General features: G+C 41.4%; 1 protein-coding gene and 1 long non-coding RNA gene across 4 annotated transcripts; both read left to right on the forward strand.

The window, feature by feature from the left end:
- Positions 1 to 5679: 5679 nt before the first annotated feature.
- Positions 5680 to 179773, forward strand: LOC129624648 (ATP-binding cassette sub-family C member 4-like). Of its 3 annotated transcripts, XM_055542800.1 has the most exons (31): positions 5681 to 6094; positions 12000 to 12110; positions 12661 to 12781; positions 29237 to 29461; positions 33278 to 33367; positions 34697 to 34860; positions 37735 to 37860; positions 39351 to 39600; positions 45900 to 46001; positions 48578 to 48667; positions 50439 to 50630; positions 61021 to 61115; positions 61338 to 61424; positions 69854 to 69950; positions 73220 to 73417; positions 74787 to 74927; positions 75849 to 75886; positions 76579 to 76673; positions 78993 to 79139; positions 84430 to 84509; positions 98225 to 98375; positions 103630 to 103749; positions 105427 to 105537; positions 112715 to 112815; positions 114417 to 114608; positions 126841 to 126996; positions 135450 to 135539; positions 147916 to 148088; positions 148525 to 148630; positions 171061 to 171195; positions 179748 to 179773. In XM_055542800.1, the coding sequence occupies exons 1-30, from the start codon at positions 6006 to 6008 to the stop codon at positions 171193 to 171195; spliced, it is 3873 nt and encodes a 1290-aa protein (XP_055398775.1). In that variant the 5' UTR covers positions 5681 to 6005; the 3' UTR covers positions 179748 to 179773. The 3 variants fall into 3 exon arrangements, with proteins under 3 accessions (XP_055398777.1, XP_055398775.1, XP_055398778.1); XM_055542802.1 differs by lacking the exon at positions 78993 to 79139 and having other exon boundaries at positions 5680 to 6094; XM_055542803.1 differs by lacking the exons at positions 103630 to 103749; positions 105427 to 105537; positions 112715 to 112815; ... (5 more) ...; positions 171061 to 171195; positions 179748 to 179773 and adding an exon at positions 83961 to 84009 and having other exon boundaries at positions 98225 to 98361.
- Positions 179774 to 217976: 38203 nt separating this feature from the next.
- On the forward strand, positions 217977 to 219695 carry LOC129624650 (uncharacterized). Its single transcript, XR_008701086.1, has 2 exons — positions 217977 to 218601; positions 219051 to 219695. It is a non-coding gene; the product is annotated as an uncharacterized LOC129624650 (long non-coding RNA).
- Positions 219696 to 230534: the final 10839 nt, after the last annotated feature.

Here is a 230534-nt window from a genome sequence, read left to right on the forward strand (position 1 = left end):
TGCTTTCATCACTCTTAGCATCCAGCATTTTTTAAGATCTTCTCCCATTTTGGTCATTGTTCAAAGCTTTCAGTACCATTTTTGCTGTTGCTGCCTGGGTTTTCTCTAGTTGTGGTGCGTGGGGGCTACTGTTTGTTGTGGAACATGAGCTATTCATACTGTTCATGGGGTTCCCAAGGCAAGAATACTGAAGTGGTTTGCCATTTGCTTCTCCAGTGGACCATGTTTTGTCAGAACTCTCCACCATGACCCATCCATCTTGGGTGGCCCTACATGGCATGGCTCATAGTTTCATTGAGTTAGACAAGGCTGTGATCCATGTGATCAGTGTGGTTAGTAGTCTGTGATTGTGGTTTTCCTTCTGTCTGGCCTCTGATGGATACGGATAAGAGGCTTATGGAAGATTTCTGATGAGAGAAATTGATTGCGTGGGAAACTGAGTATTATTCTGATGGGTGGCAACGCTCAGTAAATCTTTAATATAATTTTCTGTTTATGGGTGTTCTCTCTCTGTTGTTTGGCCTAATGCCAAACTATGGTGGGGGTAATGAAGATAATGGAGACCTCCTTCAAAAGGATTTGTGGACACAATGTTGCATTCAGTGCCCCTAACTCAGCAGCAGGCCACTGCCGACTCACACCTCTGTGGAGACTCCTGGATACTCCAAATCCTGCAGAATTTCTGAGGGTCAGTAATCCGGGAGCAACTTGGCTGGGTGACCTGGCTCAGGGTCTCCCATGGGGCTGCAGTCAGATGCACGCTGGAGCTGCAGCCATCAGAAGGCTTCTCTGGGGCCTCACTCAGCAAAGTAATTCTCAAAATTCTCCAAGCTAGGCTTCAACAGTACATGAACTGAAAACTTACAGAGGTTCAAGCTGGATTTTAAAAAGGCAGAGGAACCAGTGACCAAATTGCCAACATCTGTTGGATCAAAGAAAAATCAAGAGAATACCAGGAAAACATCTACTTCTGCTTTCTTGACTATGCCAAAGCCTTTGACTTTGTGGATTACAAGATACTATTTACAATTCTTTAAGAGATGGGAATGCCAGACCACCTGACCTGCCTCTTGTCTGTATGCAGGTCAAGAAGCAAGAGTTAGAACCGGACATGGAACAATGGACTAGCTCCAAATTGGGAAAGGAGTCTGTCAAGGCTGTATATTGTCACACTGCTTATTTAACTTATATGCAGAGTACATCATGTGAAATGCTGGGCTGGATGAAGCACAAGCTGGAATTAAGATTGCCAGGAGAAATATCAATAACCTCAAATATGCAGATGATATCACCCTTTTGGCATAAAGTGAAGAGGAACTAAGGAGCATTTTGATGAAAGTGAAAGAGGAGAGTGAAAAAGCTGGCTTAAAGTTCAACATTATAAAAAAGAAGATCATGGCATTCTGTCCCATCACTTCATGGCAAATAGATGGGGAAACAAAGGAAACACTGACAGATTTTATTTTCTTAAGCTACAAAATCACTGCAGATGGTGACTGCAGCCATGAAATTAAGAGATGCTTGCTCCTTGGTAGAAAAGCTCTGACCAACCTAGAAGTGAAGTGAAGTGAGGTCGCTCAGTCGTGTCCGACTCTTTGCGATCCCATGGACTGTAGCCTACCAGGCTCCTCTGTCCATGGAATTATCCAGGCAAGAATACTAGTGGATTGCCATTTCCTTCTCCAGGGGATCTTCCCAACCCAGGGATCGAACCCAGGTCTCCTGCATTGCAGGCAGACGTTTAACGACTGAGCTACCAGGGAAGCCAAGACCAACCTAGACAGCATATTAAAAAGCAGAGACATTACTCTGCCAACAAAGGTCTGTCTAGCCAAAGCTGTGGTTTTTCCAGTAGTCATGTATGGATGTGAGAATTGGACCATAAAGAAAGCTGAGCCCCAAAGAACTGATGCTTTTAAACTGTCATGTTGGAGAAGACTCTTCAGAATCCCCAGGACTGCAAGGAGATCAAACCAGTAAATCGTAAAGAAAATCAGTCCTGAATATTCATTGTAAGGACTGATGCTGAAGCTGCAACTCCAATACTTTGGCCACCTGATGTGAAGAACTGACTCATTGGAAAAGACCCTGATGCTGGGAAAGATTGAAGGTGGGAGGAGAAGGGGAACAGTGGATGAGATGGTTGGATGGCATCACCGAGTCAATGGTTGTGAGTTTGAGCAAGCTCTGGGAATTGTTGATAGACAGGGAAGCCTGGCATGTTGCAGTCCATGAAGTCACAAAAAGTCGGATACGACTGAGTCACTGAACTGAACTGAACAGGCTTTTCATTGCAGTGACTTCTCTTGTTGCAGAGCATGGGCTGTAAGCACACAGGCTTCAGTAGTTGTGGTGCTTGGGCTTAGTTGCCCCTTGGAGGCATGTGGGATCTTCCTGGACCAGAGATTGAACCTGTGTCCCCTGCATTGGCATGTGGATTCTTATCCACTCTACCACCAGGGAAATCTAAAGCACTTCTCTAAAAATGATTCATGATTTATTCAATCATTTTGCTATTGCTGAACTTAGGATGTTTCTAAATTCTAATATTATAATAAGCACTGCTCTGAGAAACATGAAAGTGAGAGTTAGTCGCTCAGTCATGTCCGACTCTGTGATCCCATGAACTATACCCTGCCAGGTTCCTCTGTCCATGGAATTCTCCAGGCAAGAGTACTTCCTGGAGTTGGTTGCCATTTCCTTTTCCACGAGACCTTCCTGATCCTGGTATTGAATCCTGGTCTCCTGCATTGCAGGAAGATTATTTACTGTTTGCGTATTTGTACATAAATAGCTGCCTATAGTTGACTTTTTATCTTCTTCATCTTCAAAGTGGAAATCTTATTGAGTTGCACAGAATGAACATTTTTAAGGCTCTTAAAAATAAATATTGTTAGATTATTTTGTGAAAAAAGTATTCTAATTTATATGTTGCCAATAATATACTACGGTGCCTATCAGACTTTGCCTTCATTAGGATGGGGTATTCTGGTTTTTCTGTGTGTTTTTTTTTTTTTTTTTTAATGACTATTAGGCCTCTTTATTTCGCTGAAAAACATTTGAAGGGTGAAAATGTGTGACACAATCAGCGACAGCAGCATCACAAAACATCCTTAATTTATCAGGGTAAGAATGAATGTGTTTGTGTTATTTTATTATTTTTTATTCTTTTGCTGAAATTTCCTTTTTACCTATTCTTTTTCTAGATTGTGATCCTAATGAAAATAGGAATTTCAATTTTTTAGGTATATTCTTTTCCCAGGACATCTTTATCAACTTTTAACAGTTTCTGGACAACTCATCTCAGTAATGGACTAGTGTTTCTGATGAACTGAAAACAAAATAACTCAAGGTTCCATTATTATGATAACATCTTAAAGGGAGATCAAATAGAATATATTGGCAGAGAATAAGGAGTTTTGTTTAAGTTTTTATACCAGAACTCTCTGTAAAAGTGTCATAATGCAAGTATGTCTGAGAGCCAGTGGGAAGTGACAGAAGTAATTCATTACTAGTAACAAAGTTCTGAAATGTGAGGATGATTTCTCTTCATGAATTAGATCACATTCAAGGATTTTATGTCCAGAAAAGGATACTAAGAAGTTTCAAAAGATCTTAGTTAAAAATAAAAACAAATAAAAAGACAGCAGAAGCTAAAGGAACTGAATGTATTTGTCAGTTTGGAGATGGCTAATTATGGTCCTGAGATAGTTGTGGGGACCAGATGAAACAGTCTGGGGCAGTCTGACAGACTTCCAACTGCAGCAACCAATTCCTTTATTTTTGAAGTAGAACTAGTTGCTGAGTGTTTACAACACTGGAAAATGTAGGGAATGTAAAAGAGGACTGTAAATCAGGACAAGTCTGGTACCATACATTGTGGATTGCATTATCTGAGAGAAAGCTAACACAAGAAAGGTAGGTAATTGAAAAATTAAAATTTTCAGCTCTAATCATTCTTTTTTGCAACAGAAAATTTCAAACATGCATGAAATATCAAGAAAATAGTGTAATAAATTCTCATCATGCCCATCAATACAAAATTATCAACACCTTGCCATTCTTATATGTTTGACTCATAAAAAAAAAGTTTGAATACATTAAAGGTTTCTTTAAAATCAATCTCCCCTCAGGCATTAAGGTATAATTGACAAATAGTATATATATGTAGATGTTGAACATGTTGACTTGATTTACATATACATTGTGAAATATTCATCACAACTGAGAGAGTCAATTCCTAGGTAGGTTGCTAAGAAGTCCAGGGTCCCCGAGGAGGAGAAAGGGGTCTGGAGCCCTCAAGAAGAAGAAAGGGGTCTGGGGCTCTCAAGGAGAAAAAGACAAACTTTTTTTTCCTACATCACTTTGTGGTAGTCAATATAACAATGTAGCTTGCTCCAGAACATGTTTCTCCTTCTTGAGAACTTTCTGACTAATCCTGTCATCTTCAAATGTGTGTTGTGGGAGTGGGTCTAGTAAAATATATAAGACCTTGATAAGACTACTTAGTGGTGGCACTCTCCATCCCCCGCCCCCATCCCCCTTCTGATGTCTATATCAGAAGATTTCTCTGTCCTTTTTCACAGTTTAATAAAAGTCTGCTACCCAAAAGCTCTTGAGTGATCAAGCCTGGTCCCTGGCCCGAAGCTAAATCTTCTGCTTTGGAGATCACAAATTTGACGCCATTCACCATAAGCTATCACAACCAAGCCAATCAACATGTCCATTACTTCACACTTTTTCCATTTTTCTGTCTTTTTTTTTTCTTTTTTATGTTGAGAACTACTACTCTTTAAGCAAATTAAAGGTACACAGCAATATTATCACATTGCTGTACACCAGTTTTCTAGAACTTACCTTTTCATCTTGCATAACTGAAGCTAAAAGCCGTCATTAATAACACCAATCTTAGCCAAGATATATGAGAAATTATTAAAGAATAATATGGTAATCTTGTTGAAGGTACATAAATTTTGATATTTCTTCATTTAGAGTAGAAGGGAAGAGAACCTGTTGAGCTGGTAACTCAACACTTCTGAGTAGGAGCCCAAGATTTTGTTCATTCAGTCCTGCAGTCATTCATTCATTCACACAGCATATTCTAGGCACTTTTCACACACACTGTCCATGTACCAGTGAGACAACCATGCTGAACCCCAAACTTGGGTCCAAGACCTTGGACAAGGGCTGTCCTTGAGCCTCATCTTTCTCATCTGTAGGATAGGAATAATACCTTCCTGACCAGGACATTGTTAGAGTTGAAACTGAGGTAAGGTCCCCAGAAATGTATTTTGTGACATATGTCACTGTTATTTATCTAAGTTTTGAAAGCATAATGAAAGAAATTAGGAGGCAGTTTCTCTCCCCCCAGACTCCCCTTTCCCAATCTAAGAGGGCAGCAAAAAGCTCACAGAGGTTCCCTCACAATGCAACGTGTGAGATGCCACAGGACATCTCACATGGGCTGATCATGCCTTCTGCCAGCTTTCTCCGGGCCTTCCCCACAGCCCATGGGGAGCTTCGGAGCAGCAGAGGAGGGCAGAACCTGAGCCTCCCCTCTTTGCCTTCTGGGTAAGCCCCGGGCTCAGAACAGGAGTTTCAGCAGAGTTTGCAGCCAGGTGGGATCCTTGGAGTTCGTTGGTTTGTGCTGTCAGGTCTGCCTACCCTCCTCCATCAAAGAGCCGGGGCCCTTGCCTCCCACGTGCTTGTGGCTCCTGGAAGCTTTGGTCTGACGGCCTCTTCGTCCTGCAGCCCCCCACACACGGCCCTACTTCTCCCAGAGCCGTGACAGCAGCGCAGAGCCGCTGACCCGGAGGCGACGCGGGAGGTTGCGCAGTCCCGGGAGGCGGAGACCTGGCAGGCGGTGGGTGCTCCACCCCCAGAAGCCTGTTGTTCTCAGGGCCCGCCCAGCAGACCCGGTAAGCGGACTGGTCTCTAACATCCCCGCGGTCGCCTCCAGGAGCAGCGGGAGCCTCACCGCCGGCAGAGCAGCGCAGCGCCGCTCCATGCCCGCCCGGGCAGGCATGATGCCGCCGCTGTACCAGAAGTTCAACCCGCTGCAGAAAGCGAACCTCTGCTCGCGCCTGTTCTTCTGGTGAGAGCCCCCCGGGCCATGATACAGGGCAGTCATAGGGCCCTCCCCTGCCGCGCCTTTCGGAAACAAGTGTGGACCCTCCCAATGCCGTCCTGCTCCCCCCTGCACCCTGGGAAGGTGGGGCAAGACTGGGCAAGGAAGTGGGGAGCAGGGGTGGGGAGGGGACCCGGTGACCTGGTGGCGGAGGAGATACAGGGTCTCCGTGCCTTGCCCCTGGCAGCCCCTCCAGAGCCAGAAAACAGGAAGCTGGAAGGCTGCCTAGGGGGAATCACAGCCCAGAGGGAAAATGCACTGAACACCGGCCTCTACTCTTACAGGCTTCCCCTGAACTGCTCAGGAATTCCCAGTTCTAAACTGAAGCGTCATACCTCCACCCCCTACCCCGTCCCCAGCCCCAAGCAAGCAGCTTATGAACAGCTTCCTTTATCGAATAGTGCCCTGGACCGTTGTTGTTGTTCAGTCCTTCAGTCCTGTCCAACTCTTTGCAACCCGTGATGGCAGCACTGCCGGTCTCTGTCCCTCACCGTCTCCAGAGTTTGCCCAAGTTCATGTCCATTGCATCTGTGATGTCATCTATATATCTCACTCTCTGACAGCCTGTTCTCTTGCCCTTAATCTTTCCCAGCATCAGACCCTTTTCCAGCGAGTCGTCTGTTTGCATCAGATGACCAAAATACTGGAATTTCAGCTTCAGCATCTGTCCTTCCAAAGAACATTCAGGGTTGATTTCCTTTAAGATTGACTGGTTTGATCTCCTTGCTGTCCAAGGGACTCTCAGAAATCTTCTCCAGCACCACAGTTCTTCAGTGCTCCACCTTCTTTGCCATCTTTCAGTAATGTCCCCACCTTTTCCCACATGCCCTGTGCGACAGGGTGTTCCAGCTCCACTGGGTTCCCTCTGCCCCCATGTCTATGACCATGTATTTCTTTCCCTCTCCCTTTCTCCCTGTGTGGCTCTCACTGTATAACCTGGTTCCTAGTTGTGGCAAATTTCACGTGGGTAAAACAATGAAAGGTTTTTTATTTAATGATTAGGAACACTATATTTGAACACATTTTGCTTTTGCCTGGGACAAACAGTCAGGACTGGAGGATTTATTTGACCAGCCCCTTTCCTTATTGTGGATATCTCCACTTCCACCTTTGAGGATCACTCTGGGGATAGGGTCCCTGAAGCCTGTGAGGTCTTTCCCAATCTCTAGCCTTCAGAGAAGCAGGGCATGGTCTTGATGCAGGTGGTCCTGCCCAGGAATCATTTGGTCCTGAAACCACAGAAGGGTCCCTGAGCCCAGAGGAAACACACAGATGAAAAAGAGCTCCGAGAGTTGCAGCTCTTAACTGAAGTGTTCCATGTGGTAGCTGGGGCCACTAACTATGTGGTCCTTAACCTTTGGGCTTTAATCACACTTGGATGATTACTAGTTGTTTTATTTCTGGACCCTAACCCATTTATATTTCCCAAATTTCTAGTATTTCCTTCTTTTATGGGACACCCAGAGGGATCTCCAGAGATTGGGAGCTCCTATGCTTGTTTTGATGGTGGTGTATTTAATGTGTGTAGCTTCATCTCTTGGCCATTTGGTGGCCCTTAAGGAAAGAGGGGCCTAGAAGAAGGTATATGGGTGTGGTTATTGTAAATAATAAAGTAGAAAAAAATTGTCCTTAACTTCACGCAGGGCAAGGAACTTTCCAAACACCTTCTGTTTGTGAATTTTCAAAGTGTATGTGCCTGGAAATGGGAAGGTGAGGACTTTTCATTGATTTGGGTAGGCACCCATTTCCAGTTTTCCTGCTGGAGGGAAAGGTACTATTGCCACTTATTTTATACCTGAAGGCACTGAAGCAGAGAGGTTGAGTAAGTTGCTTACTGCCACACAGCCGGTAAGTAATGGAGCAGGATCCCAAGTCAAGCAGTCTGGCTCTGAGGATGGTGTTCCTTGTATATGTAACTGATGTCACCAAATTGGTCTCCTGCCTTGTGCTGGGCTCCTAGCCTAGGCTAAGACCCCTTTTCTTGGCTGAAGAGGTTGTTTTTCCACTCAGATTCCTACGGCCAATAACTAAATTGATGGTTAGACTGGAACAGCACAAGTTTTATTCAATGACCAAATAATGGAGAAGCAAGAGCTTAGTTCACAAATCAACTCCTCAACCCAGTCCGGGTCAAGGTAAAAGCAAGGAAATTGAATCAAGAGAGGGAGGAATATTCATGACTTATCTGAGAATAAGGGTGTGCTTTGGACCTAAAATTGAGGCAACACTCATTTTTAGTCCTTGTGTGGGTTGTGTCATGACCATGGTCAGCTGTCACGGCACTGGTGAGTATGCCATTTAGCATACTAATATATTACAGTGAATGCATAAATGAGGCTCAGGGTCTAGGGGAGGTTAGGTTTTTCACCATTTTGGACCTGAAAGTGAAAGTTAGTTGCACAGTTGTGTCCAAATCTTTGCGATCCCGTGGAATGTAGCCCTCCAGGTCTTCTGTCCGTGGAAATCCCCAGGCAAGAGTACTGGAGTGGGTTGCCATGTCCTTCTTCAATTTTGGGCCTAGCTAGTTCTAACCAGTTTTTATTTTTCTCTGTAACTTCCTCATTTGAGCCTGAGACTCAGACAAAAACAGCAAGTGAAAGTGAAAGAGTTAGTCAATCAGTCATATCCAACTTTTCGTGACCCCACGGGCTGTAGCATGCCAGGCTCTTCTCTCCATGGGATTCTCCAGGCAAGAATACTGGAGTGGGTAGCTAAAATAAATATGATTGTCACCTGGCTAAAGTCCCAATTCTCACACCCAGATAAAGACCAGATAAAACTAACGAGGCAGTTGGGGATACACAGACCAAAAAGCAGGAGGAGAATAATTGTAAGGGGTCCTAAGAATGGCAGAAGCCCAGGAAGCTGAGATTACCCTTTTGATACTGTCCCAGATTTGTTCAGTCAGGGCCCTTCTTGTTCTGAGTATTGGATCAAGTGACTTTCTCTTTGAATTTTTATTGGAGTATAGTTGATTAACAGTGTTGTGTTAGTTTCTGCTCTACAGCAAAGTGAATCTGTTATACATGTACATATACACACTCTTTTTTAGATTCTTTTCCTATGTAGGCCATTACAAAGTATAGAATAGAGTTCTCTGTGCTATACAGTAGGTCCTTCTTAGTTATCTGTTTTATGTATTATAGTGTGTGTATGTCAATCCCAGTGCCCCAATTTGTCCCTCCTCTCATCCCCTGGTAACCATAGCTTTTTTTTTTCCCCCTACATCTGTGATTATCAGTCTATTTTTTAAAGAATTCATTTATAGCCTTTATGTACATTCCACATATAAGCAATATCATATGATATTCATCCTTCTCTGTCTGCAAACAGTCTTCTCTAACAGTCAGGTTACACTGTCTTCTATTTGACTGCTCACATTAACATAGAAACAACGGGAAACAGCTGCAAGGGCATGAATTCCTCCGTGATCAGCCAGCAGGTACTCAGGAACTATGCAGTGGTTGAGTGTCACGTGGATCAGAGGCCCAGTGAAGATTTCATATTTCTAAAGTTACAGCTGGGTTCTTTAGTTGCCCAGGCCAATGTTCCAGTGCCGTTTTTTGTTTGTTTGTTTGTTTGTTTTTTAGTAGCTTTGGCTTTATAAATTGCTTCTCGTGCTAGGCTCACCAAGGATGCTACAGGGGTGACAACTCCTTCCATTACCAGTCTAGTCCAGCTCCCTCCTGACTAGATGAATGTCTCCATTTAGATGGGAGGTGGGGTTAGTGTAATTAAAATCTGAATGTGACCTAGATTGGGGTGTGTGCCTCTTATAGCCCAGTAGCCACTAGTAGAGTTTTCTTGGAGACAGTTAATGACCCAATGTGGGTGCTCCTTGCCCCAGGGGCCTCGAGGACCCTCAGGGGCTCAACTGTGTTTGGGTTTTCTTGAGTCATGTTTAGACTAATGGTGGCGCCCTTCCATCCAGCATATTGCCTCCACAGACCAGACCCCCTCAGGTCTGGTATGATCCTGTTCCCAGAGCCCTTGTGCATGGCCTGTATCTAGAGTCAGTCATGTCTGGAGGTGGAGGACTCATTGGAAATATTGGTTGGGTCCCAAGCAAATAGGGACTTGACTAACACATACCCCTTTGCGGGGGTGGGGTGGCAATGAGGGTAATTGATGTCCCTGGGCAGAAGCCTGGGCATGAAGGGATTGAACTGTAGTTTGGTGATGTTTTCTGCTGTTAGTGGAGTTCCTGAAAGTATCAGTTCAGTTCAGCCGCTCAGTCGTGTCCGACTCTTTGCAGCCCCATGAATTGCAGCACACCAGTATTTATTCCCTGACTGAGGCTGAAGGTGGCAGACCCCATGGTCAGTAAAATTTCAGCCCTTATGAAAGTCTTGTGTTACATTTGAAAAGAAATTAATTGGCCAGGAAGTGATAATGAAACATGAAACCTGAGTTCTGTTCACGGAGCCTAAGAATGAATTCCCGGGAACTCTCAAACACAGAGGCAAAGTTTATTTTAGAAGATAGAGATACCAAGTCCTCAGCGTAGTCTCTGAGAGGGGGTAAAAGGACCCCAAAAGGTGAGGATAATAGCAGTTTTATATCTTTTCTAGATTGATTTGTACATTTTTGGTTGATTCATGACTTAATGTAACTATCACAATGTCCAGTTTGTCGATTTTATGGCTTTCTTGGAACCCCAGTTTCTCAGTTTCTCTAGACATTGCAACGCCATCCCTTCACCCTTTTCAAGACCCCAGACCATTATTTAGGGACGAAATGTATGTTTTAAGTATTAATGGGCTTCTTGGAGGTTTCTCTTGATAAACTGGACAGCAGTTAATAATTGTCTTGTCCTGGGTCTGAATGTTTCATGACCTTCCAGACCAGGAAGGGATTCCTCTGAATGCCTGGGAATTGGAGCAAAGAGTGAGATGCTTACTTGAGAAGAGAAAAATTGATATTAAAAAAGATTAAAAATTAAAATTTAAAAAATCTTACACTGTCTAGCAATTTCTGCTTCAATTATAGGGAGGACTATAGGAAAAATCAATGTATTCATTTTAGTTGGAAAGATGTTACTTATCTTTAGGACATCTTCAGATGGTCGGGGTCAGAAAGAGGCTCATGTGAGGGGAGTCTGACAGGGATGTAAGGAGGTCAGGGTCCAGAGCCAGTTGGACTCAGGGTGGTGTATTGTAACGTGATTCCCTGTAAAATTTTCTTTGTGTTATTAGCTGAACTAAGGAGGTCTTGAGACCGCAAGGTTGCATCTTATGTGAATGTGACTGAGGCATTCTTGAGTCTGGTGGGCTTCCCTGGTGGCTCAGTGGTAAAGAATCCATCTGCCAGTACAGGAGACTCGGGTTCGATCCCTGAGCCAAGAAGATCCCCTGGAGAATGAAATGGCAACGCATTCCAGTATCCTTGACTGGGAAATCCCATGGACAGGGGAGCCTGGAGGGCTGTGGTCCATGGGGTCACAAAACCAGTCAAACACGACTTAGCCACTAAAAAACAATAGCAACATCCTTGAGTCTGATACAGGTCAGAAAATTTAAGTGCTTGGTAGTACAGGAACCTATCTACAGCCTTATCCACAAAGGCCATTGCTCCTGAACCAAGGTAACATTATTTTGATTTCTAAATGTATTTTTCTTAATAATTAAAGTAGATGTACAATGTATGTTCAGTAGACCACAAACAGGGTATTTTAGTTCAGTTATATTCTGTGTAAGCCAGAGTGACTTATCGACACCCTGATATATGTGTTTGTAAGCATATGTCTAATTTTCTCCCAACATCTTTGTATAGTTAGAATGTAGACTTTTTTTAAACAATGTCCATGAATATAGGATTCTAATTAAAGATACGTAATTTGAATATATGTCACTCTCCTTTTAATGCTTAACAGGTGGCTAAACCCCTTGTTTAAAATTGGTCATAAACGGAAATTAGAAAAAGATGACATGTACCCAGTGCTTCCGGAAGATCGCTCCCAGCGCCTTGGAGAAGAGCTGCAAGGGTGAGCACAGGCAGCAGGGAGTACGGTTAGAAGAGTGAGAATTTCTCCATGGGGCTAAAGGCTTGTGGGGAGGGGCCTTTGCCTTCCTCCAGGGTCTTCTGAGCCTCCTTCCCTGACACTGAAGCCTCAGCCCTTCATGCTGACCCTGGCCTTAGCCCACTTTGGAGGTTGGGGGAGCCTGTGTTCCCTGTGTGAGTGGATGTGGAGGGAGCCCACAGCCATGGCCCTGGAGACCTAGCTCTGTCCCCAGAGGTGGGGTCCCTTGGGGACAGTGTCTGTCCTTCTGAGCTGCTCATGACCTGTGAGTTCAGCAAAGCTTAGCAGGAACTTGTTTGTAGAATCTGGGACGTTTCTCTGAAGACCTGGTCTGGTGCTTTTCCTGGTGCTTCAGTGTCTGCACCGCTTATCTTTCGGGAGCCCTGCGAGCAGTTAGCCAGCATCCAAGGGGAGCCACGGAGTGCCCTGTAGTGAAGACTTGTCCTCTGCTCTGTCCCTCTCCTGTTTTCCTGCGGCAGAGCTGTTCCTCACTGTGCTTTGTCTCTCTTCACAGGTACTGGGATCAAGAAGTGTTGAGAGCCCAGAAAGATGCACGGGAGCCTTCTTTAATGAGAGCGATCATAAAGTGTTACGGGAAATCCTACTTAGTTTTGGGGATGTTAACATGTCTTGAGGTAAAAGCTTTTCCATACAGTGAATTGATTTTGAGTATATGTGGGTCAGTCCTGAGATGGATGGACTGAGGTGGGGAGAGGACAGGGATTTAAGGTCTGAGGGTAAATCTCATCTAGGAATCATGATGTAGATCAGCAGTTGTATTTATCTTTAGAATAGACAGATTCTTAAAGGGCTTGACCTCTGGAGATTACTATTTTTCTCTTAACTGATTAAAACATAGTGTAATGGAAGGATAGCAGAACTGGAAAGACATTTTATGCCATGTCAGGATGTTTTTGGTGCTCAGTATAAATATTGAGTGACCCTTGACCAAAAGAAGACCTTACAACCTCATGGAATATGTGTCCTGTGGTTTGGAGGAAGTAAACTTCAGAGAGGGCTTCCCTGGTGGCTCAGAGGGTAAAGCATCTGCCTGCAATGCAAGATCCCCTGGAGAAGGAAATGGCAACCCACTCCAGTACTGTTGCCTGGAAAAATCCATGGACAGAAGAAGCCTGGTAGACTACAGTCCATGGGATCGCAAAGAGTCGGACAGGACTGAGCAACTTCACTTCACTTCACTTCAAACTTCAGAGAACAGAGATCAGGAGATGGCAACAAACGTAACAGATTCCAAAACAAAGGCCAGAAGCAGAGTTTTAACAGAGCATTCGGACAGTAATTTGAAGTAGAGGATTTATGTGGCAACGACAGACCTATGTTCAACAACATGGAACTGAACATTATTTTTCATACAAAATTAAAAGCACATTGTATTTCCTTCCTGACCACTTGCCCAGTCCCCATCTCTTCGAGAGAGACAAGCTTCATCTAAATTATTTCACCTGATTGATGACTGTCATTTATAACTTTATTGCTACTTCTGTCTTGGGTATTCCTTTGGAAAAGGTGTATGGATTCATTACATATTCTAATGTATTGTCTATAGATTGTAAGATAAAGTGAAACATGTACTGAGGATACTTTTAAGTTGACTTGTCTTTATACTTAGAAATGTCTCTTAATAGTAGGATTCCCTAGAGGAGAGTTCTGACAAAATATGGTCCACTGGAGAAGGGAATGGCAAACCACTTCAGTATTCTTGTATTGAGAACCCCATGAAAAATATGAAAAGGGAAAAAGATAGGACACTGAAAGATGAACTCCTCAGGTCAGTAGGTGCCCAATATGCTACTGGAGATCAGTGGAGAAATAACTCCAGAAAGAATGAAGAGACGGAGCCAAAGCAAAAACAGCACCCAGTAGTGGATGTGACTCGTGATGGAAGTAAAGTGCGATGCTATAAAGAGCAATATTGCATAGGAACTTGGAATGTTAGGTCCATGAATCAAGGCAAATTGGAAGTGGTCAAACAGGAGATGGCAAGAGTGAACATTGATATTTTAGGAATCAGCAAACTAAAATGGACTGGAATGGGTGAATTTAACTCAGATGACCATTATATCTACTACTGTAGGTAAGAATCCTTTAGAAGAAATGGAGTAACCATCACAGTCAACAAAAGATCCCAAAATGCAGTACTTGGGTGCAATCTCAAAAATGACAGAATGATCTCTGTTTGTTTCCAAGGCAAACCATTGAATATCACAGTAATCCAAGCCTATGCCCTGACCAGTAATGCCAAAGAAGCTGAAGTTAAATGGTTCTATGAAGACCTACAAGACCTTCTAGAACTAACACCCAAAAAGGATGTCCTTTTCATTATAGGGGACTGGAATGCAAAAGTAGGAAGTCAAGAGTACCTGGGGTTACAGGAAAATTTGGCCTTGGAATACAGAATGAAACAGGGCAAAGGCTAATAGAGTTTTGCCAAGAGAACACACTGATCATAGCAGACACCCTCTTCCAACAACACAAGAGAAGACTCTACACATGGACATCATCAGATGGTCCACATGAAATCAGATTGATTATATTCTCTGCCACCAAAGATGGAGAAGTTGTATACCGTCAACAAAAGAAGACCAGGAGCTGACTGTGGCTCAGATCATGAACTCCTTATTGCCAAATTCAGACTTAAATTGAAGAAAGTAGGGAAAACCACTAAATCATTCAGGTATGACTTAAATCAGATCCCTTACGATTATACAGTAGACATGAGAAATAGATTCAAGGGACTAGATCTGATAGACACAATGCCTGAGGAACTATGGATGGGGGTTCATGACACTGTAAAAGAGGCAGGGACCAAGACCATCCTCAAGAAAAAGAAATGCAAGAAGGCAAAATGGTTGTCTGAGGAGGCTTTACAAATAGCTGTGAAGAGAAGAGAAGAGAAGAGAAGCTAAAGGCAAAGGAGAAAAGGAAAGATATACCCATTTGAATGCAGAGTTCCAAAGAATAGCAAGGAAAGATAAGAAAGTGTTCCTCAGTGATCAATGCAAAGAAAGAGATGAAAGCAATAGAATGGGAAAGACAAGAGATCTCATCAAAAAAATCAGAGATACCAGCAGAACATTTCATACAAAGATGGGCACAATAAAGGAAAGAAATGGTATGGACCTAACAGAGGCAGAAGATACTAAGAAGAGGTTGCAAGAATACATAGAAGAACTATGCAAAACAGATTTTTATGACCCAGATAATCACAGTGGTGTGATCACTCGCCTAGAGCCAGACATCCTGGAAGGTGAAGTCAAGTGAGCCTTAGGAAGCATCACTAAGAACAAAGCTAGTGGAAGTGGTGGAATTCCAGTTGAGCTATTTCAAATCCCCAAAGATGATGCTATGAAAGTGCTGCACTCAATATGCAAGCAAATTTGGAAAAATCAGCAGTGGCCACAGGACTGGAAAAGGTCAGTTTTCATTCCAATCCCAAAGAGAGACAAGGCCAAAGAATGCTCAAACTGCCGCACAATTGCACTCATCTCACATGCTAGTAAAGTAATGCTCAAAATTCTCCAAGCCATGATTCAACAGTACATGAGCCCAAATCACTGCAGATGGTGACTGCAGCCATGAAATTAAAAGATGCTTGCTCCTTGGAAAAACAGTTATGACCAACCTAGACAGCATATAAAAAAGCAGAGACATTACTTTGGCAACAAAGGTCCGTCTAGTCAAAGCTATGGTTTTTCCAGTAGTCATGTATGGATGTGAGAGTTGGACTAGTAAGAAAGCTGAGCACCAAAGAATTGATACTTTTGAACTGTGGTGTTGGAGAAGACTCTTGAGAGTCCTTTGGACTGCAAGGAGATGCAACCAGTCCACCCTAAAGGAAATCAGTCCTGAATATTCATTGGAACTGATGCTAAAACTGAAATTCCAATACTTTGTGCACCTGATTCGAAGAACTGAGTCATTGGAAAAGTCCTTGATGCTGGGAAAGATTGAAGGTGGGAAGAGATGGGGATGACAGCATACGAGATGGCTGGATGGCATTACCGACTCAATGAACATTAGTTTGAGTAAACTCCGGGAGTTGGTGATGGAAAGGGAGGCCCAGAATGGTGCAGTCCATGGGACCTCAAAGAATCGGACACGACTGAGTGACTGAACTGAACTGAACTTCCTGGTGCTCAGAAGAATCTGCCTGCAGTGCAGGAGACCCTTGTTTGATCCCTGCATCAGGAAGATACCCTGGATAAGAAAATGGCAACCCACTCCAGTATTCTTTCCTGAAGAATTCCATGAACAGAGGAGCCTGGCAGTGTCCAGTCCATGGGGTCGCAAAGAGTCAAACACAACTGAGCGACTATTATTCACTCAAATTTGGACTGGAGCCCAGAATAACATAAGACATTTGACAGTTGTTCAGCAAGTAATTGTTGACTTTCCCAGGTCACATATGATAAATGCTTTCCTAGGAAAGGATCATCCCCTTCCTGTGGAACAGAACCTGGGGTCATGTGTCTGGGCTGGAGCTGCCAGAGCTCCCAAGATCACTCCCTTCCCTGGGCTGCCCCCTCCCCATGGGCCAGGTCAGCCAGGCCAGAACCCCCGTGGGGAGGAGCTCCAGCCTCACCTTGAATTGTGGAGAACTCATGCACCCTCCATGCAGGTTTCCATCCTGGGTGAGTTCTCATGAATTCTGCTTGTCTGGAAACCCTGGGGCCTTGGTGTGTACTTGTGACTAATGCCAGGTGCCTGGTTGGATGAGTGGCCTCCGGGTTTAATGTTGGATCATATCCTGGAGCAGATCTCTCTCTGCTGTTGCTGGTTCTCTAGTTTCTCTTTGGTACCAGATGATAAAGAGGCTTGAAGGCAAGTGGGTCTCAAAGCATAGCCCATGTGGATTTTCTTGTTGTCCTGGGCTGTCAGCTCCTAAAGTGCAGTCGCTAAGCCTCGAATGGATCCCATCCTAATATGAGTCCTGGGTCTTGGCTATGGCAGTTCATGGGAGAAGCAGACATAGAGGGAGAGGCTGCAGAATCTGCTGTTCTTACTTAGAGGGTATCCGCCCCACTGTGGTGCTGGGAGTGTTGATTTCAAAGTTTTCCAGACCCAGTAATACTTCCTGCTGGGGATCCAGGAAGGCCAGGCCTGGGGCTGCAAAAGGGGCAGCTGGTAGAGCCCTGGGCCCTTTCAGGAGGTTGGTCACTGGGTGGTTATGGCAGAGAAGTGGGGAGTAGAGGACCTTGAATGTAGGGGCTCACCTGTGTGCTAGTACTACTAGTACTAGTAGCAGTAGCAGTACTAGTTACTTAAGTTGATTTTATGAAGCAAATTTCCATGTTGTGATCTATCTGTACTGCTTATTGATCTTTATATTTTTGTTAATGAAAGATCTAAACTCAGCCCAGGATTTTCTAAAACACAAATGTGTTTCCTTGGTGACCTCCAGCCCTCTTTCAATTCCTTGGCTGCACGGAACAACCCGTGGATCATCCATGATCCCAAAAAGTGTGCTCTTTCCACCCACAGCACAAGCAGGGCCTCCCAGGTACTCCTGGCAGCACCAGTGGGAAAAAGCAGGGTGACACCTGTCCAGGGTGAGGCTCTTAGGATTCTGAAATATGAAAACCTCTGTCCTATGAGAACTGAGGAGTATCTCTACCACTTGGAGAAACAGTTACCAGGCTGTGGAGCCCTCGCAGGTCAATGCTAATTAGAACAGAACAGGCAGAGAGTTCCCAGCACCCTGGCCCCTGTGTGCACCTCCATGGGGACTGCAGGTGGGGAGGACAGGTTTCCGCATGCCCAGGGCTCTTAGGGTGGAGAGGAGGAACCTGAAGTTTCTGCCTGGGCCAGAGACACAGAGACCACCTCCCCAGGTCATCAGGGCTTCTCTCTGAGAGGTGAGGTCTCTACTTGCTTGTGTATAAGTGGGGTGACCTCAGAGAGCTGGAGTGTGTTCACCCAGTCTGTTCTCCTGAGAGGGGAGGAGTGGCTGGGAGTTATGTCCTCTTCCCAGGACCCTTAGATGTGGCCTGGCCTTATCTGGACACTTGGCCTTTGTCTGAGACCACTTTTGCTGGTGGTTTCTGGTCCAGGTGGAGGCTGTGGGGAAGCCCGTGTGTGTAAATCTTCTCTTTGGAGCTCAGCTGATGGGCAGGAAGTAAACAGAATCCTCTGCATCCCAAAGTGGGCTTTGTGCCTCAACTCAAGGCTGGTTCCCCGAGAGCTGAGTGGTCTTTGCATTTATTCCCCAACCCTTTGTTCTATGTGTCTCTCACTTTGCTCAACCAGGAGGCTGAGGAGTGTCTGCTAGTGGCAGAGATACTGCGGGCTGAGAGCAACCACTGAGGACCACACAGCAGGAGAGGAGGAGGGCGCCTAGAGCAGAGTGGATGGGGACCTGCAGAGTAGACCTGCTGTGTGTGCCCTGCTGGTTCCTGAGAGCATTACATTAGCCATTCACTTCAGTTCAGTTCAGTTGCTCAGGCATGTCCAACTCTTTGTGACCCCATGAATCACACCATGCCAGGCCTCCCTGTCCATCACCAACTCCCAGAGTTCACTCAAACTCACATCCATCGAGTCAGTGATGCCATCCAACCATCTCATCCTCTGTCGTCCCCTTATCCTCCTGCCCCCAATCCCTCCCAGCATCAGAGTGTTTTCCAATGAGTCAACCCTTCGCATGAAGTGGCCAAAGTACTGGAGTTTAAGCTTTAGCAGCAGTCCTTCCTAAGAACACCCAGGACTGATCTCCTTTAGAATGAACTGGTTGGATCTCCTTGCAGTCCAAGGGACTCTCAAGAGTCTTCTCCAACACCATAGTTCAAAAGCATCAATTCTTTGGCATTAAGCTTTCTTTACAGTCCAACTCTCACATCCATACATGACTATTGGAAAAACCATAGCCTTGACTAGATGGACCTTTGTTGGCAAAGTAATGTCTCTGCTTTTGAATATGCTATCTAGGTTGGTCATAACTTTCCTTCCAAGGAGTAAGTGTCTTTTAATTTCATGGCTGCAGTCACCATCTGCAGTGATTTGGGAGCTCCCCAAAATAAAGTCTGCCACTGTTTCCCCATCTATTTCCCATGAAGTGATGGGACCAGATGCCATGATCTTCGTTTTCTGAATGTTGAGCTTTAAGCCAACTTTTTCACTCTCCTCTTTCACTTTCATCAAGAGGCTTTTGAGTTCCTCTTCACTTTCTGCCATAAGGGTGGTGTCATCTGCATATCTGAAGTTATCGATATTTCTCTCAGCAATCTTGATTCCAGCTTGTGCTTCTTCCAGCCCAGGGTTTCTCATGATGTACTCTGCATATAAGTTAAATAAGCAGAATGACAATATACAGCCTTGATGTACTCCTTTTCCTATTTGGAACCAGTCTGTCATTCCATGTCCAGTTCTAGGTGTTGGTAATACCCACAGTGATGACCTTGAGTTATGAATTAGGGTTTTATATCTACCTTCTTTTCTTTTTCTAAGCATATGTAAGTTTTTAATATAAAGTTAAAAAATTTTTTAAATTGAAGTATGATTGGCTTACAATGTTATGTTCGTTTCTGGTATATATCATTAGTGATTTAATATTTTATACAGTACATGATGAGTTTAGTTACCAACTGTCAGCATGCAAAGTTATTCCAATATTATTGAATATATTACCTATGTTGTATATTATAATCCTGTGATTTATATATTTTTAAAAATTTTATAGATTTATTTTTTTGCCCTGATCCCCTTTTACTTATTTTATAATTTGGAGTTTGTACCTCTTAAGTTCCCTCACCTGTTTCATTTGTTTCCTCCACCCCCCTCAATCCATTTTCTTTATGGAGTCAGGGAGGTAGGAGACTCTTTTTAAAAGATTGTATTCATAATGGCTAAAAATTTTAGCAATTTGCTTAGAAGTGAAACTTTAATTGCAGTCTAGAAAATTTGGCTTTACACATGGCTTTTCTCAAGCGTTCTTGTTTCACTGTGACCACCTGTGAGTAAGAATGAGTTCTCCAAGCCCTTTGTGAAACCAGCCTCTGCCATTTAAGAATAGAGTAAGTCTCTTACCAGGACTTCTAATAATAAAAGTGATGAAAAACCCTTGTTTTTATGGTGGTTTCAGAGCTCTCAGAAATGTTGTAGCTCGTTTAGTTGTCCCAGGATTCCTCTGAGGAAGGCAAGGCAGGTATTTTCAGAGATAAAGACCCAGAGGCCCAGGAGGGCACATGATGGGCTCAGGGTCATGTGACTCGCAGGTGGCCGACCTGGTTTCTAAAGTCCAGTGCTCTGACTGCTAGACCCGTGTTCTCTGTTCTGTGCTCTCCTCCCACAGCCTCCACTGAGGCTCAGAGCCAAGAGGAGCTGCTTTTCTAGCAATAGCTCTGGCCTCTCTGTCAACTGCTTTCTATAGTGTCCCCCCCACACCCCGTGCTGTAGATTTTTAAGAAAATTTCAAAAATAGAATAGACTGAAAGGGTAACACAATGTATCACTCCAGAATAGGGCTCTCTGGCAGAAAGACTGTTGTGAGTTGATTCTGCTTTTTAGAAATAGACACAGGAGAAACCCTGAAGACAGAGTAGAAGTTACTCTTTTGTGAGGGACATTTACACTTATAAAGGAAACATCCCTTTGTAAAGGTGTCTGCCTCTCTGTACCAGAAAAAGAAGGATGGCTCTAAATCACAGTAGAATCCTGTTGAAGGACAGTCTTCAAGAAGAATGACATCTGCATAACAAACCCAACCCTAGTGTAGTTTAAGCTGCTTTTCCTGCTAACCTCTCATTGGCGCTCCATCATCTTTTCTTTTGTCTTTAGCTGGAGATGGCATTTAAGGTGGGGCTTGGGCCATCTCAGGGAGTTACTCAGCTCTTCTTGATATTTCACATGTGTATCAGAAATATACATGTTAATAAACTTCTGGTTGATTTTTTCTTGTTATTCTGTCACTTATTACAGGGATCCTCAGCTAGGAACTTAGAAGAGTAAAGGGAAATAAGCCCCTATGTCACCCTAGTGAATGTCGCTCAGTCATGTCCAACTCTTTGCAACCCCATGGTCCTCCAGGCCAGAATACTGGAGTGGGTAGCCTTTCTTTTCTCCAGGGGATCTTGCCAATCCAGGGATCAAACCCAGGTCTTCCTCATTGCAGGCAGACTTTTCCAGCTAAGACACCAGGGAAGCCCATGTCACCCTAAGCCAGCTTCAATAATTGCCATAATGAGCAGTCTTGATTCATCTGAAACTCACTCTCACTTCCCAAGATTATTTTAAAGCAGTTCCAAGACATCATATCATTTTTATCCATAAATATTTTAGTATGTATCTTTAAAAGATGTAGAATCTTCCCCAATAAACATATTTAGCATATTATTGTGCATAAATATTAACTTTAATGTCATCAGTATCTAGCCAGTGCTCACAGTTGTCTTTTTCCCCTCTTGCTGTTGGCAGCAGTATTAAATAGGGTACATTTGGCTGCCATAGGTTATACAATTGCTTTTCTGTTCCCTGCCCTCAACCCCGCACCTCTAGGTTGTTTCTCCTGTAGAGATTCCCACAGCCTGGATTTGGCTCATCCCTTTTCCCTCTGCATCAGTTAACATGTTCCTCTGGCACCTTAGTTGGTGTTTAGATCTAGAGGTTTGATGTAACTCATTTGGATTGTCTTCACCCCTTTCATCTATGTAGGGGGTAGGATTATATACTTCCTTTATGAGGTACATAACATCTTTTGTGTGTATGTGTGTGTGTGTGTGTGATGTTAGGAGCTATTCATGATCCTTGCTCAAGGTCCATTAAGTCATTAAGGGTTGCAAAATGGATATGCTCTAAGCTGTTTGGTTCACCCTGAACTATAATATTTATAGGAAGAGTAGGGGAAAATAATGGTTTTCACTTTTTAAAACCTGTTTTCAAAATGATTACTTGGTTCTCCTCTGGGGCTAGTGAGTTTTTATTGTTATTTGTTTGGTTTTGTGAATGTCAGTTTGAGCTCGTGGATTTAAGCATTTCTGATCTGCTTCAGCCCATTTCATTTGTTATGCTTATGCCAACCTTTGACCATCTTTGGGCATTGAGGGTCTATTTGGGTTGGGTCCTAAGTATTTTGCACTTGCTCTAGGAGTCTTTGCTAGATTTTTTGTTTTGTTTTGTATTTTGGTTCCTGGTGTGAGAGGATGTTTCTAGCTCATTTTGTGCAGCATTTGCTCCAACCCTGGAATCATCCATTTCTTCAAGCAGTCCTGGCTTCCTTTAGTATGAAATGGTATTTAAAGACTATAGTCTAAATGCTAGAGGTGCTTATTGCTCTTGGTTTTTGTTTTTTGGCTTTTTCATTAAACAACGTTAGAATACATTTTTTAAGGCAAAGAAATAAGCTTATATGGGTGTTTCCAGTCCAAGTCAGATGCAATAAGGTTTTGCTTCATCTTATTGTGCTTACATGTGTATCTCTTTCCTCCCATCATCTATTCTTTGTCCCATGTCTAAGCCCAATTCTCAATGATATCAGCATAGTTATTCATTTATTTTACCTTATAATGTGAAAGCAATCTGAAAGCAATTTAAGATTTTTATTTAATTTTTTGCAGTTCATACTGTCTTAAGGTAGGTGTATCACACAGAGAATGTGTTTTCAAATTATTTTCTTTAAAACTGCCTATTCAAAAGATTTATTTATTTTTTACTGAAGGATAATTGCTTTACAGAATTTTGCTGTTTTCTGTCAAACCTCCACATGAATCAGCCATAGGTATACATATATCCCCTCCCTTTTGAATCTCCCTCCCATCCCACCCCTCTAGTTTGATACAGAGCCCCTGTTTGAGTTTCCTGAGCCAGACAGCAAATCCCCCATTGGCTATCTATTTTTACATATGGTAATGTAAGTTTCCATGTTACTCTTTCCATACAGCTCGCCCTCTCCAGAAAAGTACCTAAATATATACCCATCCTGTTGGTTGGCAGAGCCATATAAAAAAGAACTATTGGGTATATATTTAGGTACTTTTGTTTAATTTTACTCTGAAGTTTTAGGAATTGCATTTAAAAAAAATAGATGTTTTATAATTACAATTCTGTATAAGTTTTCATGATTCCAAAATCAAGAAAAGGCTATTTTTAAAGAAGGCCAATATCCTTGTTAGATCTATTCCAATTCTCCTTCTCCTTTTAAAGATAACTTTTCAGGCTAATTTTAATTCATGTTTTATTCATAATTTTAAAATGTCTTTTCTGAACATTTTATTTTTCCTACTGTGCAAAATGAAAAATTTTAATTTCATCTCTATAATCTCTGGACATGAGTTTAGAAGGATTTTTTTTTTTTTAGTTTTTTTTTTAATTTAATTTAATTTTATTTTTTAACTTTACAATATTGTATTGGTTTTGCCAGATAACAAAATGAATCCGCCACAGGTATACATGTGTTCCCCATCCTGAACCCTCCTCCCGCCTCCCTCCCCATACCATCTCTCTGGCTCTACTACAAAGCCACAGTCATCAAGATAGTATGGTACTGGCACAAAGACAGAAATATAGATCAATGGAACAAAATAGAAAGCCCAGAGATAAATCCACGCACATACAGAAGGATTTTTCTAGAAGCATGAAATGTGCCATGGGACTCTGGTTAAAACTCTTTGTGACCCTTGTAACTCCTTCAGGGCAGGTCCATAGCCATTCCAGGCTCAGATGACATGACAGTGCAAGTGTGGAGGTTAGCAGATGCTTACCTGGGGTTAGTTTCTGCATCCAGAATCCACAGGGAGAGGAATCTTCAAGCTCTACCCTAATCAGTTGAATCTAAACCAGTTTCTGGAGACTGGACCTCGGGCATCAGAGTGCACTTATCCCCTCTCAGGTATGCTAAGGTGCAGTCAGGATGAAGACCACTGTGTAAAAGATGAGCGAAGGCTAGGATATCTAGAATCCTAATGGCTATGACTCCCCCAGATTCACTGCTTTTCCTCCTTATCTCTGGATTTTTCTCAACTCTACATTTTGTCACCTTTCCCCCAGTTCTAAAGATTAACTGCCTATTCATTTTTCCTACAAGCTCGCTCTTTTCTGCTTGAATGTTTTACTGAAGCATTTTTCTTGGATAGCTTGTTTCTATTTTCATGTGTTTTTTTTTTTTTTTCCCCCATGAATGAGATATGGGGAAATTGGGTAAGAAACATTAACATGGAGGAGGAATTCTATCCACCGTGAAAGTTCTAGCATCTAACCTAGCCATGCAAGAAGTTACCCTAAGAAGCAAGAGGTGGAACCCAATGTTAGGTGCTGTCAGAAGGGTGAATACCAAGGACTCTATCAAGAAATGTCTAACTCGAGCTTCCCTGGAAGTCCAGTGGTTAAGACTCTACGCCACCAATGCAGATGCCTCAGGATTTGATCCCTGGTCAGGGAACTAAGATTCTGCATGCCACATGACATGGCCAAAAAAGGAAAAAAAATCTGCCTCAGAGACTCAGACTCTCTGAGAACCTTGATTGATGAACGCTGTAGTATTAAATTAAGTTCTTTTAAAGATCCTTCATGATTTCAGAGTTGTGAAGAATTCTTGTGGAAGAGGAAAAACTATACTCAATTGGTTTGTGGAAAGAATAATCATGGGGTGGTCATAGATTGATGTCAAAGAGGAAGGGTTTAAGGGGGCAGTGTTTGACCCTGTTCCTGCTGATCAAGAAAATTTCAGTTTCATTAGATTCATGGTTGATAATGAATATTTTCTCAGTTGCTTTATTTCTTATTAATTGAAGGTGAGAATCAGGAATGTACAGATGAGAGAATTCCTTGGTGGTGTCTGCCCCACGTGTGGTGGGGGCAGCTCCTGGGAATGGTTACCACCAGTGTCTGTGTCCCAGGCACTCCTTGCCTCTCTGAGAGACCTTAAAGATAAATAGAGTGTTCTGAAATTGGACTTTTCCTTGGAATTAACACCACTGTTTCATTTGGAGTTAAAACTTGGAACAGAACATTGAGCATATGCAGGAGCTAATCTTCTGGTAGCTGGAAAATCTTTCACCTGGTTTGCCTCAGCCAGTTTTACCAAATGCCAGAAATGGAAACACTCACAGATTACAAATGCTGCTGCCAGCTCTCCTGTTAAATGACTCTTTATCTTTAACCTTTCCTTGTGTGTGGAGGTGATGGATTTCCTCAGTCTACCCTTGACGGCCTCAGTAACTCTTGTCCTGTGTGTTCTGGAAACTTTGAAGAATCATATTTAATATCTGTATTCTTATTCTCTATATGTACTTTGGGGTTTTGTTTTCACAGTTTTGTGCTAGTCACTATTTTGTTTTCTATTTTTTTGAGAGAAATTACTGGAAATTCTTCTCTACTTGCTGTTATTTTTCATATAGACTATAATATCAGTTTTCTATTTTCAATAGTTGTGACTTATGCCAGAATGGAAATTCCTTGTATGTTACACTTTTCGTCACTTCTCTGAATTGCCGTGGCTGCTCTTTGCGGAGGCAAAGTTGTGCATGTGTGCTCAGTCACTCAGTTGTGTCTGATTCTTTGTGATCCCATGGACTGTAGCCCACTAGCTTCCTCTGTCCAGAGGATTATCCCGGCAAACTACTAGAGTGGGTTGCCATTTCCTACTCCAGAGCATCTCCCCATCTCTGGAATCAAACCTGCATCTCCTGTGTCTCATGTATTGAGATGGATTCCTTTCCATTGGGCCATTGGAGGAAGTCCCAAAATAGTGCTTAAGGATAGCAAATGACTCTTCCCTCAAATTCCATCAGATCAAAGTAACAGTTCATGTTTGAAAACCTTTATCTTTTTGAAAATTTCTGTCCCAAATAAAGAATAATGATTATCAAGAAAAAGAGAAAAACAAAAAAAGAATTGGCAGATGAGTGAAAGATACCAGCCATTAACTGGCATTATACCTTATCGAGGCTGTTAGTTCAACTGTTTTTTTTTTTTTTTTTTTTTTAAGTATTTATTTATTTAGCTGTGCTAGGTCTTAGTTGCAGCATGTGGGATCTAGTTCCCTGACCAGGGTTTGGACCCAGGTCCCCTACATTGGGAGTGTGGAGGTATGGAGTCTTAGCCACTGGGCCACCAAGGAAGTCCCTCAACTGGATTATCAAATACTGTTTGTCAGTGAAAAAAATCCAGCTATGTTTAGGCAGTAGTAACCTGCCTTTATTTCCACTCTTTTTTTTTGCTGTATTTGTTGCATTTATTCATATTCTCTTTGGTGAGTGCTATTACTCTTATTTCTCCTATAATTACAAGGATGTTAACCTCAAATGGAGTGCTGAGTAGCAGGAAACAGTGATTCCCAAAGAGAATCACAAGTTTCGGGAAAGTCTGGAATGTCAGGTATTACTGCTGGGCTTCTGATGGTTTGTGGCTGCAGCACTGGACTGCCCTTGGCCATGCCTGGGCTGGGACTGCCTGTGTGTACAGTTTGATGTTCTTGCTTCTCTGTGTGGGCCTCCACATTTCCATCTCAGGAAACTATAAACAGTGTGTTTGGCAATCCATTGTATGAGGGCCTCTTCCACGAGCTCTCTATGCCTCTTGGGATGGATGACACTGGAAATGGATGATAACTGATCATTTTAGCTAGGTTCTGATCATCTTACTTATATTTCAGCTAAATAGTATTCCCTTTATCCTCTATAGCAGAGGGAGGTGGGAGGGGGGTTCAGAATGGGGAGCATGTGTACACCCGTGGCGGATTCATGTTGATGTATGGCAAAAGCAATAAATTATTGTAAAGTAATTAGCATCCAATTAAATAAATTTAAATTAAAAAAAGAAAAGAAAATTTCCATGACTTCATGGAAGGAGAACCAGTTGGTGTAGCCTTTGAACGTGTGTGTGTGCATGTGTATAGATCAAGACAGGAATATTGAGGCTTAATGAGGCACCCATATGAGGGACTGAGCCATCTTTTGGTAAATATCCTGATCAGACACTAGCTGGCCGAGGCGAAAATGCTTAATTATTTTGGTGTTTGGTGTTATGCATTCTCCTTCCCTTCCTCTTGTGTGTGGGTTCCTCAGGTTCAGAGAGATGGAAGAGAGCTATCAAAGCAAACCTGTCAGTTGCTTCCCTTGTCTGTGTTAGTAAGGCAGGATTGCCAAAAAGGAAAAGCCCTTCCTGAAAGATTTCCAAAAGTTTGGCATTTGGTCTTTTGAGGAGTCTGTGGAGGAAATGATGTTGAGGGCCAAGGTGTTTACTTTTGGTGACTTGGATTCTTTGAGTGTTTGGTTTTCCTTCATGGTGGAGAAGGAAGGGGACCTGGGGAGAAGGGGACCTTCAAGGGGTGACTAGAGAGAGAAAGCAGGTTGTGGGATGAAGTGGCTGTTTGGCAGGGTGGGTAAGAGTTGCTCTTTCTTTGCCTTTTTCTTTGGGAAAGCAGCTTGCTTTCCCTAAGTCTTATTCAGGGTGGAAGCCTCAGTGCACCCTGAATCAATTGGCTTAGGCCTTGGGGAAGAGAGGAGTGGTAACATTTCTTCCAAACCACTAACTGCAGTGGATGGTGGATGGAGAACCACGGAAGACATGATTTTTTAGCTTGGCCTCCACCGTGTTTAATTTTTAACTCCGAGGAACATTCTAACTTCTAGAGGGTAGAGGCATAGTGAGGCAGTGCTCTCGGGAGCTGAGAGCCTACAGACCTGCCAAGCCTGGTTTCTTTGTGGTACTCCAGCCAAAGCTGGTTTCCTTTCTCATGGTCTGCAGACATGTGGAGTTTGGGATGGAAAAGAGTGGATGTGTTTGTGCCAGTGTCTCAGTTCATAAAGATTCATGAAGAAGGTGATGAAAGTGTGTCTCCCATATGTGAGCTATGTTGACTTTCTATTGGGCTGGGACTTTGAGAGGACAGGGGACAGGGGCAGGCTGCCAGCAGGCTTGTTCCTGTGGAAGCAGATTTCTTCCTCTTCTTCTGCCACATTTTTCCTTATTCATCTTAAGCTCACTTGGTATTGTGACAAATGACTTCTAAAGCACTGGTTGTGATATTTATGCTGAGCATCCACCGAGTACTAAGCATAAGGTACTAAGGCTTTACTATCTTTGAATATAAAATTTTGACTTAAGGCTAAAACTGTTACCTGCTTGTCTTATAGGAGATAGTGAATCTGTATATTTTCTTTTAAATTAGCCACGAATATAGCATTTTGTCTGGACTGGAAGAAACACAAGCTGGAATCAAGATTTCTGGGAGAAATATCAATAACCTCAGATATGCAGATGACACCACCCTTATGGCAGAAAGTGAAGAGGAACTAAAAAGCCTCTTGATGAAAGTGAAAGTGGAGAGTGAAAAAGTTGACTTAAAGCTCAACATTCAGAAAACAAAGATCATGGCATCTGGTCCCATCACTTCATGGGAAATAGATGGGGAAACAGTGGAAACAGTGGCAGACTTTATTTTTTGGGGCTCCAAAATCACTGCAGATGGTGGCTGCAGCTATGAAATTAAAAGACGCTTACTCCTTGGAAGGAAAGTTATGACCAACCTAGATAGCATATTCAAAAGCAGAGACATTACTTTGCCAACAAAGGTCCGTCTAATCAAGGCTATGGTTTTTCCTGTAGTCATGTATGGATGTGGGAGTTGGACTGTGAAGAAGGCTGAGCACCGAAGAATTGATGCCTTTGAACTGTGGTGTTGGAGAAGACTCTTGAGAGTCCCTTGGACTGCAAGGAGATCCAACCAGTCCATTCTGAAGGAGATCAGCCCTGGGATTTCTTTGGAAGGGATGATGCTGAAGCTGAAACTCCAGTACTTTGGCCACCTCATGTGAAGAGTTGACTCATTGGAAAAGACTCTGATGCTGGGAGGGATTGGGGGCAGGAGGAGAAAGGGACGCCAGAGGATGAGATGGCTGGATGGCATCACTGACTCGATGGACGTGAGTCTGGGTGAACTCCAGGAGTTGGTGATGGACAGGGAGGCCTGGTGTGCTGCGATTCATGGGGTCGCAAAGAGTCGGACAGAACTGAACAACTGAACTGAGCTGAACTGATAGCATTTTGTCAAAATGTATTTCTAACATGCTATGCTAAAAGTAAATCTTGTGTTAAGAAAAACTGACATTTCTAATTAAGGCTTTTTTCTTTTCTTTTAGGAAGGCACCAGAGTAGTTCAACCCATATTTTTGGGGAAAATGATTAGTTATGTTGAAAACTATGATCCCAATGATTCTCCTGCTTTGCACGAAGCCTACGGCTACGCGGCAGGGCTGAGCACCTGCGTGCTCGTGTGGGCCGTTCTGCACCACTTGTACTTCTACCACATGCAGCGTGTGGGGATGAGGCTGAGAGTAGCCGTGTGCCACATGATCTACCGCAAGGTGAGTGTCGCTCGGTACCACGGTGTGTACCTCCCTTGAGGGATCAGCAACATTTAGGGAAAGTTCTCTGTAAACTAAAAATTTCCTAACTGAGATTGTTTACACCTTCTTAGAGAAGCTTGCTTTTGCATCAAGCCAAGTTTGTTGAAGCAAACTTTACTAATAATGAAAGGTTTTCTTTGAAATCAAGTGAGGGCTGCTGTTGATAACTTTTAGCCATAGGGTGTTGCATAATACCCACTAAATTTGTAATATTAAATAATATTAAATTATATTTTTTAAATGTTACATTAATATTTAAAAATAAGTATCAATATTATCAAGCATATTTTGAATGTCTTCATACCTAAATCTCATAGTGTTGTTTATGGAAATTTTTTGTTGTTGTTCATTAAAATCTTAATTTATATCAAATATTTATTTAAAAGTGAACTTCACAGATTGGATCTATAAAACTATATCTCGAAGCAGAGAATGTATTTGAGAAAGGGAATGATTATAATTTTAAAAGACCCATCTAATTATATTCAATATAATTGTGTTAGAGAAAAATATAAAGAATTCATGCCAAATATAGACTCACTCACTATATTATATAGATGTGATTGTTGTTAATTGTTTCAGAGAAAATAGTAGGGTATTTGAGATAAAACTTGAAATTTAACATTGTTTCATTCATTCTAGAGAGAATTTGTTGCTCTTCATTTAAGCTATTTATCTTTAGTATTCATCATAGCACTTTTAATAAGAACTGATTTAATGTGTTCAGTGATTTTATATTGAGGAATGCCCCGAAATTATTCCATAGTTTACCCTAAACTAGTATAACAGGAATAAGGATTTCAGATGTCTTTACAAAGGTATTGCTACAGATATATTGGTGTCAAGAGCTGAAGGGCTCTGTATAAACTTGATCCTGTATACCTCTTTGCCATACTGTTGCTTGAAAAAAAAAAAAATCCTTATTTGACTGTATTATAGTGTTGAAAATTTCTTAGAGAGTAGATCTTAAGTATTCTCACCACACATGTAAAATAAGACAATTATATTAGGTAGTAGATACTTGAAGTGGCTTTACTATAGTACTCATTTCCCAATGTATATTTCTATAAAAGCTACATGTGGTAACCTTAAACATATATAATTTTCATTAATATAGTCCTCATTGAAAGATAAAATTGAACAGCTTAAATTGAAAATATTGCTTCTTTTACCTGATTGCTGCTTATCTAGAACTTCCATTACTTTGGGATACTTCTATCAGCAGAAAGTGAGATGTCATCTCATCTCTCCTTTAGCAGAGTCTTGTACATCTCGGGACTGTATGAACCTGGAGACCTGGCATCTCACTGTCTTGTTTGGTAGCAGCATCTGAGTTGGTTTCCTTCTGGGTGATGAGGAAATTGCAGTGGTGCCTGCACATTCCAGTCAGGGGTCTTCACTGTCATTTATCATCATCTTTGTTATTCTGTTGCATCTTTAACCATTTAGGAGATGGATACTCAGATTTCCCCACCAATTGGCTAAATGTTTGTCTTTTCAGATCATGCTTAACTCTCATATGAATGATAGTTGCTCAGTTGTGTCCCACCCTTTGTTTTGTGACCCCACAGACCATAGCCTGCCAGGCTTCTCTGTCCATGGGTTTCTTCAGGCAAGAATACTGGATTGGGTTGCCATTTCCTTCTCTGTAACTCTCATAATAATTACAAAATTTTTTTACCAGAACTGCATTGTGAAAGCTTTAAGTTAGGTGTGAGGTGATGGTGTACTCAAAGCTCACTCTTTGCTGCACAGATGAGCCATTGTCCACTTGTTTTTCTTCCTCTTCCCTCTAACACTTTGAAATCTTGCTTTTTGGAAATGTGATCTGACCTGGCACATTGGCTTATGTGAATGTAAACATCTCCCAAGATGTCATTTGCTGGCTTAATTATACCCAAAAGATGGTTCCTATATGAAGTCAGAAATTGTGGGGATTACACCATTGACATAATCTGAAATTCCAAAATCATTGGAAAGACAAATTTCCTTGGCACAGCCTTGCATCTAGACTCCTCCTGTTACAGAAACAAGACACTTCTTTCAGTTTACAGGTGGACTGATTCCTTAGGACCCAAAAACTGGTACGACAGAGCAGCTCTGAAAAGCCCCTCTGAACATTTGTGGTTCGTCTTGGGCCCCATCTTCTAATCCCTGGTCCTGGGAAGAAATCAGGTCAAGTGTTAGAAATGGAGCGGCTGCTAAGCTCGTAGCTGTAGTTTGTCTACACCGTGGATCCCAGGCTGGGGCAGGTCTCCAGGGGATCTCTATGGCTGCACATCTGCCACTCCTAACATGGCCCATTCAGCATTTTCGTGCTCTTTTCAGAGGAATTTTGAATGATTCTGTGGAAGGTATATATGAAAATGACCTGTCATTTATTTATTAATACATTGTCACAGATTTGGTAAAGTTACTTCTGGCTTTTGATTACTGATCTTTTCTTATTGTGGTGAAATATACACAGCATAAAGTTTACCATTTTCACTCCTTTTCAGTGCAGCATTTAGTGTCATTAGGTACATTCTCATTGTGTGGCCATCACCGTTATCCATCTCTGGAACTTTTTGTTTTTCCCAAGCTGAACCTCTGCTCCCATTAAACACTAACTCCCCGACTCCTCTCCCCTCACCCAGCACCGTTCCACTTCTTCTCTATGTGAATTTGACTACCTTAGTACCTCGTATAAGTGGAACCATACAGCGTTTGTCATTTTGTGTGAGGCTTATGTTCTGTAGCACGATGTCATCAAGGTTCATCCATGTTGTGGCAGGTGTCAGAATTTAATTCCTTTTTAAGGCTGAGTAATATTCCATTATAGGTCTATACAACATTCTGTGTATTTGCTCATCTGTCAATGGACAGTTGTTTCCACCTTTTAGGTATTGTGGACATAGCTGCTGTGAATATGAGTGCAAAAATTGTCTGTTCAAGTTTGTGTTTTTAGTTTTTTTGAGTATACCCTTAGTATAATTGTTGTATTTTATGATAACTTCATGTTTAATTTTTGAGCAACTTCCATATTCTCTTCCATTGTGGTTATATTATTTTACATTCTCACTTGATCTTTGGTTTTCTTCTTTAACTTGAGAAGTAAACGAAACATTTTTATAAAGTATGACATTGTGTTTGGATTGGTGGCTCCAGTTGGTGGTCTGTTGAAGCAGCTCCTGGTGTCTTTTCAGTTTTCTCTGATCTCTAGGGCCATTTTTCTTACTAAATAAAGGGATTTGGCAACACGGGTTGTAGTTTTCATAAAGTCAGCAGATTGGCATTAAGACCACAGTTTCCTCACAGGAACAGTGTTTTGAACATTATACTCATTCATTTCAGAATGAAAACACTAAGCCCAAAGTGTTTAAATATTATCACCTAGAGAATTAATGATTGAGTCCAGATTTAGAGTCCAAGTCTCCAAATTTCCTTCTTTAAATTACCCTCTCTGCTCTCATCTAATTTGGCTCAAAATTATTTAGTTGGCTCTTAAGTGTAAACCTACACCCTTTACCCTTCAGACAGGTCCACGTTCACTGAAACAGGGGGTGGATTTTGCTTCTACCTCCTCTTCCTCCCTTTGCCGTCCTTGCTGGCGGGGCTGCCACCACACTAAGTTAAAGGCTGAAGAAGGGTCCCTACAGCCCCGCTTTCAGGGGTCATTCTGCTTCTGCTGACACCACTCAAGACCCCAGGAACACATGCTCCATTGTGTTATGTTCTAAGATGACTTGGTATCACCTTAGGAATCCAGTTCTCTGTCTCCCTCTCTCATTTCAGGCACTTCGCCTAAGTAGCTCGGCCATGGGGAAGACCACCACAGGCCAGATAGTCAACTTGCTGTCCAACGATGTGAGCAGATTTGACCAGGTGAGCTGCCCCTGAGGGATCCTCTTCCATGTCCTGTTCTCACTGGGTTCAGCTTATTGGGATGCCAGGTGCCAGGGTTTGGTGTTGGCCAGGATTCCATTGAGGATGTAAGATGAAGGTTCTATTTATCCAACTTTCATTTCTCTGTGTGCAACTTAGATGTAATTATATGTATTGTTATGTAAATGAGAATTTTGTTTTTCTAATAATAGATGGGCAGCAGTGTTCTTGCCCAGCTTTGGTAGTGTCCCTAGGGGTCCTCCTGGCATGGCCCTCCTTGGCACGTGGTGTGGGTGTCGCTGGACAGTCTTCCTCCTCCTCTAGTTGATGAAGGCCTGGTGGGAGGGATTGTTCTTTCCCCTGTGCCCTATTCAATGTCTGCTGCGTAGAAAGCCTGTGAGGAACAATGCCAAGTAAGTGGTTCCCAGCCAAAGACAACCTACCCTCTGCTGTCACCTTCACAGTCTTTCTTCCATTGACCTTATGCATAGATGACATGACCCAGGGCATTGTAGCTATTGGTCAGATCTGTGTTGCACCAGATACTTCCCTTTCAAGTATTCATTCATCAAACATGAAGTAAGGCCCCTACTCACTTCCAGAGTTCAACAAAGCTTAGTTTCTTCCATGTATAAGCCACAGCCTATCAAGGAGGTAAATATACCAGTAATTACTGGAGAGAGTGGTAGGTACCATAAGATAGGCTTTCCTGGGATGCCACGGTTCCCCAGAGGAGTTGGGGGCTAAATTCTAGGACAGAGATCATTTGGGGAAGCCCTGGGATTTCTTTAGAAGGAATGATGCTAAAGCTGAAACTCCAGTACTTTGGCCACCTCATGTGAAGAGTTGACTCATTGGAAAAGACTCTGATGCTGGGAAAGATTGAAGGCAGGAGGAGAAGGGCACGACAGAGGATGAGATGGCTGGATGGCATCACTGACTCGATGGACGTGAGTCTGGGTGAACTCCGGGAATTGGTGATGGACATAGAGGCCTGGCGTGCTGTGATTCATGGGGTCACAAAGAGTTGGACACGACTGAGTGATTGAACTGAACTGAACTGAACTGAGCTTATCTGTGTTGTGGACAAAATCCACATCTTCCTTCAGTGCTGCTGGTCTGATTCTCCTGGGACGTCCCAGGAGATGTGCTGCCCCTGAAATATGTCATCTGGGGTAGACACTTTGATTTCTGCTTTAGCAGGTTTAAAGCCCACTGAGATAATTTCTGTTTAGTTTCCTTTTGTTCCTTCAGAGCATATTGTTTCCACACTGTATCCTTATTGGTTTTTATACCATTGTAAGAAGGCTTTGTCTTTCTCTCTTTAAGGTAATGATGTTCTTGCACTATCTGTGGGTGGGGCCACTGCAGGCTATGGCAGTGACTGCCCTGCTCTGGATGGAAATAGGAATATCATGTCTTGCTGGGATGGCAGTTCTCATTATTCTTCTGCTTTTGCAAAGCTGCTTTGGGACATTGTTTTCATCATTCTGGTAAGAGAAACACTGGTTTTAAAAATTGATAATATATAGGTTTTATTCCTAGTTTTTTTAAGGAATCTCCATACCATCTTCCATAGTGGCTATATCAATTTACATTCCCACCAACAGTACAAGAGCATTCCCTTTTCCCCACACCCTCTCCAGCATTTATTGTTTGTAGACTTCTTGATGATGGCCATTCTGACTGGTGTGAGGTGATATCTCATTGTAGTTTTGATTTACATTTCTCTAATAATGAGCGCTGTTGAGCATCTTCTCATGTGTTTGTTAGCCATCTGTATGTCTTCCTTGGAGAAATGTCTGTTTAGGTCTTTTCCCACTTTTTGACTGGGTTGTTTGTGTTTCTGGTATTGAGTTATATGAACTGCTTGTATATTTTGGAAATTAATCCTTTGTCTGCTGTTTCATTTGCTATTACTTTTTCCCATTTTGAGGGTTGTCTTTTCACCTTGCTTATAGTTTCCTTTGCTGTGCAAAAGCTTTTAAGTTTAATCAGGTCCCTCTTGTTTACTTTTGTTTTTATTTCCATTACTCTAGGAGGTGAGTCAGAGAAGAACTTGCTTAGATTTATGTCATCGAGTGTTGGGCCTATGTTTTCCTCTAAGAGTTCTATAGTTTCTGATCTTACATTTAGGTCTTTAATCCATTTTGAGTTTATCTTTGTGTATGTTGTTCTGACCCAGCAATCCCACTACTAGACATATACCCTGAGGAAACCAAAATTGAAAAAGACACATGTATCCCATTGTTCATTGCAGCACTATTTACAAAAGTACAACATGGAAGTGACCTAGATTTCCATCAACAAATGAATGGAAAATGAAATTATGGTACATATACACAATGGAATATTACTCAGCCATGAAAAGGAATGCCTTTGAGTCAGTTCTAATAAGGTAGATGAGTGTAGAACCTGTTATACAGAGTAAAGTAAGTCAGAAAGAGAAAGATAAATATCATATTCTAATGCATATACATGGAATCTAGAAAAATGGTACTGAAAAATTTACCTACAGGGCAGCAGTGGAGAAATAGACATAGAGAATAGACTCGTGGTCATGGGGAGAGGGGAGAAGAGGGTGAGATATATGGAGAGAGTAACATGGAAACCTACAGTACCATGTGTAAAATAGATAGCCAACAGGAATTTGCTCTATAGCTAAGAAACTTAAACAGGGGCTCTAGATCAATCTAGAGGGGTAGGATGGGGAGGGAGATGAGAGGCAAGTTCAAAAGGGAGGGGATATATGTATACCTATGGCTGATTCATGTTGAGATTTGATAGAAAACAACAAAATTCTGTAAAGCAATTATCCTTCAATAAAAAGATTTAAAAAATTGATAATATGTAATTGGTAATCTGTGGTCATGTATGGATGTGAGAGTTGGGCTGTGAAGAAGGCTGAGCGCTGAAGAATTGATGCTTTTGAACTGTGGTGTTGGAGAAGACTCTTGAGAGTCCCTTGGACTGCAAGGAGATCCAATCAGTCCATTCTAAAGGAGATCAGCCCTGGGATTTCTTTGGAAGGGATGATGCTAAAGCTGAAACTCCAGTACTTTGGCTACCTCATGCGAAGAGTTGACTCATTGGAAAACACTCTGACGCTGGGAGGGATTGGGGGCAGGAGGAGAAGGGGACAACAGAGGATGAGATGGCTGGATGGCATCACTGACTCGAAGGATGTGAGTCTGAGTGAACTCTGGGAGTTGGTGATGGACAGGGAGGCCTGGAGTGCTGCAATTCATAGGGTCGCAAAGAATCGGACACAACTGAGCGACTGATCTGATCTTATCTGATCTGAATTGGTAACATCACAGTTGCTGTTATTCAAAAACAAGACCAACACCTTCTCTAGTCTCTTCTTTGTGTGGGTTGTAGACCCTTCAGACTCAGCCAGTGGAGGCTCCAACCTTATGCTGAAGGCCCGTCTTGAAACAGGAACAGTGAAAGCATTCGCTAGCTCCTCTTGGCACCGTATCTGAATAAGTAGTGTCCTTCAGCAGAATTTGCCCATGTCCAAGTTATTTAAATATTGTTAAATAGTAATAATCTTGTAGGCCCATTTTTCACTGCATATATTTTTGTTATGCTTGTGTTGGAGCCTTTTCAGGTATTTATGTTCATGTTTCCATTAAGTTATAAGCACCCCAAGGGCTGATCTCCATTGTGTCTTTATGAAGCCCCACATTCACAGCAGCACATGTGATAGAAAAGTGGCTGGTGGTGAAGAGCCTTCTTCTGCTGAGTTAGACCTGAAGCAGGTCCCAGAGAGTTGGAGGTGGTTGGTTTTCAGGTGATGGAGATGTTGTGCTGCTTGAAGTTCACTGAGTTCTTGTGTGTGTGCAGGTCTGTGCTTGGTGTCTTTCTTTATTTGGAATTTCCTTTCCTGTCTTTGCTGTGGAGAGATGTTCCTTATCCTTCGAGGCCCTGTTCCAGTGCTACCAAGCCGCTGAAGCTCTTCTTGTTGGGAATTAACAAGTCCCATCTTTTCTGCTCCCCAGAACTTCTCTCCTTTTTCATTGCACATTGTCTTCCTGCATGTCTTTCTGCCTTCCCTACCTGTGACCTCCTTGAGCAGATAGATGGTTTGTATCTGACTCATTTCAGGTCTTCCCTAGCCAAAGCTGCACATTCTCCAAGTTACTTCTCGAAATGAGATGAATGGTTGACTTCTTAATTGAAGCCTTCTTCTCCATTTGTACTTTGAGTAGAATCTGCCTGTGTTCTAAGTGCAAAAAAGCTGTAGAGAACTATTTGCTTCCTGGCCACCACCTGCCACCCCCGCCCCCATGCCCACTACTGCTGTTGCTAAGGAAAGTTGGGCTGTGGTCACTAAAGCTCATCTGTCACGTCTGTCTCCTCAGGAGTAAGACCTCAGCTCTCACAGACGACAGGATCAAGACCATGAGCGAAGTCATAACTGGCATCAGAACAATAAAAGTGAATGCCTGGGAAAAGTCATTTATAGACCTTATTACCAGACTGAGAAGGTAAGTTTATATATATAGATGTCACTCCATATTTTCATTCTTTATTTCCTATTTACTGGATGCTTTAGATGTCTTACCAAAGAAGTATTTAAGTTCACCAATACTTACTATTCACTGCATCATCCATGTGTTACAGGAAGGTTAAGGAGAATGGTGGAGACATCATTTAACCTGCTCTTCCATTTACCATATTCTCAAAGGAAAAAATACATATGCTTCTTAGTTGTATAGAAATGAAATTCTAAGTAGTTCTGAAAACCTCAAATCTCAATAATCAATGTCTTTAAGATAGTATTCGAGACAATGACATTCAAATTAAGATTGTAATTTATGTTGATGGCCCATAAATGAGGAGATTATAGAGATTGGTGTACCTATATTGAGCCAAACTATATGAATCACTATTTTTTTTAATTAATTTATTTTTTATTGAAGGATAATTGCCTTACAGAATTTTGCTGTTTTCTGTCAAACCTCAACATGAATCAGCCATAGGTATACAAATATCCCTTCCCTTTTGAACCTCCCTCCCATCTCTCTTTATTCTTCGTTGTTGTGATTAGTCAGTCATATCCCACTCTTTTGTGACCCCATGGACTGTAGCTCACCAGGCTCCTCTGTCCATGGAATTTCCCAGGCAGGAATACCGGAGAGGTTGCCATTTCCTTCTCCAGAGGATATTCCTGACCGAGGGATTGAACCTGTGTTTCTGCATTGCAGGTGGATTCTTTATCACTAACAAGTTCATGAATCACTATTATTCATTTCAAAAGGAGCTATGAAAACACTGTTCCTTTCGTTTTGCTTCATGTTTGTAGACTATTTTTCCATCTTTTATTTAAATATCTTATGAGCATTTCTCTGACCCCACCTTGTCACCTCTGACTTTGCACCTTTCTGGGGAGCGCCCCCCTGCCCCGCTGCTGGGAATACACTCCCATGTTCCTTCTTCTTTGGCCTCCTCCAAGCCTGACCAACTCTAACTCATCTTCTCAGGGTCCATGTGTGTGTGACTTGCCCTGACTCCACTGCTCTGGGTTACATGCCTCTGCTCTGAGCTCCCATGGGAGCTGTGCTGACCGTCTCTGTCTATTGTCTCCCAATTTTGTGGTTGCTAATTCTCTTCCCCCACAGGTTCATGAGCCCCTGGAGGGGACAGGTTGTGTCTTTCTGTGGGGAGACCAGCACAGGACTTGTGATTATGAATGCTTGTTGAATGAATGTTGAATCCCGTCTGATTGACCCAGAATGTTTGAAAGTGTGATTTAATCCTCCCCTTACTTAAAAGAGTGAAGTGATGATGAAATCTGTGGTCCTGGTGTTGGGGCAGACTCCTGGGTGTGCACTATGCTAATGTCTCCATGATGTGAGGGATAGTTTATTTTAATCTGTGTCTACTCCCTAGAAAAGGGCCACTCATGTGGGGCACTGAATTCATGTCTTGTATGTTGATGCTTCTTTTAAATCCTATATCCTACTTTCTTTTCTAGGAAGGAAATTTCCAAGATTCTGAGACGTTCCTACCTTCGGGGCATGAATATGGCAATATTTTTCGCTGTGAGCAAAATCATGATTTTTGTCACCTTCATCACCAATGAGCTCCTTGACAACCTGATCACAGCCAGCCAGGTGTTTGTGGTGGTGACGCTGTTCGAGGCTCTGCGGTTCTCGAGCACCCTCTACTTCCCCATGGCCATCGAGAAGGTGTCAGAGGCCGTTGTCAGCATCCAAAGAATCAAGGTTTAGTGAAAAATAACTTTTTAAAGTTATAGCTGGATTTTACCTAAAATACCTCCTTCTATGTAGTGTCACTGTGTGCCAGTTAGGTGAGATGTAACTCTTTCAGTGCCAAGCTGGCAGTCTTTCAAAGTGTATGTACTTCCGTCTTTTCTTAGTGTGTTAAAAGTATCATAAGATCCATGAATGGGAAAGACTAGAGATTTGTTCAAGAAAATTAGAGATAACAAGGGAACATTTCATGCAAAGATGGACTCAATAAAGAACAAAAATGGTATGGACCTAACAGAAGCAGAAGATGTTAAGAAGAGGTGGCAAGAATACACAGAAGAACTCTACAAAAAAAGATCTTCATGACCCAGATAATCACGATGGGGTGATCACTCACCTAGAGCCAGACATTCTGGAATGTGAAGTCAACTGGTCCTTAGGAAGCATCACTATGAACAAAGCTAGTGGAGGTGATGGAATTCTAGTTGAGCTATTTCATATCCTAAAATATAATGCTGTGAAAGTGCTGAACTCAATATGTCAGCAAATTTGGAAAACTCAGCAGTGGCCAGAGGCCTGGAAAAGCTCAGGTTTCATTCCAATCCCAAAGAAAGGCAATGCCAAAAAATGCTCAAACTACCGCAGAATCGCACTCATCTCACATGCTAGTAAAGTAATGCTCAAAATTCTCCAAGCCAGGCTTCAGCAATACGTAAATCATGAAATTCCAGATGTTCATGCTGGTTTTAGAAAAGGCAGAGGAACCAGCGATCAAATTGCCAACATCCTCTGGATCATCGAAAAAGCAAGAGAGTTCCAGAAAAACATCTATTTCTGCTTTACTGACTATGCCAAAGCCTTTGACTGTGTGGATAACAATAAATTGTGGAAAATTCTGAATGAGATGGGAATACCAGACCATCTGATCTGCCTCTTGAGAAATTTGTATGCAGGTCAGGAAGCAACAGTTAGAACTGGACATGGAACAACAGACTGGTTCCAAATAGGAAAAGGAGTACATCAAGGCTGTATATCGTCACCCTGTTTATTTAACTTATATGCAGAGTACATCATGAGAAACCCTGGGCTGGAAGAAGCACAAACTGGAATCAAGATTGCCGGGAGAAATATCAATAACCTCAGATATGCAGATGACACTACCCTTATGGCAGAAAGTGAAAAGGAACTAAAAAGCCTCTTGATGAAAGTGAAAGTGGAGAGTGAAAAAGTTGGCTTAAAGCTCAACATTCAGAAAACGAAGATCATGGCATCTGGTCCCATCACTTCGTGGGAAATAGATGGGGAAACAGTGGAAACAGTGTCAGACTTTATTTTTGGGGGCTCAAAAATCACTGCAGATGGTGACTGCAGCCATGAAATTAAAAGACGCTTACTCCTTGGAAGGAAAGTTATGACCAACCTAGATAGCATATTCAAAAGCAGACATTACTTTGCCAAAAAAGGTTCATCTAGTCAAGACTATGGTTTTTCCTGTGGTCATGTATGGATGTGAGAGTTGGACTGTGAAGAAGGCTGAGTGCGGAAGAATTGATGCTTTTGAACTGTGGTGTTGGAGAAGCCTCTTGAGAGTCCCTTGGACTGCAAGGAGATCCAACCAGTCCATTCTGAAGGAAATTGGCCCTGGGATTTCTTTGGAAGGGATGATGCTGAAGCTGAAACTCCAGTACTTTGGCCACCTCATGCGAAGAGTTGACTCATTGGAAAAGACTCTGATGCTGGGAGGGATTGGGGGCAGGAGGAGAAGGGGATGACAGAGGATGAGATGGCTGGATGGCATCACTGACTCGATGGACGTGAGTGTGAGTGAACTCCGGGAGTTAGTGATGGACAGGGAGGCCTGGCGTGCTGCGATTCGTGGGGTCTCAAAGAGTCAGACACGATTGAGTGACTGATCTGATCTGATCTGATGCAGGTTAGGAAGCAACAGTTAGAACTAATCATGGAACAACAGACTGGTTCCAAATAGGAAAAGGAGTACATCAAGGCTGTATATTGTCACCTTGCTTATTTAACTTACATGCAGAGTATCTCATGAGAAACGTTGGGCTGGATGAAACACAAGCTGAAATCAAGATTGCAGGGAGAAATATCAATAACCTCAGATATGCAGATGAAACCACCCTTATGGCAGAAAGTGAAGAGGAACTAAAGAGCCTCTTGATGAAAGTGAAAGAGGAGAGTGAGAAAGTTGACTTAAAGCTCAACATTCAGAAAACTAAAATCATGGCATCTGGTCCCATCACTTCATGGCAAATAGATAGAGATACACTGGAAACAGTGGCAGACTTTATTTTTTTTTGGGGGGGGGCTACAAAATCACTGCAGAGGGTGACTGCAGTCATGAAATTAAAAGATGCTTACTTCTTGAAAGGAAAGATTTGACCAACCTAGCAAAATATTAGAAAACAGACATTACTTTGCCAACAAAGGTCCATCTAGTCAAGGCTATGGTTTTTCCAGTAGTCATGTATGCATGTGAGAGTTGGACTATAAAGAAAGTTGAGCACTGAAGAATAGATTCATTTGAACTGTAGTGTTGGAGAAGACTCTTGTAAAGTCCCTTGTACAGCAAGTGGATCCAACCAGTCCATCCTAATGGAGATCAGTTCTGGGTGTTCATTGGAAGGACTGATGTTGAAGCTGAAACTCCAATACTTTGACAACCGGATGTGAAGAGATGACTCATTTGAAAAGACCCTGATGCTGGGAAAGACTGAAGACGGGAGGAGAAGGGAATGACAGAGGATGAGATGGTTGGATGGCATCACCGACTCAATGGACATGAGTTTAGCTAAACTCTGGGAATTGTTGATGGACAGGGAGACCTGGCATGTTGCAGTCCATGAGGTCGCAAAAAGTCGGACACAACTGAGTACCTGAACTGAACTGAAGATCCGTGCTCATTTAGCAGTAGTAGTATTAATAGCAGCAACACAGGCCTTTGCCATGCAGTGATAGCTGCAGGACGATTCAAATGTCTAAAAGCAGGCGATGCAAACAAATTGCATCTCCTGTGCTGACTGGAACGTCTAGGCAGTAATGGTGCACAGTCCTGGGGTGACTTGGATTCCTCTCTGGTCTGGGAGGGGAAGAATTTGCTGAGAAGTCCCTGTTCCCTGGACAGGAAGTGTGGCCTCAGATTCACTTAGTTCTCTGTGTTTAAAACTGGATTCTTTCCACCAAAGATGTCTTATTGTTGATTTCTGATCTCTGCATTTTTGTTCCTGTTCTTCTTTTACTTCGTGTCTAAGCCTCTCTCTAGCTGCCCTCATCCTTTCAAATGTGTGATTCCCACCATGCCTGTTGTCTCCTTTTTAAAACTAACTGTCCCTAAATAGTTAGGGGTAAATAATTTTTATCATGAAGACAAGGGCCTGGCACACAGTAGGTGCTCAAATATTTCTGTTTAAAATGAAGATTAAATCGTCTCTGTGAAAATGAATGATTTATTATGCGGGCTTCCCTGGTGGCTCAGCGGTTAAAGCGTCTGCCTGGAATGCGGGAGACCTGGGTTCGATCCCTGGGTCGGGAAGATCCCCTGGAGAAGGAAATGGCAACCCATTCTAGTATTCTTGCCTGGAGAATCCCATGGAGGGAGGAGCCTGGTAGGCTACAGTCCATGGGGTCGCAAAGAGTCGGACATGACTAAGCGATTTCACTTTCACTTCATAAGCCCAAGAAGTCTATTTTTCTCTAAACGATGAAGGGGGACCCATGTTCTTGGCACTGAATGATTCCCATAGGATTGTGAAAGATTTTAACTTCAAAGCACTAAAACTTTTCAGTGACTTTTGCATCCAGTAAAATGTGTCTCTGAGGTTATCTTATTCACAGAGCAGCTTTAGGTTTTCCATTACCACCACTAGGAAGTCAGTCTTTTTGGCTGAAGTTCTGATGTGGATACTTTTCTGCATAACCTGTTCTGGGTCTGCACTTCATGGCTCTAATGGCCATTTAATTTCAGCTTTTCATCAGAGTGGGTCCTGGAGAAAAATCCAGCCATCACTTGGTGCTTTTTTTCTTTTATTTATTTATTTATTATTTTAAATTTTATTTTATTTTTTAAACTTTACATAATTGTATTAGTTTTGCCAAATATCAAAATGAATCCGCCACAGGTATACATGTGTTCCCCATCCTGAACCCTCCTCCCTCCTCCCTCCCCACACCATCCCTCTGGGTTGTCCCAGTGCACCAGCCCCAAGCATCCAGTATCGTGCATCGAACCTGGACTGCTTTTTTTCTTTGAAAGTGGGAATTTCTGTTCTAATATACACACATTGAGTGTTGATGTCTTGGTTACACACTTACGCTGAAATTGTATCTGATTCTGTGTGGACCAGATATATAACATATACATTGCTCTCCATGGCCCTTGGTCTTTTTAATCAATAAAAATTGATATATTCCAGATGAGAAATTCAAGCAAGGTGTTTTGAGGCTTATGCTGCATCACAAAGTATGAAACCAATACAATATTGTAAAGTAATTAACCTCCAATTAAAATAAATAAATTTATTTAAAAATAAATAAATAAAAAATAAAATAAAACAATATTTGTATAATTTAAAAAAAAATAAAAAACTGATGCCCTGTTGACTCTTTGAGAACAGCAGGCTCATTTCTTAAGTGCGGGTAGGGGAGGTTTGATGGTTTGAGCCAGAGGGGTGACTTATGTGGTCTGCCCACCATCTCGTAGGTGCCATGTGCCAAGATCATACACAGTTTCCTGCTTTTGATCCCAGCAGCTCAGAAATGGCAGTTGGCTTGTGGTGTTTTTGTATCTTACTGTTCGTAATTGCCTTTGGGTGTGTGCAGTTAGTCCCTTACGATTTCTTTGTATTTTGTTGCTCAAGGAGATGTTTGTCCAGGTGCAAGTGCTCCCATACAGGGCCCTGGGTCCCAGCCTGCCTCATAAAATTTCTCTTGTTGCTGTGTCAGCTTTAACTATGTAAGGCTGTAGCCATGCTACAGTGGTTGGACTGATTTGAACAACCATACAGTCTGATTATGCAAGACTCAGTCTTAGCTTGGGTTGGGACTGCATAAGTGCATAAATGACATAGTGTCTCTCCTCTATGTGACTTAATATTCCTCTGGGGATTCAGAGGTAGGGAGGGTAGTGCCAGCTGGGGAGGTACTGAGATGGTTCCCAGTAAGGTTAGTATTTGAGATGGGCCAGAAGGAAGGATGGGGTCAGAACTCAGAGTGTCCAAGTAGAGGTCACCTGGGGAGTGTGGACTTAGGTGCTGGTCTATCATTGGGAGGTGTTAATTGTGGTGGACATTCTTGGAGGTGCTGTAGAGAGATCAGGAAGGAGTGGTGTGTTTGGGGTCAGTTTGGTGGTTTGGAGGAGAACTCAGGAAGGAATCAGAAAAAGAAAAGTATCAGTATTTGAAATGATTAATTAGTGAGTGAGTTTCTGAAATTATGTTGTTTTCAGAGGAAAGAAGAATTGGGAAAGAGATCAGCTTTGGGAGAACAGATGAGAGCTGCTACGTGGCTAATGATGGGAGAGGTGGTGTAGAGAGAGGACTCAGGCTGCAGTGGTTGAGAGCCTGCAGAGAAGTTCTCAGACCACTGTCTGTTCATCTTGCCTCCTGCTGGACACGGGTTTGGTGTGGGCAGAAGTAGCTTTGCCCAGTGTTAGATTCTCTGTGAGCCTAGATGAAAGGAGGAGGAAATGAGAGGATCAAGTCTCCTGCCAGCTAGTGTTTGAGAGAAATGCAAGGATCCTGTCTTTCTTTTCCTGCACAAGCATTTTCATTCATGTCCATCGAGTCGGTGATGCCATCCAGCCATCTCATCTTCTGTTGTCCCCTTCTCCTCCTGCCCCCAATCCCTCCCAGCATCAGGGTCTTTTCCAATGGGGAGTTGACTTAGATGTATATGTACTATAATAATAGTATATTGCATACTATATACTATTTACTATTTCTCAAGTGAACCAGTGAAGTCGCTCAGTCGTGTGTGACTCTTTGCGACCCCGTGGACTGTAGCCTACCAAGCTCCCCCATCCATGGGATTCTCCAGGCAAGAATACTGGAGTGGGTTGCCATTTCCTTCTCCAGAGGATCTTCCCTACCTAGGGATCGAACCCGGGTTTCCTACACTGGAGGCAGACGCTTTAACTTCTGAGCCAGCAGGGAAGCCCAAGACCTAATAAAATACAGCTATAAAATGATAGATAGGCTGTATAAAATTTGTATTGCAAATTTCAGAGAAACAGTTGTTTTGTTTGTGCTTTCTTCTTTCAGTATAAACAATCTATGTTTTGCCATTTTCTGTAGAAATTTCTGTTACTTGATGAGATGTCACAGTGCTACCCTCAGCTGCCATCAGATGGTAGAACAATTGTGGATGTGCAGGCATTTACAGCTTTTTGGGAAAAGGTAAGAAACCTTCCATTCCAAAATCGTGACTGCTAAAAGAAAACTGTGACATAGATTTACTGGAGAATTTTGAGATTTTACACATACTGTAAAATGTGACTTTCTCATTTACTGAGAATATGTTATAAAAATTCTCGGAATCAGGAATAAGGTTTACAATGAATGGAGATTAAGTGTAATAGCCTGAGGCATTTGACATGTTGCTTTTTTTCTCATTTTCTTTTTTTTATTTTTCTGATTTCCTGTCAACTTCTCTTTCTTTTTTTTTTAATTTAATTTAATTTAATTTAATTTTAAACTTTACATAATTGTATTAGTTTTGCCAAATATCAAAATGAATCCGCCACAGGTATACGTGTGTTCCCCATCCTGAACCCTCGTCCCTTCTCCCTCCCCATACCATCCCTCTGGGTCGTCCCAGTGCACTAGCTCCAAGCATCCAGTATCGTGTATCGAACTTGGACTGGCAACTCGTTTCATACATGATATTTTACATGTTTCAATGCCATTCTTTGGGTAATAATCTTTTTCTCATTTTCAAGAGAGCTTTCAATGTATTAGCATGTGTTGAGCTTAAAGTATGTAAATTCTTCTTTTAATTTTTAGTTTATTTTTCATTATGTTTTATTACAGAGTATTAAATATAATTCCCTGTGCTATACAATAGGATCACCGTAAAAAAATATATAGAACATAAATACATTTTTTCATGAAAAGTGAAAGTTGCTCAGTCATGTCTGACTCTTTGTGACCCCATGGACTATACAGTTCATGATTATCTCTAGGGCAGAGTACTGGAGTGGGTAGCCTTTCCCTTCTCCAGGAGATCTTCCCAACCCATGGACTGAACCTAGGTCTCCCATATTGCAGGCAGATTCTTTACCAGCTGAGCCAGAAAAGCCAGATCTAATACTCTGGGCTGAAGGGTGAAGTGTTAATCACTTCAGCTGTGTCTGAGTCTTTGTGACCCCATGGACTATAGCCCACCAGGTGCCTCTATCCATGGGAATGGATACCCACCCCAGTATTTCTGTTCTTGTTCAGTAGCTCAGTAGTGTCCAGTTCTTTGCAACTCCAAGAACTGCAGCATGCCAGACTTCCCTGTCCTTTACCATTCTCCCAGAGCTTGTTCAAACTCATGTCCATCGAGTCAGTGATGCCATCCAACCATCTCATCCTCTGTCATCCCATTCTCCTCCTACTTTCAATCTTTCCCAGCACCAGGGTCTTTTCCAGTGAGTCAGCTCTTTGCATCAGGTGGCCAAAGTATTGGAGCTTCAGCTTCAGCATCAGTCCTTCCAATGAATGCTCAAGATTGATTTCCTTTAGGATTGACTGGTTTGATCTTATTGCTGGCCAAGGGACTCCCAAGAGTCTTCTCCAACACCACAGTTCAAAAGCATCAATTCTTCTGCACTCAGCCTTATTTATGGTCCAATTCTCACATCCATACATGACTACTGGAAAAACCATAGCTTTGACTATATGGACCTTTGTTGGCAAAGTAACGTCTCTGCTTTTTAATACACAGTTTAGGTTTGTCATAGCTTTTCTTCCAAGGAGCAAACATTTTTAATTTCATGGCTGCAGTCACTGTCTGAAGTGATTTTGGAGCACAAGAAAATAAAATCTGCCACTGTTTCTACTTCCCCCCTTTCTATTTGCCATGAGGTGATGAAACCAGATGCCATGATCTTAGATTTTAGAATGTTGAGTTTTAGGCCAGTTTTTTCACTCTCCCTTCTCACTTCCATCAAGAGGCTCTTTAGTTCCTCTTCACTTTCTGCCATTAGAGTGGTATCACTTGCATGTTTGAGATTGTTGATATTCTGCCAGAATTCTAGATTCCATTTTGTGTTTCATCTGGCCTGGCATTTTGCATCATGTAGTCTGCATAAAAGTTAAATTAGCAGGGTGACAATATACAGCCCTGACGTACTCCTTTCCCAATTTGGAACCAGTCTGTTGTTCCATGTCTCATCCTAACTGTTTCCTCTTGACCTGTATACAGGTTTCTTAGGTGACAGGTAACATGATCTGGTATTCCCATCTGTTTATAAATTTTCCACAGTTTCTTGTGATCCACACAATTAAAGGCTTTAGCATAGTCAATGAAGCAGAAGTAGATGTTTCTCTGGAGTTCTCTTGCTTTTTCTGTGATCCAACAAATGTCAGCAATTTGATCCCTGGTTCCTTTGTCTTTTCTAAACCCAGCTTACACATCTAGAAGTTCTCTGTTCATGTACCGCTGAAGCCCAGGTTGAAGGATTTTGAACATTACTTTGCTAGCACGTGAAATGAGCACAACTGTGTGGTAGTTGGAACGTTCCTCTGTCCGTATGGGAATCTAATCAAAGAAGGAACCTTCCTAAAGTTAGCTAAAGCTGCCTCAAATCCCCAAAGAGATAAGATTTAATGAAGAGACCTCTAGGACACAGTATCTTAAAGCAGGAAAGAGAAAAATGTGGGTTATATTTTGCATATCAGTTATGTTGACTATTGTTATCTTTTCCCCTTTGTAAAATAATTTGTTACTTTATTAAAATGGGTACATTTTTATAAACTTTAATTTGTAGGCATCAGAGACCCCAACCCTACAAGGCCTTTCCTTTACTGTCAGACCTGGTGAACTGTTAGCTGTGGTTGGACCTGTGGGCGCAGGAAAGGTAAGTTGTGATGCCTTTTGTCAGCTTGATGCAACTCCACAGCACCTGTTCAATCCTCAGAGTGGAGCCCAGAGCCGAGTGTGACTCAGTTTGAATTGAGTGTGTCTAGAACAGTGTTTCTCTAGGTGTGTTCCATGGAACACCCATTTTACAAGAAGGTTTCATGGCAAATAAATCAGGATAAATGCATATTGTCTTTTCCTTCTTGATGCTTCACATGGCCCAGTTGTGAATTGCTTGTGGGGAATTTGGATGTCTCAGTGAAGGAAATTATTTATGTGACAGCTGTTCAGGATGGACAGAGACAATGAGGACTCCTTTTCATCTGTGGACCCTCCAGGAAGTCTGGAGGTCATAAAGCTCTTCCCGGAAACTTTGAGTATTTCCTCCTGTGACTTGATGTGATCCTGTCGGTGCATGTAGAGTGAATGTGCAGCCATGTGCTGGAGATAAAGATACAGACGTGGGCAAGACCCCAACTCTCTGCCTTTCAGAGGCAACCAGGTTCTGGGGCGAGACAGGCATGCAGACATATTATTTCAGCCCAGTGTCGTGAGTGCTCTGATGGTGTGGATGCATACCACGTCTCTGTGATGTTAAAGATCTGAAGGGAATGTGCACATGCACAACAAACAACAAAACAACAACAAACAGCAAACAAACAACAAAATACAGAAATCTAAATGTGGGATGTGGGGTTCCCTGCTGGCTCAGTGGTATAAGAGTCCACCTGCCAATGCAGGAGACACAGGTTTGATCCCTGGTCTGGGAAGATCCCACATGTGGAGCAACTAAGCCCATGCACCATGACTATTGGGCCTGTGCTCTGGAGCCTGGGAGCTGCAGCTGCTGAAGCCTGCCCACTAGAGCCTGTGCTCCTTAACAAGAAAACCCCCATGCACTGCAATGAAGGCCCAGTGAAAACAAAAATAAATAAAATTAGAACTGTGGTACAGCAGAAACCAACACAATATTGTAAAAAATAAATAAAAAATAAATAAAATAAATCAAGATAAATAAAATTATTTTTAAAAATGTGGGATGTGTGCACGAAAGGGTGCTGATTTCCTTGGTGATGGACTTTTGCTCTGCAGACACAGGTCATTTCAGAGTTCTTTCAGTTAATCATCTTTGATATATTCTTCACACATAGCTTTTTAAGAACAAGTGTTTGTCAAGTAAAAGATACCCAGATGCAAGAGCAACTAAATTAAACATCAGATACAAAATACACATCCTGCTGGGCTGCTCTGCTAGAGAAGGATGTTAACCTTCTTAATTACTCTTTCCTGAGTAGAACTTCATTTGAAGGTTACCTGGGCAGAGTAGATTGTTTATACTGTTGTTATACTATATTCCCTGGTGGCTCAGATGGTCAAGTCTGCCTGCAGTGTGGGAGACCCAGGTTCGATCCCTGGGTTGGGGAGATCCCCTGGAGAAGGAAATGGCAGCCCATTCCAGTATTGTAACCTGGAAAATCCCATGGACAGAGTAGTCTGGCGGGCTACAATCCATGGGGTCGAAAGAGTTGGACACAACTAAGCGACTTCACTATACTATTAATATATTCCTTATCAGTCATTTTTTTCCTTGACTTTTTGTGTCATTTTCAATTGTTTTTTTTGGAATCAACTGTGAGGGCTGTACTTTATCCTGTTGAAGGAAAAGGTTCTATCCTGTATCAAGCACCAGGGTGGGGTTGGGTGTGCTGCACGGAGTGTTCCGCCCTGTGTGCTGCCTGTTCACGTGTGTGTGCTGCCGTCTGTTGCAGTCATCACTGTTGAGCGCTGTGCTGGGAGAGCTGCCCCCGAGCCAGGGGAAGGTCAACGTCCACGGGAGGATCGCGTATGTCTCTCAGCAGCCCTGGTTGTTTCCAGGAACTGTGAAGAGTAACATTTTATTTGGGAAGAAATATGAAAAAGAACAATATGAAAAAGTAATAAAGGCTTGTGCTTTGAAAGAGGTGAGTAATGACTTGTGAGTTGCATTTATTTGAATTTCAAATAATGATAGTGTTGATTTAAACTACAAGGTTTGTCAAAAGTTCTTTTTTAAAAAATGGAAAGATTTTTTGAATGTTGCTTAATTTTTAAAGTTGGACTTCTGGGATTTTATGCAGGCATATTTACATATGCTGTCCTTTTAATGCTTATGGGATAATGACACTCACAGAATACCTTTTCCGGCGGGGGGAGGGGTTGTTTCAATCTGTGAAGTTTCATTAGCTTTTAACTTTTTTAATGGAAAGCTATAAAAACTTACAAAAACAGAGAGCACAGTGTAATGAACCCTTCATGTACCCACCCCTAGTTTCAGCCAGGATCAGCTGGTGGCCAGTCTCCCTGTATCTCTACCCCTGCCCTCTGCCAGCCCCACCCCCACCCAGAGTATTGTGGAGCAGATCCTAGACCTCAGATTAGTTCATCTGTAAACACTTCATTAGTTTTCTCTAAAATATAGTAAAGCCTTTTGGGGAAAAAAATCACTATATTTCACCTGAAAAATACCTCAAGTTCCTGAATATTATCGACCTGCTAGTCTGTGTTGGCGTGTTTTTGATCATCTCACTGAGAAATCTCCTTCACCACTGTTTGAACCCACGTAAGGTCTGTCCCTGTACTTAGGTGATGCTTCCTTGTTCCCTTTCAGTCTGTGGGTGTCTCTCTCCACTTCATTTTTGACTAGTAATTTATTATTTAAGGAAACTGGAATGCTTTAATATTTCCTTTTAATACTGCATCATTTCACTGAGGGAGATTATTTTCAGAAATGGAGTTGGATTTCATAGAAATGGTGAGATGAAAGGTTTAACTGTATGTTGGGATTTAAATAAGATTAGTGAGTAAATGATGAGAACTAAACTTAACTGATAGGAGAATTCAATTTGGCGAAAAGAAAGGGAAAAAAGTAAATAACGTTAAATACTATGTTACTCTCTTGGGTTATAAAAATCAGTGAATAATAGTATTGAAGGGCTCCCCACCACCCCCACCCCTGGGTTTTGTTCAGTGCAGTCTGGAATCCCACTATTCTCTTTTACTGTAAGGAAAAGACAGGGACAGATCTTCAAAGGTGTGGTGTTGAAGACTCCAAACCTGCTTTGTGAGGAAATGGTAATTCTCCTCGAACAGCATAGGATATATCAGGTGATCGTGTGCATGCTAAGTCACTTCAGTTGTGTCTGACTCTGCGGCCCTATGGACTGTAGCCTGGCAGGCTTATCTATCCATGGGATTCTCCAGGTAAGAATACTGGGTTGGGTTGCCATGCCTTCCTGCAGGGGATTTTCCTGACCTAGGGGTCAAACCCTCGCCTCTTATGTCTCCGGCATTGCCAGGTGGATTCACATCATTTGAACAAACAGAATTGCTTGTTTAATGGGCTTGTTTCTTTATTCTGGGTTCTTGTTCATGGGTGATTGTATGTTTGCGGAAATGATGTCAAATTAGCAGGAATGAGCTAGATTTTTATTAAATGGTGTCGATACCATGTAAGAAAAGAAGGGATAGCAAATGTAGAACAGTGAGAACAGTAGCTCCCATTTATTCAGAGTCCATGTGCAAAGCCTTTTTCTGTCTTTCACACGTGCATGTGCACACACATAATTTAGATTTATGAGTTATTCATTCTTTATGAGTGTCTTCGATGTTCCCATCCTCACTTTATAGTTAGTATAACTGAGGCCTGGAGCAATGAGACACCTTATCTCTACATTTGCAGCTCAAGTTCAGATCCCAGGGAGATGATGCTTTGCCACAGCCTCGTGGGGTGATTGGGCCAGTAACACGGGCAGTGTTCTGGGGCTTTACCCACCCTGGGGCATCCGTGCAGCACAGACTCTGGTGGGAAGGGGACCTGCAGGACTGGGCTGCACAGTGATTCTTCTGTATGTGATGTGACATTTCTATAAACATGGACTGCTCTCCTGTTCGTGTGCGTAGTTGGGACATGGAGTTTGGGCCTCTCATACCCAGCCCCTCCTTGGCAGAAAGGGAGGCCCAGCGTGGAGAAGTAGCGGAGAGGAGAGTTCTGGCCCCAGCTTCATCACTTGCCTGCTGTCACTCTGGACATGTCCAGTTACCTGCCTGGACCTCTGACGTTTCTGCAGCAAAATGAGAACATTGGGTCAGAGGGTTTCCAGGAGGTTTTGTTGCTGCTCTGAAATGTCATGTATGACTCCGATTAATAAGAGGTCAGCAAAGGCTTTATGACACCTGAGAACTAGTTAGTAAGTTAAAAGAGCCTCTGCCTGTCTCCTTTTGGATTCCAGGTATCAGAGGATGGTCATAAGGCAATCATAGGAAATAGCAGCATCCTGGAGTTAGTCTGGCCTGTAGACACAGAGATGGCATGTGTGGTAGGAAAGGCTTGGCCAAGCTTCCCTCATAGCTCAGTTGGTAAAGAATGTACCTGTAATGCAGGAGACCTGAGTTCGATTCTTGGGTTGGGAATATCTGCTGGAGAAGGGATAGGCTACCCATTCCAGTATTCTTGGGCTTCTCTTGTGACTCAGCTAGTAAAGAATCCACCTGCAATGTGGGAGACTCGGGTTCAATCTCTGGTTTGGGAAGATGCCCTGGAGAAGGGAAAGGCTACCCACTTCAGTATTCTGACCTGGAAAATTCCATGGACTATATAGTCCATGGGGTCGAAAAGAGTCAGACAAGACTGAGCGACTTTCACTTTCACTTTGGAGAGAAACAGTCCTGGGTAGTAATTCCAGATATGTGTCTCAGTTTCCATTCTTATTAAATGGGGGAGGGTTGGGGTTACTGTAAAGGCTACAGAAAATGCCTGTGAAATGTAAAGAGACCAGAGTTTCAGTTAATGGTGGCTATTGTTACTATTCTAACCTTTTCCTCTCCATCCATTTATCCATCCATTGATCTTGCCTGGCAAATCCCATGGATGGAGGAGCCTGGTAGGCTGCAGTTCATGGGGTCTCTAGTGTCAGACAGGACTGAGCGACTTCACTTTCACTTTTCACTTTCATGTATTGGAGAAGGAAATGGCAACCCACTCCAGTGTTCTGGCCTGGAGAATCCCAGGGATAGGGAGAGCCTGGTGGGCTACCGTCTCTGGGGTCGCACAGAGTCGGACACAACAGAAGCGACTTAGCAGCAGCAGCAGCAGCATAAATGTAATAAAGATTTCTCTTTACCCCTACATCCCCCAAATCTTGAAGGAAAAGCCATAAAAAAAGCAACATTTATTGTTTAAAAAATATTTATTTAAATTGGAAGATAATTACAATATTGTGATGATTTTTTCCATAGAGCAACATGAATCGGCCATGGGTATACATGTGTCCCCCTATACTGAACCCCCCTCCCACCTCCCTACCCACCCTATCCCACTGAATTGCCCCAGATTACTAGCTTTGGGTGCCCTGCTTCATGCATCAAACTTGCGTTGGTCATCTATTTTACTTATGGTACTGTACATGTTTCAATGCTATTCTCTCAAATTATCCCACCTTCGCCTTCTCACCTGAGTCCAAAAGTCTGTCCTTTACATCTGTGTCTCCTTTGCTACTCTGCATGTAGGATCTTCATTACTGTCTTTCTAAAAGCAACATTTTAATATAAAACATATGTTAGTAGCAACTAGATGTATTATACTAAATCTTATTGAAGTAACTCTTTAAGTTCATTGAGCTGAAAATTTTTCTGTAACAAAACAGGGAGACATGAAGTAATCAGAGGGCAATGTTGATTCAAGTTGATGACATCAACTCCAAGGTCTAGGAGTCAGAAGGTTCAGGAATTGAGTCCCAGTCACTCTATTGACCAGATGTTTGGTTTTGGGTTTTTTGATCCTTACAAGCCTGTTTCTTCATCTGTAAAATGGAGATAGTAAAACTATCAACCTCATGAGGTTTTTTTGAGGATGAAATGTGGTAATGATTTTAAAGCACCTGATTGCTAGGGACAAAACAAGTACTCTGTAAATGAGTTTTAAAATAAATTAATTTTTAATTATAAACTCAGCCAGATTCTGGAAAATTATATCCATAAAATGTGACATGTAAGAAAGAAGTATTTAACTTCCATTGTTCAAGTTGGTATTTCTATAGGTGCTCTACACATAGTACATTATGTAAATCAACAATAACAATATCCTGTTACCCAGTATAGTATGTAACATTTGTTACATGTTATCTTTAAGGCATTTGAAAATGTTTAGTGAACATGTATTTAAAGGTATCAAATTGATAAATTCTAGTTTAATATTTTTCCACATAGATCACTTACTTGGACATTTCTTTTCAGACTGCTTTGACAATCATCAGATAATAAGTTTATTGATATTTATATGTATAGGTATAGAGGCCTTCAAGTTTTGAGTTACTTTATTGAGTTGTCTTCATTTCAAATATACCTCAGTCACCATCTGGGTGGCATGATGTGAAAGAGAAGAAGGCTCTGAACTGACATGAGCTGGTTCAGATTCCAGCTCTTCTGTTTAACATCTGGCCAGTGATGTGACCTCACTCACTCTCAGTTTCCTTAGTTGTGAAATGGGGCCAGTACTTACTGTGCATCTTGCTGTGAGGATTAGCGATAATGAGCATCAGGGTCCAGCACAGAGCTTCATGCACAGATCTTACCCCGCAGAAGCTGAGAGAAGCCATGTGCACATGTACAAATGATGGAGCAGAATAAGATGGTCCTTCATGAGAGATGAGAGATGAGAGATGAGAGCCTTGGCAACCCAGCAGGAAGAGAGATGAGTGCAGGATGGTTTCATGGGAGAGTGTGTTTGGGGTGAGGCTAGAAAATGGGCAGGATATTGATAGGCTGTGAGAGAAAGAGCAATTCCAAATGGAAGAAAAGCTGTGAAGGAAAGCAAGGCCTCCTGCTGTTTGACTCTGGAACCCAGCCCTCCTCTGCCAGGGCCTCACATCTGGCCCTCATTAACCATTTGCTTCTACTGTAAGTCTCCACCATTGCTGAAGGGCCCTTGATGTTCCTCTGGATGGATGGCACCAAACCAGTACCGCCTTTTCCTAGTTTGCCTCTAGTTTGTGTGTCTGCTGTTCAGTGAGAATCAGTTACATTTTTGGGCTTCCCTGGTTGCTCAGACAGTAGAGAATCTGTCTGCAATGTAGGAAGACCTGGGTTCACTCTCTGGGTTGGAAAGATCCCTCGGAGAAGAAAATGACAATCCACTCCAGTATTCTTGCCTCGAGAATTCCATGGACAGAGGAGCCTGGTAGGCTACAGTCCATGGGATCACGGTATTGGACGTGACTGAGTGACTAACACTTACTTACTTAACTTAGAGGCAACAAATATGAATAAGAACATTTTCCTGTCAGTGGAAGGAACTGTAATATATACTCAGCTCAGGCTTTTCCCCTTTAATCGAATCAGGACACATTGGCTGAGAAATCAACTTGACTTGGTTTTACTTCAAATCCTCCAAAGTGTTTTTCCCCTTGGTGGCTTGTTCATATACAATGTGCAGAGTCAACAACACACTCAAAGTATTACTACCAGACTCAGAGATAATTTCTTGGGTCCTGGAAAGAGAGGCTGTGAGTGCTTTTTCTACAATGTGCTTAAGACTGCTGTATAACAATGTGGTGCTATTTTAAGAAGAAAACCATTTGAACAACATAAAATCAAAGCATAAAAACTAAGCATAACAGTTTGCAAGGACTGTGAACAGTGAAAGAGAGGCCAAGTAATTCTGTGTGGGGGCATGAGGCTGAGAACATAACACAGCTCATTTTTTCAATGAAAACCAAAAGCAAGATATGGTATTAATTTCTGAGCCCAAGAAAGAAAGAATGTGAGGTGATTATAAATTATTACAACAAAACATTTCCTGCCTTTCATCAGATGCACCTCCATTAAGATTTGAGTGAGTGGAGAACCTGTGTGTGCCTGTGTCTTTGTGGTGTCAGGGAGGGTTCAGATGGAGTCTCTTTCTTCTGTGGTGGTCATGTGCTTTTTATGTTACGATTCACACTGTAAACAGTGTCCTACTGTTGGCTTGGTGAGAAAATAGGGATCAGTCACCAACAGCAAGTTATAATCAACTCATGTCATTTTTTCATTTGTGGAGGTGTTCACACACTTGTTTAGATTCTCACAGCATCCTTGAGTTTAGAGACTCTGGTTTCCGCAGCACATTCTATAGCAGAGGAAAATGAGACTCAGGGAGGTCAAAGAACTTGTTTGTCATGGTGGCACCAGTGAGCTACTTGCTTTCTCCCCAGATTTGCTGCAGTAGAGACAGAGAAGTGAGGCCTTCACCTGCAGAAAGGTACTGCTGTGCATCCTAGGTTGAGGCATGAGAGGTTTCAGTTCAGTTTAGTTCAGTCGCTCAGTTGTGTCCGACTCTTTGCGACCCCATGAATTGCAGCATGCCAGGCCTCCCTGTTCATCACCAACTACCAGAGTTCACTCAGACTCGCATCCATTGAGTCAGTGATGCCATCCAGCCATATCATTCTCTGACGTCCCCTTTTCCTCCTGCCCCCAATCCCTCCCAGCATCAGAGTCTTTTCCAATGAGTCAGCTCTTCACATGAAGTGGCCAAAGTACTGGAGCTTTGGCTTTAGCAGCGTTCCTTCCAAAGAACACCGAGGACTGATCTCTTTCAGAATGGACTGGTTGGATCTCCTTGCAGTCCAAGGGACTCTCAGAAGTCTTCCCCAACACCACAGTTCAAAAGCATCAACTCTTCATCGCTCAGCTTTCTTCACAGTCCAACTCTCACATCCATACATGACTACTGGAAAAACAATAGCCTTGACCAGATGGACCTTTGTTGACAAAGTAATGTCTCTGCTTTTGAATATGCTATCTAGGTTGGGCATAACTTTTCTTCCAAGGAGTAAGTGTCTTTTAATTTCATGGCTGCAGTCACCATCTGCAGTGATTTTGAGCCCAAAAAAATAAAGTCTGACACTGTTTCCACTGTTTCCCCATCTATTTCCCATGAAGTGATGGGACCGGATGCCATGATCTTCATTTTCTGAATGTTGAGCTTTAAGCCAACTTTTTAACTCTCCTCTTTCACTTTCATCAAGAGGCTTTTGAGTTCCTCTTCACTTTCTGCCATAAGGGTGGTGTCATCTGCATATCTGAGGTTATTGATATTTCTCCCAGCAATCTTGATTCCAGCTTGTGTTTCTTCCAGCCCAGCATTTCTCGTGATGTACTCTGCATATAAGTTAAATAAGCAGAGCGACAATATACAGCCTTGATGTACTCCTTTTCCTATTTCGAAGCAGTCTGTTGTTCCATGTCCAGTTCTAACTGTTGCTTCCTGATTTGCATATAGGTTTAGTAGATAAAAACTCCGAACAAACTCTGTCTATGACAGAATGTGCCAATTAATAATTACAGGCAACCTAAGACTTCTAATATAATACCATCGAAATTAAGTCTAAGGCAGAGGAGCCAGGGATCAAATTCCCAACATCTGTTGAATTATAGAAAAAGCAAGAGAATTCCAGAAAAGCATCTACTTCTGCTTCATTGATATGATAAAGCCTTTCACTGTGCGGATCACAACAAAGGGTGGAAAATTTCTAAAAGAGATGGGAAACCAGACCACCTTACTGGCCTCCTGCAAAACCTGTATGCAGGTCAAGAAGAAACAGTTAGAACTGGACGTGGAACAACAGACTGATTCCAATTTGGGAAAGGAGTACAAGGCTGTATATTGTTACCCTGCTTATTTAACTTATATGCAGGGTACACCATGTGAAATGCCAGGCTGGATGAAGCATAAGCTGAAATAAAGATTGCTGAGAGAAATATCAATAATCTCAGATATGCAGATGACACCACCCTTATAGCAAAAAGTGAAGGGAAACTAAAGAGTCTCTTGATGAAAGTGAAAGAGGAGAGTGAAAAAGTTGGCTTAACACTCAACATTCAAATACTAAGATCATGGCACCCAGTTCCATCACTTCATGGCAATAGATGGGGAAACAATGGTAACAGTGACAGACTTTATTTTCTTCGGCTCCAAAATCACTGTAGATGGTAACTGCAGTCATGAAATTAAAAACGTTTACTCCTTGGGAGAAAAGCTATGACAAATCTAGACAGCAAGTTAAAAGGCAGAGGTATTACTTTGCCAACAAAGTTCCGCCTAGTCAGGGCTATGGTTTTTCTGATAGTCATGTATGGATATGAGAGTTGGATCATAAAGAAAGCTGAGTGCAGAAGAATGGATGCTTTTGAACTGTGGTGTTGGAGAAGACTCTTGAGAGTCCCTTGGACTGCAAGGAGATCAAACATGTCAATTGTAAAGGAAATCAACCCTGACTATTCATTGGAAGGACTGATACTGAAGCTCCAATACTTTTACCACCTGATGGGAAGAACCAACTCATTAGAAAAGACCCTGATGCTGAAAAAGATTGAAGCCAGGAGGAGAAGTGGATGACAGAGGATGAGATGGTTGGATGGCATCCCGGACTCAGTGGACACGAGTTTGAACAAGCTCCACGAGATGGTAAATGAAAAGGAAGGCTGGAGTGCTGCATTCCATGGATCACAAAGAGTCAAACACAACTGAGTGACTGAACAACTTCTTAAGCCTGATTTCTATCACATCATTTTGGGAATGTACTTGTCAATTATTCTTTTTTCCCCATGGTACTCTGGGGAAAATAGGCTGCTTTGTCTATTTACTTCTTAAATAATATTCAAATATAACTTTTGATTAATTCCCAGATCCTCAAGTTACAACTTTATTTCCTTCTTAGCTTTGAGTTTTTCCTGCTTTCACAGACAAGCATCTGCTTAGTCCAGCTGATCTGCTGGGTGTCCTTTGAGCACACTGTTTCTTTCCTTTTGGTTTTCCTGCCCAGCTTGCTCTTTCTGCTCCCATTTCTTGTACAGACCTTGTCTGTCACTTACTTTAAGTATTACTGTGAAGACTTGGGTTGGGTGTTATCCCTTCTCTCAAAGTGGGAAGCTGAGGCAGAGATCAGCAAAATGTCTTTTTAAGAGACACTCATTCCTTGATAAAAACAAGTCCTGTGCCTTCACCTCCTGGGCCACCAGCTCTCACACATGTGTCTCTAGCACAGACCTTCACACTTGCATGTACAACTGCAACATGACACCACTGGGAGGTCATCTCAGCTTGTCCATGAGTGGAGTTCCCTAAACCTGCATCCACCACCTTCCCCAACTCAGTAAATGGAGACCCTGTCCTTCCCCTTCCTCACCCCAAACACCACAATCTCCTCTTCTCTTACAGCCACACCCATCCTGTCAGCAGGTCTTTCAGACTCTGCCTTCAACATGTGCCTGGAGTGTGACCCCATCTCTCCATTCCCACTGCTCTCACTCTGGTCCTGACCACCGTCATCTCTCACCTCGATTACTCTGGTAGCCTCCTCACTTGTATCCACCCTCACCCTTCCCTACTTACTGTCTTTTTCTGTAAAACACAGGAATGATTCCTTAAAACCTCAAATAGGTCCGTCCTCCCCTCTCCTCTTCTTACTGGAGTGCCCCCAGGCTCCTCTTGCTGTGTCTCTGCCCTCGCTCCCCTCATTCTTACTCAGCTCTGCTCTCCTCTCTCCTTGCTTGTCCTGAACACCTTGGGCATCTCCCCGTGGCCCCTGCACTTGCCCCTCCCTCTGTGTGGAGCAGCTTCTCCAGGTCTACCTGAGCCCCTCCCCCAGATCTGCTCACAGGGCTCTGAGCAGAGCCCTCCCCCCCAGTGTGGACTCACTTCCCTCCTTCACTCTCCATCCTCCTGAGCCAGCTTGCTTTTCCTTCTTGTCCTCAGTACTTGTGCTCAGGTTAATTTTCCATATCGTCCATCTTCCATCATGGAAAGAAACTCTAGGAGCTTTGTTTGTTCACAACAGAATTCATTGTGCCCAGAGCAATGCCTGTCATACAGTAGGTCCTCAGTAAATATCTGTTAAAATGGTCAAATGCATAGATGCTGTGCAAAACTACAGATTGAAAACAAATAAAAAACACTGAGACTTTTTTTTTTTAACGTTCAAGGTCACAGTTTAGTTACTCTGACTTATACCCACTGCTTTAGCTTCCCAGGTAGTTTGGTGGGAAAGAATCCACCTGCCAGTGCAGGAGACACAGGAGACACTGATTCGATCCCTGGGTCAGGAAGATCTCCTAGAGGAGGAAACAGCAAACTGCTCCAGTGTTGTTGTCTGGAGAATCCCATGGACAGAGGAGCCTGACAAGCCCTAGTCCATGGGGTTACAAAGAGTTGAATACGTCTTAGCAGCTGAGCATGTATGCATGTTAATCAAATACTTGTATGAGGAACTAATGTGAAAAGTGTAAGATGGTAGTAGAACACATTTTATATCTTTTTCCCCTTTTCTATCTGTATAGGATTTACAGCTTTTGGAGAAAGGAGATCTAACTGAGATAGGAGACAGAGGAACCCCGCTGAGTGAAGGACAGAAAGCCCGGGTCAGCCTCGCCAGGTAAGTGGGGTTTCAGTTGCCATCCTGCCCCTCTCCTCCACGGCTCCTAGTGGATGTGAGCACGCAGACCCCGCTCACCGGGTTGGGCTGTGTGAAGCAGGGTTTTGGCCCTTTCCCTGGGGTTCTGGAAGGAACCTGGAGTTGTTGGATGCCATCACGATTCAGAGATAAGACCCAGGGAGTGTGAAGTGTCCTCTCCTGACATCTCTCTGTGTTTTCTAGAGCCGTGTATCAGGACGCAGACATCTACCTCCTGGACGATCCTCTCAGCGCAGTGGATGCAGGAGTCAGCAGGCACTTGTTTGAACAGTGAGTTTGCTCCTGTTTTCTGTTGTTTCTTCTTCCCAAGTGCCCTTCAAAGATGATGGAAGAGAGCTCAGAAAGGTCTTTATGCTCCAGGAGACTCAGCTCCCTCTGCCCTGGTGTCCCTCCCTTCCCTCCCTTCCCTCCACAGAAGATCTGTCGTAGAGAAATCTTGCCTTATGATGAGGTCAGGACAGGAACATACAGCAGGTGCTTCCAGTGTGTGGGGGCCAGTGGGGTCCGTGCTTTAGGGAGTGAGGGATAGATGGCAGTTTCCCTCCTGCTACTTGCAGTTGATTACCAGACACTTCGGGTGGATCCAGATGCCAGGAATAAGAAAGATGATGTAGGGTTTTTAAATCAGAGCATGAGACTCTATAACCTGGTACTTGGCTGCCGGTTTCTTTCCTCCATCATTTGCTTAAGGCACTTTAGAAAAGATGTTTTCGGTACTGACATAGGGCTTCAGTTGGAAAGACCCTGTTGGTTTATGCTTGTTATTCTATCACTTTGGAAATAAAGTCTTTATTAAGTCTAGATTTAATAAAGACTAGAACTTGAGAATCATTTATTCCACATCTGAGTATGATTTCAATCATTTCATGTTATTTCATGGACACTTACTAGAATTAATACTTAGACCTACAATGTAGAGTCACATATAATCTAGCTTAAGTCTTGACTCTCATTCCTGTTTCTAAAATGTAGAACTTGTCAGTGGCTCCTGGTTGGCTACACAATGACTAAAGTAGAACAACTCTGATTCTTTTCTGTGTATAATGTGTCCTAACACACACCTACTGAGGCCTCTTATGGAGTCTAGACTGGCCTTTTTGAAAGCCTTGCAAACTTGTTTTTTTCCTAAAACAGCCTCCACATCTCCCCCACGGTCAGGCCGCTTGCTGTTGTTCACTTTGTTAAAGCCAATGAGCCTTCCAGATGCGCTTATAAATACCCTGCACTTATAAACACCCTGCTGTGTGCACTGAGATCAATACCTTACTGAATATAACCTCTTAGTTTACAAGGAGGACAGTTAGCCAGGAGAAGGGAAGGACCTCACTAAGCAGAATAAGGGAGAAGAGGATGCCCAGCTCTCATTCCTGCCTCTGAGGAACCTATCTCTATGTGGAGATTGTTAAGACAGATGCCTGAGAAAAGCTCAGCAGAGTCAGGGTTTAGAGGGTTTTAATACAGGATAGTAAGTGCTGACAGAGAAGGCAACGGCAACCCACTCCAGTACTCTTGCCTGGAAAATCCCATGGACGGAGGAGCCTGGTAGGCTGCAGTCCATGGGGTCGCTAAGAGTTGGACACGACTGAGTGACTTCACTTTCACTTTTCACTTTCATGCATTGGAGAATGAAATGGCAACCCACTCCAGTGTTCTTGCCTGGAAAACCCCAGGGATGGTGGAGCCTGGTGGGCTGCCGTCTGTGGGGTCGCACACATGACTGAAGTGACTTAGCAGCAGCAGCAGTAAGTGCTGAATGTAAAGTGGAAGTGGCAGCTGGAGACTTTCACTGAAGTTGGAAAGCTCCCTGTGCCCGGGGCTGGGCGGGCAGTGCCCTGGGGGCCTGCAGGCTGGCCAGGTGCATGGAGGCTGAGAAGAGGACCCAGTCCTTTGCTGAAGCAAGAGTAGAAAATCAGGTATGGAGGGAGGAGGAAGCAGGGCTGTGAGAACAGCAGGCACGTCCTCACCTGGAGGAGGCGGAGTGTGCAGCAGGGAGAAGCTGGAAATTCTTTCTGCCAGGTTCTGTGTTAGTTTCTAGGACTGTGTCTGTCCAGGCTGCTCTCACAGGAGACCAGTGCTTGGTGGCTTAGAAATAACAGAAGTTTTTCTCTCATGGTTTTGGAGGCTGGGAAAGTCCAAGTCAGGGTGCTGAAAGATTCAGTCTGCTGAGAGTCCGATTTCTGCGGCCTCACGTGGTGGCAGAGGTGAGGGAGCCATGTGGTTCCTTTTATCAGGGCACTAATCCCTTTCATTCAGGCTCCATCCTCATGACCTGGTCCCTCCCGATGGCCCCACCTCCTATTACCAACACAGTGGGGATTAGGTCTCAATGTATGACTTTTGAGGAGAAAAGCATTCAGTCTATAGCAAGTTGTCACAGATGGGGGTTATCAAAGAATAGAAATTAAATTTCTCACATTTCTTGAGGCTACAGGTTCAAGGTGTGGGTGATTTGGTTTCTCCTGAGACCTCTCTCCTTGGCTTCTGACCACATGCCCCTCGCTGTGTCCTCACACAGTCAGGGTTTTCTCTAGTAGCAGTGAGCAGGGGCTACTCTCTAGCTGTGATGCATGGACTTCTCATTGTGGTGGCTTCTCTCATTGCAGAGCCCAGGCTTTATCATGTGTGGGCTTAGTAGTTGCGGTTCCTGGGCCCCAGAGCACAGGCTCAGTAGTTGTGGTGCATGGGCTGAGGTGCTTTGCACATGTGGGAGCTTCCTGGACCAGGGAGGGATCCCGTGTCTCCTGCACTGGCAGGTGGATTCTTTGCCACTTAGCCAGCAGGGAAGCCCCCATTTGTATATTTTTGCTTATATGTCTGTTGCCTTAGGAGACTGACCTAAGAAAACATTGGTATAATTTATGTCACAGAATGTTTTGCCTATAATCTCTACTGGGAGTTTTATGGTGTCACATCTTATGATTAAGTATTTAAGCCATTTTGAGTTTATTTTTGTGCATGGTGGGGGGGGGTGTGTTCTAACTTTATTGATTTCATGCTTGTGTCTCTGTCCTTGTATCTTAGTCTCTTCATCTAAGCATACCAGTCAGATTAGATTAGATTCAGTATAATTAAGGGTAATGATTACCTTTTTAAAGTCCATGACACCAAATTCTAAGGTACTGACTACTAAGGTGACAACATATGAATCTGAGGGGATGTGATTGATTTACAGCAGGTCCAGAATAGCAAAGTAGAGACTTCAGCAGAGTCAGCAAATGAGAGAGGGAGGCCTGTGAGGAGCTCTGGGCTCTGGACACTAGGAGCTGGCTAGGAGCTGGGATTCCACATCCACTAAGTGAGCGTTGTTAGACTTTGGTGGAACCTGCCCTTGTATAAAACATGCTTAGTGTTGGGGTGATAAAAGAGTGGTGGAGATGGATGGTGGTGATGGTTGCACATCAGTGTGAATGTACTTAATGCCACTGACTTGTATGCTTAAAACAGCAGAAACAGTAAATTTCATGTTAGGTATATTGTAACACACATACAAACCTGAATAGTGGCACAGAATCCTTGAGAACAAGAGGCAACAGGGCAGATGACACATGGCATGGTCTCCAGCTCTCTGATCTGACCCCCCTTTCCCAGCCTCTCCTGTTCATGCCTTGATGAATTTTCCCTTAGAGAAGTGCCTGTGTCTTGCCATGAGTTCAATGACAGGAGCTCGTGCTGTGACAGCGATTCCCCACCCCCACCCTCCTGGCATCATGAGTAGCTCAGCCTCCTTGTTCCTAGCACCCGACCCTGAGTTCACAAATGTGTGTCACCCCATCTTGTGTGCATCTGCACAAGTTCTCCATCAAGGCAGGAACAGATTCTGCTGGTCATTGCATCCATGTCACAGGGAAGGAGAGCAAGGCATTTTGGTGCTAAGGACAGTGTGCTGATCACAGAAGTTCTCCTGAGTTCTTTTTAAAACACTGGAGATAATTATAAAATCCTCTCAAATATTTTGAGTATACCGCTTTGGATATATACTTGATAGAAGCAAGCTTAAGACTTGTTTTTAAACCACATTCTCTCAGTTCAGTTCAGTTCAGTTTAGTCGTTCAATCGTGTCCAACTCTTTGCGACCCCATGAACTGCAGCACGCCAGGCCTCCCTGTCCATCACCAACTCCCAGAGTTCACTCAGACTCACATCCATCGAGTCAGTGATGCCATCCAGCCATCTCATCCTCTGTTGTCCCCTTCTCCTGCCCCCAATCCCTCCCAGCATCAGAGTCTTTTCCAATGAGTCAACTCTTCGCATGAGGTGGCCAAAGTACTGGAGTTTCAGCTTTAGCATCATTCCTTCCAAAGAACACCCAGGACCACGCTCCTTTAGAATGGACTGGTTGGATCTCCTTGCAGTCCAAGGGACTCTCAAGAGTCTTCTCCAACACCACAGTTCAAAAGCATCAATTCTTTGGCGCTCAGCTTTCTTCACAGTCCAACTCTCGCATCCATACATGACCACTGGAAAAACCATAGCCTTGATTAGACGAACCTTTGTTGGCAAAGTAATGTCTCTGCTTTTCAATATGCTATCTAGGTTGGTCATAACTTTCCTTCCAAGGAGAAACTGTCTTTTAAATCATGACTGCCGTCACCATCTGCAGTGATTTTTGAGCCCCCCAAAATAAATTCTGACACTGTTTCCACTGTTTCCCCATCTATTTCCCATGAAATGATGGGACCAAATGCCATGATCTTAGTTTTCTGAATGTTGAGCTTTAAGCCAACTTTTTCACTCTCCTCTTTCACTTTCATCAAGAGGCTTTTGAGTTCCTCTTCACTTTCTGCCATAAGGGTGGTGTCATCTGCATATCTGAGGTTATTAATATTTCTCCCTGCAATCTTGATTCCAGCTTGTGCTTCTTCCAGCCCAGTGTGTCTCATGATGTACTCTGCATATAAGTTAAATAAGCAGGGTGACAATATACAGCCTTGACGTACTCCTTTTCCTATTTGGAACCAGTCTGTTGTTCCATGTCCAGTTCTAACTGTTGCTTCTTGACCTGCATATAGCTTTCTCAAGAGGCAGGTCAGGTGGTCTGGTATTCCCATCTCTCAGAATTTTCCACAGTTTATTGTGATCCACACAGTCAAAGGCTTTGGCATAGTCAATAAAGCAGAAATAATGTTTTTCTGGAACTCTCTTGCTTTTCCATGATCCAGCAGATGTTGGCAATTTGATCTCATTCTCTAGGGAAACTTAAAGCAGGGAGCGTGAAAGCAATTTAGGAAACCACTCAGCAGCAACTGGAGAGTGTTTTCAAGTCAGAGAATTGGATGGAACAATATGCTGTGAGATATGGTGGTTGTGTGGAAGCTTTGTCATGGGGAGGGTTTTGTATTACAAATGAATGACTCACATGTCTGCTTGCCATTAACAGTTTCCTTCAGTCATGAATTTATATCCAAGGTCATTGAGGCTCATGACTTTTATAGCTTTATGCTGTGAACACAGTGGATTCTATCAGCTACAGAAGGTGAGGGCCTTATGTGAAGTGATGCAGTCTCATCTGTGTCCAGTCATGGATCCCATCCTGGTTCAGCCCCACATCACTAGACCCCTGCCTCCTGCATCATCAGATCTTGGGGTCTGTCCTGATAAGACTCCCACGCTGCTGTCTACACAGCTCACTCTCTTGTCTACACAGCTCACCCACCTGCTCCAGCCTTTCATGGATACACCTCCCCCCCCACCACCTCCACCCACCACCACTCTGCCACCACCACATTCATAAAGCAGCTCCAGGTCCTTAAACAAACAGGCTTCCTTGCTGTCTGCTCCCATCAGCCTTTCCAGTTCGTCCCCACACCCACTCGGTGTCCAGCTGGGCTGGCTCTGTGGGGGTCCTTTCTCACCCCTGTCTGTCTGTACACACCGGTCCCTCTGTCCCAGAGCCAGGGAGCAGTGCGCCAGGACACAGAAGGAAGGTGGAGGATGGGACCTGCCATTCCCTCCTGCTCCTCCAGGGGGCGCCCGTGCCCTCTGTCTGCCCACAGCCCTCAGTGGGTGCACTTGACCATTTATGAGTCCCCCTGCCACCCGCTGTAGCTCAGTTTGGAAAGAATCTGCCTGCAGTGCAGGAGACCCGGGTTCAACTCCTGGGTCGGGAAGATCCCCTGGAGAAGGAAATGGCAACCCGCTCTAGTATTCTTGCCTGGAAAATCTCATGGACAGAGGAGCCTGTCAGGCTACAGTCCATGGGATTGCAAGAGTCAGACACGACTTAGCCACTAAACCACCACCACCACCTGCCACCCATAAACTATGAATGCAGGAAGACACCTCAGCCCAGCCTGTTCTTTCCAAGGAACTCTGCACCTGCTGTGCCTTCTTCCAGGATGTTTCCCCACTTAGTCTCAGGGCTCCCGTGTCTCCACATCTAAGACAGCAGCTGCCCTTCTTTTTCCTTCAGAGCACAGGTCACAGCCCAATAGTGGGTTTTTTATGCTTGCTCACTGTGTCCTCTACACGGTGCAGAGTATTGTCTTCCATCTTGACCTATATGGGTGGATCCTCAGCACTTAGGACAGTGCCTGGCTCCTCAGCAAACCTCTGCCAATTGAATGAACGGAGGTGGGGCCTCTGTCTTACTTGTATCACCTCCAGCGCAAGATGCGTCCCCTTTTAATAGAGTCCTTATATAGGATTATATGTGGGATTATAGGATTAACACAGACTATATTGGAATAACTGTTATACAACTGGTTGCTGACTCAGTCATTTCTATGGCATGACTTGGAAATCTTTAAAAACTTGGAAAATAGTGTATTCTTCTAGTGATTTGGATAAAAGCATCATTTAGGAAAAATTCAAAGCCATTAACTGATCTCTTCATTGTAATTATTTGTATTACCTCATCTGTGATGGGATGTTAGGAAGAAAACATCTTAAAACTTTTGGGTTGGTTCATCTTGGACACAATACCCTGTCAGATTTGATTAACATCCACCTTTAGAGATTATTGGCAGGTAATTATGAATTAAGGAGAAACAATTCTGATTCAGTATTAAGTTTTTAGTACTAAGTTTGAACAAGTTTTAGTCAAGAAACTTAGGTATGAACGCTGAACTAACACATGTCAAAGTGTAAAAATGAATCCCTTTAGACTTAGCGAAGGGATGGTGTGTGTGTTTACATCCCAGGGTCTTGTTTCTGATCATAGACTCAGTGCCCACAGTGTCCCCTTAAGAGTTTTCTGACCTGAGTCCAAAGCACATGACCGCTCGTGGCTAGGGAAGAGTGGAAAAGAAAGCTGACATTTGCTGAGTAGATTGATGGTTTGATTTCTCAGAACACATGGGTGAGTTGTAATTGATGTTCTAAGGTGAAGAAACTGAGGTTTAGTCACTTGTCTGATGTCGTCCGTCTCATGAGAGGGACTGAGCTGCAGTCTGCTGCCTCCAGACTCTATCTGACTCACTCACAGGCTGAGCTCTGGCCCAGGTTCCTGAGATTTGTTCTGCAAGGGCCTTGGGCTCCCAGAGTACCTGCCTGGAGCCCTGCCTGTGGTCACTGGGGCCCCAGGCTCACCCACTTGCTTCCCTGGAGGGGTTGTGGACCCTGTGGAATGACACTGGACCTGAGTCCCTTGGGGTCTACATTTGAAATGTAGGAGTAGTTTTTTTTTTTTTTTTTTTTTAAACTGTGAAAACAATTTAAGGTTGAATAGTGAGGGGTGTTGGAGAAGGCAATGGCAACCCACTCCAGTACTCTTGCCTGGAGAATCCCATGGACAGAGGAGCCTGGTAGGCTGTGGTCCATGGGGTCGCTAGGAGTCAGACACCACTGAGTGACTTCACTTTCACTTTTCACTTCCAAGCATTGGAGAAGGAAATGGCAACCCACTCCAGTGTTCTTGCCTGGAGAATCCCAGGGACGGGGGAGCCTGGTGGGCTGCCGTCTATGGGGTCGCACAGAATTGGACACAACTGAAGCAACTTAGCAGCAGCAGCAGTGAGGGGTGTCTTGACTAAGAGAACTGGTGGGTGCTCTGAGCCATTGGGTGATTTCCACTGTGATTTGGGCCATTTGGATTCTGTTCTTTTACTTTCATAGGTGGAAGGTGTTCACTCCAAATGAAAGAAGACTTGCTTCCTGAATGGAATTGGGAATATTGTAGTGACTGATAGAGGCCACTCTGGCATTCATTTTCTATCTAACATTCTTTGGGAACAAGTGTCTAGCAAATGCACTCTGGCAAAGATGACCAAGAATCTATTAATTTTTTGTTGTGAATATTTGCCTCATTAATTATAAATAATCACCTAGAAAGCTGTCTAAGAATGTACACATTTTTAAATGACATGGATCCCTTTTCTCGCATTCCCAGATAGAAATAAAATAGTGTTTTAGTTTAGTCAAGTTTTGAAATCTCAGTATTACTCAGTTGTTTTCCTTAATGAAACATGTAAATAATTGTTAAACTGAGTTTTAGAGGAAAAAACTTAGCTGTTTTTGTCTCCTTCAGTAGACTGGTTTTAAGAATTTTTTTATAGCACTAGATTCAAATTTGCTGCTGATAAATTTAAGAACCTAGTTGGATGAATTGATTTGTGTTTACTTAATTTGTATTATTGATTTGGTATTTAAACTAAAGATCTTTCACTGCTGCGTGGTCTTTGTCTCACTGTTTTCAAAATATAGGGTTTCATTGAGGCACCCCATTAATGTGCTTTTGCTTACTGTGCCTTTTACATTTACAGGTGTGTCCATCAGGCCTTGAAGGAGAAGATCACAATCTTAGTCACGCATCAGTTGCAGTACCTAAAAAATTCAAGTCAGATTCTGATATTGAAAGATGTAAGTAATTTCTAGTAATCCGTGGAATTGCTAGCACTCAGGTGTGTTGAAAGACAGACCTCCCTGCGGGTTACTCTCCTGGGTTTATGGTAAATGCCCTCTTCTCCCTCAGTTTTTTGCCTCCTTCTTCTCAGAGCTGGTGTTCATGCCTTGGAGGATGAACCTAAAGCCCTATAGAAATGTCACTGTTACACTCTAAGCCACATAAACCCTAAAGTGTATAAAAGTGCAACCACAGGGTTATTGAATCATCACTATTCTAATGAAATTTGTTAAGGGAAATGTTACAGTTTTATTTAGAACATTTTACTTTCTTCTTCCATGACTTAAGTCAAAGTGTATCACTTAGAAATTAGAGATTCTACGATCTGTTGGTATCCAGGTGATTGTCATACATAATTTGTCTAAAGAGCATCTTCCATTAGCTCTAGAAGCGAGGTTGGGTATCCGAGCATCCAGGTCAGAGACATCCTCTCTGCTGGTGTCTCCAGTTGCTGGTCTCCCTGCCCAGGTCTCTATGTGCCCAATACGTGTGGGAGCCTGTGCAACAGGAGGACAAGGCCCTGCCTTCATGGGGACCCTGTTCTTATGGGGAGGATGTGACAAAGAAGGTGACATCCTGGCTGCCTCACAGGGTTTGAGTGACATGAAGGTGGGGGCCACACAGTCACCTGGGGGAGGGAGTCTGAGGCAGGGGGTCCTAAGGAAGGAGTTGACCTGGCAGGTTGGAGGAACAGCAGGAAGACCAGAGTGTCTAAGGAGTGACCAGGGCAATGGGAGGGAGCTGGTCTCCGAGCAGTGGGCAGCGAACCCGGAAGTGGGATGGAAGTCTTGGATATTCCAGATCAAAGGAGGGATGTGATCTGATGTGGGAGTTAAGAGATTCCTCTGATGGTCACTGGAGGGGTGACAGAAGAAGCAGTTAGGAGCCTTAGTAAAGCTGAGGAGACAGAAGTGTGGGCTCAGGTTAGAGATTCAGTTTCTAGAGCTGCCGTATCACAGCACCGCAAGCTGGGTGACCGCAGGAGTTTATTGTCTCCTTGTTCTGGAGGCTACAAGTCCCAAATCCAGGTGATGGCAGGGCCGTGTTCCCACCAGAGGCTCCAGGGAGAATCCTTCCTTCCAGCCTCTGGTGTTCACGGGCCTTCCTTGGTGTTCCTTGGCTTCCAGCTGCAGCACTGTGGTGTCTGCCTCTGATGTCACATGGCCTTTGTCCCCGTGTCAGTCTGGGTCTCTTCTATTCTCATAATGACATCGGTCTTACTGACTTTAGGTCACCCTGCTCCAGTGTGACCTCATCTTAACTCGATTACATCTGCGAAGACCCTGTATCCAAATAAGGTCACGTCCACAGGTGTCATGTTTGAGCACATCTTTTTAAGGAGGGAGCACCATCCAACCCACAACTCCTAGCATGGCTGGGTGTGGGGTGGAGACTAGTGAGAACTGTTCAGACTTGGTGGTCGTCCGATGCTTCACTCCTTGGCTTGTTTGCCTCTGGGTCTCAGCGCCTTTGTTGTTAACCCCTGACTGTTCCACAGGCCCTTGGTCAGATCCCTGACTTCTGAAACGAATCTCTACTCTAAGAAAGATTATTAAAGTACAGAACCCCTGCCTATCTAGGAGCGGTTCCATGTGTCAGCCCTTCTCCACTCTAGGGGTAGGCTAAGGGTTCTCAAGTTTGAGAGCAGTTGATTTCATGTGCAGAGAGGGCAATTCTAGTGTGTAAACCCCAATGTTGATAGTGTTATGAGCACAGGATCAGTGGGCAGGAGTATAACCTATTTCGCCCATCTCTAGATGTTTTGGGGTCCCCCTAGTGTTTCCTTTGAGGATACTACCCCCAATTTTAGTATTAATAAAACAACTATTTGTCCACTGGTGAGCACCCCTGCATGAGTTGGGGTCCATCCTCACTGTCGGGTCCCTCTCTTCACAGCAGATGGGGGATGGCTGTCCCTTCATCCCCCCAGAATTGTCAGTGCTTGACTGTTGAGTGAAATTGCTGTCTTTGTACCACCAATCATTTAAATTTCCATATTACAGATTTGATGTGGTGAGTGGTAATTTCACTAAAGAAGTGTGTGAATTTCCCCTCCCAAGTGGAACATGACATAATATATCCTGTATCTTTTTCTGGTTCTGCAGTATCAGATGGTACCCAGATGCTTCCCTGCATTTCTCCCAGTGGACCCCCTCAGGGGAGAGTGTGAGAGGGGTCCCAGTGAGGGTCCTGGTCATCTCCCTCCACCTGAGCTGCCTCAACCAGAGCTGCTTCTCATTTGATGAGTTTTGCATCCTGAGATTTTTTTCCCCTAATGTTTTATTTGCTACTGAGGGAATCAGCTGAGTCTGGTTTCACGGGGTCAGAAAATAGTAAAACATCTGCAGACATTATCTTATATGAATTTGAAAGGGAGAGAAACTATGCAAGGATATGTCACATGTGTTCAAAGAAAATTATTTGATTGGTTATATTTTAAGCAGTTGCCTGATTTGGGGAAGCCTAGTTGGCTGCTTATGGTTGGTCATTCCTAAGTTTTTTCTCAGATCTGAGTGCATTGATTCTAGCTTAGGTTTTGGTTTGTGGGCACAGACTGCCAAGGCTTTAGAGCCACTCCAGTCCTATGGCTTCCTTGTTTAATTACTTTATCAGGTGGAATATTGAATTTTCAGTTGGGAACTTGCTGAGTGTGTGGGGGCAGTTGTAGAGACCAGAGAGAGGCCTCTCATGGGTTTGCTGTCCGGGGCTGGTTCCTATTATCCCAGCCGGGCACATGATAGTGCAACAGTGACAGTGGTCAGTGGAGATTTAATGAGAGACTCTTACCCATATGCAGATGTGCTTGTGCCCACCTCTGGGTTAAGTTTAAATTCCTTTCCTGGAATTGTCACATGAGGCTTCTCTCAATTCCCATGTTGTCTAAAAAGACTGTGGTGGTCCTCCCACCAACCTCTGTACTTCTTGCTTCCCTAAGTGCCCAGGGTAGTCGTGTCAGTGGCCTCCATTTTAACACATGAGAACATGTTTCTTTCACATCCCCCAGCACCTGACACAGGGACAGGGTTTGGCAGAGAACACAATGCTCAGTTCTGTACTGAGTTGACTGAAATAGATTTCTCAACAAGAATTCTAGACCCAGGCATCATTTTTTTTTCCTTCAAAAATCATAATTTAAGACCAGATAACTTTTTTGATTAGTATTTAGGTTGGTTTAATATTATCAAATATAAGTTAATTCCTCTCAATTTTTTTTTTTTAATTTTAGGGCAAAATGGTGGAAAGAGGAACTTACTCTGAGTTCCTGAAATCCGGGGTAGATATTTTTTCCCTTTTTGAGAAGGGGAATGAGCAGTCTGAATCATCTCCAGTTCCAGGAGCTCCCACTGTGATCTCTGAGTCTTTGGTTCAGTCTCTCCAGTCTCCCAGACCCTCATTGAAAGATGCAGCTCCAGAGGACCAAGAAGTGAGTTTCTCATCCTGCAGTGTGCCCGGGTCTGTGTGCTCTTGGTGGCCTCGTGGACCTTCAGTCTTCTTGTGACATCTTCATTTGTCCCAAAGTAGACCCTAAGTTCCCAAAGTCTTGTTCCATGGAATTAGTAGAGTTAGAAGAGCATGAGGGGAGCAAGCCTGCTTGGGGTTCCCCTTTGGGTGTAGGATGGAGAATCTTATGGAGAGTAGTAGCAGGTGCCATGCTATGAATTTCGGAGTGCATGTGGCTCACACTGATTGTGAGCCACATCAGTTTACCTTAGTTACATCCTAGTCATGCTGGTGGCCCCTGGCTTCCCTTATGCATCCAGAGGCTTAATGTGAAGACCCCCTGAGACTGAGTCCTGCTGTTGCCACGTTAAATTAGCTACTTTTCCTATATGTTGGAATGTTCTGGCACTGCAGGTGACTGATGGTAGTGTTTTGCCTCAGTGTCAGATGGTTTGTGATAGGTCAGAGGTAATGTGGGCAAAGGACCTGACACATGGTAAACACTTTGGTGTTAGTTCCCGTCCTCCTTTCTTACCCTTCATGACCAAGAACCACGTCTTATCAACCTTGAACCCCAGTGGCCAAGGCAGAGCCTAGGACACACTAGGCTCCTGTGATGTTGTAATGCATTCTAAGTCCTCCAGACAGAGATGAGGAAATGCACTAGATCTCCCATAAAAACATACACAGATATTCCCTTGATAGCCAAACCCTCAACATCCAAACCCAAGAGCCTGGAATGGTTCTATAAGTATTCAGATTAGCTGTTCACTTTCTAAACTCAGGAATCACTCTCTGAAACTTAGGAACCAAATAGATTCAGACCATATGCTTGCAGTGTGCTATCCAAATTCATATTACTCCAGCTCTCTCTGTGAACTCAGTTTACTGTACTTGGCTAGTATTTTGAGCCCCAATTATGTTTTATGTTTCTATCATTGAATGACACAAGTCATCTAGAGGGATACATTAGCTCCATATCATTTTATGTGTTATCTTAGATCAAACTTCTGCATTTATATGTTAATTGATTTTGTTGTGTGTTAGTTGAGAGTCATGATGTATTTTAAGCAAAACTACCCAACGCTGAATGAATGAACTCATGCGAATGACATTTCCTTATTTCTAACAGATTCCTAGAAGTAGGATGGCTGAGTCCAAGTGTAAACACATATGTAGTTTGGCCAGATATCCCCACACCTTTCTCTGTAGGAGGTGGACCATCCTGCACTCCTACCAGTGTATGAGATGTGTGTTTCCCACAGCTTTGCAGTGGAGGACATTGCTGAGCTTTTGAAATTTGGGATTCATTTTTTAAAATTTCATCTCTTACTGCCATTTTTCCATTCTAGACTGAGAATATACAGGTTATACTACCTCTGGAGGACCATTTGGAAGGAAAAGTTGGTTTTAAGACATATGTGAATTACTTCACAGCTGGTGCTGACTGGCCTGTCATCATCTTCCTTATGCTAGTCAACATCACAGCTCAGGTACGTAAGGGCGTTTATTTTGGTTTGTGCACTCAGCTTGATATTTATATACTATTTATACTGTGTTTTATAATTATTTATTTATATACGATGGGGAACACGTGTACACCCATGGCAGATGCATGTTGATGTATGGCAAAACCAATACAATATCGTAAAGTAAAAAAAAAAAAAAATAATAATAATAAATTAAAAAAAAAACAAAAACAAACAAAAAAAATAAAATATAATATAATTATTTTTAAATATATATATTAAGAAATTTATCTCAAAGACTTTGCTCATGCAGCTGTGGGCCTATCTGGGCGAATGTGAAATCTGAAAGGCAGACCTGCAGACTGAAACCTTAGACAGGAGCTGACCCTGATGTCTTGAGACATAATTTCTTCCTCCTCTAGGAAGCCTCAGGGTTTGCTCTTCAAGCCTTCATCTGACTGGATGAAGCCACCACAGTGTTGAGGGTGGTCTCCTCTCCTGAAGTTCTGATGATGGATGTGAACCACATCCACAAAATACCTTCACAGCAACATCTAGATGGGTGTTTGGTTGAATCACTGGAGACTGACCTAGCCAAGCTGACACCCAGAACTGACCATCACTGTACCTGTCAAGCTTTTTCTTTGAAAAAAATCCAAACATATGTACTGTTATTACTGCCTTTTGCAGTCCACTTGGATTTGCATTGATGTACATTATATTTGGGGAGCAAAGTCTTCTAGGGAAAAGGGGATTTCTTTTAAAGATATTAACATGCAAGATGCCCTCCCTTGACCTGTGGTCATCTAGGGTATGGGGTTTGGTGCAGACCTGAGGCGGAAGGACCGTCTCCATGTTCTGGAGCCTTTCCATCCCCCATCCTAGTAAGTGGGGTGCGAGGTTCAGTGATGTCAGTGTGTGAGTGACTGCTGTTTCCTGCTCCAGGTTGTCTACGTCCTGCAGGACTGGTGGCTTGCATTCTGGTGAGTGATTCCTGGTCTGACCCAAAGTGCTGTGAAATCTACACAAAGCCCCCTTTCCCACAGAGTCAGGGGGAGAGATGGGGCAAGTTCAGCCTCCTCTTCTGACCCTCATGTAGTTTCCCTGAAGAAAGATGAAAGTTCCTGTGGATGGTGTGTGATCCCCTCATGGTCTCTCCACATGTCCCTCCCTTTAGCAGCTTCTTCACAGACAATTCTTTTTCTTTTTTTGAACTTTTAATATTGTATTGGGATATGGCCGATCAACAATGTTATGATAGGTTCATATGAACAGTCAAGGGATGCAGCCACACATATATACGTACCCATTTTCCCCCAAACTTCCCTCCCATACAGGCTGCCACATAACATTGGGCAGAGTTCCATGTGCTATACAATAAGCCCTCGTTGGTTACCTGTTTTAAACAGCAGTGTGTGCATGAGCATCCAAACATTCTATCTATCCTTCCCCTTGGCAACCATAAGTTCATTTTCTAAGTCTGTCTTCACAGATAATTTTGAAAACTGAAAGTCATGATTCAGATTTTTAAAAGCGAGACACACAGAGGGCCTTGTGAGCTGGGAAACACTTTCTAGCATAAAATACATTTCTTGAATTGAGGTAATTTTTTGTGATATTTGTATAAATTCTATGTATATCTATAGTGTAATATTTTTTATTTCCTCTTCCATAGGGCGAATCTACAAAGTGAGCTGTATTCTAGGTTATTAGTAAAAGAAGATGAAGATGTAATGTTTGTTCTGAACTGGTACTTAAGAGTTTATTCAGGTAAAGTTGGGTCATCTGCTCTATAATACCAGAGTTTAAGGTGCTTACAATGACTCTGCATGAGCAAGAGGACTTGCAGAGTAATTCAGTAATGTCTTAATAGATTAAGTATATGAATCATGTTTACTCTGTGAATTAATTAGAATAGTTATTTTAAAGATCTACTAGAAGAAAAGAGGTTGAATGGAGACTCTTAAGTTGGTCCATACTGGATTGTGGTAGTTAAACCAGGATTGAATATTGAGAAAATCAGCTACTGGAAATATGTAGCTACTGTGTATTCTAAAAGGTGCTTTAACTAAATCTTATATCGCTGTATGGATGGGTAAGGGGATTAGAAATGGATCCCCATCCCGTTGTTCTGATTCTGTATGAATAAACCTTGGCTTTTATTGATGTTGGATGAAATCCTCTGGCAGCATGGACCCCAGATAAAAGCATTATTCCCTCCCAGGTATGCAAAGCTCCTATTTCCACACTGCTCATCTCCTGGGCTTCACTAATAACTTGAGAAGCTAAGCAGGGGAAGTCCAGTGTCTGGAATTAGGATTCCTTCTCTTTCTTACCCTGAGATCACAGTGTTATCTCCTCCCCAACTGTGTGATTAATTGAAAATTTGGCTTGCCAGACTAATATTATCATGACTATCTCTATTCACAAGAGTATTTAGAATATATATTGCATAGCATTCAGTTCTGTTCAGTTGCTCAGTCATGTCCGACTCCTTATGACCCCATGAATCGCAGCACGCCAAGCCTCCCTGTCCATCACCAACTCCCGGAGTTCACTCAGACTCACGTCCATCAAGTCAGTGATGCCATCCAGCCATCTCATCCTCTGTCATCCCCTTCTCCTCCTGCCCCCAATCCCTCCCAGCATCAGAGTCTTTTACAATGAGTCAACTCTTCGCATGAGGTGGCCAAAGTACTGGAGTTTCAGCTTTAGCATCATTCCTTCCAAAGAACACCCAGGGCTGATCTCCTTTAGAATGGACTAGTTGGATCTCCTTGCAGTCCAAGGGATTCTCAAGAGTCTTCTCCAACACCACAGTTCAAAAGCATCAATTCTTCAGTGCTCAGCTTTCTTCACAGTCCAACTCTCACATCCATACATGACCACTGGAAAAACCATAGCCTTGATTAGATGGACCTTTGTTGGCAAAGTAATGTCTCTGCTTTTGAATATGCTATCTAGATTGGTCATAACTTTCCTTCCAAGGAGTAAGCCTCTATTAATTTCATGGCTGCAGTCACCATCTGCAGTGATTTTGGAGCCCCAAAAAATACAGTTTGACACTGTTTCCACTGTTTCCCCATCTATTTCCCATGAAGTGATGGGACCAGATGCCATGATCTTCATTTTCTGAATGTTGAGCTTTGAGCCAACTTTTTCACTCTCCTCTTTCACTTTCATCAAGAGGCTTTTTAGTTCCTCTTAACTTTCTGCCATAAGGGTGGTGTCATCTGCATACCTGAGGGTATTGATATTTCTCCCAGCAATCTTGATTCCAGCTTGTGCTTCTTCCAGCCCAGTATTTCTCATGATGTACTCTGCATATAAGTTAAATAAGCAAGGTGACAATATACAGCCTTGACGCACTCCTTTTCCTATTTGGAACCAGTCTGTTGTTCCATGTCCAGTTCTAACTGTTGCTTCCTGACCTGCATATAGGTTTCTCAAGAGGCAGGTCAGGTGGCCTGGTATTCCCATCTCTTTCAGAATTTTCCACAGTTTATTGTGATCCACACAGTCAAAGGCTTTGGCATAGTCAATAAAGCAGAAATAGATGTTTTTCTGGAATTCTTGTGCTTTTTCAGTGATCCATCGGATGTTGGCAATTTGATCTCTGGTTCCTCTGCCTTTTATACAACCAGCTTGAACATCTGGAGTTCACGGTTCACATATTGCTGAATCTGGCTTGGAGAATTTTCAGCATTACTTAAATTAGCTACTTGTATAATTATCTGTCTTATATGTTTTATTAGGACTTGTAATTGAATTAGGCAAGCCTAGAATGAAACTGTAGTTTACACTTATTTTTTTCCCCTGTGTTATTTCTATTTAGTGAGAGGAAAACAGTGATTTTTACACTTTTCTTTAGAAATGTATTTTTTGAAAGCATTAAACTCTTAGAGAATATACTTTATGCATACATATATATATGTATGTTTTCTATTCTGTATTTTATATATGTAACCCTCTATACAAATTTGATTTATAGAATAAAATACACAGTATCTTTTTAAACTGCCTGCCATGCTTTAGCATGGTTTGGGATCAGACAGAGATCTTGTGCTGAGTGATGTTTCTTTATTTCAGGGTTAACTGTGTCTACTGTCCTTTTTGGCATCACACGGTCTCTGTTGATATTCTACATCCTTGTTTATTCTTCACAAACTTTGCACAACAAAATGTTGGAGACCATTTTAAGATCTCCGGTATTGTTCTTCAATAGAAATCCAATAGGTAAGTCAGACACCATATTTTTTAGTGAATATATCTTGTTAACACATTAAGTGCCTGGTTACATTTTCATATTTGAAAATGGAAGAGATGCTTTCAAGAAAATCACTGTGTGTGTTTATTCATTTTCTAAAAAAAGCTTCACTGATAATTTTTCCTGCCAGAGAAAATCTGAATATAGGAGCATATAAGCTTTTATTCCAATTTATACATGTCTGTAAAACTACATGACTGTTTACTTTGCAGGATGATTTAGGAGTCCATTTTTTATGTGGCATATGAAACACCTAACGGATGATGCAAATGTGTTGAAATGTTTTTGACTAGTTGTTGAAACGTTGGCTGTGTTACATAGTGTTAAGCTAACTAGGAAGGACTTTCTTCCAGGAAAATCTCTACTGACGACAGGCTGTGTGTTTCTTTCTTTCATTGTCCATCCATTTCTGGGACCACAGAACTCTGACATGTGCCCTTATTTTGAGTTTTACCTAAATGGTAATGTAAGATTAATTAAAATACAAGATCAGTGAAATATAAACATCCTCTTCAATAAAATCAACACTCTAGTTTTACAATGGACTTTTGGTTACATTTAGGAGGTCTTGTGGTTTATAGCAGGTGGATCCTCAGTGTTAAGAGTGTCCCTGAAGGTTTCACAGTGATTGCTTCCTCCTCCCTGAGGCCTTCGACCTGTCTTGCTAGTGAAGGTAGTCTCGTGACCTAGGTTCCTATGAAGAGTTAGTTCATTGGCCTACATGCCCACTCTGTTCATTTGGTTAGACTTGTGCTGAGGCACAGGGTGGCTTTGTTTTTGCAGGTGATGATTGACAGGGCCTGTTAATGCAGGGATGTGACTGGAGAGAGGACAGCAGTAGCCTTGGCCTGGCCATCAACTAGGTGTGTGATCAAGGCCAGAGTAGGTGGATACTACTGGGCAGGCAAATCTCCAGGCAGGATGTTGTCATGGTTATAAGTATGGACCCTGGAGCCAACTTCCTGGGTTCAGTCCTAGTGCTAGTTATTAATAGTGGTAGCCAGTTATAGTTATGTTAATACTTATATGCTAGTTATTTAATTTTTCTGTGTTTCAATTTTCTTACCTATAAAATGATGATACTATTCACACACTTACCAATATCTTGACGTTGTGGGCATTAAGCAGGTTCATACATTCACAGCACTTAGCACAGGGTCAGTGCCTAATGAACCTTAGTGAGGATGATGGCATGGTGTCTGGGAACTTCTCTCCTGTGAAATGGGAATAACCTGTGCCCTTCCTGTTTCACAAGACTGTTGTGAGGATTAAATAAGAGTGTTTAGTGCAGCATCTTGTGTAGATTTATTCAACACATGTTCTTTAGTCCAGGCACTGTGAGGAGCACAGGATGCTAAACTGCAGAGGCCCACAGAATCTCATCTTATAATGAAGCTGGAGTGAGGAAGTGATTGGAAGAGTCTTTGCTATTACAGCTGTGAGGTCTCTCTACTTTGCCTGTTAATGTGAAAACTACAGTCATAAATTTGGGAGCATGAAGTGAGGCTGAATTTCTGTTATCACAGCCTCTGAGTGGTTGTGACCACTGTTAACCAGGCTCTTGATGACCTGTAGACTTCTCCAGATGCTAATTTATTCTTCAAGGATTTGGAACCAAGTTTAAATCTTTAAGATCACTCATCCTAGAGCAGCAGGCATAACAGTGTGTATCTTGTTTCCCCCTCCTGTGTCTATTATCAGAAATTCATTCCTTCAAGAAAATAGAAACCCAAATAAGTACTGCAAAGATAGGACCAAAGATTTAGGGGCATCAGTTATTTACTCTTTTAGCAGTATATTAAATTGAACTCTTCTCTGTGTTTATTTTCAAAACTAGAATTTTTAATAAATGATTTATTGTGGTCTTTGTTTCTGGTATGTGATGGCATGAAGAGAAAAACCACATCTAGTGGTATTACTTGTTACCAACTTCAAGCTTTCTCTGCTTGTCTCACAATGCCAGTAAGTCTTTTTTTTTTTTTTAATTTTATTTTATTTTTAAACTTTACATAACTGTATTAGTTTTGCCAAATATCAAAATGAATCCACCACAGGTATACATGTGTTCCCCATCCTGAACCCTCCTCCCTCCTCCCTCCCCATTCCATCCCTCTGGGTCATCCCAGTGCACCAGCCCCAAGCATCCAGTATCGTGCATCGAACCTGGACTGGCAACTCATTTCATACATGATATTTTACATGTTTCAATGCCATTCTCCCAAATCTTCCCACCCTCTCCCTCTCCCACAGAGTCCATAAGACTGTTCTATACATCAGTGTCTCTTTTGCTGTCTCGTACACAGGGTTATTGTTACCATCTTTCTAAATTCCATAGATATGCGTTAGTATACTGTATTGGTGTTTTTCTTTCTGGCTTACTTCACTCTGTATAATAGGCTCCAGTTTCATCCACCTCATTAGAACTGATTCAAATGTATTCTTTTTAATGGCTGAATAATACTCCATTGTGTATATGTACCACAGCTTTCTTATCCATTCATCTGCTGATGGACATCTAGGTTTCTTCCATGTCCTGGCTATTATAAACAGTGCTGCGATGAACATTGGGGTACTCATGTCTCTTTCCCTTCTGGTTTCCTCAGTGTGTATGCCCAGCAGTGGGATTGCTGGATCGTAAGGCAGGTCTATTTCCAGTTTTTTAAGGAATCTCCACACTGTTCTCCATAGTGGCTGTACTAGTTTGCATTCCCAACAGTGTAAGAGGGTTCCCTTTTCTCCACACCCTCTCCAGCATTTATTACTTGTAGACTTTTGGATCGCAGCCATTCTGACTGGTGTGAAATGGTACCTCATAGTGGTTTTGATTTGCATTTCTCTGATAATGAGTGATGTTGAGCATCTTTTCATGTGTTTGTTAGCCATCTGTATGTCTTCTTTGGACAAATGTCTATTTAGTTCTTTTGCCCATTTTTTGATTGGGTCATTTATTTTTCTGGAGTTGAGCTGTAGGAGTTGCTTGTATATTCTCGAGATTAGTTGTTTGTCAGTTGCTTCATTTGCTATTATCTTCTCCCATTCTGAAGGCTGTCTTTTTACCTTGCTAATAGTTTCCTTTGATGTGCAGAAGTTTTTAAGGTTAATTAGGTCCCATTTGTTTATTTTTGCTTTGATTTCCAATATTCTGGGAGGTGGGTCATAGAGGATCCTGCTGTGATGTATGTCACAGAGTGTTTTGCCTATGTTCTCCTCTAGGAGTTTTATAGTTTCTGGTCTTACATTTAGATCTTTAATCCATTTTGAGTTTATTTTTGTGTATGGTGTTAGAAAGTGTTCTAGTTTCATTCTTTTACAAGTAGTTGACCAGAGTTCCCAGCACCACTTGTTAAAGAGATTGTCTTTAATCCATTGTATATTCTTGCCTCCTTTGTCAAAGATAAGGTGTCCATATGTGCGTGGATTTATCTCTGGGCTTTCTATTTTGTTCCATTGATCTATATTTCTGTCTTTGTGCCAGTACCATACTGTCTTGATAACTGTGGCTTTGTAGTAGAGCCTGAACTCACAATGCCAGTAAGTCTTACAGACAACATGTTAAGGCAAAGAATAATAACTTTATTTGGAAACCTGGCAGACTGAGAAGATGACAGACTGATATCTCAAAATAACCATCTTACTGGGGTCTGGATGCCTGGTTCTTTTACAGAACATAGGGGAGAGGAAGCGAGGAAGTGAAGTCAAAAGGCCAGTTATCTTGCACAATAAGAGGGCATTTTTTCTGCAGCCATTCACAGGTGGTGAGAGTCAGATTGTCTCCCTGTGAGCTGATGAAGGCCACTTTAGTTTAACATTCAGGCAGGAGGGCAGGGTTCCCTGACAAAAACAATGCATAGCAATGGTCAAAGAAACAGATCCAGCGTGGAGTCAAAATTGGCTCCTCCCTGCTACAGTTCCTTTGGTGTGCCCCTCCCCTGTCTGGGGCCAGCATCTTGTTCTTTCTCATCCTGAGTCTCCTCAGGGTGCATCACCCTTGCAGGGGTGGCTGCAGAGTCCTGATGGCTGCAGCATCCTTTGTTTACTGATGTGACAGGTGACATTTTTAGTTCACACCAGATATTTACCAGAAATTCTCATATTCTATCCTGCAGCCTTAAGGATATACTATTATTGTGGATTTTGAGAAGGGAAGTAAAATCAATGATAAGTTATTCTTGGTCATTTAGTAATATTTCACTTTTCCTGCCTACATCCCTCTGGTCTTCTTAGAAGCTTATTCATAAGTCTGTGCTTGTCACATCTGGTATACCTCTGAAAATAACAGCTTATTACCCAAGTAGTAAACTTATAACTCGTAAATGGCCACAAGCCATAATTTCCCAAAATGTGAGCTGCTGTGAGCCATCTGGAGGGAAAAAAAATTGCAGAGAGGTTATAATTATGTTTATTTAAAAAGTATCACTTGGCAAAATTAATCTTGATAATTAAAGCAAAATTGGTGTAACAATTAGGATTAACTTAGGTATTTTGCAACTATTTATTTACCAATTTAGCACTTGGAGTAAGTCTTAGATGGGATGAATCTAAAGGGAGGGAACATTCTCAAATCCACCAACCCTTCCTGTTACTGCCACAAGATTCCCCCATTATTGTAGAAATCAGGACTCAATTTCAATTTCCCACCCACTGCCATTTGGTGGTATTTTTGTTTCTCTTTAGGTATCATCCTATTTTGTCTTTCTTTTTACCATTGACATTGGTTTATTTCATATGAATTTGTAATATATTTAATTTGATGTTGTGTTACCACTAAGTCATCTCTGACTCTTTTGTAGTCCCATGGACTGTAGCCTGCCAGGCTCCTCTGTCCATGGGATTTCCCAGGTAAGAATACTGGAGGGGGTTGCCATTTCCAACTCCAGGGGATCTTCCTGACCCAGAAATTGAACCTCTGTCTCTTATGTCTTCTGCACTGGCAGGTGGACTTTTAAAAAAAGAATTATTTATTTATTTTTAGTTGCATGGGTCTTTGTTGCTGCACATTGTGGTCGCTTTTTCTGTTGCAGAGCTCAGGCTCTAGGCACATGGACTTCAGTAGTTGTGGTGCACAGGCTTAGTTGCTCTATAGCATGTGGAATCTTCCTGCACCAGGGGTCAAACCCATGTCCCCTGCACTGGGGACACTGTATTACCAGGAAAGTAAATACGTATACTTCAAAAATATTGTTTTGATTTGTGCATGAATGATTTCTCTTAAAGCTCCTATCTGAAGAAATGAGTAATTTTTGTATCCTATTCTTGCAGGAAGAATTTTAAATCGTTTCTTCAAAGACATTGGGCATATGGATGATTTGCTGCCCCTGATATTTCAAGATTTCATCCAGGTAGTGTACCAGTCCTGCCAGAGTTCTCACAGGGAAGAGCAGAGTGCCTGTTTCTTAAGGATTTTCCACAGGGACTGGAGGTGGACCTTTCACCCTGGTGATGTGTCCTGTTATCTTCTGTAAGAGGCTGTGGTCTTTTTTTTTTTTTAATTTTTATTTTATTTTTAAACTTTACATAATTGAGAGAGAGGTGTGGCTGCGATTCGGAGGCTGAGTTAACGAGTAACCCCTGGGGCAGGAGTGGCTACACAACTATGTCAATGTTCCTCTGAAGCAGCAACATGCTGGGTAAATGGTTCTCCCTCTGCCTTCCAGGTGTCTGGTGTGGATTCCCTTTACTGTGAGCACATTTCATAACAGAGAGACAGTCACTTCTCATGGAAAGATAACCTAGATTAACTAAATTATGCACTGTATTGGGCTTCCCAAGTAGCTCAGTGGTAAAGGATTTAACTGCAAATGCAGGAGATGCAAGAGACATGGGTTCAATCCTGGGTTGGGAAGATGCCCTGGAGAATGGAATGGCAACCCACTTCAGTATTATTGCCCAAAAAATTCCACAGACAGAGGAGCCTGGCAGGCTATAGTCCATGGGGCTGCAAAGAGTTGGACACAATTGAGCACGAGCATGATGCATTATAGTCCCACAGGGGACAAATATCTGCTGCACCATTTTATTTGGATAAAGCCAAATAAAAGATTGGTTAAAAATAAGGTGAAAATAATACTTTAACAAGGACAATGTTGTTTAGTTGTTAAATTGTGTCCGACTCTTCTGGGACACCATGGACTGCAGCACACCAGGCTTCTCCATCCATGGGATTACTCAGGGAAGAATCCTGGAGTGGGTTGCCATTTCCTTGTCCAGGGAATATTCCTGACCCAGAGATCAGACTTGTGTCTCCTGCAGTGTAGGCAGATTCTTACCACTGAGCCACCTGAGAAGTCCAACAAGTTTAATAGAGACAAGCTTTGAAGATATGAAGGCTTTTAAGCCAGTAATTTGATTATGGGATCAAAGTCATCTCAGAAAATGTCTTTTGTTTTTGTAGACAGTTTTTCTTATCACAGGCTGATTGCTCTGTCCTAAGGTGTCTTATTGCCAAATTCAGACTTAAATTGAAGAAAGTAGGGAAAACCACTAGACCATTCAGGTATGACCTAAATCAAATCCCTTATGATTATACAGTAGAAGTGAGAAATAGATTTAAGGGACTAGATCTGATGGACAGAGTGCCTGATGAACTATGGATGGAGGTCTGTGACATTGTACAGGAGACAGGGATAAAACCATCCCCAAGAAAAAGAAAAATGACTGTCTGAGGAGGCCTTAAGAAAAAGAAAAATGACTGTCTGAGGAGGCCTTACAAATAGCTGTGAAAAGAAGAGAAGCAGAAAGCAAAGGAGAAAAGGAAAGATATACCCTTTTGAATGCAGAGTTCTAAAGAATAGCAAGGAGACATAAGATAGCCTTCCCCAGTGATCAGTGCAAAGAAATAGAGGAAAAACAATAGAATGGGAAAGACTAGAGATCACTTCAAGAAAATTAGAGATCCCAAGGGAACATTTCATGCAAAGATGGGCTCAATAAAGGACAGAAATGGTATGGACCTAAAGAAGCGGAAGATATTAAGAAGAGGTGGCAAGAATAAACATAACTGTACAAAAAAGATCTTCACGACCCAGATAATTATGATGGTGTGATCACTCACCTAGAGCTAGCCATCCTGGAATGTGAAATCAAGTGGGCCTTAGAAAGCATCACTACAAACAAAACTAGTGGAGTTGATGGAATTCCAGGTAAACCATTTCAAATCCTAAAAGATGATGCTGTGAAAGTGCTCAACTGAATATGCCAGCACTGGCCACAGGACTAGAAAAGGTCAGTTTTTATTCCAATACCTAAGAAAGGCAATGCCAAAGAATGCTCAAAGTGAAGTGAGTGAAGTCGCTCAGTCGTGTCCGACTCTTCGTGACCCCATGGACTGCAGCCTACCAGGCTCCTCCGTCCATGGGATTTTCCAGGCAAGAGTACTGGAGTGGGGTGCCATTGCCTTCTCCAAAGAATGCTCAAATTACAACACAATTGCACTCATCTCACATGCTAGTAAAATAATGCTCAAAATTTTCCAAGCTAGGCTTCAACATACATGAACCGTGAACTTCCTGATGTTCAAGCTGGTTTTAGAAAAGGGAGACGAACCAGAGATCAAATTGCCAACATCTGATGGATCATTGAAAAAGCAAAAGAGTTCCAGAAAAACATCTATTTCTGCTTTATTAACTATGTCAGAGCCTTTGACTGTGTGGATCACAATAAACTGTGGAAAATTCTGAAAGAGATGGGAATACCAGACCACCTGACCTGCCTCTTGAGAAATCTGTATGCAGGTCAGGAAGCAATAGTTGGAACTGGACATGGAACAACAGACTGGTTCCAAATATAAAAGGGACTACGTCCAGGCTGTATATTTTCACCCTGCTTATTTAACTTATATGAAGAGTACATCATGAAAAATGCTGGGCTAGATGAAGCACAAGCTGGAATCAAGATTGCCAGGAGAAATATCAATAACCTCAGATATGCAGATAACACCACCCTTATGGCAGAAAGTGAAGAAGAACTAAAGAGCCTGTTGAAGAAAGTGAAAGAGAATGAAAAAGTTGGCTTAAAGCTCAACATTCAGAAAACGAAGATCATGGCATCTGGTCCCATCACATCATGGGAAATAGATGGGGAAACAGTGGAAATGGTGTCAGACTTTGTTTTTTGGAGCTCCAAAATCACTGCAGATGGTGATTGCAGCCATGAAATTAAAAGACGCTTACTCCTTGGAAGGAAAGTTATGACCAACCTAGACATCATATTAAAAAGCAGAGACATTACTTTGCCAACAAAGGTCCATCTAGTCAAGGCTATGATTTTTCCAGTAGTCATGTGTAGATGTGAGAGTTGAAGTATAAAGAAAGCTGAGTGCCAAAGAATTGATGTGTTTGAACTGTGATGTTGGAGAAGACTCTTGAGAGTCCCTTGGACTGCAAGGAGATCCAACCAGTCCATCCTAAAGGAAATCAGTCCTGAATGTTCATTGGAGGGACTGGTGTTGATGCTGAAACTCCAATATTTTGGCCTCCTGATGCAAAGAGCTGACTCCTGGTCCAGGAGGTAGGAGAATCTTCTAGGAGGTGACCTTTGATCCCGGATGAGAGGGAAAGGCCACTGTGAATGGTGGGGCAAAAGGTGCTGGTGGAAACCAAATTCCTGTGTGGGACCCAGTCTTTCTCTCTATCACCAGCTGAGGGGAAGGGGCTGGAAGGTCCTTTTTCAGTAATGTTAGCATACCTGTGTTCAAACTCATTTTTGATGATTTTGCTTATCCCTGTTGTATTTGATAAACCTTAGAAGATTCTTGATCATTTTTATTTTTATGAGATGGCTGGATGGCATCACTGACTCGTTGGATGTGAGTTTGAGTGAATTCTGGGAGTTGGGATGGACACAGAGGCCTGGCATGCTGCAATTTATGGGGTTGCAAAGAGTCGGACATGACTGAGTGACTGAACTGAACTGAACTGAAAGTGTTTACTCCATATACTTTCCCTCATCTAATTCCTTCTCATTCCCTTATATGAAATTTCAGATAATTTATTTAATATTTTGTGATAGTGATGCCAAATGTGGCTAAGGAAAACCCTGGACTCTGAGTAGTGGTCTACACTGCAGGGCAGTCCACCCCCTCAGGTGATTTCACTCAGAGACCACGTTCCAACAGAGAGACCATCATGAGTTTGTGCACCATCCTGTACACTGACTCTTACAGCCACCAGCCTGTTCAGTCACATTATATAAGTGGTTGGGCAAATTGGATCTGTCCATCATTTCAAAGGATGAAGGAGAGCAGCATAAAAAAGTCAATTTATGTGGTGTGATTGCACCTGATAATTATTCATAATGTCAACAGCCTTAAAGAGTGGCAGTGCAGAGCCCCACAGTCTCCCTTTCCAAGCCTCCATCCGAGCTCTCCTTCTTACCATCTCTGCCCCACAAAGCCACACTGTCCTTTCTGTAAAATGGAGAAAATAACATCCACTTCCTAAGTTTGTTGGAAAGATAAAATGAAATTCATTTTAATATTATTTTTTACATAACATCTAAATGAATGTTGAGCACTAAGTATCTATTTTTAAAATACCACATGTGTGTTTTAGGTAAGAGAAATAGTCTGATGACAGTGGTATTTGTTGTAGTTCAGTTGCTAAGTCATGTTCAACTCTTTGTGATCCCATGAACTGCAGCACACCAGGTCTTCCTGTCCCTCACTATCTCTTGGAGTTTGCCTAAGTTCAGTGTCATTGAATCAGTGATGTTATCCAACCATCTCATTCTCTGCTACCTTCTTCTCCTTTTGCCTTTGGCAAAGTGGCATTATTTTGCATTAAAGTTATTATCAGAGACAGTTTCAAGGCCCATAAATATTATCTTATGAATTTGTATCACAGAGATTCCAGGTTTGTAATCCTTGAAGATTTTGATGGATATTTTCTTATATAGACTCACAAAATAAAAATAAGTTGTTTTCAAGATAGACCATTGAGCATTAACTATTTCAGAGTAATGTAATTTTCAAACAATTTGCCAAAGTCCCAAATAACACTGAGTAAGAAGTCTAAATTATCTACAATTCTTGTCATTGAAATCATCATCTCCAAGGAGTCTTCCTACTGCTAAAACAAGTGAAAATGAAGGTGAGATGTGGAAGTTAGGTTTAGGCATTGTAATTTTCCAAAGAAAAGGTTTAGGACTGCTCTGAGCATGTGAACTTGCACACAGCTGCTCTCAGCAAAATACTGTCATTTATTGAGGAAAACTAAGTTGCAAAACGCTTATTCCCCACACATCCCTCATTCGGGAAAAAAAAAAAAAAATCAGCAGCTTGACAGAGCTGAACTAGTCTTCACGTCCTTTCATGGACACAAAGGGCTAATCCTGAGGGCACTTGGGTGACCAATGGCGGCCATGGTGGGACCACCACGGACAGTGTCACTCCCTCCTCAGCACACACAGAATGCGCTGACTGCAGTTTTATAAAGCGAAAATGCCCAAGAAAAATAAAATGTGAAGGAGGTGTCCTCAGTCATTTCTTTCCAGAGAGGGGAGTTCAAAACAACAGGCCACTGCATCTGGATATTGAGAACGAAGCCTGAGACTCAGTGTAATAGGTTATTATGGGCCACTTGCTTTTACAGCCTTTACTTGTCTCAGCACCACTGACCCTTGCATTTCATTGCGTGGAGATGTCAGGGAAAGTGTGTAGAGAGTATCCCAGCCTCTCCCACTGAACAATGACTTTGTCATTTAGGATCTCTGTGGGTGTTGATCCCTTTCCCAACCCCTTTCTCAAATTCCCCTTGGGGATGTTTATTTTTAATATATATTTAATGCTAGTCCTTTGTGGATATTTTATTCCTGTCAGTGGCTTGCCATTTATATCCTTAGTGGAGATCAAGGTTTAATTTTGATGAAGTCTAATGTTTACCTTTTTTTTTTTCTTTTGTAGTTGGTGTTTTTGTATCCTAAGAAATCTTTGCATATCCTTAGGAGTGTGAAGATAATTTTCTGTGTTCTAACTTTTTAGATATTGATGCATCTTGCACTAATTTTTATATGTGAAAGAGTAATTAGTGGTTGAGTTTTATTTTTTCCAATTATTCTGGACATGTTTGCTAAAGACTTTTATGCATTGGATTAAGGAAATCTGCATCTGTAGTTGCAGGTTATGCCAATATTTTGATCCTTATACCAATACTGCATTCTTAGTTACTGTACATTTTAATAAGAGATGAAACCCATAGTTTAAATTGTCTAACTATGTGCTTCTTTGTCAAGTTTGCTTTGATCATTCTGGATTCTTTACTTTTATGTGTCAGTTTTAGAAATCTTTCAATTTGTTTTTAAATAAAAGCCGAAAATTTTATTAATGTTTCCTTTTAGCTATAGAATATTCAAGAAGTCTGAGTCTTAACAATGTTGGATCTGCAATTACTAATATTTGTCTCTCTCTGCTTATTTAGGTCTTCTTTAATTTTAGAAATATTTTGTAATTTTTAGTATAGACATATTACACTTCTCTGGTTAAATTTATTCATGCATATTTGTTTTTCATAGTATTATTGGATTGTTTTTTTGTTTTTGTTTTTTTTTAATTTTATTTTCTTTTTAAACTTTACATAACTGTATTAGTTTTGCCAAATATCAAAATGAATCCATCCACCACAGGTATACATGTGTTCCCCATCCTGAACCCTCCTCCCTCCTCCCTCCCCATTCCATCCCTCTGGGTCGTCCCAGTGCACCAGCCCCAAGCATCCAGTATCGTGCATCAAACCTGGACTGGCAACTCATTTCATACATGATATTTTACATGTTTCAATGCCATTCTCCCAAATCTTCCCACCCTCTCCCTCTCCCACAGAGTCCATAAAACTGTTCTATACATCAGTGTCTCTTTTGCTGTCTCGTACACAGGGTTATTGTTACCATCTTTCTAAATTCCATATATATGCGTTAGTATACTGTATTGGTGTTTTTCTTTCTGGGTTACTTCACTCTGTATAATAGGCTCCAGTTTCATCCACCTCATTAGAACTGATTATTGGATTGTTTTTTTTAAGTATTTATTCATTTATTTTGGATGCACTGGGCCTTCTTTGCTATGTATGGGCTTTCTCTAGTTGTGGTGAGTGGGGGTGACTAGTTGCTGTGGTGAGCTTCTCATTTAGCTTTTCCTATTGCAGAGCATGGGCTCTAGGGCGCATGGGTTTCAGTAATTGTGGTACATGGGCTCGGTAGGTGCAGCTGTCTGGTTCTAGAGCCTGGGCTCAGTGACTGTGGCACATTGGCTTAGCTGCTCTGCACATGTGGTTCCCAAACCAGGGATCAATCCCATGTTCCCTGCATTGGCAGGTGGATTCTTAACCAGTTGGACCACTAGGGAAGTCTTGTTTCTGATACCATTATTCACTTGCTTGTTGCTAGTCTATAGAAATACAGTTGATTTATTTGTGAATTAACTTTGCATTGCCTGGAGTCAATAGTGGTATGTTTTTTATTTTTTTAAATTCTATAGGATTTTGTCCATATACAAACATGTCAGCTGTAAATAATGGCAGTTTTGTATCTTCATTTCCAATATCTATGACCTTTATTTCCTTTTCTTGACTTGTTGTGCCTAGAGTTTCCAGTTAGTGTTAAAGAGAATTGGTTAGATAAGATAATCTTGTATTCTTAGGGCAAAATCTTTCAGTAGTTTTTCATTACAAATAATATTAATTGCAATTTTTTAAGTAGGTATCTGTTATCAGATTGAAAATGTTTCTTTTAATTTCTCAATTGTCAGGAATTTTACTTTTTAAAAAAAATGAAGAATAGGTATTGAATTTTAACAAATATTTCTTCTACATCTCTTCAGCTGGTCATACAATTATTTATCTTTACTCTTTTAATGTGAATTATAGTGATTGGTATTTGAAAGTTAAACTTAACATTCCTGGAAAAGAGTTTACTTGGTCATAATGTAGCATCTTTTTTCTGTATTGCTGTATGTAGTTTGTCAAGAATTTCTGGACCTGTTGTTCATGAAGGATATTGGTCTATAATTTGCTTTACTTAAAATATTTTGTCAGCTTTTGTTATCAGAAGTATGTCAGTCAGTTCAGTCGCTCAGTCATGTCCGACTCTTTATGACCCCATGTACTGCAGCATGCCAGACTTCCCTGTCCATCACCAACTCCCGGAGCTTACTCAAACTCATGTCAATTGAGTCAGTGATGCTATCCAACCATCTCATCCTCTGTCATCCCCTTCTCCTCCTGCCTTCAATCTTTCCCAGTATCAGGGTCTTCTCTAATGAGTTAGCGCTTTGCATCAGGTGGCCAAAGTATTGGAGTTTCAGCTTCAACATCAGTCCTTCCAATGAATATTTAGGACTGATTTCCTTTAGGATGGACTGGTTGGATGTCCTTGCAGTCCAAGGGACTCTCAAGAGTCTTCTCCAACACCACAGTTCAAAAGCATCAATTCTTATGTATCTTCATGAAAATACATGGGAAATATTTCCATTTTTAATGGTAAGTTTAATGTCAGCTTGACCAGACTACATTCCTCAGTTATTCAGTCAAAAGGTGATCTGTGTGTTGCTCTGTAGGTATTTTGTAGATGTGATTGAAGTCCATAATCAGTTGATTTTAAGTAGGGACAAAGCCTCCTTGAACTAAAAAGAAATTCTGCTTGTAGAGAAGAGTATCAGCTCCTGCCCAAGGGTTCCACCCTGTCCTTTGTAACAGGCGACCCTGAGTATTTTGGACTTGCCCAGTCAAGTTAGATTGTGGAATATTACCTTTTTATATTGCTAGATTCAGTTCATTGGTATGTCGTTTAATATTCCAAGACAGTTTGGTTTGCAATTTTTCTTTCTTTTAATGTCTTTATCTGGTTTTTATATCATGATAATGCTGGACCCTGGAAAAGTACTGGGAAAAGTTCGGTAAAACTTTTCTGCACAGTGTTTTTGTGAAGCCCTCTGGACTTACAGTCTTTTCTTTGAGAAATTTAAAAATTATGTATTCAGGGAATTCCGTGGTAGTCCAGTGGTCACGACTTGGTGCTTTCACTGCTGCGGGCCTGAGTTCGATTGCTGGTAGGAAAACTAAGATCCCACCAGCTGCATGGAATGGCCAAAACAATAAAATAAAGTAAAATTAAAAAAAAGAATTCTAATTCTTAGATCAATATGCATTTATTATGATTTTCTATATCATTATGTTAGTTTTATATGTCATTTTTTAAGACATTTGTCCTTTACATTAAAATTTAAAAGTTTATCTGCACAATGTTTATTATAGTCTCTTTGTAATGCTTATGGTATCTTTTGTATTAAAATGAAAGCTGAAGTTTTAGTTCCTCAGTCATGTCCGACTCTTTGTAACCCCATGGACTGTAACCTGTCAGGCTCCTCTGTCCATGGGATTCTCCAGGCAAGAATACTGCTATAGGTTGCTATTCCTTTTCCAGGAGATCTTTCCAACCCAGGGATCAAATGTGCATCTCCCCTATTGCAAGCAGATTCTTTACCATCTGAGCCACCAGGGAAGCCCAATCTTTTGTGTTATCCTCTTTTAATTCATGTGAATTGTAAATTTTCTCTCTCTCTTTTTTTTTTTTTTCCTTTTGCATTTTGTGGTGATTTCAAAGAACCACGCTTTGTGTTTGTTGATTTTTCTGCTTAGAAGTTAGTTTTATTTTTCGTTCAGGTCTTTTGTCATTTAGTTGCTTAGTTGTGTCTGATTTTTTGTGACCTCATGGACTGCAGCACGCAAGGCTTGCCTGTCCTTCACTATCTCCCAGAGTTTGTTCAAACTCGTGTCCATTGAGTTGATGATGCCATCCAACCATCTCATCCTCAGTCGCTCCCTTCTCTTCCTGCCCTCAGTCTTTCCCAGCATCAGGGTCTTTTCCAGTGAGTCAGTGCTTCACATCAGGTGGCCAAAGTATTGGAGCTTCAGCATCCAATCTTTCCAGTGAATAATCACCATTGATTTCCTTTGAGATTGACTGGTTTGATCTCTTTGCTGTACGAGGGACTCTCTAGAGTCTATTTTTTTTGTTTTTCTATTTTCATTCTTCTACATACTTTAATATGCTGTTTTCTTTCTTTTATTTATAAGATGGATTTCAAAACCCTTGATTTTAGCTTTTTTTAAAGACTTTTTTCTTTTTAAAAAATTATTTTAATTTTATTGGAATATGGTTGATTTACAATGTTGTATTTGTTTCAGATGTACAGCAATGTGATTTCGTTATACATGTACCTATATTCATTTTTTTAGGTTCTTTTCTCATATAGGTTATCACAGAATGTTAAATAGATTTCCCTGTGATATACTTTTATAGTGCTCTTCTTTTTAAGGTGTACCATGATAAATTATAAAATAAGAGGACTCCAGTCTTAAATTTTGTAATATCGTTGAACCCTGACAAAAGTGGAAAGGAAACTATTGATCAGTGAGATACACTAAACATGAAGGAAGAGATACACCGTGTTTCCCTAAAGCTTCCTTTGTGCTGGTTAGCAAACTGTGAATCAAACCCCACTATTCACTCTTCAGTGGAGTTAGCTATGACTCTATGTTGGGAGTGAATTGAAGGATATCCAGGTCCCAGAGCTTATGTGGTTGTGAAAAGACCCAAGGCAGTCAAATGAGGGATGAAGAATATGATTAATATATCCCAAGCAAAGGGCGGGTTTAGAAAAGCTTAGTCTTAGGGTTTGTACGTGGGTGTGTACGCTTGTTAGTCACTCAGTTGTGACCGATTCTTTGCAGTCTCATGGACTAAACTGCTAGCCTCCTCTGTCCATGGAATTCTCCAGGCAAGAATTATGGAGTGGTGTGCCATTCTTTTTTCTAGGGGATCTTCCCAACCCAGGGATTTTCTGTGAATTTTTCTGAATTATGAAAAATCACCATTTTCTCTCAAGTGAAAGATTTCATCTAAGAATTTTTTATTTGATTATGTGGATTCATAGACTTTGGATAGAATTTCCCAAATGGTGTAGTCCAAATGGGAAATATATAAAAATAATGATTCTCCTTATCTGGGGAATACCAGGACTTGTGTCACTTGCTTCTGGGTCAATATGCTTCTTTCTATATATCCATCACTGTCTCTGTTCCATAGTCTGACAGAGGTGCAGAAGCACAGGCCATGGTGATGTGGTCCATCAGATGGGCCTGGAATCCAACCAGGTGGGGGTAACTGTGTGTGTAGCTTGAATTGGGCTTTTTGACATTCCTGAGAATGTAGGAGAAAGAAATGAGGTTGGCTACAAGGAAGGGATTTATTGTGTGTTTATTGTACACTAGGATCTTTTGTTTCCTTCTTCAGATGTTAACTTCTTGCTTAGATATTATTTTCATCTTCTACAAACTTCTATAAAGTGTTTGAGATGGCTGACAATAAAAGATTCACAAATGTACATAAATATAAAAGTAAAAGTTCTCAGACATGTCCAACTCTTTGGGACCCCATGGACTGTAGCCTGCCAGGCTCCTCTGTCCATGGGATTTTCCAGGCAGGAATGCTGGAGTGGGTTGCCCATCCCTTCTCCAGGGGATCTTCCAAACCCAGGGATCAAACCTGGGTCTCCTGCATTACAGGCAGATTCTTTACCATCTGAGCCACTTGGGAAACCAATATGTTGTGTGTATGTGTGTGTGTGTGTATGTATAATAAAGCTGTTAGAGGCACCCTCTTTGAATTGCTTTAGAATTTAGGGCCATGAAATCTGAACCTAACTCCAGAGTTTCTGAGAGCATTAGTAATGGGTCTTCAGTGGGTACCTAAGGAAAAAGCATTGGCACAGCTTCCATGGAACCCTTCATTTTGATCTTACCTCTGCTTCCCAGGCTATATGCCAGGCTGGGTTAGTCATAAAAGGCCCTCACCTGGAGTGGTTTAGTCACTCAGTTTTGTCTGACTCTTTTTGACCTCATGGACTCTAGCATGCCAGGTTCCTCTGTCCATGGGATGTTCCAGGCAAGAATACTGGAGACAGTTGCCATTTCCTTCTCCAGGGGAACTTCCTGACCCAGGGACCAAACCTGGGTCTCCTGCATAGCAGTCAGATTCTTTAGTGACTGATCCACCAGGGAAGCCACCTGGGGAGAGCCAGATTATTGAAACGGATGAATGTTGTTCATCAAATGATGCAAGTCTGCTAAAAACCAGTAATTTGGGTTTTTTTCTTTTAATAATTAACACTTTAGGTGTAGTTTTTTTGTTTTTGACAAAAAACAATGGCAAGCCAAGTGACCTAAAGGCTAGACATAGAAGGAGCTGGAAGGACCCCTCCCTATGAACATGAAGGTTGTAGCCTGGTAGGATGCACAGTTAAGCCAGTGGCTGAAAGAAATTGTTTTCTGTAGGTCTAATAGGAGGGCGGTCAGACAGCCCTATTTTTCTCCACTTATGATTAGCATTTATTCCTTCAGAACTCCATGCTCTTCACTCTGAGTTTTCTTTTGATACCACAGCAGAGACAGGGAGAAACAGGAAAAGCACATGTGTCTCTATCCAGATCATGCAGTTTGGTTCCCAAGGGCTCCTGGCCACAGAGTCACAGTTCCGGTTGTTTGTTCCTCCTGCCTGCAGCTGTGGCTCTGGGATTCTCTGAGTACAAACGGTTCCTCTCTTTCTCCAGGATAAGCAATACCTTACTGGGAAACTTTAGGACAACCACTTACCCTCCCAACTTCATCATTTCTTATCTTAAAGAATAGCCAGTGTTAACTCAGACAAGCATCTCAGCCTTCTCATCCCAGCTCCTTTTTTGTCAAAATTTCCATCAACTGTGATTACTGCCTGCAAGTCATTCATGCCATTCTTTCTATTTGTTAAAGAAGCCTATAAAATCAGTCATGAGTCTTAAAATTGTCTAAAAATATTCATGTATTCTTCCCTGTGTTTCCCCATCCCCCTGTGCAGATCACCATGGATTTGTATCCACCTGAGATCATAAACTTCAGAGGCCTTGGCCGAATCTGGGTGAATCTGCTAGTCCCTAGTACCTCACCCGACTTTCATAGCAGGCAGACACTAAGTGTTGATTGTATTCTTATTGCCTGATACTGTCCTCCAGAGTATCATCATACTTTTCCTGATAAAGATGTATGCTTAAATCAGCATCAACCAATGATTTCATTTTCTGTTCTACCTGCTGTCTTTTTTAGACCTAGATCATTTCCTAAGAGAAAATCATCTCAGGGGATAATGTGATGATTAAGAGAATGTTCATGGAACTCAGCACAGGGCCTTACACACAGTACACACACTGTAAATGGAATCTGGTGGTGTTATAATAGTTAACCTTTGGAATGGGCATTTTAAATACTTAGTATAATGACAGAAAGATGGTTGTATGTTGGGGGCAAGCTTAAATATGTCATAATGGCTCATGAAATGGGGTTCCCAGCTCCATGACTTAGGCTTTGCAGTTTATATCAAGTTACTTTTTCTCTCCCTGTGCCTCACTGTCTCCATTTGTAAAATTAGATAATACTGTTACTAGATATGTTACACTGAATTTGTAATTGCTGCTGCTGCTGCTAAGTCGCTTCAGTCATGTCTGACTCTGTGCAACCCCATAGATGGCAGCCCACCAGGCTCCCCAGTCCCTGGGATTCTCCAGGCAAGAACACTGGAGTGGGCTGCCATTTCCTTCTCCAATGCATGAAAGTGAAAAGTGAAAGTGATTAACCACTTCTTTATCCCTACATGGATAGCTGAAGCATCTGGATTCCTCATCTGTAATACTTGCTCACTCCTCTCTCTAGTAACACCTGCTGACTCCTGATAGTTTGAGATGCAGCTCCTACTCTCTGAGCCTCAAATAGTCTCATCTGTTTAAAATAATAATTCCTGTCTCAAAGGGCTACTGAGTGTATCACAAGAGCTGATACCTAGAAAGTTCTTATCAGAGTGTTTGGTGCATGCAATAAACATCATGAGGACCACCTATACTTCTATTTCTTTGGAAGGGAAAGCATTCCCTGCTGTTTCAACAAGTTTAAAGGAAAGGAGTTTAATCCTAACAAATCAATAAAATTTATCTTTGAAAAGTATCCTTGACATGAAGGCCTCTGTATTTTCGCTATTTCAGACATTTCTACTTGTGATTGGTGTGGTGGGAGTGATGGTGGCTGCAATTCCTTGGACTGGTATACCTGTGATTCCCCTTGGCATCATTTTCTTTTTTCTTCGGCGATATTTCTTAGAGACATCACGAGATGTGAAACGCCTGGAATGTACAAGTGAGTACCAGGGCTCTCAGGTTGGGATGGCAGTGCAGTCTATCTTCCATTTATGCCTCAATTAACCAGACCCCTGAAACTCTGCAGACTGTTCTATGGTATTTCTCACTGTTAACATCAGGTGATTGAAAGTTATGGCCCCTGAGAGTAGGTTTGGCCCTTAAGGCAAATGGAGCTGGCAGCAGGTCAGCTGCCCTTTGCCTTTTATCCCAAGGAGGATGGATGTGAGCACCATGAGGACAGGAACCATTTCTGTCTTGTTCATGACCTATGTCCTAACACAGAGTATCCACTCTGTTAATACTATTCTTGAAAGTTTTTAATCATGTTGGAACTAATGTAGAAGGAAAATAGAGAATTGTTCTTCAAAAGAAAGCTGAGTGCTGAAGAACTGATGCTTTTGAACCGTGATGTTGGAGAGAAGACTCTTGAGAGTCCCTTGGACTGCAAAGAAATCTAACCAGGCCATCCTAAAGGAGATCAGTCCTGAGTGTTCATTGGAAGGACTGATGTTGAAGCTGAAACTCCAATACTTTGGCCACCTGATATGAATAGCTGACTCATTTGAAAAGACCTTGATGCTGGGAAAGATTGAGGGCAGGAGGAGAAGGGGACGACAGAGGATGAGATGGTTGGATGGCATCACCGACTCAATGGACATGGGTTTGGTTGGACTCCGCGAGTTGGTGATGGACAGGGAGGGCTGGCGTGCTGCGGTTCATAGGGTCACACAGAGTCTGACACAACTGAGCAACTGAACTGAATTGAACCACAGTTTGTGTTCCCCTTTCTCAAAGCTATTCATAGAAATGATGCTGAAAATAATCCCCTAGGAGAACTCAGGAGGGGCATCGGTTCAGTATGTATTTAGTTGATAACTCCATTCACCTTCCTAGTTTTAGAATAATGGGGAACAGAGGCATCCTTGGTGGTCCTGTGGTTAAGACTCTGTGCTTTTACTGTGAGGGCAACCAGTTTAGTCCTGGTTGGGAAACCACATCCTGCAAGGTGCAGCAAAAAAAAAACAGAATAATGGGGAACACATTTTATGATTCATTAGTCTATTCTACAGGTAATCACAGATGATGAAATAATCAAATTTTTCTCTTATTATTGCACACATTTCATCAGTATTAAAACAAAAATAAGGAAAATAGATTGTTATGTATTTTTAAAAGTTATAAAAATAACAAAAAAGTAAGGAGAGAATATGTTTGCATCAGAGACCTCAACCTTGACTAATTATTGGAGATTAATACCAACTTAACCTTCTAGAAACCAAGCCAAGAACAGACGCATGTTGAGTCTCATGCTTCTCTGTATCTACTAAGTGGAAAAAAATCTCAGTTCATCCAGTCAGAGGAGTTGTTTTATTGTGGCATTTGTATGTTTTGTTTTTAATAATAAACACTTGAGGTACTTACCTTTATTTGCCAAAAGAATAGTGATCATCAGTTTCATAAAATCTGTAGAAGACATTTTCACTCATCAAGAGAAGCAGCTAACCTCCTGTGAGGTCGAGTTTGGTGAGGTGTTTGGATGGATGGGGAGCAGTAGAGTCCAGGTGTGTGTGCAGTTCTGCCTATATGACTCAGTAGGATGGTAGGACCTGGGGAGGCAGAAGAGGAAGTGATGAGCTCCATCCAGTCTTTTGTGTAGGCAGGGTTCAGACGTTTTATGGTTTGAGGCCACTCATGAGATGGAGTCATTCAATAGTCTTGTTGCAAAGCAGGTCTCTGGCGCATTGAGAGAGAGGTTGTTCCAAAAAGAATATTTGACAGAATTTTTGCATGGGGCAAGGGCTATTTCCCATTCACATGGAAGTGGAGAAATGGGCTCCTTCTGAGGCTTTTGTCAAGAAGCAGTACACGATTTTCTCAGTATTTGATCTGGAGAGTCTGAGAACTTTGGCACCATCACTGTGGATTATTTGGATTTTTTGCACCTAGTAGGCTGAAACAAGTTAAGTTCAGTTCATTTCAGTGGCTCAGACGTGTCCGACTCTTTGGGACCCCATAAATTGCAGCACGACAGGTGTCCCTGTCCATCACCAACTCCCAGAGTTCACTCAAACTCACGTCCATCGAGTTGGTGATGCCATCCAGCCATCTCATCCTCTGTCGTCCCTTCCCCTCCTTCCCCCAATCCCTCCCAGCATCAGAGTCTTTTACAATGAGTCAACTCTTAGCATGAGGTGGCCAAAGTACTGGAGTTTCAGCTTTAGCATCATTCCTTCCAAAGAACACCCAGGGCTGATCTCCTTTAGAATGGACTTGTTGGATTTCCTTGCATTCCAAGGGACTCTCAAGAGTCTTCTCCAACACAATAGTTCAAACACATCAATTCTTTGGTGCTCAGCTTTCTTCACAGCCCAACTCTCACATCCATACATGACTACTGGAAAAACCATAGCCTTGACTAGGCAGACCTTTGTTGGCAAAGTAATGTCTCTGCTTTTTAATATGCTATCTAAGTTGGTCATAGCTTTCCTTCCAGGGAGTAAGCGTCTTTTAATTTTATGGCTGCAGTCACCATCTGCAGTGATTTTGGAGCCCAGAAAAATAAAGTCAGCCACTGTTTCCACTGTTTCCCCATCTATTTCCCATGAAGTGATGGGATCAGATGCCATGATCTTCGTTTTCTGAATGTTGAGCTTTAAGCCAACCTTTTCAATCTCCTCTTTCACTTTCATCAAGAGGCTTTTTAGTTCCTCTTCACTTTCTGCCATAAGGGTGGTGTCATCTGCATATCTGAGGTTATTGATATTTCTCCCAGCAATCTTGATTCCAGCTTGTGCTTCGTCCAGCCCAGCATTTTTCATGATGTACTCTGCATATAAGTTAAATAAGCAGGGTGACAATATACAGCCTTGATGTACTCCTTTTCCTGTTTGGAACCAGTCAGTTGTTCCATGTCCAGTTCTAACTGTTGCTTCCTGACCTGCATACAGGTTTCTCAAGAGGCAGGTCAGGTGGTCTGGTATTCCTATCTCTTTCAGAATTTTCCACAGTTTATTGTGATCCACAAAATCAAAGGCTTTGGAATATATAGTCAATAAAACAAGTTAGACAATACATTTAATCCAGGTACCGCATCCTGCATACCTCAGATAACCATATGCAGTAGCCAGTTGATTAGAATGTTTATGTTCTCTATCTAGGTGGTGGTGGTGGTGGTTGTGTTCAGTCCCTCAGTTGTGTCTGACTCTTTGACCCCAGGGACTACATGCAGCATGGCAGGCTTCTCTGTCCTTCACCATCTCCCAGAGTTTGCTCAAACTCATCATGTCCATTGAGTTGGTGATGCCATCCAACCATCTCATCCTAGGGCTGAGTGGATTGTTACCTGGCCCCTAGCTCATGCTGTCCTCCCCCAGCCGAGGGTCTCCCATTCTCTCTGAGCCCCAGTGTCTCACAGAAGGAAGCCTGCTCCTTCCTTCCTTATAGAATTGGGAACACTAAACACAAGAGGAGGTTCTGTGTCTTTACCTATTTGCACCTCAACCCCTCTAAATGTGCAGTGCCCAGATGCATGTTGGTACTGGCTGAACTGTCATCAGACAGGCATTCAGATACTGGACTAAAGAGTGAGGACCTGAAACAGTTTGGAGTTTCACCCTTGATTCTTTCCCCATCATTTTATAAAATCTCTGAAGCCTCCTGTAAGATGCATTACTAACTTCCCATAAACAACCTAATTGTACTAACAGGTCTTCTCTAGGAGACACACAGGTAACAAAGTGATGTCAGTATTTCCTGCTGATACAGCACAAATTATCATTCACCCCCAGACAGAGGTCACAGGCTCACTATGTGCCCCTGACAACAGCAAGTTGCAGCCTCATTCATTGGAGGAATGAAAACCCCACCAGAAGTGTCCTCCCTGCTTGGCAGCCTGCAGCCCACCTGTTCCCTGATGGGCAGGAGCCTGACCTTGATGCTTGTGGTCAGTGTGCTCTTAGAAAAGAAGGCAGGAAATGAATGGTCAGTCATGTGACACCAGGCCCAAACCCACATGTAGTCACTCAAAAGAGAATGGCCACTAAGGCCACTGTCAGATTCTAAAAGATTGATGTGAGTGTCACACGCCGCAGTGACCTCAGAACACCAGGACAGGTATCTAGCAGGCAGTTAATAAAATGTCCATCAGGTTCCTGGAATGGAAGTCAAGACTGTTCAAAGGCTCCTCGTCTGCCAGGTCCTGTGGGCACAACGGTGGTGCAGCACTGGGTGATCCGTGACCCGCACAGAGGTTCCTGGCGCAGGTGCAGGGAGAGGCCCAGGACAGGGGAGGCAGCAGACTGTCCTCTCCCCTTACTCATCTCACCCTGTCCTGTGTCTGGCTCTGGTGCAGGGTTGGGGATGTACTGACTCTATCCCAGCCCTTAGGTTACTCATCTAAGGAGGAGACAGCCCACAGGTTACTCAACAAAATTCAGTGTGGTGAGGACTCTAATTAGGAATTAAATTTTAAAAGGCTACTGATTCAAAAATTAGTGAATGGTAATTACTCACCCATGAAAAAGAATGAAATATTACCATTTGCAGCAACATTGATGGACTTAGGGAATATTATTTGTAAAGTAAGTCAGAGGAAGATAAATACGATATCACTTATATATGGAATCTAAAAATAATACAAATGAATCTGTATACAAAATAGAAATAGACTCAGAGACATAAAAAACAAACTTACAGTTGGCAAAGGGGATTGGGAAAGAGGGAAGAACAAGTTAGAAGTATGGGATTAATAGACATACTGCTATTAATGTGTCAAATAGACAACAACAAGGAATTACTGCAAAGCACAGGGAATTTTATTCAGTATCTTGTATTAACCTGTAATAAAATATAATCCAAAAAAATAACTGAATGACTATACTATATACCTTAAACTAGCACATTATTGTAAATCAACTGTACTTCAATATATTTTTAAAAAATTGTCAACAATTTCCACCTGGTGAGATGCCAGAAAAATTTGGAGGGAGGTGTGTGTGAGAGGATCTTGATGAAAGAACAAGAATTTCTTTATCTAAATCTAGCTGTGATTTGAATTTGATCAAAGATAGTTTCAAGGAGAATCTTTCATTCCCAGGTCATTAAAGTGAAGCTTGGTGTGAGCAGGAATTTGAGGGTCACATGGAGGATTCCCTTTGACGGGATGTGTGACCACAGAGCCCGGGAGGCAGTGGGTTTCCTTGCATCCAGCCTCCTTGACTTTCTCTGCTGTGTGTCTGTCTCTGTTTCCCCAGCACGGAGCCCAGTATTTTCCCACTTAGCATCTTCTCTCCAGGGACTCTGGACCATCCGGGCGTACAAAGCTGAACAGAATTTTCTGGAACTGTTTGATGCACACCAGGATTTGCACTCAGGTCTGTAAGTTTCTGGAGATGTTTTCGAAGGATGGGAAGTGCTCCCTTCTGAGGCTGACCTCCCTTTCAGGTGGCCTAGTAGGCCAGCACCTCTCTCTGTGTCACTCCTCATCCCCCTCTGCACACCTGCCTCCCCCACCTCTTCCTCTCAGCATCCCCTCAGTGCTCCCTTCTTCCCTGTCATTCCCTGCTTTTCTCCCCTGACTGGCTCACATTGTCCTTGTATCACTGTGCCCTGTAGACTTCTGTCTCTTTAGGGTAAGAGTCAGCAAACTTCTTTTTTGTGAAAATCCAGATAGAAAATATTGTAGGCTTGTGTGCTGTACTGTGTCTGTTGCAACTACTCACCTTTGCTGTTGTAGCACAAAGATAGGCAAAGATAATACATCAGAAAATGGCGGTTTCTGTGTTCCAATAAAACTTTATTTACAGAACCAAATGGTAGCTGTTCTCACCCTCCAGACTGCGGTTTGCTGACTCTTTTCAGAGCGTGGAGGGTGGCAGATGTGATTGAGGAAATAATTTCCTGATTTGCCACCCACTTGATTATGTTTTTATCAGTGAAATTTTTTCCCTAGGTAGAAAATTCAGAATTTCCTCTAAGTCTATAAAATCCAAGCTAAACTTTCCAATAATTATTGTATTTTGAAGATAAAAATGGCATTTTGAAAGTCACATGCAGGTACATATACACAATGGAGTACTACTCAGCCATTAAAAAGAATACATTTGAATCAGTTCTAATGAGGTGGATGAAACTGGAGCCTATTATACAGAGTGAAGTAAGCCAGAAAGAAAAATGCCAATATAGTATACTAACACATATATATGGAATTTAGAAAGATGGTAACAATAACCCTGTATGCGACACAGCAAAAGAGACACAGATGTATAAAACAGTCTTTTGGACTCTGTGGGAGAGGGAGAGGGTGGGATGATTTGGGAGAATGGCATTGAAATATGTATAATATCATATATGAAACGAGTCGCCAGTCCAGGTTCAATGCACGATACTGGATGCTTGGGGCTGGTGCAATGGGACGACCCAGAGGGATGGTATGGGGAGGGAGGAGGGAGGAGGGTTCAGGATGGGGAACACATGTATAACTGTGGCAGATTCATTTTGATATATGGCAAAACCAATACAATATTGTAAAGTTAAAAAATAAAATTAAATAAAAAAAAAAGAAAGTCACATGCAGTTCCTGTTAGCTGATGGTCACATAGACATTGGCTCCTAAGAATAAACACTGCAGGGCCCTGTAGTGAGGGCAGAAGGTGCTGGAAACAGTGTGAGCTGTGCTCTCTGCTGTGTGAGAGCTGGGAGCAGTCAACCCTGTGAGAGGATGATCTTCACGCTGAGGCCCAGCACTGCAGGAAATGCACAGATGAGATGATTTTCCATCTTCCTTCTTGTGATCTTATTTCTGTTGATAACCTGTGGGTTGAAGTTTTCAAGGCATGCTTCCTGGACTGATTCCTGTGTGTCCCATACAGTCATTGTCTTGTGTTAGAACCTAGTTTTATAGAATCTTCAGGTTCCTTGGGTGTGTAACTTTGCTGTCCTACCTGTGTAAAATCTTCTGTAGCTCAACTGAGAAAATATTCTCCCTCATGAGAAGCAGCTAACATGGTTTTTCTGTTTATATATTACACTTATTATGGTTCCAAATGCAGAGGCTTGGTTCCTGCTTTTGACGACGTCCCGATGGCTCGCTGTGTATCTGGATGTCATCTGTGCCATCTTTGTCACTGTTGTTGCTTTTGGGGCCCTGATTCTGGTAGAAAGTAAGTACAGATATGAAAACTTGTGGTATGTTTACACTTTTTAGCTTTTTTTTGTAGTTATTAAACTCTTGTCATCATGTCTAATATATACTCGTTGATTCTAATGAATTGTATTAAAGTGTCTGCAGTATGTGACTCCACAGTATAGTCCATGAGAAGTTGTTTGTGTCTTAATGAGAACTTTTATTTTTTATTTATTTATTTATTTATTTACAGTATGTCTTTTTGAGGCCATTAAAAAAAAAAGATTGGCATATGGTTGATTTACAATGTGTTAGCTTCAGGTGTACAGCCAAGTGACTCTGTTATACATATATCCACTTTTTAAAGATTCTTTTTCCATACCCCATGAACGTTGGGGTGAATGTATATTTTTTTAAGTAATTTGCATTTTGATTAATACTTCAAATGAACTATCTTTTAGAAAAGAATTTCTATTTTTCACTTTCAGAATCCTTAGGAGCAAAGTCCAGGTATGACGTGCCTGCTCCAGCAGACCTTTGGTGCCTGGGGCCCCTGCTTTGGCTCGCTCAGGACATTCTTTCATTTTTATTTTAAGTTTTATTGGGGTATAGTTCATTTACACTGTTGTCTTAGTTTCCAATGTACAGCAAAGTCAATCTGCTGTACATATACATATATCCACTCTTTTTTAGGTTCTTTCTCATGTAGATCATTACTGAGTTCTCTGTACTTTACAGTAGTTTCTTATTAGTTATCTATTTTAATATTTTATATATAGTAGTATGTATGTGTCAATCCCAGTCTTCCAATTTATCCCTCCCCTCCCTTATCCCCTGTTAACCATAAGTTTATTTTCTACATCTGTTACTCTACTTCTGTTTTGTAGATAAGTTCATTTGTAGCCTTTTGTTATATTCCATATATAAGCAATATCATATTCTCTGTCTGACTTACTTCACTCAGTATGAAAATCTCTGGGTCCAGCCATGCTGCTGCAAATGGTATATTTCACTCTTTTTTATGTCTGAGCAATATTATACTATATGTATAATAGCGCATCTTCCTTATCCATTGCTCTATTGATGGACATTTAGGTTGCTTCTATGTCCCGGCTATTGTAAATAGTGCTACAGTGAACATAAGGGTGGATGTATCTTTTGGAGTTATGGTTTTCTCTGGATATATGCCCAGGAGTGGGATTGCAGGATCATATGGTAGCTCTCTTTTTAGTTTTTAAAGGAAACTCCATATTGTTCTCCATAGTGGCTTTACCAGTTTACATTCCCACCAACAGCGTTGGAGGGTTCCCTTTTCTCCACATCCTCTCCAGTATTTATTGTTTTGATGATGGTCATTCTGACTGGTGTGAGGTGAAACCTCACTGTAGTTTTTTGCTTTTTTTTTTTCATTTTTTTCACTGTAGTTTTGATACACATTTTCATAATAATTAGAGATGTTGACCATCTTTTCATGCCTTTTTTTTTTTTTTTTTGGCCATCTGTTTTTCTTCTTTAGAGACATTCTCTTTTAATCTTCTGCCCATTTTTTGGATTTTTTTGTTTATTTATTTATTTTATATTGAACTGCACGAGCTGTTTGTATATTTTGGAGAGTCATCCCTTGTAAGTCACTTTGTTTGCAAATATTTCTCCCCATTCTGCAGATTATCTTTGGTATTTTTTATGGGTTTCTTTGCTGTGCAAAAGCTTTTAAGATTAATTGGGTCCCATTTGTTTATGTTTTATTTTATTTTCGTTACTCTAGGAGGTGCTGCAATTTATGTCAGAGAGTTCTCCCTATGTTTTCATCTAAAAGTTTTGTAGTGTCTGGTCTTACATTTATGTCTTTAATCCATTTTGAGTTTATTTTTGTGTATGGTGTTAGGGAAAGTTCTAATTTTATTATTTTACGTGTAGCTGTCCAGTTTTCCCAGCACCAATTATTGAAGAAACAGTCTTTTCTCTGTTGTATATTCTTGCTTACTTTGTCATAAGTGATCATAGGTGCCTGGTGGTTATCTCTGGACTTTCTGTTCTGTTCTGTTGATCTGTATTTCTGATTTTGGTGCCACTTAGCATTTGGTGCCACTTTCAGTTACTGTAGCTTTGTAATACAGAGAAGGCAATGGCACCCAACTCCAGTACTCTTGCCTGGGAAAGTCCCATGGACGGAGGAGCCTGGAAGGCTACAGTCCATGGGGTCGCTGAGGGTCGGACACGATTGAGTGACTTCACTTTCATTTTTCACTTTCATGCATTGGAGAAGGAAATGGCAACCCACTCCAGTGTTCTTGCCTGGAGAATCCCGGGGACGGGGGAGCCTGGTGGGCTGCCATCTATGGGGTCGCACAGAGTCTGACACAACTGAAGTGACTTAGCAGCAGCAGCAGCAGCAGCTTTGTAATATAGTCTAAAGACAGGGAGCGTGATTCCTCCTAGCTTCATTTTCCTTCTTTGTTTTTCTCAAGATTACATTGGCTATTCTTAGTATTTTGTGTTTCCATTCAAAATGTAAACATTTTTGTTCTAATTCTGTGAAAAATGCCATTGGCAATTTGATAGGGATTGCATTGAATCTGTAGATTGCTTAAGTAGTTTGTTTGTTTGTTTGTTTACAGGAGGTCATCATGGAGATCTTTTATCTTTTTATCTTTCTTTGAATGGGTTGAGGTCTATATAACTGTAGAAGGATGACCTTCTAGGTAGTGTCCTGTAGTTGGATAGAGAGAACCAAGTTTACTATTAAGCTTTATGTACAGCTTAGAAAAGGCTGAGGAACTAGAGATCAAATTGCCAACATCTGCTGGATCATGGATAAAGGAAGAGAATTCCAGAAAAACATCTATTTCTGCTTTATTGACTATGCCAAAGCCTTTGATTGTGTGGATCACAATAAACTGTGGACAATTCTGAAAGAGATGGGAATACCAGACCACCTGACCTGCCTCCTGAGAAACCTATATGCAGGTTAGGAAGCAACAGTTAGAACTGGACATGGAACAGACTGGCTCCAAATAGGAAAAGGAATACATTAAGGCTGTATACTGTCACCCTGCTTATTTAACTTCTATGCAGAGTACATCATGAGAAATGCTGGGCTGGAGGAAGCACAAGCTGGAATCAAGATTGCTGGGAGAAATATCAATAATCTCAGATATGCAGATGACTCCAACCTTACGGCAGAAAGTTCAGTTCAGTTCAGTCACTCAAAAGTGTCTGACTCTTTGCGACCCCATGAATCGCAGCACGCCAGGCCTCCTGGTCCATCACCAACTCCCGGAGTTCACTCAGACTCACATCCATCAAGTCAGTGATGCCATCCCACCATCTCATCCTCTGTCGTCCCCTTCTCCTCCTCCCCCCAATCCCTCCCAGCATCAGAGTCTTTTCCAGTGAGTCAACCCTTCGCATGAGGTGGCCAAAGTACTGGAGTTTCAGCTTTAGCATCATTCCTTCCAAAGAAATCCCAGGGCTGATCTCCTTCATAGTGGACTGGTTGGATCTCCTGGCAGTCCAAGGGACTCTCAAGAGTCTTCTCCAACACCACAGTTCAAACATGTCAATTCTTCAGTGCTCAGCCTTCTTCACAGTCCAACTCTCACATCCATACAAAAAACCTCTTGATGAAAGTGAAAGAGGAGAGTGAAAAAGTTAGCTTAAAGGTCAACTTTCAGAAAACGAAGATCATGGCATCTGGTCCCATCACTTCATGGGAAATAGATGGGGAAACAGTGGAAACAGTGGCAGACTTTATCTTTTTGGGCTCCAAAATCACTGCAGATGGTGATTGCAGCCATGAAATTAAAAGACGCTTACTCCTTGGAAGGAAAGTTATGACCAACCTAGATAGCATATTCAAAAGCAGAGACATTACTTTGCCAACAAAGTTCTGGCTAGTCAAGGCTATGGTTTTTCCAGTGGTCGTGTATGGGTATGAAAGTTGGACAGTGAAGAAAGCTGAGCACCAAAGAATTGATGCATTTGAACTGTGGTGTTGGAGAAGACTCTTGAGAGTCCCTTGGACTGCAAGGAGATCCAACCAGTCCATTCTAAAGGAGATCAGTCCTGGTTGTTCTTTGGAAGGACTGATGCTGAAGCTGAAACTCCAGTATTTTGGCCACCTCATGCGAAGAGTTGACTCATTGGAAAAGACTCTGATGTTGGGAGGGATTGGGGGCACTAGGAGAAGGGGACGACAGAGGATGAGATGGCTGGATAGCATCACTGACTTGATGGACGTGAGTCTGAGTGAACTCCAGGAGTTGGTGATGGACAGGGAGGCCTAGCATGCTGCAATTCATGGGGTCGCAAAGAGTCAGACAGGACTGAGCAACTGAACTGAACTGACTGTTTAGGTTATAGATTTTAGCCTTAGGGCTACTTGGATCTCTTGGTTGTAGTGGTCTGGTGTACTGGTGTTAAAAAGAGTCTCTGTAGCAAAAACAGTATCCTCACTGCTGTGTGCGTCACAAATGAGCAATTGTTGGAATGTGTGTCATGAATTCACCATCCCTCACTATTCCATAACAATAACCCTGAATCACAGTCTTTAATGCAAAAATGAGATTAATTTGTTAGATTTAAAAGCATTGCCTAGGTTTGCAAAACCCATTGTCTTGTTTTTGTGATTTCAATAGCAGATACATTGGACATAGAAAGTGAAATTACATAATGATAATTGAAGCATAAGGATAAAAATCTGAGCAATGACATCCTCACCTATATTATACTGTCAAGTGTATCTCAATCCAGGTGGGATTAATATGATAAAGGATGAAAATGGTAAGGATCTAAGAGAAGCAGAAGAGATTAGGAAGAGATGGCATGAATACACAGAATAACTGTACAAAAAAGATCTTAATGGCCTGGATAACCATGATGATGTGGTCACTCACCTAAGCCCAGACGTCCTGGACTGTGAAGTCAAGTGGACCTTAACTTCAAAGCTTTACTACAAACAAAGCTAGTGAAGGTAATGGAATTCCAGCTGAGCAATTTAATCTCCTAAAAGATGATTCGGTTGAAGTGTGGCACTTAATATACCAGCAAATTTGGAAAATTCAACAGTGGCCACAGGATTGGAAAAGGTTAGTTTTCATTCCAATCCTAAAGAAAGGCAATCCCAGAGAATGTTCAAACTATGATACAATTGCACTCATTTTGCATGCTAGTAAGGTTATACACAAATTCCTTCAAACAAGAGTTAAGCAGTGCATGAACCAGAAACTTCCAGCTGGACAAGCTGGGTTTACCAAAGGTAGAGGAACCAGAGATGAAATTGCCAATATTCCCTGGATCATAGAGAAATCAAGGGAATTCCAGAAAAACATCGGCTTCATTGACTATGTGAAAGGCTTTGACTGTGTAGATCACAACAAACAGTGAAAAATTCTGAAAGAGATAGGAATACCAGACCATCTTACCTGTATCCTGAGAAACCTGTATGCAAGTCAAGAAGAAACAGAACTGGACAAGGAACAATAGAGTGCTTCAAAACTGGAGAAGGAGAATGACAAGGCTGTATATTGTCACTATGTTTATTTAACTTATATGCAGAATACATCATGCAAAATGCTGGGCTGGATGAAGCACAAGCTGGAGTCAAGATTGCTGGGAGAAATATCAATAACAACACATATGCAGATGATACCATTCTAATGACAGAAAGTGAGAAGCCTCTTGATGAAAGTGACAGAGCAGAGTGGAAAAGCTGGCTTGAAACTCAACATTCAAAAAACTAAGATCATGATATCTGGTCCCATCTGGGGAAAAATTAAAAACAGTAACAGATTTTATTTTCTTAGGTTCCAAAAATCACTTCAAACTGTGACTGTAGCCATGAATGAAAAGATGTTTGCTTCTTGGAAGGAAAGTTATGACAAATCTAAACAGACTATTGCAAAGCAGAGACATCACTTTGCCAACAAAGATCCACATAGTGAAGGTATATTTTTTCCAGTAGTCATGTAAGAGTTGTCAACAGATGTATGAGCTGGGCCATTAAAAAAGGCTGAGGGCCAAAGAATTGATGCTTTCAAGCTGTGGTTTTGGAGAAGACTCTTGAGAGTCCTTTGAACTGTATGGAGATCAAACCAGTCAATCCTAAAGGAAATCAACCCTGAATATTCACTGGAAGGACTGATGCTGAAGGCGAAGCTCCAATACTTTGAGCACCTGATGAGAAGCGCTGACTCATTAGAGAAGACCCTGATATTGGGAAAGATTGAAGGCAGGAGAAGAGGGGAGTGGCAGAGGATGAGACGGTTGGATGGTATGACTGACTTGATGGACATGAGTTTGAGCAAACACCAGGAGATAATGAAGGACAGGAAGCCTGGGCTGCTGCAGTCCATGGAGACACAGAGTCAGACATGACTTAGTGACTGAACAACAACTTTGTTCAGTTCAATTGCTGAGTCGTGTCTGACTCTTTGTGACGCCATGGACTGCAGCACACCGGGTCTCCCTGTCCATCACCAACTCCCGGAGTTTTCTCAAACTCATGTCCATTGAGTTGGTGATGCCATCCAACTATTTCATCCTCTGTCGTTTAACAGCTTTGTTAGTTCTTTCTAAATTCATAATATTCTTAAAAAATTACTTATTTATTTGGCTGTACTGGGTCTTAGTTGGGGCACGCAGGATCTTCAGTCTTAGTTGTAACAGGCAGGACTTTAGTTGCAGCATGTGAACTCTTAGTTGTGGCATGTGGAGTCCATCTAGTTCCCTGACCAGGGATTGAACCTGGGCCCCCTGCATTGGGAGCTCGGAGTCTTAGCTATTGCACCACCAGGAAAGTCCCTCATAGAGGTGTTTTTTTTTTTTTTTTTTTTTACCTTTATTATTGTCTCATACAACAGAAGTAATATTATGAATAATACTATCATTACATGCAAATGATTTAAATATTATAAAGGAGTCTTCTCACTACTATATATAAAATAAATAACTAAAAAAGAACTACTGTATAGCACAGGGAACTCTATTTAATACTCTGTAATGATGTATGTTGGAAAATAATTTTTAAAGAGCAGATTACATATATGTCTGGCTAATTCACTTTATTGTATACCTGAAACTAACACAACTTTGTAAATCAACTACACTCAAATAAAAATCATAAAAAAAAAGGTGTCTTCTTTGTAGAGTGACAGAAGGACCTGTGTGAAGGGTTGAGAAGGAGACTGACTTTCTTCTTCTTCTTCCTCATTTAGCTTTGGATGCTGGGCATGTTGGCCTCGTCCTGTCACTAACCATCACACTTATCAGTATCTTCCAGTGGTGTGTCAGGCAAAGTGCGGAAGTTGAGAACACGGTGATGTTTATTTTTCTGTTCTTAGCCTTTTCAGGTCTCCTTGCTGTTATATGACATAAAAGCAATTCTTACGTAAAATAATAAAACTGTTATTTTTACATCATTTTACAAAGTTTTTTACATTCTCCTCCATCTTCTTGAGGGCTTCCCTGGTGGCTCAGAAGGTAAAGAATCCTCCTGCAATGCAGGAGCCACAGGAGACTCAGGTTCAATCCCTTGGTTGGGAAGATCCCATGGAAAAGGGAAGAGCTACTCCAGTATTCTTGCCTGGAGAATCCCCATGGACAGAGGAGCCTGGCAGGCTACAGTTCATGGGGTTGCAAAGAGTTGGGCATGACTGAGCAAGTTTCACTTTCATTTTCCATGTGCTTAAAGTTAATGTAAAATAAAATATATACATATTTTTCTCAGTCATGTGTATGCCATGTCAGAAGGTTTTGTATTCATCACAAACTGTCTCCAAATACAACCTCCTGTAGGAGGGAGGTTCTGAAATTCTGGAGACAATATAAGCTAATTTCTTAGCAGCTTGTTTACATTTGTTTCTTAATGGGTAATTCCTCATTTTTGGTAAAATAAAATAATCCAATATTTTGAGGTTTATTTAATTACTATGTTCCTCCACCCATCCCCCATTTTATCATTTATTTTTGTGTGTGTTGAACACCGAATGAATTTGCTGGTAGCCCTGCTTCCTGGTAGGATAGACTCCCTCTCAGAATATGCTTTCTAAGGTATGGAGTCATCATTCTTTAGAAGAAACATTATACACTTTTGAATATTTGTACCTTTTCCTAAAGGGAGAAAAACAATAAAAATGAAATTTTTCCATATCTTTCTTCTAACAGAGTAGAAGTAGTGAAAGTCGCTCAGTCGTGTCTGACTCTTTGCGACCCCATGGACTATATAGTCCATGGAATTCTCCAGGCCAGAATACTGGAGTGGGTAGCCTTTCCCTTCTCTAGGGGTCTTCCCAACCCAGGAATCAAACCCAGGTCACCTGCATTGCAGGAGGATTCCTTACCAGCTGAGCCACAGGACAAGGCCAAGAATTCTGGAGTGGTTAGCTTATCCCTTCTTCAGGGGAACTTCCCAACCCAGGAACTGAACCAGGGTCTCCTGCATTGTAGGCAAATTCTTTACAAACTGAGCTATCAGGAAAGCTCATAACAGAGTAGAAAATTACTGATTATTAAAATGAGGTTTGATGACCATCTAGTTCTGTTCATCTATAACATGTGGCCCTTCTGTGGCCACACATTACTAGTTGGTGTCCAAAAGTATTATTTTCTTTGAAAATATTCTTTTTTTTTTAAATTCAAATGTGAAAGGAGGATCAATAAAATTTTACCATGCATTTCTTTAATTTTTTAGCTTTAATATAAAATTGAAGGAAATAGTCATATGTAAAAGAGTTGAAGATGATGAACAAGTTTTTAAATCATCCAAGGCCTTATCAGACTCCTACTTCTCTCCTTTGTGGATGCTGAGATCTAGGTTGTTCTGAACTATATAAAAGCAGAAGGTTTCATTTACAATCTCTGAACATCCATAAACAAGACCCTCTGATACTAACTCATGAGATGTCATACATGTTTCAGATGATTTCAGTAGAAAGGGTGATTGAATACACAGACCTTGTGAAAGAAGCATCCTGGGAACTTGAGTATCGTCCACCACCATCCTGGCCCAACAAAGGAATGATTTCCTTTTACAGTGTGAACTTCAGGCATTCTTCGGACAGGCCTCTGGTATTGAAGAACCTGTATTCAGACTTTCACCCAAGACAAAAGGTTAGTTTAAGCCATTTGCCTTTTTAAAATCTGGCTAAAGATTTAGCACCACATCTGCTCTTGACTTCTTTGGCAGTGTGTCAGGGGGACTGTTTCCTCCTAATGGATGCAGATTAGATCAGTGACATTGTAGGTGAATATTTCTTGGGAACTGACCATGGAATGGGGATGCCAGGAAACTTCTTCCCTGTGTTGTGAGTTCCCTCATAATGGTTGATGGGCCCTGGGATCCAGGGCTCCATCTTAACCTGACTCAGGACACTATATGTGACATTATTCATACAAAGTCTGGGATATCAGCGTTGTCTTCCTGGCCCTAACCCTCCAATATTTCATTCCTTTCCATATTTTCTTGTTTGTATTTCTGAGATCTCCTCCTCCTCCCATGGTGCCCTGTGGTTGCAGCCTCCCTCTCTGTCCCTTAGCCCTTCCTGTAGCCTTGTCCTCCACTCACCCACACTGAGCTGCCATCCCCCTGCCCTCCCCCCACAGACTGCTGCTTTCTTTAGCACAGATCTGATCCTTACTGGCCTGGTGAGCTGCTGTTGGAACCATAGCATAGCTTCAAGTCCACTCCAGCAGGGGCCATGGGGTGAGCTTGTGTCCACCAGAGAAGAGCCTCAATAATAACCCAGTCAGCAGTGAGGAATCATGGTATCAGATGGAGGCAAGGTCTAGAGATTGGCTCAAAGTCAAAAGCAAATTGATGAAAAACAAAACAAAACAAAACAAAAAAACAAAAACAAACAAACAAAAAAAAAAGCAAATTGATGGGAGCAGAGAAGATCCATGTGGGAGACGGCAGAGAAGCTTGTGACCTGAATCTGTCAGCATCCATGTCTGCTTGTGATGTTCCTTCCACACTCAGTGTGAGGCCCTCAGCTGGGATCAGGACAGAATCTTGAAGAAGAGACTGAACTGGACAAGGTGTTAGGAGCTCTTCCCCACGTCCCTCTGCAGCCAGTTTGTCTGACACACACACACACACACACCCCTGAACTCAGATTGTGTGTAGTTTCTCCCAAAGCACCACATCCTCCCTGTTCCCAGTGCACATGCTGCCCCTCAGCCTCAGAGACCCAGGCCCTCTGTCATCTGGATGGTGAAAATCTCCTCGTTTCGGAGTCAACCCTAATGCATCTTTGAGACTCTCAGTTCTTCCTTAGTGTCTTATATATTCTTTCAAGATAGCATTTATGGTACAGCTATATTTATAGCAGCCAAAAGTTGGAAGGAACTAAATCCTTACATAAAGTATTATTCAGCCTTAAAAAGGAAGAAAATTCTGACCTGTGGATAAACCTTGATGACATCTTGCTAAATGAAATAAGCCAGACACAAAAGGAATGAATACTCTGATTCCATTTATGTGAGATTCCTAGAGAGTCAAATCCAAGAAGACAGGAAGTAGGATGGTGGTCTCCAGGGACTGGGGGAGGGGAAATGGGGAGCTGTTTATTTAATGGGTATGAATTTCAGTTTTACAATGCCGATAAAAATTCTCAAGCTTGGTTGCACAGGAATGTGAATGTACTGAACACCGAACTATCCACTTAAAAATCATCAAATAGTTAAATTTTATGTTATGTGAATTTTATCATAATTAAAAGAAAAGATAGCACCTGTGGCATGCTTTGTAATTTGGGATCTGTATCTCATAGTACCTTGAGGCTTTGTACAATCAGGGAGCATCTTGTTTTCATATTTGTTCCCAGAAAGTAGCATTCTGCAGGGCACAGAGAGAGTACTGAGGGACTGCTGGTTGTGAGGGTGAGTGAGTTATACAGGTGTGAGCAAGCAGAAACCAGCAAACACACACACACACAAACACATGACAACTCCGTAAATAACTGAAAGAACTGCTCTTTAAAACTCTTACCACCCCACAGACCCATCTAGTGGAAAATAGCTATAATTTAATGTGTTATTGATTATTGCAAAGCCTTTGACTGTGTGGATCACAATAAACTGTGGAAAATTCTGAAGGAGATGGGAATACCAGACCACTTGACCTGCCTCTTGAGAAACCTATATGCAGGGCAGGAACCAACAGTTAGAACTGGACATGGAACAATAGACTGGTTCCAAATAGGAAAAGGAGTACATCAAGGCTGTATATTGTCACCCTGCTTATTTAACTTATATGCAGAGTACATCATGAGAAATACTGGGCTGGAAGAAGCACAAGCTGGAATCAAGATTGCAGGGAGAAATATCAATAACCTCAGATATGCAGATGACACCACCCTTATGGCAGAAAGTGAAGAGGAACTAAAAAGCCTCTTGATGAAAGTGAAAGAGGAGAGTGAAAAAGTTGGCTTAAAGCTCAACATTCAGAAAATGAAGATCATGGCATCTGGTCCCATCACTTCATGGGAAATAGATGGGGAAACAGCAGAAACAGTGTCAGACTTTATTTTTCTGGGCTCCAGAATCACTTCTGATGGTGATTGCAGCCATGAAATTAAAAGACGCTTACTCCTTGGAAGGAAAGTTATGACCAACCTCAGTTCAGTTCAGTTCAGTTGCTCAGTTGTGTCTGACTCTTTGTGACCCCATGAATTGCAGCACACCAGGCCTCCCTGTCTGACCAACCTAGATAGCATATTAAAAAGCAGAGACATTACTTTGTCAACAAAGGTCCAGCTAGTCAAGGCTATGATGTTCCAGTGGTCATGTATGGATGTGAGATTTGGATTATGAAGAAAGCTGAGCACCGAAGAATTGGTGCTTTTGAACTGTGGTGTTGGAGAAGACTCTTGAGAGTCCCTTGGACTGCAAGGAGATCCAACCAGTCCATCCTAAAGGAGATCAGTCCTGGGTGTTCATTGGAAGGACTGATGTTGAAGCTGAAACTCCAATACTTTGGCCACCTCATGTGAAGAGTTGACTCATTGGGAAAAACCCTGATGCTGGGAAGGACTGGGGGCAGGAGGAGAAGGGGATTACAGAGGATGAGATGGCTGGATGGCATCACCAACTCCATGGACATGAGTTTGGGTAGACTCTGGGAGTTGGTGATGGACAGGGAGGCCTGGCGTGCTGCGATTCATGGGGTCGCAAAGAGTTGGACACAACTGAGTGACTGAACTGAACTGAACTGAATGAATGAAACCCTTTTAACATAAAAGAATATTCAACTTAATGCCTAAATGTTACCCAGGGAGCAGCTTCAGTTAGTCACAGGGCAAAAGCTGGTCCTAGTTATTTCCAGTTCCATTGTAGGTCAGGAAAAAGGTGAACTACTGTGTTGGGAAAATATTAATCACAGCTCTTGATACAATCTTGTCCCTCGGAGCACTGTGTGTGATGGTTACTTATACTCAGACAGTGTGTCTGTCAGATTTTCTGTTGTAAATGTAATTCTGTTAAGCTGTACTTGTCTTAAATTTTCCCCAAAGCCATAAAATATGAATTATCTAAGAAACTCTGCAGGACAACTTAGAAACATAACAGATTCTTCTTCTTCCTTCTTAAAACCTGTAAATCATAGGATCATTAAGATTCTAAAATGTTTGAGGGAAAATTGAATTTGGAGACTGAATTAATAAATTCAGTAACTTGACTTTTGATCTGTGCCTTGGTCCACTCTCAGTATCACTATTAGCTTCATTTCTGTGTTTGGAGATGACACCCAGGCAGCGTGTTCATGAATTGATCTCATTCTGACTGTGTACATCCCAGGCTTTGTCTCCTGTTCACCTGTCCCAGCCCTAGTCACTCCAGGACACCCTTTTGGTGTTGGATTTGATTGAGAGAGGCTGTTGTCGGAGGGTTGGGAATGGGGACATGGGAGTGAGCCAGCCCAGCAGAAGGGGGGCTTTATTTTCTTTCCCCCATTTCTTCTTCTATCCCAATTCCTAGAAGTTACAGTCAGTAGGAGAGTATGTTAGGTACTATGCAGAATTTTAATTCACAGAAGAAATAGCAAGTGAAAATAAAGAACTAGGACTTCCCTGGTGGTGCAGCAGATAAAAATTTGCCTGCCAAGGCAGGAGACACTGGTTTAATCCCTGGTCTGGGAAGATTCCACATGCCACTGAGTAACTAAGCCCTGAACCACAACTACTGAGCCTACATGTCACAACTACTGAAGTCTTTGCTCAGCAACAACAGAAGCCCTCTCAGTGAGGAGCCTGTGCACTGCAGGAGTAGCCCCCACTCATCATAACTAGAGACAGCTCGTGCAAAGCAATCAGGACCCACACAGCCAAACAGAAAAAAAATCAACATGAGGTAAATAGCACCCTAGACTTCCTAGGTTAGAGTCTGAACATGGGCTGCATTTTTCATTTAGATGATTTTGTGGTTGATTTGATCATTTTAGAGAGTCCTGAACAATAAAGTATTGTCCAGTCCTTGAGGTAGATTGATTTTGCTTTGTTTTTGCTCACAGCTATTATTTGGATGATACAGTTTTACAGATGCTTAGTAGACCATGCTAATGTTCAAAAATATTAGTTTACTACTTTTTCCCTTTTTTACACAATATTTTCTTTAAAACTGCTCCCTTCACTCCCAGATTATCCCCTTCCCCTCCTGGCTCCCTAATTCCCTGTGACGCAGACTGTGGTGCCAGAGTCAGCAGCACCTGCCTCTCCTGGAGCTTCTTAGAGATGCAGAGTCTCAGGCCCATCCAGACCTATTGACTCAGATTCGTATCTGAACATGACCTCTTCCTTTCTCTCCCATGGACAGTTTTTAATGAGTGATAACCTGTGATTCTCAAGAAATGTTCTTTGACAGTTTGAAATTGAACTCAAGAATTCCTAAATCTCTGTTATGACTGAGCAAGAGGCTCTAGAATGTTCAGTGGCCCTAGATTTACTTAATTTTATGCTCTATAAATTGCACTTTTACATTATAATCTAATTCTGTGTGATTCCATCACATTATTTGTGTCTTTCCAGTGGAGTCTGTCTTCATTACAGGCAGTTTTCATCCTGCTGTCTGTCCTTCCCCACACCAGTCTCCTGCAGGGACTGGAGGGATTTCCCACAGACTCAGCCCTGCCTGGACCTGGAGTCAGAGACAGCCCCATGTAGCAGTGTATATTCGGCTGTTTCACAATCTGATGGGATCAAAAATGAGTCTTTCTGGCCCAAGCAGGGCATAAAGTCTGTTTGGCGTGTTCCCCAGGTACCATGTGTCCCACTTATGCAGATTTCTCTCTCAGTCCGGCTGTGGGTGCCGGTTCTTCCTGCTGATGGCTGGTCCACCTGCCCGCAGGTACCCTTTTCGCTCTCACTCACCACATATATGCCTGTGTCCACATCATGCTTTAACTCTCTGACTGTAAGATCTCTATGGTAGGCCTGTTCCTTTAACTACAACTACACCTCTCCCCACTTTCTTTGTTCTGTCTACACAGAGGAGCATGATAAGTTGTCAGGCCATCCAGGGGATAAGGAGGCCCATCAGCAGATGGAAAAGAGGCCAACATATGTGGATTTGAGTCGCATCCTTATTAGCTTATTACTTATTAGCTCTGATATTCAGACAGACTAATTTATCTAAGCCTAAATCTTTTCTTATGCAAAATGGAAGTCAAAGGATGTAACCTGTAGGCCTGATGTACAATTTAAGATAAGACATGTAAAGCACCAAGAGTAAATACTTGGACAAAAATGGTCATCATTTTCATAGGGTGTAAAATGACCATAACTACTTATGCTGTGGAAGGTGGTGTCTGTCCCATGAGAATGAGGTGTTGGCCATTTGAAGTTGTATTTATGGCTATAGGATCCATCTGCTGTGTCTGTCTCTGTCTGATTTATCTTATACATAAATAATATGATAATAGATTTCCCATAAATTTCTCTGGCTTGAGTTAAAAATCTCAGCTCCCAGTGGAAGTTTCTTTGTCTCAGGGCACCACAGGTAATACAAATAAGAAAAAAATCAAATCCAATACAGATCCTGATGTCAACATATACAGTCTAGTTGACGAAACAAGAAAATGGCTATATTAGCTTTGTAAGCTAGAACGAGGTCACAGTTTTTATAGATGTATATAAAAAATGACATAACATCTCTTAGAGTTGGAACAAACCCACATGAGGAGACACGGAGAGCATTTCCAAGGAATTAGACATGTGAGACAGACTTAGAGATGTGTCGTTAGGGTTTCAGCAGGTGGGAATGCATGTGAAAGGCATTCCAGGAGGTGGGACCAGCATAAGCAAAAGTATGATGTCCTGATACAGTGAATGAAGACATAGACACCTGCAAAGCACTCAGGAAAATGAACTACAGAGTGTGTAACACACATTTTTATATTCAACCCTCACCACTACCTAGTGATGCCAAGGAAGCTGACTCATGTACATGAAGAATGGAGAGGTTAGAAGGACAGTTTTGTAGAAGAGACATCCTGGGGTGGAGTGTTGAGTGCTGAGCTGGAATTCAGAAGTTTAATCTGAGAAGTGAGAGCACATGGACCAGATGCAGGTCCCGCAGGTGCACGGGACGGGGAGCCAGGAGCTGTTATGCCTCCAGCAAGACATCCTGGGAAAGTGATTCCACTTCTTGGAATCAAATTGATGTCGATTAAAACAAAGCTATATCACCTGGATTTGTGAACATGCAGGGAAATGGGTGGGAGCAGAAAATGGAATTATACTTCTGGGGGTAGGTTAGCAGTTTAACGGCTTCCTCCTGAAAATGTTCATACCTTGTTGTTGTTCAGTCACCTAGTCATGCCTGACTCTTCGTGACCCCATGGACTGATACACACCAGGCTTATCTATCCCTCACCGTCTCCTGCAGTTCGCCCAAGTTCATCTTCATTGTATCAGTGATGCCATCCAGCCTTTTCATCCTTCGTCCCCTTCTCCTCCTGCTTTCAATCTTTCCCAGAATCAGGGTCTTTTCCAATGAGTTGACTCTCTGTGTCAGGTGGCCAAAGTATTGGAGCTTCAGCATCAGGCCTTCCAATAAATATTCAGGATTGATTTCCTTTAGGATTGACTGGTTTGATCTCCTTGCTGTCCAACGAATTCATACTTGCTGTTCAAGGGGTTCATATTTGACTCTCAGCAATTCCACATCTGAGAATTTATGTGAAGAAAATAATTCAGATTGTTTGCAAAGATTTAGCTTCAGGGATATTTAAGACAGTTATTTATAATAGCTAACTGTTTGATGCTGCATAAATATCAAGCAGTAGCTGCTGCTGCTGCTGCTAAGTAGCTTCAGTCGTGTCCGACTGTGCGACCCCATAGATGGCAGCCCACCAAGCTCCCCTGTCCCTGGGATTCTCCAGGCAAGAATACTGGAGTGGGTTGCCATTTCATTCTCCAGTGCATGAAGGTGAAAAGTGAAAGTGAAGTCGCTCAGTCCTGTCCGGCTCTGAGCGACCCCATGGACTGCAGCCTACTGGGCTCCTCCGTCCATGGGATTTTCCAGGCAAGAGTACTGGAGTGGGGTGCCATTGCCTTCTCCAATCAAGCAGTAGAGGATTTGTTAAATAAATGATCACATGTACTATAATATTATGCAACAATTAATGTAAATTTTTATGAAATATGAAATGAAAGCACATATAACAGTATGTTCACATTAATCCCATTTTGATTAAATATGTGAACTTGTATCTTTAAGAACACATCCAAAAATATAACAACAGCAACAACAAAAAGAACACACATAGAAGCCTAGAAAGTAAAAACATCATTTTAATAATTTTTTTTTCAGAGTGCTGGGGCATAGCTAGTATTTATTTACTTTTCAAATTCATTTGCACTGATTATGATTAAGGAAAGCGTTTATTTTGTTTTTTAAAAACTGTGAGCCTGGGAAAGATGTAATGAAAGTAAGTGGGGGAGACGGATGAAGGGGTGGTTTTGTGTGGAGCATTGGGTGTTGATTATGTTGAGTTTGATGTGTGAAGAGAGATCCAGGAGCAAGTGTCTAACAAGTTGTGTTATCATCAGAGAGCAACCTGGTTGGAAAAACAGAAAGGGGCCACTGCAAGCAAATAACAGAAGATTTTCTTTAAGAGTCTTTATAATTGTATCTATTTCTTTATTTTTGGCTGGGCTGGGTCTCTGTTGCTGCTCTGGCTCCTCTCTAGTTACTGTGTGTGGGCTTCTCACTGTGGTGTCTTCTCTTGTTAAGAGCATGGGCTATATGGTGAGAGGGCTTCAACAGTTGTGGCACATAGGCTCAATGGTTGTGGTTCATGGATTCTTGAGTGCAGGCTTAATAGTTGTGGTGCACAGGCTTAGTTGCTTTGCAGCATGTGGGATTCTCCTGGACTAGCGATTGAACCCACATCTCCTGCACTGGCAGGCAGTTTCTTTACCACTGAGCCATCAGGGAAGACCCCAAGTGTCTTTAGATTGAAGAATGTGAGCTTACTGACACTGGTGACACTCTCCATGGGCAATTGGTAAAACCCTATGGTTACCCAGAAAAGACATTTGGACTATAGCTTTGATGACTGAACTCTAGGAATGATCAGAATCAGGTTTTATTTGAGTTGCTTTTTTCTTTTTGGGGGATCTGAGGCCATGCAGCATGTGGAATCTTAGTTCCCTGACCAGGGATCGAATCCATGCCTCCAGCAGTAGAAGCACAGACTCTTAACCCCTGGAATGCCAGGGAAGTCCCTTGGTTTTTTAGTCCTCTTCACTGGAGTTTGGAACTCACAGTCCTGTGGTAATGAACAGTCCTCGGTGCCCCTACATATCTCAATCCATTTACGCAAAGTTTACAGATGTTCCCATTTGCACAGATGAATCAGTTTTGGTGGAGCTGATAACATGGGAACATACACACATTCTCACAGATCAGTTCTCACCTGTGTCCTGATGTGTGTTGATTTATGTCTAAGAACACTCAGAAATATAGGCCCACCTGTTTTACTGTGCTTCACAGATAATGCTTTTAAAAAAATGGACATTTATGGCAACGCTGTGTCAGGCAAGTACACTGGCACCATTTTTCCAATAGCATTTGCTCACTTCATGTCTCTGTCAGATTTTGATAATTCTTGCAGTATTTCAAACCATTTTATTATTATTATATTTATTATCCTGATCTGTGATCAGTGGCTTTTAATGTTACTACCCTATAAATGCTTAGATGGTTAGCATTCTTTTAACAATAAAGTATTTGAGGTATGTACATTTTTTATATATAATGCTATTGTACATCACTAGACTACAGTATAGTATAAACATAACTTTTATTTGCATAGAGAAACAAAACATTCATATAACTTGGTTTATTTTGATATTCAAAATATCTTTGAGGCCTGCCTGTACACAGAATGCATGAGCCACATAAATACATACTATGACCTGCCTATATGCAGAGAATGGCCCATCTATATTATATGAATTAGGGTTTAACATAAGGTACAAAATGTCCTGAGAAGCCTGTATGCAGATCAAGAAGCAACAGTTAGAACCGGACATGGAGCAATGGACTGGTTCAAAATTAGGAAAGGAGTACCTCAAGAGTGTATATCATCACTCTGTTTATTCAACTCAATGCAGAGTACAGCATGCGAAATGCTGGGCTGGATGAAGCACAAGCTGGAATCAAGACTGCTGGGAGAAATATCGGTAACCTCAGATAAGCAGATGATATCACCTGAATGGCAGAAAGCAAAGAGGAACTAAAGAGCCTTTTGATGAAGGTGAAAGAGGAGAGTGAAAAATCTGGCTTAAAACTCAACATACAAAAAACTAAGATCACAGCATCTGGTTCCATCACTTCATGTCAAATAGATGGAGAAACAATGAAAAGAGTGATAGACTTTATTTTCTTAGGCTCAGAAACTCACTGTGGATGGTGACTGCAGCCATGAAATTAGAAGACACTTGCTCCTTAGAAGAAAAGCTATGACAAACCTAGACAGAATATTAAAAAGCAGAGACATTACTTTGCTGACAAACGTGCATATAGTCAAAGCGATGGTATTTCCAGTAGTCATGTACGGATATAAGGGTTGGGTCATAAAGAAGGCTGGGCACTGAAGAATTGATATTTTTGAACTGGGGTGCTGGAGAAGACTCTTCAGAATCCCTTGAACAGCAAGGAGATCAAACCATTCAATCCTAAAGGCAATCAGTCCTGAATATTCATTGGAAGAACTGATGCTGAAGCTCCAATACTTTGGCCACCTGACACAAAGAGCCAACTCATTGGAAAAGACCCTGATGCTGGGAAAGACTGAAGGCAGGAGGAGAAGGGGACAACAAAGGATGAAATGGTTGGGTGGCATCACGATTCAATGGGCATGAGTTTGAGCAAATTCCAGGAGATAGGGAAGGACAGGGAAACCTGGAGTGCTGCAGTCCATGGGGTTGCAAAGAGTCAGACACTACTGAACAATATCAAAATATCTTATAGTCATTGCATTATCTTTATAAGATAATAAAATTAGCTGAACCCACTTTTCTTACGTTTAATCTCTATAAAGATAAATTCTTTTTTGAAGTGCCATGATTGATTTTACAGACTAAGATGTGAAACTTCAGAGGTTTTCAAATCAGGAAACATGAAAAGTTCTAAGCATTCCGATTATATTACTCAGAAAGATTTATTTCTTCTTTATTTAAAGCCAGGAGTTTTAAAACTTTACTGATTTACAAGTGATTCAAGCATATCTTACACTCTCATCAATTCCAGATTTTACATAGAGATGAAATCATCTCTTGGAAAGCTTCCTTCAGAAAATTTGCACTTAGGCTTCCTGGGTGGCTCAGACGGTAGAGAATCTGCCTGCAAAGTAGGAGACACGGGTTCCATCCCTGGGTCAGAAAGATCCCCTGAAGTAGGAAATGGCAACCCACTCTAGTATTCTTTCCTGGAGAATTCCATGGACAGAGGAGCCTGGCAGGCCACAGTCCATGGAGTCGCAAAGAGTTGGACATGACTGATCGTCTAATGCTTTCTTTCATTTTAAAATTCATTGGTAAAAAAGGCCAGTTTCTGCATATATATTTGCATATACTATCCCCCACCAGCATTTTACCTAGGAAAAGGAAATGGCAACCCACTCCAGTATTCTTGCCCGGAGAATCCCATGGACAGAGGAGTCTGGCAGGTGACAGTCCATGGGTCGCAAGAGTCAGACACAACTTAGCAACTAAACTACCAACCACCAGCATTTTACCTACATTGTATTGATTCTTTAACCTTACTGTTAGTGCATTTAGTTTCTCTCTGCTTTGCTTTTAATAAATAGACTGATGCTTGACATGTGTTTTTCCAAGGTTCAATTTTAAGTATTAATAAAATGTCTTTTGAACTGCTCCAATGAAAGGTCCAATGTAAATATCAAATATTGTCTGTGTTGTTGTTGGTCTCATTATGTACATTTTGTCTACTGGCCTCTGTCTTTCAAGACTGAGACCTGCATTTTATATGTGAAGATGTTTCCTTTCAAGATAAAATGTAATTAAGGTATTTAATATCAGGAAGTGATTTCATTTTTCTGCCGAAGAATAATTCCTCTTAAATAAATAACATACCCCTGAGAAAGTGAATACTTGTTTGTGTATAATCCTTCTGACTTGACTTGTTGATATCTCTGTAAAATTACCCATGTAATTCTCAAGGTCAAATTACACAGGGAGTAGGAATAAAACTAATTCAAAATTGACTTCTTATGGACCACTTAGGAGACTGCTGGATTTTCACTACAGTCAGGTTATTTTTTTTTTTTTTTTTTCAGTCAGGTTATTTAAGTCATCTTCTTCCTTTATTTATGGATGTTAGTTACATACATACACACAAACAAACACACATATATAACACATACACATACATGTCTCCCCCTCTAACATACCACATAACAGATACTATGTGATAATTATAGAAAACAAACAATTTTCTGCATATTAAGCATTTACTCAGGGAAATATGAATAGAAGGCATAAAAGTCGTTATACTTTATATTGTGTATTCTAGAGATGATGGTGGTCTCATTTAGGGACATTTGTGAATTTCTGTCATTTTTGGTTGCCACAGTTTTGGGCGTTGCATCTGGTATCTAGTGGGTTCATGGCTACTGTTAATCATCCTACAATATACAGGACAGGCCCCCAACCCTCAACAATGAATTATCTGGTCCAAAATGTCAGCAGGACCTTGCTTGAGAAACTTATAGACTATTCTTTACATATAATAGAACTTATAAAATTCATCTTCAACAATCAGGGTTCTCCTGGGTTTTGTGCATCCTGTTAATTCTTCATCCCCCTGGGTCTCTTTACAGGTTGGCATTGTGGGAAGAACAGGAGCTGGAAAAAGTTCCCTCATTGCTGCCCTTTTTAGATTGTCAGAACCTGAAGGTAGCATTTATATTGATGACATCTTGACAACCAGGATTGGACTGCATGATTTAAGGAAGAAAATGTCAGTTGCACTTCAGGTATGCATAGCAGAGCACTCTCACATGTTCTTTTCATAAGGTGTCTAAAGTTTAAGTGCTTTTAATTTGATTGGTCTTTTCAAGTTAAGTGAATGAGTTGATCCTTTTCTACCCAATAGAGCATATTTTTAGCAGGAGGTATTTTCAACAAACACTTTCATTGGATACCAGGTTTTGTTTTGTTTTGTTTCATCTGTTAGTTTTGTGTGCATGTGATTTAATAACTTACTGAGATAGATTTCTGGACTCAGACTTCCTCAGTTTCCACAATGTTATCCACTGATAATCACATAATTCTGAGAACAGAAGGATAAATGGTTTGCTTAGCACTGCAGAGTTTCCTATAGGGAAACATGGATTTTATTAATAAGTGTCTTATAGATATAATTTTGCTGTGGGAAATGAGGACATCTTTTCAAAAGTGATATCTCCTTGGAGAACTTTCTGTGAAACTGTGGGGCTTTGAGAATTATAGGATATATAGAAGCTTTGGGGAGACTGACAATTTAGCCATTAATGAATAATTTTCACCAGGGAGGCAGTACAGAATAATAAGGAAGAGCAGTGGACTCAGAATTCTGTCTCTGTGTACCTTGGTTTTCTCTGTCTAACAAAGCTGATAATGATATCACCCCCTCAGTCTGTTGTGAGGACAAAATAGGTCAGTGAGTGTGAAGTGGTTCATGTAGACCCATATGTGCCTGCTGTGATGGTGGAGTGTTGAGTTGGCCATCTCTTCCTGGGCTCTGATTCTGTTTTCTTTTCTTCTTCTTTGTAAAGTAGTATAACTTTCAGGGAGAGTTTTGGAGACTGGATTATATAGACGGGTAGACACTCCTGTCTTTCCTTGTGGTTCATTCACTGAACATAATTCCATGATATTTACTGAGAATTACTATCCTCCAAGTATATAGCCAAGGGCAACCTAGTTCCTGTGTCCTCATCTATCATCCTGCCCACTGCTTTGACAGACATGCTTATTAAAAAAAAAAAAATTGAGTTTTTTATTTATATACTTAATAATCATTTTCCCATCAAAGAAAGCTCAGAAAAATACCCGCTTGAGATGAGAAACAGAGAGGAGAGGAGAGAGAATGAGCCAGGCAAATGTGCTTCCTGGAATGTGGGTGCAATATGTCCTGAAATACCTGTTTATCGGGAAGCATGTACAACATGGCTCCCAAAGGAAGGCGGATGTGGACTTGGGTACAAGTGTTGCTACCTACCCATGACCTCAAAAATACCTGAAATTACTCTAAATAATTTTAAAACCAAGATATTCTTTTCAGACTCTAGTGAAATGCCACCTCACACCCCTTAAGATGTCTGTTATCAAAGAAAAGAGAGAGAAAAATGAAAATGATAAGCATTGGCAAGGATGTAGAGAAATTAGAATCCTTGTTCATTGCTGATAGTAATGTAAAATAGTCCAGCTACTATGGAAATCAACTTGGTGGTTGCTCTGAAAAGTTAATGATGGAATTGTCATCAGTTCAGTTCAGTTCAGTTCAGTCTCTCAGTCATGTCCGACTCTTTGCGACCCCATGAATCGCAGCAGGCTAGGCCTCCCTGTCCATCACTGACTCCCAGAGTTTACTCAAACTCTTGTCCATCGAGTCAGTGATGCCATCCAGCCATCTCATCCTCTGTCGTCCCCTTCTCCTCCTTCCCCCAATCCCTCCCAGCATCAGGGCCTTTTCCAATGAGTCAACTCTTTGCATGAGGTGGACAAAGTATTGGAGTTTCAGCTTCAGCATCAGTCCTTCCAATGAACACCCAGGACTGATCTCCTTTAGAATGGACTGGTTGGATCTCCTTGCAGTCCAAGGGACTCTCAAGAGTCTTCTCCAACACCACAGTTCAAAAGTATCAATTTTTTGGTGCTCAGCTTTCTTCACACTCCAACTTTCACATCCATACATGACCACTGGAAAAACCATAGTCTATTACCTACCTAGCAATTCTACTTTAGAGTATAAACCCCAAAGAATTGGAAGAAAGGTCTTGAAGAGATGCTGAAACGTGTTTGTTATAGCAACATTATTCTCAACAGCAAAAAAGTGGAGGCACTCAAATGTCCATTGACAGATGAGTCAACAAACAAAATGTGGTGCATACCCATACAGTAGAATATTACTCAGCCTTAATAAAGAAGAAAATTCTGACACATGCTATAGCACAGATGAACCTTGAAAAAATTAAGCTAAGTGAAATAAGCCATTTACAAAGGACAAATACTGTATGATTCTACTAATAGGAGTTACCTAGAATAGCAAATTCATGGATACAGGATGTAGAATGGTGGGTGCCAGGAGTGGCCAGGAGAGGGGAGATGTTGTTTAATGGGCACAGAGTTTCAGTTCCTTAAGATGAAAGGAAATCTGTGGCTGGGTGGTGGTGATGGCTGTACAACAGTATGAATGTATTTAGCGTCACTGGACTGTGCACTTAAAGTGGTTAATCCAGCAAATTTTATGTATATTTTATCACAATTGAAAAAAATTTTTTTTCAGAGGTATCCCTTTCAGGAAAAATGGGAAGAATGTTTCAGCACATTCAGCCCCCATATTTAAAGATTTCCTCTGGTTATTAAATTTATGACTTATGGTTACAGTATAAAATAAATGAGCTTAGATTCCCAAGTTTTATGTTTTGATGGTACTCATCACTAAAATGGTCATGTGAGATTAGTTAGTAGAAATAAAGGGCATGTCTGTAAATTCCTTTCATATTATTGGATGCAAAGCTTTAGAAACATGCCCTGCGTTATTTTTAATGCTTCTTAATAGGAAAAAGTTGCATGTTTGTATACATAAAATAACTCTGTAAATAAATAACATTGGATGATTTTTTGGCTCTGCCAATAATATTTGGAAGCACATCTGAGCAAGGACTAAACAGGCCTTGACCTCAGCATGTTTTGGTTCTGTTCTGTTGGTTTCCATCCTTCCTTGGAGCATGTCCTAGGTACACACTCCAGAGAGTGTGTTTACAGAATAGTGCTGAGCTTTGTATCCATGTAGATTCCACTTTTTATGCCTTTGTCTCCAAGGTGCAGTGTTGGTTGATTAAAGAAAAAGAATCTGGAGAGAACTTTCAATGTGTAAAGATTCCCAGGAAGCCATTCAGGAGGCAGACGGGGATAGAATGGTAGTGTAGACCCAGTGCCAGTGTGACCCACAGTTTATTCCTGCTCTGCCTCGTCGACTGTGGGGCCTTGATGATGTAACTTGGCTGCCAAGCGTCAACATCCTCGTCCTTAAACCCGGTCTGGAAATCATGGACCCACAGATTTGTGAAGATGTAGCTTAGTGAGATAATGTTTGTGCCCATGTCTCATTCTTAGGAGTGCTCAGTCATCAGGAACTGTTAATATTCCTAAGAATCAGGGCACTGGCCTTTTGGGTATTGTTTCTACTTAAGTAAAAAGAGTAACACCTTCTGAAATGACTTTTCTCTTTAATTTTTGTTTATGTGTTCATGGTCTTTGGTGATTATATTTATTGCTTAATAATAAAAACTAAATTGTTACATAAATATTAATAGTAAAGCAAAGAAACAAAAACAAACAAAAAACACAATAGGAATTTTGGGGAAAAGCATAACAGAGAAATGTGTCTAACATTTTCCACCAAGAGCAAGAACTCAGACTAAAATTTTTTTGTATTTTGATTTCTGGCTTTCCTCGCACCAGATTCTTTCCTGACTATCACCTTGTACATGATCTTACTTTCCAATCCCCCACCAAAACCTCCAGCCTTTTTCTCAGCCCTCTGCACACTCTTGACTATTTTCTTTCTCTCTTTGAGGACAGGGCCTATATCTCTCATTTCTGTTCCTCTAGTGCTTGTTACAGTCCCTGACAAGTTACAAGAATATTAATAATAATTCCTAAAGTTTATGGAATTGTTAATACATTTTAGTTTCTTATCCCACCATTTCCTGCTTAATCCTCACAATTTGTTGTTATCTTTATCTGACAGATTTAAAAACTGAGTTACTGGGAGCTTATCCTATTTTTCAAGTAAGGGGCAGAACCAGGATTCAAATTTTATGTGTGTCTATTTTTTTAAATTGAAGTATAGTTGATTCCGGAGAAGGCAATGGCACTCCACTCCAGTACTTTTGCCTGGAAAATCCCATGGGCAAAGGAGCCTGGTAGGCTGCAGTCCATGGGGTCGCTAAGAGTCAGGCACGACTGAGCAAATTCACTTTCACTTTTCACTTTCATGCATTGGAGAAGGAAATGGCAACCCACTCCAGTGTTCTTGCCTGGAGAATCCCAGGGACGGCGGAGCCTGGTGGGCTGCTGTCTATGGGGTCGCACAGAGTCGGACACGACTGAAGCGACTTAGTAGTAGCAGCATAGTTGATTCACAGTGTTTCAGTTGTATAGCGAAGAGTTTCAGTTTTATCTTCAAAGACTCCCATCGCAGCAGAGTAAAATCCAAAGTACTAGTAAGTACTAGTCATATAACAGAGACCTACGCTCTCCAGTCTCCACCTTGTCCACTTCTCAGTCATGTCCAACTCTTTGTGACCCCATGGACTGCAGCACACCAGGATTCCCTGTCTATCACCAACTCCTGGAACTTGCTCGAACTCATGTCCATTGAGTTGGTGATGCCATCCAACCATCCCCCTCTCCTCCTGTCTTCAATCTTTCCCAGCATCAGGGTCTTTCCAGTGAGTCAGCTCTTCATATCAGATGGCCAAAGTATTGAAGCTTTAGCTTCAGTATCAGTACTTCCAGTGAATATTCAAGGTTGATTTCCTTTAGGAGTGACTGCTTTGATCTCCTTGGAGTCCAAGGGCCTCTCAAGAATCTTCTCCAACACCACAATTAAAAGCATCAATTCTTCAGCTGTGTTGTACTCATCAGATATTTTTACCATTTTTCCTACCATCCCACTTGGAAGGACTCCCCAAACCATAGCAAGAATGAATAAGTATAGAACAAAGCCAGAAGATACTACTCCTATTGCTCTGTCCCTCATTTGGACAATATCAATTTAGAAATGGGTTTATGCACTTGTATGTTATGGGCTGATATGTGTCAGTTGAAGATACTCAAAATGTTATCCCTCCCAATCAAGAGCCCTTTGTCTTTACAGCATCTTGCTAGCTGCAGAGGTGGAGAAAGTCTGTTAGTTTGGTTGCCTGAATTTACTTGTCTAAGTGCAAAAACTTACATTCCTCTTCCCCCAAATGAGTAGGAAGCAGTGATGCTTGTGTCTCAACACCCCAATATAGGGAACTTAGGAAGCTGAGAGCAGACTCTGAAGACGGGGAGCCCAGTGCTGTTTCTTTGAGTTGCCTCTCTTAGCTGAGCCAGGCCCACACCATCTTCCCTAGATCCTGGGTCCTTGTGATCCAGGAAGCATCAGGAGCTTCCATGGTGTTCTCTCTTCCTCCCAGGCTCATCCCCATCACTGCTTACCCTGCATGAACAGGTCAGAACTGGGGAGATGTGATGGTAACAAGGACCTGGGTAGGAGCAGAGACAGGGTAGTAGGGACATAGACCATCAGTCCTGGGGGGAACTTTCAAAGATAAATTCTGTGTTTTTAAGAAGATACTCCTCAACTTCTGTTCAAAATTTTAGGAATAATCTAAAATGAAAGTTCTTCTTAACAAATTTCCAGAAACACAACAGGTAGCTGAAGTATGTGTGTTCTTTGTGCTCAGGATCTGAAGTAGTTAAATTGAGATTGAGATTATATGCAGGGAGTAGCCTGCTTACTTGAAAGAAACTGGAAAATGAAGGGAAGATGGAGAAGGGAAGGAGGAAGAATATTGGGGACCAGCCTCCCCTCGCCTGGCTATGTCGCTTGTGTAAAACTCATGGAGACAGCTGAAGGATGAGAAATCACCTGCATGTGGGAATCTTAAGGTTGATAATTACAAAGAGTAACAAGTTTTTATAAAAATCTGAAGTAGAATTATGGTTATTCCCCTGAAAAGGAACATATTTATTTCAAGCTTCAAGCTCCAGGTTCTCTTTTATACTTTGACAAAAGCATTAGGTTATAGGTTTGACATTTTCAGTTCCCCTTCACCCAGATTAATTGTCTCATTGTTGCCCTTCAAACAGAGTTCCTGCCTCAGTGATTCTCTCAGAATGGTGTTTACTTGTGATTACATTGTAACTCATGCTTATGTCTGGGCTGCATACCACATTCCTCAGTTTATTTCTTATCTTTCTAAATCCTGCTTGCCCCTAATTTCCTAAGCTCACTATCTCCTGTAAAAGCTTCTAGTTATTAATATCTCTAAAATTCCTAATCCCTACAAGCTATAGTAAAATATGCTAACACTACAACATTCCTAAACTTTTAGCTTCTAACTATTCTTAACTATTCTTAAACCCTAAACTCAGCAAACTTCCTTTGCCATAAACATTTCCCTCACAAACAGATCTCAGATTATAATCCTTCCCATGGCCTCAAGCTGCGGCCTACGTGCTCATTCTGGAATGCTCTTTGTAAAGGTCCTTGAACAAATGTCAGTGGTTAACTTTATGGATTATTCTCTGGGCACAACTGCAGAAGGCTTTGTGCCTTCTCACACTCCTCTCAAGAACAATAACCACCTTAACATTCTTTCCAGCCAAGTCAACCGAAAAAAGGAAAAAACAAGTCAGAATCACAGGACCTAACTCCTTCATCCCAGGACCATGCCTGAAGCATGAGGAGAGGGGGTTGGGGCCGTGCCTCCATTTTGTTAGCAATGCCTAATGCGGCTCCCAACAAGTACTCATTCTGAAATATTGTATGAGTAGTGATTTTCAGTGCTTTGAAAGCATATTGGCCACTTAATCAACTTTGTGCAATTAAATCTCCCTTTATAATGTCTTTTTAATTGTGGATTTTGCTCAGGAGTATGTCTTTTTTTTGGTGGCACACCCTGAGTTTTCTGTATTCATTTCTCTCTCACTAGACTTAAAACTGAGACCATATTGAAGGAAGGATTGGAAGGCTTCCTGAGTATCATTCTTCCTCATGATTAGGGAAAAGAAATGTCTGTCTTCTTCATCTTTCCTCTTGGGCTTTTGTGAAGTGAGGAGAAAAGTCCAGCCCCAAGGCCAGGTGGGATTTGAATGTGGGGATTCTGAGCAGTTCTGGGCACTTGTGGAAGAGTCAGGTCTCCTCTTGTTCCCACACATGTGCCTCCCCTTGTCCTGCCCCCTTCACTGAAAGGAGCCAATTGGGCTCTTCTCTTCTGCGCATATTCTTATGACCTGGCTTACTGAGCCTTCCAGAAGAAAATGTAAATGGCCTACATTAGCTTATGTATGGGATTCTCTATTGAGGCAAGAAGAAACATATATTCCCAGATTAATTTACTTGTGGCTCCTCCTGAAGCAGAGGAATAGGAAGAACTATTTAAATTAAAATATCATGACACAGCAGAGAAGGCAATGGCACCCCACTCCAGTACTCTTGCCTGGAAAATCCCATGGATGGAGGAGCCTGGTAGGCTGCAGTCCATGGGGTCGTGAAGAGTCTGACACGACTGAGCGACTTCACTTTCATTTTTCACTTTCATGCATTGGAGAAGGAAATGGCAACCCACTCCAGTGTTCTTGCCTGGAGAATCCCAGGGACGGGGGAGCCTGGTGGGCTGCCCTCTATGGGGTCGCACAGAGTCGGACACGACTGAAGTGACTTAGCATAGCATAGCATAGCATCATGACACAGGTCACAGTGGGTTTCAGGTCCTCCTGTCCTTGCAGTTAATAATGAAGTTCTGTGAGGCAGGCCAGCCTAACACACATGTGAGAGAACATGGGGGCCAAGTGATGCCAAAATCAGAGGTGATCTCTCCATGGACATTGGTGCTGTAGACCCCAGGAGCTGACGTTCCCCTTGCACATGTGGGGATGTTCATTTCACACATGTGGAGAGATTCCAGATCCTAGAAGACAGTCTGACCAATGGAGAAAATAGCCTAGTTTAGTCTTTGGTGCTAATGTGTAAATATTTAATGGTTTGCTTTGAGGCACAAACCTCTACTAATCATGCTGTTGGTATTTCCCAGTCACACCAGGATTGACAGTTAATTTATGTAGATCTTGATGTTAAGTTTCTTGTGTAATTATTTCCTCAGTTTGTGTGAGTGTTTAAACAGATATTTATTACCAGGGTGTGTTTTTTTTTTTTTTTTTTTTTAATCAAGTCTTCCTTTGTCTTCAGTTTTTTCCTTAAGATGAAAAAAACTTCTTCAACACTTTATTCTGTTAGTGTTCAGTAGTTCAGAAGATATTTTGTAGCACACTTGGTACAATGGAAAATTATTTTAGAGATACTGTTTTGCAAACATACATTTGCAACTTTATTATTAATAATTAATGAATTTAGATGTTTTTGTATTTTAATTTTGACAGTCTGTACACATTAGAATAAAATAAAAAGAGGTTAAGGTAATAACACTCACTGTTTTGGCATATTTAGGAACCTGTTTTATTCACTGGAACAATGAGGGAAAATCTGGATCCCTTTAATGAGCATACAGATAACGAACTGTGGAATGCCTTGGAAGAGGTAATTTATTAATAGTAACTGTAATTAACTTGTTAGCATCTGTATATGTGTGTTTACATTTAGAGCATTGCGGATAATTAAGGGGAGCGTGTCAGTTTCACTGACTTCGGTAATAGGAAAACACTGATGACATGGGTGCACTTAAAAATGTGTGTATTGATGATGATGAAAATCAACAATATAATGTGACATGTTTTCATTTTAGCTATTTTCCTAGAACCCTGAACAAATAGACACATTATCTTGTCCTTAGCAGAGTACTCAATTAGATGTTAAAACTGTGGGATCAAATTCTACTAGTGATGTAGTGAATTAATTACTCCATTACACTCCAATATTCGTTTTATTCCTCTGGTCTTAGGAAACATCTCCTAAGTGGAGACAATAGTAGTTTTTCCTTATTAAAACTAAAAGATATAAACAAGATCATACTAATGAAATGTAGGAGTTTCATAGGAAAGTGTTTATAAAGGTAAATTATATAGTCAGAATTAATGATGATTATTTATTGGAAATTATGTCATTTTAATGCTGTAGCATGAATGCAGATAACAGAGCCCTGGAACATCTGCTCGGCTTTCACATGGGAGCTTCATTTCCAGAGAATTTTCTGTTATTTGTGTCATGTTTTCCCTTGCTCCGTTTCTTTGAATTTCTTAACCCTTGCATGAAAAGAAAATTTGACTGTTGCTGTCAGTTTGTATTTTAATACAGACTATTTTGTGATTTTGCATTCCTTTTACAAATCAGTTCTACTGATGGCAGAAACCCTAGACTTCTTTTTTGTAATTTATTTAATTGGAGGCTAATTACTTTACTATATTGCAGTGGTTTTTCCATACATAGTCTTTTGCTTTTAAAAAGTAAGAATGAGCATTCCTATACATTAACAATGAAAGATCAGAAAGAGGAATTAAGAAAACAATCTCATTTACCATTGCAACAAAAAGAATAAAATACCTAGGAATAAACCTATCTAAGGAGACAAAAGACTTGTGCTCATAAAACTACAAGATACTAACAAAATAAATCAAAGATGACACAAAACAGATGGAGGGATATACCATGTTCTTGGATTGGAAGAAACAATATTGTGAAGATGACTATACACCCAAAGAATCTACAGATTCAATACAATCCCTGTCAAACTACCAGTGGCATTTATCATAGAATTAGAGCCAAAAATTTTTACAGTTTTAATGGAAACACAAAAGATCCCAAGTAGCCAAAGCAGTCTTAAGAAATAAAAATGAAGCTGGAGAAATTAGGTTCCCTGACTTCAGAATATATTATTGAGTTGACCAAAACGTTTCTTACATAAGATTTGATGGAAAAACTTAAATGAACTTTTTCACTAGTTTAATACAGAGCTAGAGTAATCAAGGTGGTATGGCACTGGCACAAAAACAGAAATATAGATCAATGGAACAAGATGGAAAGCTCAGAGATGAACTCACATACCTGTGGTCACCTAACCTATGACAAAGGAAGTAAGCATATACAATGGAGAAAAGGCAGTCTCTTCAGTAAGTGGTGTAGGAAAACTGGACAGCTCTGTGTAAAAGAATAAAATTAGAACACTCCCTGATACCATATACAAAATTAAACTCAAAGTAGATTGAAAATCTAAGTGGAAGGCCAGATACTATGACACTCTTAGAGGACAACACAGGGAAAACACTCTACCTAAATAACTACTAAGTGTTTGATTGATCTTTTCATTTCAGAGAAGTGTGGCATATATATTTTTTTAATCTTTGTTGTTGTTGTTGTTACACAAATCTGAGAGATTTATTGTTCATGTTGGTTTGAATTGGTGTGTTTGTCATTTAGTGTCACCCTTCCAGGGAAGCTCTGAAATCTCTAATATGCAGATAAGCCTTGACTGTAAGCAGGCAGATTTGGAGGTATGACCATTTCCAGCCAGTAATTCTGGTTTCTGAAGGATGTCACCACTGAGTCTTTATACACCCACCCTGCTTTTCAGCAGCATATGGATTTTGTTTTCTTAAATTGGGTCGATTGCTTCACCTTCTGCCTGAAAAACAGTGCACCTCTGATTTCATTTATGTTTGTGAGTCTTTTATGCTCGAGTCCAGCTCCAGCAACCAGGGATTCAACCTGAAGGGGTGAGCGGTGTCAGCAAGAAATGATGCAGCCTCTCAATTTTCTTGGACTGCGTATTTATTTCAAGCTTATAATTCTCTTTTGTACTTTTACAAAAGCATTAGGTTGGAGGTTTGACATTTTCTATTTCCCCTCACCCAGATTTGTTATCTCCATAAATCATTGTTGCCCTTCAAACACAGTTCCTGCTTCAGCGATTCTCTCAGAATAAGCTTTACCATCTATTATCTACTTCCTCTTATGTGTCCTATAGTTAACTTGTGATTACATTGTAACTCATGCTACATTCCTCAGTTTATTTCTTATCTTTCTAAATCCTGTTTGCTCCTAACATCCTGAGCTCACTATCTCTTAAAAAGACTTCTATCAGTATCTCTAAAATTCCTAACCTCTATAAGCTATAATAAAATATGCTAACATTACAACATTTCTTAAATCTTTAACTTCTATTTAATTATTACTAAGCCCTAAATTGAGTAAACTCCTTTGCCATAAACATTTTCCTCACAAATAGGCTACAGATAGCAATCGCTCCCATGGCCTCAAGCTGTGGCCTATGTGCTCATCCTGGAATACTCTTTTGTACAAGTCCTTGAACAAATTTCAGTGATTAACTTTATGAATTATTCTCTGAGCACAACTGCAGAAGGCTTTGTGCCTTCTCATGCTCCTCTCAAGAACAATAAGAAGCTTAATATTCCTTTTCAGTCAACTCAGCCAAGGAGAGGAAAAGACAAGTCAGAATCACAAGGCCCAACTCCTTCATGCCAGGTCCGTGCCTACAGGACAAGGATAGGGGGTTGGGGCCATGCCTCCATTTTGTCAGTAATGCTGAACGCGGCTCCCAACACTTTTGCAGTAAAATTCTACAAGAGAAGAGGTGTGTAGAGCATTTAACAATAAAACACAAAGAACAAAAGGATGATCCATTATTCTTTAATTCATAGGACAAATTTAATAGTGAAATTGGGACACATCTTAAAAAAGAAAAAACAAGAAGTACTGGTAAATTATTTTTCTATTTGTTTCCTAGATTGAGACCTTTTTTCACAGATTCACAGGTAGCATTACTCTAGAATTTTAGAACACATTGTTCCATGGACAGAGAGGCAATCTAAATTATAAAAATGCTGAAGTAGTAGATAATACTAAGATCTACTTCTATTTAAACTACATTTGGAACTTTCTATAAAAAAAAATGTGAGTTTATTTCACGAAGTGAAGTGTGTGGTTTCTATGTATTGCTTCTGGAATTAACCCTGTTAATTTTGGTGATATCACTTAAAGAAATCATCCCATTATTATGCTTCTCTAGGAATTGATTCCTTATGACTATTTTAAAAGAAACCTTACCAAATCATTCATTGAAAAACATACAAATGTAATAAAGAAATAATTCCTAGAGGATCTGGATAAAGGGGTGATTTATCATTCTAAGTTATTGTTGTTCAGTTGCTAAGTCAACTTTAACTCTTTGTGACCTCATGGACTACAGCATGCCAGGCTTTCCTGTCCCTCACCACCTCCTGGAATTTGCCCAAGTTCATGTCCATTGAGTCGATGATGCCATCCAGGCATTTGATCGTCTGATCCCTCTTCTCCTTCTGCCTTCAATGTTTCCCAGCATCAGAGTCTTTTCCAAAGAGTCAACTGTTTGCATCAGGTGGCCAAAATATTGGAACTTCAGCTTCAGCATCAGTCTTTCCAGAGAATATTCAGGGTTGATTTCCTTTAAGACTGACTAGTTTGATCTCCTTGTTTTCCAAGGGACTATGAATAGTGTTCCTCAGTACTACAGTTCAAAAGCATAAATTCTTCAGCTCAGTTCAGTTCAGTCATTCAGTCATGTCTGACTCTTTGCAACCCCATGAATTGCAACACTGAATTTCAGCACGCCAGGCCTCCCTGTCCATCACCAACTCCCGGAGTTCACCCAAACTCATGTCCATAGAGTCAGTGATGCTGTCCAGGCATCACATCCTCTGTTGTCCCTTTCTCCTCCTGCCCCCAATCCCTCCCAGCATCAGAGTCTTTTCCAATGAGTCTGTTCACATGAGGTGGCAAAAGTACTGGAGTTTCAGCTTTAGCATCATTCCTTCCAAAGAACACCCAGGACTGATATTCTTTAGAATGGACTGGTTAGTTCTCCTTGCAGTACAAGGGACTCACAAGAGTCTTCTCCAACACCACAGTTCAAAACCATCAATTCTTCTGCACTCAGCCTTCTGCACAGTCCAACTCTCACATCCATACATGACCACAGGAAAAACCATAGCCTTGATTAGACAGACCTTTGTTGGCAAAGTAATGTCTCTGCTTTTGAATATGCTATCTAGGTTGGTCATAACTTTCCTTCCAAGGAGTAAGCGTCTTTTAATTTCATGGCTGCAGTCACCATCTGCAGTGATTTTGGAGCCCCAAAAAATAAAGTCTGACACTGTTTCCACTGTTTCCCCATCTATTTCCCATGAAGTGATGGGACCAGATGCCATGATCTTCGTTTTCTGAATGTTGAGCTTTAAGCCAACTTTTTCACTCTCCTCTTTCACTTTCATCAAGAGGCTTTTTAGTTCCTCTTCACTTTCTGCCATAAGGGTGGTGTCATCTGCATATCCGAGGTTATTGATATTTCTCACAGCAATCGTGATTTCAGCTTGTGCTTCTTCCAGCCCAGCGTTTCACATGATGTACTCTGCATGTAAGTTAATTAAGTGAGCTGACAATATACACTCTTGATGTACTCCTTTCCCTGTATGGAATCAGTCTATTTTTCCATGTCCAGTTCTAACTCTTCCTTCCTGACCTGCATATATGTTTCTCAAAAGGCAGGTCAGGTGGTCTGGTATTCCCATCTCTTTCAGAATTTTCCACACTTTATTAATGTGATCCACACAGTCAAAGGCTTTGGCATAGTCAATAAACAGAAATAGATGTTTTTCTGGAACACTCTTGCTTTTTCCATGATCCAGCAGATGTTCGGAATTTGATCTCTGGTTCCTCTGACCTTTCTAAAACCAGCTTGAACATCTGGAAGTTCACGGTTCACTTACTGCTGAAGCCTGGCTTGGAGAATTTTGAGCATTACTTTACTAGCGTGTAGATGAGTGCAATTGTGCGGTAGTTTGAGCATTCTTTGGCATTGCCTTTCTTTGGGATTGGAATGAAAACTGACCTTTTCCAGTCCTGTGGCCACTGCTGAGTTTCCCAAATTTGCTGGCATATTGAGTGCAGCACTTTCACAGCATCATCTTTCAGGATTTGAAATAGCTCAACTGGAATTCCAACACCTCCACTAGCTTTGTTCGTAGTGATGCTTTCTAATGCCCACTTGACTTCACATTCCAGGATGTCTGGCTCTAGGTGAGTGATCACACCATCGTGATTATCTTGGTCATGAAGATCTTTTTTGTTCAGTCCTTCTGTGTATTTTTGCCACCTCTTCTTAATATCTTCTGCTTCTGTAGGTCCATACCATTTCTGTCCTTTATCAAGCCCATCTTTTCATGAAATGTTCCCTTGGTATCTCTAATTTTCTTGAAGAGATCTCTAGTCTTTCCCATTCTGTTGTTTTCCTCTATTTCTTTGCATTGATCACTGAGGAGGGCTTTCTTATCTCTCCTTGCTATTCTTTGAAACTCTGCATTCAGATGCTTATATCTTTCCTTTTGTCTTTTGTTTTTCACTTCTCTTCTTTTCACAGCTATTTGTAAGGCCTCCCCAGACAGCCATTTTGCTTTTTTTCATTTCTTTTCCATGGGGATGGTCTTGATGGAGACAGGTCCTGTCTCCTGTACAGTGTCACAAACCTCCGTCCATACTTCATCAGGCATTCTATCATATCTAGTCCCTTAAATCTATTTCTCACTTCCACTGTATACTCATAAGGAATTTGATTTAGGTCATACTTGAATGGTCTAGTGGTTTTCTCTACTTTCTTCAATTTAAGTCTGAATTTGCCATTAAGGAGTTCATGATCTGAGCCACAGTCAGCTCCTGATCTTTTTTTTTTCTGACTGTATAGAACTTCTCCCTCTTCAACTGCAAAGAATATAATCAGTCTGATTTCAGTGTTGACCATCTGGGGATATCCATGTGTAGAGTCTTCTCTTGTGTTGTTGGAAGAAGGTGTTTGCTATAACCAGTGTGTTCTCTTGGCAAAACTCTATTAGCCTTTGCCCTGCTTCATTCCGTATTCCAAGGCCAAATTTGCCTGTTACTCCAGGTGTTTCTTGACTTCCTACTTTTGCATTCCAGTCCCCTATAATGAAAAGGACATCTTTTGGGGGTGTTAGTTCTAAAAGGTCTTGTAGGTCTTCATAGAACTGTTTAACTTCAGCTTCTTCAGTGTTACTGGTTGGGGCATAGACTTGGATTACTGCGATATTGAATGGTTTGCCTTGGAAATGAACAGAGATCATTCTGTCGTTTTTGAGATTGCATCCAAGTGCTATAGATTGCACCCAAGGACTATACAGTCCATGGAATTCTCCAGGCCTGAATACTGAAATGGATAGCCATCCCCTTCTCCAGGGGATCTCCCCAACCCAGAGATGGAACAGTCCATAATCTAATCGATTCTTCAGTGCTCTATTGTCCAGCTCTTGCATCTGTAGATGACTATTGGAAAGACCATAGGTTTGATTATATGGACCTTTGTCAGCAAAGTGATATCTTTGCTTTTTAACACACTGTGTAGTTTTGTCATAGCTTTCCTGCCAAGAAGAAATCATCTTCTAATTTCAAGGCTACAGTTACCATCTGCACTGAATTTAGAGTCCAAGAAAAGGAAATCTGTCACTGCTTCTATCTTTTCCCCTTCTGTTTGCCATGAAATGATGGGACTGAATGCCATGATCTTAGTTTTATTAATGTTGAGTTTTAAGCCAACTTTTTCACTCTCCTCCTTCACCCTCATCAAGAGGTATCACTAAATCAATGAAGTCAGTTTTTAAGTGAACCAAAAACCCTAGTTATTAATTTGTGTATGATGCCTAACTGGATATATGAACCCAAACTCACAGAGTTAACCTGAGAATGAGTAGGAGAGAACCACTATGTTTCCCTCTTTATGAACTTCAGTTAAAAGGAAAATATGGCTTAAAATTTTTTTAATGTCCTCTAGTTCTCTTTCCTCCTTCTTCCTTGGCAGAGATGGGCATTCAGAAGGAAGACAGTCCTATGGATGCTGCCTGTCTCATTTTGTTTATTTTTCTAAATATGCTGAAAATACATTTTTCCTGTACTGAAAACTTGCCAACTTACTGTAAACTGATAAAAGTTCATCAGAAATTAGTGCTATTGGGGTGCTAAAAAGCAAAGGCAGCTCTAAAAATATAACATGAGTAGTACCTGAAGATGAAGAACTTTATCACTCAGAGGTTAAAACTTCATAGTAGATAAAACTCTGGGAATGAATCATTGATGTGTTGCTTCTGTTAAAAAGCAAAAACAAAACACCTTAGATACTGGGATTTGGAATTAAGGGTAGAGTATGTGGGCTTCCCCAGTTGCTCAGTGATAAAGAGTATGACTGTAATGGGGGAGAAGTGGGATTGATCCCTGAGTTGGGAGAATTACCTAGAAGAGGAAATGGTAACTGGCTGCAATATTATTGCCTGGGAAATCCCATGGACAAAGGAACCTGGTGGGCTATAGTCCATCAGCTTCACAACTTAGCAACTAAACAATAACAAAAATGTCCTGTCAAAACTGGGAAGAAATCATGTGGTTAAATGTCTGACATTGATAGTGCCTCTGTTAGGACACAAGTGTGTCACATCACACAGGAAACTGAGATAAAGAAATTTGGGCATCAGCAGTTGGTGCATCAGGAACCACGTGGTTCAGTCCTTGAGGTGGAGACAGGTCACATGTCCATTTCCTGGGGCCTTGTGTTAGGTGAACTTCCTCTACCACTGGCCTTGCTCTGATAACAGCTCTTCCCCATCTGTTGATTGCATTTCAGTGTCTCCTTCTGGCCCACACCAGATTTTCTCTTTCAAAAGTAATAAAGTTCCACAAAATTTGGAAAGCACCTGACATCTGTGTTCACCTCATGTGAGGGGCGTCAGCACCTACTACACAGAGTGCACATAGCAATGATGGAGACAGGGTGCCATATGAGTCCAGTTTATTTTTTTCAGTTTTGCTATATTCTATTATTTTCCCAAGTTCAAAAATAATCTGAAGTATTCTATACAGAGATGTATAGTTTGAATAGTTATTATTTGTTCTATTTTCCTTAAATTATAACTTTTTCAGTGCTTTCCTTTGTTTAAAGTGTGATATGATATCTTGGAGTCAGTTAATTGTTATAAGAATATATCCTTTTTACAATTACACTTACTAAGGAAACAGTGTTAGAATACTGGAGTGGATTGCAATTTCCTTAGCCAGGGGATCTCACCCAGGATCGAGCCCAAGTATCCTGTTTGGCAGGTGGATTCTTTACCACTGAGCCACCAGGGAAGCCCACCTTCATCCAGCCAACAAATATCTACTAAGAGCTTGTTAGGCAATGCTGCAGATTCTGAGGCTGTCACAATCATCAAGAGATAAAATGTCTGTCCTTCAGGAGCTGAAATTCTCCTGGAGAAGTTGAAAATCAAGCCAATCATATGTAACAAAATACACATATGTAACGAAATCTCAGTGCTGATACATGCAAAGGAGAAGAGTGAAGCAGAACTTGAGGAAGGGTGAGCTGATAGCATTATTAATAATCGGCAATATCTATTGATCTGTTACAAATTCTACATGCACTGACACATTTAATATTCTTAACAATCTTAAGAGGTATACATGTTTATAATTATGATATTATAGTCTTACATAGAGTTTAGGAAGATAAGATAGAGTAGGTTCAGGAACTTGCCCAATTGGCACAGCCAGGCAAGACTTATGCCCAGGCTGCCTGGCTTCAAGTCTCCAATTTATTTTTGTTTGGCTGGAAAAAAAATATTTAACAAAAGTCTAAAATGCGGTATTTTGGTGCAATCTCAAAAATGACAGAGTGATCTCAGTTCATTTCCAAGGGAAATTCGGTATCACAGTAATCCAAGTCTATGCCCCAACTACTAATGCTAAAAAAGCTGAAGTTGAACAGTTCAGTGAAGAACTAGAAGACTTTCTAGAACTAAAACCAAAAACAATGTCTTCTTAATCATAGGGAACTGAAATGTGAAAGTAGGAAATCAGGAGATACCTGGAGTAACAGGAAAGTTTGGCCTTGTAGTACAAAATGAAGCAGGACAAAGGCTAACAGAGTTTTGTCAAGAGAACGTTCTGGTCATAGCAAACACCCTTTTCCAACAACACAAGAGACAACTCTACACATGGACATCACCAGATGGTCAATACTGAAATCAGATTGATTATATTCATTGCAGCCAAAGACGGAAAAGCTCTATACTGTCAGCAAAAACAAGATGGCAGTTGACTATGGCTCAGATCATGAACTCCTTGTTACAAAACTCAGGCATAAATTGAAGAAAGTAGGGGAAACCACAAGGCAATTCCGACATGACCTAAAACAAATCCCTTACAAATTATACAGTGGAAGTGACAAGTAGATTCAAGGGATTAGTTCTGAAGTGCCTGAAGATCTATGGACAGAGGTTTGTAACACTACAGGAGGTGGTGAACAAAACCATCCCCAAGAAAAAGAAATGCAACAAGGCAAAATGGTTGTCTGAGAAGGCCTTACAAATAGCTGAGAAAAGAAGAGAAGCTAAAGGCAAAGGAGAAAAGGAAAGATATACCCATCTCAATATTGAGTTCCAAAGAATAGCACAGAGAGATAAGACAGCCTTTCTAAGTGATCAATGCAAAGAAATAGAGGAAAACAATAGAAAAGGAAAGACCAGAGATTCCTTCAATAAAATTAGCAATACCAAGAGAACATTTCCTGCAAGGATGGGCAAAATAAAGGACATAAACCGTATGGACCTAACAGAAGCAGAAGAGATTAAGAAGTGGTGGCAAGAATACATGGAAGAACTATTTTTAAAAAAGGTCTTAATGACCCAAATAGCTACAATGATGTGATCACTCACTTAAAGACAGACATCCTGGAACACAAAGTCAAGTGGGCTTTAGAAAGCATCATAATGAAGAAAGCTAGTGGTGACAGAATTCTAACTGATCTATTTCAAATCCTAAAAGATGATGCCATGAAAGTGTTGCACTCAATATGCCAGCAAATTTGGAAGACTCAGCAGTGGCCACAGGACTGGAAAAAAGTCAGTCTTCATTTCCATCCTAAAGAAGGGCAGTGCTAAAGAATGTTTAAATTACCACACAATTGCACGCATTTCACATGCTAGCAAAGCAATACTCAAAATCCTTCATGCTAGGCTTCAATAGTACATGAAGCAAGAACTTCCAAATGTACAAACTGTATTTAGAAAAGCCAGAGGAACCAGAGATCAAATTGCCAACATACATTGGGTCATCAAAAAAGCAACAGAATTCCATTAAAAAAAAAATCTACTTCATTGACTACACTAAAGCCTTTTACTGTGTGGATCACAACACATTGTGGAAAATTCTTAAAGAGATAGGAATACCAGACCATCTTACCTGCATCCTGTGAAACCTATATGCTGGTCAAGATGCAACAGTTACAACCGGACATGGAACAGCTGTTCCAAAGCAACAATTTGGACTGGTTCCAAATTGGGAAAGGAGTATGTCAAGGCTGTATGTTGTCACCTTGCTTATTTGACTTATATGCAGAGTACATCATGCAAAATGCCAGGCTGGATGAAGCACAAGCTGGCATCAAGATTTCTGGGAGAAATATCAATAAACTCAGATATGCATCTGATACCACCCAATCATAGAAAGTGAAGAGGACTAAAGAGCCCCTTGATAAAAGTGAAAGAAGAGTGTGAAAAAGCTGGCTTAAAACTCAACATTCAAGAAACTAAGATCATGCCATCCTGTCTCATCCTACATTGCAGTAGATGGGGAAACAGTGGAAACAATGACAGACTTTATTTCCAAAATCACTGCAGATGGTGACTGCAGCCATGAAATTAAAAGATGCTTGCTCCTGGGAAGAGGAGTTACAAGAAACCTAGACAGAATATTAAAAAGCAGAGACATCACTTTACCGACAAAGTCCATGTAATCAAACCTATGGTTTTCCCAGTAGTCATGTACCAATGTGAGGGTTGGATCATAAAGAAGGCTGAGTATTGAAGAACTGATGCTTTTGAACTGTGGTTCTGGAGAAAATTGTTGAGAGTCCCTTGGACAGCAAGGAGATCAAACCAGTCAATCCTAAAGGAAGTCAACCCTGAATTTTCCTTGGATGGACTGATGATGAAGCTGAAGCTCCAACACTTTGGCCACCTGATGTGAAGAGCCAACCCATTGAAAAAGACCCTAATGCTGGGAAAGATGGAAGGCAGGTGGATAAGGGTACAAAAGAAGACAAGATGGGTGGATGGCATCACCAATTTAATGGACCTGAGTTTGAACAAACTCCAAGCAATAGTGAAGGACTGGGAACACTGGTGTGCTGCTGTCCATGGGGTTGCAAAGTGTTGGGCACGACTCAGTGACTGGACGACAATAACCTGTATCCATATGCTTCGGGAAATAAGATGTTGTGTTTTATTTTTCATGTGTTTTCATTCACTACAATGCATTTATGACACTGAAGAAAATGCACTTGATTTGTCCACTATTTATAGGATTAAACTTGGGAAAGAACCATCATCAGAATGGGTTCCAGGATTACTAATGTATAAGGGGCAGTTTGTCATTGCTTGAACTTGCATATATTAAACTTCAGAAAATAATAAAGGGTCAATAAGCTTATATCTTCAGAGAACCAGTTTTTATGTAAAATTTTTGAAAGTTTTTCTCTAGTATACCAACTCCTATGCAAAATGTACTTTGGGAAACTTGACTCAACCATAAAGATCCTTTTAACTTTTCTGTTTAAGTCACATTGGGAGAAATAGCTTCACTTTTTGAGAGACTTCCATAACTAACCCCTAGGTGGGGTTTCTGGTGGATGTCCTGTGATGGGAATGGGGGACACTGAGATCTTTCTGTCCTGAGTTGACTCCACCCTCTTTCTCAGTGAACATTCACTAGAAGGAGCTCTCCCCATCACCTGGCTGTACAGGAAAGATGCATAAGAAGTCCTGAGAATGTCAAAGCTCTAATGTCTAAGAGGCTTGTCTACTTCAGGAACAGTTTGCTTAGAAAAATGTCATTCTTTCTGTATCCATAGGTACAACTTAAAGAATCCATCAAATGTCTTCCTGCTAAAATGAATACCGAATTAGCAGAATCTGGATTGAACTTGAGTGTTGGTCAGAAACAACTGGTGTGCCTTGCCAGGGCTCTTCTCAGGAAGAATCAGATATTGATTATTGACAAAGCCACATCAAACGTGGATCCAAGGTATGGAGCTGAGCCCCAGGAAATCTTGAATTGACTTGTAAATGTGGTAAATGGAAAACATTTAGTGAATCTTTGAAATGTTTCTAAGTGCTCTTTTGGCCTCATGGATATCTGTTGATAATATTAATTCCAGAAAACAAAAGAAAAAACCAAGACATGTTATATGGTGTTAATGTTTTGAGGCACAATAAGAGAGCTGAATTCCTAAATCCAACTCCTGATAGTTTCAAGCAATTTTGAGGGAAGACTAATTTTCCATCATTTTATAAAAAATATTAAATTTCTAAGTAGATTTTTATACTTAGTTTTTTAGGAACAAGACTATATGTTAAAGTATTGATCTTTAAAAACATTGTAAAAATATCATAGGTTATTTTTAAGTCTTAAGTCTGCTTTTCCTGTCTTTATTGAACTAAATAAACTTCTTTGTTTCTAGAACTGATGAGTTAATACAAGGAAAAATTCGTGAGAGATTTGCCCAGTGCACTGTGCTGACCATTGCACACAGATTGAGCAACATTATTGACTATGATTGGATACTGGTAAGACCCTCTCCATTTTAGTTGTTTCCATTTATGTTCAATTTTCAATGTATCCTTCCATGTAAAATTTGATAGGAACGTCCATTAATTTTTCTTTTAGTTTTTTCTCTCATTCCTGAAAATTACTCAAGTACTTAACTATACTTTTAGAATGCACTATTAAATAATATATCCAATAATCTTATATTTTCATATTAAAAGTTTATTTGAATTGTCATTTTTTTATGATCACCAACCATTAAAATATTTCAAACCCAAGTTATAGCTCCATATTTTAGTGGTGCAGAACGCCATCATCTTCACTGTATCATAGTAATTTCAGCATTTTTGGATTCTCTTATCAAAAAATTTGGCTCTAATTTAGATTGCCAGGAAGTTGATGGCTAAAGTTGTAGAATTTCTCAGGAGTCCATGAGAAGAAAAAGCCTAGTGAGAAAAACAGTACTTTAACTGAAAGGATTTCATATAAGAAATGTATTACATATGGATTAGAGGGCTAGAAAAATGAAACACTGGGGTAATGATTTTAGAAAGCAGCTACCATATCCTCAGACAGATCTCCAGACCTGAGAATTCAGAAGAGAGGCCCTAAAAAATTGATGCTCAGACCTCCAAGGAGAGGTCACTGCCTGGTTGCTGGTCATATTTGTGAGGGGGCAGGATGGGGCTGGTTCTCCAGGTGCTAATAGCTGGGAGCTGAGTCAGGTCCCAGTGCTGAGGTGATGCTAGTAGCAGAATCAGGTAGCACATTAGCTGTTTCCACCTTCAGTCTCCCTCTAGGGCCCCCTACTTGCAGGACCTAACAAAGGCCACCTGGAAAAAGAGTCTGAACTGCTGCAGTGACTTGCAGAGACCCAGCTTCTGCATCACAGATGAGAGTTTGGAAAGAAAGGCAAATCAGGGATGAGAGACTAACTAAACAACCAGCAAGTCTCTTACACAATATCTCTGTTCTGCACACATGGCAAGTTCCAGGCTTTGGTCTCTGGTTATCTGTCTCGTATATTCCTTCCAGGTTTGGTTGGCTCTTTCTTCCTTAGTAATTTAATATTTCCTTCCTTAACTTTATTCCCTTCCTCTAACTATTCCTTTTCTCTCTCTTTTTCATTTTATCTCTTTCCTTGTCCTTTCCCTCTGTTGTTTTCTCAGTTTCAATACATGTTAGGATGTGGCTTTATAAAACAAGAAAAGCATTCCTCAAAGGAAAAACTTTGGAAACAAATAGTCTCAGGGAATGCAAGATACTTTAAGGGATTTTGATGGTTCATACAAAACAAGTAATAATCACTAATGAGTGGTCAGTAATACCCACAGTTCCTTATGTCTAAGGATAATAGTGCCATCTCTTTTGACTTCTTGGGCAGCTTCTGGAATATCACCTCCTATCCTACTTCACATGCATCGTCAGATGGGATCATCAGTGGGACACTGAGAAGATACCAGGCTGTCAGCATTGAGGCAGTGCCTGTAGCCTCACACCCCAAGCTGGATGTGCTCAGGAGTGAGCTCTGGGGAGGCAGATGACAGGAGTAGGACATCCTGTCGTCTAGGCTCCAAGCAGTGTGTCTGGTCACGTGGACTAGATATCACAGTAGGAAGCAGGCTCTACCTGCAGACTTTCATGAAAGATGAGGTGACATTCAAGATTGCCCAACAGTGACTCTTAATTTCTAGAAATGTTTTGTGTCAGTCCTTCATTTTGTGTTCTTGAATGCTAATTGGAAAAGTAACCTTTTATTTCTAGTTTTTACCTGTCACTTTGTTGTTCTTACCTCTCAACATTGTATTTCAAAGACTGTCCCCCAAAGCACCATTTTTCCATAATAAATAAATGATGCTGTGAAATGTACCTGTTTCAAGCCCTTTGTCAGGCTTTAGACATAGCAGCAGAAAGATGGCTTGATCTCCAGCTCAGTTAAGGGTCTGTTCAATTAAATTCTTTGTTCCTAAATGTACCCTAAAGATTTATTTTTGGGTTTTCGGTATTATAGCATTAATGACATTCATGGTAACAGATTCTTTTTATTATCTAATTCTTGGAAATACTGTCACCTTGGAATGTGTGGTTGGTTAGGGAAACTGAAGAAGCACAGAAATGGAGGACATGTTGCCTGATCAGTCCTAAACTGTTATCACTAAGCACCTGATCTGCAGATGTGAACATCTATATCCTCTGAACCAGTCAGCTTTGTTGCTATTATCAAAATATGCTCATTTTTTTTAAATTCTTTACTTATTGGTTTGTTGTTCAGTCATTCAGTTGTGTCTGATTCTTTGTGACCCTATGGACTGCAGCATGCCAGGCTTCCCTGTCCTTCACTATCTCCCAGAGCTTACTCAGATCCATGTCCATTGAGTCGGTGATGCCATTCAACCATCTCATCCTCTGTCATCCCCTTCTCCTCCTGCCCTCAATCTTTCCCATCATCAGGGTCTTTTCCAGTGAGTTTGCTCTTCACATCAGGTGGCCAAAGTATTGGGGCTTCAGCTTCACCATCAGTCCTTCCAGTGAATATACAGGGTTGATTTCCTTTGGGATTGACTGTTTGATCTCCTTGCTGTCCAGGGAACTCTCAAAAGTCTTCTCCATCACCACAATTCAAAAGCATCAATTCATTGGCTCGCACTCAGCCTTCTTTATGGTCCAAATCTCATATCTATACATGACTTCTGGAAAAATCATAGCTTTGACTATATGGGCCTTTGTCAGCAAAGCAATGTCTCTCCTTTTTAATACACTCTCTAGGTTTGTCATAACTTTTTTTCCCAAGGAATAAGCATCTTGGAATATCTTATCAATATATCCTGGTAAATTTCTATAACCTCAGTTTTTTCTCTCTTGGTCATGTCTGTGAACAAATCTTTAAAGGACTTTTATGAAGCAATGTACAGCCAGTCCCTCCCCAACTTTCTAGTTTTGTCTCACTCTCTTCTCCCTCCTTCCTTTACAGCTAAAACCACACTGACGGTCTTTCAGTTCTCCAAATTCAATGTTCACTCTCTTACAGTGTGCTCTCTGTAGACTGTTGGCTTAGTCTAAGGTGCCTGCAGTGGATAATGGTGAGATGGTGGGACTTGGGGAAGATATGGAAGTGGAGCCAAGTGGACTGTGTGATGGATTGAACATGGGATCTGAGGGCAGAGAGAGAAGTTGATGCTGGTTTCTGGGTGCAGAGACTGAGCATTTGGGTGAATGGGGAAGATGGGGGGAGAAGGGAAAGGTAAGGGTTCTGTTTGGAGTCTGTCATCATTGTGATGAATGACCTTGTTTCCAGAAAGGATCTTACCCTTCACCGTGGAGCTGCTCTTCCCACTTCTGTGTTGGGAGACCTTCAGTTTAAGGTTCCCTGGTTGAGATCATCAGTGGTGTCACAAGGAGGTCCTACCAGGAGATGTAAGCTTGGACCTGTGTTTACTTCTCATTCTGAGCTAGTTTTTGTTGCTGACTCCTCTTGTAGGAATAACAGGATTAGACCTCAGGGCACCAAGAGACAGGCATCCCCCAGCTTCAGGGTTGGGGATTGTCCTCTGTGCTCCATTCACCCCAGGTGTAAAGCTTGTATGTTATTCTAGAGCTTCTAATTACCAGTTGACTTTCAATGTAGTGAAAACATCACAAATAATGTTCTCTCTCAAACCTTCAATTTTTGAGGCAATCTCATTTTTATTGCTTGCTTTAGAACTATAGACATACCTTGTTTTATTGTGCTTCCCAGATACTGCATTTTTTACAAATTGAGAGCTTATCATAAACCTGCATTGAGCAAGTCTATAGGCACCATTTTTCCATCAGTATCTGCTTATTCCATGTCTCTATGTCACCTTTTGGTAATTCTCACAATATATCAGACATTTTCACTATCAGTGCAGTTGCTTTGGTGATCTGTAACATCAACGATCTTTGATATTACTACTATGATTTACTGAAGTCTCTGATGATGGTTAATGTTTTTTAGCAATGCCTTATTTTTAAGTTAAGTTCTGTACTTTTTTTTTTCAGACATAATGCTATTGCACACATGCTTGGGTATAGTATAGTGTAAACATAACTTCTATATATCCTGGAAAACCAGAAAATTCACGTGACTCACTTTACTGCAGTATTCAGTGTATTCTGGTGTTCTGAAACTGAATCTGCAATAGCTCAGAGGGATGCCTATACCAGTTCCTTTCTGGAAAGCCCGTGATTGTTTGTTCTGAAAGCTTTAAGGATATAAAGACAAGTCAAAGTCAATCTGCTACAAAGCCTGATGCTTCACAGGGAGGGCTGCTAGCCTGGGGGAGGGGCTTGGGGAAGTGACAGATGCTGATGAAGGAAGGGCATAACCAACAGCGCTGTCACCATAGAGTCCTGTCACTGCAGGTGTTAAGGTGTAATAATTACATATTGTTGCACTGATGAACACTTTGGCACAAAAATAGATGGATATTTTCTTTTATTCTGTTTTTTAAAATGAAGAGCCTAACTCATAAAAACATATGTTTTGTTACAAAAAGGCAATAAATGTGCAAGGTACAAATAAGAAAATTTTTTTAAATCTCATAAAGGGAAGATTACAAAATACGCACCACCAGAAAGTAACAGTTGTATAGTGCTATAATATTATTTGGATAAAATTAGAACTATTAATAGTTTGATAATTAGTCTTATGCAAAACAGAGTATTTCACCAGCAGAATTTTTATAGCAACAATATATTCTTAAAATCCCCCATGTCATTAATTAATTTTCTATAGTACAATTTTAATAGCTGCCTAGAATTTCATCTTAGAGATTGAGTATAATTAATCTGAAACTTTGACATAATATGGGCTTCCCTGGAGGCTCAGACTGTTAAGAATCTGCCTGCAATGCGGGAGACCCAGGTTTGATCCCTGGATCAGGAAGATCCCCTGCAGAAGGGAAGGCTACCCACTCCAGTATTCTTGCCTGGAGAATTCCATGGACAGAGGAACCTAGCAGGCTACAGTCCATGGGGTCACAAAGAGTCGGACATGGCTGAGCAACTAACACTTTCACTTTAGAGATTATATATTTTTTAAATTGTCACTTTTATTCAAAAATCTTGAAGTGATTAGATGGATATGGTTTTGCTTAGTGTAAGTGAACAAGAGAAAAGGCTTGTTGGGAAACAACTGTGACCCAGTAATACCTTTGTGTATGTGTTGGCTCTCTGAAGGGATTTACCTAGTTTTGGTTCACTAAACCATTTCAGAATTTTATTTTCCAAAGAAATTCTCTGAATTTTAAGTATCTTAAAGATGTCATAACAGCATCTAAGTTATGATTAAGCATAAAAGTCAGAACAGCAACTAAATTAATCATCCTCATTTGCTCCAAAATAGTGGAGTGAGACAGACAAATTAGAAATCCTTTTTCTCCTTACACTCACTACTGTCTATATTAGAGGGTTCTTCCTATAGACTTTAGGATTAGCTGGGTGCTTGTGACCTGCTTTCTCTGCAGCCAGTAGCAGAGCTGTTGCCTCTAATTTCTGAACATTTCAGTCTTCATGTCACCTGAATTCTCCCTAGAACCATGAACAAAGAAGCATGTGACAATCTGCACTTGCATTAACAGTATTGTTGTCTGTGGTCAACATTTTCACTGTCTGCAGTTAGAGAATTCTTTGGAAATGAATGATGAAGAACCAAAACCAGGGACAGGAAACTCAGATTCCACCTCTTTTGTTTACAGTCAATCTTATGATTTTGTTTTTTGTTTCTTCCTCAACACAAACCTCTTCTCAGTAGAATTTTCCCCAGGGAAATCAAAACCAGAAACTGTTGTAACATCCCCACTTGGAAAGCACAAAACAGCTCATGTCTAACTAGACTTTTACTTAAATTCTGTGTTTCACCTTCATGGAACATTTCTTTCAGAAGCCTACATGGCTGTAATTAGAATATTTCAGAAGAGAAAACTCCTTCAAAAACTCCAAAAGATTTCACTCAAGTTTTCAAAGGAAAATAATATGGAGGTAGAAAGCACAGTTGGGAAGAAGAGATACTTTAAGAGGGGAGTGCTTCTGTGCAAAGGCAGCAGATTTGGGAAAGTGACTGTGGAGACGACTATAACCCAGCCTTCATCACCCCCCTGGTGAGAGACTAATTTATTATTTAAAGATCTAGGAAAGGATTTTCAGTTAATACTTGCCACCTTGCCCCGTCACTGAGAAAATCGCGGGCACCCATGTCACCAGTGAGGGACCCACGATGCAAGTTTGGACAGCTGTCCCTGTGTCATCACCTGGCGACCAGAAACAGATATGACACAGACCTTCCCCTTGCAGCTCTACTTGTCGATAAGTGGGGCTCTATCTCTATTGTTGTCCTCATTTCTTATCAGGCTTTAACTCCATCCTCTCCTGCCCTCCACCTCTCTGTGCACTCGCCCACATCTCCTTGCATTCCTCCTTTTCACTGATGACATCTTGCCAATGAAATGGATCGAGTTATTTTTGCAGTGGGTCCATTTAATTTTTATGTCTAGACAGCTACCAAGAATATATACACATAAACAGGTTTGATAAACATGTCTCATTGGGCTTATGTAACTCACTTGTCCAACATAATGTTTTTTTACATAACTGACTAGAGCTTGATAAGTAATTCAAGGTTGGGGTTCCTGGAGAGATCCTGGGGTTCTGGGATTATTATCACACCAATTTGAATGTGTGATTTAGTTTATAGTTTAACTTGTGTTACAGCAATGGTGGGGACATAATGGGAAATTATACGATGTTATTCTTATAAGGGATGTTAAAAATCTAAAACTATACCTATTTTTCTGTACACAAAGAAAATTTAGATTTGCTTTATGTTTATTTATTCTGAAATATCTAGAGTCTTTGATCAAGCCAGTAAATGTAAAGGCTAAGTTGGTAAAATTCTGTTTCTGGCCATTTTTCAATCTATGTCCCATCTTAGCTCTTGTAGCCCCTAATGTGAGTCTTGCCTTTTAAGTTTAATTAGATCCAGTTTATTTTTGCTTTTATTTCTTTGCTTTGGGAGATTGATCTAAGAAAATATTGCTGTATTTTATGTCAAAGAGTTTTCTGCCTGTGTTTTCCTTTTTGTTTATAGTACCCAGTCTTATCTTAGGTCTTTCAACTATTTTGAGTTTATTTTTATGTGTGGTATGAGGGAGTTTTCTAATTTCATTCATTTCCAGGTATGCAGCTTTCCCAGTACCACCTAGCAAAGAGACTGTCTTTTCTTCAATATATATTCTTACCTAATCTTTCATAGATTAATTAAACATAGATATTTTGAGACCTGTGATTTAAAACTGCAGTTTTTCTTCTTCAACTTCAGGAGGAGCAGTTATGTTCTATTATGCTATACTTAAGTAAAATTGCACATTCAGGGCATCTAAACTGGCATGCTAAATTGGCATATAGAAAATTAATTATGTAGATGAGACATTAAATTATTCTTGGACTCTTTTGAGAAAGCTGCTCTTAACAATGATTCACAGTATAAACAAAAGATTAATAGAAATATGCCCTTTGTGAGACTTAAAAAATGTTTCCAATTAAATAAAAAGGATGAAGTTAACTGCAATACCTATGTGTAGAAAAAATAACTTGTGTCTTGTTTAGAGTTCCAGCATATTCTCTTCTTTTTTTAAAAAAAATAATTTTATTAATTTATTTTTGGCTGTGCTGGGTCTTCATTGCTGTGTGGGCTTTTCTCTAGTTGCAGCAAATGTGCAGACTTCTCCTTGCAGAGGCTTCTGTTGTTGTGGAGCACAAGCTCTAGGCATTCAGGCTTCAGTAGTTGTGACATGTGGGCTCAGTAGTTGTGGTGCATGAACTCTTTTGCTCCACAGCATGTGGGGTCTTCCCAGACTAGGGGTCAGACCTCTGACTCCTGCTTTGGCAGGCAGATTCTTTTACTACTAAGCCACCAGGTAAGCCCATACCACATATTCTCTTTAGATACATTTACTCTAAATATGACCTAAATGAATAATTAAATTCCACTTAACATCAGAACTGGAGAAGGCAATGGCACCCCAATCCAGTACTCTTGCCTGAAAAATCCCATGGACGGAGGAGCCTGGTAGGCTGCAGTCCATGGGGTCACGAAGAGTTGGACACGACTGAGTGACTTCACTTTCACTTTTCACTTTCATGCATTGGAGAAGGAAATGGCAACCCACTCCAATGTTCTTGCCTGGAGAATCCCAGGGATGGCAGAGCCTGGTGGACTGTGGTCTGTGGGGTTGCAGAGAGTCAGACATGACTGAAGTGACTTAGCAGCAGCAGCAGTAACATCAGACCTGTTTTTGTAGTTCTATTATTTGGGTCAATTATTTCAGGTACTTTTTCCTCCTCCATAACCATTGATCAAGGTCACTCATAAGTAGAGAGGCAAAGTTAAGAGCCCCTTCCTCTCCCTTTCAATTTCCAATTAGCAGGTTTATTTATTTACTTTTTTTATAATTCTAGCATTTCTTTTTTTTTCCTTTTTTTTAAAATTTTATTTTATTTTTAAACTTTACATAATTGTATTAGCTTTTTTAAAAATTTTATTTTATTTTTAAACTTTACATAATTGCATTAGCTTTGCCAAATATCAAAATGAATCCGCCACAGGTATACATGTGTTCCCCATCCTGAACGCTCCTCCCTCCTCCCTCTCCATACCATCCCTCTGGGTTGTCCCAGTGCACTAGCCCCAAACATCCAGTATTGTGCATTGAACCTGGACTGGCAACTCGTTTCATACATGATATTTTACATGTTTCAATGCCATTCTCCCAAATCTTCCCACCCTCTCCCTCTCCCACAGAGTCCATAAGACTGTTCTATACATCAGTGTCTCTTTTGCTGTCTCGTACACAGGGTTATTGTTACCATCTTTCTAAATTCCATAGATATGCGTTAGTATACTGTATTGGTGTTTTTCTTTCTGGCTTACTTCACTCTGTATAATAGGCTCCAGTTTCATCTACCTCATTAGAACTGATTCAAATGTATTCTTTTTAATGGCTGAGTAATACTCCATTGTGTATATGTACCACAGCTTTCTTATCCATTCATCTGCTGATGGGCATCTAGGTTGCTTCCATGTCCTGGCTATTATAAACAGTGCTGCGATGAACATTGGGGTACACGTGTCTCGTTCCTTTCTGGTTTCCTCAGTGTGTATGCCAGGCAGTGGGATTGCTGGATCATAAGGCAGGTCTATTTCCAGTTTTTTAAGGAATCTCCACACTGTTCTCCAGAGTGGCTGTACTAGTTTGCATTCCCACCAATAGTGTAAGAGGGTTCCCTTTTCTCCACACCCTCTCCAGCATTTATTACTTGTAGAGTTTTGGATCGCAGCCATTCTGACTGGTGTGAAATGGTACCTCATAGTGGTTTTGATTTGCATTTCTCTGATAATGAGTGATGTTGAGCATCTTTTCATGTGTTTGTTATCCATCTGTATGTCTTCTTTGGAGAAATGTCTGTTTAGTTCTTTGGCCCATTTTTTGATTGGGTCATTTATTTTTCTGGAGTTGAGCTGTAGGAGTTGCTTGTATATTTTTGAGATTAGTTGTTTGTCAGTTGCTTCATTTGCTATTATCTTCTCCCATTCTGAAGGCTGTCTTTTCACCTTGCTAATAGTTTCCTTTGATGTGCAAAAGCTTTTAAGGTTAATTAGGTCCCATTTGTTTATTTTTGCTTTTATTTCCAATATTCTGGGAGGTGGGTCATAGAGGATCCTGCTGTGATGTATGTCAGAGAGTGTTTTGCCTATGTTCTCCTCTAGGAGTTTTATAGTTTCTGGTCTTACGTTTAGATCTTTAATCCATTTTGAGTTTATTTTTGTGTATGGTGTTAGAAAGTGTTCTAGTTTCATTCTTTTACAAGTGGTTGACCAGATTTCCCAGCACCACTTGTTAAAGAGATTGTCTTTAATAGTTGTATATTCTTGCCTCCTTTGTCAAAGATAAGGTGTCCATATGTGCATGGATTTATCTCTGGGCTTTCTATTTTGTTCCATTGATCCATATTTCTGTCTTTGTGCCAGTACCATACTGTCTTCAAAACTGTAGCTTTGTAGAAGAGCCTGAAGTCATGTAGATTGATTCCTCCAGTTCTATTCTTCTTTCTCAAGATTGCTTTGGCTATTCGAGGTTTTTTGTATTTCCATACAAATTGTGAAATTATTTGTTCTAGCTCTGTGAAGAATGCTGTTGGTAGCTTGATAGGGATTGCATTGAATCTATAGATTGCTTTGGGTAGTATACTCATTTTCACTATATTGATTCTTCCAATCCATGAACATGGTATATTTCTCCATCTGTTAGTGTCCTCTTTGATTTCTTTCACCAGTGTTTTATAGTTTTCTATATATAGGTCTTTAGTTTCTTTAGGTAGATATGTTCCTAAGTATTTTATTCTTTCCGTTGCAATGGTGAATGGAATTGTTTCCTTCATTTCTCTTTCTGTTTTCTCATTATTAGTGTATAGGAATGCAAGGGATTTCTGTGTGTTGATTTTATATCCTGCAACTTTACTATAGTCATTGATTAGTTCTAGTAATTTTCTGGTGGAGTCTTTAGGGTTTTCTATGTAGAGGATCATGTCATCTGCAAACAGTGAGAGCTTTAGTTCTTCTTTTCCAATTTGCATTCCTTTTATTTCTGTTTCTGCTCTGATTGCTGTGGCCAAAACTTCCAAAACTATGTTGAATAGTAATGGTGAGAGTGGGCACCCTTGTCTTGTTCCTGACTTTAGAGGAAATGCTTTCAAATTTTCACCATTGAGGATAATGTTTGCTGTGGGTTTGTCATATATAGCTTTTATTATGTTGAGGTATGTTCCTTCTATTCCTGCTTTCTGGAGAGTTTTTATCATAAATGGATGTTGACTTTTGTCAAAGGCTTTCTCTGCATCTATTGAGATAATCATATGGTTTTTATTTTTCAATTTGTTAATGTGGTGTATTACATTGATTGATTTGCAGATATTGAAGAATCCTTGCATCCCTGGGATAAAGCCCACTTGGTCATGGTGTATGATCTTTTTAATGTGTTGTTGGATTCTGATTGCTAGAATTTTGTTAAGGATTTTTGCATCTATGTTCAGCAGTGATATTGGCCTGTAGTTTTCTTTTTTTGTGGGATCTTTGTCAGGTTTTGGTATTAGGGTGATGGTGGCCTCATAGAATGAGTTTGGAAGTTTACCATCCTCTGCAATTTTCTGGAAGAGTTTGAGCAGGATAGGTGTTAGCTCTTCTCTAAATTTTTGGTAGAATTCAGCTTTGAAGCCGTCTGGACCTGGGCTTTTGTCTGCTGGAAGATTTTTGATTACAGTTTCAATTTCCGTGCTTGTGATGTGTCTGTTAAGATTTTCTATTTCTTCCTGGTCGAGTTTTGGAAAGTTGTACTTTTCTAAGAATTTGTCCATTTCTTCCACGTTGTCCATTTTATTGGCATATAATTGTTGATAGTACTCTCTTATGATCCTTTGTATTTCTGTGTTGTCTGTTGTGATCTCTCCATTTTCATTTCTAATTTTATGCATTTGATTTTTCTCCCTTGTTTCTTGATGAGTCTGGCTAATGGTTTGTCAATTTTATTTATCCTTTCAAAAAACCAGCTTTTGGTTTTGTTGATTTTTATGTTCTCTTTTGTTTCTTTTGCATTTATTTCTGCTCTAATTTTTAAGATTTCTTTCCTTCTACTAACCCTGGGGTTCTTCATTTCTTCCTTTTCTAGTTGCTTTAGGTGTAGAGTTAGGTTATTTATTTGTCTTTTTTCTTGTTTCTTGAGGTGTGCCTGTATTGTTATGAACTTTCCCCTTAGGACTGCTTTTAACGTGTCCCACAGGTTTTGGGTTGTTGTGTTTTCATTTTCATCCGTTACTATGCAAATTTTGATTTCTTTTTTGATTTCTTCTGTGATTTGTTGGTTATTCAGCAGTGTGTTGTTCAGCCTCCATATGTTGGAATTTTTAATAGTTTTTCTCCTGTAATTGAGATCTAATCTTACTGCATTGTGGTCAGAAAAGATGCTTGGAATGATTTCTATTTTTTTGAATTTACCAAGGCTAGCTTTATGGCCCAGGATGTGATCTATCCTGGAGAAGGTTCCATGTGCGCTTGAGAAAAAGGTGAAATTCATTGTTTTGGAATGAAATGTCGTATAGATATCAATTAGGTCTAACTGGTCTATTTTATCATTTAAAGTTTGTGTTTCCTTGTTAATTGTCTGTTTAGTTGATCTATCCATAGGTGTGAGTGGGGTATTAAAGTCTCCCACTATTATTGTTAATTTCTTCTTTCATACTTGTTAGCATTTGTCTTACATACTGCGGTGCTCCCGTGTTGGGTGCATATATATTTATAATTGTTATATCTTGCTAGACCCACCTCCCAGAATATTGGAAATAAAAGCAAAAATAAACAAATGGGACCTAATTAACCTTAAAAGCTTCTGCACAACAAAGGAAACTATTAGCAAGGTGAAAAGACAGCCTTCAGAATGGGAGAAGATAATAGCAAATGAAGCAACTGACAAACAACTAATCTCAAAAATATACAAGCAACTCCTACAGCTCAACTCCAGAAAAATAAATGACCCAATCAAAAAATGGGCCAAAGAACTAAATAGACATTTCTCCAAAGGAGACATACAGATGGCTAACAATCACATGAAAAGATGCTCAACATCACTCATTATCAGAGAAATGCAAATCAAAACCACTATGAGGTACCATTTCACACCAGTCAGAATGGCTGCGATCCAAAAGTCTACAAGTAATAAATGCTGGAGAGGGTGTGGAGAAAAGGGAACCCTCTTACACTATTGGTGGGAATGCAAACTAGTACAGACACTCTGGAGAACAGTGTGGAGATTCCTTAAAAAACTGGAACTAGATCTGCCTTACGATCCAGCAATCCCACTGCTGGACATACACACTGAGGAAACCAGAAGGGAACGAGACACGTGTACCCCAATGTTCATCGCAGCACTGTTTATAATAGCCAGGACATGGAAGCAACCTAGATGCCCATCAGCAGATGAATGGATAAGAAAGCTGTGGTACATATACACAATGGAGTATTACTCAGCCATTAAAAAGAATACATTTGAATCAGTTCTAATGAGGTGGATGAAACTGGAGCCTATTATACAGAGTGAAGTAAGCCAGAAAGAAAAACACCAATACAGTATACTAATGCATATATATGGAATTTAGAAAGATGGTAACAATAACCCTGTATACGAGACAGCAAAAGAGACACTGATGTATAGAACAGTCTTTTGGATTCTGTGGAAGAGGGAGAGGGTGGGATGATTTGGGAGAATGGCATTGAAATACATATAATATCATATATGAAACAAGTCGCCAGTCCAGGTTTGATGCACAATACTGGATGCTTGGGGCTGGTGCACTGGGACGACTCAGAGGGATGGTATGGGGAGGGAGGAGGGAGGAGGGTTCAGGATGGGGAACACATTTATACCTGTGGTGGATTCATTTTGATATTTGCCAAAGCTAATGCAATTATGTAAAGTTTAAAAATAAAATAAAATTAAAAAAAAAAAGAAATTAGTGAACTAAAATGAACTGGAATGGAAAAATTTAATTCAGATAACCAGGTGATAATCATTTGTAAAATGATGATGTGACTGAAAAAATAAATTGTGAAAAAACACAAACAAAAAAGAATCTTCTCCAGCACCACAGTTTGAAAGCATCAATTCTTTGGTATTCAGCCTTCTTTATAGTCCAACTCTTACATCTTACATCTACTGGAAAAACCATACAGCTTTGACTACATGGACCTTTTTTGGCAAAGTAATATCTCTGCTTTTCAATATGCTATCTAGGTTGATCATATATTTCCTTCCAAGGAATAAGCGTCTTTTAATTTCATGGCTGCAGTCACCATCTGCATTCATTTTGGAGCCCAAAAAATAAAGTCTGACACTGTTTCCACTGTTTCCCCATCTATTTCCCATGAAGAGATGGGACCAGATGCCATGATCTTCATTTTCTGAATGTTGAGCTTTAAGACAACTTTTTCACTCTCCACTTTCACTTTCATCAAGAGGCTTTTGAGTTCCTCTTCACTTTCTGCCATAAGGGTGGTATCATCTGCATATCTGAGGTTATTGATATTTCTCCCTGCAAGCTTGAATCCAGCTTGTGTTTCTTCCAGTCCAGCATTTCTCATGATGTACTCTGCATATAAGTTAAATAAGCAGGGTGACAATATACAGCCTTGATGTACTCCTTTTCCTATTTGGAACCAGTCTGTTGTTCCATGTCCAGTTCTAACTGTTGCTTCCTGACCTGCATACAGGTTTCTCAAGAGGCATGTCAGGTTCTCTGGTATTCCCATCTCTTTCAGAATTCTCCACAGTTTATTGTGATCCACACAGTCAAAGGCTTTGGCCTAGTCAATAAAGCAGAAATAGATGTTTTTCTGGAACTCTCTTGCTTTCTCCATGAACCAGCAGATGTTGGCAATTTGATCTCTGGTTCCTCTGCTTTTTCTAAAACCAGCTTGAACATCAGAAAGTTCACGGTTCACATATTGCTGAAGCCTGGCTTGGAGAATTTTGAGCATTACTTTACTAGCATGTGAGATGAGTGCAATTGTGCAGTAGTTTGAGCATTCTTTGGCATTGCTTTTCTTTGGAATTGGAATGAAAACTGACCTTTTCCAGTCCTGTGTCCACTGCTGAGTTTTCCAAATTTGCTGGCATATTGAGTGGAGCACTTTCATAGCATCATCTTTCAGGATTTGAAATAGCTCAACTGGAATTCCGTCACCTCCACTAGTTTTGTTCATAGTGATGCTTTCTAAGGCCCACTTGACTTCACATCCCAGGATGTCTGGCTCTAGGTCAATAATCACACCATCGTGATTATCTGGGTCATAAAGATCTTTTTTGTACAGTTCTGTGTATTCTTTCCACCTCTTCTTAATATTTTCTGCTTCTGTTAGGTCCATACCATTTCTGTCCTTTACCGAGCCCATCATTGCATGAAATGTTCCCGTGGTATCTCTAATTTTCTTGAAGAGATCTCTAGTCTTTCCCATTCTGTTGTTTGCCTCTATTTTTTTGCAGTGATTGTTGAGGAAGGCTTTCTTATCTCTTCTTGCTATTCTTTGGAACTCTGCACTCAGATGCTTATATCTTTCCTTTTCTCCTTTGCTTTTCGCTTCTCTTATTTTCACAGCTATTTGTAAGGCCACCCCAGACAGCCATTTTGATTTTTTGCATTTATTTTCCATGGGGATGGTCTTGATCCCTGTCTCCTGTACAATGTCATGAACCTCAGTCCATAGTCCATCAGGCACTCTATCTATCAGATCTACTCCCTTAAATCTATTTCTCACTTCCACTGTATAATCATAAGACATTTGATTTAAGTCATACCTGAATGGTCTAGTGGTTTTCCCTACTTTCTTCAATTTAAGTCTGAATTTGGCAATAAGGAGTTCATGATCTGAGCCACAGTCAGCTCCTGGTCTTGTTTTTGTTGACTGTATAGAGCTTCTCCATCTTTGGCTGCAAAGAATATAATCAATCTGATTTCAGTGTTGACCATCTGATGATGTCCACGTGTAGTCTTCTCTTGTGTTGTTGGAAGAGGGTGTTTGTTGTGACCAGTGCATTTTCTTGGCAAAACTCTATTAGTCTTTGCCCTGCTTCATTCCATATCCCAAGGCCAAATTTGCCTGTTACTCCAGGTGTTTCTTGACTTCCTACTTTTGCATTCCAGTCCCCTATAATGAAAAGGACATCTTTTTTGGGGGTGTTAGTTCTAAAAGCTCTTGTAGGTCTTCATAGAAGCGTTCAACTTCAGCTTCTTCAGCATTACTGCTTGGGACATAGACGTGAATAACTGTGATATTGAATGGTTTGCCTTGAAAATGAACAGAGATCATTCTGTCGTTTTTGAGATTGCATCCAAGTACTGCATTTTGGACTCTTTTGTTGACCATGATGGCTACTCCATTTCTTTTGAGGGATTCCTACCCGCAGTAGTAGATATAATGATCATCTGACTTAAATTCACCCATTCCAGTCCATTTGAGTTCGCTGATTTCTAGAATGTCGACATTCAGTCTTGCCATCTCTTGTTTGACCACTTCCAATTTGCCTTGATTCATGGAACTGACGTTCGAGGTTCCTATGCAATATTGCTCTTTACAGCATCGGACCTTGCTTCTATCACCAGTCACATCCACATATCTGAGGTTATTGATATTTCTCCTGACAATCTTGTTTCCAGCTTGAGCTTCATCCAGCCTGTCATTTCGCATGATGCAAATACATTAAATAAGCAGAGTGACAATATACAGCCTTGATGTATTTGTTTCCCAATTTGAACCTTATTTGTATTTCTTGCTTTAGAAATAGACATACCATGTTTTATTGCACTTCCCAGATACTGCCTTTTTACAAATTGAGAGCTTATCAGAACCCTTCATCAAACAAATCTATGGGCGCTATTTTTCAAACAGTATTTGATCATTCCATGTCTCTGTCTCACCTTTTGTTAATTCTCCCTATATGTCAAACTTTTTCACAATTGTTATTGTTGCTCTGGTGATCTGTAACATCGGTGTTACTGCTCTGACTTGTTGCAGTCTCCTCTATTGGTTAGTATTTTTTTTAGCAATGCATTGCTTTTAGGTTAAAGTCTGTACATTGTTTTTTCAGACATAATGCTATTACACCTTTGGTAGGCTAGTGTAGTTAAACATAACTTCTGTGTGCTCTGGGAAACCAGAACATCCATATGACTCACTTTACTGCCATGTTCACTTCATTCCAGTGTTCTGGAACTGCACCCACACTGAGGGATGACTGTACCTCATTCCTTTTAGGAAAACAGGTGATTGTCTGTTCTGGAAGCTTTAATGTGGACATAAAGATGAATGAATCTGTTGCAAAGACTGATGCTCCAGAGGGCGGGTGACCGGCCTCCAGAAGTAGCTGGGGAAGTGACAGATGCTGATGAAGGGCATAACCGACAGGGTTGTCAACATAAAGTCCTATTGCTTAAGGTGTAACTCAGGATTCAGAAAACTAAGATCATTGCATCTGGTCCCATCACTTCATGGCAAATAGATGGGGAAACATCGAAACAGTGACAGATTTTATTTTTGCGGGCTCCAAAATCACTGCAAATGGTGACTGCAGCCATGAAATTAAAAATGCTTGCTCCTTGGAAGAAAAGTTGTGACCAACCTAGATAGCTTATTAAAAAGCAGAGACATTACTTTGCCAACAAAGTTCCATCTAGTCAAGACTATGGTTTTTCCAGTAGGCATGTATGGATGTGAGAGCTGAACTATAAAGAAAGCTGAGCACCAAAGAATTGATGCTTTCGAACTATGGTGTTGGAAAAGACTCTTCAGAGTCCCTTGAACAGCAAGGAGATCCAACCAATCCATCCTAAAGGAGATTAGCCCTGAATATTCACTGGAAGGACTGATGTTGAAGGTGAACCTCCAATACTTTGGCCTCCTGATCTGAAAAACTGACTTATTTGAAAAGACCCTGATGTTGGGAAATATTGAAGGCAGGAGGAGAAGGGGATGACAGAGGATGAGATGGTTGAATGGCATCACCGACTCATAGGACATGAGTTTGAGTAAATTCTGGGAGTTGGTGATGGACAGGGAGGCCTGGTGTGCTGCAGTCCATGGGGTCACAAAGAGTCAGACACGACTGAGCAACTGAACTAAACTGAAGGTGTAATAATTACATTTTGTTGCCCAAGTGAATACTTCTGCACAAAGATAGATGGATTTTTTAAATTTTATTTTCTAATTGAATTTAATCCATAATAATATATATTTGTTATAAAAAAGCAATAAATGTGCAAAGTAGAATAGGGAAATAAAAGAAAATCTCATAAAGGGAAGATTACAAAATACTCACTACCGGAAAGTAACAGTTGTTTAATACTATAATATTATTTGGGTATCACTAGAGCAAGTTTAATAATTTTTTATGCAAAACAAATTATTTTATTAGCAGAATTTTTATTTATTCTTAAAATTCACCATGTCATTTATTAATTTTCCATAGCTTGGTTCTTAATAGCTGCCTAAAATTTCATCATAGAGCTAGAGTATAATTAATCTCAAACTTAGACATTTATATATTTTCCCAATTGTCACTTTTATCAAAAATTTTGAAATGGATTTCTAGATGGACATATCTAGATGGATATAGTTTTGTTCACTGTAAGTAAATCAGAGAAAGGACATGTTGGGAAATAAATATGACCTAATTAATAGCTTTGTTTATTTGTTGACTTTCCAAAGGGATTTACTGTGATTTGGTTCATTCAGTTCAGTTCAGTTCAGTTCAGTTCAGTCGCTCAGTTGTGTCCGACTCTTTGCGACCCCATGAATCGCAGCACGCCAGGCCTCCCTGTCCATCACCAACTCCCGGAGTTCACTCAAACTCACATCCATCGAGTCAGTGATGCCATCCAGCCATCTCATCCTCTGTCGTCCCCTTCTCCTCCTGACCCCTATCCCTCCCAGCATTAGAGTCTTTTCCAATGAGTCATTAAGCACCATTAATGTGTCAGGCTTGGAATTCTATTTCACAAAGAAATTTTCTCAATATTTATTAAACATGATGGAGTCATAGTGATAGTAATATAATCTTCCTTACTTTCTCTGTTGCCACAAAACAGTGGAGCAAGACAGACAAATTAGAAATGTTCTTTATCCTGACTCACCACTCTCTCTACACTAGAGGGTTCTTCCTGTAGTTTTCAGGATTAGCTGGGTGCTCATGACCTGCTTTTTCTGCAGCCAACAGCACAGCCCTTCCCTCCAGTCTCTGCTCACTGAAGTCTTCATATCACCCGGATTCTCCCTGGTAACGTGAGCAAAGGGAGCCTGTGACAAGCTGCACTTGCTCTAACAGTATTGTTGTCTGTGGTCAACATTTTCACTGTCTCTAGTTAGAGTATTCTTTGGCAATGAATGATGAAGAACCAAAAGCAGAACTAAGAAACTCAGATCCCACCTCTTCTGTTAGTAGTCAATTTATGGTTCTATATTTTTTATGTTTCTTCCTCAACACAAACCTCTTATTAGAATTTTCTCACAGAAGAGAAAACCAAAACTGTTTTAACATCCCCACCTGAAAAGCCCAAAACAGCTCATACCTAACTACAGTTTTACTTAAATTCTGTTTTTCACCTTCATGAAACTTTTCTTTCTTAAACCTGCATGGCTGCAATTAGAACATTTGAGAAGAGAAAAACTCCTTCAAAAACATGCCAAGAGATTTCATTCAAGTTTTCAGAGGAGAGATAACTAACACTGAGGTAGAAAGCATAGTCAGGGAGGAGAAATAGTTTATGAAGGGGTTGCTTATGTGCAAAAGCAACAGTTTTGAGAGAGCAGCTGTGGAGGTGACTATGACCCAGCATTCATTTTTCCCCCGGTGAGAGAATGATTTATTATTTCAAGACCTAAGAAATGATTTTGAGTTAATACTTACCACATTGTCCAGTCACTGAGAAAACTACAGGCACCATTTTAACAATGAGAGATCCACCTTCCAGGGTTGGACAACTGTCCTGTGTCATCACCTGGTGGCCAAAGACAGAGGTGTGACTCTTAGGTCTTTCCCCTCACAACTCTCCATATTGCTATGTGGGATCTATCTCTATTGTTGTCATCATTTCCCAGCATCTTTCTTATCAGGCTTTTCCTCCACCCTCTCCTGTCCCCCGCATTTCCATGTACTCATCTACATCACTGATAACATCCTGCCAGTGAAAATGGATGAAATTATCTTACAGTGGGTCCATTTCATTTTTATGTCTAGGACAGCTACTGGGAATATCTGCACACAAACAGCTTGATGAACACATCTTCATTGAGCTTATGTAACTGACTGACTCATACAACATAATGTTAGAACTTGATAAGCCATTCAAGTTTGGGGTTCCAGGAGAGGTCCTGGGGTTCAGGGATTGTTGTTGTAGCAACTTGAATGTGTGATTTAGTTTATAGGTTAACTTGGGTTACAGGAAGAGAGGGGACAGAGGAAAATTATAGGAACCTTTTCTTATAAAAGATGTTAAAAATTCAAAATTTTACCTATTTTTCTGTACAGAAAGAGAATTTGGATTTGCTTTGTGTTTATTTGTTCTGAAATATCTAGACTCTTTGATCAAACCAGTAAATATAAAGGCTAAGTTGATAAATTTCTATTTCTGGCCTTTTCTTAGTCTGTGTCCCATCTCAGCTCTTGTAGCCTCTGACGTGAGCCTTGGCTTTTAAGTTTGATTGGGTCCCATCTGTTTTTGCTGTTATTTCTTTTGCTTTGGGAGAGTGAACTAAGAAAATATTTGCTGCAATGTAGTCAAAGAGTCTTTTGCCTGTGCTTCCCTTTAGTTTTATAGTGCTCAGTTTTATAATAGGTCTTTAAACCATTTTGACTTTATTTTTGTGTATGGCATGAGTGAGTGTTCTAATTTCATTTATTTTCAGTGTCCAGCTTTCCCATTACTGTTTACCAAAGAAACTGTATTTTTCTCCATTCTTGTCTACTCTTTCATAGATTAATTGACCATAGATGTATGGAGACCAGTGTTTTAAAACTGCTGTTTTTCTTATTCAACATGGGGAAAAGAGTTATGTTCTATTATGCTATGCTTAAGTAAAATTGCACATTTGGGGCATCTAAATTGGTATGCCAAGTTACAGAACATTTAAATTATTATGTGGATAAGACAGTTTAAATTATTGTTGTATTTATTTGAGAACGCTGCTCTTAGCAATGATCCACAATAGTAAACAAATGATTAACAGGAAAATGGCCTTCATGAGACTTAATAAATGTCTCCAATTAAATACAAAGGATGAAATTAATTGAAATACCTAGATGTGGAAAAACAACCTGTATCTCGTTTAGAGTTCCAGAATATTCTCTTCTTTTTTAAAAAGTTAATTTTTTTAATTTATATATTTTAAGCTGTACTGGATCTTCCTTGCTGCACAAGCTTTTCTCTAGTTGCAGTGAGTGGAGCTCTTTTTGAGCAGTGTGAACACCTCTTATTGTGGTGGCTTCTCTTGTTGCAGAGCACAGGCTCTAGGCACGTGGGTTTCAGTAGTTGTGACACATGGGCTCAGGAGTTGTGGCTCCCAGACTCTAGAGCACATGCTGTATAGTTGTGGCCCACAGATTTAGTTGCTCTGCACCCTGTGGGATCTTACAGGAGAAGGGATTGAACATGTGATTCCTGCATTGTCATGCAGATTCTTTTACCACTGAGCCACCAGGAAGCCCATCCAGCATATTCTCTTAAGATACATGTACTCTAAACATGACCTAAATGAAGACTTGAGTACTTCTTAGCATCAGGACTGTTTTTATAATTATGTCATTTGGGCCATTTATTTCAGACACTTTTTTCTCTCCAGAACCATTAACCAAAGTAACTAATAAGTAGAAAGGCAGAGGTAAGAGCCCCTTCCTCTCCTTTTCAATTTCCATTTAGCAGACTTATTAATGAGCAATAAAAGGGGTGAAAGGCAGGTGGTTTAAGAGGGAGAAACAAATTAAAAATATATTAATAATTTGTGAAAACAGATTCAGATCCTACAGATTCAGGTCCTAGGCAGTTAGGCTGGGCTGCCCCATGTTCTCTGCAGGCTGAGATCACTGGAATTCGGAGCTCTAGTTCTTGCTTGCTTCTTTAGTCTTACCAAAGACAAAACAGGATTTCTAGAGAATTTTTCTGTGCAGAGCAATTCTGTAAAAGCTGCTTCTGTATCAGCTCTTTTTGCCAGCCTTCCACTCTCAGAAGAATAAACCACAACCACAGCCAACTTCTAGAATCATCTCAACCTCTCAGACAAGGGATTCTGTTCTTCTTAGCAGCTGACATAATCCAGGACCTGAAAGAAATTCTGAACGTGTTTTCTTTTTTCCCTAAATACTGCTCAGACTCTCAAATCAACTTGACATTTAATTTGTGGTCAGGGCTCTGCCCTCTGGTTTGTATAACATCACCCTACTTTTTAGATAAATGCAGCTTCATTTTCTGCAATCAAGATATTTCCCAACTCTGTGTATCTGTATAAATTGCCTCAAAGCTCAGAGCCTAAGAGCTAAATGCACTAACTAATGATAACAATCCCAAATACCCTGGACAGAATATAAGATGCTACAGAGTGCCAGTAATCCTAGTGTAACACTCATTTTCTTCCTTTCCTATAATATTGTAATATTAAAAGTCAGGTGAGGCCTTTGTCTGCCCAGTAAAACAGTAATCAGACCATTTAAACACCAGGCAGTCCTACCACCCACACAGAGTCTGTCTGTTCTCCCTGTCCTGCCCCTTTTTGAAATATTGTCTGGGCTATAATATGGTACTGAGAGATATTGTATGCTAATGGATTTCTTTCTGCTGTTAACAGGTTTTGGATTCAGGAATATATAGAGAAGGTGGAGAGCCACATAATTTGCTCCAGAATGAAAACAGCCTGTTTTACAAGATGGTGCAACAACTGGGTGAAGCTGAGGTCACTGCCCTCACTGAAAGGGTGAAATAGGTGAGCTCGCTGTGGGGAGTTGTAATTAAAGTTTGTCTCCAGGGTTCAATCTTCACAATCTCTGCTGGTGGTCTGATAACAAGCACTCTGTGCCCTTATAAGTCTCCACAGAGGAAGTCTCATGGCTGGGTCTTAACACATTGCAGGTTGAAGGCAGGTCTGCCGAGATTCTGCAGCAGATTTGGGGGTGGGGTGGATGTGTGTGCTCCTCTGTGTGTGCACAAATGCGCCTGAGAGAGAGATGTCAGATTGGACTTTCCACAGTTTGGACAGTGGGTTCAAATTCTCAGAGAGCACAGAAAAGTCATTTTGCAAACCCTTCACATTCATTCTGATTGGTGCTCAGCACATTTGTACTAAAAGTGCTATCAAGAATATCCAGGAAATTTGAGAGTTTAAGGGAAAACAGTTTAGAATATTTTGGCTCTAGGAGGATCTACCAGGGAAAGGTATAGCTCTCTTCTGTTTTCTAATTTGTAAGGAAAATGTCTACCTGATATTATCACTTTATCCCTAATTACTTGTTGTTTAGAATTAGGTCCAGTTGCCAGGCTGTGCTTCCTCTACCGTCTAGAAGGTGAAATTGTCATCAGGACAAATCAAGAACTCACAGTACTTTAACTCTATAGTCAGAATGGTGCTTGAAGTTTTACAAAGCACTTTCTCCGAAATGGGGAGTGTAATGCACTGTACATGGTGTGAAGAAGGTTCTCAATGGGTAATATTCAGGTCATGTGACACCTTCCTAACAAAGGTGAGATGGTAACTGAGGTCTGGTTTAAGAGACTTAGCCATTGTCATACAGCTGCCTGTAATTCTTTCTGAAACAAGGTGGGACTGGGTTGATTAGAAGATAGAGGGAGGAAAGAAAGGTTTGGTGTTCTTCAGATCAGATCAGATCAGATCAGTTGCTCAGTTGTGTCCGACTCTTTGCGACCCCATGAATCACAGCACGCCAGGCCTCCCTGTCCATCACCAACTCCCAGAGTTCACTCAGACTCGTGTCCATCGAGTCAGTGATGCCATCCAACCATCTCATCCTCTGCCGTCCCCTTCTCCTCTTGACCCCAATCCCTCCCAGCATGAGTCTTTTCCAATGAGTCAACTCTTCGCATGAGGTGGCCAAAGTACTGGAGTTTCAGTTTTAGCATCATTCCTTCCAAAGAAATCCCAGGGCTGATCTCCTTTAGAATGGACTGGTTGGATCTCCTTGCAGTCCAAGGGACTTGTGGTTCATGGTGGGATGAGACTTCTAGCTTCATGCTATGAGGCTTACCCATTGAAAATTTATTTCTGGGTATTAAATTAACTGTGTATTTTCCCTTCTTCATGCTTTTATGCATTTCCCAGATTTTCACTTTTGAGTAGAATAATTAGTAGTGTAGTATTTAAAATACATCTTAAAGAAAACATGTCCCAGTATCTTAAGTCCTTCTATATGAAAGATTTGTCTAAAATGTGGTCTAAGTTCCCTCTGTCACTGTCTCTTCTCAATCCTCCTTAGAAATAGAGGAAATGCAGAGCAGGACCTTCCACTGCTCATAGGATAGGAAATTGCCTGGGTCACAGAGCAGGCTGAAGAGCTGGTGGAGTTGGAATTCATACCTAGGTTTAGAAACAAGGAAGTCTGTGTTCTGAACTTTTCATGTAAGTACTATATTGTGTGCAAATCTTGAGAAGTTGAATAAAGAACTCTAATATTTATGCCTGAAAGTCACAGAGTGCTTTCATCTACTAGAATGTCTCTCAGTCAGACCTTCCCTCCTAAAACCTAGAGATTCCTAGAGACCTAGAGATTCCTAGATACCTGGGAATCTCCAAAACCCTTTTGTTCTTTTGACCTCAGGCATTTCATATCAAAAAGAGATGTACCCACCTATGTGCCACAGGCTTCATTTAAAGCCTATGCTATCATTATATTTTATGTAGACATTGAGTAATGAGAAATAGATTACAGAATTTTAGATCAGTCCAGATCATATAAAGTAATAGGATTCAACACCCTCATTTTACAGGTGAGGAAACTAAGGCCCCTTAGAAGGAACGTGGTCCTATGTATAAAACTGATGTTAAGCTAATTTGCAGCAGACTCAGAATTAGAAATCTGTTCTTTCAGTGAATGTCTTAAATCAAGTGTAACATACACCTGGAAGCAGACTTAGGTCATAGAATTAGAAATCTCGTGATTCCTGGCCTAATAATCCTGCATCTACTCTAACAATACTAATGATGTTACATTTGTGTACTTCTTTATAATTCATTTTATATTGTTCTCACATGTATGATTTCACGTAATCTCATGATGGTCCATTTTTATCCATGTCATGGATGAGGAGAGTGGGCCCAGGGCTCACCTAAGGTCACAGAGCTGGTCCAGGGAGCACAGAGGGGCGATTGCTGGGGGAGGCTGAGAGCTACCCTAGGTACTGTGTTCTGTGTCAGGTCTGAGAACACTGCTCCTTTCATGTGGTAGCCAAGGTGGGGACATCACCCAAGTTCACAGAGTGGCAGAACCTCAGTCTTGGATTCCAGTCCTGCTGCTGGGTCAGATCACCTCTAAGGAAAGAAATACATTTCTTGATTCTCATCCCAGTTGAATATCTTCATTATTTCTGCATCCTCTGCATCATCTTAGGTGAGCTGTCAGATTATAAGTTTTTTGAATGTGCAAGCATCAGATACCAATGCATTCTTTAGAGCTGTAACACTGGGAACATTAGCCTAAGTCAACAAGGTTTTCACTCTAATAGAGCAGAATTCATTCATCTGAAAAAAAAAAAAAAAAAAAAAAAACAACCAACATCTGGGGAAAGGTGCTTGAAGTCACATTTTTTTTAAATACAAAGTTCAGGTGAGCTGATCACAGTTTGATTAACCCCTTTGGATGATCCATGAAATAGCAGAGAAAGTACCTTTTAGATACATAAAGCTGAAGGGTACATTAGTTTGCTAGGACCGCCATGCAAAGTGCCACAGAATAGGTGACTTAACAGCAACTTATTTCCTCCCATCCCTGGAGACTGGAAGTCTCAGGTCAAGGTGTCAGCAGGGTTAGTTTCCTCTGAGCACGCTCTCCTTGGCTTGGGGATGCCGTCTTCTTTGTCCTCACATGGTCTACCCTCTGTGTGTGTCTGTGCCTGATATTCTCTTCTTATAACAACCCCAGTCTATTAGATTAGGACCCACCTGTATGACTTCATGTTAACTTTATTGCCTCTTTAAAGACCCTGTCTCCAAATACTCACATTCTGAGGTACTGAGGGGGTTTAGGACTTCAACCTGTAAAATTGGACAGGACAGTTCAGCCCATAACAAAGGTAGATGCCTTCCATTCATTCTGTTCTGTGATGAAGCAGACCTGGTTGAATTTGCTGAAGTTTCTTTGTTCCCAGTGTGTAACAGAGATGTCATGTTGTCTATTCATGAAATCACCTAATATGACCAGAAATTATAAAACCCTAAGGTGCTAGCTCTAGGCACCTGGACCAGTTTGAATAGATGGAGGAGGCACTTAGGATCCACGTGGTCTTGTGTCCCCAAGGTCCCTGAGCCTCAGGTCCTCACCTGTGTGTAGAGCAGGGATTAGAGCCCTGCCAGCTTCTTCACAGTTATTACAAGGATCAGATGAGAGAGATGATGATTAAGTGCTTTGAGAATATAGTGTTTTATGGTGTGAAAGTGGGATCATTTTTAAAAAGACTGTAGACAGAAGCCTTGTCTCCCAGTAATAAAACAAATATAGTTCTTCTAGATAGCTTTCAGTTCAGTTCAGTCACTGAGTTGTGTCCAATTCTTTGTGACCCCAGTGACTGCAACACACCAGGCCTCCCTGTCCATTACCAACTCCCAGAGTCCACCCACACCCATGTCCATTGAGTCAGTCATGCCATCCAACCATCTCATCCTCTGCCATCCCCTTCTCCTCCTACCCTCAATCTTTCCCAGCATCAGGGTTTTTTCAAATGAGTCAGCTCTTTGCATCAGGTGGCCAACGTATTGGAGATTCAGCTTCAACATCAGTCCTTCCAATGAACACCCAGGACTGATCTCCTTTAAGATGGACTGGTTGGATCTCCTTGCAGTCCAAGGGACTCTCAAGCATTTTCTCCAACACCATAGTTCTAAAGCATCAATTCTTCAGCACTCAGCTTTCTTTATAGTCCAACTCTCACATCCATACATGACTACTGGAAAAACCATAGCCTTGACTAGATGGACCTTTATTGACAAAGTAATCTCTCTGCTTTTCAATATGCTGTCTAGGTTGGTCATAACTTTCCTTCCAAGGAGTAAGCATCTTTTAATTTCAAGGCTGCAATCAATATTTGCAGTGATTTTGGAGCCCCCCAAAAATAAAGTATGTCACTGTTTCCCAATCTATTTGCCATAAAGTGATGGAACTGGATGGCATGGTCTTAGTTTTCTGAATGTTGAGCTTTAAGCTAACTTTTTCACTCTCCTCTTTCACTTTCATCAAGAGGCCCTTTAGCTCTTCTTCACTTTCTGCCATAAGGGTGGTATCATCTGCATATCTGAGGTTATTGATATATTTTCCGGCAATCTTGATTCCAGCTTGTGCTTCCTCTAGCCCAGCGTTTCTCATGATGTACTCTGCATATAAGTTAAATAAGCAAGGTGACAATATACAGCCTTGACATACTCCTTTTCCTATTTGGAAGCAGTCTGTTGTTCCATGTCCAGTTCTAACTGTTACTTCCTGACCTGCATACAAATTTCTCATGAGGCAGGTTAGGTGGTCTGGTATTCCCATCTCTTTCAGAATTTTCCACAGTTTATTGTGATCCACAGAGTCAAAGGCTTTGGCATAGTCAATAAAGCAGAAATAGATGTTTTTCTGGAACTCTCTTGCTTTTTTCATGATCCAGCGGATGTTGGCAATTTGATCTCTGGTTCCTCTGCCTTTTCTAAAACCAGCTTGAACATTTGGAAGTTCACCGTTCACATATTGCTGAAGCCTGGCTTGGAGAATTTTGAGCATTACTTTACTAGTGTGTGAGATAAGTGCAATTGTGCGGTAGTTTGAGCATTCTTTGGCATTGCCTTTCTTTGGGATTAGAATGAAAACTGACCTTTTCCAGTCCTGTGGCCACTGCTGAGTTTTCCAAATTTGCTGGCATATTGAATGCAGCACTTTCACAGCATCATCTTTCAGGAATTGAAATAGCTCAACTGGAATTCCATCATCTCCACTAGCTTTGTTCATAGTGATGCTTCCTAAGGCCCACTTGACTTCACATTCCAAGATGTCTGGCTCTAGGTGAGTGTGAGTGATCACACCATCGTGATTATCTGGGTCATGAAGATCTTTTTTTTATACAGTTCTTCTGTGTATTCTTGCCACCTCTTCTTAATATCTTCTGCTAGATAGCTTTAGAGACTCTAAATCAGGGATCCCCAACCACTGAAGTTCCTTTGCAGTATTCAGTTCAGGTATTTCAGACCATGAAGCAAAGTCCTTTTCAGTTAAAAGTTGCTAAAAATAGTATTTTTCTTTATAAGAATTATATTGAGAAGGGTTATAAAGAAAGGAGCCAGGTAATTTTAGAAAGAATATCAAGCAGTAGAAAATGAAATTAATTTTTTTTCCTTTTACTTTTCACCAAAAGAGTACATAAGGATATATTCAGAAAATATGGCTTGGTTAATAAAATGGAGGAGGGTGATGGTATGCAATTAACCTGCCCTCCCAACCCCCACCAGAAGCTTTATTTTTAAATGCTTCCATTACAATGGAAATAGCTTCAGATTTCAGCCAGTAAGGCTCAAGCATTCTTGGAGGGTTTATTTTTCTCCTTAACTTAAGTGACATTTAAGTATATAGCATTTCGTATGCAGAGCTGTTTGAGGGTAACAGGATATGTTAGCAACAAGAGAGTAAGAAAGTGCTCTTATTATGAAGGTGGATGTCCTAGTGCTTTTCTGTTCTGTGTGTGAAGTCCATTCTCTCTCATGATAACTTTGTTACAGCACCCACAATGCACTTGCGGTCAGGTTTTATAAAGGAGATCTGGGATCATATGAGTTGGACACGACTGAGCGACTGAACTGAACTGAACTGAAGCAACCCAGTTTGTGAAATGAGTCAGCCTCTGATAGATGATACATTTTCTGTTCTAAAGACTCAAATGAAACTTTCACATTCTTCTTTGAGGATAAAGAGTTACACTTGAAGTAGTTTTTTTGCCCAAACATGTTTATTTATTTTTTTTCTTTTTATATATCTTTCTTTATTTTTTAAATTATAAGTATGATAACACAGGAGACTTAGAAAATACAGAACAAAGTTCCAAATTAATGTGGAATTAATTTACTTAAAATTAATTGTATATATTACAATTAATTTTAAGTAAATTAAGATTTTTAGTTGGAGTTTCAATATTAAACTTTCAAAAATTAATAGCATGAATAGATAGAAAAGTAGAAGGGTACAGTAGACCTGAAAAGCACCGTGAATCAACTTAATATAATTAAGATTTATACAATTTTCACACAACAGTAGAATACAAATTCTGTTTAAGTTCTCATAGACTATCAACTAGGGACACTGGAATGCATCCAGGGACATAAAACAAAGTACAAAAGTTTCATGGTCGAGTAGTGGCCACAGGACTGCAAAAGGTCAATCCAAATCCCAATTCCCAAGAAGAGCAGTACTAAAGAATGTTCAAACCACCAGACAATTGCAATCATCTCCCATGCTAGTAAGGTTATGCTCAAACTCCTGCATGCTAGGCTTCAGCAGTACATGAACAGAGAACTTCCAGATGTTCAAGTTGGGTTTAGAAAAGGCAGAGAAATCAGAAATCAAATTGCCAATATTTGCTGGATCACAGAGAAAGCAAGGGAATTCCAGAAAAAAATCTCCCTGTTTCACTGACAATGCTAAAGCCTTTGATTGTGTGGATCATAACAGTGGAAAACTCTAAAGAGATGGGAATACCAGACCATCTTAACTGTCTGCTGAGAAACCTGTATACTGGTCAAGAAACAACAGTAAGAATCCTGTAGAGAACTAACCGGTTCAGGACTGACAAACTAGTACGACAAGGCTGTTTATTGTCACCCTGTTTATTAAACTTATACGCTGAGTGCATCATGAGAAATGCCAGGCTGGATGAGTTATAAGCTGGAATCAAGAATGCTGGGAGAAATACCAACAACCTCAGATATGTGGATGATATCACTCTAATGGCAGAAAGCAAAGAGGAACTAAACAGTATCTTGATGTGAAGGAGGAGAGTGAAAAGGCCGGCTTAAAACTCATTATTAAAAAAAACTAAGATCATGGCATCCAGCCCCATCACTTCAAGCCAAATAGAAGGGGGCAAGGTAGAAGCGGTGACTGATTTCCTCTTCTTGGGCTCTATAATCACTGTGGATGGTGACTGCAGCCATGGAATTAGTAGACGATTGCTTCTTGACAGGAACGCTATTGCAAACCTAGACAGTCAAAATCTGTTCTATGCACTGGAGATGCTCAATGCAACTAAATACAATGTGGAATTTTTAGGAACAGAGTGTCCCTTAGACTTCTGGTGAGTTGCCCAGAGCCTCTTCAGTTTCAATCCAAATGACAATGCTTCTCTGAGTCCTTCTCAAGAAATGTTTCCACCACTAAAAATTGGATCTATAAGAGCTCAGATGTATTGGTAAAAAATGTCAGGGGCCCCCAACGTGGGCCTCAAACCTCTTTTAAACTAGGCCCACTTCTCTGTCCTGGGCCAACTCCCCTGTGCACTATATTCCTTCTTCTTCCAGGTGCCAGGTATTTGGCCTGTTTCTTCTCTTCTGAGCTGCCACCACCTACTCTATTTCTCAGGGTTCCTCTAACCCCAAGATTGGCTGTGGAGTAGGACACCAGCTTCCCCATTGTATAGGAGACAGGGATCAAGACCATCCCCATGGAAAAGAAATGCAAAAAAGCAAAATGGCTGTCTGGGAAGTCTCTTGGTTAAGTCATTGTTAGCACTTTTGATTCTCTTTTCATTCTTGGGACCCACTATCCACAGATCACATTCCTTTAGGCCCTATAACTGCTTTGCCGCACAAATTAAACACCAGGATATTTCATACATATATGCCAGTGTTTCAGTGCCTGTCAATCTGAGTTTATAAAATATAAAGATAACAACCTGATACTAACATCCAAATTTGTTGTGCTCCTTTTATGTGTGAAAATGACAAACCCTGTTCAGATGCTAGATTTCCTATCCTCTTTGTTACTGTTTTTAATTTATTTCAGGGAATAAAATGATTTTGCTTATCAATTTATTGTAGTGATAAAGCATATCTGTGAATCAGAATGATCAGAAATCTAGATCTACAGGTTATTTGGCATTACGTTCAGACCCACTGGGGGTTTTAATGGGGCTGCTTCCTCCATAGAATAAATACAGCCCTGGTTTTCTAAAACTGTGTCTCCAATAGTAATGTGATTGCTTCACATGAAGAAGGAAACCTAGAAATGTGTTGCCTTAGGAGGAGGACTTTAAAACTTTTAAACATGTTGTTTTTGTCTTTTTCTCCCTCAGGTGAACTTCAAAAAGAGATAGCAAAATATTACTCACAGTGACCATGTGGTTATGAATGTTTCCAGTGGACAGCCCTCAGCCTTCACAAGTTTTGAGTCAACACTGTGATTCTACCATGAGTTCATGTCTATTCCAAAGGCTTTTTTCCAATAGGTTTTGCACTGCATAAACTATATTCTACTTGTTTTACACCAGCAACAAATATTTACACATTACAAAATGTGAGTTCTCCAACTTCACTCAATGATTTCAAGCTCTTGAAAAGGTTTTATTATGTTAACTTAAATGTTGTATTACTTTATTTCTTATCCAAATCAGCGGAGAAGGCAATCGCACCCCACTCCAGTACTCTTGCCTGGAAAATCCCATGGATAGAGGAGCCTGGAAGGCTGCAGTCCATGGGGTCGCTGAGGGTCGGACACGACTGAGTGGCTTCACTTTCACTTTCATGCATTGGAGAAGGAAATGGCAACCCACTCCGTGTTCTTGCCTGGAGAATCCCAGGGACGGGGGAGCCTGGTGGTCTGCCGTCTATGGGGTCACACAGAGTTGGACACGACTGAGGCGACTTAGAAAAAAAAAAAATCCAAATCAGAGGTGCAGACCACCAATAATAGCCATTTCCCAGGTTTTGTGTCTTGAGAGACTCCAGAGCCAAACTCATTTTCTAAGATTTGAGACGAAGTTGTCACAGGTGTGTGTGTGTGTGTGTGTGTGTGTGTTTTACTGTTTCCAGAATTACACATTACTTTCCAGTTTTATCAGGGATTCAGTTTACTTGAAGACTATGTGAAGTTGCTGTTTTGTGTCACCCCTTCCTTTAACATGACTAGGATCCATTTTTCCACCGAAAGACCTCTGGTTAAAATACTATAGAGAAAACTGATAGGAAAACATACAATATACTATAGTTTAAGTGAAAGAAAATGAAAGTGAAAGAAAGAAAGTGAAAGTGAAGTCCTCAGTCATTTCTGACTCTTTGCGACCCCGTGGACTGTAGCCCACCAGGCTCCTCTGTCCATGGGATTCTCCAGGCAAGAATACTGGAGTGGGTTGCCATGCCCTCCTCCAGGGGATCTTCTCAACCCAGGGATCCAACCCAGGTCTCCTGCATTGGAGGCAGATGCTTTACCCTCTGAGCCACCAGGGAAGCCCTGGTTTAAGCCTAGTTTAAGTAACAACAACAACAACAACAAAAAATAGATATATGGTTAAATACTGAAGGACAATATTATATGTTCTAAAAGAGAAGAGAGAAAATATGCTTTCTCAGAATAGGAGCCCTTCTAAGGGATTTGCTAATGAAGGACAGACATGTGCTAGACTGTCTTCTAGATAGAGGATTTTAGTTTTTTCTTTTTTTTTTACATTATAAATGGTGGTAAAGTATATATAACATAAAATTTACCATATAACCATTTTTAGTCACATAATCCAGTGGCATTAATCACATTCACAGTGTTGTGTAGCCACATTGTCTGGGTAACTTTTGGTAATTATGTTTTTTCCTATTCAGTGTGTTATTTCGCAGAGTCATTTTGATAAGTTATTTCCTGTGAGTTTTTCTTGATTGGCATACATTTATTCACAATATCTTATATGTTTAATATCTGCAGCACCTCTAACTGTGTTCTTTTGGCTTTCTAGTTTTCTTTTAGCCTTCTTTTTTATAAATAATCTTGCATAACTTTTTCCTGTTTTCAAAGAATCAACTTTCTGCTTGATTGATGCTCTCTTTTTTCCCCAGTTCATCATATCATTCTTTCCTTCAACTTTTCCTTAACTTTGAGGTTTTTCCTCTAAATTCTTAAATTGAAAAGAGATTATTAACATCATTATTTTTCTAATATAAATAAAGCTGACTTTTCCCCTAAGATCCACTTTAGCTGCAACCTGCAAGTTTTGGTACTCAACACCATTGATAGCCATAGTATTATGTATTTTCTAATTCCTAATTCAATTCATTAACTATATCTTTTACCCATGAGCTATTCATAAGTATAATGTTCTCTAAATTTCAAATTTGAATGGATTTTTTTTATTAGATTCAGCCATGTGGAACTGCTAACATTAAGTCTTTTTTATAAGTGATAAAGTGGCAGTTTTATATGGTTCGACATATAGTTTTCTTTTGTTATTAACATATAACTTAAATGCACTTGGTCAGACAACATTAGATTGTGAATTTTAAACCATAGGTAACCACATTCACACAAAAGGTCCTTGTTTCTACCATTTTGTGTTTTATTGGGGGATTTTAAAATGTTATAAATACATGTATAACCAGTAATTTTCAATAAAAATCCTCCCCAAATACTGGAATGTTTTCTGATACGTGTTGCAGGCTGGTTCTCTGGGATGCAGACTTGGATGGAGTTTAGTGCTGGGATGTGTTTCCGGGCTGCCCTTGGGGTCAACACTGTGGAATCAGGAGGGAAGAAACAGGGTAGGGCAGAGGGAAGGATCAAGCTGGATCACTGGCCAGACGACCTGAGCTGAGCCCATGGGGGTCTGGAATGAAGATGGCCCCTCAGGGTTGTCCTGACACATCCAATGACCAGGCCTTTATACCTCCACCTGGATGGATCATTGCACATAGGCTGCCCCCACAGGGGCTGGTGGTTTAAGGTTGCCCACTGGCAGCACTTACAGCTGCTGGACAATGAGTCCCTGAAGGGAGGTCAAGACAGCACATCTCCATGTCCCCCCGGGCATGTATCACCAGCTCTAGAGGTAGGTGATGAGGGTGTACTGTGGAGGAAACTCTTGATGACTGATGTTTAAGTCGAAATGATGACTCAGTGATTCTCCTGAATACCCTCTGGTCTAAAAAATAGAGGAGAAGGTCCATGTAGGGGAGATATCCTCATTCTCCAGGGTCAGCCCAGTTGTCACCTCTTCTAGGAAGTCACATTAACATCAGTCACCATCCTAGGTAACTCGGATTTGTGTGTTACCCTGAGCACCTCTTGTGTTAAACTGAACCATACTAGGTTAGTGTCCTGTGTCACCCTCTTGAGAGACCTTATTTTTAAACAAGGGACCTGTTCTTTCTGTTGTGCATGTAGCCTGCCCTGAGTGTGAGTGTTCACACGTGGTCTTTTTCTCACTTAGTGAACTGTGAACTGTGAACTGTGCCCTGTTCACTGATTATGGCTTCCAGCAGAGTGTCTGTGCACAGAGGGTGCTCAGTAAATCTTTGTGGAATGAACCAAATGATGACTGAGAGCAAGCTTTCCTTCTCAACTTTATAACTTTGAGATATTAAGAGGTAGCCTGGGATAACAGAAAGCCCTGGTTTTGGAGTCAGTCACACTGATCTGTCCTTTACTACTCACTAGCAGTGTGGGTGTGGGAAAGCAGTAACCAGCCAAGGTGCCAGGACATTAGAATGGCACCATCCTTGACAAAATAGGCTCTGGACAGCCTACAGCCACGCAGTCTTAGTTACATGCTCGGGTAAGCACCTCAACCTCTGAATCTCAGCTTCTTTGTCTGGAAAATGAATAGTTCCTGCTCTTGTACCATTGCTTCTGTTGGGATGATGGATGGACCAAGAGCATCCAAAGACACAGGGTGGAATCATTGACCTTGGAGATTCTTATCACCAGGAGAAAACAGGATGGGTGTTGATGAAGGAGGTTTGTGGAATGTAGAAGGTGTACTTGAGGAGGTCCTCATCTGATGGCCTAAACCAAACTGTTGGAAACACATGTATACTTGTGGCGGATTCATGTTGATATATGGCAAAACCAATACAATATTGTAAAGTTAAAAAATAAAATATAATTAAAAAAAAAAGAAAAAAAATTGACACAAGCACAAGGGGAGGAGCACAAACTGGAGTCAGGGACAAATACTGGCTCCTCTGGGCTGGGTTTGGATTCAAGTTCTGCTACCTGGTGAGTGTGGGCTGTTAAGGTTGGGAAGCCCACTGTGCTTCAGGGTCTTTGAAAGGTGAGGTGGGGATAGCCTTCTTGATTCTCAGAAGGCTGCTGCAAAGATTAACTATGACAGTGATACTCACAGTGAGGACTGTGCACTACTACCAGTCCATGACCTGTTTGTAGCCTGGTTAGAAGTAAATACAGGAATTTCAAGAAAGCTAGAAACTCAAAACCATCTGTATTGTTGTGACATCCACCCTCAGGACGGGTGGGATTCTGAACACCCCGGGGACCAGTGTGAGTGTTGCACTATGGGGGTAGGGGAGGGGCACCTGGCTGAACTGCACACTAGCCATGCACAGTGGATCATTGATTAGGTTGCAATGGGCCAAAAATATAAAATTAGATAAAACTGATATTTAATCTCAGACAGGTAAGAAACAATGCTGGATATGTTCAACACTTTTGAACAATGCTGTATATGTGATTAGCTGTCAATCAGTACTATCCTCTCTAGCACTATCCTCTATTAATTGTTACCATCATATTTAACTTAAAATTAGAGCACACAGGCTTTCAAAAGGCCCTACTATACATTATCAATATTTTCAGTTCAGTTCAGTTCAGTCGTGTCCAATTCTTTCTGACCCCATGATCTGCAGCACGCCAGGCCTCCGAGTCCACACAAACTCCCAGAGTTTACTCAAACCCATGTCCATTGAGTGGGTGATGCCATCCAACCATCTCATCCTCTGTCGTCCCCTTCTCCTCCTGCCCTCAATCTTTCCCAGCATCAGGGTCTTTTCAAATGAGTCGTCTCTTCGCATCAGGTGGCCAAAGTATTGGAGTTTCAGCATCAACATCAGTCGTTCCAATGAACACCCGGGACTAATCTCCTTTAGGATGGACTGGTTGGATCTTGTGGCAGTCCAAGGGACTCTCAAGAGTCTTCTCCAACACCACAGTTTAAAAGCATCAATTCTTCGGTGCTCAGCTTTCTTTACAGTCCAACTATCACATCCATAGGTCTTCCCTGGTGGCTCAAGTTAAAGCGTTTGCCTGCAATGCGGGAGACCAGAGTTCGATCCCTGGGTCAGAAAGATCTCCTGGAGAAGGAAATGGCAACCCACTCCAGTATTCTTGCCTGGAGAATCCCATGGATGAGGAGCCTGGTGGTCTACAGTCCATGGGGTCGCAAAGAGTCAGACACGACTGAGCGATTTCACTTTCATCACATCCATACATGACTACTGGAAAAACCATAGCTTTGACTAGATGGACCTTTGCTGACAAAGTAATGTCTCTGCTTTTTAATATGCTGTCTAGGTTGGTCATAACTTTTCTTCAAAGGAGTAAGCATCTTTTAATTTCATGGCTGCAATCATAATCTACAGTGATTTTGGAGCCCCCCAAAATAGTCAGCCACTGTTTCCACTGTTTGCCCATCTATTTGCCATGAAGTGATGGGACCAGATGCAATGATCTTAGTTTGCTGAATGTTGAGCTTTAAGCCAACTTTTTCACCCTCCTCTTTCACTTTCATCAAGAGGCTCTTTAGCTCTTCTTCACTTTCTGCCCTAAGGGTGGTGTCATCTGCATATCTGAAGTTATTGATATTTCTCCTGGCAATCTTGATTCCAGTTTGTGCTTCCTCCAGCCCAGCATTTCTCATGATGTACTTTGTATATAAGTTAAATAAGTAGGGTGACAATATACAGCCTTGATGTACTCCTTTTCCTTTTTGGAACCAGTCTGTTGTGCCAAGTCCAATTCTAACTGTTGTTTCCTGACCTGCATACAGGTTTCTCAAGAGGCAGGTCAGGTGGTCTGGTATTCCCATCTCTTTCAGAATTTTCCACAGTTTATTGTGATCCACACGGTCAAAGGCTTTGGCATAGTCAATAAAGCAGAAATCGATGTTTTTCTGGAACTCTCTTGCTTTTTCCATGATCAGTGGATGTTGGCAATTTGATCTCTGGTTCCTCTGCCTTTTCTAAAACCAGCTTGAACATCAGGAAGTTCACAGTTCACATATTGCTGAAGCCTGGCTTGGAGAATTTTGAGCATTACTTTACTAGTGTGTGAGATGAGTGCAATTGTGTGGTAGTTTGAGCATTCTTTGGCATTGCCTTCTCTGGGATTAGAATGAAAACTGACCTTTTCCAGTCCTGTGGCCACTGCTGAGTTTTCCAAATTTGCTGACATGTTGAATGCAGCACTTTTACAGCATCATCTTTAGGATTTGAAATAGCTCAGCTGGAATTCCATCATCTCCACTAGATTTGTTCATAGTGATGCTTCCTAAGGCCCACTTGACTTCACATTCCAAGATGTCTGGCTCTAGGTGAGTGTGAGTGATCACACCATCGTGATTATCTGGGTCATAAAGATCTTTTTTGTACAGTTCTTCTGTGTATTCTTGCCACCTCTTTTTATATCTTCTGTTTTTGTTAGGTCCATACCACTTCTGTCCTTTATTGAGCCCATCTTTGCATGAAAGATACCCTTGGTATCTCTAATTTTATTGAAGAGATCTCTAGTTTTTCCCAGTCTATTGTTTTCCTCTATTTCTTTGCATTGATCACTGAGGAAGGCTTTCTTATCTCTCCTTGCTTTTCTTTGGAATTCTGAATTCAAATGGGTATAACTTTCCTTTTCTCCTTTGCTTTTAACTTCACATCTTTTCACAGCTATTTGTAAGGCCTCCTCAGACAGCCATTTTGCTTCTTTGCATTTCTTTTTCTTGGGGATGGTCTTGATTTCTGTCTCCTGTACAATGTCATGAGCCTCCATCCATAGTTTATCAGGCACTCTGTCTATCAGATCTAGTCCCTTAAATATATTTCTCACTTCCACTCTATAGTCATAAGGGATTTGATTTAGGTCATACCTGAATGATCTAGTGGTTTCCCCCACTTTCTTCAGTTTAAGTCTGAATTTGGCAATAAGGAGTTCATGATCTGAGCCACAGTCAGCTCCCAGTCTTGATTTTGCTGACTGTATACAGCTTCTCCATCTTTGGCTGCAAAGAATATAATCAGTCTGTTTTCTGTGTTGACCATCTGGTGATGCCCATGTGTAGAGTCTTCTCGTGTTGTTGGAAGAGGGTGTTTGCTATGACCAGTGCGTTCTCTTGGCAAAACTCTATTAGCCTTTGCCCTGCTTCATTCTATACTCCAAGGCCAAATCTGCCTGTTACTCCAGGTGTTTCTTGGCTTCCTACTTTTGCATTCCAGTCCCTTGTAATTAAGAGGACATCTTTTTTGGGTGTTAGTTCTAAAAGGTCTTGTAGGTCTTCATAAAATCGATCAACTTCAGCTTCTTCAGTGTTACTAGTCGGGGCATAGACCTGGATTACTGTGATATTGAATGGTTTGCCTTGGAAATGAACAGAGATCATTCTGTTGTTTTTGCGATTGCATCCACATACTGCATTTCAGACTGTTTTGTTGACTATGGGGGATACTCCATTTCTTCTAGGGGATTCCTGCCCACAGTAGTAGATATAATGGTCATCTGAGTTAAATCCACCCATTGCAGTCCATCTTAGTTTGTTGATTCCTCGAATGTTGATGTTCACTCTTGCCATCTCCTGTTTGACCACTTCCAATTTGCCTTGATTCATGGACCTAACATTCCAGGTTCCTATGCAATATTACTTTTTACAGCATCAGACCTTGCTTCTATCACCAGTCCCATCCACAACTGGGTGTTTTTTTTTTGTTTTGTTTTGTTTTCCTTTGGCTTTAACTCCATACCTTCATTCTTTCTGGAGTTCTCTCTCCACTAATTTCTAGTAGCACATTGGGCACCTACTGGCCTGGGGAGTTCATCTTTCAGCGTCCTAATTTTTTCCCTTTTCATACTGTTCTGGAGTTCTCAAGGCAAGAATACTGAAGTTGTTTGCCATTCCCTTCTCCAGTGGACCACATTCTGTCAGACCTCTCCACCATTACCCATCCGTTGGGTGGCCCCACAAGGCATGGCTTCATTTCATTGAGTTAGACAAGACTGTGGTCCACGTGATCAGATTTTTAATAGCAGTAAAAAGTGAGAAATAAGTAAGCTTCTGTTTAAGTATAAAGGGTTTGTTTCAAGTCTAAATACTGTGCATGTATTTTTACCGATTCTATTCTTGAATTAACAGCATGGTGCTAAGGTTGAAGAAGGTCCCTGGAAGCAGAACAGACCACTTTTAAACCTTCAGAGATTTTTATAATGCAAGATTTTAAGTGTAAACTATTAATTTTCCTTTAAAAGCAGAAAGAATATGAATTAACTGAGTTTTTGTTTTTTAAACCTAATGTTCTAATAAAAGTGTTTCTTTTTTCCCCAAAAAACTAAAACAGCAATGTGTGTTGAAAACAGGCAGAAATATATATTTATTTGAATTTAGACCTAAAAAATAACACTACTAGTAGGAATAGCATGCCCCAGCCCTGTGAGACCTCCATCTGTACTCCAGGTCCATCTGACTTGCTGCTGCTGCTAAGTCGCTTCAGTCATGTCCGACTCTGTGCGACCCCAGAGACGGCAGCCCACCAGGCTCCCCTGTCCCTGGGATTCTCCAGGCAAGAACACTGGAGTGGGTTGCCATTTCTTTCTCTAATGCATGAAAGTGAAAAGTGAAAGTGAAGTTGCTCAGTCATGTCCGACTCTTAGAAACCCCATGGACTGCAGCACACCAAGCTACTTCATCCATAGGATTTTCCAGGCAAGAGTACTGGAGTGGGGTGCCATGGCCTTCTCTGCATCTGATTTGCCTTAGGAGTCAAACAGGGATTGCGTGATTTTTTTTTTTTTAAGAAGAACCAAGGTTAAGACTTAGACACACTAGGAATGTCCTATAAGAAGTTCACATTGGATGGTTCTGACTAAATTCACTCTTTTACTCAGCAACCATGCTCACAGGTATCCATCCCAATAGGTGGAAGCCTTGGGTATTCCAAAACATTGTTTGATCCAAAAGCTTATCATATTTAATTCTGGAGGACATTACATGAAAAACATTTTTAAAATTAAATTTTGCAGACTACCCAGACAAAAAATGAGTCTCTGAGGTGGAGTTTTTATCACATTAGAAATGCCATAAGTAAATAATGATAAACAGAGGACTGACAGCTTTTAAAACCCTACATTTTAAAACACTAAATTTTTAAAAATCCATGAGTTTATACTGACTTCTATAAGACATAAAATAGATATTAGGAAGGGAAAGCCCTTTTTTGCAGTAGAAGGTCAATTAACAAATGTAGACAGATAGACAGAAAAGTAGCAACCATCCTTGTCATAAATAATTCAGACAAAATTCATCATTGTCTGAATGTACAGTGAAATGTCGGGGGTTGGAGGAGACAGCATTTTCATGGACTCCAAGTATCTTCTCAGATTAATTCTTTAGGAAAGAATTATATTTTCAAAGTAGAAATATCTGGCAAACACCTGGCTAAGCAAGTAACTAGAGTAAATATTATTAATAGTGAACCTACTGATACCCTTGGCTTTTTTTCTTGTTTCTTTAAAAATTAAGTATCATTGATTTACAATGTTGTGTTAATTTCTGTTCTACAGCAGTGATTCAGTTATACATATACATACATTTTTTTTTCCAAATAAGTTAAATAAGCAGGGTGACAATATGCAGGTCATACTCCATTCCCAATTTTGACCCAGGCGGTTGTCCCATGTCCAGTTCTAACTGTTGCTTCTCCACCCACGTACAGGCTTCTCAGGAGACAGGTAAGGTGGTCTGGGATTCCTGTCTCTCTAAGTTTTCCAGTTTGTTGTGATCTGCAGAGTCAAAGGCTTTAGCGTAATCAATGAAGCAGAAGTAGATGCTTTTCTGAGCAGAAACCATAGGCCCTCAAAGCCTGGGAATGTACTTCCTGGTCCTTTACAGGAAAACTCTGCCCACCCTGCCCCAGAGCCCTGCTGTTCTAAATGTGGCCTGTGGACCAGCAGCATCGACTGGCCTGGGGGGCCGTTAGAACACGGAATCTTGTCTCTACCCCAGACCCACTGACTCAGAATCTCCAGATCTCAGGTGAGTCCTGGTCACAGTACAGTTAGAGAAGCACTGATTTAGAGGCCCTGCTCTGGTCATCCTGTGGTTGCACTCCACCCCCCCCCACCCCATCCCTGCCACCAGGTGCAGGCAGTCAGAGAGGACAAGGGGGTGTGGCCACCTGGAGCCCCGCGCCTCCAGACCATGCTGTGAGCACCTGGACCCTAGCATCCCTGCTCCCAGCGCCACTGCAAGCCTCCTTCCCAGTGCACATGTCCCAGCCCAACAGGTGGTCAAGATACAGCTGTTTATGGGTGGGAAGAGGGTGGCCTAAGCTTGAACTTGAAGGCTGGGGGCGCTCTTGCTTGAGCAGCAGATTCCTCAGGGCCCAGAGAGGGTCAGAGCCAGAGGTGCGAAGAGCAGGGGGAGGGCTGGGGGCTGGGATCGGCCTCTCCCTCTGCTGTCCTGCCTTCTGGCTTGGAGTTCAGTGTCCAAAATCCCAGTCTGCCAGGTTTTAATAGTTATGTAGGTGTACTTGACAGTTTTGTTTGATTGATTTATAACTTTTAAATATTTAAACATATAGTATGGACTTCATCTGCACTCTTGACCCAGGGCTCACAGATGTGAGCGACAGGTCTGTTAAATGTTTCCTAGCATGTGTTCAGAGGACCCCCTGGATCAAAACCGACTGGGTTGTTGGTTAAAAATTCAAATTCCCAAGCCCCACTTGTGTAACCCTCTGGATCAGATCTTTGGGGCTGGAGCCCAGTAACCTGCATTCTAATCCCTCCCCTGGTGACTGATCCACAGCAGAGCTACAGGAGCACTTGTAATGGGGGAGGAGGATGTAGAGGGGAGCTGCCACAAGTTATGGAGGTCCCAGGTCAGAGAAAGGTGCTGACCACCAGCTCACACCTTCCTGCTTCTCTCATGATTCTCCTCACAACCTGGCCTGACTCCAACCACAGGAGTTGGCTGCAGGGAGAAGCTGCTAGAACAGGGCAAGGGTGTTCTCCTGCCGGCCGTGGGGCTCTTGGGTGGGTGGATGGTGTTGCCCTGCAGAAGGAGGGATCCAAATCAGGGGAAATAGGAGCAAAGGGGCTGTGGGAGCCTGGAGGGATCACCCGGACCCACCCGGGGAGTCGGGCTGAAGGGCTGGGCAGATCTTTGGACAGGAGAGAACTCTGGGTCCTGCCAGGACACGGGAGGAGCGGGGACAGACTGTGTGGTCCCACCTGCCTGGACTCAGAGGCTGCATCTATCAGTTACGAGTCATATGACCTTGAGCAATTTCCTTAAGCTTGTTTCCTTGTCTGTGAGATGGGGATCCTAACATCCTCTAGGCTTGTGTTACAGGTAAACATGGTCATTAAGTAAAAACACACACCTTTGCTATATAGGAGGGTGAATATACAGCAGGGTGGTTGCTGTTTACTGTGAAGCTTGTCACCTTACACCTCTGTACTTCCTGATGCTTGATATCATAGGCACTTGTCACTGGCTGATAAGACCAATTTCCTCAGACCACAGGCACAGGAAGGCTCCAGTCATAGGCATGTGCCAGACCTGTGCTTGGCCAGTGATCTAGAGCTCCCTGAGCTTCCCTGTGCAGGAGCAACTCCTGAAGTTACTGCCAAGCTGCTCCTTGTGTATGGTTCCCAGGATTTCCCTCCCGGCAAACCACATCTTGGGAATCCTGCTCATAGGTTTGAGATGAACCAAGGCTGGGCTTGTATGAAACCTCCAGGGGCAACGGTACCATACTGAAAATCACCACCAGGGGGCAGCAGAATCCACGAGTCCAGGTGAGGAGAGTGGAAAGGCCAGGGAATGAAGGGCCAGGAAGGCCTCACAGCAGGCAGGAAGGGTGGGACCTATAGCATTGCCTCACCCTCATTTACCCCACCTTCCACACACAGAAACACACACTCCTGCTCCTGCAGAATCACCTGATCCCTGTATATTCAGTTATCTCCTCCAGGTACAGGCCTTTATATCCTCATTATGGCAAAGGCTGGTGGTTTGTAAACTTGGCTGCAAATTCGAATCACTAGGAGAACTCTATAAAATCCCAGTGCCAAGGCCTCATCTCAGCTAAATCAGAATCTCGGGGAGGGGAGGCAGGAGTCAACACTTTTTATTAATAAAACCCCACAGGTGATTCCACCCTGCAGCCAGCTGAGAACCACTGTTGGAGGCAAAAGATCTCATTTCTTCCCAAATGGCAAATGCTTTCATTCACATTTCTGACAAAACGGTGTCCATTGGAGAAAGGAATGGCAAACCACTTCAGTATTCTTGCCTAGAGAACCCCATGAACAGTATGAAAAGGCAAAAAGATAGGACACAGAAAGATGAATTCCCCAGGTTGGTAGGTGCCCAATATGCTACTGGAGAAGAGTTGAGAAATAACTCCAGAAAGAATGAAGAGACTGAGCCAAAGAGAAAACAATGCCCAGTTGTGCATGTGACTGGTGATGGAAGTAATCTCTGATGTTTTAAAGAACAATATTGCATAGGAACCTGGAATGTTAGGTCCGTGAATCAAAGTAAATGGGAAGTGATCAAACAGGAGATGGCAAGAGTGAACATCAACACTTTGGGATACCAGTGAACTAAAATAGACCGGAATGGGTGAATTTAATTCAGATAACCCTTACTTCTACTACTGTGGGCAAAAATCCCTTAGAAGAAATGTAGTAGCCTTCATAGTCAACAAAAGAGTCTGAAATGCAGGTACTTGGGCACAATCTCAAAAACAACAGGATGATCTCATTCATTTCCAAGGAAAACCATTCAATATCACAGTAATCCAAGTCTATGCCCCAACCACTAAAGCTGAAGTTAAATGGTTCTATGAAGATCTAGAAGACCTTCTAGATCTAACACCAAAAAAAGATGTCCTTTTCATCATAGGGGATTGGAATGCAAAAGTAGGAAGTCAAGAGATACCTGGAGTAACAGGCAAATTTGGCCTTGGAGTACAAAAAGAAGCAGGGCAAAGGATAACAGAGTTTTGCCCAGAGAACACACTGATTATAGCAAACACCCTTTCCAAAGCAATACAAGAGACAACTCTACACATGGACATCACCAGATGGTCAATACTGAAATCAGATTGATTATATTCTTCTCAGTCAAAGATAAGAAGCTCTATACAGTGAGTAAAAACAAGACCGGGAGCTGACTGTGGTTCAGATCATGGACTCCTTATTGCAAAATTCAGACTTAAATTCATAAAAGTAGGGAAAACCACTCTACCATTCAGGTATGACCTAAATCAAATTCCAATGACCTAATTCAAATACAGTAGAAGTAACAAACAGATTCACGTGATTAGATCTGATAAATAGAGTGCCTGAAGAACTATGGATGGAAGTTCGTAACATTGTACAGAAGGCCATGATCAAAGTCACCCCCAAGAAGAGGAAATGCAAACATACAAAATGGCTGTCTGAGGAGGCCTTACAAATAATTGTGAAACGAAGAGGAGCTAAAGGCAAAGGAGAAAAGGAAAGATATACCCATCTGAATGCAGTGTTCCAAAGAAGAGCAAGGAGTGAAAAGAAAGCCTTCCTCAGTGATCAATGCAAAGAAATAGAGGAAAACAATAGAATGGGGAAGACTAGAGATCTCTTCAAGAACACTAGAGATACCAAGGGAACATTTCAAGCAAAGAGGGACACAATAAAGGACAGAAGAGTTATGGACTTAACAGAAGCAGAAGATATTAAGAAAAGGGGGCAAGAATACACAGAACTATGCAAAAAAGATCTTAATGACCTAGATAACCACAGTGGTGTGATCGCTCAGTTAGAGTCACACAACCTGGAATGTGATGTCAAGTGGACCTTAGGAAGCATCACTATGAACAAAACTAGTGAAGGTGATGGAATTCTAGTTGCTGTATTTCAAAACCTAAGGATGATGCTGTGAAAGTGCTGCATTCAAATGCCAGCAAATTTGGAAAGCTCAGCAGTGGCCACAGGACTGGAAAAGGTCAGTTTTGTTTTGTTTTAATTTTATTTTATTTTTAAACTTTACATAATTGTATTAGTTTTGCCAAATATCAAAATGAATCCACCACAGGTATACATGTGTTCCCCATCTGAACCCTCCTCCTTCCTCCCTCCCCATACCATCCCTCTGGGTCGTCCCAGTGCACTAGCCCCAAGCATCCAGTATCGTGCATTGAACCTGGACTGGCAACTCGTTTCATAAGGTCGGTTTTCATTCCAATCCCTAAGAAAGGCAATGCCAAAGAATACTCAAACTACCACACAATTTGCACTCATCTCACACACTAGTAAAGTAATGCTCAAAATTCTCCAAGAGAGGTTTCATCAGTACATAAACTGAGAACTTCCAGATGTTCAAGCTGGCTTTAAAAAAGGCAGAGGAATGAGATATCAAATTGCTAACATCCATTGGATCATAGAAAAAGGAGGAGAGATCCAGAAAAAACATCTACTTTGGGTTTATTGACTATGCCAAAGCATTTGGCTGTGTGAATCACAACAAACTGCACAGAATTCTTCAAGAGATGGGAATACCAGACCACCTGACCTGCCTCTTGAGAAACCTGTATCAGAAGCAACAGTTAGAACTGGACATGGAACCACAGACTTGTATCAAATTGGGAAAGGAGTACATCAAGGTTGTATATTGTCACCCTGCTTATTTATTTTATATGCGGAGTACATCATGCTAAATCCCAGGCTGGAAGAAGCACAAACTAGAATTAAGATTGTTGGGAGAAATATTAGTAACCTCAGATATGTGGGTGGTACCACGCTTATTGCAGAAAGTGAAGAACCAAAGAGCCTTTTGATGAAAGTGAAAGGAGAGTGAAAAAACTGGCTTGAAAATCAGCATTAAAAAAATTAAGATTGTGTCTTCTGGTCCCATCATTTCATGGCAAATAGATAGGAAAACAATGGAAACAGTGGCAGTCTTTATTTTGGGGGGCTCCAAAATCACTGCAGATGGTGACTGCAGCCATGAAATTAAAAGACACTTGTTCCTTGGAAGAAAAGTTATGCCCTGCCTAGACAGTATATTAAAAATCAGAGACATTACTTTACCAACAAAGGTCCATCTAGTCAAAGCTATGGTTTTTCCAGTAGTCATGTGTGGATGTGAGAGTTGAACTATAAAGAAAGCTGAGCGCTGAAGGATTGATGCTTTTGAACTGTGGTGTTAGAGAAGACTCTTGAGAGTCCCTTGGACTGCAAGGAGGCCCACCCAGTCCATCCTAAAGGAAATCAGTCCTGAATATTCATTGGAAGGACTGATGTGGAAGATGAAACTCCAATACTTTGGCCACCTGATATGAAGCACCAACTCATTGAAAAGACCCTGATGCTGGGAAAGATTAAATGCAAGAGAAGGGGTCAACAGAGGATGAGATGGCTGGATGGCATCACCGACCCTGTGGACATGAGTTTCAGAAAGCTCTGGGAGTTGGGGATGGACTTGGAGGCCTGGTGTGCTGCAGTTCATGGGATCACAAAGAGTCGGACACGACTGAGTGACTAAACTGAAAGGAGTTGATTATGTGAGGGGTTTTATTTATTTATTGTAGTCTTTAATTTTATCTATGTCTTAGGTATATTCGTTGTGGTTAATATTTGGTGTTTCAAAAAGAACATAATTACATGACCCCCTTATTAGGAGGACTGAGTGTTATTACTTTTTCCTCCAGGTCTAGTCCCAGGCCTGCCCTAGTAGGTGCTGAGGAAGGTTGGATTTTAATTACTCAGTGAAAAACCCTAATGGGACATGTAAGGAGTTGGGGAAGGACTCCTTTAGGACAGAACAAAGGTCCGTCTAGTCAAAGCTATGGTTTTTCCAGTAGTCATGTGTGGATGTGAGAGTTGAACTATAAAGAAAGCTGAGCACTGAAGGATTGATGCTTTTGAACTGTGGTGTTAGAGAAGACTTTTGAGAGTCCCTTGGACTGCAAGGAGGTCCACCCAGTCCATGTGTACTCAGGAGGAAGTGGGAGTGACTCTAGTCTGTCCAGAGGGACAGGCCTCCACCAGCTGAGTCCTGCCTCTTCTCCTGCTTCATCTCCAGACTTTCTCTCACTCTAGCCTGAGCTCCAAAATGTCTTAACTGTTTTAGTTTCTTAAATCCACTAACCTCTCCTTTGCTCTGGACCTTTGGGTTCATCCTTTTCTGCCAAGGAACCCCCCACCCCCACCTCCACCCCCGCATCTTTTATTGACTGACTCTTACTCTCCTCTCAGGTCACAAGTGAGACATGGCTCTTCCCAGCAGGACTCTCTTCCTGAAATGAACCCCCCTCTTCCCCCCCTTCTCCTGACTCCCCTGTGTTGGCTCCTTTCTCCTCTCCTTCAGCCTGGAAGAGCGGCAGCTGTGTCTCCTCCAGGGACCCCAGCACCTGTCTGGGAGCCTGGGCACAGGAGGGCTCAGTATTCAGTGGCTGACTTTGAAAGCACCCAGGCGGTAGGTGAACAACTTTCCAAGTCTCAAATGTGTCCACTTGCTTCTCTTTTCCACTTGGACTTAGGACTTAGTGGCTAATAAACTTCAGGTGTTTGGGGGAGGGTAAGGACACATGCATTATTTAAATAGAAGACAGTTGGTGAGAGAAAGGAGAAAAGAACCGGGAAGTTCAGGAAGAGCATGGCCAACAGCCAGTTGCTGTGATTCCACAAAGCCTGTCCTGTGTACGTGAAAGAGGCTCCCAGGATGAACATGCCATGGAGGTGTTCCCTGAGGGCTCACTCTGGCTGGTTCTCTGATAGGCTGAGGCTCTGAGGTCAAGGCTGTGAATGGAAACTCAACTCTAGGGAAACACGTGTTGTGTCTCTTTGTATAAATGGTTACTACACTAGCACCCCCAAACAAGCTGCTTAAATAGGGATGTCACACATTTTACAGTGTCCAAATCTTTCATCCACTCCCAGGGAAGGAAGGACTGGTTATCCCTGAGTCCTACCCTTCAACCTCTGAGAATTCTTCACTCCCTTTCCCCAGAAGAGCAGGGCTGAGGGTAGGAGAAGGCTTGTCGTGTCTCCATCCCCAGCCCCCTGACTGTTGAGTCAGCCCGTGACTGAGAGGTGGGGAGGAGGTGAGATGACTGAGTGTCCTCTGGTCCCACAGCCAGTGCTCCCCCTGCCCTGCCCTCAGCACCTCCATTGTTCCATTCCCTCTGCCCTTGGACTTGCCCTTGGATTTCCTCTCATATTCAAGCAAGGTTTCCCAGAGTTCTATCTCAGAGCTGAAATCTTTCTTAAACCATCTTCTTTGTTGTTTAAAAGCTTATTCCTTGATAGTTGAGTGACTTTACTCAGGAGGACAAGGGGAGAACCAGGAGTATGGAAAAGGCAGGAGGGTCTGAGGTGTTGATTAGTTTCTTATCTCACTTTTAAACGAGGGTGTGGGGCACTTAACACACAGCAAAGGCAAACATCACAGCATTTCACCAGAACCAGATCCCCTACAACTGTGACAGGGAGGAAAATGTACCTTTGTTGGCCCCTGACCTTCCTGTCACCAGCAGCCCCTCCCAATATACTCCAGGTCTGTTCTTATCTCTCCTCAAAGTGAAAATAAAAGTATTAGTCACTCAGTCATGTCCTATTCTTTGTGACCCCATAGACTGTAGCCTGCCAGGCTTCTCTGTCCATGGATTCTCCAGGAAAGAATACTGGAGAGAGTAGTCATTACCTTTTCCAAGGGATCTTCCCAATCCCAGGGATGAAACCCAGGTCTCCCACATTGCAGGCAGATTCTTAACCATCTGAAACACAGGGAAACCCTCAAACTCATGTTTATTATCTGACTCCATTTGTTGGGTGGAAAATTATCTCATTAGCTTATTGCATAATAATGACAAAAGAAAAGCAGTGGTATCAAGATAAGACTTAAGCTCTTTATCCAGTGTTTCAAAGGGAAGAAATAAATCATTCCAGAAACTGCCCTCATGTAAAATTCCAAAGAAAAAGTGAAAGAAAGTGAAAGTGGCTCAGTCATGTCTGGCTCTTTGCGACTCTACGTATATAGTCCATTGAATTCTCTAGGCCAGAGGACTAGCCTTCTCCAGGGGATCTTCCCAACCCAGGATTGAACCCAGGTCTCCCGCATTGCAGGTGGATTCTTTACCAACTGAGCCACCAGGGAAGCCCAAGTGCAGTATTAAACCAATGGCTTGTGATGATTTAGAAAAGGAGGCAGTCATAATTGGAACAACCTCTTGGGTTCAGTAAATAAAGGATTGTAATGCTGAATTAAATGCATATGCTTATAAAGGCTGATGGAGCTGAAGAAAACTGTAGTGAAATCCTAGCACTAAGATTTTAGCAGGCAACGGTCAGTTTCTTAAGATGTTCTTGAGATATAGTAATGAGTATGAGTATATATATCCATCAGTTCAGTTCAGTTCAGTCACTCAGTTGTGTCCGACTTTTTGCGACCCTATGAATCGCAGCACGCCAGGGCTCCCTATCCATCATCAACTCCCGGAGTTTACTCAGACTCACCTCCATCGAGTCAGTGATGCCATCCAGCCATCTCATCCTCTGTCATCCCCTTCTCCTCTTGCTCCCAATCCCTCCCAGCATCAGAGTCTTTTCCAATGAGTCATCTTCACATGAGGTGGCCAAAGTACTGGAGTTTCAGCTTTAGCATCATTCCTTTCAAAGAAATCCCAGGGATGATCTCCTTCAGAATGTACAGGTTGGATCTCCTTGCAGTCCAAAGAACTCTCAAGAGTCTTCTCCAACACCACAGTTCAAAAGCATCAATTCCTCGGCACTCAGCTTTCTTCACAGTCCACCACTTGCATCCATACATGACCACTGGAAAAACCATAGCCTTAACTAGATGGACCTTTGTTGGCAAAGTAATGTCTCTGCTTTTCAATATGCTATCTAGGTTGGTCATAACTTTTCTTGCAAGGAATAAGTGTCTTTTAATTTCATGGCTGAAGTCACCATCTACAGTGATTTTGGAGCCCCCTCCCCCCCAAAATAAAGTCTGATACTATTTCCACAGTTTCCCTATCTATTTCCCATGAAGTAATGGGACTAGATGCCATGATCTTCGTTTTCTGAATGTTGAGATTTAAGCCAACTTTTTCACTCTCCACTTTCACTTTCATCAAGAGGCTTTTTAGTTCCTCTTCACTTTCTGCCCGGAGAAGGTGATGGCACCCCACTCCAGTACTCTTGCCTGGAAAATCCCATGGACAGAGGAGCCTGGTGGGCTGCAGTCCATGGAGTTGCTAAGAGTTGGACACGACTGAGCGACTTGACTTTCACTTTTCACTTTCATGCATTGGAGAAGGAAATGGCAACCCACTCCAGTGTTCTTGCCTGGAGAATCCCAGGGATGGGGGAGCCTGGTGGGCTTCTGTCTATGGCATCGCACAGAGTCGGACAGCACTGAAGCGACTTAGCAGCAGTAGCAGCAGCACTTTCTGCCATAAGGGTGGTGTCATATGCATATCTGAGGTTATTGATGTTTCTCCTGGCAATCTTAATTCCAGCTTTTGCTTCTTCCAGCCCAGCGTTTCTCATGATATACCCTGCATGGAAGTTAAATAAGCAGGGTGACAATATACAGCCTTGACATACTCGTTTTCCTATTTAGAACCAGTCTGTTGTTCCATGTCCAGTTCTAACTGTTGCTTCCTGACCTGCATACAGGTTTCTCAAGAGGCAGGTCAGATGGTCTGGTATTCCCATCTCTTTCAGAATTTTCCACAGTTTATTGTGATCCACACAGTCAAAGGCTTTGGCATAGTCAATAAAGCAGAAATAGATGTTTTTCTGGAACTCTCTTGCTTTTTCCATGATCCAGTGGATGTTGGCAATTTGATCTCTGGTTCCTCTGCCTTTTCAAAAACCAGCTTGAACATCTGGAAATTCATGGTTCACATATTGCTGAAGCCTGGCTTGGAGACTTTTGAGCATTACTTTACTAGCATGTGAAATGAGTGCAATTGTGTGGTAGTTTGAGCATTCTTTGGCATTGCCTTTCTTTGGGATTGGAATGAAAACTGACCTTTTCCAGTCCTGTGGCCACTGCTGAGTTTTCCAAACTTGTTGGCATGTTGAGTGCAGCATTTTCACAGCATCATCTTTCAGTATTTGAAAGAGCTCAACTGAAATTCCATCACCTCCACTAGCTTTGTTCGTAGTGATGCTTCCTAAGACCCACTTGACTTCACATTCCAGGATGTCTGGCTCTAGGTGAGTGATCACACCATCGTGATTGTCTTGGTTGTGAAGATCTTTTTTGAACAGTTCTTCTGTGTATTCCTGTCACCTCTTCTGTTAGGTCCATACTATTTCTGTCCTTTATCAAGCCCATCTTTGCATGAAATGTTCCCTTGGTAGTTCTAATTTTCTTGAAGAGATCTCTAGTCTTTCCCATTCTGTTGTTTTCCTCTATTTCTTTGCATTGATTGCGGAGGAGTGCTTTTTTATCTCTTCTTGCTATTCTTTGAACTCTGCATTCAGATGCTTATATCTTTCCTTTACTCCTTTGCTTTTCACTTCTCTTCTTTTCACAGCTATTTGTAAGGCCTCCTTAGACAGCTATTTTGCTTTTTTGCATTTCTTTTCCATGGGGATGGTCTTGATCCCTGTCTCCTGTGCAATGTCACGAACCTCATTCCATAGTTCATCAGGCACTCTTATCTATCAGATCTAGGCCCTTAAATCTATTTCTCAGTTCCACTGTATAATCATAAGGGATTTGATTTAGGTCATACCTGAATGGTCTAGTGGTTTCCCTACTTTCTTCAATTTAAGTCTGAATTTGGCAATAAGGGGTTCATGATCTGAGCTACAGTCATCTCCTGGTCTTGTTTTTGTTAACTGTATAGAGCTTCTCCATCTTTTGTTGCAAAGAGTATAATCAATCTGATTTAAGTGTTGACCCTCTGGTGATGTCCATGTGTAGAGTATTTTCTTGTGTTGTTGGAAGAGGGTGTTTGCTATGACCAGTGCATTTTCTTGGCAAAACTCTATTAGTCTTTGCCCTGCTTCATTCCGTATTCCAAGGCCAAATTTGCCTGTTACTCCAGGTGTTTCTTGACTTCCTACTTTTGCATTCCAGTCCCCTATAATGAAAAGGACATCTTTTTTGGGTGTTAGTTCTAAAAGGTCTTGTAGGTCTTCATAGAACCGTTCAACTTCAGCTTCTTCAGCATTACTGGTTGGGGCATAGACTTGGATTACTGTGATATTCAATAGTTTGCCTTGGAAATGGACAGAGATCATTCTGTCGTTTTTGAGATTGCATCCATGTACTGCATTACAGACTCTTGTTGACCATGATGGCTACTCCATTTCTTCTAAGGGATTCCTGCCTGCAGTAATAGATATAATGGCCATCTGAGTTAAATTCACCCATTCCAGTCCATTTTTGTTTGCTGATTCCTAAAATGTCAACATTCACTCTTGCCATCTCCTGTTTGACCACTTCCAAGTTGCCTTGATTCATGGACCTGACATTCCAGGTTCCTCTTATTGCTCTTTACAGTGTTGGACCTTGCTTCTATCACCAGTCACATCCACAGCTGGGTATTGTCTTTGCTTTGGCTCCATCCCTTCATTATTTCTGGAGTTATTTCTCCACTGATCTCCAGTAGCATATTGGACACCTACTGACCTGGGGAGTTCCTCTTTCAGTATCCTATCATTTTGCCTTTTCATACTGTTCATGGGGTTCTCAAGGCAAGAATACTGAAGTGGTTTGCCATTCCCTTCTCCAGTGGACCACATTCTGTCAGCCCTCTCCACCATGACCTTCCTATCTTGGGTGGCCCCACGGGCATGGCTCAGTTTCATTGACTTAGACAAGGCTGTGGTCCTAGTGTCATTAGATTGACTAGTTTTCTGTGATTATGGTTTCAGTGTGTCTGCCCTCTGATGCCCTCTTGCAACACCTACTGTCTTACTTGGGTTTCTCTTACCTTGGACGAGAGGTATCTCCTCACCACCACCCCTCCTGACCTTGAACGTGGAATAGCTCCTCTAGGACCTCCTGTGCCCATGGAGCCACTGCTCCTTGGATGCGGGGTAGCTCCTCTCGGCCCCCGCCCCTGACCTCGGATGTGGGGTAGCTCTTCTCAGCTGCTCTATGTGCGCCTTTGTAGCTGCCCATGCTACACAAGTATATTGATGTTAAGGTGATTAGTAAAGGGATATGGTACTGTGTTTATCTTTCTCAAGTGTTTAGCTCTTAGAAATGTGTACTGGAGTATCAGTTGGTAAAATTATATGTATCTTGGAGTCGTGCTAAATACTGGTGACACTGTGGCAAAAGAGGAGAGTTTGCTGAAATGAGATGGACAACATGAATAATCGTTGAAGCTTGTTTCATGGAAGTTCATTGTGCTATTCTACTTTTGGATTTTTTTGAAATTTTCCATAATAAAAAGTTCAAACACCTACTTCCCATGATAGGATATGAACAAATAAGAACTAAGGACAGGGTCTTTGATCAGGTGAATTCCTAGTGTTTTAGGGTTGGGAACTCACCATTCCTCATGATACTTCCTTAACCGGTAGGCACAGTATAGAGAATTATTATTCATGATGTAAAAAGAAACCTGTAGGTAGGTCAAAAAGCAATAGTTAGAACCAGATGTGAAACTAATCAGTTCAAAGTTGGGAAAGGAGAACAGCAAGGCTGTATATTGTCACCCTGCTTATTTATCTTCTATGCAGAGTACATCATGTGAAATGCCTGGCTGGATGGATCACAAGTTGGAATCAAGATTTCCAACAGAAGTATCAACAACCTCAGGTATGTGGATGATACAACTCTAATGGCAGAAAGTGAAGAGGAAATAAAGCTGGCTTGAAACTCAACATGAAATAAAACTAAGATTATGGCATATGATCCCATCACTTCATGGCAAATAGAAAAGGAAAAAGTGAAAGCAGTAACAGATTTTCTTTTCTTGGGCTCCAAAATCAATGCAGACATTGACTGCAGTTATGAAATTAAAGGACACTTGCTCTTTGGTAGAAAAGGTGTCGCAAAGCTAGATAGTGTATTAAAAAGCAGACATTACATTGCCAACAAAGGTGCATATAGTCAAAGCTCTGGGTTTTCCCATAGTCATGTATCCATGTGAGAGTTGGAGCATAAAGAAGGCTGAGGGCCAAAGAACTGATGCTTTCAAATTATGGTCTGAAGAAGAGTCTTGAGAGTCACTTGGATAGCAAGGATATCAAGCCAGTCAATCCTAAAGGAAATCAATCCTGAATATTCATTGGAAGGTTTGTTCCTGGCCAATACTTTGGCCACCTGATGTGAAGAGCTATCTCATTGGAAAAGACCCTGATGCTGGGAAAGACTGAAGGCAAAAGGAGAAGGGGGTGGTAGGGATGAGATGGTTAAATAGCTTCACTGACTAAATGGATATGAATTTGATCAAACTCCAGGAGACAGTGGAGGACAGAGGAGTCTGGTGTGCTACAGTTCATGAGGTCGCAAAGAGTTGGACATGACTAATAGACTGAATAAGAACAAGAAAAACCAAGGGAATGAGGACACAACTATATTTAAAAAGAACACGGTTGCATCTGCAGACAGATGTCGTAAGGTTTGCTACCAGTTCCTCAGCATTCCAGAACACTCTCTCCATTGCCCTCACGTCTCAGTTTGCTCTCCAGACCCTTACACTACCCTCACTCAAAAATAAGCCTGGGACGAGTTCCCTGGTGGTACAGTGAATAAGAATTCACCTGCCAATGCAGGGGACACAGGTTCGATCCCTGGTCCGGGAACACTCCACATGCTGTGGAACATCCAACCCTGTGTGCCAGAACTATTGAGTGCCCATGCTGCAGCTACTGAAGCCTGCATGCCTAGAGCCTATGCTCCACAACAGGGGAAATCACCACAATGAGAAGCTCACACACCACTATGAAGAGTAGCCCCTGTTCTCTGCAACCAAAGAAAGACGCATGAAAGCAACAAAGACCAAAAGACCAGCACAGCCAAAAATAAGTAAACAAACAATCCTGGGAATAACCAACCTTATTTCTTTCTCTCTCTTTTTGGTTTTTAATGTCACACTATGTGCTAGATGGGACCTTAGTTTTCCAACCGGGGAAAATAAGATTAAACCTGTACCTCCTGCATTGGGAGCATATAGTCTTATTAACCACTGGGTCACCAGGGAAGTTCCTTTTGTTGTTTTTTAACTTTTGGGTTTTTTTTGCCCTGCCTTGCTGATTTTCAACTAGTTCCTTGATCAAACTTTGGCCCTACATGAGCAATCAATTCCTTGATCAGACTTCGACACTATATGAGTGTTTCATCAACAAACTACAACAGGGTGAAAGAGACCTTTACATTCAGCATACTACCCTTTTGCCACCCAACTATGAGTATCCCCAACACAAAACCAGACTCTTTCTTCAGAGCAGGTGGAATGTTGAAGGAGGGAAGCAGAGAGAGGATTGAGAACTGGATCATCATGATGCGTCTGTACCCCCCAAGTGCTGCTGAGTTCATCTCTTGGTCTCTGCAGTCCCATCTGCTCATCTCAAGTCCATCGCCACCACTCAAGCCCGGTGAGGAGTATTTCTCTCCCAGAAGACAGAGGAAACCCTGCATTCACTCCAGCCCAGTGGTTGTCAACCAGGAACTGGTTTCCCGGAGGATATCTTGCTAACAATGTCTGGGCACATTTTTGGTTGTCACAACTGAGGGATAGGTGACTACTGCATCCAGTGGATAGAGGTCGGAGATGCTGTGACACACCCTGCAATGTACAGGTCCCCTCACCAACAAAGACTTGTCTGGTCCAAATGTCAACGCTGCTAAGGTTGAGAAAGCCTGCTGCAGTCCCCTGTAAAACCTGAAATGCATAATCATGCTCTTTCTTTAAAGAGAATATCAGATGTCACCCCATTATTTAAAACTTTTCAACAGTTTCTCACTCTTGGTACAAAGATTAAAAACAAAGAAAAAAACTCCTTAGCTCCTTGAACTTGCATGACCTGACACTCACCTCCCCTCTTTTCTTATATTACTTGCACTAACCAACCTAACCTTATTCCTGTGTTTCTAGAAAGTGTCAAATTTCCTCCTACCTCATAGGCACATGTTATTCTCTCTTATAAGTCAATTTCCACCCTCTCACCACCCTCTCCCCCTTTTCCCTGCTCACTGCTGCTTTCTAATCATTTAGGAGACCTCAGCTTGGAGGTGACTCCATCACAGACTCCTTCCCTGACCACCGAACTGTCAGCAGCCTGAGATGAGAGGCCAGTGGTGAGAGAAACCAGGTCACCCCAGGTCCTCCGGCCATCCCAGCTCAGCCCACAGTGGAAGTGAGGCCCATCTGGACACTCAGGGCCAGCCTGGCCCCCGGATGTGGGCAGGCCTGTGAGTGAGCCCAGGAGGCCAGCAATAGTCTTGCCTCATCAGCCCTCACATCTGTACTGAGTAATGAATAAGGGACCACAGCTTTAGGCTACTGATGTCTGAGGTGGTTGATGTAGTGACAGACAGCAGATTCATTCTCCCTGGTGTTCCTGACTATGCAGTAAGGAGAACTCCCTGCTACTGTGGGGAATTCCCCCCTCACCTCCTGCTCTGTCCCCTTCCAAGGACTGCTGATACTGTGTGGAATTCTCCCCTTACCTCCTGCTCTGTCGTGTTCACTGGACTGTTCTCAGGACCTGAGTTTCTGAGTCACAGACCACTTGGCAGGATGACACTCTCTCTGCAGTAGGTCAGTGAGTGGAGGTGGGGAGACTATTCCCCTTTCCCATCTCACCATCCTGTCCCATCAGCCTCCCTGGAACTGCAGCCCCACACTGGGCAGGGATGGTCTCAGTTAACTCAAGAACCAGAATACATTTAAAATATCTACTTCAGGAAGCAAGGAAATAGCTTAAGTTTTTCCAATAGTCTTTCTCCATATTCTAAAGGGAAAACCAATACAATATTGTAAAGTTTAAAAATAAAATTAAAAAAAAAAAAAAAGAAGCACACCTTAAAAAAAAAAAAAAAAAAAAAAGAACTGAGCCTTTAGGCTTCCCTTGTGGCTCAGATGGTAAAGAATCTGCCTGCTATGTGGGAGACCCAGGTTTGATCCCTAAGATGGGAAGCTCCCCTGGAGAAAGAAATGGCAACCCATTCCAGTATTCTTGTCTGGAAAATCCCATGGACAGAGGAGCTTGGCAGGCTACATACATGGGGTCACAAAGAGTTGGACAAGACTGAACAACTACACATTCTTTCTTTTGGGGAAAGTCCCCAGGGCAACACCATCACTCTTGAACCTTTTTTTTTTTTTCTTTTAAATTGAGGTCCCCTTTCTGCTCTCTTCACATGAATCTGTACCTGCCTCCTGAAGGAGATACATCCTCATAGGAAAATCTCATCCTTATGAAGGTCTCATCACTTGAGTCAGGCTCCATTCCCTGGCTAGTCACCAAATCTCAAGTTTAAATCCTCAGATTAGCATGACAGGGTATTTCCTGGGGCTCAGGTCAGGAAGAGTGGGGAAGTCTGAAGGAGAAAACTGTCCGATGCTCTTGGCTTTTGGGTCTAGTGTGAGCCTGGGTCTCCCAGACAACGGATTTCCCTCAAGAATCCCACTCTGAGAGGTTCCCGCATTTCTGGTTCTTTATGTCTCTAACCTGATAGAACTGGAAGGTCTATAAGTCTCACCTGGCTTCTATCAGGAGGGGAAGCACGTTTCCAAGAGTAAACATCACTTTTAAAGGGAATGATGCAGACTACCTGGGTATTAAGTAATAGTTTTCTAAACTAGTCTGCTGCTTCTCCCTTATCTAGGTCTCTTGGAGAATCACATTCTGTTATTGGGCAGAAGAGGGTAGGATTTCTTCCTACTCTGTTACCCACCCTCCCAAGTCAGACCCCAAGAAGTGTCCTTTGCCAGGTGTGGCTTGTTCCAATAGAACTTGCTCTGGAGCACATGCTCTCCCCTAAAAGCCCTCCACGGGGCTGCTGCTTGTGTTCATGTGAGCAGAGAGGGTTGCGTGCAAGGTCCAGCCCCAGCTGATCCAGGGAGTTCGAAGCGGGGATGGCGTCAGCGAGGATCAGAATACAATAGCTTTAATTAGATATTAATTAGAGATATAAAGAGTAATAGAATGAGGATAGCTCGGTAGGAAAATTCAGTGGAGAAAAGAGGCTGAGTAGCTTGGTTTACGCGGGAGACCAATAAAACTTCAAAACAAGAAGTTTGCACCACTTACGTAGGCCGCAGGCGTCCTTCTGTTCTCCCGAAGGAGAGGAGACACTGAGGCCTCCCCGGTCGGATCTTAAGAAGCCCAGGCAAAATTAGTAGCTTGGTGGGTTCCATGTTCTAGATGGAGACTCAGCCAGAGTTTGAGAGAGAGAGACACATGGGGAGACCAGTCTTTTGAGGAATTGATCCCAATTCTTTATTTTCCATGGTCTACTTTTATACACTGAGATGTTATGCAAAATTCACGCGGTGTCAGCAGTCCTGACTTTTATCAAAGTCAGGTGCTTCATACAAATGTATACAGAGGTCTTAGGGGTGTTACATCATCTTCTGGCCAGGGGGCCTGCTGACAATTTATGACCCTCTCCTTGTGACAGCAGTCAGTCAACCAGGACACTTATTTCTCCAGGGGTGATTATTCTTAAAAAAGACTCCACCTTCTGAAGGTACCAGATAAAGTTACATTCCTATAGGGTGAGGGTGTAGTGGGTTTTAATTAAGGAAAGAATTTACTTAGCCTAAGGTCTAACATGATTAATATCAAAGGTTAATACTTATTTTTTCTATATATTCATTAATGTGTGTAAGGGCAGGGGATGTGGAAACTTAGCAACAAACATTGGCTCAACAAATGAAAAACCCTTCACCAATACAATTTCTAATCAGCCCACTATACTTATACTAATGGTTTTCTAACTTTTCTAAGGAACCTGTTTTTAGAAGGTTTAAAGCATCTTGTGCCTCTCATGGTTGGGAGGCTGTGAGCAATCACATGTGGCCGGACAAGCCTGTCAGGCAGGCTAGAGAAACTTCAGAGGAGTTTGTAGGTTAAAACACTCCTATCACACCCAGTTATTATTATTAACTGTAGCTCTAAGTTAACTCCTTCTCCGAAAGAGGTGGTAGAGGACAGCCCCCCGTAAAGTCAGAGGTGTAGGTGAGAGCACAAAGTAGTAAAGTAGGCAGGCTCTGGTTTGGGGGTAGATGCTCGAGGATTTCCAGGGGGACTCCTGAGGCTCCATCCTGCCTTTGCGTATGTCAAGCCTCCTTCCTCATGACCTTTGCCATGGGCGGAGTGCCTCACGCCGGCCCCCAACAGTTGCGGTTCTCGCTGGGTGGGCTCAACTGTGTAGCTGTGCGCCCAGATCACAGCGCCAGGTGCATCATTTCTGCACACGGCCCCCTGGCCGCCTTCTTGAATTACAGCACCCTGAGCCGCATCTTTCCACATGGCCCTCGGAGCTGAGGTGTCAGCGCAGCCAGTTCTTCCCAGGAACCTGGTCTAAAGGGCTGGGAATGTGAGGCCTCTGCAGGAGGTGACCTGTGAGCAAGTGAAAGTCAACTCAGCACAAAGGGAAAGAAAAAAGGTTAAATTTTATTTTGTGACCCAGATTCTGCTTTTCGTTGCTTAGCTGCTCAGTCGTGTTCAACTCTTTCGTGAGCCCATAAACTGTAGCCTACCATGCTCCTCTGTCCTTGGGATTTCCTGGGCAAGAATACTGGAGTGGTTTGTCATTTCCTTCTTCAGGGTATCTTCCTGAACAGGGATCAAACGTGTATATCCTGTGTCTCCTGCATTGGTAGGCAGGTACTTCACCACTGAGCCACCTGGGAAGACCCAGAGTCTACTTTTACACCAGGGAATTGATGGGCTTTTCTAGTGACTGCTTTATCAGTGCCCAGCCCCCTGGAATACTAAGGGAACCGCCTCACCTTTAATGACTGCTTACTTTGTTTCCTGTGGTGATCACCCTGATGAAAAGAAAGAAATCAAAAAAAAAAAAAAAAAAAAGAAAGAAAGAAATCAATTTGTTTCCTAAACCTGAAGAAATGTAGTCATATAATCAATTTTGTTTGTTTTGTAGCTTTCTTACCCATAAAGTAACTCCCTCTTGGCAGGGGCTTGATGGTGCTCCTGAAATGCGTGGAAGTCCTTGGTGCCCATCAATTGAGGAAGACAACTGAGTATTGTTTAAATAGGGAAGGGAAGGGCCTAGGCATCAGGGTGCAAGAGAACCAGGTCTGAGCTCCTGAGAAAGGGGCTAAGATGGCCTCTTCACTATGGAAACAGTGTATCTATGCTCACAGCCTTGTCTAGCTCAATGAAACTATCAGCCATGCAGTGTAGGGACACCCAAGACAGATGGGTCATGCTGAAGAGTTCTGACAAAATGTTGTCCACTGGAGAAGAGAATGGCAAACCACTTCAGTATTCTTGCCTTGAATGCATGAGCCCCATGTACAGTATGAAAAGGCAAAAAGATAAGACACTGAAAGTTGAAATCCCCAGGTCCGTAGGTGCCCAATATACTACTGGAGATCAGTGGAGAAATAACTCCAGAAAGAATGAAGAGATGGAGCCAAAGCAAAAACAACACCCAGTTGTGGATGTGACTGGTGATGGAAGCAAAGTCAGATGCTGTAAAGAGCAATATTGCATAGGATCCTGGAATGTTAAGTCTGTGAATCAAGGCAAATTGGAGGTGGTCAAACAGGAGATGGCAAGAATGAATGTCAACATTTTAGGAATGAGCAAACTAATATGGACTGCAATGGGTGAATTTAACTCAGATGACCATTATATCTACTACTGTGGGCAAGAATCCCGTAGAAGAAATGGAGTAGCCATCATAGTCAACAAAAGAGCCTGAGATGAAGTGCTTGGATGCAATCTCAAAAACAACAGAGTGATCTCTGTTCATTTCCAAGGCAAACCATTCAATATCACAGTAATCCAAGCCTATGCCCTGGCCAGTAATGCTGAAGAAGCTGAAGTTGAACAGTTCTAGGAAAATCTATGAGACTTTCTAGAACTAACACCAAAAAAAAGATGTCGTTTTCATTTTAGGGGACAGGAATGCAAAAGTAGGAAGTCAAGAAACATCTGGAGTTACAGGCAAATTTGGCCTTGGAGTACAGAATGAAGCAGGGCAAATGCTAATAGAGTTTCGCCAAGAAAACACACTGGCCATAGCAAACACCCTCTTCTAATAACACAGGAGAAGACTGTACACAAGGACATCACCAGATGGTCAACATCAAAATCAGATTGATTATATTCTTTGCAACCAAAGATGGACAAGCATTATACAGTGAGCAATAACAAGACCGGGAGCTGACTGTGGCATAGATCATGGTCTCCTTATTGGAAAATTCAGTCTTAAATTGAAGAAAGTAGGGAAAACCACTAGACCATTGAGGTATGACCTAAATCATATCCCTTATGATAATTCGGTGGAAGTGAGAAATAGATTTAAGGGGCTAGATCTGATAGACAGAGTGCTGGATGAACTATGGATAGAGGTTCGTGAAATTGTACAGGAGACAGGTTTCAAGACCATCGCCAAGAAAAAGAAGTGCAAAAATATAAAATGGCTGTCTGAGGAGGGTGTACAAATATCAGTGAAATGAAGAGAAGTGAAAAGCAAAGGTGAAAAGGAAAGATATACCCATTTGAATGCAGAGTCCCAAAGAATAGCAAAGAGATTAAGAAAGCCTTGTTAGTGATCAGTGCAAAAAATACAGGAAAACAGTAAAATGGGAAAGACTCGAGATATTTTCAAGAAAATTAGAGATACCAAGGGAACATTTCATACAAAGATGGGTACCATAAAGGACAGAAATGGAAGGACCTAACAGAAGCAGAGGACATTAAGAAGAGGTGGCAGGAATACACAGAGGAACTGTACAAAAAACATCTTCATGACCCAGATAATCACGATGGTGTGATCACTCACCTAGAGCCAGACATCCTGGAATGTGAAGTCAAGTGGGCCTTAGGAAGCATCACTACGAACAAAGCTAGTGGGGGTGATGGAATTCCAGTTGAGCTATTTCAAATCCTAAAAGATGATGCTGTGAAAATGCTGCACTCAACATGCCAGCAAGTTTGGAAAACTCAGCAGTAGCCACAGGACTGGAAGAGGTCAGTTTTCATTCCAATCCCAAAGAAAGGCAATGCCAAAGAATGCTCAAACTACTGCACAACTGCAATCATCTCACACGCTGGTAAATTAAGGCTCAATTCTCCAATCCAGGCTTCAGCAGTACGTGAACTGTGAACTTCCAGATGTTCAAGCTGGTTTTAGAAAAGGCAGAGGGTCAAGAGATCAAATTGCCAACATATGCTGGATCATCAAAAAAGCAAGAGAGTTTCAGAAAAACATCTATTTCTGCTTTGTTGACTATGCCAAAGCCTTTGACTGTGTGGATCACAATAAACTGTGGGAAACTCTGAAAGAGATGGGAATACCAGACCATTTGACCTGCCTCTTGAGAAACCTGTATGCAAGTCAGGAAGCAACAGTTAGAACTGGACATGGAACAACAGACTGGTTCCAAATAGGAAAAGAAGTATGTCAAGGCTGTATATTGTCACCCTGCTTATTTAACTTATATGCAGAGTGCATCATTAGAAATGATGGGCTGGAAGAAGCACAGGCTGGGATCAATATTTCCAGGAGAAATACCAATAACTTCAGATATGCAGATGACACCACTCTTATGGCAGAAAGTGAAGAAGAATTAAAGAGCCTCTTGATAAAGTGAAAGAAGAGAGTAAAAAAGTTGGCTTAAAACTCAACATTCAGAAAACTAATATCATGGCATCCAGTCCCATCACTTCAAGGCAAATAGATGGGGAAACAGTGTCAGACTTTATTTTTGGGGCTTAAAAATCACTGCAGATGGTGACTGTAGCTCTGAAATTAAAAGACGCTTACTCCTTGGGAAAAAAATTATCACCAACCTAGACAGTGTATTAAAAATTGGAGACATTACTTTGTCCACAAAGGTCCATCTAGTCAAGTCTATGGTTTTTCCAGTAGTCATGTATGGATGTGAGAATTGGACTATAATGCCAAAGAACTGACGCTTTTGAACTATGATCTTGAAGAAGACTCTAGAGTCCCTTGGATTGCAAGGAGATCCAACCAATCCATCCTAAAGGAAATCAGTCCTGAATATGCATTGAAAGGACTGATGTTGAAGCTGAAACTCCAATAATTTGGCCACCTGGTGTGAAGAGATGACTCAGTTGAAAATACCCTGATGCTGGGAAAGATTGAAGGCAGGAGGAGAAGGGGTCAACAGAGGACGGGATGCTTGTATGGTATAACCGACTCCATGGACATGAGTTTGAGTAAACTCCGGGATTTGGTGATGGACAAGGAGGTCTGGCGTTTAACAGTGCATTTTTTAACAAAGATTCAGACATGACTGAGCAACTGAACTGAATGCTTTTGAGATAGGAAGGAGGAGGCACAGTTGTTAACAGAATGAGGAGGGGGCACAGTTCAGTTCAGTTCAGTTCAGTTGCTCAGCCTTGTCCTACTCTTTGTAACCCCATGAATCGCAGCATGCCAGGCCTCCCTGTCCATCACCATCCCCCGGAGTTCACTCAAACTTTCGTCCATCGTGTCGGTGATGCCATCCAGCCATCTTACCCTCTGTTGTCTCCTTTTCCTCATGCCCCAAATCCTTCCCAGCATCAGAGTCTTTTCTAATGAGTCAACTCTTCGCATGAGGTGGCCAAAGTACTGGAGTTTCAGCTTTAGCATCATTCCTGCCAAAGAAATCCCAGGGCTGATCTCTTTTAGAATGGACTGGTTGGATCTCCTTGCAGTCCAAGGGACTCTCAAGAGTCTTCTCCAACACCACAGTTCAAAAGCATCGGCTTTCTTCACAGTCCAACTCTCACATCCATACATGACTACTGGAAAAACAATAGACTTGACTAGATGGACCTTTGTTGGCAAAGTAATGTCCCTGCTTTTGAATATGCTATCTAGGTTGGTCATAACTTTCCTTCCAAGGAGTAAGCGTCTTTTCATTTCATGGCTGCAATCACCATCAGTGATTTTGGAGCCCCACAAAATAAAGTCTGACACTGTTTGCACTGTTTCCCCATCTATTTCCCATGAAGTGATGGGACCAGATGCCATGATGTTCGTTTTCTGAATGTTGAGCTTACGCCAACTTTGTCACTCTCCACATTCACTTTCATCAAGAGGCTTTTGAGTTCCTCTTCACTTTCTGCCATAAGGGTGGTGTCATCTGCATATCTGAGGTTATTGATATTTCTCCTGGCAATCTTGATTCCAGATTGTGCTTCTTCCAGCCCAGCGTTTCTCATGATGTACTCTGCTGCTGCTAAGTCACTTCAGTCGTGTCCGACTCTGTGCAACCCCATAGACGGCAGCCCACCAGGCTCCCCTGTCCTGGGATTTTCCAGGCAAGAGTACTGGAGTGGGGTGCCATTGCCTTCTCCGGATGTACTCTGCATAGAAGTTAAATAAGCAGCGTGACAATATACAGCCTTGACGTACTCCTTTTCCTATTTGGAACCAGTCTGTAGTTCCATGTCCAGTTCTAACTGTTGCTTCCTGACCTGCATATAGGTTTCTCAAGAGGCAGGTCAGGTGGTCTAGTGTTCCCATCTCTTTCAGAGTTTCCCACAGTTTATTGTGATCCACACAGTCAAAGGCTTTGGCATAGTCAATAAAGCAGAAATACATGCTTTTCTGGAACTCTTTTGCTTTTTTGATGATCCAGCAGATTTGGCAATTTGATCTCTGGTTCCTCTGCCTTTTCTAAAACCAGCTTGAACATCTGGAAGTTCATGGTTCATGTATTGCTGAAGCCTGGCTTGGAGAATTTTGAGCATTACTTTACTCATGTGTGAGATGAATGCATTTGTGTGGTACTTTGAACATTCTTTATCATTTCCTTTCTTTGGGATTGGAATGAAAACTGACCTTTTACAGTCCTGTGGCTTCTGCTGAGTTTTCTAAATTTTCTGGCATGTTGAGTGCAGCATTTTCACAGCATCATCTTTTAGGATTTGAAATAGCTCAACTGGAATTCCATCACCTCCACTAGCTTTATTCGTAGTGATGCTTTCTAAGGCCCACTTGACTTCACGTTCCAGGATGTCTGCTTCTAGGTGAGTGATCACACCATCGTGATTATCTGGGTTGTGAAAATCTTTTTTGTACAGTTCTTCTGTGTATTCTTGCCATCTCTTCTTAATATCTTCTGCTTCTGTTAGGTCCATATCATTTCTGTCATTTATTTTACCCATCTTTGTGTGAAATATGCCCTTGGTATCTCTAATTTTCTTGAAAAGATCTCTAGTCTTTCCCATTCTATTGTTTTCCTCTATTTCCTTGCATTGATGGCTGAGGGAGGCTTTCTTATCTCTCCTTGCTATTCTTTGGAACTCGGCATTCAAATGGGTATATCTTTCCTTTTCTCCTTTGCTTTTCACTCATCTTCTTTTCACAGCTATTTGTAAGGCCTCCTGAGACAGCCATTTTGCCTTTCTTAAAAAAACTATATTTGGAGGCTAATTACTCTACAATATTGGAGTGTTTTCTAGGTGATGGTCTTGATCCCTGTCTCCTGTACAATGTCCTGAACCTCTGTTCTTAGGTCAGGCATCCTGTCTATCAGATCTAGTCTCTTAAATCTATTTATCACTTCCACTGTATAATCATAAGGGATTTGATCTAGGTCATACCTGAATGATCTATTGGTTTTCCCCACTTTCTTCAATTTACGTCTGAATTGGGCAATAAGGTGTTCATGATCTGAGCCACAGTCTGCTCCTGGTCCTGTTTTTGCTGAGTGTATAGAACTTCTCAATTTGAAGGAAGGGTGTAGCTTATTCTCACCTGCTCCCCAGTTGGAAGACACGTATTTCATCTCCCTCTATGGCATTCTCTCACCCTGGCTGTAGACTCCATAAGCCTGCTGTCTCCCTCTTTCTGAATTTTTCAGACTCCAAGTGGGAAATTGGGGGGGTTTACTTCACTCGTAACACAGGTTTATGGCATGGGAGTCTCCTCTACAAAGCTGATAACGCTGCTGGCTTCTAGCAGGAGGTAAGGCATGAGCCATACTTGAAGGGGTTTCTATCGTATCCTGTGTCCCTTCAACTTTGGGGATGGTGATCACCAGGGACAGGCCTCTCCAGCTCTCTGCCTCTCATTCCCAGACCTTTGTTCGCCTCTGACTTGGGTTTTGATCTCTCTTCTGTGGAGGAAATCTTGGTTGGCTGTTTTCTTGCCAACTGTGCTCTTCATACCAGCACCAGTGCTTCTTAGCTATAACCCCAAGAATTCCATTTTCATTCCTTTTACACATTTACACCATAGCAAGGGACAGTCAATTTAATACTCTGGTAAAATAGTTTGCTGTAATAGTTGCTACTTATTGATTTTCTCTTCTGTGCTATGAACTGCAGTAAGCACTTTCACATCTACAATAACTCCATGAAATTGATATTACTTTTCAGTTCCCAATTTACAGATGAGAAATTTCATTCAGAGAATATAATTATCAACTGGAGTTTGGAAGAGTGCCCCTGTTAGGAGGTGGCCTCCCTTATTTATCTGATAAATCTGCTGGGAACCTAAGAGTTTCCAGTTTTTGAATGAATCAGGTAGAAAGAAAAGACATGTTTTAATTATACTTACAAAGGTCTAATTTTCCAAATTGTTTTTTGTTGTTGTTGTTATTATTTTTTAAATAAATTTATTTATTTTAATTGGAGGTTAATTACTTTACAATATTGTATTGGTTTTGCCATACATCAACATGAATCCACCACAGGTATACACGTGTTCCCCATCCTTAACCCGCTTCCCTCCTCCCTCCCCATACCAACCCTCTGGGTCGTCTCAGTGCACCAGCTCCAAGCAACCAGTACCATGCATTGAACTTGGACTGGCGATTCATTTCATATATGATATTATACATGTTTCAATGCCTTTCTCCCAAATCATCCCACCCTCTCCCTCTCCCACAGAGTCCAAAAGACTGTTATATTCCTCTGTGTCTCTTGTACCACAGCTTTCTTATCCATTCATCTGCTGATGGACATCTAGGTTGCTTCCATGTCCTGGCTATTATAAACTGTGCTGCGATGAACATTGGGGTGCACATGTCTCTTTCAATTCTGGTTTCCCCGGTGTGTATGCCCAGAAGTGGGATTGCTGGGTCATAAGGCAGTTCTATTTCCAGTTTTTTAAGGAATCTCCACACTGTTCTCCATAGTGGCTGTACTAGTTTGCATTCCCACCAACAGTGTAAGAGGGTTCCCTTTAAGTTATCATTATCTTGAAAGGAAGGGTTTCCTTATATCTGGAAAATGCTAGCTAAAACCAGTAATATTTTAGACAAAAATCGCAAAAATTATAACCATATTCACAAGTTCACTCAGCAACTAGTCCTTTTTGTTAACAGTTTTATGAAACCATCAGACTTTCTGTTAGAATTATATAATTCCTTACAAAGTTTAGCAGCAAGATCTGAAATTTATCAGAAACCTGTATTTGTCAAAAGTCCTTCCTATGAATCTTCTTGAAGATGAAGCACTTTGTAATACTATCTGAGTACAAAAATAACAATCTGTAAATGATGGAAGATCTTTCCATAAGTGTGCATGCTATACAAGTTAATAAACTGTATTTCTCTTGTTCATCTGTCTTACATCATTTGAATCTCCAAGGCCCCAGCCAGAAAGCCTAGAAAAGTAAAAGAAATTTTCCTCTCCCCTACACCATAAAATATACATAATGTAAAATGAACCATTTCCACCATTTTTTTAAAATGTACTGCTCTATGGCATTAGTTATATTCACATTGTTGTGAATCCATCTCTAGAACATCTACATCTTCCCTTTAGATTTTATTAGGTTTGTCATAGCTTTCCTTCCAAAGAGCAAGCATCTTTTAATATCATGACTGCAGTCACTGTCTGCAGTGATTTTGGAGCCCAAGAAAATAAAATCTCACTGCTTCTACTTTTTCCCCACTATTTGCCATGAAATGATGGGACCAGACACCACGATCTTAGCTTTTTGATTGTTGAGCATTAAGCCAGCTTTTTCACTCTTGTCTTTCACCCACATCAAGAGACTCTTTAGTTACTCTTTGCTTTGTGCCTCTAGAATGGTATCATCATCAGTTCAGTTCAGTTGCTCAGTCATCTGCCACTCTTTGTGACCCCATGGACTGTAGCACACTAGGCTTCAACTGCATATCTGAAGTTATTGATATTTCTCCTGGCAATCTTGATTCCAGTTTGTGCTTTATCTAGTCTGGCACCTTGCATGATGCCCTGCATATAAGTTAAATAAGCAGGGTGACATTATACAGCCTTGTCATACTGCTTTCTCAATTTTTGTCTGAAGAAGTATTCATTTTTCCTTTACTTTTGAAAATCATTTCACAAACTATAGAATTCTAAACTGGTGTTTTTTTGTTTTCTCTTAACATTTAAACCTTTTTCACTCTACTCTCTCCTTGTTTTGGATGGTTTCTGAGTAGAATTGGATACAATTCTTATCTTTATTCCTTTATAGACAAAGTGTTTTTCTTTAATTTGAAAATAATAAGCATAGTTGTAGGGTTTTTTCTTCTTTTCTGTTACACTGCTGTTTATTTCTAGCATTTCTTCTTTCTTCCTTCTTAGAATATACATCTTTCTGATTCTATTGCCCATCTATTTTTGCATGCTGCATACTTTATTCTTTAGAGCCCTTGGTATATTAATCATGTTATTGTCATTGTTGTTTAGTCACTCAGTCGTGTTCAACTCATTTGTGACCCCATGGACTGTAGCCCACCAGGCTTCTCTGTCTATAGGATTTCCCAGAGAAGAATACTGGATTGGATTGCCAATTTCTTGTCCAGGGGATCTTCCTGACCCAGGGATTGAACCCAGGTCTCCTGCATTGGCAGGCAGATTCTTTACCACTGAGTCACTGGGGAAGCCAGAGTTGCTTTTATTTTTTTAAATTTTAATTGGAGGCTAATTACTTTACAATATTGTAGTTGTTTTGACATACATTGACATGAATCAGCCATGGGTGTACATGTGTTCCCCATCCTGAACCCCCCTCCCAACTCCCTCCCCATCCCATCCCTCTGGGTCGTCCCAGTGCACCAGCCCTGAGCATCCTATCTCATGCATTGAACCTGGACTGGCGATCTGTTTCACATATGATAATATACATGTTTCAGTGCTATTCTCTCAAATCATCCCACCCTCGCCTTCTCCCACTGAGTCCAAAAGACTGTTCTATACATCTGTGTCTCTTTTGCTGTCTTGCTTTTAGGATTATCGTTACCATCTTTCTAAATTCCATATATATATGTTAGTATGCTGTATTGGTGCTTTTCTTTCTGGCTTACTTCTGGTCTGATGTTTCCAACATCCCTGCTATGTCTGGTTCCGATGATGCTTTGTCTCTTCAAAATTTTTTTTTTTTTTCTTTTGCCTCTGCTGTGCCTTGTAACTTTTTCTTGAAATGTAGACATGATGTCCTGGCTTAAAGGCACTGCTATAAGTGGGTTTTAGTAATGAGGAGGTGAAGTGTGAGGGCAGGCAGATCCCATGATTAGGTCTCAGCCCCTCAGTGAGCCTTTTCCTCTGGACTGTAAACCTCACAGGTGTTTCTCATTTTTCTCTCCCCTACCCCTTCTCTTATATGGGACAGAATAGCTCAAGCCAGCTGGAGCTGGGTATTCCTTTCCTCAGGTCAGTTGGCTCAGTTATTACTCTAGAGGATTAGACTCTAGTACTAGTTTTCCCCTGGGAGAAGCCTTCTTCAGAAGACTGGGTGTTCTGATTATTTCAAATTGACTCCTCCCCATCCCCCTACTCCCAGCAGGAAGGCTGAGGAGACTTTCCCTGGTATTTCCTGTAGGATCCCAGTGAAACTCCTGGAGGTAAGGTTCACAGAATTATGAGTCCCTTCATTACCAGGTCCCCCTGGGGTTTTTTATTCTCAGATTGTTCACACTGAGCCTCCAGCAGTTTTTCGGTTATGGCTCTGGTTTCCTCTCCAAGCGCAGGCTCCCATGGTGGTTTCACCCTGAGAAGCCTCAACTTCCTCTGTTCACCTGTGGGCCTCCTCAGTCTTGGGGGTGGCAGTTTGCCTCCTCTGACAGATGCAAAAGGAAGTCTCCCTTTCCTTTTTTTTTATTTTATTTTTTCTTTTTTATCTTCTTCTATTTGGTAGGTTATCTTTCTCTCTTTTTTTTTTTCTGTTTTTTTTTTTTTTTTAATTTTATTTTATTTTTAAACTTTACAATATCACCTAAGTTATCTTATCCAATACCAAGGACTGTTTTTCATTTTTTTACTTTTTTTTTTTTTTTTTTCTTTTTGCTCCCAGGTTTATAGAAGACTGACTCCTTGGTTTTCATGTTTTGGCTGTTTCTCATCTGAGTAGCTTTCTTGACTACCCAATTAAAATCAGGGCTTGTCAGCCATCTCCAGCTACTCTCACTTCTTGTACTTCATCAGTTCAGTTTAGTCATTCAGTCGTGTCCGACTCTTTGTGACCCCGTGAATCGCAGCACACCAGGCCTCCCTGTCCATCACCAACTTCCGGAGTTTACCCAAACTCATGTCCATTAAGTCGGTGATGCCATTCAACCATCTCATCCTCTGTCGTCCCCTTCTCCCCCTGCCCTCAATCTTTCCCAGCATCAGGGTCTTTTCCAATGAGTCAGCACTTCAGATATTATCTTGTTCATTCATTAACTTGTTTACTGTCTATCTCCTACTAATTCAATTTAAACACTGTGAGAAGATAAACCTTACATGTTTTGTAAACCACTGATTCTTAGTTCTTTGAAGGGTATGTGATGTGTGATAGGTGTTCAAAAGCACTTGTTTAAAAATAATTCATAATTTATTTAATCATATTGCTGTTCCTAAACTTGGAAGTTAGGGTGTTTCTAAATTCTATTATAATTTAATAATAATCATTGCTCTGAGAAACATTTGTATATAAATAAAGTTGTGCATAAACAGTTTCCTGTAAGTGACTTTTTTGCCTTCATCATCTTGTAGGTAAAAATCCTATGGGATAAAAGAAGATGAACAATTTAAGGCTTTTAATAAATATTGTCAAATTATTATCTGAAAAGGCTATTCTAATTTATAGTTTACCAATAGTAGATTACAGTGCCTATCACACTTTTAATTAGCATGGGATGAGCTGGATAAAGCAAAAGCTGGAATCAAGGTTGCCGGGAGAAATAACAGTAACGTCAGATATGCAGATGACCTTATGACAGAAAGTGAAGAAGAACTAAAGAGCCTCTTGATGAAAGTGAAAGAGGAGAGTGAAAAAGTTGGCTTAAAGCTCAACATTCAGAAAACTAAGATCATGGCATCTAGTCCCATCACTTCATGGCAAATAGATGGGGAAACTGGAAACAGTGGCTGACTTTATTTTGGGGGGTTCTAAAATCACTTCAGATGGTGACTACAGCCTTGAAATTAAAAGACACTTACTCCTTGGAAGGAAAGTTATGACCAACCTAGACAGTATATTAAAAATCAGAGACATTACTTTACCAACAAATGTCCATCTATTAAAGGCTATGGTTTTTCCAGTAGTCATGTATGGATGTGAGAGTTGGACTATAAAGAAAGCTGAACACTGAAGAACTGATGCTTTTGAACTGTGCTATTTGAAAAGACTCTTGAAATTCCCTGTACCTCAAGGAGATCCAACCAGTCCATCCTAAAGGAGATCAGTCCTGAGTATTCATTGGAAGGATTGATGTTGAAGCTGAAACTCCAATACTTTGGCCACCTGATGTGAAGAACTGACTCATTTGAAAACACCCTGATCCTGGGAAAGATTGAAGGTGGGAGGAGAAGGGGACAACAGAAGATAAGATGGTTGGATGGCATCACCAACTCAATGGACATGAGTTTGGGTAAACTCTGGGAGTTGGTGAAGGACAGGGAGGCTTGGCCTGTTGCAGTCCATGGTGTCACAAAGAGTTGGACACGACTGAGCAACTGGACTGAACTGATCCTGTTTTTTAAAAAGTGTTGCTAATTTAATAGATGAGAATTAATATATTTGTAAGTTTAGATTATCTTATTGCAGATGGTGATTGCAGCCATGAAATTAAAAGACGCTTATTCCTTGGAAGGAAAGTTATGACCAACTTAGACAGCATATTATAAAGCAGAGACATTACACTGCCAACAAAGGTCCATCTAGTCAAGGCTATGGTTTTTCCAGTGGTCATGTGTGGATGTGAGAGTTGGATGGTAAAGAAAGCTGAGCACCGAAGAATTGATGCTTTTGAACTTTCGTATTGGAGAAGACTCTTGAGAGTCCCTTGGACTGCAAGAAGATCCAACCAGTCCATCCTAAAGGAGATCAGTCCTGGGTGTTCATTGGAAGTACTGATGCTGAAGCTGAAACTCCAATATTTTGGCCACTTCAAGTGAAGAGCTGACTCATTAGAAAAGACCCTAATGCTGGGAAGGATTGGGGGTGGGATGAGAAGGGGATGACAGAGGATGAGATGGCTGGTTGATATCACTGACTTGATGGACATGGGTTTGGATCAACTCCGGGAGTTGGTGATGGACAGGGAGGCCTGGCGTGCTGCGATTCATGGGGTTTCAAACAGTTGGACATGACTGAGCTACTGAACTTAACTGATTATCTTATTATTTGTATTACTTTGCTGTAATTTTCTTTTACTTAGTCTTTTTCTAGATTGTGAGCCTAATGAAAACAGGGATTTCATCTTTTTAGGTGTATTCTTTTCTGAGGACACCTTTAACAACTCTTAGCAGTTTTTGGACACTTATCTAAATAATGAACTAGTTTTCCAAAAGGCTTAAATCAAAATAACTGAAGATCCCATTTTTATTATGATATCTTCATGTGGTTTAGTCACTCAGTCGTGACCCTGTGGACTGTAGCCTGCCAGGTCTCTCGACCCATGGGTTTTCCCAGGCAAGAATACTGGAGTAAGTTGCTGTTTCCTTCTCCAGGGGATTTTCCTGACCCAGGGATCAAACCTGAGTCTCCTGCTTGGCAAGCAGATTCTTTACCACTGAGCCCCCAGAGAAGTCATTGGCTCACATTCAGCAGTTTTGCTTCAGTTTTTACATCAGGGCTCTATATGATAGTGTAATGATGCAGATGTGACTGAAGGCCAGTGGGAAGTAACACAGGTAACTCATTATTAATAACAAAGTTCTGAAATGTGAGTGTGACTTCTTTCCATGAATTAGATCACATTCAAGATTTGAATACTAACATGATCCTTATTTACTTTCTCTCTTAAGTGGGAGAGAAATTTGTGGTGTTAAATTCTGTCCATTGGTTGCAGCAGTGCTGTCCACAGAATATATAGTGACCCACATCTATAAATTTAAATTTGCAATAACCACGTGAAAAAGTTAAAAGGGACAAGTGAGAGTAATATTAGTAAGACCTTTTTGAAACTATGTGTCAAAAATATATCAGCATGTAATAAACAGGAAAAAAATCATTGAGATGAAAAAGAGTTTTATGCTATCTTTGAAATCTGTAGTGTATTGTACAGTTAACTGCTAAGTCACTTCAGTCGTGTCCAACTCTGTGCCACCCCATAGACGGCAGCCCACCAGGCTCCCCTGTCCCTGGGATTCTCCAAGTAAGATCACTGGACTGGGTTGCCATTTCCTTCTCCAAAGCATGAAAGTGAAAATTGAAAGTGAAGTCGCTCAGTCATGTCCGACCCCATGGAGTGCAGCCTACCAGGCTCGTCCGCCCATGGGATTTTCCAGGCAAGAGTACTGGAGTGGGGTGCCATTGCCTTCCCCGATTGTACAGTTAGGGCACACCTCAATTTGGACCAGATGCATTTAAAGTCCTCAAAATAATTATGTGAATAATGTTACTGTATTTGACAACCCAGGGTTTATAATATTAGTAAGGATTTTCATGGGTTCAAGGGAGTGAATGTAGTTTTCATAATTGGAAGGATGTTCGTCATAGGTGTCATAGTTTGGGTTCCCCCAGTAGCAGACCGTGAGGCAAACATTTGCATGAAAGTGGTTTATTTTAGAAGTGATCCTAGGAAAACACATGTATGGAGTGGGTGAGACAATAAAGGGAAGGAAACCAATAAAATGTGTGTTATCAAGAAAGTTACTGCTTTTGTAACTGGGTTCCTTCCGTCAGAGTCACCCTGGGAGACAGAATTATTCCAGCTGACAGGCAAGGGCACTGGGGCATTTATCTACCCACTCCCCATCCATCACTGGTTAAGGGCTGAATCCAAGGTTTTTTACTTGCTTTGCACATGGCCCCAGTGTGGTTCCATAGCTAGAAAGAGGCCCTAAGTTGAGAGTTGCTGATAAGCAGTGAGCTCCTTAGTCCTGGAGAAGAGTCAGAGGACACGAGCTAGAAAGTAACAGCTTCTGCTCCAGCAGGTCACACCATCCAAGGAGGGATCCTGTTAGCCTCAGGAGCCCTAGGGACTTGATGTCACTGAGACTCTGCTTTGTACCAATTGTCCTGTTCACTTATGTATCCCTAGTTCCTGGAATAGTAGGTGTTCAATAAATAGTTATTGACTGTATGGCTTTCCCTGAGTACCTGCTTTACTCTTTCAGGCTCTCCATGTACATAAATGGGGCACATGGTTACCAATCATGTGTCATGTCCTTAAAACTCCCTCATCAGAAAGGAAAGAGAGGTTTTCTCTTTCTAGCTCCAGCAAAAAAGAAAACAAAAATTACCCCCCGCTCAACATTCTCAAGAAAGAAATCCAGTTGGTCTGGTTAGCCATGAGGTTATCTGTGGGCTAATCCCTTTGCCTATTGACATGACTTATTATGATTGGCTAGATTTCAGTTGGATGCCCAGCCCTGAGTTTACAGAGGTAGATATATTACTAGAAGGAGGAGTGATACAGAGATTGTCACCATATTCAGAACTATGGATACCCATAGGATTATGTTTAAATTGTGAATCCTATTTGTCATGTATGTCTTGATAGAAAAATGCTTGAGGATCAGCCTTGTCCCACCCGAGCCATTTGAGTTCTGTTGTTAAACCTGCTGCAGATTTAACACAGCTTTGACCATATGTCAGAGATCCTATAGACCAGTGGTCTCCAACCTTTTTGGCACTAGGGACCAGTTTCATGAAAGACAGTTTTTCCATGGACCAGGGAGGGTGGGATGGTTTTGAGATGATTCAAGCTCATTACATTTACTGTGTACTTACTTCTTTTATTATTATGTTGTGACTATATAGTGAAATAATTATACAACTCACCATACTGCAGAAGCAGTGGGAGCCCTGAGCTTGTTTTTCTGCAACTAGATAGTCTCATTTTGGGGTGATGGGAGAGCCTGACACCTGAAGTGTGCTGTTTATGTCCAATATACTCTGCAATCACATTTTGGTTGCTGTCACTGCAGAAAAGCCTGCTTCCCAAAGATAGCTTGTTGAATATGGAAGCAGACTTTTCAGTGCTTTGTGGCAATCTCAGGATATTCTGTCTTTAATCTAGAACATATAGAGATTTGAAATTGTCTCAAACATACTTTTTAGATCATCATCATTTAGAATCTCAAGAAGGTGATCCTCTCTTACAGCAGATAAAGTCGATTCACCTGGCTTATTTGCAAATGGATCACAGATCCATTCCTTTCCAGTTCAAGACTGTTTCATGGTTGGGAAGTAATACTCAAACTCTTTCAAAAGCTGAAATAGGTGATCACACACCAGCCAGGATGAAGAAGGCCCTGGCTCAGTCTCTTTCAAAATCTGTTAATATTTGAAACATGTCAAAACCCCAGTGTTCACTTGTTACCTCCATAACTCCAGTTTGGCATTCAATGCAGCCACTTTATCTGCTGACTTAAACACAGTTGTCCTTCTCCCCCAAAGTGATAGACAGATTGAATTCATTGAGCAGGTTGAGTATGTCACACAGGTAAGCAAGGTTTGCAATCCCTTCTGTGTCACTGAACGGTGCTGCAAGAAATCTCTGGAGCATCTCTTGTACGTCAAAAACTCTGGCCAGTGATCTACCTTTGAAAGTCTTCTCACTTTTTTGTGCATAAGAAATGTGTGTGCTCTGCATCCATCTCCTTGCAGAACTGCATGAACAGACGTGAGCTAAGGGAATGCACTGTAATATAGTTGATCATTTAGTCACATCCTGCAAACATTGTTAAGTTCAGGTGACACATTTCAACTAGCCAGCATTTCTCTGTGGATAACAGTGTATATTGACTCACATTTAAAAGCGATCTCTTTGACTCAAGTAGTGAAACAAGAAAGCCATCCAGTCATGGCAACCCCTGTGTGCACAGACCAACACAAAATGACCAATTTAGTTTTCCTGATATGTAATTTCAAAGACTTAAATAGTTCTGTGGCTGTGGTATTGGTTGGCAACAAAAGTGCCCACAACATATCCTCATGCGCAACCTCCTGAAAATATAGCTCATAGAAACAAGCATTGTTGCCTTTTTGTCAACATCAGTAGACTTGTTAAGTTGGATTGCATACCACGGTGACTCATTAATCTTTCCTACAATTGTGTTTCAATATCCTCTGCTGTTTCACCAATTCATCTAGCTATGCTGCTGCTGCTGAGTCGCTTCAGTTGTGTCTGACTCTGTGCGACCCCGTAGATGGCAGCCCACCAGGCTCCCCCGTCCCTGGGATTCTCCAGGCAAGAACACTGGAGTGGGTTGCCATTTCCTTCTCTAATGCATGAAAGTGAAAAGTGAAAGTTAAGTCACACAGTCGTGACCGACTCTTAGCGACCCCATGGACTGCAGCCCACCAGGCTCCTCCGTCCATGGGATTTTCCAGGCAAGAGTACTGGAGTAGGGTGCCATTGCCTTCTCGGTCATCTAGCTATGGTACTAGCCAAAAGAGGGAAAGGTGCCACCTTTTGAACTGCAGCCTCTCCTAAAAGTTCATGAAAGCTGTCCTCAGCACCAGGCAGGATTGACTCTTCAGTAAGAGTGAAGGACTTTTTTTGCCAGGAGCCGGCATATTGCATATTGAGTGCATATTGCATATTGAGTGCATATTGCATATTGAGTGCAGCACTTTCCACAGCATCATCTTTCAGGATCTGGAATAGCTCAACTGGAATTCTATCACTGCCGGGAGACAGCGTGAGGAACTCCGCCCATGACAAAGGTCATGAGGAAGGAGGCTCGGCATAACGCAAAGGCGGGGTCGAGCCTCAGGAGTCCCCCTGGAAATTCTCGAGCATCTACCCCCCAAACCAGAGTCTTCCTACTTTCTGCTTTGTGCTTTCACCTACACCTCTGACTTTACAGGGGGCTGTCCCCCACTACCTCTCTCTGAAAAAAGAGTTAGCTTACAGCTCCAGTTAATACTTCCTGGGTGTGACAGTGTTTCAACCTAAAAACTCCTTTGGAAGTCCTCTAGCCTGCCTGAATAGGTTTTTCCGGCCACATGTGATTGTTCAGAGCCTCCCAACTGTGAGAGGCAGGAGATGTTCTAAACTGCCTAAACACAGATTCCTTTGAGTAGTTAAAAGATTGATTAGAAATTGTATTGGTGAAGGGTTTTTCACTTGTTGGGCCAATGTTTGCTGCTAAGTCTCCATACTCCTTACCTACTGTGTCTTTGGCAGTGTATTGATTGATATAATGGGTGTGTAGAAATGTAAAATGCAGCTTTGTCCAATGCTTTTTTGGAGGCTGGTGCCTGACTTTGGAATAATCACCTTTAGAGAAAAATAAGTTTCTTAAAATGTTAACAGGCCTCCTGGCCAGAAGATGATGTCAATCACCTGAACTTTTGCATATGGTAAGTTTGAAAGCCTGGCTTCGATTAGGACCAGGAACTGCCGTCCTTGCATGACTCCACCCCTTCCCCCATTATCCTCTATGCACAACTTAAGGTATAAAACTACTTTGGAAAATAAAGTGTGGGCCTTGTTCACCAAAACTTGGTCTCCCCATGTCGCTCTCTCTCCCAAATTCTGGCTGAGTCTCCATCTGGAGCGCGGAACCCATCATGCTTGCTAATTATGCCTGGGCTTCTAAGATCCGACCGGGGAGGCCTCAGTGTCTCCTCTCCTTCGGGAGAACGGAAGGACGCCTGCGGCCTACATAAGTGGTGCAAACTTCTTGTCTTGAAGTTTTATTGGTCTCCCGCGTAAACCAAGCTACTCAGCCTCTTTTCTCCAGTGAATTTTCCTACTGAGCTATCCTCATTCTATTACTCTTTGTATCCTTAAGTAACGTGTAATTAAGCAGTTGTTTCCTGACCCTCGCCTATGCCATCTCTCCTTCGAATACCCTGGATCAGCTGGGGCTGGACCCCGGCACTTTTTAACTTTAGCAATGATGTTCACCACTGAGAATGATACTCTCAGTGCAGACAGATCTGATGAAGTTGTGGCCATCTCTAATTGCTTCTGTTCTTCCTGTTCACATATTTCCTTTTGAAAAACTCCAAAGGCTTGTCTTTCAATGCAGGGTGCTTGTTTTCCATGTGAAATCAGTTGTGACGGTTTTGTGGCTTCATTGCATAACTGGTTGCAAATATATGTATTGCAATTAACTTGTAATTGAAGTAGAACTCTTGATATTTTATCTTAATTGAAGTTTTCTTTTGTTGGCAGTCTTAGACTCTTGCTGTCTCATCATTGGGTCTCTCCCCCTTATCAAAGAAGCTCTGATTCTGTTTTTTACTCATTTTGGCTAAAGTTAGCTTGTGGGCTTACCAAAACTGTGACAGAGACAAGTATGCAGTGCAGGAAAGAGGCACTGATGGAAGTAATGGGCAGGCCTTGTGCACAGTAAAATTAGTGTCGGATTCTGCCTTAAAGACTGTCACGAGATGCAGCTGTGCAATTGAAGTACACCAACTCATGTGCTCCTGTACGGCCTGCCAACAGATGCAGCTTGTCACTTGCCACTCATTGAAAGGGTCTTGATATGAGTCTGCAAGCAATTGGCTTATTACAGACTCTCTGCCGTCAACCTCTCTGCTAATGATAATGGTACTTGCAGGTGCTCCCCAGTGCTAGCGTCATCACTTCAGCTCCACCTCAGATCATAAGGTATTAGATTCTCATAAGGAGTGCTCAACCTAGATCCCTCACATGAGCAGTTCACAGTAGGGTTCATGCTTCTATGAGAATCTAATGCTGCTGCTAATCTCACAGGAGGTGGAGATCAGATGGCAATGGGAGTGATGAGAAATGGCTCTAAATACCCATCAAGCTTCTCTTCCTTGCCCATTGCTCACCTCTTGCTCTGTGGCCTGGTTCCTAACAGGCCATAGATCAGGGGTTGGGAACTCCTGCTTTAGACCATATAATAATTTATAGTTTGCACAGGTACAGATTTCCCCTATGATCCCTTAGATTTATTTGGAAATGAATCATCAAGTCCAACAAGATTTAATTTCTCCTTAGATGTTGTTTTGTCAATGGCTGGCTTCATTAACTCAGCATAATATATTCAATGTTCATCCATGTTGTGGCATACATACATGTATCTATCTTTACAAATAATATCCTATTGCATGTAATACTAGATTTTATTTATCCATTCATTAGGTGGTGTACACTTGCTTCCTCCCACCCCTAACACCCCTAATTATTACCTTTTTATGAATAATGGTGTTATACTATCAGTAACTAAGTTTTCATGTGGGCATATGTTTTCATTTATCCTGGATAGATAACTATGAGCAGAATTTCTGGGTTATGTGGTAACTTTGTGGTTGTACCATGTTACATTCCCACCAGCAGTATATGAGAATTCCAGTTTCTGTACATCCTTTCCATCACTTGTTATTGTTCTTTTAGTTGTAGTATTGAACAATTTCAGCTCAGTAAACAAGTGCAGATAGAGGTCTTATGACATCTCCCCCATGTTTGTAAGCTCTGTGTCTGGCCTAGTGGTCCTGCGCCTGAAAGTCATTCACTGAACACCTGTGCAAAACAAAAAGTTTTTTGTTGTTGTTTTTTAATTGAAAGGTAATTGCTTTATAGAATTTTGTAGTTTTCTGTCATACACCAACAAGAATCAGCCATAGGTATACCCATGTCCCCTCCCTCCTGGATCTCCCTCCCATCTTCCTCCCCACCTCACCCTTCAGCCTTTCGCAGAGTCCATGTTTGAGGTCCCTGAGTCATACAGCAAATTCTCATTGGGTATCTATTTTACATATGGTATTGTGAATTTCTATGTTACTTTCTCCATACATCTCCCCTTCTCCCTCCTCTCCTCCCATTCTATCCATAGGTCTGTTCTTTATGTGTGTTTCTCCATTGTTGCACTGAAAATAAATTCATCAGTGCCATCTCTTCAGATTCTTCCCATTCCATTCAGATATATGTGTCAGTATACAATATTTATATTCCTCTTTCTGACTTACTTCACCCTGCATAATAGGCTCTAGTTTCGTCCACATCATTAGAACAGATTCAAATCTGTTCCTTTTCATGGCTGAGTTTGGAGAAGGTAATGGCAACCCACTCCAGTATTCTTGCCTGGAGAATCCCAAGGACGGGGGAGCCTGGTGGGCTGTCATCTCTGGGGTCACACAGAGTCAGACATGACTGAAGCAATTTAGCAGAAGCAGCAGCAGCAGCAGCAGCACTAGTCCATTGTATATATGTGTGCCACAGCTTCTCTATCCATTTATATGTCGATGGACATCCAGGTTGCCTGCATGTTCTCGCTATTGTAAACAGTGCTGCAATGAACATTTGGGTACGTGTGTCTTTTTCAGTTTTTATTTCCTCCGGGTATATGCCTAGGGGTGTGATTGCTGGGTCATATGGTGATTTTACTGTCTTCCATAGTGACTGTATCAGTTTACATTACAAGAATCTTCCCCTCTCTCCATACCCTTTCCAGCATCCATTGTTTTTAGGCTTTTTCATGATGGGCACTCTGACTGGTGTGAGGTGGTAACTTCTTGTAGTTTTGATTTGCATTTATCCAATAATGGGTGATGTTGAGCATCTTTTCGTGTGCCTGTTACCCATCTGTATGTCTTCTTTGGAGAAATGTCTCTTCAGGTCCCTTTCCCACTTTTTGATTAGGTTGTTTGCTTCTCTGGTATTGAGTTGTATGAGCTGCTTGTATATTTTAGAAATGAATTCTTTATCAGTTGTTTCCTTTGCTATTATTTTCTCCCATTCTGAGGGTTGTCTTTTCACTTTGTTTTAGTTTCCTTTGCTGTGCAAAAGCTTTTAAGTTTAATTAGGCTGTGCTTGTTTACTTTTGTTTCTATTTCCATTATTCTAGGAGGTGGGTAGGAGATCTTGCTTTGATTTATGTCATCGAATGCTCTGCCTATGTTCTCCTGTAAGAGTTTAATAGTTTCTGGTCTTACATTTAGGTCTTTAATCCACTTTGAGTTTATCTTTGTGTATGGTTTTAGGTAGTGTTCTAATTTCATTCTTTTGCATGTAGCTGTCCAGTTTTTCCAGCACCACATATTGAAGTGGCTGTCTTTGCCCCATTGTATATTCTTGTTTCCTTTGTCAAAAATTAGGTACCCATAGGTGGGTGGGTTCATCTCTGGGTTCTCTATCTTGTTCCATTGTTCTATATTTCTGTTTTTGTGCCAGTACCATACTCTCTTGATTACTGTAGCTTTGTAGTTTAGTCTGAAGTCAGGAAGGTTGATTCCTCCAGCTCCATTCTTCTTTCTGAAGACTGTTTTGGATATTCAGGGTCTCTTATGTCTCCATATGAATTGCAAATTTTTTTGTTCTAGTTCTGTGAAAAGTGCCACTGGTAATTTGATAGGGATTGCATTGAATCTGTTGATGGCACTTAGTAGTATAGTCATTTCAAAACAGAGTTTTATTTG

Source organism: Bubalus kerabau, chromosome 12 (assembly GCF_029407905.1).
Source record: "Bubalus kerabau isolate K-KA32 ecotype Philippines breed swamp buffalo chromosome 12, PCC_UOA_SB_1v2, whole genome shotgun sequence".
In the NCBI taxonomy this organism is placed as follows: Eukaryota; Metazoa; Chordata; class Mammalia; order Artiodactyla; family Bovidae; genus Bubalus; species Bubalus kerabau.

Excerpts from the sequence above, each read along its gene's own strand:
- LOC129624648 (XM_055542800.1), top strand. The coding sequence starts at position 6,006 with ATGCCCGCCCGGGCAGGCATGATGCCGCCGCTGTACCAGAAGTTCAAC. Across the intron at positions 12,782-29,236 it reads GGATGTTAACATGTCTTGAG|GAAGGCACCAGAGTAGTTCA; the intron begins GTAAAAGCTTTT and ends CTTTTCTTTTAG. Across the intron at positions 126,997-135,449 it reads AAATGTCAGTTGCACTTCAG|GAACCTGTTTTATTCACTGG; the intron begins GTATGCATAGCA and ends TGGCATATTTAG.